Below are 214,428 nucleotides of genomic sequence, written 5' to 3' on the forward strand. Positions count from 1 at the left end.
AGCTTCCTGGAGGAAGAGGAAGGTGGGGGGGTTTCTCTGAGCGCGAGGAGGACAGGGGTACTCAGGCATCGTAAACCTTTTAAACACACATGCGCGCACACACACACGCGCGCGCACACACAATTCCCTGCTGCAGTGGGATTCTCTGAAGGGAGATAAAAAAGACTCTGTTGTGCGCGGGAAGAGAGAAGCCCATCACCACCTCCACCACTGTCACCCAGGGAGAAAAAAGCGCGCGAGAGAGAGAGAGAGAGAGAGAGAGAGAGAGAGAGAGAGAGAGAGAGAGAGAGGTGTTGTGGCGGTCTTGCGGTGTAGGCTGAACCTCGGCTCCAGTGACCCCTGGCGAGAGAGAGCTCTGTGTGTGTGTGTGTGTGTGTGTGTGTGTGTGTGTGTGTGTGTCGCTGCAACATGTGACAGGGCTACACACACACACAGGCTCACCCCCTCAGGCAAGAGCGAAACGGTCTGCAGCGAAAGCGCCAGTGTGTGTGTGTGTGTGACCGAATCCGTTTGGCGAAAACAATCCCTTCTGTGTGTGCGCGCGTCTCTATACGTGGAGCTGCGTGTGCGTGTCCGTGCGTGCGTGTCTTGCAGTGAACGGTCTACTGCGTTTTTCCCTCCATGATTAATCAGAGCGAGGGCAGGAGGCCGAGGGCCGAAGGGACTGCGACAGCTCCAACGCTCTTAACCCGTTACTGCCCACACACACGTATACTGGAGATCCACACTAAACGCATTCTGTAATATCGCCAACACCGAAACCATTGCAAACTAATTAGCTGGGACTGGTTATAGCACAAACACCATTAGAGAGTAGGCTAATAGTGAGCGTTTTAGCATTAGGGATTTTAACAATTCTTTAATAATTCACCAGCTAAGCAGGGAACATTCTCAGAACTTTAGCTAATGAACAAAAGTTCTTCCAGTAACATTAATAGATTGTTCGTTCAAAGTTATCTGGTCTTATTGTTCTTAAAACGTTATACATTTTTGTTATTTAGGCTATAGTCTACTACATAATGGAACGTTTAAAAAAAAAACGTTTTAGTTGGAAGTTTTTCTAACATTTATGTATTGGTTTAGACTAGAGAACATTCAAAAGTAACGTTCATAATGTCTGCAGAATGATAACATGAAATGTTTCCTTAACGTTCGCATAACTAAGAGAACGTTTTTAAACATTTTTCATTCAGAAAAACATTCAGAAAAAAACGTTTTCTTAATGTTAGCAAGCAAAACGTTCTTAGAACATATTTTGTTCTAAACCGATCAGCTTTAAGTTGAATCAAAACATTACAAACTTTAATTTGAAGCAAACTGTAATATAAAAACAGCTTGTCATACTAATACAAAGACACTAAATTATATAGATCTATTTAAAGGGATAGTCCACCCAAAAACGAAAAATCTGTCATCATATACTCACCCTCAAGTTGTTCCAAACCTGAATGAATTTCCTTCTTCTGCTGAACACAAAAGAAGATATTTGGAAGAATACGAGTAACCGAACAGTTGATCGACCCGACTGACTTCCATAGTATTTATTTTAATAATATGTCAATGGGGTCCAACTTTTGGTTACCCATATTCTTCAAAATATCTTCTTTTGTGTGGAAATCTTTTGTAATATTATAGATATCTTTGCTGAATAGAAGTGTTAATTCCTGTAGAAAAAAATAAAAACCTTTGACCTTAAACATTTGAACGTTAGTGTGTATCTGGTCTTTAGTGTCACGGTTCATGAATTTACTGTCTCTCTCTCGTCTCGCGTGTTGTTGTTGTGTGTGTGTGTGTGTCTGTGGGCGTGGTCACTGATCACTGCTGATCAGCAGCGCCAGCTGGTTTCAATCCGTTTGTCTCTTTATAAGTTCAGTAACTGGTGTCTCATATTGTCAGATCGTTGTGGTTTCCCCGGTGTGTTCCCGTGTTTCATGTTGGATCGTGTTCGTGTTGGATCGTGTTCGTGTTGGATCGTGGATTCCCTGTGTACTTCGTCTCACCCGGATTCTTCACCTGCACTGGATTACCAAGCACTGCACTAGGGTCTTCACGGGATATCACCAGCACCAGTCGCTCACCGAGGTCCCTGTGTCACCTTCCATCTACGCTGATCGCCTGACCTTCACCTGTGGAGAGCTGTCACCTGTGCTAAGTGTCTGACCTTCGTGTCTGTGTACACATCAATAAAGAGTCTTTTGCATTTACATCCGTCTCTGTGATCCGTTACAGAACGATCTGACCATTATTATGGATGTAGCAGAGACCACGACTTGGGACGAATTCGCCGCTCGAAGCATCTCGAGGATGGATAACCAAGAGGAGAGCATCGCCCAATCAGGTCGGGCGATTCAAGCGCTCGTGACACAGGTGTCCGAGCTCACCCAAAGATTTCAACAACTCATACCTCCCACTGCGCCACCCACGCCGCCTGTTCAACCCATTCCACCGGAGCCGCCCCAGCAACGTGAACCTCGTCTTCCCACGCCTGAGGGCTATGCAGGTGAACCAGAGTACTGTAGAGCCTTTTTGACTCGTTGTTCGATGCATTTCTCATTACAGCAACTGACGTTCAGCCAGGAACAGACCAAGGTGGCCTTCGTTCTCACCCTGTTGTCTGGGAGGGCGGCTCTTTGGGGAACGGCGGTGTGGGAGAACCGTGACCCATGCTGCTCCTCGTTCCAGGCACTCTCCGAGGAGATGAGACGAGTGTTCGATCGGGCGGTAGCGGGTAGGGAGGCGGCCAGACTACTCGCTGAGCTCCGCCAAGGTAACGGCTCGGTGTCGGAATACTCCATTCAGTTCCGCACCCTGGCTGCAGAGTGCCGTTGGAACGAGGAGGCGCAGTGGGACCAATTCCTGCATGGGTTGGCTGATCGTGTCCAGAGGGAGATATATATGCTGGACCTTCCCCCTAGCCTTAATGGACTGATCGAACTGGCATTAAGAGTAGACGCACGACTGGATCGCATGGGCCGCTTTCAGCAGAGGAACCCGTTTCGCGGCATGGAGACCCTGCGCGTCGACAATCTGGACACGGTCAGCCCCGCTTCCGATTCTGAACCCATGCAGGTGGGCAGAGCTCGGCTTTCCCGGGAGGAGAGAGAACGGCGGAGATCCCAGGGACTTTGTTTGTACTGTGGGAAAGCGGGCCATTTCATCTTCGCTTGCCCGGTAAAAGATCGAGCCCGGTAGTAACAATGAGGCTACTATCGGGTGGGATCTCCGCTGGGAAGACCTCATCACCATCATCATCTACTCTCCTTCCGGTAAGACTAAGGTGGGCGACTCACACGCACGACACTGAGGCTTTGGTGGATTCAGGAGCTGAAGGTAATTTTTTGGACTCTGGACTGGCTCAACGTCTTCATCTTCCCATCTCCAGGCTCACACACACAATTTCCGTTAATGCTCTCAATGGACAACGACTTCCCCAAATTTCTCACACTACTGAACCCATCACACTCATAACATCTGGCAACCACACTGAGACAATAACATTTCTTCTCATGGACTCTCCACTAGCACCCTTGGTGCTGGGTCACCCCTGGTTACTGCAACACAATCCCAGAGTTGATTGGGGTCACAATTCTGTTTCCATGTGGAGTAATGCGTGTCATGAGTCTTGTCTTGTGTCAGTGTGTTCGTCTGTTCCTGTGTCTGTGTTTCAGGAGGAGGCAGTGAATTTGTCTAACGTGCCCGAGGAGTACCAGGATCTGAAGGAAGTGTTCAGTAAGTCTCGGGCTGCTTCTCTTCCTCCTCATCGTCCCTATGACTGTGCCATAGATTTAGTGCCAGGTCAGTCTCCGCCTAAAGGCAAGTTATATTCACTTTCTGTTCCAGAGAGGGAGGCTATGGAGAAATATATTTCTGATTCTCTAGCTTCCAAATTCATTAGACCTTCCTCATCTCCAGCGGGGGCGGGGTTCTTTTTTGTGGGAAAGAAGGATGGATCTCTGCGACCGTGTATTGATTACCGGGGGTTGAACAACATCACGGTAAAGAATACTTATCCTTTGCCGTTGATGTCTTCAGCCTTCGAGCGGTTACAGGGAGCGTCCATTTTCACAAAATTGGATTTACGTAACGCTTATCATTTGGTTCGCATAAGGAAGGGCGATGAATGGAAGACCGCGTTCAATACCCCTAGGGGGCACTTTGAATATTTGGTCATGCCTTTCGGGCTGTCCAACTCCCCAGCGGTCTTCCAGGCACTCGTCAATGACGTGCTGAGAGATATGGTTGACCAATTCATTTATGTCTACCTGGATGACATTTTGATTTTTTCATCGTCTCTCCAGGAACATGTTCAGCACGTCAGACGAGTGCTTCAGAGGTTGCTAGAGAATGGGCTTTTTGTCAAGGCGGAGAAATGCGTTTTTCATGCACAGTCTGTTCCTTTCCTAGGGTACATCGTCTCATCTGAGGAAATGCGCATGGATCCTGACAAGGTTAAGGCTGTGATAGATTGGCCTAGTCCAGATTCCCGTAAGGCCCTACAGAGGTTTCTGGGGTTTGCCAATTTTTATCGGCGTTTTATTCGCAACTTCAGCCAGCTAGCCTCACCTCTGACTGCCTTGACCTCCCCCAGAACGACGTTCAGGTGGTCTGATGCAGCTGAGGCTGCATTTACCAAACTCAAGAGCCGCTTCAGTTCGGCTCCCATCCTCGTTGCCCCTGATTCATCACGTCAGTTCGTGGTGGAGGTCGACGCGTCAGAGGTGGGGGTAGGAGCAGTTCTCTCCCAACGCTCTCCTTCAGATGACAAGATGCATCCTTGCGCGTTTCTTTCTCATCGTTTATCACCTGCCGAACGTAATTATGACATTGGCAACAGAGAGTTGTTGGCAGTCAAGTTGGCACTGGAGGAATGGCGTCACTGGTTAGAAGGGTCAGGGGTACCTTTTATCGTTTGGACCGATCATAAGAACCTAGAATATATCAGAACCGCTAAGAGACTCAACTCTAGGTAGGCTCGGTGGGCACTTTTTTTCGGACGTTTTGACTTTTCTCTCTCGTACCGCCCGGGTTCTAAGAACATCAAACCCGATTCTTTATCTCGTATTTTTGACCAATCCGAACGCCCGGCTACTCCCGAGTGTATTTTACCTGAGACATTAGTGGTCTCCACTCTCAGATGGGAGGTCGAATCGAAGGTAATGAAGGCCTTAGAAGGGGTAACGCCTCCGCCCGATTGCCCACCGAATCGTTTATTTGTGCCGGAGGGGTATCGGTCCGACGTCATTCGGTGGGGTCATTGCTCCAGTGTAGCTTGTCATCCTGGGGTCAATCGCACCAGTTTTTTGGTCAAACAACGATTCTGGTGGCCATTAATGGCTCGTGACATCCACAGTTTTGTTTTGGCTTGCTCGGACTGTGCCACTGGTAAGACTTCCAATCGACCCCCAGATGGGTTACTCCAACCGCTATCTGTCCCTTCGAGACCCTGGTCCCACATTGCGCTAGATTTTATTACCGCCCTCCCGCCCTCCCAGGGCAAGACGGTCGTTTTGACTGTCGTGGACCGGTTCTCGAAGGCGGCTCATTTTATTCCCTTGCCTAAATTACCCTCCGCCAAGGAGACAGCGGTAACTGTCGTTGATCACGTCTTTCGCTTACATGGCCTCCCGACGGACGTGGTTTCCGACAGGGGTCCCCAATTTGTGTCCATATTTTGGCAAGAGTTTTGTAAATTACTGGGGGCGACGGTCAGTCTTTCTTCGGGTTTTCACCCCCAAAGCAATGGTCAGACCGAGAGAGCCAACAAGGATTTGGAGAGAGTGTTGCGATGTCTGGTTTCCAGGAATCCTTCCTCCTGGAGTCAGCAACTCTCTATGGTGGAGTACGCCCACAATTCGTTGCCAGTGTCAGCCACGGGCCTCACTCCGTTTGAATGTAGTCTAGGTTACCAGCCACCAGTTTTTGCTAGTACGGAATCCGAGGTCGCGGTCCCCTCCGCTCACGCCTTCGTCCAGAGGTGTTTCCACACTTGGAAAAGAGCCCGTGAGACTCTTATCCAAGTGGGGGCGCGCACCAAGGCTAAAGCCGATCGCCACCGGTCGAAGCCTCCCGTATACGTCGTGGGTCAAAAAGTGTGGCTTTCTACTAAGAACATTCCTCTCCGGTCCGTAGCTAATAAACTTGCTCCCAAATTTATCGGCCCGTTCCCTGTCACCAAAATCATTAGTCCGGTGGCAGTCCGCCTCAAACTTCCTCCTGCGTACAGGAGAATTCATCCCGCCTTCCATGTGTCAAAGATCAAACCTGTGTTTCATTCACGAATTAATCCGCCGGTCCCGGTTCCCCCCCCTCCGCGTCTCGTAGATGGGGAACCAACGTATTCGGTTAATCGTATTCTGGACTCGAGAAGGAGGGGACGCGGATTTCAGTACCTGGTGGACTGGGAGGGTTACGGTCCGGAGGAGAGAAGTTGGGTTCCTGCTAGAGACATTCTGGATCACTCCCTTATCGATGATTACAATCGACAGGTAAGGCCGTCGGGGAACGCCAGGAGGCGTTCCTAGGGGAGAGGGTACTGTCACGGTTCATGAACTTACTGTCTCTCTCTCGTCTCGCGTGTTGTTGTTGTGTGTGTGTGTGTGTCTGTGGGCGTGGTCACTGATCACTGCTGATCAGCAGCGCCAGCTGGTTTCAATCCGTTTGTCTCTTTATAAGTTCAGTAACTGGTGTCTCATATTGTCAGATCGTTGTGGTTTCCCCGGTGTGTTTCATGTTGGATCGTGTTCGTGTTGGATCGTGTTCGTGTTGGACCGTGTTCGTGTTGGATCGTGTTCGTGTTGGATCGTGGATTCCCTGTGTACTTCGTCTCACCCGGATTCTTCACCTGCACTGGATTACCAAGCACTGCACTAGGGTCTTCACGGGATATCACCAGCACCAGTCGCTCACCGAGGTCCCTGTGTCACCTTCCATCTACGCTGATCGCCTGACCTTCACCTGTGGAGAGCTGTCACCTGTGCTAAGTGTCTGACCTTCGTGTCTGTGTACACATCAATAAAGAGTCTTTTGCATTTACATCCGTCTCTGTGATCCGTTACATTTAGTCTCTGAGTGAAAAACTGCACCTGACAACACCATCAGCATAGCACAAACCCAGAATCCCCTGCAGACATGCATGTGAAAGACTATTTCAAACACATACATCACATGTCTGACATGTTGAAAACCAATCACAAGACCACAAAGGCACGTGATGAAATTTACAGGGCTGTCAATCAGACATAATCCCGCCCCTTTGATTTGACATACAAACTTGGAGTTTTGTAGCTTTTAAGCCTTGTTTATACTCGACGCGTCCGCAAGAGCGCAAAGTGCGCGCGGCAAAAATGACGTCATTGCGGTGTGGGCGGTCGTGCGCGTTGGGTGCGCAAGACCCCATTTCGCCTGGCGGTGTGCACGGCACTTTTTTTAACATCGCGCGCGGCGCCGCATCCGAAGATGAACGACTTCGAGCCGAATCGGGCCGAACTGGTATGTCTGTACCACCATGTTTATGATCCTTCTATACACAGAAACATTTGCATTGATGGGCGACCATAAAAGCCTCTCATTTTGATAATAGGAACACATTTGCATTAAGCACCCAGTTTGCACTTGTATAAAGTAACTGCTTACATTTACAAAATAAGCCTACAATAGCAGAAGTAAGCCCTGCTGATGAAATTAAGGTTTAAACACTCTTCAATAAGGCTTCAGTTGTTTACTAGTTTACATGCAGTGAAAGTACAATAAACCTACTGCATTTATTACTCTTTTTATATGAATCAGAAATTAATAAACTACTAATAAATGGCAAACTACTTCTTCACTGCTGATTCCTGGTGGTTTAGAGGAGAATTACTCCGAGTCGCCCCCTGTCGTTTCACAGAATAGCACAACGGCGAGCGCGTCAAGTATAAACGCCTCGTCCATATAGAGAGGTCCGCGCGCAGTCAGCGGAGACTCGCGCTCGTGTGGACGCGTCGAGTATAAACAAGGCTTTAGTCTATATAATAGAGCTTTTCATGTCATATTCTAGTTTACTTACCAGAATTATGCTTTAGCAGATATACAATACCATTGTAAAGATTTGATTTAAAATTCAAAAGATTTGAGTCAGTAGAAGTAGGTTTATTAGTACTTTTATACTAATAAGTCATAAACCGTTTCGTTGTGACGTCAAGACGAAACATTAGCATATTGCCCGCCCACTTATTGCGTGCGCACGCCGCGCAGACACCAGGGAAAACTTGAACCTCAAACCGGCAGCCGATTCCTGTGGACACTGGACAGCATCATGTCGAGATGACGCTGTGCTCTACAATGTGAAGGTAAAGCCAGTTTTTTTTCACCAAGGACGAGCATGTGAAGAATCAGTGGTTAAAATTCATCTTCACCACGATATCAGCAGTATAATCCTAAATCTTTGCTGTGTTCCCTTTATTTTACTGACGACTGCTTCTCAAATCTCGGAGTTCAATGCAGGATTCGCAAACCGCTTGCTCTTGAAAGATGGTGTTCAAAATACTTAGTTTTGATTTTTATATTGTGTTGGTCTCCTGCTAACTGCAGATTGTCTGTCGCTCTCACTACTTTGAGACAACAGACTGAGCCGTCTGGCCAATCAGAGCAATCAGTAGTTCGTGGAAAGGAGGGATTTAGTGAGATTGAATTTGAATCATTTGACGAGTCGTTTGAGAATCATTGAAAATGTGATGATGTGCAAATGTATATTATGAGGAAATGAAACAGTTTTTTGGCCTTTGATGCGTGTAAACCTGTTGTAGGAGACTCCAAAACAACATTAGGAAACTTTAAAATAGCATAATAGGTGCACTTTAAATTGATGAAAAGTGACAGTAAAGACATTTATAGTGTTACAAAAGTTTTCTATTTCAAATAAATGATAAATAAATATTTAAACATTTTATTTATCAAAGAATCCTGAAAAAAATGTCATGGTTTCCACAAACAAATATTAGCAGCACATGCATTTCTGTGTACATTTTCTAGCATTTTAAAGCATTTTTCAGCATTTTAAATAAATGATTCTGGTACAGCTCTCTTTATGCAGCACATATCAAGTGAATTTCACTCTCAAAATATATAATCTATAAATTATATAATAAACAGAATATCAGTTTTTAAAAGTGTTTGATTTGACAAGGTAAGACAATTGGAGACATGCGTCCTTTAATAAAATATATTTTCCATATATATGCAAATTTGCCATTCTATCCCATTGATCGCGGTATTTAGTACATGAGGGTTTTGGTTTTTTGGCAGGAGTGCCTTGCTCTGTCATAGCGTCCATCATCCGTCTCTGTTTTTGTTTGTTTTTTGTTTCCCCCGCGTTGTCACTCATCATCTGACCCTATGATCTGACCTCACACACTAACCTCGCGACAACTGCCACCTATTACTGTAGTTATCGCGAGGCTAGTGACAGAGCTCAGATTGGGAATGTTTTTTTTTTTTACTCCGCCCGGGGTATAATTATTTTTTAATAACCCTGGTTAAAATACGGGAGATTTACGGGAAAATCCTAATACGGGAGGACGGCGGGAAAGAAGGGTAAAATTTCGGGACTTTCCCAGCCAAAACGGGATACTTGACAGGTATGGTATGACAGCGCAGTGGCGTGCAAACTCGACTTGAAAACGAATGCCTTTGCCTGCCTTATTAGACTCAGTTAAAAGATGCTTTCATAAATATAGCCTACATTTAAATACATTTTGGAGAACAGACAGAAGAAGATCCGTGTATTTGATCGTTGTTTGTGTTGGGCATGACATGACTGCGAGCACATGAGAAGAGTTTTAACACTTTCTAATCTGTGTCAATGGTTCCCATCATCCCTTTACATATGAATGCAAAACTCCATAAGAGTCACTTTATTCCGACATTGTCTAATAATCCAAATGTAGTTGTATAAATTACTATACTATTATACAAACCAAAGGACAGGCAATGGTTTTCGGGCTAGATATAATATACAGATATACAGAAATAATGTTTGTCTCTTCTGTTTTTGTTGCAAAGCTTATCTAATTATGATGATAATAGTCATTTAAATGAAAAAAATATCTAAATAATATCATGTTATATATATATATATATATATATATATTTAAATATATAGGCCTATGTGATCCAAAGTATAGTAACTAACTACTTGAGTAGTTTTTTCATTGGATACTTTTTTACTCTTACTCAAGTAACTTTTAAGATTATTACTTTTACTTTTACTTTGAGTAAATATTTCTATAAGTACTTGTACTTTTACTTGAGTACAGTTTTTGGATACTCTACCCACCTCTGCACTTCGGTTATATAAAGCGATTGTCACTCTTTTACTGTCACTGTCTCTAGTGTATTTCTCTCTCCAACAGAACTGAACTGCTGTGTGTATGTAGCCGTATTCACTAGAATCACTCTTCTTCAAAAGCTTCTCCATAAGGTTTAAATTCAAATATTGAAACTCGTCATCGGAACAAAAAGAAACATTTTCACCTCATACGCTCAATATATACCCGAATGGGTCTGTGAGGTCCAATTATGATGTCATACACAAAATAATGTGTAATTAATAACAAACACTGTGACCTGTCAGAGAGACCGAATAAAGCATTTTCAGCTGTTCTGTATTTTGGTTACCTGCTGATGCGCACAAAATGACAGTAACCAATTTTTGTCTATATTTAAAAAAAGGAGGAGCCCTTCAATATGTTCAGAACCAGCTTCCCGTTTTAGATAGGAAGAAAACTGTGCTAATCATGGGGTCTTTAAGAGTGAATCATATGACCGGAGACTATACGGCTGTGTCCCAGTTCAAAAGGACTCTGACTTCGAAGGCCACGAAGGTCGGACTGAATGTTGTTAAATGGACGAGGACTGTTCTTGTCATCACCCTGCTGACACACACATAGGCCTACACATACACCAGGAATATTATATCACGGTGTAGTTATATACAGTCGTGCTCAGAATTAATGGCACTCCTGGTAAATATGATCAAAAATGGCTGTAAAAAATAAATCTGCATTGGTTTGATGTTTCATTCAAAAAATTCGCAAAACCTTTCATTGAAGTAAAAGAATTGAAAAATGGGGGGTAAATCATATTATGAAATAAATGCTTTTCTCTAAAACACGCTGGCCATAATTATTGGCTCCCTGTTATTAAATACTTTTTGCAACCTCCTTTTGCCAAGATAACAGCTCTGAGTCTTCTCCTATAATGCAGGATGAGTTTGGAGAACACCAAGAGACCATTCCTCCACACAGAAGCTCTCCAGATCCTTCAGATTCACAAGTTTCTGCTCTTCAGTTCAGGCCACTCATTTTCTATAGGGTTCAGTTTAGGGGACTGGGACGGTCATGGCATGAAGCTTCATTTTGTGCTCAGTGACACATTTTTGTGTTGATTTTGATGTTTGTTTTGGACCGTTGTCCTGATGGAAGATCCAACCACGGCCCATTATACGATTTCTAACAGAGGCCGTCAGGTTTTGATTGTTTTATCTGTTGGTATTTGCTAGAATCCATGATACCATCTAAACAAGATGTCCAGGACCTCCAGCAAAAAAATAGGCCCAAAACATATAAGATATTTAACCGTAAGCATTGGGTACTTTTTATCCCTGTTTGGACCAAACACATCTGGTGCGTTTGCTGCCAAAAAGCCCTTTTTTGTTTCATCTGACAGTAGAACCCGGTCCCTTTTGAAGATCCAGTCTGACAACTGAAGATGCTGGAGTTTGTTTTTGGAGGAGCGAGGAGGATTTTTCTTGAAACCCTCCCAAACAACATGTGGTGGTGATGTAGGGGTTGTTTTATATATTTTTTTAGGCTTTCTGACCCCAAGACTGCAAGTAATCTCTGCAGTTCTCCATCTGTGATCCTTGGATAGTGTTTGGCCACTCAATCTTTCCTCCTCACCTTGCATTGAAACAATAGACACACATCCTCTTCCTGGCAGATTCGTAACCTCTTTAGTTGATTGGAACTTCTTAATTATTGCCTTGATGGTCAAAATGGGGATTTTCAATTCTTTAGCTATTTTCTTACAGCCACTTTTTATTTTGTGATGGTCAACAATCTTTTGATGCACATCAGAACTATATTCTTTGGTTTTACTCATTGTGATGGATGATTAAGGGAATTTGGCCTTTGTGTTTCCTCATATTTAAACTCCTGTGAAACAAGAAGTCATATAGCTAGACGATTTCATGTTCCTAGTCACCCTGGTGTGCTAAAAAAGGTAAATATTAATATTAGTATATTAATGGGAATATACTTCTGACATATTTTACTCATAAAAAATTCTAGGGGTGCCAATAATATTGTCGTGTTTTGGAGAAAAACATTTATTTCATAATGTGCATTTCCCTTTAAATTCTTTTACTTCAATGAAAGGTAATAGATTTTTGCACATTTTTTGAATGAAAGGTCAAAAGGATAAACAATGCAGACTTATTTTTTACTGCTATTTTTGATCATATTTACCAGGTGTGCCATTAATTCTGACCACAACTGTATATCACAATAACAGAATATATTATAATATAAGTTATTTTTGCTGAAAATTCAAGCCATAAATGATATTTTATTTGATATTTTTAAATGAGATTTTATATAACCAATGCATATTCTTCAATAATCCACTTAATTAAATTAAATACTTTACAAATTAAAGATGATACTAAATATTCTTTTTTTAAATAGGAACTTGATGGACGAAAACCAAAATATACCATCAGAAAAAAAAAAATATTTATATATATATATATATAAAAATAAATAAAGAAAAAAATTATCAATATTTTTTTTATTTAAGCTAATCTTTTAAACCAATTTGGCTGGAAATTCACCCAAACATTATTTATACTTTATATAGCAATGTCAAATCCACAGCATGTATGTCTTAACTTTTGTGTCAGGCAAACTCATTTGACCTATAATATTTACTATATATATTAATATATAAGATTTAATATTTCAATCATTTAACAACACATTTCCATATTCACGGTTTTGTGATGTTGGTTAAAGGTCACAGGTACACAAATAAAATATTTCACTTTTTTTTTCATTTTAAAAATATTTATTTTCATTTCACATTTGATTAAATAAATGATTAGCTTTTCATTCTTGGGAAACCCAGATCCACTGAATAAAGAAAATACTTTAATTTATTTTAAAATAAATATTAATATTTTATAAATAAAAAGAGTACTAAATATTATTTGACAATATTCTTTTTTTTTTTAATAGGAACTTTATGGATGCAAACCAAAATGTAAAATTATTCACCAAGTCATAATATTCATAATAGTTAGAACAATATTCTTTATTTCAATCTATATTTTAAATTTAATTCATATTTATATATTTTTATCTAAAATCTGGACAATTCTTGTTTTTTTACGAAATATTACAGTATTTATTATAAATGATTTATCCATGCACATCATTATATATATTTTTTTTTAATTCATGTGCCTCATAATCTTGCAGCATCTCTTTTCTTCTCTGATGATGTGTTTACTGTCGTGAGGGCGGGGCAACCTGTCACTCACATGAGATCCACCAATAGCAAACCACAACCATCCAATCAGTTCTCTATGGACAAAATCCAGTCCCGCCTATACATTTTGTCTTGTTAGAGAATCCATTTAACTCCATTTTACAGTAGGGAAGAAAAGACTATCGCAACATTCATGCCGACTCTAAGCAAACGAAGTTTAAAGGCGTTGAACTATAAAACAGCCAATAAACTTAGGCTATAAGTAAAATTTGTGACTGCACATCAGTTGGGCTCTTTATTAATACAACTTTTTCGCCACCTTTCGCCAGTCGATATGTCCGCTCTTTGACAACTAATTCTATTCACTCGTGACCTCTTAACAGAAAAATGCTGTTAAATCTAGACAAAAGGCTTTGAAAGTGCCTGTGTTGTCATCATTTTTTGCTGTTTTCCACACATACACACACTCAAACGACGTCACCATGAGTCATTCCGTAGAGATTAGAACCTCTACTATAAACTACATAAAACACAACCACTGCCTCTGCACACACACAATATGGCCTTGTCAATAAACAACACTCTTTGTTTCTCATTACGTCACAGTTGTTTCGATCAGAATATCCTGTCCACTTTAGAGAGAGAGAGAGGACGACGCTGGGAAGATGCTGAGGAAACGAAATAGAAGAGATTCCTATGTGAAAGCGAACAGATAAAGAGAGAGAGGGAAGGAACTGTACCACCAGCAGGCCCCTACAGATCTGCCAAACCGCTAGAAGAAAAACCCTGTTTTATTTATAGTGCGGCGTATCCATGGAAACCCGAGAGGTCACTGCAAGCTAGACCTGTATTTCACCCTTGCTCAGGGGAGTAGGATTTCACGGAGAGGCGCTTAGATGTGTGTGCGTGTGCATTTGTGTGTGTGCGTACGTGTGTGTTTGCGCACAACGCGGAACCGTGACTGATGGTGGTCACGCAGTCCCTAGAGCAGGCAGCCAGGCCCGGTGCATGCTGGGATGTGTGCACAGGAGGCAAGAGAAGCACAGGCAGAAATTGCGTCTTTCTCGGTGCCGTACATCAGAGCCGTTTTAGTTCGTCCAAACACGTTTTTGCTCTGTGGGAGAGTGCCGGAGTATCAAATCTCACTGCATTAGTCAGGGTTGAGCTCAAGGTTTCATGTGATACATGCACAATTTCACCACGAAACGTTTAATTGCCAAGTATTTTGATCCTTAACTAATTTTCTTTTTACATAATTGCAAATCGTACATTGAAATTTAGCTCTCTAACTATTTAAAACTATTACTCATAGTTAGGGTTAGAGATTTGAACAAACCATTAATGCTAAGTATTACATTGCTGTGCATAAAACATCCTGCACAGTTTGATGAATTATGAATTAAATCATCAAATGCATCAAATCATGAGGCTTTTTGAGAAGAGGTGTGCTGTTACTTTTTAAAGTGTTAAGATTTGTGGGGGGTTTTCTGCTTTGTGGTTGATAAAACAGGTGAATAAATCTCATAGGCTTCCATTGAAGGAGCCATATGCAGGGTCAATTTCTATATAGACACACACCTTAACGTCTTGGCTACAACAAAGCTATTGAACATTAAGAGATATTAGTGTACAGTTCATTTAACACACGCTAACCCACTAGCAAGGCATTTTGTCACATAACATTGTCATAATGTGAACCTATTGTTTATTGAAACTGATTAGACAAAAATTATTACTCATTTATTTTAATTATTATGAAATATTAGTTAAAGTAAAATGTCTTCCACAAAAATCTGTATTTAAAATGTATTACAGGGTATTCAATGTCTTTATAGCAAAATGCCATGCACAACAAATCATGCATAAATTACAGATTCACAGCAAAAACATGTTTTGGGCATAAATCAATTGTATAAAATTAGAGTATAAATCACATATGACAACATACCCCAACCTTACATTTATGGGGGGGGGGAAATGCCATGGAGAGATACACTGCCATTCAACAATTATTTATATTTAATACTACTTATATTAAGCTAGGATGCTTTAAACGGATGCTTCAAAAGTGATGGTAAAGCCATTTATAATGTCACAAAAGATTTCTATTTCAAATGAATGCTGTTCTTTTGAACTTTCTATTCATGAAAAAATCCAAAAATAAAATATTAAGTAGCACAACTGTTTTTAACACTGAAAAAAGCTATTTTAAATTGTAATAATATTTTACAATATTAGTGTTTTTTCCTGTATTTTTTTTTATTAAATAAATGATGAGCAGAAGAGACTTCTTTCAAAAACATTATAATGTCTTACCGACCCCAAACATTTGAAGTTATTGGTGTTTTCGACAGGTGGGTGATAAAACTACCCAGAAAAGGTAAAATGTAGTGTTTTTATTTAATCCCTGAAACTCTAAATTAATTCATTTTATGAGACCAATCCTACACACACACAAAGAAAAACTGTTAAGGTTTTCAGTCCCTGCATTGCATCAGCTCTAAGTTTACACCGATGAAAGACGATTTCCCTAACAAGGACACAACTGCCTTACGAATGCCGTCTACCTGAGAATCATTAAAATAACTACCACATTTTCTACACAAAAACCCCACAGTTAAGCAATCATTATTTAGGTTGCAAATCCGAAGGCCGGATGTAAAAACGAAAAACTAAAAGTCTTCTGAAGACGCTGAAGTAAAACAAATGCATGAATTAGGAAAAGGCTACTCGACAATACCCAATTGTTGGATGTCCCAGTGGGTTCTGTTGTTCAATTATCAAGCACATCAAACAACCGAGTTGCCGTCTTGAAAAAAGGACGTCCCTTTGCCAACAAGAACGACACATGTGAGAGAAACCGTGGAGGAGCCAACGATCACTTTGAAGGAGTTACAGAGTTCAGCAGCTGAGAACAGACTGAAGGTGCACCAGTCAAGCATATCAAACGCTCTGACACTAGCCTGTATGGGAGGGTGGCACAAAAGAAGCCATTACTCAAAGGAACCATGTGAAAGCACGTTCAGAGTTTGCCAAAAAGCTTAATAGCGTCCCGCTTACAATGTGGGAAACGATTTTGTGGTCAGATGAAAACGAGATATATAGCGTTTTAGTGAAAATTCAAAGCAATTTATGTGGTGTAAAATAAATCTAACCTCGCCGCAAAAAAAGCGCCATGCCTAGAGTGAAATATAGTGGGAGTTGCATCATATTGTATGGCTGTGTTTTATCAGCAGGGACTGGACATCTTGTTAAGATAGAAGGAAGGATGGATGGTGCAAAATATTGAGAGATACTGGTATGAATACAATACAACAAATGTCACTGATTTGATAGTAATACAGATTCTATTCATAGATTCAAAGCTGAATCGGAATCGGAATTTGAATGAACATTCCGAAAAATAAGTGTTCCATTTCCAAGTGGAACCAAAAAACCTGATGATAGAGTATGGGAACATTTTTAGGTTCTACAAAAGACTATCTAGTTCTTTACTGTACTGATGCTTTAACCCAAACAACAGTTGATATAAAAAACCTATGCAACATTAAAAAAAAAAAAAATCACAGAAGGGTCATTTTGAAAAATATTTGTGTCCGATTTTTTTTCTTTTATGTTATCTTTTATGTTCCACAAAAGAAAAAACTTCAATTTTTGGTGAACTGTCATACTGATGCTTTAACCCAAACAACAGTTGATATAAAAAACCTATGCAACATTAAAAAAAAAAAAATCACAGAAGGGTCATTTTGAAAAATATTTGTGTCCGATTTTTTTTCTTTTATGTTATCTTTTATGTTCCACAAAAGAAAAAACTTCAATTTTTGGTGAACTGTCTCTTTAAGAGCATATCAAAGATCCCAACATTCCACAAGATCATATCATTTTCCTGACACAAGTTTAATTTAATATAAAGGACAGACTGGGGCTAGTTGCCACACTTTTTACTCCTGTGAATATTTCTCAGGGTAGATTTATTATTAAAAGTCAATTTCTGTAGACAAACTTTATACTCTTGCCCAAACTCTGTCTATAGTTTAGTGAACACACTGACCCAATATCGTGGGGCATGTTGTCACAATGTAAACTAGCTGTTTACTGACACTAAAATACTGAATTTATGTATAAAGTAAACAGATTTATAGAATATAGTTTTTTTTATACTTATCTAAACTAAAACAAAATTCATCTTCCAAAATATATCTGTGTTTTTATTTATATTTAAATGTACTATAGAATATGTACTTATACTCATAGCTTTGGAGCACAAAAAATAACATTAAATTATGAAATCACAAACACAGCACAAAAAAAGGGAAAAATTCCTTTTATTTTTAACAATTTTAAACAATAATATTCTAACATTAAAAAAACGTGTGACAACTTGCCCCAATTTGACATTTATGGAGGGGGGGGGGGGTACATTGTTATGAGTATTTTACTTTCTGATGTTTTTGTCCTCTTTGTTATGAAACCAGCGCCATCAGCAACCAACAGCACAGCATGTGTGTGTGTTTGATGAGTATGTGACGAAAATCTGATTAGAGATAAAGCTGTAAACTTTGTTAGCTTGCAGAGGTGACAGCGTCAGACACGGTGGATCAGAAAACCCCCTCCTTCCCTCTCTTTCTCTCTCTCTCTCCCTATCTCTCTTGCTCGCCTTTAGGCCAATTCAATAAAGCCGGGCCCTTATTTACCGTCAGACGGCACGGCAACACACTGGACTGTGGTGAGAAGAACAATGGCCCCTCACAGCCCCGTCTTTACACAACACTACCCACGACTGACGCTATCCCAGCCCAGCCCAGCCCACAGGCCCGATGCCGTGCTGATAGAGATCAGAGTCACGCTAGCTTAGTTTGAGCAATACAGGATGAGTGCGGAGAATCAGTCCTGTATTTTCGGACTTTGTCATGCTCTTGTATGGATTGTTTGCTCATAGGCTTCATTGTACGTTTATAGCTCTAATTCTATAATTATTACTATCATCATTTACTCACATGCTGTTTGTCTGTAAAACACACTTCAAAAATGCATTTTTATCTCATTTTCAAGTTAAAATATCTAAAAATCCAGAGAAACACAGCATTAGACTTGTTTTCAGAGAATGCATAAATTTAATATGAATGTTTCTGGAAACACTTTATTTCGATAGTCCACTTTAGATGTTTTATAAGTATGCATAACTTTGCAACTACATGTCAACTTCCAGTCATTTGAGTACTGGTAAACTTAAAAGGGGTAGTTCACCACAAAATGAAAATTCGGTCATTATTTACTCACCCTCAAGTTGTTCCGAACCTGTATGAATTTCTTTCTTCTGCTGAACACAAAAGAAGTTATTTTGAAGAATATGGGTAACCAAACAATATGGACCCCATTGCCAAGTCAATGGGGTCCATCAACTATTTGGTTACTGACATTTTTCACAATAACTTATTTTGAGTTCAGCATAAGAAAGAAATTCATACAGGTTTGGATAAAATTGCGGATGAGTAAATGATGACCGAATTTTTTAAAAATGTTGGGTGAACTATCCCTTTCAAATCTGCAAACACTTTATTTTGATGGTCCTGCAACAGACATTCTTCTAAGTAACTTTGCAACTACATGTCAACTTATTCTACTAACCCGAAGTGTTTTGCCAATAACATTAGACACAATAGACTTAAAGGTAGGGTATAGGTAATTTAGGAGAGGCAATAACGAGCTAGCTTTGAAATCATGAGATCACACCCACCCAAAACACATGAACTCACACAACCAGAACAGATTCTGCAACAATCGAGACGGCGTTAAATGACATCGTCAATTACATCAAAGCACATAACATTACAATAATAATGAATGTAAACAACATAGGCCATCCTATCATTGCATTCGAAACCGAATGCAAAGATTAGACAAAAAGTTATTTGGTCCTGAGACTTCCACAGAAGATAAATTTAATTGTTTTAATATTTAGACCATGATAACTATAATTATAATATGTAACAAAGCAGTATTCCCTTTAAAAATACAATTTATTGCTGTAGACAGCTTAATACTGTAAAAGTACGTGGTATATACTGTATTTGGTAATTACAGTAGAGTACTGTAAATGCTGTTTACAGTACTAGTTCTGTAAAAATACAGTATGTGGCTGGCAACCCAGCTGCCAGTATTTTACTGTAAATTTACAGTGAAAAGTTTTCCAGTGATATCTATACATTTTTAATAATCATTCTAATTCTATGATAATAGAGAATAATAACCAGAATATTATCATCAGCCTAAGTGGATACACAATACATTTTTGTGACGAACATACCAACATTTAAGCCATATTCTCTTATAATCTTAACATCCGCTGCAGCTTTCAAATCTCATTCCCCATTCTGCATAATCAAACTGGCACACTGCATTCTGCAAGCACATGAGAAAACCAGTGCTTTTTTACAATAAAAACAAAATTTATCCAAACAGGAGATGGCATGAGGTTGAGTAAGTTATGACAGGATGTTCATTATTGGGTTAACTATCCTTTTAATAGTATATTACAACACTGAGAACCAAGTAGATGGCGAAATCTTTTGTTCCCTGTAGACTTTCACAAACACACATGGATACGCACAGACCGTGACGTCTTGATATCCAGCGTGTCAGGATCACACATACACTGGGGTCAGTGGTGCTCAGTGAATTAGTCACATGGTGGTGTGTTAATGAAGCAAACCTTCACAAACTATTTAATCATTAACGTCAGGTTTCTACTGCGGCAGCAAGCGCATTCTCCCACCCTATCTTAAACACACACACACATGGAGCGACACTCGCTGTCTGTGACACACTCATCCTGGTTAGACTGCATCTCCTGAGACAAATCCATTTTATCTCCCCTAGACTGCATCTGCCTGTCTCCATCTCGCTGTCTCTCTCACTGTAACACACACACACACACACACACTCTCTGAGTCTCTCGTTTACTCACTTACACATTATCTGCCTGCTCCAGTCTGCTTGCGTTCTACTTCCTGTCACGCTCTCTCTCTTTGTTCCTCTTCCTCTCACAACACACATAAACACAAACATGCAGTGTTTAGATCATCAGACTTTGCTGTACTAATAGTCTATTTTGACAGGAACACCCAACACAGGCCCGTCGCATAAATTCATGTGGCCCGGCAAAATATTTTATCATTGGTGAGTAGCTAATACCATGTAGGAGGATCTTAGTGGCCCAGGAGATCATTCCTGATTGTTCCTCTGACAAGTCTATGCAGCAAATACAGGTTTGAATGCTTAGCCAACACATTGCAATTATACGACCGCATTGTACTATGCGTAAAGGCAACAAACCTCCATACTCTAGTCTAGGGGGCGATGAAGTTGCATTCAAGTTGCATGTCTGTGCCATTAAACTGGTTGTATTATTGTTCAGCTAGCTAAATATAACAAAAGACTATAGATAAACAAAGATGGTGCGCTACTATCACTTATGAATGGGAGAAACTTCAACGCAAGCAATATGGCGGAATATGTCTCGCCTTCTAAATTAAAGTAAATTCATTGTGTCTGCATCTGCCGTTAGAAGTGCCAGTTCCCATAGAAAACTGAGATGTGTGCTTAGTACTGCACATGTGCATTGGATGGTCTAGCCAGAAAAGTAAGCTTTTTTAACATTATTTGAGCATATGTATACAACATTGGGTTGAAGATCAAAATGCAGCTTTATTGGGACAGTCCAAAATCATAATCCATACAAAGAGCAATGGGTCAAACACACGGGCAAACAAACCAAATACCGTAAGCAACAGGGCAGAAAACACAGGCACAAAGGGTAATCCAGAATACAAGGAGAGAATAAAACAAACTCAGGATAACACTCAGAAATGCAGAATAACAACATACAAGACTTTGCAAAGAATGAGATAACACACAGGGCTTATATAGGCAGAGTTAACAAGGTAATGAGACACAGCTGAATTGAATCAAGCATAATGAGTCCAGGCAGTGGGTAATGGGAAATGTAGTCGATAATAATAGAGCACAAGATTTTGGAGGAGTGCCCTCTAGTGGAGATCATGTGCACTCCAGCTGGCAGATGGGACAATAGGACAGTTCCTGTCGGATTTTGTTGCTGATTTGAAATGTTATTTAATTATGACTTTGTCAAGCAGTTTTTGAGATTTCAGGATTACCCCATTTAAATAGATAGGACTTGGTCTTGGATACCCGAAATAGCTGCCCGAAAGTGTTGCAAATATGGCTGCAGAGTGAACAGACTTTCCTTGAAAGGGACTTAACCGTGATTTGAAGCTCAAAAAACTGATCAGCAAGATTCTCTTTAAAGTATCGCTCCACTGCAAGAGCAGTTGACATGAAAGAATAAAAATGATCTTAGCAGTTCAAAACAGATCATTTTAACTATGCTAATCAATATGCAACGTGTATTTGCAATTTGTTTTGAATTGTGCTCTGACACAATTCAGAATGCAATTAACACAGAGAATGTAATTATGGGGCCAAGTCACATAAAATGTGTTTTTGCATTGAAAACTCGAGTGGAATGAAAAAAAAAACCCAAATGAACTTCATTGTAGTTTGTAATTGAACTTGAGCAATTGTATTTTAATGGAATTTGAACTTTTTTGGATAAAGTGTCATCTGTGAAATGCTGTAATAGACGTGGGACATGAGCACAACGGTTAAAGCCGTCTGTCCACCGCATATTTAACACAATGGAGAAGTGGAAAATGAAAACAATGGAAAAGTAGCACAGATGAACTTAATAAGGAATTCGGTGTGAACTTGCATTGCATTTGGAATTGTGTTTGGACACATTTTGGAATGCAAAGACAAGTACAAATAAGTTTGCGTATAGCTAAAAGCTGATGCTTTCACACACTTGCGTAGAGTAGCCCTATGTTTTGGGCCTCACGGGCCGTTCATATACACACTGTGTTACTGCATTCAAAAACAGCACAACAGAACGCAATAAATTTAAAGCATGTTTTTTTTTTAAACGGCCAATATAAGCTCAGAAATATATTCCACAAGAACACTAACTTGATTTTATGCTTCACAGCATTTCCAAATGTGTCATATCGCGAGTGTGTGTTGCTGCAAGGGGCTAGCATCATCTCTTATGGTCAGCTTTCTCTTTCAGGTCAACTACTATTATGGTTAGTTAAACTGTTGACATGTCTGAAGCTATAGCTACTTGTCTTGAATAATACCACATTTGGTTTAATGGCACAGACATCTGAAGGAAATTCTGAGTTTGCCATGCTCATGCAGAATTACACACGGACCAGCACACATACACACACACTGTGCATTGTGAATGGTCTCTCTCTACTGTTTGAAAACGTGCCCTTGGTTCTGTTGCCATGGCCAGTAACTAACCAGTTCTCACTCTCACAAGTATGCGGTTTCTCTCTCTCCTCTTTCCTAAAAACTTTCCTAACTACCAGGTGCATCTCTCTTACTTTAGTTTCCAGTTTTAAATTGTCTCTCTCACCTTCCTCATTTTATATTTCATCACTATGCTGCTATCTATATCAGTCCATCCTCCTCCACAAATCAGTACTGCTCTCTTCTTCTCATTCTCCTCCTCCCTTTCCCTTGTTCGCTCGCTCATCCTGCCATCCTGCCGGGCAGAAGTGCCCGCTGGCACGTTGGCAAGCTGGTGTCGCAGCGGGCACGAGCCAGCAAGGACAGCAGGTGACACAGATTTGCGGAAAAGCAGAATTAGAGGTGCGGGAACCACCGAGGGGGAGCACTCACGTGGAAAATGGGAAGTCAGGGAAAAATGGGGGAGAAAAGGAACAGAGCACAGCACACTTAAAAGTGCACACACTAACCCTAACCCTAACTAATTTAATGAAGTTAGAACTGTGAATTTTAATTAATTTAAGATAAATATGATTAATGAAACTGAATTTAAGAGTAAAATTACAAAACAAAACAAAAATCATGGAATGAAAACAACAGAAAAAAAACTAACCTCTTTTTTTATAGCTGTTCACATTGATGTTTTGAATGTGACCAGTATCAGGTTCCAGTGTGATCAGATCATGGTCCTGGACTGACCCGCATGCGCAAAAGAACAAAAAAAAAAACACAACACGTAGCATGCTGTCATAAAGAAGTAGCTACACATGGAGGGCATTAAAGTTATTACGCGTTTAATTATAGTGTGATTGTCGCGGAAGTCAGCGAATTTATGCACTGACAATATAAAAAAACAGAAGAGGATGCGAAAAAAGAACAGAGTTTTTAAACGTTTATGATACGAGCACTCATATTTTGATGTATAGTCGTCACTGTAGCCTAGGCTACTTCAGACACATCACTGTCCTTCACTGACTACGTTTCGCAACTGTCTTGATAACTTCGTGTAGCCTATGTAAAATCTTAGAAGTGAATCCCATGAGCACAGAATTGTTTAATTTTTTTTTTTTGGCATCAATTCCGAAATGACTGTTCAGACTGAGGTCACATTGCAAAACATCTGACCTGTATCGGATTTATTAGGACCACATATGGAAGTGGCTCAAATCATAAAAGATCGGATTCCATGTTTGTGCCGTTCACACTCTCGTGAAAAAAACATATAAGTCATGAGCAAAAAATCGGATTTGTGCTAAATTTACCTTCAGTCTGACTTGAACATATTCCAAGTCTGAGGACGTGAACAGTTCCGAGCAGAATTAGTTAACGTTCGCGGCAGACGAGGAGGAAAGAAAATGGAGCGATTTCAGATTCCGCCACCACCCAAGTTTGACTTCACAAAGCCAGAAGTGTGGCCCAAGTGGATTCGAAGGTTTGAGAGATTCCGGATTGCATCGGGTCTAGAGCTACACCCAGATGAAAACAAGGTGAACACTTTAATTTATACTATGGGGGACGAGGCGGAAGATATTGTGACTTCACTTCGTATGACGGAGGAGGAGGCAAGCGTGTAAACCACTGTCAAAGAGAAGCTAGAGGGACATTTCGTGGTGAGGAGAAATGTTATTTTTGAGCGAGCCAAATTCAACCAGAGACAGCAGGAACAAGGGGAGACAGTAGACAGTTTTATCACTGCACTTCACTGCTTGTCAGAGCACTGCGGCTATGGACAGCTGCACGACGAAATGGTCCGGGACAGACTTGTTGTAGGCTTGCGCGATAAAAAACTGTCGGAGCAACTGCAGCTGGATTCGGAGCTAACGCTGGAGAGGGCGGTGACGCGTGCGCGTCAGAGCGAAAGTGTGAAAAACAACAGGACCTGTTGAAGAGTAACTTCAAGGCAGAGGCCACAGACGTGGACAGCATTCAAACAAAACAAAAGTTTGACCAAGGCAAAGGAAGACAGCAGAAAATGCAGGCTAGAACAAATGATAAAAGCAGTTATCAGACACAGCCAGGTAACCAGACACGGTGCATGTGGTGTGGTAGAACACCAGCACACAGCAAATACCAGTGCCCAGCTAGAGAGAAAAGGTCACTATGCAAAAGTGTGCAGGTCAGGGACTCTCAATGAAGTTAATACAGCAGTGTCAGATGAGGAGGAAATAGCTTTCCTGGGCACAGTCAGTTCAGATGGTGAACCCTGGTTAGTCAATCTTAAAGTGAATGAGCACACAGCTGTATTCAAAATAGATACAGGGGCAGATGTAACAGTGCTAGCTGAAGATGTATTTCAGAAGGGGCAGTTTCCAGAGCTAGAGAGAGCAAAGAAAGTGCTGCAGGGTCCAGGTCTGACGCCCATCACGGTGAAGGGGAAGTTCACAGCTACCATAGAAAAAGACAGTAAAAGTACCACACAGGAAGTGTATGTAGTCCCGGGTCTGAAGTTTAACCTACTGGGACGTCCAGCTATCCAGGCATTAGGGCTAGTGGCTAGAGTAGACACAGTGACGCTGGACTCAGTAGAGAGAGTCAAGGAGCAGTTCCCCGCACTGTTCAAAGGGCTAGGCAAGATGGAGGGTGAATACAAAATAGAGCTTAAAGCAGACGCCAAACCATTCTCCATATCGACCCCACGACGAATCCCGCTGCCTCTCATGTCTAAAGTAAAAAAAAGAACTCGCGCGTATGGAAGAGATGGGGGTGATCTCAAGGGTTGAACAACCTACAGACTGGTGCGCCGGAATGGTCACTGTACCAAAGCCAGGCAAAGATGAGGTGCGCATCTGCGTGGATCTGACCAAATTGAACGAGTCAGTCAAGAGGGAGAGACACATGCTCCCGTCAGTCGAACACACACTTGAATAGCTAGAAGGCGCCAAAGTATTCTCAAAAATTGATGCAAACTCAGGGTTTTGGCAAATCCCCCTTGCCAAGGAGTCCGCCCTCCTCACAACATTCCTAACTCCCTTTGGGAGGTTTTGCTTTAACCGGCTCTGCTTCGGCATATCCTCGGCACCTGAACACTACCAGAAGAGAATGTCCCAGATACTGGACGGACTCGACGGTGTCCTATGCCAAATGGACGACGTGCTCGTGTACGGAGACACACAGGCCCGGCACGACACACGATTGCTTGCAGTGCAGGGGAGGCTGCAGGAGGCAGGCGTCACACTGAAAGGTGAGAAATGAGAATTCTCAAAAAGCCATGTCAAATTTCTCGGACAGATCATAGATGCAGCCGGCGTGAGAGCAGATCCAAACAAAGTGAGGGCAGTAACACAAATGGAGGAGCCTGAAGACGCGAGTGGAGTGAGACGATTCCTCGGAATGGTGAATCACCTGGGAAAGTACTTACCTCATCTGGCAGAAAAGACACAGCCACTCCGGGACTTGTTAAAGAAGCTAAACATGTTTCAGTCGGGGTATGATCAACAAAGAGCATTCAACAGCATTAAAGAGGAGCTGAGCACGCCACCAGGGCTGTCGCTCTACAACGCAAAAGCGGAGACGGTTGTCTCAGCTGACACGTCATCATTTGGACTGGGAGCCGTGCTACTCCAGAGACAGGAGGATGGCCACCTCAAGCCAGTCGCATATAGCTCTCGAGCACTCACAGACACTGAGAAAAAGTACGCACAGATTGAGAAAGAGGCTTTGGCAATCACATGGGCGTGCAAGCGATTCTCAGACTTCCTGGTGGGGATCACGTTCCACGTCAAAACGGACCACAAGCCTCTGGTTCCGTTACTAGGCTCCAAGAGCCTGGATGAGCTCCCGCCACCCATTCAGAGACTCAGAATGAGACTGATGACTTTCAGCTTCTCCATGTGGCCAGTAAGAAGTTGGCCATGGCAGACGTGCTGTCAAGGGCGCCATTGAGAGACAGAGGGCAGCCGGAGCAGGAAGAGGAAGTCAACCTGTACGTAAACATGATCATGTCAACCCTCCCAGCTACAGAAAAGAGGCTACAAGAAATAAGGGAACACCAAGAACGGGATGAAATACTGAGCCAAGTGAAAAAGTACTGTACTGAGGGCTGGCCAAACAGATCCACAATAGACAGAGCTTACCTACCGTACGCACATGTTGAGGAAGAGCTATCAGTGGAGAACGGCTTATTACTGAAAGGATGCAGGATAGTTATTCCCAAGCTGCTACAGACAGACATCCTTCAGAAACTGCACGCAGGACACCAAGGCATAGCAAAGTGCCGGGAAAGAGCCAAACAATCTGTCTGGTGGCCGGGACTGTGTACACAGCTTCAGAAAGTGGCCGAGGGCTGCGACACATGTGCAAAAGAAAGAATCAACCCCAAAGAGCCACTGCTGCCTACAGAATTCCCTGATAGACCATGGGCAAAGGTGGGTGCTGACTTGTTTCAGTGGAACGATAACCAGTATCTATTGGTGGTAGGCTGCTTTTCCCGTTTCATCGAGGGAGCTAAACTCACATCAACAACCTCATTAGCAGTTGTGGAACTTTGCAAGTCTATCTTCGCCAGGCATGGCATACCGTCCGAGGTCATGACAGATAATGGACCCCAGTTCTCGTCTGAATACTTCACAACACAGTGGGGGTTCACACACACAACGTCCAGCCCCAGATAGGCTCAGAGCAATGGAGAGGCAGAGCGCGCCGTGCGGACAGTTAAATGCCTCCTCCAGAAAGAAAAAGACCCGTATCTGGCACTCATGGCTTACAGAGCCACACCACTCGCCAACGGGTACAGTCCAGCACAGTTGTCAATGGGCTGGCAGCTCAGAACAACAGTTCCAGTCACTCTGTCATCTCTCAACCCAGGCTGGACTGACATAGCCAAACTCAAAGAGGAGGAACAGAAGAAGAGACAGAGATTGAGCTGAAACTTCAACAAAAGACACAGAGCTCAACATCTCAAAAGACTGACACCAGGCGACCATGTCTGGGTAAAGGACACAAAGGAGAAGGGGACAGTGATAAGACAGGCGGAAGCACCAAGGTCATACGTCATTGACACTCCCAGAGGGAACCAGCGCCACAACCGAAACCATCTTGAAACCAGTGGCGCCGGCAGCGCAGACCATCCTGCCAGACCATCCTATCAGACCATCCCACCAGACCATCCTACCAGAGCCAGAGCAACTTACTGGTCAGCCAGTGGGGCCAGATCATGCAGAGCAGGTCCCAGTTCAACCATGCAGTCCTGAGCCTCCGGCACGCTACCCTGCAGGAGAGAGACGACCTCCAGGGTACCTTAAGGACTTTGTGGCTATATAGCAGGTACCCCTGGTGAGACTGAGTGATTTCTACGGGGCAGAATAAACCCCTACACTCAGTAGAAGGATTGGGGAGTCTACCCCCACCTTCTTAGTTCAGATTTTCAGTTAATGTTCATATGCTTATTTTTCATAAGATACAGTTTGGTTTATAACTCTACAGTTAACTTTTGGATATAGTTTGTTACCGTACAGAGGGGTTAGTTTAATCTTGGGTGATATATCAGCACAACTGATCTTAGAAAGGGGGATGTAGTGTTAACGTGTTTTATAGGACAGGAGGTGACGTTGCGAGAGAAAACAGACACTGTAATAAAGTCATACTTTGAGAGCACTCGCTGGAAATGTCTCTCCGTGTTTATTAGTAAAGTTAGAACCACTTAACTCTACAAAAATAGTATTAAGCAACAGTTAATCTTTAAAACAGCACTGTGCTACATTGTTGACCTGCATGCACGCCATTTCGTAACTACCATAACGATTCTGAACTGTAAAAAGTCTTGTAGAACTTAGCATGCTGAGCTTTATTTACGGTAATTACGACATGGGGTGAAAGCAGCATTCCTCTGCTGATAGCCTCCACTTATCTTAGAAATTGATTGCATATTTTATCCAGTTTTGTGTAAAAATGTATTAGCTTCGGCAGTCAGATCAAATAATGATTACAAAAAAACGGAAAAAATTCAGCTGATGTTACGTCCTATTTGATGCATTGTATTGTGGGAAATAATTTTCCATGCAGTTTGTCCTTTTGTATACTGAACATGTAGGTTGTATGAAAAATTGCATACTATGCACAGTGTGCATAGTGTATAGTGTGCATAGTGTATAGTGCAGAACCAGTTAGAGTAGAATGGCAGTATGTTATTCTGAACACAGCCATTGTGTGCAGTATGCATCAGACGGTCAGTGAACGGACTGTGGGCGGTTTGTGGGCATGTTGCCTGAGGCTTTTCAAAAGATAATAATTATTTCAAAATCAGAAAGAAATACAACTAGCTTTATGTAAAACCAACAAAAAAATTACTGAAAAAATTAAACCAATTGAGAGGCAGTAAGATCACAACAAGAAAGTAAAATATGTCCCAGTGACACTGAAAATGGGGTGAAAGAAAGATTGAACAGGATACTGGGAAGTGTCGTGTAGCCTGCAGTGGTCAATTCCCCACGGTACTGCTTCCTTTGTCAAATACCCTCGCTACCGTCTTCCAAACACACACACACACACGCACACACACACACACACACACACACATACACACAGACAGTGCCTGAGGGTTTATGTCCACCATCTTATCACCATGCAGTGGCAGTTCTCTCTCTCTGGACTCTGGGTGAATTCCCTGTGCTGTCAGGGCCCTGTCACATCAGCAGAGCTAACAGAATATAAGAGAGAGAGAGGGAAATATCCAGAGTGAGATAGACGAGGGAAAGGTGAACAGAAAGAGAGAGAGAGGGAAAAATACTGTTTGTGTACTGTATAGATTCACAGCCATAGGCTACGACTCAGCTAACCTTCCTCCACCCCTCACAACCTGAGTTCTACATCAGCTTCTGCTTCAGAGTTGCATAGCTGCATAAAACATCCTCCGTTAGATTTTGACCCTCAAGCAAGTCATAGACTTCACCTGCAGCAACTCATACAAGCTTAAACTCGTTGGTTTATCAATTTCAAGCCGAGGAAAATATTATTGAAGGGATACTTCACCCAAAAACATTCGTTAGACATTAGACAAAATTAGACATTCATTCCTCTTCAGAAACACAAATGAACATGAAAATAAAGTGCTTAATTGTTTGGGGGTTTTTTGCACAAAGAAAGTATTTGGGACGCTTTATAAAATTGAGGTTGAACCACAGGAATCACATGGATTACTTTAATGATGTCTTTACTACCTTTCTGGGGCTTGAAAGTGGTAGTTGCGTAGACTGTCAGTGGAGGGACAGAAAGCTCTTAGATTTCATCAAAAAGATCATCATTTGTGTTCCAAAGATGAAAGAAAGTCTTAAGGGTTTGGAACGAAATGAGGGTGAATAAATAATGACAGAATTTTCATTTTTGGGTGAACTATCCCTTCAATATGACTTGCTATAGCAAAGACATGTAGCTTTATCCGATAAGAACGTATAATACCTGAATGATGAGTATTATGCTGTGGTGTTGTGTTGTATTACTTCATGAAGATATATTTTAATAAATGTTGTTTGCTATGTCAAGCATTAATATTTTGATTGCTAAGGTTACGTGAAAAAGGTATGAAAAACATGTTAACCAGAAGTATTTCAACTTTGGTTTCAACCACCTGAAGCGCCATAGAAACCACATACTCAGAACACATTAGCAACTGCATAGCAACAACCTGGCAACCAGCCAGAACATGAGAATAGGTGACACATCTCATGTGCCAGTAAGAAACCACCTTGCAACCACCTAAATTACCCTAGAAATACATTAAACATTACTCATAACAACCGCATAGTAAGGTGCTGACAACTACAACTAGTGTTCAAAACACTTCAGCAATGGCATAGCAACTCCCTGGAAACCAGCCAGAATTTGAGGTCTAGCATTAAGACTCTGCTTAATTAACTTGGGCTTGTAAGGAACTACCTAGCAATCCCCTAGCAACCACACAGCAATGAGTTAAGAACCTCTAGCGACCGCATAGCAATGACCTGGCAACCAGCCAGAACATCAGAATGGGGGAAAGAGACTTGGGGGTGGGCCTTTTCACATGTGCCAATGAGGAACCACCAAGTAACGACCAATAGCACCAGCAATCACACAGCAATACATTAATATTTCTCATAACACCTAAACAACTGCATAATAACCTGCTGACAACCACTCAAAACACCACAGCAACCGCATGGGAACAACCTGGTAACCAGACAGAATTTGGGGGGTATCATTGAGACTTGGTGGTTTGGTTTTTTCACTTGGGCTAGTGAACACCTTAGCAACTGCATAGTATTGAACCACATAGCACCCACATAGCAACATACCAAAAAATCATTCAGAACACCTTAGCAACCACATAGCAAAATACTGACAACCACTCAAAACAGCTCAGGAGCTGCAAAGCAACGCCTTGGCAACCAGCTAGAATTTGGGGGCTATCTTTGAGACTTTGAGATTAGCTTTTTTCACTTGAGCTAGTGAACACCTTAGCAACTGCATAGCACTGCCCTGTCAGCGAGAATACTAGAACAGGTGGAACATCTCTGAGACACAGTGGAAATTATGTAGCAACGCCTTAGCAACCACACAGCCATTTGGTAAAAATCATTTACAACACTTTAGCAACTGTATATCAGTACCCTGACAACCATCCAGAACACCATCATAAAGACACATAGGAAACCACGTAGCAACACCCTAGCAACCACATAGCAACATTCTAAACCCTAGCACCCTAGCATTGTGGCAGCATTTTGAAGGGAAAGCACCATTCTAAAATCTAGTTTTAAGAGGAAATCTGTTTCTTGCTGTCACCGACAGCAGAGAGGCATGTAGAGATCACGTTGATGGCTTGTAGCAAATAAATGTTAAAGACAGATAGACAGAGAGAGGCATGATGACCCGGGAGTGGAAAAGCAAGACACTGAAAGCGAGAAACTGGCAGAGAGGAAGGATAGAGAGAGAGAGAGAGAGAGAGAGAGAGAGAGAGAGAGAGAGAGAGAGAGAGAGAGAGAGAGAGAGAGAGAGAGAGAGAGAGAGAGAGAGAGAGAGAGAGAGAGAGAGAGAGAGAGAGAGAGAGAGAGAGAGAGAGAGAGAGAGAGAGAGAGAGGACAGGCGGCTGTAATTGGCAGTCATTCTTTGTTGGAGAAGGCCGCTGGCTTTAATAGGCTCTGTTGGTGACTCGAGCAGTGAGGTGAAAACTGTGTACACACACACACACACACCAACACACACACACACACAACCACCCATCCCCCAGACCTGGGAAGTGCCTGACCGCCCCTCTCACCTCCCATTGCCCTGCACCATACCATCAGAGCGAGAGAGAAAGAACCATCATGTCGTATTACAACACCAGCAAATATAACCTCTCAAACCCAAAGCAAAAAGTGTTCTGAGTTCATGTTAATGTGAATATGAAATGTTTTCACTCGAGTTTTGACATGCAGTGGTTAAGCAGAGCAAGACTTTGGCAGATTTGTGTGTGTACACATCCCACTGCGTTAGAGTGCAATTGTCGAATGGGCCATAATTCCTGTCAGTAAACGTGGTGTATTGATTGGCTTAGGGGAGATTGTCGGATAGCGGCCATGTCCAATTAGGAGCGAGATGGACCTCTCGCAGTTCGCTTAGAAACATGACATCATCATGAAAGACGGATCACAAGATGTGTGATTTCAACATTGAGCACAAGTGAGTTTAAATTAATAACTGGTGTGTCTTCTTAAAGGGATAGTTCTCATAAAAACATAAAAAGTTCAGACAAACTCACCCTCATGTCACTCCAAACCTCTATGTTTTTCTTTCTTATGTGAAACGCAAAAGAAGATATTAAAAATGTCTTAAGGATTTTAAAAGTTTAAAAAGACTGTAAAAAATATTGAAGAATTTTTTTATTGTTTTGCATACTGCATTGAAACAACAACAAAACTCAATAGACCTTACAGTGTAAAAAATATTTTCATTAATTATCTAAGTTGATTTGACAAAAGATAAAAAAAGTTGTGATAAATAATGTGGTTCAGATAACATAATATTTATAGTTTCTATTTATTACACCAATCTCCTTCATTGTATTACTATCAACTAAAAAATTAAGGCAACCAGGTTTTTAAGTTAAACCAACAATATTTTTTTGTAGTGTGGTCAGGGTAACGCCATATTTAATTTTTTACAGGAATGAAAATATGGCTGTGAGTGAAAGAATTAATGTGAGTTCAATAAAATTGTACTGTTGTTTTTAACAACAATATGATTCAGCCGGCAAAACGTCTTTGAAGGGGAAAAAAAACTTTCAGTAGACTATAAACTCCATAAAACAGTTTTAAAAGTTGTGAGTTGTGAAAATGATGTGATCTATTCTATAGGACCTTTATACAATGCGTGCCATTGTAAACGCTGCACGTCTATTCCTCAAAACCTTGTTTTCATCTGCTTTATTCAATTGGACCCCACTGACTTTCATTGTGAAATTAAAAACAGCATAAAAAAATCGGCATGACTTGAGAGTGAATAATGTTGACATTTTTGGTCAATTATCCCTTTAATACCTCATTATGAAACCAAAGCCATTTGTTTAGGAAAAATCAATCAACCAATGAAAGCCGTTTACACGCAGGCCATGAGGCAATAAAACTAGCACCTATTATATTCAACAAAGCAGTCTATACTACAAGTGTACAATGACATTAATCAGTGTAACATGATTATAATGGGACTGATCTAGTTATATTTCAATCTACTTTTGTCACGTCATCATAACAACACACACTCTCAGTATGTGTTCAAAATTTCATTTGCAGTGTAGATTCAGTGGATATACCAAAAAAGTAAAAATGCATCTCTGGACAAATGGCCACCAGGCCAAAGAGGAATATAATAGTTTATGTTGAGATTCTGTTATTTTACTATTTTGTGTGTGTAAGCATGGGAGATGTTGTCTTGTGTATTGCACATGTTTGACAAAGGAGTGAAAATATAGAGAGAAGGTTGCAGGAGATTCAGCTCGACGTCAGTTGTGCGGCTTGCGTGTTTGCGGTGTGGAAGAGGAGGAGGGGGGATGAATTAGATGGCTTCCTCTCTGAGAGAGACCTGACCGTGGCCAGCAGCGTTTCCCTGCCACCGTACGCAATTAAAGCCAGACACTGCCTGGACAAGGGGGAGGAGGGAGGGGGGGGGGGGGGGGGGGGAGGGGGGGGGGGCAATCTCCACGAGAGGAAAAAGAAATCTTTCCTTCCATCTGTGGTGATAGCCCTCTCCCGAGTCTCCGTTCTGGTAGATTGGCCTGCGGAAGCACTGTCACCATGTGAGGTTTCACCTCAAAAAAGATCGGTATTTTTTGCAGATGGAGCCAAAATTACACGTATGTTTGAAAAGACACAGTTTTGTGCTTAAAACAAACTTGAAATGACTGCTTGAGCTTTTTTTCTCTCCTCTGAATTAGTAGTTGATACTTCAAATTCATAAAATGGCTCCAAATTCTTATTGGATGAGCCTGTAAACAGCCCAATTATGCTCGTTCACGTCATTTTGCAATTACCGTAATTACGGGAAAATGAGTACTTGGGCTGTTTATGTCCTCAGACTCTAAATTATTTGTTTCTATGGCAACTGATGCCAACATGGATCCATGTGCAACCTTATTGTTGTTGTTTACAGCAAAACAAGTAATCACTCAATTAAATTCAGCTCTATAAGATCTTGCATTTAAGAACAATGAATATACTGAATACAAAAATGTGGCATATTAAATAGAAATTTTTACCTAATGACCTTTAACAAGCAGTGGCGGAATTAGACTTTTATACATGGGGTGGCCAAGGCTACTTTAGGGGGTCCATAAACGGTAATACTTATTTGTTTTCATTGTTTTGACCCATGTAACACTGTATTCTATAAATAAGATACCGAAATTGTAGATAGCAGTGAAATGTCACAATTCTCAATTACAACTTATATACCACAGCAAAAACTACCAGCCCAACTAATATAAACTTAAAACACTATTCAATACAAGTGAACAGTCAGTAATAAAATGAGAACAGTGCTAAGAATTAAGTGCTTGAAGTTTTTCAGGTCTAACAGTAAAACTGGATAATCAAACGTAAAATAACATTGCATAATCTTCATTGTATAAATTACTAGATTAATCCTTGTTAAAGCTACAAAAGTTATTCTGTGAAGATCAGTGATTTTTCCTTTTCTTTTGTTTCTGTGATTAACTTTAAAGGATAATTCCGGTATTTAGCACTTTGAGTCTATTTTCTAGTTTGTTTTGGATGAACTAGAGTGGTGGACACATACATTTTGACGATGGGTCCTGTCTCGACTTTTTGACTCTTTTAGAATCGCCTTTGACCGTTTCAGAGTGGCTGTCTATGGGCATGCACAAACATGTCCTTTAAACAACCCTTAACGTTCGTTTTCAAAACTGTGCAACTCACCGAGTGGTTAGAGGTGTTCGTTGATGATTAAAAACAAATATATCGGCGCAATGTATGATTTCAATCCGTATTATTTGCTATAGTGGAACTATATTTTTCAGATACCTCACATCCGCGTATAAACTTCCGCTCGATATTTGAGTCTGAAGCGCTGGCACACTCCCGACCACTTTTCCGGTAGCGCAGTAATATCATCGAGCAATGAGTCCTCCAACAGAAATCAATGCGATTTTACAAAATGGCAAATAAAACACGACAGAAACTGTATTTCGCTAAGCTACTTGTTTTGGAACATCAACGAACACCACTAACCACTCGGTGAGTTGCACAGTTTTGAAAACGACAGCCACTCTGAAGCGGTCAAAGGCGATTCTAAAAGAGTCAAAAAGTCGAGATAGGACTCTAGTTCATCCAAAACAAACTAGAAAATAGACTCAAAGTGCTAAATACCGGAATTATCCTTTAACGACAGACGGCAACATGTAGGCTAAATTAGGCTGCTGTCACTTTAAGACCAAATGCAATATATTGAATCCAGTATATTGACACACATCCGATTTAATTCTCAACTGTTTACATTCGATTAAGACATAACCGACTGTGTTTACTATGTTTCTCGCCAAGACGGCTATTTTACCTGTGTATAATATTTGTCAGTTCAAACGCAAGATTGGTATTTGTGCGCGCGCTATGGGTGAAGTGCCATATGCCGAACGAACACCAGACGTGTCGCATTCTCAAGTTCAAGGCGCCAGTGGAAAACAGTGAATCTAATCACCATACTGGCAAAAAGTTCACTTCAAGAATGAAAAAAGTGGCGTCGATGTGTTTTGCTGTAAAAACTGCGCAAACGGAAACAGAAATTACAATATACACTCACCGGCCACTTTATTAGGTACCCCATGCTAGTAACGGGTTGGACCCCCTTTTGCCTTCAGAACTGCCTCAATTCTTCGTGGCATAGATTCAACAAGGTGCTGGAAGCATTCCTCAGGGAGTTTGGTCCATATTGACATGATGGCATCACACAGTTGCCGCAGATTTGTCGGCTGCACATCCATGATGCGAATCTCCCGTTCCACCACATCCCAAAGATGCTCTATTGGGTTGAGATCTGGTGACTGTGGAGGCCATTTTAGTACAGTGAACTCATTGTCATGTTCAAGAAACCAATTTGAAATGATTAGAGCTTTGTGACATGGTGGAAGTAGCCATCAGAGGATGAAGGGATGGACATGGTCAGAAACAATGCTCAGGTAGGCCGTGGCATTTAAACGATGCCCAATTGGCACTAAGGGGCCTAAAGTGTGCCAGGAAAACATCCCCCACACCATTACACCACCACCACCAGCCTGCACAGTGGTAACAAGGCATGATGGTTCCATGTTCTCATTCTGTTTACGCCAAATTCTGACTCTAACATCTGAATGTCTCAACAGAAATCGAGACTCATCAGACAGGGCAACATTTTTCCAGTCTTCAACTGTTCAATTTTGGTGAGCTCTTGCAAATTGTAGCCTCTTTTTCCTATTTGTAGTGGAGATGAGTGGTACCCGGTGGAGTCTTCTGCTGTTGTAGCCCATCCGCCTCAAGGTTGTGCGTGTTGTGGCTTCACAAATGCTTTGCTGCATACCTCGGTTGTAACGAGTGGTTATTTCAGTCACTGTTGCCCTTCTATCAGCTCGAACCAGTCTGGCCATTCTCCTCTGACCTCTGGCATCAACAAGGCATTTCCGCCCACAGAACTGCCGCTCACTGGATGTTTTTTCTTTTTCGGACCATTCTCTGTAAACCCTAGAGATGGTTGTGCGTGAAAATCCCAGTAGATTAGCAGTTTCTGAAATACTCAGACCAGCCCTTCTGGCACCAACAATCATGCCACGTTCAAAGTCACTCAAATCAACTTTCTTCCCCATACTGATGCTCGGTTTGAACTGCAGGAGATTGTCTTGACCATGTCTACATGCCTAAATGCACTGAGTTGCCGCCATGTGATTGGCTGCTTAGAAATTAAGTGTTAACGAGCAGTTGGACAGGTGTACCTAATAAAGTGGCCGGTGAGTGTATATTATCTCTCCATATGCACATACTTTATTAAATAGAAAGAAAGAAAAATATTGAAAAATGTCTACACACTCTTCCAGCCTAAGGTAAAGTCGTTATGTAGATCCATTAACAACGAAAAATGATGCATTTACTGTAAAACTTTGGCATTCTGGACACCCCTCTGGCTCTGCCACTGCTCTTGAGGCTCACATCGGATCTTCTGGATCTTTGATTAAAGATACATTATGTAATTTCTTTTGCCACTAGGGGTCGCTAACCTCTTACAATAACAAAGGCGTAGATTGATGACGCAAAATTTCCTGCGGAATTATGGAACTTGTCAGTTTATTAGACGAATTAAACTTGAGGTAAGGCAGCGCTGTTTCACTTGGTCTACACTATCATAAAACACCATTTGAGTGTGTTGAAAGTTATAATGTTATTCTATGTGTTAGTTTGTTGGCTGTATGAGACTAGCAGTAAACTAGATCAACATTAGAATAACATACAGATCATATTCTAACATTTCATTATGTTGAACTATATAACATTGATTAGTTTTATGTTTGCTCACCTGTCTAATAACGTAACTTACATGTAAGAGCTCTGTCAAGTCGAAGTTTGTCACGTGGAGCTCTCGGCATCTCGAAAATCCCACGCTGACATTGATCCTCTTTTAGTTCTCCTTTATTCCCAAAGTCTGCTTGCCATGGTCCATAATGTTTGAACGAAACAACAACAATAGCGTGAGCGTACAGCTAAAAGTAACGCAGTTGTCAACGTCTGTCGCCATGGTTACTATGGCAGTACTACTAGCGGAAACCATAGACAGTAAAAGAAGGCGGAAACCAGGGATAACGCGGATATTACGTCATTGACAGGCGACAAGTGAACAGGGATTCCGGCCAAGTATTTAAAATCGGAATTTCTCTGAAATTAAAAATCTTTGGGAACTTTTGAGATATTGTAAGTACACAACTACAGAAAATATATCACACTGTGCAAGTGATTTTTGGATATTTTATTACAAAATTCTTACATATTGTACCTTTAACAAAAAAAAAAAAAGAGAGAGTTGCACCAGTTGTGCTATTGAGATGGGAATGCTAATGGACAACTTTCTCCAGGGAAACCTGTTTGAAAACAGGCATCATTTTCCCACGGTTGGTGCAACTATTCTTCTGTAATGTGATTTATTTCCAAGTGAAACAGGCAATTAAACAAGAGAGAATGGAGCCACTTTGAATGCATTTTTGCTTAAAAATGTAAAAAAAAAAAAAAAAAATTATTTGATTATTGGTCAAAATCCAAAAAAATATTTATGCATAAACTTAAATAGTTATTTATCTCAGGCCTTTATCTTTTTTTGGGAAAAGATACGGCTAACTTGTGTTAGAGCTCCAATTAAACTGTAATGGGTTTTTTTAATTGTTTTTTTATAATTCTAAATTCTTTTGCATCTGGAAATAAATGGAATTCAACTGAAAAGAAAAAATAACATATGTGGACATAAAAAAAACCCATTTACCATGCACTCTCTTTCTCCACAGATGATCGAATGAAAGATGCGTTTTCCTGAAAATGCAGTCACGTTATTGTTGCCTAAAACGTGGGGTGGCTCATTTTACCCCACTGTTTCAGTAATAATTAAATGTAATGCTAATAAAGCCAATAATTATAAAGTAATATAGGTAGTCAAAGTGAGATCAAATTTGATTATGTTTATTTGACTGATCGTATTGTAAACGATTAAGTTTAAATTGATATTTAAGTTATATAAAAGTTTCAGATTGAAAGAATAGGCCTACTTCAAAGAAAAACGACATTGATTTGAATCATCAAAATGATTTAAAAAATGGTCCGCTCTTCCCCACTGCATTTTTAAAGACCGTCCAATTTGCACGGTTAAGAGGCTTTTAGGCAAAAAATTGGAATATGGCCTAATAAAATTCATTTAATCAAACACAGCCCCGCTACGTTGTGTGACTAAAATAAAAGAGGATAGAAGAATGGGGTGGTGGAGGATAGAGGAGATGAGAACCGGACACGTTGTGCTTTTCCGCCGTCTCCCAGCGGGAGTGTAATATCGTGGCTCCTGCGCGCTGACACGCGCACCTGGAAGTGCCGCTATGCTGCTCGCAGCACTGCACCAATTATAGCGCAACATCTCGCTCTGCCGTTACCATAGTAGCGCCGTGCTCCTGTTCCCCTGGAACGAATGAACCGTGGGGGAGCGAATATCTTATCAACCATCGCCCTGGTTACCGCGCTCTCTCTCTCTCTCCGCGCGCCCCGTCGCTTGAGTGAGAGGCCAGAGCCCTAGCTGCGAATGTGTGTGTGTGTGTGTGTGTGTGTGTGTGTGTGTGTGTGTGTGTGTGTGTGTGTGTGTGTGTGTGTGTGTGTGTTTGGACAGAGCTGCAGACGTGAGCACAGAAGGGTCTGGGTGATGTTGATAAGACTGAAGGAGGCTTTGCAGCGTCCCTCAGCCGCTCTGTGATCGTGGCCCATCGTTTCAAACGTGCACACGCACGCTAAATTGCATGCTAATGAATCAGATTTGCTCGGATAGAGATTCGCGTTCACGTCGCAAGTGGGGCAGGGTGGCGTTCAAATCGTTTCTGATGGCCGTGCACCTGGAGGAGAAAAAAAACACGCTCGGCCTCCTCTCCACGCAACCCCCACACACACTGCGCTTGCTCTCTCCCCATGCGGCCCTCTGGCTCGCTCGCTCTCATCGGATTGATGGCCACGAGGAGTGAGACAGACAGACGCGGCCTGCAGAGAGAAAAAAAAAAGCTTTCACACTCTCATTCACTCCTACACTACGGACAAAAATATCACGCTCAGTTCACTGGTTTAACCCACCCACAACACAAACACACACTCGCGCACGGTTCAGTCAGAGGAAAATTATGAGTGCTCATTGATTTCACCTCACATGACTTCTTCCATCCATGACTTTAGTTGTGGACACCAACCAAAAATGAAAATTAATGTATCAAATAAACACATTTTAAAGAGCTTACAGGGATAGTTCGCTCAAAAATGAAAATTCTGTCATTACTCACCCTCATGTCGTTCCAAACCCTTAAGACTTTCGTTCATCTTCGGAACACAAATGAATACATTTTTGATGAAATCTGAGAGCTTTCTGTCCTTCCATTGACAGCTACACAACTACCACTTTTACGCTTCAAAAAGTTCATAAAGAGTTCAGAAAACGAATTCAGAGGTTTAGTCCAAATTTTCTGAAGAGACTCGATCGCTTTATATGATGAACAGATTGAATTTAGGCTTTTATTCACATATAAACATTCATCAACAGACATCAGTTGTGGTAAACTGAAACTCAATGTTCGCTTGACGTGGGAGAACCAATGAGGTTCATTCCTGTGTTACGCAGCACGTTTGAGCTTTAGCAAGAACCAATGAGGTTCATTCCTGTGTTACGCAGCACGTTTGAGCTTCAGCAAGAACCAATGAGGTTCATTCTTGCGCGTCAAGCCTAAATTCAATCTGTTCATATATAAACGCGTAGAAGTCTCTTCAGAAAATTTGGACTAAACCTCTCAATTCATATGGATTAGTTTTGGGAACTCTTTATGATTTTTTTGAAGCGCCACAGTGGTAGTTGTGTAGCTGTCAATGGAGGGACAGAAAGCTCTCAGATTTCATCAAAAAGCTCTTCATTTGTGTTACGAAGATGAACGAAAGTCTTACAGGTTTGGAACGACATGAAGGTGAGTGATTAATGACAGAACTAAGGGTGAACTATCCCTTTGATAATATCTCAAGCTCAAGACAAGTAATAATCATTCATTTAAAAAGGTCATCATCATGCAAATGCTATAGAATATAACATATTTCGACATGGACTATAGAAATGTTTGGTTTGCACCTCGGTTTATTAAATTGAGGACTGCCAAGACCTCAGAATGTTTGGCTTTGGACACAAATACATGCATTCATTTACGCAGACCAATAAATTTGGCCCCACACGGCACGGGAATGGCGTGCTGTTGGATTTTGTCTTGAATTTGTTTTGGTACTGTGCATTTCACTCAGTCTAGATCAGTATTTGAGCTGGAGTGGACCTGTTCAGATTGAAGAAGAAAAAAAACACCAAAATGACAATTACAGCTAAAAATAAGTCACTTATCCAACATGTTGTCCATGTTATGTGGTTAGCCTAAAGCCCCTTTCACATGACTCGTGTCAGGGCTTCAGTGCACGTCTCAACACAAGCGTCATGCACTTTGACGCTCACATGAAAAGCGTTACAGATAACATTAGAGAAGGCCGATTCACGAGTTTGCTGGGTAGAAAGAAACACATGAAAATGAAAGAGCTACCATTTATATGAGCTTAAAAAAATCCAAGAAAGAAATGTGGGACAAGAGTTCTCAAAACTGCTCTAGACCTGGGGAGATCTACCTACCTTCAGAGTTCTGATCTGTCTGTAATTATCACGTGCTCCTGAAGATCTTAATTAGCTTGTTCAGTTGTGCTTGATCAGGGTTGGAGCTGAACTTTGCAGGAAGGTAGATCTCCAGGAACAAGATTGGTTACTCTAGACGATGTGTCGTAGAGCTCAATGTGTCGCAATGATACAAAAGGCGAATTGTCTGGTAATCCCTGTCTACATTATGAAAACTCAATGACAAATGGGGTCAAAGTTGAAAAGGTCGAAACGAGCGTCTCAGAACAACGATTTCACGCAATGCTTGCTGAGAATTCAATGACATGAATCATGTGAAAGGGACTTAAAGGAGCTCTGGAACTTAGGGTAATTCAGTAATAAAACATCCTAATCAGAAATATTATCGTAAAACATCAATAATTTCCTGAATTTTGGCAGTCCAGATGCTTAGGACTGTGGTTTCCATCTGACCAATCCCATAAGGCTTGAAAATGCGTGAAAAAGGAGGCGGGTCCTACGCGTAGCTGGTATGCAAATACACCATCGGCTGGTCTAAATGTTGTCGTTCCACCAGCTTCACCTTCCCTCCAATCTCAGCAGGCCTTCAGCATTTAAAAACAAACAACCAGAACGACAAACCCAAAAGGACCTTTCAAACATGTTTGAAGTAAGGGATGCTACATTAGAGTGTTTTTCACGGTCATCTTCGTATCAAATATTGAGCAACTTGAAAACTGTTTGACATATCAAAAAACGAAACGAAACGAAACGAAAAAGGCAATCGTAACATTGAGGCAGTCAGTAAGAACCACTGTGCTAAATTACAATAGTGCTCCTTAATTATCACAAGCTTTAAAACAGAGCCTTGGGATTACATTCTCTAAACGAAATTACGGCATTTCTCCACACATGGACAAACAAAACCACTAAACACACAAATAAAAATGATTGTCCGTTTTCCATTTGGCGGCAAATAGTTCCAGAGCATCCAATAAAGGGCAAGATTCTGAAGTAGAACTCAGATGGTTCCTCAAATGGAACAGAGGAAAAACAGAAAAACGGAATGACAATCCGCCATTCACTGTTTATTTTTGGTTCAGGACATGTTCGTTTTCAAATAGTGCTTTCATTCCGCTCTTCATTTGTTTGATTTGTTTGTGTGCACCCAGTGTTTACAAGCGCCACGCCGTTCCGAGTGGGAGTAGCGTCACTTTCCATCGGGAGTCCTTCATTATGGGATGGAAGTCATGGGGGGGAGGGTCCAGCTGCCCTACGGAAACCATCGGAAAGGAGCTCCGGTTGGCAGCATCACCTTCTTGGAAAGACAGGAAAGACAGAGGAAGGAAACGAGGAAGAAAAACAGCATGAGTCATTGATAATTCAACATAAACATAAACAATGGAGCAGTAAGAAAATAGGAAATGTCTCATTAAACTGGACTCTCAACTCTCATCTCCAGACCGTTTCCCGTTTCTGTTGCAAATCCCTCTCTTTCTGCGGAGCCAGACTTGCTAAGACCGTAAAGGGCTGAAATACCGCAGTGGTGCAAATGGCAGATTTTTTCCCAGCCTGCTTTGGGACTGGGCAGGGGTAGTCTATGGCTCTGGGACTTTGGGAGAGTGGAGACAACGGCAGCGTTTCCTGGGAAGACGTCCAGAACGAAAGAACGAAGGACCGAGGGAGAAAAAGAGGGAGGGGAGCGTTCCCTTCATCATGAAGTAACATGCACAGGCAATGACTTCACCTTACATGACCTAGTCCTTCTCTCTGTTTCCCAAACACACTCTCCCACTCTCTCATTACTCTCTGACAGGGCTTTGGCGTTTGTATGCGCGCACACACGCATCCAGACCCCCTTTTCCCTCATCGACCCCACAGACAAGCCAACACAGATGGGCTGTCGGCCCATGCACATGGCCAATCAGACAGAGCGTGAGTGCATGGACAGACACACGCTCTCTGTTACACACACACACTCACCAGATTAATTCCGAAGGTTATTTTTTAACCCATCATCTCCTCTGTGTCTCAAACACAAAAAATAGGCATTATGAATGTTTTATTATTAATAATAATAATATTGTTTTTATTATGAATAATAATTATGAATTATAATAATTATTATTGTTATTTATTATTATTGCCGTATTTGTTGCTGTTTCTGCAATCACATTTATTGCTTATTTCTGAATGTTGACATTAATAATTAAATTATTAATAAACTATAAAAAAAATCATATGAATTTGAATTATTATTAATAATGCAATTCAATGTATTGTTTATTTTCTGAAAACAAAATTATCACAAATTTTATAATTATTATTAATATCATTTTATGATATTTGTAATTATTACTGTTTATTTCTGATGCAAAAAACAATATGCTTTAAATTAATATTTGTATTATTATATTATTATTATTATTATTATTGTGAATATTATTGTTTTGTTCTTTTTCTTTTTTGGAAACCCACCGAATTGTGGGAATTTATCGCTAGATTTAATACTAAAGAACAAAAAAAACTATTAAAAATCTGGTCAAACTATTCATCGTCCTATCTCTAATAAACATACAGTAGACATTTCGTTAAAGTTTTTGCGCGAAAATTTGAGTGCTGTTTGTGCAGAAGTCATTGCCACAATGCTAAGGTGTTGCTATGCAGTTGCTATGGAGTTTGTAGTCTGTTTTTAAGTATCTGTCTGTAGTTCTGTGGTTGCTAGGGTGTTCAGGCAGGTTGCAAGCTCCTCTCTACAAGTCTTTTGATTTTAGGTATCAGTAATGTCTGTAGCACCAACAGTATGAACAATAGTGATAGTGATACTTGCCTTATCATACACCACTGAAGAAATGTCCGATGAGAAAATGTATGTAAGCAGGTACAGATACAGTATATGTTGCTATAATGTGTGTCTGCCTGTCTTTGCCTCTCACACACATACACATACACAGACACTGACACACACTTGTTCCTAAAATACTTTAGTCGCCTGGCTGTGAGACTGAGATTCCTCTAGAGGAAGGGGGAGGGGCCTGTCAGGCAATGTCTGAGGCCCCGCCCACTCAATCTCCTCCTACTTCCAGCTATCAGGGACTTTCCGAGATACCGGTCACCACACAGATGGAGTGAGATGTGTGTCATCATGCAGTAAACACACATCAACAAAAGATGCAAGCAATGACATGCAAGGTAAGATCAATGGCCAGAAATCGAATGAGATTTGCACAAAACGCACAGGCCTAAGCTGGCTCAAAACACATAAAAGGCCCTACATATAAAAACATCTATCCATCCCAAACACACACACACACACACACGCACATCAAGAAGTCAATAGACCCCCACACCACTGACTGTGACCTGTCAATAAAGGCTCTTTAAACTCCATAAGTCCTCTATGCCGTATTCAACTAGACCAACCCCACTGTCAATAAAAGCACACAAACACACACAGTAATATACGCAAACCCACCGTCAATAAATGCCTAAAACATTTTAAAAACACACTGAGAAACATTTATTCAAAAAACATGCACATAAAAAGCACAAACCACTATCAAGACAATAAAAACCCCAGTTATGCTTCCAGCGATAGAACAACCTAGCATCATGTGCTGCATATTATGCTTGCTACAGACATTACAAATCACACTGTACAACATTGATTTAATAAACTTGGGTACGACATGCATGTAGACTGTACGATGAGGACGGCATCTATTGAATCGTAGTCTACATTACAACACGAATTAGTATAGAAGAATAAAACGTCATCGGCATGCGCTAGTGGTAAACAAATAGAGCAAGATGAATCGCACTTTGGCAATTGTGGGTTTTATGTGCGCTGAACTAATAAAAGACGAATAAGTGAAAGATGAGATTATGGACGCAGTCATGGCTAGATAGGCATGCCGATTTTGCAAATGGAGCTTGAGGTTGAGGATCGCAGGCTATTTCTGGTCGCAAGACCATGACAACGGCCGTCTTTGAACATCTCTCACTGTACGACGTAGGACCACCGTTTAGGAGCCACGACCACAGAGATCACCAGAAACTGATTCAGTGTCATCATGTAATGTAATCTCAGCAGTAGTAACGTTCATATGCGTTATTAGGGCAACTAGGTCAGCTAGGACAGCAACACGCAGCAGTGTGAACAGGGCTTTAGGCAAGAAATATACTCTACGCAAGTATGCAAATTCTTGCTTTTCCGTTGTTTTTGTAGTAAACATGCGCTAGACCGACATGTTCGAGCGTTGCACTCTTTTGTATCATCTTTCCCATGAAACAGCGTTCCAGAAATGCTCCGCTCAATTATTCCACGGCCCTGCTTCTCATGTTAAAAAATTTTTTTTAAAAGCAAAAAAACACGATCTGTGTGAATCACCTCTTAAGTGTTACGCATCTATAAACTAAAAATGTAAAATTGCTTAGCAAGATTATTTTGAAACGGTTGCCAGCGATGACAGTGTTGACCTCGTTTTTGCATTCCACGGCGCTGCTTTTCCATTGCTTTTCTATGTAAACATGTGTAACCCCTCCACCCGGGTCCCACTCGACCCGCTCCGAGCGGGCCTAGAACCCGGGTCTCCGGCATGAGAGTCAGGCGCTCTAACAAGGAGGCTAAATCAATCAATTTAATGCAGCCTCTAGCGTCTGTCGCTAGAGCGCCTATTGAGATCAGAGGAGTGAGGTTTACTCGCACAGCAACTACTAGCTGGCCTCCGTTACACTCACCCCCCTAAACCTCATGCACTAGTTGGATGTGTTTGACCGTTGCACTCGCAGTGTTGCCCTGCCCTGTTTCTCAAAAACACAGAAACACATTCTGTGTGAATCACATATTAAGAGTTACCAATCTACAAAATCTGCTCAAGTAAAAAACAAAAAAACAAATGTAAATATTCAGCTTAGCAAGATTATATTGAAACTGTTTCCGGCCATGACTGTAGTTGACCTGAAAGACAAAAACTCACTACAAAAAAAAAACAGTTTATGCAAATTCTCACTTTAGCACTCCTTGTGGTAACATATTTGTGTTGCATTATAGATTAGAAATATGACAAATTGTGAAAATGTAGCTAGAAGCGTTTGCATTCACATACTTGCATCAAGTGTATTTTGGGCCTTAAGACTTCATAGAGACACAAACACACACACAAACTAAGCCCTCTAAACTTTTGCACACACCAACACCTCTAACTCTACCTCCTCAAGGCTGTAATTCTCAAAGAAACCGGGCTGGTCATTGGTCAGTACACACACATATACATAACTCCTCTTACACACACAAAGTCCATAATGACTTTCGCAGGGGCTGTGTTTGCCTCTTCCTGCAAGGTTGTACACACAAGCAGACACACACACACACACACACACACACGTGCGGTTCAGGGCCTCTGGAGGACGAGAAAGAGAGGGGTTCTGGGACACATTGACACCTGGTGCTCCAGATGACAGACGCAAAGGCCAGATGGACCATATGAGGCTGCCACACACACATATAGAGACACACATATGCACATGCATGTATGCAAACATGCATGAAAACAAATTCATATGCACAAATAAAAACTGCCATGCTACAAAAAAAAACACAGTCACACAACATGTACGAAAAGCCCCATATGCACTCATACAAATAATTTTATTAACCTCCCTAAATCAGAAAAAGTTTGTAGCATCAAGGAAAAATGCAGTCACATTTACCATTGTTTCACAGCGAAATCCAGTCATTTCAAATCCACGCGATCTGGAATTATATGTGAGGAACGAAACATTTCCCCACAAAGATTTTGCAGGTCACGTCGACCAACAGAAAGCTGCTTGGTTTGAAAGTGACTTCTGTGTGAGCTTTTTCATACGTCGTCGCTACACTGTTGACAGACCTTTTTTGCCTGCAAAATTTGTTAATGTGACCACACCTTTAAGTCTCTTCACGTCCTGATATAGCAATCACTAAGTTAAGTGGTCTAATATGTAAATATCGTCAGTGGAAGACCATAAAATATTCGTCCAATAATTGCATTCGGTCCGATGTCCTACCTCGCCTGTCAACGTATGTATTTTCATACCTCCGCCGCGCATGCTACTCATGCAGACGTCACACGTCATCAGCGCGTTTCGTGCTATGCAGAGTTATTAGACAGACGGCAGTCAGCGAGCACCGAAACAGCAGCCACCTCTTACAGTCCCTCCTGAACCAAAACAATGAGCCTTGCTACGTTCACGCCATAACTGTAATTTGTAAGAGATGGAAACCCCTGACGTTATACTCCGAGCGGTTAATGACTCGAATTTATGTTTCAATGGCAACACTATCAACGCCGAAATGAATCTGCAGCAGTCAGGTGGTACAGGTCAGAGCTCTTTAAGTTGTTTATGGTCATTATTATTGTAATGTTATGTGCTTTGAGACATGAGGTAGTTTAACGGCGTCTCTCGTGCCGCTTTTATTTGGTCCCTGCTGTAAGCATTCATGTGTTTTAAAGGAGGCGTGGCTTTGGAGACGCTCTGAAGGGAGGGTGGGATCGCATGCTTTCAAAGCTAGCTCGCTATTGCTAGCCTCTCCTAAAATTCCCTACCCTAACTTTAATGCAACAAAATCAGAACCTCTTTATTTAATGTTTAACATACAGCTGTATGGAGCAGGATTTTGGGCCATTGAGATTTATCTCTGGGCGGAGCCATTCAGTTAGCATACTATCACACTCTTGCTACAGTATATAGTATGTGGACACTTTCTACAATACCTGGATGACATATGCCAGATCTATTTCATTGTGTCCCACAATGCATTGCACTTCTATTTCAAACGTGATGCATGATTTTTATATAATTTAACAAATAATTTAACAAAAATAAAGGAATCCTGCATATTGCTATGGCTTGCAAATCTTATTTTGATGTTTTAGTCATGCGACCTTCATGTGACCATCATGAAGGTTGCATGACTGAAATGTATTAAAATAAGTTTTGCAAGCTATAGCAGTATACAGCTTCCTCTATTTTAGTTAGATTATTTGCTTATTCTTATGCACCTGGTTATAGGATTATAGGAGTTGCAGTGGCATTTCATTGATCTTTTTTACGAAAATATTAATAAAAAAAAGGCAAAATGACCATTTTATTTCCAGTCATATGCGATGTGATAAGGTCACCTGACAACAGTTTAGCATATTACCGTTTAAACAGTTTACAGTAAAATAATGTCTACTGTTTCACTTACTATTTTTAAAGAATATTACACGCTTTACAGTGCATACACAGTATTCGGTAGGTAGTATAGTTTTCCATTTCCAAACATAGCAACTGTCTGAATTTTGAATAACATAATCTTACAATTTCTGCAAAATATACATAAATATATGTAATAAATTGTAAGAGTGGTATGCTAGTATGCTTTTCCAAATTCAGCTTTATAAATGGCATGGCAGTAATCAAGTATTAGCGTGTTCAAGACCTCCAGGGAAGTTTGTATTTTCGAGTTATTACGATGTGCTTTAAATTAAATTATTAAATATTCTATTGTAATTGTTCAATACTACGGTATTTTATACATGCCAGTTTGTTTAATTGTAAATGAAAAAATTTATCATTTTAGCAAATTGACCATTAATACAGACACTGCATCCACTGCCAACTCTGAAATTCTGGCCTTAATGACAATCCCACAAGTTTCCCACTTGTAATTACAACTTGGTGGGATTCATACGCGCTCAACTCATAAATACGATCTTTCCGGCATGACTTGAATGCACGATATGCTGTTGTCTTGTGTGTGTTGGGTAGCCCCGCCCACACTGAAATCTTATAGGTCCAAAGTCCCACATTCAGTCTCTTCCCACACAACACTAGAAACTTGTGCGCTCAACATTTTATATTCATTGTATTCATTTAAATTCATTAAATGTGATAGCTGAAACTCTGAATCATCTCATCATAGCGGGCAGTGAAGGGGAACCTTACCTGTGGAACATTATATGGCTGCCTTAACATTTTCCTTGCAAGGAGAAAAAAAAGCAACCAACTAGACCAATCTTACCATGACACCAATCTCGCAGAGTTATAGACCCTAACTAGCTTACATCAGCACAGACTCAGAGATAGCTTTCCTACACCTGAACCTGCCTGAAAACAAGGCAGAAACATCTCAAGTTACGCTGCCTGAGAGATGGGAAACTGCATTCAGCTTGCCATTTGTCAGAATGAGTAATGTTCATATGCGAACACAAGCAGCATTAATTTCTATGTAGACTGTTTGTAAAAACTAGGGGCTGTCAATCGATTAAACATTTTAATCTAATAAATTACATGATGTGCAGATTAATTAACTACTTAATTAAGTAAATCACAATATATCAATACTTCCTGAGAAATTAAAAGCCATTGTATTATTGTGGCAAACAAACTAGATTTAGAGGCCGTTTACACATGTTATTTTTTTTTAATATGTTCTTTATGGTCATGCGTGAGATGACTTCTTTGGTCAAAGTTCCAGATATTTTTTTTAGTGAGATGCTCAAAAGTTTGGGGTCTGTAATATTTTTTATGTTTTTGAAAGAAGTCTCTTAGTCTCACCATGGCTGCATTTATTTGATCAAAAATACAGCAAGACAGTAAATAGTGTGAAATATTATTACGATTTAAAATAATAATTTCTATTGTTATACGTTTTAAAATGTCATTTATTCCTGTGAATTTATTCCTGTGATGACAAAGCTGAATTTTCAGCATCATTACTCCAGTCTTCAGTGTCACATGATCATTCTAATATGCTGATTTGCTGCTAAAGAAACATTTCTGATCATTATCAAAGTTGAAAACAGTTGTGCTGCTTAATATTTTTGTGGAAAGTGTGATACACTTGACTAGAAACAAAGAACAGCATTTATGTAAAATGTAAAATTCTTAAAGTTTTTACAGTCACTTTTGATCAATTTAATGCATACTTGCTAAGTATTAATTTCTTTAAAAAAAAATAAAAAAAATCTTGCTGACCAAAAAGTTTTGAATGGTAGTGGAAATAGCTACAGAATTTCTGTATAGGTCAGAGGTCATTATTTATTGCATTAATTAGTTTTACTTATTTAAAAAAAGTAACTGTAATTTTAGTAAATTCTAGTCAAATCCACACTCTAAACAACGCTGGGTTGTTTTAACCCAAATTTGGGTCAAATATGGACAAACCCAAATGTTGGGTTAAAAATGTCATTTAAAATTTCAACCCAACTTCAACTTTCACTTTCAACTGTAATTTTTTTAATTACATTTTTAACCCAACATTTGGGTTTGTCCATATTTGATGAGTCCGCACACCAGAAAATGCTCCTAAGTGAATTTAATAGTTGCTCACCACGTGTAACGTTTCGGGCCCAAGCCCTTTGTCTGATGACAGGCTGACAATTGTCTGATGAAGGGCTTGGGCCCGAAACGTTACACGGACTCATTGTTTATTTTTTGCAACTAGCTGTCTGCCCAGCACCCAGCTTTATTGTTTTGGATGTGCGTGCTGCACCTTTTGAACTTTGTCCATATTTGACCCAAATTTGGGTTGAAACAACCCAGCATTTTTTAGAGTGCATGATCGCACAGTAATTTCCGCAAGACTTATTTCACTGTGAAATATGTTCTGCTAGTATTTCATGACTTTAAAATTTTAGACTTTGTGCTTCTTTTGAGGACCGGAAACGATAAGGAGATGAGGGGAGAGAATCAAGAAATGACACAAACCACACTCAAACTGGCAACACCTGCATGAGCATCACAGCTCGACGTGTCAGAAGTGCTGCCAAGTGATTTAGCACATGCGCTCTAATGCATTACGCTGTGGTGCCCGTGCAGGTGATGCTAGTTTGCGGTCATAATTTTGATGAATTTACTGTACATTGCTCACCATCTTACCTCCAGCCCGCCAGCAGGTTTCTTTTTGAGCTCTTCGCACTTGCGGAACTTGCAGATCTGATGGCCGGTTTTCCGGTTGCGGCAGCTGCTGCACTGTTCGCAGTTAATCCTGCGCCGGCAGGGTGGACACAGGCCGCAGCGCTTCCGCTTTTTCTTCCCGTTGGCGCTGATGGCCGATGAAATCTCGCTCTGCGTCTGCTGGTGTTCCGACGCGCCGGTCACGTGAGAAAGCGCCCCGTCGGCGAGGAACACTCCCGCCGGCGTCATTATGAAGAGCCCCGGGTGATACGGAAAGCTGCCGCCCACTCCACCATTGCCGAACAACGGGAAGTCCATCACACTGCCCAGCGAATCAGAAGCCGAGACCGCCTCCATGTCCCCTCCCACACTGACATTGGAAGGGTCGCTGACCGGAAGGAGCATTCCCGCCCGTCGCAGGAGCTCGGCGGCCTGTGCGAGATGCAGGCCGCTCGGAGAGTCCAGAAGACCGGACATTAACGCGCCCCGGTCCAGCTTGGCGTACCCGACTTGTGACCTGTGCTGGCTGGCCGTAGGGTGAGCTTTGACACCCGTCGCCACCATGGAGCTCTGAGCGAGTCTGTTAGCGTTTGCGACGCTGGCGACGGCAGCGGCCGAGCAGGTCGCGATGTACTGCGAGAGAGCCCGTGAGCGCTTCAGGCTTTTGCTGAGAGGAGCGCTGATGATGCCGCTGCGGTTTCTCCGTTCCACCACCGGGGACGTGTCTTCATCCCCGCAGCAGCTGTCCTGCGCCTCCTCATCCTCTACGGCTCGACTTCCCTCCATGGACCCTCCGCTGGCAGACATGGGCCACAGCGTGAGGGGGAGGGAGAGGGAGATGAGGGAGCTTAGGATGAAGGGGGGGGATAGAGTTGCAACGTTCCTCTGAAGACCGAAGCCAAAACCAGATTGACGCGCGCACAGCTGGAGAATCAGCAGTCCACACTAGTCGAGCCTCATGAACATCTTAAACATCCATTCGCTGAGGCCTGAGAATCCTAGAAAGGAAAGATAGGAGATACGCAAAGAGGTTAAAGCAAGCATGGTTTATATGCACGGTTCATGAAGAGAGGCAGAGTGTTTCACTACTGGATAAAAGTTTGAAAATAATTCAGATTTTTTTTTCTGAAGACGACACTTATGCTCAGAAAAGCTGCATTTATTTGATCAGAACAGTAATATTGTGAAATATTATTTCAGTCAAAAATAACTGTTTTATATTTTAATACATTTTAAATGTTTATTTATTCCTGTGATGCAAAGATAAATTTTTAGCATCATTACTCCAGTCTTCGGTGTCACGTGATCCTTCAGAAATCATTCTGCTTTGGTGCTCAATTATTAATATTGGTTCTTATTATCAATGTTGGAAATGGTTTCATGTTTTTGTGGAAACCATGATAGAAGAACAGCATTTATTTGAAATAGAAATCTTTTATTACATTATATAAATGTCATAACTGTCACTTTTGATCAATTTAAATGTGTCCTTGCTGAATAAAAGTATTCTATTTTTTAATCTTTCTTACCTCAAATTTTTTAATGGTAGTGTATCACAATTTCCACAAAAATATTAAGCAGCACAACTGTTTTCAACATTGATAATAATCAGAAATGTTTCTTGAGCAGCAAGAATAATTTCTGAAGGATCATGTGACTGAAGACTGGAGTAATGATGCTGAAGATTCAGCTTTTTAAATTATAATATTAGTTCACAATATTTCTGTTTTTACTGTATTTGGTGAGCATAGGACACTTCTTTCAAAAACATTTTTAAAAATCATAAGTATTCCAAACTTTTGAACGGTGTCCAAACCTAAAGAGCGAGGATTCCTCACAGCACATCATCACACACCATTTTAATATATCTACTGCTTTCGAAATAATCATAATCATATCCCATTTTTATTAGCTTATTGTTTTGGCTTGCTGAAATAGGCACAAGTTCACTGTGACAAACAATCTGCTGCTCGCTTTGGCCTCATCTGACCCTTTTTGATTCCTCAGCCAACATTTATACATAATATCTGTCCTAGATATCTGTTTTAGTGACAATTACGCTTTGTTCGCTGTGCTTCCAAGGAACTGACACTCACTGTGAAGTTAAAAAAGAACAGATTTTGTGTGGACATTGAATTGGACGGTTTGAGTCTGTTAAATTGTTATATTTCATAACCTTTACGTGCAAAAGCCCGTTCCTGGTGACAGCAATTCTCCTTCAGTGAGAGACGTCTATCAGGGTCCACAGGCGGTCTGTTCTATCACGAAACCGGAATCGTGAGCTCAAGCGCAAAGCCCCTGGGGTGAGCCGACAGTGAAATCAGGATGTCTAGGTGCAAGCTCAGCCGCACTGACGCACGTATACGCACGCTCGTCAACGACTTAACATTTCAATTAACTGCCATGCTCAGTAAAGCATGCTATCGGTGATAATTAGAGGAAAAAAAAAAATGACTTAAGGTTGTGAGTGACTGTCTTTGAAGATGATATAATTGGCCATTCATTCAAACAAACATGCATGAATGAAAGAATAAATAAAATAAAAAATAATAATAATAAATATGCACATCAGAGAGAGCAGTTGTCAAACAGGGAAGTTGTCTTTACTATAAGATTTAGAATTTTGGTTTCAAATATCTTGTTCAAAACAAGAGTATTTTTTAACAAAAAATCAGGTTGGGGCAAGTTGTCACATTTTTTAAATGGTATAAATGCATACATTATAGTAATGTTGGTTAAAACAATGGTTTAATACTATTGTGCGTTTACTTGGATGTTTCAAGAATTGTTTTTGTGTTTCAGAGCCGTTTGAATTTTGCTATTTAACTCAGATTTCATTGTGACAATGCTGTCACAAAAGGTCAACATGTGTTAAATGAACTGTATTTCTTGGTGAAATAACAGTGGAAACATCATTAGCCTTTAATGTAATCAACACTATAAAGTTTGTGTCTATATAGGAATTCACTTTAAAAAATAAACATGTGACAACTAGCCCCGGTTATTTCTACATATTTACCATACATAAAAAGTGCACACATGCAGTAAGCTATTTCTAACTGATCTAAAAATTGCACTAATTAGTGAAACCCAATGTATTCAGGTTGATTCAGTCATACTGAACAGTATTATTAAAACCATGTGAAACACACTTTTACTGTACCAGCCGAAACATTTTTACAATACGCTGTTTTCCATATCAAAACAGATGACAATATCAATTACGAGTCATCATCACAGAGTCATGATGGGAATAAAAACTTACTGGAGACATCAGGTACCCCTCAACTGCAGGTAAACCAGGACAAAAGCTGCATCTAGTGAGGGTTTCCATAAATGATTGACCTGGCTTACAGATAAATAAGTTCCTAGCAACAGTTTGAATGCCCACTCAGCAATGTAATACTGAATTACCTCATGTCAAACATATATGAGGCTTGGAAATTGCTGTGTCCAGTATTGCGGCGAGCCAGAGGGACAATAGCTCGACGTAGAGAGATCTGGACATCACCAGGGAACAATAGCCAAACCTGCACAAATAGCCCAACTGTGTCTAAACAAGATGCCCTGCTTATCAAGATCTACATGTTCTGTCAAACAATCACCTCAATTAAACCCTTACTGGATCAATCCCAGCAAAAGACCATAGATTCATTGCAGATATTCACAAAAGATCATTTAAATAATCAAAATGCAAATACCGTACGCACCACGCACAAAAAGTTTGCATACAACTCATAATGGATTAATAATCAGCAGCACATATAACGTGCATTCATACTTACCGTCGTCTCTCCAAGAGACATTCTGAATAATTCAGAAATTCCCACTCGGTATATCCCACATATTTTTATCTAGACAACCAATAAAAACAGAAAATGTCACAATAGTAGCTATGTTTACGGTGACAACATTGCAAGCAAACAACAAACAAATAGCCGTATATTCAACTATTCCCTGCGCCTATTTGGTTACGCGTGGCAAAGTTGCACCAATGCATCTAATGCATATGGGCAAATTATCAAGCAGATGTAACACCGATCATTTAGAAAGTAAAACAAAATCCCTTTTGTCTCATCTCTCGACCGATGTGTCTATGGTGACAGCGCGCGGTATGCGCCAACACGTCGCGTTGGTTAAGCACATTCCCTTGTTATTTCAGTGCCAACTTATTCGTCTTGGCTGGATGTCATTGTAACTTTGAACAGTCCTCAACAAAGTCTCATTCCACTCCCTTTGATAAATCTAGGGTATCTGCATATTTGCAAACACAGGCGTCTTTTCATTCGCACCGCTCGTGAGCCGAGGGGAGCGTTCCGACTGTCCGAGCGGTCCGGTGCTCTCACGCGCTGCGGAGATTTATATAAAAGAGAGAGAGAGAATAAAAGCTAAAAGAGCCAAACGAAAGCAAATGCTCACCCAGACTGAATTATTCTCGTTGTTTCCTTCAATAGCCCCCAAACACCGGCAGATACACGCAGAACGCACTTTGTCCGAGAGCGAGCGCGTGCGCTCCTCCAGCCTCTCGCGTCTCTCTATCCCACCTCCACATCCTCGCGCCCGGAGAAGAACATGCAAACACATTTCATAGATTTTTGGAGCTTCACACAAAAACCGAAGTGGACTTTCCGTCGGGGACAAAATAAATAACCTTTAAGAGGTGTGGACGAGCGCGAGGGGCTGTCTGCGGTGATGCATATGAGAGTGGAATAATGAATGAAGTATAGTTTTGAGAGGGCTGGACACTCAGCCCATTGTTGACTCCATTCTTAATGGCTGTTGGCTGCGCTCGTGATTGATTTCTTATATCAGAACTTTTGCACATTCAGGCTTTCCAGGAACTTGGTGCTGCTGATTGATATTTTAATATGCAAAACACGACTCCAAAATATAACCCCATGGGGTGCTCTGGTAAATGAGAATGAAATGCAAATTCTAAATAATAATGAAAACTGAAACATAATAACAATAAATAATAGCCAAATAATAATAATAATAAAATAATAATCATTTGTATATTGCTATTGCTTATAATATATTTAAATATAATAAATTAAATCAAAATATAATTAATTCATAATTACTTTGTAATATTATTAATAATTCAGGCATTCATTATCAAATCAACATGTCATTAGGCATAGCCTACATTAAATATATTGTTTATCGTATACTTTTATTAATTGGATTCATGCATTTTGTTTGCTGTATTGTTATTGTTTATATTGTGTTTCATATTTTTTTATTAGTTGTTTTATAATTAATGAATATTAAGGCAATCTGTTAATGTATTTAACAGGACCCACAAAGTAGGCTACTCTTATAAAATGTATTAATTTATATTTATTAATGAGATTGATCATGTATTTTATTTGCTGTAGGCTATATTATTGTTTATATTATTCAATTATATTTTTAGATGAATTTTTTTTATTTATAATTAAGACATATCAATGCAATGTATTCATGTATAGCCTATTTAATAGGAGTAGGCTACCCGCAAAATAATCCAATAGCCTGTTTATATTGTTTCCACTGCACATTAATTTCAGTTTCTCTATCAGTCAGCATAAAGAGAGTCAGAATTGGAAGGTGCTAAAGGGTCGTTACCATAATCGTCGTCGTGTTTCTCTGTGTTTGCTGACTTTCTGTGGTCGAAGAGCCATTTTGCTGTGGGTCCATTTGTCCGTCCGTCCGCTCCTCTTCGTCACTTTGAGTCCACTCCAGCTCTTGTGAGCGTCCCGTGTGTCTGGCAGGCGGCCAGCTGAAGTGTGGGGAAGTGACACCGCCAGGGCGGCAGAAATTTTCCTCCGTTTCGGGCTCCTTCCCAATCGCAGACGGGAGCGCGTGCATTGGCTGGAAAGTGGAACAGCTCGTCAGGGACGATCAATGCGGATCGATCAGTGCGGCGCTGCTGGCTGCGGGTTTGAGGGGGGGTTGCGTGTTACAGTCCTCCACAATTGCATTAACGGGAAAGTTTAGGCTTGAGTAAAGTGACACCACTTTACTGCTGCACTTCCCATCATTGTTTTTCCAATTTAGGCCTATGTGTATTCACAAAAATGCTAAACCCTATTTTAGGCGTCAGACTAAGTTTTCCCTTACAAAAAGTTCTGTGTCAAAACCATTGCATTGTATAATTACCATATGCATTCACATGTCACTTAAATACCATAGTCTTAAATACCATTAATCTATAGTATTACCATCATGGTTCAGTCCAAAAACATGGCAATATTACTTTGCACTTACTTTATTTTCAAATACTAGTTACATAACTTACAAAAATGTAGCCTACTAAAAAGGAGCATGGTTATATGGATTTTTTGGGGTTGTGGTAAAATCCATAGTGTTAAACATATGTCATATTATGTACTTTATGTAATACCATGGTAATTTCCCACAACATTTTTATCTTAATGTGATTATACACTAAAATGCCATATTATTTAGTTACGGGACCTACAAAACATTACCATATTACCATGTTTTTTTGGACATGCACCATTGTAATGCCACTGTATCTTTTGGAAGTAATGTGGTGTATATTAATGTGCCATATTACCAACTCATACCACAACTGTACCATGGTGCAGCCACTGTACTTTTTTTGTAAGAGATGGATGGCACTCCATAGTGTTTCAATGAATACCATGGTACATCACAGTTTTCTAAAAACATGGTAGAACTTCGGTAATTTGATATATAGCATGGTACTATGCGATTACCATATTCATATACCACAGTATATATATACATACATAAGCCACTTCAAAGATTTCTAATTATATATTAAGATAAGAAAAATATATTTAATTTATATTAATATGATTAATATAATTATATGATTTAATATAATATAACCATATGCTCATTTGTGTGTGTATATATAAACCGTATATATCCCATGTGGTATATATAAACAAAAAATAACTAATATCATTTTAATAATATACATTTAAAAATATTATATAATTTTTTTTCTTTAGCTTTCTGTACAGCCACAGCATTCCGTACCAATCACTATGGAAGTGGACTATACAGAGAACTGTTCCAGGATGCTTGACTATTCCAGGTTTGTTTGCGAGGTCATTGATCAGACCTTTGGATTCTGAGTTGCATCATCCGCTGAGTTCACCGTGGAGGACGTTCCTGTAGTATTCAGCTAGTGTTTCCCTGCTGTGTGAAAGAACACAGATCATCTCCAAATGAAGCCACAGGATAGATCATGAAAATGGGTGAATAAATAAACAAATACACACTTGCCTTTTCCTTGTGGCCACATAATTCCCAGATAACTTTGAGAGCTGAGCCCTCCTCCTCTCTGAGCTGGGGGGGATTGTGTGGTGGGAGTGGAGGGGGGGATTAACGTCACATGGTTCTCTCTGGCAGCCAGACACATGACCCGCTCCACAGGAGGGGATAAAACCCACTTGAAAGACGACGGCATAGAGACCGAGGGAGAGGAGGAGAAAAAAAGAGAAAGAGATACAGCAAACGTCCGGTTTTCTCAGACGCTGAGGAATGCCGTCAGCCCGCTTCTCCAACACAGAAATGCAGTAGACTCGTTCCCCCTTGAGACCCTCTCCGTATTTCTTCTGCTCTCTCTATTTCTCACTCCTGTGAGTTACCTGTGGTTTTGGGCACCATGTTGTCAGAGCTTCCTGTTTTTCAATGACCGAGATCTCCACGGCCCCCCATCCACATGCTACTTCAGAAAGATGTAGACAAGGAATAACATGCAGACTATTAATGGTCTTGGTATTGGTCTCCATTTCACCTGCAGTTTCTTTTTTAGAGACTTGATTTGAACAAATCCTATGAATTAAACTTAACCTGTCCCATGCCAATTGGACATCAAAGATACCTAAAATTGTTCGGCCAGTTGAGGAGAGGTACACTGCTGTTTGTATTAGCAATTAGACCTAAAATTGAATCTTAAAGACTTGCATTGTAATCGACATCTGGACACAGGAAAATCTTATCTAACCTATCTTTATCTCACTGACAAACATCCTTATTGATGGTAACTAAAGGTTACTAAACAGACAAGATACGGGATTAGTTCAATTATTTTTGTAATACGGCCCCAGAGCCATGTCCAGTGACCAAAATGTAAGACTTAAATGTTGTTTTGACTAAGTGACCACCTAGCAACTGCCTACAACACGCTATTAACCACTGTATCAATCTAAAGTTTTGAAACAACAACAAAAAAAGAAGTTATTTTTAGAATTTGTGATAGTTTAACTGTGTTTATACCAAATGCTGACCGCTGCCTGCAACAGCTTTGCTGCTTTTTCAAAGTTTTTCTGTGTGAACGGCCCGTTACAAACTAAAGGCACGGTCACCAAACAATCTAAATAGGTAGCCTACATTGTGCATTGCCAATAGTGTATTGATGTAAGAAGCACCGTTTAGAGACCACTACCAATCTAATCAGCTTTAATAAATATATTTCTGTCATGACAACTCTTGGAGTGTTTGGGCTTGGTAATGGATATGACAAAGTTGATATGTTTGGTCTTGGCGGAATAGATCTGCTACGCTGCTGTGGGACTTGCTACTGCCAATACACACACAACACACTGCTGTGAGCAAGTAAGACATGCTGCTGCTGTACAGTACAATGTACATGAATTACCCGTAGCAGATCTATACAGGTGGAGCTGGGGAAGGTGGAGGGTTTCTGAAAGCACGCTGCAGAAAATACTGACCAAGTATTTGAAGGTTGAGCAGCGAGCTCATTGGCTACTGATACAGCAGGAACCAATCAGCTGTCCCTATAGAGAATGATGTGATTGCAAGCAGATTGAGTTAATGACCTATCAGACTACGCCATCTAGAGTTTCATGACAGAACTTTGTATTTTGATAAACGCAGCCAATATGCATGTTAAAAGTTAAACAAACATGAATCCAAAAGCAGGACATTTTTTGCCCGTCATGTGCCTGATCCCTTGAATTCCTATTGTGATGACTGCAATTAAGGTGACGTCACATTTACCATTGCTCTGCCAAATAGCCAAATCTATCCAATGGAGTTTCCGTGATTGGGAGTTTCGTGTGAGAGCGAAAAATTCCAGCGCAGATGTCACAACTGATTCAAGTTGGTCACTCGGATTTGCCACGTTGACCAACAGAAAGCTGCTTGATTTATACTGACTTTTCACATTATTGACACTGATTTTTTATATCAGCAAAACGAAAGTGAAAAAAAAATCGGCTAATGCGACCGCACCTTCAAGCTACATAAAACAAACATAAAACCACTAAATAATTTATATGCATACTTTCATAACGGAAATGTATTGATTATTTGATCATCCGCTCCAGAACTTTCAAATACCACTGAAGAACATGAGATGCATCCCAATTTGCGTAGTTATGCACAGTAGTATGACGTTTTGTTGTATAATAGTGCGAGTGTTCACGCTGAAAATTCCAAATATAAAGAGTGCACTTTAAATACCCGGATGATGCACTTAATTAACCGGAAAAAAAAAAAATTGTGGGATGTTGGACACTTCATGCGCTCAACTGTCTTTACTTATGTAGAAGAGGGGAGGGGCTGACAAAATAGCCTTATAAAATTCATACACTACATGGTACAGTGTTGTATAGAGCGTCATTTGGGACACAACTATGGTCTAGAGAAGCTAAACAGATTGGGCTGCCCAGCATTTAAAAATCATCTGAGTCAAGTATTTTCAAGTCTTTGCTTAAAAAAAAAAATCAAAAAATAAAAAAGCCTTTCGTTTTATCTTAAAACCTCACACATTCGTTAGAGCCACAGGGGTGATCACAATATCCTCAAAATAAAAGCAGGAGCAGTGAATTGATAAAGTGGCTCCATCTGCTGGCTGTAAGCAGAACTGCAGCAGGGGATCTTCTAATTTCCTGTGTTTTGCAGCGGTACAGGAAGTAGAGCACATTATCTCCCACATCCTGTTTCAAAACTGTGGGTAGAGATAACCCTGCATAGTGAATATATGCAGAATAGAGCATGAAACAACGACACAAGACGACCATTTCAAATCACGTTTATTCAAAATGCACATTTTTCATTGAACAGCAAAATATACTTATATGCAGTCTTGAAAATGGAACCGGTTTAGTTTTACACCTAATATGGCAAAAACTACATGTTCAAGTCATAATCACTAAAATGTTAATTAAACTGTGCGTAGGAGTTTTGGCCCGCCACTCATCCACATTCATCTGCGCTGTAGTGCAAAGTTGTTTTAGAGTACATTAAAGCACATTTAAATTATATGGGTCGTGTTAGAGTTGGAGAGGAAGACCAAGCGTAAAACCACACCGCATTTACAGTGTGTCTGCTGATGCATGTCTGCAGTGCTACAGGAAGTCCTTGTGTGAACGAGATGCATTAACACTGAGAAGAGAAATCCTCGTCCAGTTACTCTCACCTCCAGTGGATGGAAAACACTGATGGAAACACACACACACACACACTCACTGAATATCTAGGGGTTTTTCTTCTTAATGATCAGGGGTCCGACATTATCACCAGTTTCCTCGTTGTGTTTGGTGTGTGCGCCGTCGCAGTAGGGAAACTGTCCAGGGAACAAACAAATACATACAAATCACAACCACGCATGATGATCTTTCCGAGAGTATGATAACGTATCTGCATGCAACATGTGGTTTTGACATTTATTCCAGCAATTTGCATTAGTACATCGACAGGAAGCTCTTATAGATTACTATGGCGCTTCAGGACGCGGCAAACAGTGACATGAGTGTGTGCATACATGACAGAATTCACAATTATACCTTTAACCCTTAAAAAGCCTGACATTACAAATTATAGTCAGAAATAACTGTAATGAAACAGTTTATTTAACCTTTATCTAAAATGTGTACAGTACATCTAAAAAAATGTGTTTTATGTAGGCCTTCATTTACATTTCATTTACATTAGATGCTTTTGTCCAAAACGACATACAAAACATAATTCTCATATTAATATACTTCTTCATTTGTATCATATTTGAAACAGCAGGATTTTATGGCTCATATAGTATAATTTATGAGGAGGAAGAAAACACCTCAGTAGCCCAAACTGAGCAAAAATATGTTAGTATGTATATGTTATACGTAAGATTGTATAATGTAAATCAGTACATTACAGTTCTGTTTTTGACAAAATGGAAAACGTATGCGTTTTGGCCGTTCATTCACACGACAATGACGTTTGGGGGCCTGGAAACTGATTTTGAAGTTTTTGAAAGTTATTTTATTATTTTTTGTGAAAACGGTGACTTCATGCACATGCATATTACATGTTCAGTCTATATGCTGATTTCACGTAGCCGCCATTTTGAAATCGCTCCGGTGGGAAGAAAACCGGAAGTGTCGCTTTTAATCATAGGAGAGTCGCGAATGCGATGGCGTATTGTTGTGTTTAATGTAGAAATTAGTTATTCTAAAAATGTATATACATTTCTTTCATACTTTAGACTATATACAGTGAAATTCATTTATAAATATATATATTTTTTAATATATAATTCAGAACGTAAAAAAAGAAGCAGGAACGAACTATATACATATCCTATATTGGATATTAATATCCAATAGTGTAAATCGCGGCAGCAGCTTCAGGTTGGTAGTCCAAGGCATTGTTGTCTATCTGTACTTCCGGGGTTCTTCCCACCGGAACCTCGCTTTCGATTTCAAAATGGCGGCTGCGTGAAATCAGCGTATAGGCACATAGTGTCATTTTGTAAAGAAACATCGCCAACTACTGGCATGACAGCGTAATACAGCATTTTTAGTCGTTTTCTCTGATCCATGTGAACGGACTGGTTTTGACAACGTTGGCATCTATAAGCTGTTTACAGGCCCTCTTGAGGAACCTAATGTTTAAGTTTATGGGTCGACTTGATGAGTCAAGAAACTATATTATAGTAAGGCTCACAAGTCCCAGGTTTAGCTCGGTCCGATATCAATCACACCTATGGAAGCATTGGTATGAGTGCCTTTTTAAGATTTTTGTGAAAAAGGGTGTATTGTATGTTTATGTAATTCTTTTTTTGTGTGTGTGTGGTGTATGTCCTGTTGTTGGGCCTAGAGCCTGTAATAAAGTTTATATATATACGCAAAAAAACTCAAAGGAAAAACATTTCTGTTTTTAGTACATCATTGTCATTTAAATGTGACCTTAGCAAGTTGTAATTTAAATGTTAAGTTTTATGATGAAAGTTCTATAGTTTTTATTCAGGTGGGTAAACAGTACAATGATGATTAAGAGGCCATTTATACGACACTGTTTTCGACTAAAAATGGAAAACTTTATGCGTTTTGGCTGTTCATTTACACGACAACGGCGTTTTGGGGGCCTGAAAACGCAAACTTTTGAAAACAGGTTTCAAAGTGCAAGTTTTTTTTAAACAATATCGTTATCTTCTCCATGTAAACTACAAAAACACGAATTTGTGAAAACGGCGACGTCATGCGCATGCGTATCACGTGTTCAGTCTATAGGTGTGTTGTGTTCTTTACAAAGTGACATCGCCATCTACTGGCCTGGCAGCAGAATACAACGTTTTTAGTCATTTTTGCGGATCCCTGTGAACGGGGATCATTTTGACAATGTCGTCATCTGTAAGTGAAAAACGCAAAGGAAAAAAAACTTTTCTGTTTTTAGAACATCGTTGTCGTGTAAATGTAAAAAAGAGATAAACAAATAAACGTTCCTCAAAAGCCTGTCGTCTCAAGTGTTACTTAATTTTATAGAAAAACCATGTTAAAATATGATATAATTAAGTAAACCTAAGTTGCTTCAGTCCAGTATGTGTTCATATTGAAATCTTACCTACGATAAAAGTTATTCTTATGTTTATTTGATAAAAATCAGTAAATATTTCACAGCAGAAACACATGTACACGGCCTGAAGGGGGATGTTTTTAGAATTATACTAAAAGGTCTTTTACTTGCTTAAAAAGTGTAAACTACCAATTAGACGACAGAAGGCATGTAGTAGATAGTGTGCAAGAGGTTTTCAGCAAAGTTTTATTCATGTTGATAATTTAGAGGCCTTAGAATGTCATGTATCAAATATGAAACAGTAGGCTTTATAGGGTTAAAAATAGTTCATACAGATGATCTCCAAACAAACAGACCAGGGGGTTCATTCAGCAGGCATTCACATCCTATTAACATGATTCATCGCGGTGGTTTCACTCACCTTCTTGGACCTCCAGCAGCGGCAGTAGACGGCCTTGTTGCCGATGTCCTCCATGTCGAAGCTGTGCACTACTTTCGGGCTGTCTTTGTTGACTGACATGTTGACCCTGCTCTCGGGACTGCTGTGTGAACTGAAGTAGCGCGTCAGCAGGTATGTGCTCAGAGCCGCAGCCACTGCAATGGGAACGATGGGGGTCAGCTGATCTGCAAATGCACACACGAGGAGGCGCTCGTTTTTGAGAGGGCCGGGTGGTTGCCTGCTCTACACACTCAGCATCACTTTCATTATTAAATGCATATCACATATTTCTATTGTCTAGGTAAGCTTTTGTTTAAACTTTGGGTCTGACGAGGGGGATAAATTGTCTTCTTGATACCAACCTTTCTTTTGAAAGCCACGTGTCTAGTATCTGTAAAACTGCATTTTTCCATCTTAAAAATATATCTAAATTACGCCATTTGCTCTCATTGGGAAATGCGGAACAATTAGTCCATGCGTTCATGACCTCAAGGCTAGATTATTGTAATGCTCTACTGGGTGGTTGCCCTGCACGCTTAATAAACAAACTACAGCTAGTTCAAAACGCCGCAGCTCGAGTTCTTACCAGAACCAGGAAATATGACCATATTAGCCCGGTTCTGTCAACACTGCATTGGCTCCCTATTAAACATCGTATAAATTTTAAAATATTGTTGATTACCTACAAAGCACTAAATGGCTTAGCTCCGCAGTACTTGAGCGAGCTCTTAACGCATTATAGTCCTTCACGTCTATTGCGATCTCAAAATTCCGGCCAGTTGATAATACCTAGAATATCTAAATCGACTGCTGGCGGTAGATCCTTTTCCTATTTAGCACCAAAACTTTGGAACAGTCTTCCTACCATTGTCCGGGAAGCAGACACACTCTGTCAGTTCAAAGCTAGACTAAAAACACATCTCTTTGACCTAGCATACACATAATACATTATAGACTTCTATAAATTCAATGTTAGGCTGCATAGATTAGGTCAGCCGGAACTGGGAACACTTCCCTTAAATCTTGATGTACTCGCTACATCATAAGAAGAATGGCATCTACGCTAATATTAGTGTCTTTGTTTATCCCGAGGTTTTCCCGCAGCCTGCCGGATCCAGGCCGTGTCCAGATCTGACGAAGGAGATTCGCCTGGACCCGATGACAATGCAGTGCTGAAGTATCCACTATCCTCTCCCTATGGAGGATCCCTTTCCCACTCTACAGATAAAGCGCTGTGAATTCCGGCTCGCGTACCCCGAAGTGATAAAATAAAACAAAATTCTGTATCAAAATTTATAGGCAAGAAAAGTAGTTTGTTTAGGCTGGGTTGTATGAATTACAAACCTGCGCACATATTTTAAAAAGCACATAACTATAGAATTCTGAATGAGCATGTGAACGCCGTCAGCGTTAATCACAGGTTCGCGTTTAAAGTCTGATCATTTCGACGGAGGTGAATCAATCAAAGTTAACTTTAGCTGGAAGTAACATTATTCAAGAACCGCTATAACGCCAAAACAATCTGTTACCTTAAATTATATGTTTATCTCTGTAAAGCTGCTTTGAAACAATTCATTGTTAAAAGCGCTATATAAATGAAGATGACTTGACTTGACTTGACTTCTTTTACATGAAAAAAAAATACAAATAAAATAAATAAATAGAAATGCATTTCAAAAATAAGGCTTCTTTTGTGTTGGGAACATGCAGAAATCAGATTGATTGTGGACCCTCAGCCAAGTCCAGCCATCTTAAAACTGAATTATGGGTGTTATGATCTATAGGTAGGGCACTATTTTATATTTTTTCCAAATTCCTTTTTTACAGATTTTTTTCTTCTGAATTCTGGATTAAATATCCGTAATTAAAAAAGCATGTCCAACTATGAATAGTTTGTGGTCATATTACAAAGCTTTCTGGTTTTAATTCATTTTCAAACCTATGATTTTCTATCTTTAATTTCGCTTATTTATATTTTTATAAAGAACATCATAAATAAATTTCACAATTTAATTTCGCCTAATTTAATAGCTCCATATTTTCTGCAATGCATGAATTAAGAAAATCGAGATGAATTACAATTTCACCATCACGCACCAGGAAGTTATTAATTAACAATTATACATACAAAACAAAATTGCCCTTTGGAACAAACAGTTTTAGATAAAATAACTTTAGAATTTTATATCAGTAAACCAAGAAGCTCAGTGCCCAAACAACAAATACACAGCCAATGGTTTGCAGATAAATATTATATCTGTAGCACACAACAAAACAGATGCTGTACAGAAAACAGGTATTTACTGGGATTAGACATATGTCTTTATGTGTCATGTGACCTAAAGTCGTCATGACACCTGGCTGGCCTAAACCCATGAAACTTTATCAGCACTAAAATGTAGTCACGAGTTATGTATGTATAAGTATCAATATGTCGACACTGATACAGACTGTGTAAATCCAGGTTGGATGTTAGTGGTGTTTAACTGCGTCCGAAATCGCGTACTATGTGAGTAGGTTCTACATTTGTCTCTCATCTTGGTCATGTGAGAAGGATTCACTGATTCACCTAGGACTGTTCAACTGATTTCCACGAATCGGTTCTTATGAACAATATTCGTTTTGCAATTCTTCGAGACGTCATCACGTGATCACTGACATACTCGACATGACATACTCTAAAAACTGTCATAAAAAAGAGTTGTAAACACATCGCTGCAAGTACGTGAAAGCTAAAACGTGAAAGAATCGTTCAGACCGATCTGTTTCAAATGATTAATTTAAAATATTCTATAAATAACTCAAAATAACTATTCGTTCTATGTCATGTTTCCCGAGATTTGAACACAATCGAGTTTGTCAAACTCATGCTTTGCCGCATAACACATGCTGTACAGTGACATATCATCAAGATGTAGTTTTAATTATTGCCTATAATTGCATTGATTTAAATATCCAAAATGCATTTTATAATGCCTGCACTTATGATATAATAACGCGTGCATGCAGTAAGCGTGTTTACATGTTAGAATCCCAATTTAATATAACTTAATCTAAAATCATTTAAAATCTAAAATGAATATAATATGCGGATTCACAGCACTAAATTGAACATGCCGACAAATATGTGTTGATTCCTTAGCATTGCTAGACAACAATCGATCAAGGTTGCCGTCGGCGTCGGCTTTATATTAAAACAGAAATCGTTCTTACCTTTAGAAACCTTGAAACCCGGAATTAACCCCGGTTTAATCAGAGCTGAAAGCCCAGGCACTTGAGATGCCATGACGGTAGACTTATAACTTCAAGTTTAAGGGCACCACAAGGTCTGAAAGACGCTGAACCAGAGGGACGCCGTGACTGCGGAAACTCTGCGTGATTGCGTCACTGAACACCTGACCAATGGCTGGACAGCGTGATCTACTCGCACATGGTGTGAACATGGGGCCCAAATCCCTTCTTAGTGCTCCACTAATAGTTTGGTAATGTTTTAAGTCTTGATATTTAAATATTTCGTAATATAAAATGTTGCATAAACCACAAAACCTCGACTGAGCGTTCACTTAACTGCAAAAAGGAATTGAAGCATCTTTAAACTGTCAGTCGACAAAATTTCATATTGAAAAAGAATGAAGAACCAAAATATAAAAATCAGTAAATAATTCAAATGATTTTAATTATTTTGCAATTGCCCATAACCCAAATTGTTAAACATTTCATGACACCTTCTTGCAACAAACATACCATAGTTAGTAAAATAATTACTTTTCTGAAATATTAGAGTAAATTGCAGTGCATGGAATAAATTCACCACAGAACAAGGCTTAAGCTAGTCCAGACTAAAATGCATGTTAAGCTGTTTTAACTGAAAGCAACTTGCACTGACATATCTTAAAATATGTCGGTGTCATTCATTGAACTTCATTCAAGATGCACACCAGTAATGATTTTTCTAAGACACGTTTATAAAAGCTACTTAAATATCCTAATTGAACTAAGGCCTGCCCTGTTTGTAAAACCAAGCCTCAGTCACTTTACTTTCAAGTGCTTTGCTCCTCCACACCAAACTGGAAAAAGCTCCTATAAAGTGTATGAATAATTATGGGGGAAAAAACTTGCAACTTTAAGCAATCATTTTGCAATTGATTACATTTGTTTTCTGTCAAAATGACCACTGATTGGGCAAGCAGATAAGTAATTTTACTTTACTATAAAACCAAAACAAAGGACAAAGTTTAGTGTTTTTGCAACAAGACCTGTACCACCCGTTTAATAAATACGTCAGAAAAAAACCCATGCAGACACAAAGCATTTCAGACTTTAGTAATCATTTTATTACACAGTTTTAATCAACACACAAAGCTCAACGAGCCTGTCAGGAAATTAAATATACAGAAGTTTGTCTGTGAGGAGTTTGTGTCCTCCCACCTTGGGACCCAATCGAGTCTGGCTGAACCATGTTAGCATCTAATTCAACAAGAGCAGGAAAAGGGAAGAGGAAAAAAAAAAGAAAAGAAAAAAAAGCAAACTATGAGTTACAAGGGTGGGTTGGGGGAAAGAGAAGAAACTAAAGAAAAACAATAAGACGCATGTTATAGAGACTGCTTTAAATAACTGGTCCAAAACCCTTCGTGATGGTGAATGTTTGTGAAGTTGGTCGTGGCTAAGGAAAGGGGTAGAGAGTCTGTGCAATGGCAAATGGAAACAAAATATATATATTCATAGTATTCAAGTCCATTAGAATACTCCAGAGGAGAAGACAGGAGGTCCATTTTCCTTTAACTGCTATGATTTTAAAAGAATTCCTTTGATAGATTTTATACAAAAAGACAGCCAGCATACCCCTCCCTTCTCTGCAGTAAAGAACTCAAAAAAAAAAAAAAAAAAAAAACTTCCTGATCCAATGTACAGTTGGAAGCCCAGGAAATGGAAATGAAAAAGTAAACTGTAAAAAACATATCCCTCTATGTCCAGACTATCACAAATTGCAGGGAGAAATCAAAAAATGATAATAATATAGCCCTCCCTTCCCAGTTCTTAAAAACAACAAGGAATGCTTTTAGAGCCATAAACATCTTCTACAGCAAAATTGATACGGACTGATCCTAAGCAGCGGGTACGTCGCTATAGCAACGGAGAAGGTAAAGCAGGAGCTGTGGAGTGGAGGTTTGAATTTGGGGAGGAAAAGGGGCTACAGCTGAAGTTTCAGTATGTACACCATGGCTGCCAGAGGGCTAAGAGTGGGGGAGGTGCTCTGGTGAGGGGAGGCGTGGCTTAAAGAAAGCACTCCAATGGAAACCAACAAGATCTGTTTTTTTCTTAAGCTTTTTTTCTTTTTTTTAATCTTTTGAACGTTCAAAATCTCCCCTAATCTTAAGATGGAGAGGTGTCATTTTCTCCCATCATGATTCTAACTCCAAAACTACATTGCATACTTTTGTGTCCATTCCCGAGCTATTCTGTTGTACCTGTGAGGGAAGACAAATAAAAATATCAGCTCACATTCCAGCAAAATATTTGCATGACACATAACAGGTAATACAGACTTTAAAAAGAACCTGTTGTTGAAATATGGGCCAGTCAACAACTACAATGGACTTAAACATCAGTGCAGGATTGTATATGGTCAAAAGAATGCTATTGACAATGTGTTTGGGAAGTACAATCAACTTCTCTAAAGATGGATGAAAACGTGATTCGATCCCTTTGACATGTTGAAAAATGTTGGGCATCACCAATGACTGACATGCTATTATAAAGGAACTCTTCAGTAATCCCTTGAATTCTCATAAGAATTCAGCCTCAATTGCTTTTTCCACCTACGTTTGCAAGTAACAGTAGTTCAAAAAAAAAAAAAAGATCTAATAGGCGCCTGCTGGTATTTAACTACCTTTTCTGTTGAATTTGATTATAAACAAATTGTCCTGTTCAAAATATCACACCCAGTGCAATATTGTTTGGATAAAAGAAAACACTGTTGCTTTTTTGAGCTATTGAAGACAGCTTTTTTCTTTCTTTAAAAAAAAAATATATATATTATAGCAAGCTTAAAACATTTCCACTTTTGCTGTGGCTTTACAGTCAACTACAAGGCTCAGAAAAAAAGAGAGCAAATTATTCACAAAACAAGACTTCAGAGTATCAGTGTAACCTCCATAGGGAAGAAAGGTGACAAATATAAATAGGAAACTGCGTAGGCAATAACATGCAAATGATTGCAAGACAGCACCTATGGGGAAGAGCGTTAGGGCAAACACAGTGAGTGATACTGATCTAGTGCACAGGAGGACACTCACTTTTCCCTGTCAGTCTTGTAAATGCGGGCGATCTCAGGTACTAAGGGGTCGTCCGGATTGGGGTCACACAGCAGGGAGCAGATGGACAGGAGAACTGAAGTGCAAGAGAGAAGGAAAAGTTTAAGTAAAAATAACACAAAAGGCACTTTAAAAAGAGTTGTCCTTGTTTAAACAGCTGTCATCTAATATCAGGACACTCATTCCTTATGGAATAAATTAAGCACCAAAAATCTGTTACAAACAGCTCAAATGTACATGAAATGGAAATTTAAACAATATAGTTAGAAAATGTACTCTTAAAAAAAACCCCACTAAACATACTATGTGAGAAGCATCAAATTTACCTTAAGTTGCATGCATTTACAATTAGACGCTTTAGAAACACTGAAAATATTCTCCAACATTGCTTTCTCTAGTTTTTATTTCTCTCATGTTAAAGATGCATATTTTAAACTAAAGAATCAGATTATTCACAGAAATAATTCCTATGCACTGTATGCAGACATTTGTCATACCAGCTTCAAAGGCTGTTTCATGGCAGATACAGATAATCACTTGATCAATTTCAGTTTAAAAAGGTCAGACAATTCTGTACATAACACAAAATTCTTCAATTGTACTTGTAACAAATTTCAATACCCAAAAGGATTTGGAGTGCTACATTATTTAAAGCAGTTCTCACAGCACTTCAAGCTATGAGAGAGCTTGAGCATACAAACACAATTAATTTGTGTTTGGATGCTCAATGCTTAATTTGTGTTTGGATGCTCAATGCTTAATTTGTGTTTGGATGCTTCTTGGTGGAACAGATTAAAGGTGCACTGGACAAAGGGAATATCGTAGGCGCTGTGTTTTTAGATCTGAAGAAGACCTTGGACACAGTGGACCATTGTATCTTATTGCAGAAATTACAGCAATTTCAATTTTTAAATGCAGCTCTGTTATGGTTCAAGTCCTACCTGGAGGGTAGAGAACAATGTGTGAAAGTAGGAACTGTAAAATCCAATCTGAGTCCAAATGGCCTAGGAGTGCCCCAAGGGTCAGTACTAGGACCGTTGTTGTTTTCAATGTATATAAACGATCTCCCAGATTGCTGCCAGGGTGTAATCTGCCAGCTTTATGCTGACGACACAGTTATCCATGTGTCAGCAAAAACAACTGTGCTAGCTGGGCAGCAGTTAACAAAGGCTTTACATAACATCTCAAGATGGCTTCAGCTGTCCCGTTTAACTTTAAATGTTCAGAAAACCTTCTCAATGGGTTTTTCTATCAACCGGAGGTCCCCTGACAGCATCTTTGAAGTTTATTTAGACCATGAACCCATTCAAGAGGTTCATGAAACAAAATATTTGGGTATTATAATAGATAAACATCTGAAGTTTCAAAGTCAAGTAAACTATGTTTGTAGGAAAGTCAAATAAAATCTAAACTGTTTTCGTTTTATTAGAGGAGAGTTGTCACATCACGCGGCTTTATTGTTTATGCATGCAATGGTTTTTTCACATTTGTCATACTGTATTACAGCATGGTCACAAACATCAGCGTCCACTCACTTCTCTATATAAACAGGCAATTAAGATATTTGACAAGAAACCTATGATATGGCATCATTGTGATATCATACAAAAGCACAAGCTTTTTACTTTTGAAAATTTTGTAAATTTTAGTATTTTGAAATTGACTTTTAAAGGCACACTGTGGAATTTTTGGCCACTAGGGTGCGCTCGACCTGTAATTTTCACGTCTAGTGCCCCTAGAGGCCACAAGCGCCGCAGCATTGTCGCAAAAGTCAACAAACAGTCAACCGGTCAACCTCCCGTGTCTTTATGTGTGTGCAGACGGCATTTGATTTGTATGATGGAGAAAGTTAATCGATTCACTACTGACCAAAATAATAATATAAATATAAGATTAATAATATAAATCCTATAAAGAAAACAAATTGAATAAAAGTAGCATATGCAGAAAACAATGTCTGATCAGGTAAGTCGCATTGACAAGGGTTGCCCAATCCTGCTCCTGCCGATCGTCTGTCCTGCACAGTTCATCTCCAACCCTAATCAAACACACCTGAAGCAAACAATTAACGTCTTCAGGATCTCTTTGCAATGGGTTGGAGATGAAATCGAGTAGTCGGGAAATCGTTTAACAAAACTGATATAACTCACTACATATTTCCGTCATTTGTAGTCTTCAGTTTGTTTTTCCTTTTACACAAATACAAACATATATGAGCTGAAAGGGAAAAAAAAATTAACATTTACATTTGTATACGGCAGTATGTTGTGACTTATATCAGTTTTGTTACATGAATTCGCAGTAAATATTACATTATATATACACTTTTATGCCGATGTTTATTTTAAACTCTCCCTTTTTCTTTTTTTGGTCTCCTCTGACAAAATCTTAGCTTTCTTCGCTTTCTTCCGAGTAGCTGTTGATTCAGCCATGACGACAACATACAGACGTCGGCAATCAATCCGCGAGTTGAGCTCTCACGTTAGAATTTGAGGAAGTTGGGGTGGTGGGGGAAGTGACGTATGCCGTAAAGCGGTCGAATTTTGTAGTTCTTTTTGTGCTCGGGTTCCTACCCGAAACCCGAAGTTACATAGTGCTAGTAAAAGCGATACAGACACCTTCAGGCTTCGGCAGACGTGTCATTCAACCTATTGTAAGTCGATGTACCATCTCAATGGGTTTTGGTAATATATTATAAAGGTTGAAAAGTTCCACAGTGTGCCTTTAAATGTTTGAACAACTGTGTGTCACCGCTGTTCTCTGGCCTCATGGAGAGGCGTCAGGGCTCTTTTAGACCTTCCACCAGAGCCTCAGTTAGTGGGGATTGTGTGCTACCAAAGTTCAGAACATCTTTTGGACAGTCTAGCTTCTCCTTCAAAGGGGCTACACTATGGAACTCTCTCCCAATTGGACTCAAACTGCAGAACAATATTAACATCTTTACCAGAGAGCTCAAACAGTGGCTTAAATCGGGCCAAAGTTGTACTCATGTGTAAAATGTGCCTTGTTTTGCTTAATGTGTTTTTATCTGTTGTAAAAGCCCCTATGGACAGGTGTTGAAAATTAGCACATGTGCTATAACACTTTAAACAATGCATCTGGTTCGTCCAATGTTATTGCTATGTCCATATTAATTAAACAAAATATTCTAAAATATTAATGTAGGATATGTCAGAATTCTCAAGAGCACCACGTGGGTCCATATGGAAGCAACCCAATAAAATCCATACAGGCTTCACCATGGGAACATAGAGGTTGATGCCAAGAAAATAACATTTCTGGAATGAATTGTCAAAAAGACAGTTTGAAAACTAATAGCTGAAACCTGGCAGTGATTTACCTTTGGAGATGGTGAGTGCCGGTGACCACTGTGACCTCAGAATATCCAGACAGATGCTGCCATTGCTGTTGATATTTGGGTGATAGATTCTTGTGGTAAATGCAACCTGAAAAAGGAAGGAGACAAACATAAGCACACAAAACACACCCGTTTCAGGCTAAACAGTATTACTACCGCCAACATAAGAACAGTTCTTAATGTAGATTAAAATCCAAACACAAGCACTGGATTCCTTGAAACAAATTCTTTAAATTCATTAACAAGATTCTCTGCATTCAGTAACTGCATATGATATACAGTAATGATAAGCCGAATTATTTGAATATATGGCAGGAGGAAAAACATTTCCTCATGTCATGCCAAAAAAAGTGCAGGTTGGTAAAATGAGATGATTTAAAGAGACAAATAATTAAGCAGCACCTGAGGATAACCAAAACACCTGAGAACCTGTGCCAAACTGGTGTGGACGTTACTGACCTTTGGCGGTTTGAAGGGATAATCTGTGGGAAAGTGTATGGTCAAGAAGAACACTCCACCTTGGTAAGGACTGTCATTCTGTAGGGTAAACATTTTAATTAGAATAAAATGTGTTTGTTTGTTTATAGTTTAACGCCATACCAGTAGCCCCAGCTATATTAATGGAGAGAAAAAAAGTGAAATATATTTCTAAACAAAGTTTAAAAAGTTTAAATATATAGACAAACAAAATTAAAAAATAATTTAAAAAAAATGTACGTTCATCTTTAATAAAAATTCTAAAACTAAACCTGGTCTAACTTCATTAATCTTTTTTTTTTTTTTTTTTATATAATTATAAATATAAAAAAACTTTTCACATTTTTTAGACAACGTAATTTCAAGACAACATTCTTATGCTTCTAGTTCAAATGATTTCTGTAATGTTGTGTGCTACTATAGGGGATACAAGAAAAATACTTACTGGTCCCATTATTGTGGCCTGCCAATGAAACACTGAAAGAAGACAAACAGAAACGTCAGAGAAAGCCTGTATAACATCATGTTTATCTTACATTCTTAAAATCTTTCTAAAACTCAGAGATACAATTCTGATTTGCAAGCTCAGGATCAGTCTGGTCAGAAATAAAAGAGCCCACTGAGGAATACTGTATAAAATATGATGAAGCAAATTTGGGTACAATTATGTTGTCATATTTCAGTCAAGTCTCTGGGGCACTAAGTGGGTCAGATGGTTGTATGATTCATGGTTTAATAAAGTGGCGACTCTTGAGGGAAGCTATATATGCTATATGTCAGTTCAAACAATCCGTTGTCTTGTGGTTCAGCCTCACACTAGATATTGATGATGAGCAAATCTATCAAGGCACACAGAAAATATGATCAGACAGGAAAAAGAACTGACATTATGTGATTGAAGCCATTCAGTTCCTATAAGTCACCATATTGTCGCTGTACGACAGAAACCTTGTATCTTCATATTTCATCTTTTTTTCGTAAATCATTACGATTGGTCAGCCTTTTTGTCTGTCTGTTGGTTTTACAAACATTTAACCAATGAAAAGTATTAAAAGAGCATGAGATTAAACCTCATAACTCCATTGGCTCCTCAAACTGTCGCTAAAATCTCATAACTCCTCTCCTCTCTATTGTGAATAAAGATTGAACCGTCTCTGCTGGTTTGCAATGCGAAAGTAAATAAAGAACTGGTTATTTAATAAGTACAGTGTTTTCTTTACTCAAACACTATATATAAAGGCTAATGTTTTATGCATTGGAGGAGCAGAGAAGAGTGTCTTAGTCTAGCATTTGTCATCGAGTCATAGGCAGTACGTCTTAAATAGCATGCGCTCGATAACATGAGATTTTGGCCAAATGACAGAAAAGAACTGAGCGTCCACATAGCTACAATAACCTTCATAATCTGTATGTTGCTGAAAACGTAATTTGATTCACTAACTGCCTCAGATGCGGCCGCTAAAAACTCGCGTGTCCAGAATTTTCCTGGTTTGGATCTTGATTTCTGTAAAATGTTAAAAAATATAATGACCCATGCAAGTGTCTGAACATATATAAATCCACAATATCAACTTTGAAAACATGGAGTTTAGGCTAATTATATATATATATATATATATATATATATATATATATATATATATATATATATATATATATATATATATATATATATATAAAAAATCCATTTCCTGAAAAAAAGCATGTGCTGTCCACCCGACAGCAATTATATAGAGCTGACTCTAAACATTTAACACTCCGAAAAAACAAACAATAAAAAGTATATCTATGCCTTTAAGACAAAGTCAGCAGACAGTAGGTGACTAGTTGTTACACCATAATGTATTAGTAGTATTTCTCAAACTGAATTTAACATGCATACTTAAAATACAGGCTTTTACGATGTCTAACAATAAAAATAAACATGCTCAAGTTGATACACCTTAGACTAAAAATATGGCTTAAGAACTTATATCAATTTGAATGAATTGGATCATGATAAGTGGTCTATATATGAAGGATGTTGATGAGGAAGAACCGAAAGAGAGGTTATTCTGGCAAACAACTCATTAAATCGATAAAAAATACGAAAACAAAATGTTTTGTTTTTAGAATAACATGCACCATGAATCGTCCAAAACAAAACCAGGAACATGGATTAAAAGTGAATGTGGAATTTGCTACACAATCAAAGCAGAAATTACCAGTGATCATATTCAAAATGTAAATTGAACCTGTAAATTGAATTGGGAAGAATAAACGTACACTAGTTTGTCAAATACATCGGTGGGTAAAACGATTTACTTACTGTCATCCCCTACTGGGCCCGCTGAACACTGAGCAGGTGGGTCACGGCCCAAATCATGCAGCTCCTGCAACACAACAGAAACAAAAATGGAGGTTAAAAAGTGCTCACCTACCATGACTTGAAACCCAGCAGGTAAAGCTGTGAATCACCTGTCCAGATCACCTTCCTGAAACACCTGCAGTACACACTGCTAACAATGAAGCACCAAAATGAAACTGAGAAACTGACACCGAAACTAAATACTCCAAATATCTGTGCATTTGACAAAATGACAGTAAAATACACCAAACCAAAGCACTGGTTGGGTGACTAAGAAGAGAATAAAGAGGTCAATATCAAATCAGACACATAACAGTCTGTGTAATGGGAGTTATTGCTGCTGTAATGACATGAGAGGTGACCACAGCTTATGTAACATTTGTTTTCAGGTTAGTATGTTCTACTGAAACCCGAGAGAATTAAAAACCTTCAAAATTGTCAGAAAAACCCAACAAGGGGTCATAAGTGTGAATATGAATGCTTTGGACCACGTTCATAACGTCAATTTGCTTGCGCCACGAGCTAACCTCAAATATCCAGATATATAATGTGAGAGTTTGGCTTTAAAATCGAACAGTTGGATTTAAGCACCAAATATTTAGATGTTGATAAGGAAGGACAAAAAGATATTCAACTATATAAGCCACATATATAGCCTAATCCGAAAATTACTTAAAACACAACGTTAAATGCGAAAGCAAACTGATGGGCCAGATGCCTCTCCCTGAACGGTTAGCCAGTTAACAACCCAAAACAGCACGATATAAACAAATGCAACATAATAATACTGTACATTAATATATTGATGATAAAAACAGTCACTCGAAGATGTTGCGGAGGATATAAACGATCTTTGTTTAAGGTTTTCAAACGGGCCTTTAGCATTTTTGGCTACGAAGGGTTAGCATGCTAACACGTTATCATGAGATAACATTAATCCTCAAGTGAGCCATTGCAAACCGACTTCCATTTCAAATGACTGTTTATTTCTGTTTGAGATAAAAAAAGCGATGGGAGACAAACAAAAGTGGAACAGTAGAATCGTTTTATATCAGTCTCACACAGTTCGACGGAGTGTCGCCAGCTAACATGCTAACCGTTAGCCCGGGCCGAACCGTCGAACCGGGGTGCTTTGCTACACTTGTCATCCCACCAGCGGCAAACTTAACACTTTTAACTTCTCAGTAACATCGCTTAAATCGCCTTTCCAGGGTAAAATAGGAAGGATGATGCGGAGTAGGGCAATGGCGCCCGTGACTTCCTTCTCTTACCTTGTGGATTCTTTTCAGAGCCATTGTTGTGCTGTTACTGCTGTCAAAAACACACAAAACCAGACTTATTCTCGATTAAAACGGCGCTTCTATAATTTCGACGCGGCCAACCCCTCGCGTGTCGTAATAAAGGACGCCTTGGGGTGATAATTCAGTCGGTGTTCTGTGTGTGTGACGGAGCCGGTTGGTGTAATTTGAAGGCGAAACTGAAAGGTGGTGCTGGTAGCGGACGGTTCGGTCCTTCCTCCTGCAGCAGCGGCAGCGAGTAGCTACCGCATCACGCAGACTGCGCTGCTCTAATCAGATCCTTCCGCCAATGGACGCAGTCGCCGGGGACAGATTGCGCGCCGACGCCAGTTGCTAGATAATGCTGTAGTGAATCACGAAACTGATGCAATAGCGGAGCCAAAATGGCGGCTACAGCTCAGCGACTTTAATGCTATTGAGCCCAAATGAAAGCCTGTGGTTGAAAGCTTCCATTTCGAGCCGACAAACGAGCTTGATGATGATCAGCTCAGAAGTAGAATGGAAAGAACTATGAGAATATAAATATGATCTGACGAGATGTTTATTGTAAGTCATATTTACATTCGAATGAGGAGAGCAGTTTATACAATTTCAACATAAATGGCAATAACATACATACCCTCGACTAGAGGAAGTTTCACTGTTGCGGAGGGATATTTGATAAATTAATGTTTTATTGTGGCAAAATACGAGATTATCGTCTATAGATAAGGGAATGTGTGTGAAACTAGGGACCACTGCTGTGCAAGTTTTATTATTTAGCAATTATTAATTATTTTTTATCAAACATGCCACATTAAGTTATGTTATTAAGAATCCACTTTACCTGTATATTTTTAGGTTTAATTTATACATATTATATATATATATATATATATATATATATATATATATATATATATATATATATATATATATATATATATATATATATCACTTTATGGTGTATATATATATATATATATATATATATGTATTCTGATTAGAATTGATTTGATGCATTAGAAACCTTTATTTATTGTCTTACCTGTCTTTGTTCTCATTTCTAATATTTGATTGTCTAAACAATTAATAGCACATATTTTTAGATGCTTTTGTCTGATCCTCATAATCCTGATTACACAAATCCAAAAAGATCAAACTATCGGCCTATATTCCTAAAATACTTTGTTTCATCGTGATATCCTGATCTTTATCCTGCAGCACAGATTTATGCCCATACCCCATTCAGACAAACACATTCATTGAACAAAAAACACAAAAAAAACAGGACTGAGGTGGAATCATTCAGTTACAATAGAATAGAACAGAATAGTATTGTTGATGTGCAACATACAATGCAATACAAAATAATACTGATTATTAATACAAGACAACTAAATACTGCAAAATATGTGCTGTGGCACCATAAAGTGATGGTAATAGATGATGCAATGATACTATGATAAATATCTCGGTACTGAATGACTATCATACATTATTTACATGCTATTATATGGTAGCTACTTATAATAACACAATGGTGTCCAAAATCCATGGTATTAACATGCAGCAATACCAAAAAACAATTGTTATACACCCAGGTGAAAAAGACGTAATGGTAAATGTATTAAAATGCATTATAGTATATTTGTATTGTAAAAACATACTCAAGTACATTTTTAATACATTTAGGCTGCGTCTTTTTCCACATGGGTAGTAACGAAACAGCATTCTAATGGTATTTATAACATTCTTGATGGATGGATGGATAGATAATTTAAAAAGCCTAGGCCTTATATTATTAATAATAATAATATTGAAGCTGTTTGTTCTTTCAACTATCATAATACACATTTTCCTGTATTTTGTACATATTAGATAGAGTTTCTACGCCATGAAGCATTAAAAAGACTGACGTCAATAAAGCAGCAACAATGCCTTGGCGCGCGCGCTCTCTCTCTCTCATCTCGTGCGCAGGGAAACCCCAAATCAACCTCCGCGTGATGGCGGTATGAGGCAGTCCCTGCAAGCCAGAGCGTGGGAGTTCCTGTCTTCGCCATGTCGGGGTGGTGCTGCAACTCGCTGAGGATACCCTGAACCGAGCAGAAGTCTCCCAGCCCCCCTCCTGCTGCTGCTGCTCCATCCATCCATCCATCTATCTGTCTACCCATCCGCCCCCACACGGCACCAGGCAGAGTCCAGCATCCCCAGCATCACTGTTTCCCCCGGATCAGCTGCGACACATCTTTCCCTCTGACCGACGGTGGACCGAGGAGAGACGCACCAAGTGATGCGGCTTCTGCAGCCCGCGCATCCCGCAGCACCGAAGACCTCACGCTCACCCGTTAGGAGTAGGCGCACTTTCCCCGTTATCTACAACAACCCATGAGAATGTCCAGCACAGACATCATGGGTTTAAACCCTACCGACCGCGTAATCAAATGTAAGTGCATTGTTGTTATGTTCTTTATTAATCATACTCAGCACATTTAAGCATGCAGCATTATGCGATTGTGAATGGTTTGCGATGATTCTTTTTCTATGATGATGCACTGTAAGGTTTTGAAAACGTGATAATTAATGCATCAATGATTGATCAGTGATCAAATGATGATCAGAAGGTGTGTTTGCATTAAAAAAACCTCTTTCTTTTCTTTATGAGATTGGCAAACCCATTAAGGCTCCCTATATGCTCAGTGATGCTGATGCAGGCGAGATATGGCAATCCATTTGAACATTTATTCCTTGAAACTAACATCTATAATTATGTTATTAATTGCAAGTAATTCATAGTATCTTTTTCAGTTCTGCGTCATTAACCTCATTATATAGGCTAGGCTACTAATTCTTATTCTATAGTGACTAGCATTAATGCTCATTCATCAGAATCTAGTCCTTGTTTTTTGCAATCAGTCACTATCTCAAAAAAGCAAAGTAAAAAAAACACTGTTGTTAACTGATAAGAATTATTACTTACAACTTGTATACCAGTGACTCAAAAAGATGTAGGGTACAACGGGGCTAAAGGCGCACCAGGGTAAAAGGCGCATTTGATTATATTCTCCTCTAAACCACTAGATGGCACAAACACTTGCCACAGAAAAACCTTGCCTTTCCTATTAAAACATCCTCTTTTCAAGATGCACGTGGAAATTTGGCTGCGATTGCGGGCAGCAGCACAAAGTTGACTCTATGCTAAATTGATCTAATATTGATTGTTTAATGAGAATCGATAAAATTATTGTCTATATTTTGATACAAAGGTCTTGTCAATGATTTTCAGTTTTGTTCAAAGTAAATAAACTAGTTTTTCAATAATGGGAGAATATGTAAAAGTATGGTATGGAGTAAAAAAAGCCCCTGCTGTTGGGGTGAAAGGCACAATAATTAACATAATAATAAATAGCTGGCTGACTTTTCCATTTGTTGACATGACATGGTTAAATATATGATAAAAAATATATATTAAATTGGCTGTCCACCTTAGAGATAATCACCATATTTATAATGAAATCATCATGTTTAAAAATATACATGATATTAATCATACAATAAAACATATTTATTGTTACTAAAATTCTATATTAAATTTGAATGGATCTCATTCAATGCTTTCAGAACCTTTAGTTTTTTTTTAAAATAATTTTGTTTCTAAATTTTAAAATGAACGTATTTTAATGAATTTTAATATTTCTATTGAGCAAAAAGGAATTATTTTATTTATCAAAATAAATAGAAATGAATACAAACTTTGCTAAAGTGATTGTTTTGAACAAGTATTAACTTAGACATTATTAAAAACATATTATTTTTAGCCAAAGTATTTGTATCTTTTAACCTGGGCAAAATGTAGGCTATAAAAAATATACATTTATACGATTTTTAAAGAAACAAACCACTTTTATGAGATAATTCTGTTGTTCCATTTCTTCAATCATACATTATGGGCGACGGCGTAGAGAAAAGCACATTTTTCTTAAGGTGTGCCTGTTTAGCCCCATTGTACCCGTGCAGTAATGTGAAGCTAGACACTAGTAACTAATGGAATAAGTACTTGTATCTACAGTATATAACTTTTACACTGAATTTATGCACATAGCAATTAAAAATAAATACAAGAAACATAAATCTAGACAAACGTTTTAAATAATAAATGGTAAACCGGCTTGCCACATATGTGGAGCATCGATGGCTGCGCGCGCCTGCTGGCGGATAGATGAACTGTTATACAGTGCCAGGTTACCCCAGAGAGAGAGAGAGAGAGAGAGAGAGAGATACAGGGGGGAGGAGAGCAAGAGAGAGATTAACATCTCGATCCAATGAAATATTTTTGGCAGTTTGAGGATGACAGCGAAAGGACGACTTAAAGGTAGCGTGGCTTTTGCATTGCATTCCTGCATTATTGTATGCATCTCCTTGTGCTCGCCTATACGCATCTTTTACTCCAATGTCAGTGCGCGCGCTTGTCGGATAGCAGCACTCGGATAACGAGATGATTGTTAACTTATCGATTGTGCGTGTAATTATGTAAAATGTGCAATGCCTCGAGCCCTTGCATGCCTCTTGTCATGCGGGGGAAATGCGCTGAGATGCTCGCAATGTCAGCTCGTGCACTGACATGGACATCCTTGCATAGATGGCCTATGAGGGTATGTTAGTCTATCATTCCGAAGCAGTTTATCGATTCGTTGGTACAGCGTTACACACTGTAAACAAGGCTGCACACAGAGGATGCTCTGCATCTAGTGCCTGCAGAAATCCCAAAGGCATAAAAGCTAAACGTTATTGCAGGAAGCAAGTTGCATTTCAGTGCATTGCAGTACTATATATTTCATGTGATGATGATGAGTAAATACGTTAATGCAAACCCATCATAAATGGCAATACCAATCAGTGCTTACAGCCATTTTTGTATTTAGTTTTTGCAAGAAAAAAATATATGATAAAATAAAACCCACAAAAAAGGCCATAAAGAGAGGATGTGGGCATTAGAGCATCACTGGATGCTGGGATATGTGGATGTGGATGTATAGTGTGGGCGGTTAGTAGAGAGAGGGGTTAATTAGACGTCAGCGATGGCTGTGCATGCTCAAAAGCTGCCTGAAGGCATCTGTTTCCTGTGTGTATGTGATCAACACTGGAATTTGTTTGGATTATGGAAGACAATAAGAGCGGACAGGGGAGGCATGCTTTGGACCACCGTACTGTGTAGAGCAAGGGACGTTTGGACAGAGAGAGAGAGAGATGTGGTGGGTATTGTAAAGGGCTTTTCCTTAACCCTGGAGTGTGGCCGCCTGTAATTATTTAGCAACATATGCCATTCTGCATTAAATAATCATAGTGTGGCATATGTGTCACATTTATGTAATATTAACCGTTAGGTATGCTGGGTTATAAGCTTTCGGGAAGGTCTGTGTGAGAGCGTGTCCAGAAGCTGGTGTACGAGGAAAGCAAAGCAGCTGGTGTGAAGGTGAGAAAGGTATTAGGATGCAGCTGAAGTGTGAAAATGCTTGATTGTTCAGGAAACCTTTAGGGGAAAAGTATCCTGTGGTGTATCCATGATACAGTGTATAAGATGGTAATACCATGGTACTTTCATATACTGTATATGTGCATATATTGCATGGTATTTACATATACTCCAATGTAGGCCAAACAGTACTATTGTATTACCATAGTACATCATGTCCAAAAATCAAGAAACATGCTACCATGTTTAAAAAAGCATGACGTTACAACGGTACGGGTTTGTTACACTTAAAATGTACCAAAAAGCACCATGGTACTTCCATGATATTTTGGACATGCACAATTGTATTACCATGGTATTCTTTGAAGTACCATGTATACCATGGTACATGAATTTCAGTGCTATGATATATTTCAAAGTACTGTAATATTATTATTATTATTATCTGAAACCATCACTGCACAATGGTATTGCCACACTACTTGTTTGTAAGGCTTGGAATATTTATTGAGAACTATTTGCACAGGACTGTAAAAATATCTTGGTATTACCATGATGATGATACAAATAAGAAATATACTGTACTATGGTGCATGCCCAAAAACCTGCCAATCCCATTGCATTTCACTTAAAAAGCATGATCATGCTATAGTATTTTAGTGAAGATGTTGTGTTTGGGATAATTATGTACTTGCTACTCCAATAAACTTCATGGCATTACCATAATATTTTGTATGTGTCCTAGTCTTGAAACCATGGTAATACTATAGTAACCGTGTCCAATATGGGATGATTGATATAATTATTTAGATGTTGCTCCAATATAATCATAGTAATAGCTGTACCATGTCAAAAAAACCCCCAAAATATTACTATATTGCAGTGTCCAGAAAAAAAAAACATGGCAATACACTTGCATTGCACTTAACAAACATGATAATGGTGTTTTTAGTGAAGAAGATGGTGTGCTTGGGATAATTGGTTACATGTTACTCCAAGAAACTTCAAAGAATACCATGTCAAACAAAGTATTACCATGTTTTTTAAAATACATTTTAATCTACAAACTACGGTAATACTGTGGTACCAATGTCCAATATTTTGTAGTATGGAATGCTTGGCATTATTTAGATGTTGATCCAAGATATCATAGTATTACCATAGTCCATAAAAACATGGTAACACCATAGTACTTTTTGCAAATTTTTCTATAGGGAGTAGCAGAGTAAAAGTGGTGCATGGAAGATGACATGCTAGAGACACACAAAGTGAGTAAGCGAGTAGAGTGCTTGAGATGAATTTGCTCATTTCCACAAGTTATTATGCGCTGCATTCTCTGCGAGACAAAATGCGCCTCACTGCCATCTGTCTCCTGAAGGAATGTAGTAATGCGACAATAATGACTAGATTATTCTAATTGCATCATAGTGTATTTTTTATGATTGGTACTAATAGGTGTCCTTGGCCCCTAGGAGGTTTTAAAACAGAAATATATTATTTGCACGCAGTCAGAAATACACGTTCAAGGCATTATCGAAACGACTTCAAAGATCAACATTTTCTCCAGATTGTGTGTCTGTGTTAATTCATGCATGCCTCCTGCTGAGCACCGACACGCAACACGAGCGAGATGTTAAAGCCCGACACAGAATCTAAGAGAGAGTGTTGACATGAGCCTGGTGATAAATGAAACGGGAGCAGGTGAAAGAAAAGAGAGGGGGAATGTGTGAAAAGTGCGGAGGATGAGAAGTGGGAGAGACGGGGAATTAGGCACTTGACAGCAGATAGATGGATGGATGTGCATGCGCTTGTGTCCCAGCAATCTCTTTCTCTCGCACACAGGCAAACGTTAGGAATAGAATTCTGGAGCACTGCACACTGCACAGTATACACTGAAAATTGGCAGCTATTTAAAGTCACCATGAAATCAAAACTGATCAGTCTTTTTTTTAAATGGAATATTATAGTATTTATTATAAATGATTTATCCATGCACATCATTATTTATTTTCTTCAATTCATTGTAATTTTTAATCAAAATAATTTCCCCTCCCTCTCTTGTCTTCTCTGACGACACGGGGGCAGGGCAACCTGTCACTCACATGACGTCATAGCAATAGCAAACCACAACCAACCAAACAATTCCACACCTTACATTTTTTCTTGTTTGAGAAGCCGTTTCACTCGTATATACGTCACAATAGGGAAGAAAATGCAATCAAAACTTCCGTTTCATACCGACTTTAAGGAAAGTCAGTTCACTTGGCGGCCATCTTTGCAATATCTCCGGACAGCTGTTTCAGGCTAGCAAGACCAACTCCTATTTATTTGAATTCCAATTGAATTCCTTTGTATGGAAAGCCAGAGCTTCCAACGCCAATTTGCTCTTTTATTTAGAAGACAGGACTAGAATGCATTTTGTGCATTGCAGTTTCTTGTCACATGACCTCATTACATGCATGTTTAATCCTCATAGGATGTTCCTGTAGTCTGGAAGATAGCGATGTGATTGCGTTAATGTGTTCGTTTTAGTGATTTTGGTTGGGGTAAAAATAGATGCATTGGCCAATTTCAAAATTCTTTTGATTTCACTATTGACAAATATGTTTTAAAGTAAAAAATGCATATAGTTTTGTAATGGATGCTGGGAATGATGGGAAATGCTTTGACGCACAAGCCTGTTGCTTCAAGCGCCTAAATGAGCACGCTTTATCGCTCTTCTTTATTTAGAACGCACAAAATGTGCAGAAATAAAAAGCGTACAGAAAACCTTCACAATTACTTATTATAACCAATACGTAGTAGTTTAATAATTAGTTTCCACCATGATTTATAAAATTTACATGCCCCAGCTTTACGAATTGAAAGTGGTGTTCACGAATGCTCATTTTGCGAATACAATCATTCTTACATGACTTGAAGGCAGCATACAGTGAGTTATTTAGCATTTTTAATCAAATTTTAGAGCCAAGTTGAGCACAGTGCATTGTGGGATATAGTGCCCAGTGCATTGCGGTATTGTTGTTTACTGCACATTTTGGCAAATGTAGTTGAAAATGTGCATGCTTTATGCAGCATATATCCTGCATACTGCAGAAATAGTAAGAGTAGTATATTGTAGTATGCTATTTCCGAAAGTAGCCGGGGTCACACACTACGGTTCTGCTTTCATGCATGTGAGAATGCCTTTTATACATGACTAAAGTGCTGCCCATCTAACCAGATACTGAGCTAATCAACTTCATCGCCCACCTGAATGATGCAATGGAGAGAGAGCGGGAAAGAGAGAGAGAGGCAATCTCGCTTCAAATGTGGTGATACAGGACTGCAGGAGAATGATGAAAACTGTTTCCTCCCACACAGATGCACAAACACACACAGGCACACACATATGTTATGGGTCACTAGAGATGTTAACTTGAGCATGCACACACACCGATACATACAGATGTATGTGTAATAAAGAACGCTCACACGCTTGACAACCTTCACACACCGCTATCTATGTCTCTCTCTCACATGCACGCTGTAGGATGGTCATCTATGCCCTGGATAGGACTTCCGGCTCACCTTCCCTTACAAAAAAGAAGTTTATTCAAGTGTGCTTTAGTATACTTTTTTTAAACTAAAAATAAGAACGTAATATACTTTATATTCTGCTCAGAAATATACTTTATGTACTTCTCAGTGTCAGAGTTATGTTCATTTCATTGTGTTTCCCTTGTGTTTTCCTTAGTTGTCTGATTAGTCATTTAGTTCACCTGTAGTCTCATTAGTTATATTGTTATTTACTGTGTATATACCGGTGTTCACACCTGTGTTATCCTGTATTCCTGGTCCGTTCTCGTTTGTGTTATGTTGTGTGTAGTTTTGATATCTTCCTTTTCTCTTGAGCTTTGTCATTAAAAGACTGTTATCTTTTTGCTCCTTCGTCTTCGTCCTGTTTACACAAGCAAACCGTGACACTTTAGAAATATACTTAAAATTACACTTAAGTATACTTGAGTTATACAAGTATTGCCTATTTGGCCTATACTTGTACTCAATCTTTTGATCGAGATATACTTAAAAGTATAATTAAGTAGGCTATTCTACTTTTCATATAGTTGTACATAAACTTACACTGTTTGAAAATGTTGATTTGTAAAGAAAACAGATGTTTATAATTCTGAGTATCTGAATTTTTGTGTAGGCTAGTCCACTGGTAGTGTACATCAAATCTATTTGACTCTTTCCCCGCCATTGACTAAATTTTCAGGCTATCCGTGTTTTCACTGTAATGCGATGGGGCACTATTACACATCTTCTGAAAGAGTACAGAATCTCCAAATCAAAACACAGGTGAAGAAGAAGCAGAAACAAGCGATAAAAGATTGTTTATGCAAAAGTAAAATAATGCGATCATGAAAATGTAAACAGCATATAAGTAAAACTGCCTAGCGTTAGTGAATGAAATGTCGACCCATGAAGAGGAACCGACTGAAGCTTTGATGGACTCGATCTACTCCATTTGTGTTTTGATTATCGTTCCGGGCGTAGTCTTTTACAAAAATTATATTTTTTTCTGATTTTTTTGTTTAAAATGTTGCTTTTTTTAATAAAACTTTCAAGTGTTGATAAAAAAGCATGTATGAAGCTAGAATCAAATGTTTTTAAAATGGAAAGAGTTAAAGTACAGTTAAAGGTATATTTCAAGTATAAAACATTAATACCTAAATAGGAACATAATAGTATACTTAAAGTGCAAAAAAAATAAAATAAATAAATATAAGTATAATGTTATGTTCATTTAAAGAAAACTTACAAGTATCCTTGCAGTATTAAACTACTAAACTAGTAGTTTACTGAGAGTATACTTCTAAGTGTACTTTCATAAACTAAAAAATGTGCTACCAGTATTTGACTAGTAAACTATCATAAGTTTAACTTTAAGTTCACTAGTTGCAGTACAAACGAAAAACTTAGTTGTAAACTAGTTGCTGTTACACTTAAAGTATACTCAAAAGTATACTATTATACACTAAAAAGTGGGCCAATTTCGTCCCAAGTAGTATTGAATCAGTACACTTACAAGTATACTTCTTGTATATTGATATATACTTTCTACATAAAGTATATTTAAAAATTTACTTGAACTTTACTTAAGTTACTTGCTACTACATAGTTAATTACGTCATAACTTCCTAACAGCAAAATTCTGGCATTGTTCAAGTATTTACAAACCTGTATGTTAGCCTAGGGATGCACAAGAATCGAAACAAAAAATCAAATTCACACTAGCAGTGTGCAGAATAGCAGTGTGATTATCATATTGCAATGGCTGCGATTTAATTGAATAAATATATACGCGCTGTGCTTTTCAGAGTGAAGCGTGCCACTGTGTTCTTTGAAAGGCGAACAGCTCATGATGGTGTTTTCAGTGTCTCAGAACAGCTTGGTTTACAGTCAATTCTGCTTCACCTGAACTCCCCACACATGAAGCTTGGGTCACTTATAGTGTGCATTTGAAAATGCAATACACGCCAACAATTTTCCCAAACTTGTAATGAGAAGTGCTTATAAACCGGCTGTTGTCAACAAAAGAGAAGCGTTAAGGGCTCCCTGTGGTTTTCTACCCAAATTAATGTTTGATGGTTTAGCGTTTATAAGTGAAGAATTGAAGATTAAAGGTATTTTAATTGTACAGTTGTAATATGAAATACCAATTTTTTTTTATAAATACCTTTTTATTTTGCAGTGAAATATTATAATATTAATCATTTTTATTATAGTCATATTGATATATAATCACAACATTTTGGGGCCAAATTGTGCAGCCCAACAAATAAGAACAGCCAACCTGGTTCTTTACTATTATTATTATTATTATTAATAAATCAACTTATTAAGTTTGATATATCAACAATTTTTTATCAGAAAAATCGCAATAAGATTTTTATTCCTTCCTCATGCTGTTATTTTTGGCCATAAAGCAGCTTGAACATTTTTTTTTCAGCTAACAAAACATAACAACATACAGGTTTGTCATAACATTAATGTGAGTAAATAATGATTGATTATTAAAAATTATTTTATATTCATATATCTAAACACTGAATCTTTGGCCAAATTGTGCAGCCCTGTAACAAGCACAGCAAACCTGGAGATTTTTTTGTTTTACGCATTTTAAATTGAAATACTTTTTATCCGGAAATTCACAAATTGCAAAACCCTAACGTATATATGCTGTTATTTTTTCCATTTATATGTCTCGTTTTGGGTTCGAGAGACATCATACAGGTTTATCACAACACTAGGGTGAGTAAATAACAACAGATTGTTAATTTTTGGGAGAACTGCTACTTTAAACTGACTCTAGACCTGGAAGAGGATTCAGCAGGGTTACTGGCAGGAAACTGTAGGATATTCGAAATTATTAGTGCACAACACAGGAAGTGGACTGGGTTAAAAATAACATGCTGCCACATACAGATACCCATCCGTAGATCTGGTTCAAAACAGACTAAAGGTGAAACTGGGAGGAAGAGTGAAAAAGGAAGAGAGAAAGAATATGAGAGACTAAATTTAGCCTCTTTAACATAAATTCTTTGGGTGTAAGTTTGGAGCGCAGAGGACACACTGGATAGTGCAGAGACCTAATGAGGCCATGCGAAAGCAGGAACGCTTCTGTGATCCAGAAATCCAGAAGAAGGGATCTCGTAGACTGTTCATCCTGTATTTACTGCTGTATGACCTCATCACATCTGGCCTGTCAATCAACCCAGCTCACTCTGCTGATTGGTTCATTGGCCTGTTTGTCATCTCGCTTCCCGCTTTTGTGCACGTGCGTGCAGATGGCGCCTTCATGTGTGAAGCATGCATTAATTGTGCAACATCAAATGGCGCTTGTAAAAATCCCTCCGTCGAAGGCATGTGATGCTATGTTACCTTCTCCCAATCTGGGTCAATCGCTAACCGGCGAGTCTCCCTCCCTTTCTCTTATCCATCTCTTTAGTCAGTTTTCTCTGTTCCCATGCCTTTTCATTCTCTTTGTCTCATCTTTTTGCAGAATTATGGGATTGTCGTAGGACGTGGCGGCTGTATTTTTAAGACTCGCCTGTAGTAACAACAAAACACTTCTGTCTGACACGCAGCAAAATGTGTCTTCCATCGTTTTTAGGTCTCGGGGGCTGAAACAGAGCAGTCCCACGGTTGTGTGATCACAGGATGATGTATTTCAGATTGTCAGCAGTTTAATTACAGGATGTTGCAGTTAGTGCAGTGGAAGTGCTTCTAGAACGGCACCGTGGGTGTCTGATGGTCTTTGGTTGCTATATGCCGCTTCAGATCTCACTAGTTTGTTGTTCGACACCACAAATCTCTGAAATTCTCTGCCCTACTTCAGCCACCCCACCCCGATCACCCCCATAGCCAGAAGTGAGCAGCCCACCGACAATATCTGCAGCAGCAATGTTGTATTGTGCAGTGGGATCTCTAATTATCCAGTATGACCTCATTAGGAATATGGGAAACTCTGCTTCTGCAGAACTTATTGTCACCAGTACAAAGATGTGAAGGCTGAATATTTCCTCATATTTTAAAAAGATAGTTCACCTTAAAACAATAGGCGTCCTCATGTACTTACCCTGTCATTGAAAACATGATGTTTGCATTTCTTTAGAACACAAAAGTTTAAAAGTCATACAGGTTTGGAATGACATGAAGGTAAATTATGACATCATTTTCTTTTTTGCTCTCTCTTTAAGTTGTCATTAGCAAAGTGAACATAACCAGGTTTTCCCCAGTCAAACTTATTTGGCGAGCAAGAGTGCACACAATAACTACGCTAATGCTAGAACTGGAAAAAAGGGTTCAGAGTTTGGGATTTTGATACAGTTTTCATTCATTCAATACATTATTGTATTAGTGCATAATAAATATAACAAATTTACACTTGATATGGAAAGATACATGTTAATTGCTTTTGTGTTTCCTTTTCTCACCGACTCTTTCTCTCTTCCATGATGGAGGTGATCTTTGAAATTGAAAGATTTTTTTTTTTTGCAGTGGACAAGTGTTTATCCTCACTATATAATTTGCAAGTGACAACTATAACCTGACGTTTACAATGTAGACAGATTTTTTTATTAAAATGCTTTGCTGGGACTGTTGTATCATGTCACGCCATACTTGCAGTGGACCCATGGTGTCACACACTATGTAAGCATTACTATGTAATGGAAAACGGAGAGGTTTTCATTTGTAGATAAATAGAATAGTTTAGGGTTGGTACAATTTTTAAAAATGTTTTTTAAAGAAGTCTCTTTTGCTCACCAAGGCTGAATTAAAAAATACAAGTATATTGTCAAATATTATGACATTTTAAAAGAACTGTTAGTGTTTTCTATTTTAATATATTTGAATTTAAATATTTAAAATGAATTCCCCAAAGCCATTACTCAAGTCTGTTACATGATCCTTCAGAAATCTTCTTGCTCCTCAAGAAGTATTTCTTATTATTATCAATGTTTAATTATTATCAATGTAATGTATTATTATCAATCAACTAGTCAGAGGTCACTTTTCCAACAGAACTAGACTCTGTTACCAGAAGCCAATGATTATAGTTTATAAAGTTATAAATATGGATATTTTTCCTACAGAAACGCTTCGCTTCAGAAGGCAGGGGAACACGTGACATCAAGCAGGTGAAACTTTCATGCCCTTCGACCTAAAACCCTTCAAAAAAGAATAATGTTCAGCTAATGTGAGTCTTTATAAAAAAGGAGCGCTCATGGTGCTACTCCGCGTGTGGAAGTGAAACGCTGAGCTAGCGTGCCGATGGTTTCTCCTACAGCAAACCTTTGTGATTGTCTTCCCGTTTTTGGGGGTCAGGACGGGGTGAGGGCAGGAGTGAACGGTCAGGAAGGAAAGAGTGAGAGAGAGAAAGAGTGAGAGACTCTAGCACAGCTGTGACCTGAATGAGTCCCTCCTCTCGTACCTCTGGGGTCCGGGAACAAGCGCGAGCCTGTCAGCGGCCTACTTTCCCAAAGTATGATTCTAGGCCATTATCTGTGTTACCACTGGTGGGGCTCCAGCGGGCTCAATGGATCCGCAGAACAATCCTCTTCATTGCCTGTGAACGTGTGAGGGTGGCCCGGCGTTTGAAAGTGTTACTCTGACAGGAGCGTATCTTACAGTAAGGAGTCAAGGTGAGGTTGACTACTGGAAGCAGGAGGATAGAGAAAGAAAAAGGGAAAGATATTTTCAACCAAACACCTGCACATTATTGTTCTACTATGTTCATCACATTAACATTTCATTGTTAGTCCCATAAGGTTGTTTATTAGCATCAGTGGCTCCATGCATGGAGTCTTTCCATTCCACATTAGGTTCTTTATAGTGAAAAAAAGGTTCTTTAGATTTTTTTTAAATGCATTTCACACTAAGAAAAAAAAAAAGGTTCTTTTAAGAACTGTTCACTGAAAGGGTCTCTGGGAAACCAAAAAAAAAGGTTCTTCTATGGCTTTGCTGTGAAAACCTCCTTTTGGAAATTTCATTTTTAAGAGTGTAAGAAAATTAGTGATTGGTGTTTTGAACAGAAAAGGCGTGAAATCATTTTAAAGGAATATCCCGGTTCATCATAGGAGAGGAGCTCGCACATAGCCTGGGAAAACCCAAACAACTTCCGGCAAATTTAGATTTGCTCTGAAAGTTAGTCTGGCAAAGATCTCATTCAAGCCCATTTCCAATCCGTCGAAATCGAGGCACCAATCAGAAACGTTGGGGCGGGCTTTACACGATGACGACAGCGCTGGGATTTTGAAGCAGATTTTGTAGCCTACATTACACAGATGGATGCCGCCATCGAACATCACTCGTTCGAATCAGCTATCGCGTTCGTTTTAAGCGATTTGAACGTTTCCTTTTAGTTAAAAACCGAGCAAAGAACAACACTCGGAGATGTTTCTCCGCCGCTCTGCATACGTCATCTCCTTCATCGCTCTGATTGGGTTTAGGTCTATCCGCGACGTCCATTGGTGACGCCCCTCTGGAAATGATTTGTCTATGATGCTTTGCCAGACCATAACTCAGTTACAAATGAGAATGGTCTGGTTTTAACCAGGCTAGCTCGCACACATAATCGTAGAAAATTATTTGACAAAAAACTTTGTGAAACTAAGTGAAACTAACTTTTCTTAGAGACTAAATAGAAAGATTTTAATTTACACCATCACCGGATTTACATCGGTTCATCATTATTAAGGCCTATTCACACTAAGAATGATAACTATATTTGCGTCCACATCAACGGACAATAACATTGTTTATTATAAGCACGTGCTGCAGTTTCGTCATCTAGCACTTTAAATGCTCAAGCTCTTTAACGCAGGGTGGATTCTGATTGGCTGTCAATGTTTTTATCATTCATCAGCTGGAAAAAAACGTTGTATAAAACATTCCAATTATATCGTTCCTCTGTGTCGTTATCGTTATAGTTGTGGTGTGGATTCCTGGGGGAGTAAATGAATGATGACAGAATTTATATTTTTGAGTATGAACTGTGCTTTGAAGATTAGGTATTTCAACAAACCTGGTGAGTTTTCAGACCATCCCTAAGCTCATTCCTTCATGAGAGCTACTCTCATCTCTGTTGATTCAATATACTGTCACATTCTTCAGAGTCAACCACTGACTTGTTCTTTCAGCACAATTTTAGCTGAAATAACAAGTTTAACTGCCATACAGATACAGTGGCCCCAAAATGTATTCGGATACTGAAGTCAACCATAAAAAATGTATGAATTTCATTGCGTTATTTCATATGCATTATAGGTTGGTAAGATTATTAAAATGATTTTGAAAGAAGTCTCTTCTGCTCACCAAGGCTGCATTTGTTTGATAAAAACAGCAGTAATATTGTGAAATATTATAACAATTTAATATATTTAAATATTTGTAGCAATTTGTGATGGCAAATTGGAATTGCAGCATCATTCAGCAGTGTCACATGATCCTTCAGAAATCATTCTAATATGCTGATTTGCTGCTCAAGAAACATTTCTTATTATAATCAATGTTGAAAACAGCGCTGCTTAATATTTTTGTGGAAATCATGATACATTTGTTTTCAGGATTCTTTGATGATCAAAAAGATTAGCATTTATTTGAAATATAAATCTTTTGTAACATTATAAATGTCTTAACTTTTGTTTTAACTAACCTCTGTAACGTAATTTTCTTTAAAAAATCTTACTGAACTAAACTTTTAAACGATAGTGTATAACAAAATATCAAACCATAGTTAATCATATTAACCATAGTTCCACTAATGTTTGACAACCACAATACTAAAGGCTGCAAAGAATCATAAATACGAAGAGAATGCCGCAGAAGTATAATCTGTATAATCTGTAGTCTTCACAAAAGCCCTGGAGTTGTCAAAAGTCCTTTGGTGACAAATATACGTGAATATCTCGGTCCAGGTAACACGAGAACGAGTAAACATTGTTCATTTACACAGACTACCGACATTGTAACAATACAAGGCAGGTTGAAAATGGGCGAAGTTACACTTTAAGCTTTAGACGGTAATATGAACCACCCTCAAATGGAACCACATGTGCTTTCCTCCTCCTTTTTATATCTTTTCATATCCTTTTATTTTAGATGGTCTCTGTATGCTTTCATTATATGGAAAATAGCAGTGTAAACACTGTCTCCTTTTCTGTTTAGTGTAAGAAAGTAAGATATACAGGTTTGACGACATGAGAGTGAGTAAATGACAGAATATGGGGAAGCCATGATAACCAAACTCAGTAGAAGTCAGAGAAATATCTGCCAGAAATGAGATGTGAGCAGTCAGAAATGTTTTTTGTTTGTTTGCAAATGCTTTTGCGTGTGCATTTGAGTGAGAGCCAAAGATCAGTGTGAGTGTGTGTGTGTGTGTGTGTTTGGTCTGGCATTTTTTCTTGAGTCTCTAGTAGATTCAAAAGGAGTCTCGGCATCTGTCTCAGCAGCTGGAGGGTGTCACACACACACACAGACACACACACACACACACACACACACACACACACACACACACACACAGACACACACACACACACGGGTCAGTTATCCTGACCTCACACTGCCATTGCTTGTCCTGCCCTGACCTGCTCCATCACTCAGACACACACACACACACACACACACACACACACACACACACACGGAGAGCTTACAGGCTGTGAAAGGGCAAGAAGGAAATTTGACAGAGAAAATAAAATAAAGCCGCAGCTAGTATTCATGAAATGCTGATATTAACTTTCCATAGAGTTCAAAGGTCAACACCACTGTTGACACAGAGCAGATGGTGACTCTGTATTGACACTGCTGATCACAATAGGTGAAAATGTGTATGTGGGTACTGGGTAGAAATACCATGTCTTGCGTATCCTATTTTAAGCTGCATTTTGTCTATTTGTTTTTATTTATTTTTATAGATTTTCTTTTAAATATATATTTTTTTGCTTGGTGCTTTTATAAGCTTTTAGCTTTTCATTAATTGAGGATTACTTGTCTACATGGAATATTTGTATTTTAAAAAAATGTATTGCCTCAATGCAGGACCATTTAAAATGAATTACTGAAGAAAAGTGATAAAAATAAATGAGCTCTAAAGTTAAAAAAAAAATTACTCTAAAGTTATCTCAAAAATATGCATTTTTCGATTTGTACATTGTAATGCTGTGATGCCTAAATTCAGCATTTAAAATGGTTGATTTTGAATTAATAGTATAGTTTTAATATTAGCTATTTATCATTTATTGACCATAATGAAAATAATGATCAGCTTTAAAAAAAAAAAAATTAGGGTCTACATGGAATATTTGTACTTAAAAAATAAATTCACGTCATAACAATTAAAATGAACTACTGAAGTAAAAAAAAAGTGATTAAAAATAGTGAACATTTTTTTATCAAAATGAATATGCATTTTTCATTCTGTAATAATAATGTGATGCCGAAATTCACAAAATTCAGTTTGTTTAAAATTTTTGTTTTTTGATTTTAGACAAAATAGTATAGAATTTAAATAATTTATCATCAAACCATTTATCAGCTTAGGCTTATTGTATCATTTGGGTTGTAAACACACACACACACACACACACACACACTACATATATATATATATATATATATATATATACACACACACACACACACACACACACGAGTGAGAGAGAGATAAAGCTCCACGACACATTATACGTCAACTATACTTGTGTTTATTGTTTAGGCCTGAGCTGCATCTCTGCAACAGTCGTGTTTATATTTAGCTCACATTGTTTCGCGCATGTTCATCCCATTCTCTGATCAATGATTCATGGAGTTTCATTTCAATCTTGTGGTTCATAATCCAACATGTTTATTTACATTAAAATGCTTGTGAAAAGATGCACCACATGTGTGTTTGTTGACACGAGAGGGCGTGTAAAGCCCGTCACTGTATGACTGTGTCCATGACAACAGTAATTACTCTCATGTTCAGACAGAGGACAGCGTACAGTATGTGCTTATTCAGAAGGAATGCATGCAAATATCTGGACTGTGTGTGTGTGTGTGTGTGTGTGTGTTGCTGTAAGTGTTTTAGATACCCAGAGGAAAATGTTATTGCTCAGAGTTTGCAATTTCTCAGTTATGACCGTTTTAAGTATCAGCTTTACCTCAGATGGTTCTCCCATAATTCCTTAGGAGAAATCGAAATGGACACAAATGAGACGGTTGTTGACATGGAGTAAGATTACAGAGCTAAAATTAATGTGGGTAGATCATTTGATCCTGGAAGAATTTGATGAGAAATATATGAGAGTTGATATTGAATCTCATTGTATTGCAGACTTTGGTATCTTGGCCAGAGTTTGAGACGTTGTTAAGATCTCTAGAGGAGACACGTGTGAGAACACTGGGGTCTCTGGCTCGGTTTACACCTGCTTTTTGGTAAATCGGATCACAAGTGGACGAGGAAGACACATACCCGTTTACACCTGGTGTTAAATCCGTCTCTTTTGACCACTTTCAACCACTTCTGTCCTGATTTCTTCGAGGAGAAGGTCTATGGGCGGGGACATGCATGGGCTTTTTCAGATCTTTCCATGTAATGGACAAAATGTACATATAAATGCGCCCGGAGACGACAGAAGCTTTCGTTTCTGCTCTGACAGCCGCGAGTCGGTGCCGAACACGGTGAGTGTGTGATAGAAATCACTGGAATGGTGCGAGAACATTGTGCTTGGTACATTTTTCATCTTCAAACCAAACTGGGTCTTTAGTCGACAAAGTTTAAAGCACTTCCCATAATGTTCACGCATTAGGTCAGTAGGCGGAGAGTAGGCGTCTTTTGTGGCTGTTTGAACGACTACCTCTGGAAGTGAACCAAAATGGACAAGCTCAAATCGTTTTAGACCCCGTTTAAACCTGTATTTGGAGTCGTAACTTGTGATCCGATCGACCAAAACGCATCTTAATACCAGGTGTAAACAGGGCCTTTATTTGCTCTGCAATTTATCTGATTCCCTCTTGGTGAAGCAGTTGAGAGGTTAAAGAGGTTATATAGAAATTATTTTCTCTGAGTATTTTCGTGTCTTTTTGAAAAATATTTGGAAAATGCATGCACAAAATAATTGCATTCACATGTCTGGTTTATTTATGAACATTTTGTACGAGTCGTGCATTTATTTCATTTCTCTTCAAATGAGCGCGCGTGTGCATTTATCACGTGCATGTGAATGCTTGTGGAGTCGGCAGTGTGTGTGTGTGTGTGTGTGTGTGTGTGTGTGAGAGAGAGCAGTGCACTTGCCTGAGGAGACAGTGTTATGTAAGATATCTCTGCTGCATACTGCACTTCAATAATACACCCATACTGCTAAATAAAGACACGCACACACTCATACTGTACACACATACAATAACAAATCATATACAGAGGAGATCAGATTCTCAGGACGCTCATTCTGAAGCTTGTCCAAACTTCATGTTCTGATCAGCAGGAAAGGAAAATCACAGATGACGTCTCTTTGATAGATCAAATGTTTTTCCTAGACTGGATTGGGATTAAATGAAGAATAAATGGAGAATCTTCTTCTTCTCAGATGTTTCTCCTTAGAAAAAGACCCTAGTTATCTCACACATGTTTCACTTCAGACATGTGTTTTAGAAGAGATCTCAACAGCAGCTCAAACTATGTTCTATATATTTGACCAGAATCATACTCAGATAACTCAGAAAAGATTTTATTGCTCATATACTCTAAAAAAAGAATCAATTAAATCAATTTTGAAGAACACTTTCTGCTAAAACATTCTATATAAGGAGAAAATACAAATAGTACACCCAAAAAATGAAAATTATCCCATAATTTATTCACCCTCAAGCCATAGGTGTAAATGACTTTCTTCTTTCAGCAGAACACAATCAGAGTTATATTAAAAAATATCCTGGCTCTTCTCAGCTTTAATAGTGTTTGAAGCTCCAAAAAGCGCATCCATCCATCATAAAAGTAATCCATACGAATCCAGCGGGTTAATAAATGCCTTCTGAAGTGAAACCATTTTTGTAAGAAAAATATCTATATTTAAAGGTCCCGTTCTTCGTTTTGTTGAAGCTTTGATTGTGTTTACAGTGTGCAATATAACATGTGTTCATGTTTCGCGTGTAAAAAAACAGTATTTTTCACACAATTTACTTATCTGTATACCGCTGTTTTCACTGTCCAAAAAACGGGCCGATGACTTCCTTGTTCTATGAAGTCCCTCCTTCAGAAATACCTAACGAGTTCTGATTGTGCCAGCGGTTCCTGTGTTGTGATTGGACAGCAGCTTATCGCATGTTGCCCGGAAAGGTCACGCCTCTTTCCATAAATTGGAGATGCATGTGCTTCTTCTCCGTGGGAGCGCAACAAGACCACGCCCCCTTTTTTTGTGTATTCCTGTGGGCGGAGATTAGTAAAAAAAACCTGTTCTAGTTACGTCATTAAAAAAGGAAGTAGAGGGATGTAGTCCAAACCGGCCGTTCGCTGTATGCTTTGAAAGGGGACTTCTGTTAAATAAAATATCTCGCTAGGCATTGAACTTTGAGCTTTATAATTTTACAGGTATTATTTATGCTCTAACAGCAACATTACACACAATTAAAGTTCGAAAAATGGAATCGCAAAGAACGGGACCTTTAAAACTTTATAAACTATAATCACTGGCTTCCGGTAACGGCCGTACGCAAGTTCACAAGAGAGTTATGTGGTTTTCGCGAGAGGCGTCAATTCTCACCTAAGCTTACGCTGTGCCTACGCCAGTCATACGTCGGGTCAGAGGTCACCCGACCGCCGGAACACAACTCTCTCGTAAACACACGTACGGCTGTTGCCGGAAGCCAGTGATTCTATAAAGTTGTAAATATGAATATTTTTCTTTCAAAAACCTATTGCTTCGCTTCAGAAGGCATTTATTTACACCCTGGAGCCGAATGGATTCATCTTATGATGGATGGGATGCGGTTTTTGGAGCTTCAAAAACTCAGGCACTATTCAATGCTATTACAAATCTTCATCCCAGATTCATTTAGACATTGTCGATGTCTCTTCTGAAACGGAGACACATGTGGGAAAACAACTGAGAGGCAGCAGACATAAGCAAAATACTTTTGCTCTCGATTTATCTCATCGAGAAACAACTAAGATATTAAAGAGCTCTCATTCGTGATGTTCTCCAATCAAAAGCCAGAGATTTGATTATAAACTTAAATATTCCTCATCCAAATCCATGTTGCGTTCATATTTCAGTCAAACCACGGCAGAGTTTGAAAATGTGTCTCGGTCCGCTTGTTTGGTGCACACCAGGGTTCGGATGACAGCGTTCACACTTAATCAAATGAACTGCACTAGCAGAGCAATCGCACCAGGGTTCGTTTTAATTGAGCCAAACCTGCCAAGCGTGAACACACTCTGAAGATCATATGATCTGAACTTTACAATCCACATTCATTATATAGCTCTATACTTTCTCTGTCAACCTTTGTCTCATTTGTGTCCATTTTTATTTCTCCCAAGAAATATTAGAAAAAAACTTCTGAGACAAAGTTAATACTTCAATGTAACAAAAGAGCAACCTCTGAGCAATGAAACTTTGCTCTTTATACTCCATTCCTCTGTTTCTGAAATATGTAAATGTTACCTGACTGAATTCATCTTCTTCACAGTTATTGTTTTGGATGCTGCAGCACGTCTGCGGCGCGGCTCAAACTCTTGAATACAGGCTGAAAAAGAAGTTTTTGAAAACACATTTTTTGGATGTAGAAATGGGTTAGCATGTGGGCTGATATGACTCAGTGTGTGTGTGTGTGTGATGCGCTTCACTGGTGGCATGCCAACCTCTGGCTGCTGTTGCCCAGTAACACTTTGCCACAGTTTTGCTCTCATTTCACCTTTTTACAGACTTTTTGTCTTTTTTGTCAGCCTTAGATAGTTCACCCAAAAAGGAAAATTCGGTCATTTATTTCTCGCCCTCATGTCGTTCCAAACCCGTAAGACTTTCGTTCATCTTCGGAATACGAATGAAGAATGACAAATGAGAATGAACCTCATTGGTTCTTGCAGAAGCTCAAACGTGCTGCGTAACACGAGAATGAACCTCATTGGTTCTCGCACGTCAAGCGAACATTGAGCTTAACTGATGTGTGAGCTGATGAACGTTACTGCTAATGTGAATAAAAACCTAAATTCAATCTGTTCATCATATCCTCCTGGGACCCAAGAATAGACTTTTGTCCACTGTAGTGGACATTATATTTTAGTGAATTTCTCTGACATCATACATGTCACATGACACAACCTGGGTGTCCTGTAAAGAGCACATTCAGGACTTTTCAGAGATACCAAATGTTTGGAGGTTTCACCATGAAAACAACTTCTCCTTGGTCTTTAAAAATGTCTGACATTAATTTAGTGATCAAATGTAGCATTCTTATGGAAATATGATAATATAGTGTAATTATAATATAAATTGGACTACTTTTCAAATTGTATTTCATAAAACAACATCTCAGGAAAATGTTAAGGGGTTTAAAAAAAAAAAAAAACTTTCTGTTACAGAACAGGGCATTGATTTCAAACGTGTCCACTGTAGAGGACATCAGGACTAAAATCATGTTTATCAGGCATTCTGGGAGACACAACAAGTGAATATGGAAATAAATTATACATCAATATTCCTATGAAATGTTAGATATTATTATTAAAATGTTGCCAATTATTACTCCAATTATTACCCTTTATTCTTTCATTAAATGTTGCTCCCAGAACACATTAATGTGCAAATTAGATACAGTGTATAGATACATTGCATTGAATGGGAATATTAACTTATGGCCATTTTACCCACATATTGCAAAAAGTAAAATGGTGTATCAATTCATTCCATTATTTCTTTCATAACATAGTTGAGAATAATCTTTATACAAATTTTGGTTGAAAAAATCCTGAAACCCCAAAATGTATTGGTGATTGAAAAAAAAATCCCATTGTTTTTGCCTATACATATAATTTCATGTCATTTTATTTTTTAAACAACTTAGTCCTGGCGTCCACTACAGAGGACATAGCATAACGTATGAATAAAATATTATTTTATATATATGTTTTTTTACCATTTGTTTATTGTGCTCTAAACAGTGTGATGACATGGAAAAAAACTAAATTCAAAAAACTTTTTTTTTCTGGGTCTCAGGAGGATATAACGCGATCGAGTCTCTTCAGAAAATGTAGACTAAACCTCACAATTAATATGGATTAGTTTTAAAATCTCTTTATAAACTTTTTTAAGGTTCAAAGTGGTAGTTGCGTAGACTGTCAATGGAGGGACAGAAAGCTCTCAGATTTCATCAAAAACATCTTTATTTGTATTCCGAAGATGAACGAAAGTCTTACGGGTTTGGAACGACATGAGGTGAGTAATTACTGACAGAATTTTCATTTTTGGGTGAACTATCCCTTTAAATCTTCCTTTGCTCTCGATTTCATATGATTTCAGTCTACAAGAAACAATTGAGATATTAAAGAGATTTACTTTACTATGAGTATATTCAAATCTATTTGAAAAATATTTGGAAATGCATGCACAAAATGATTGCATTGCCATGTCTGGATATGTTGATGAGCATTTTTCTTTACATAACCTCACAAATAAAAGTGAAATTAGTATTTGTAATGTTAAAGTCGGCATGAAATGATGTTTTATCAACAAAGTTCGGGAGGAGCGCGTTCAGATAATTAACACGGGTGGAGAGCACTCAGCAATCAACAATAAGAGGGGTATATAGATTCAGCAGTCTCACCTCAATCCATTGGTAAATCCATTTAACAGCATCCCTCCACCACCCCTTCTAGTCCTTGCCATTTACATACGGGGGGAGTACTCTGGGTTCGGGCCGAATTTTTGTTTCCCATTATGACATATATCTTGAGTGAATCGGCTTCTCAAACAAGAAAAGAAATGTAGTGTGGGACTCAATTTTCACAGGGTATTGGTTGGATGGTTGTGGTTTGCTATTGGTGGATCTCATGTGAGTGACAGGTTGCCCCGCCCTCACGCCAGTAAACACATCATCAGAGAAGAGATGTCACTGCAAGAGGGAGGGGAAGTTATTTTGTTTAAAGATTACAAAGCAACATGAATTTTGAAAAAAAGATGTGCGTGGATAAATCATTTATAATAAATACTGCAATATTCCATAAAAATGGTCCATTTTGACTGATCATGGTGACTGCAAAATCCTAATAAAATAGGTTGAAACAACTGTAAGTAAGCTGTTTAGAAATTCTAGTCAATGTGTTAGTGTTTTAATGTGTAATTACATTAACATTTACTGGTATGCATAGGTATGTTGGCCCACCCTCAAGTTGATCTATGGGATTTTTCACTTGTTTTGTCCTCTACAATTTGAAAAATGTAAGCCTGTTCACTTAGAATCAACAGTATAGTATTATTTAGCATTATATTTTAGTAGAGTATGTTGGATATACCTGAGTTTCCATCCTCTAAATTGTGTAGTCAGTCCAGGTCCTCACAAAGTCGTCTGGAAGCCCTCTGAAAGTGTGTTATTGAGTGTGTCCTGTGCGTCCTGGCCTGAATGCTAGCTGAATTCAGGAATAAAGTTTGTTCAGCATTCTGGATGTGTCTCTATACAATGGATGTTTTTTGTAATCTTGTTCCCTCTTGGTTTTCTACACCATTTACTAGGTTCTTCTCTTTCTCTCTCGGCAGCGGTGCCGTTTCCGCTGAGCCACAGGTTGAACATGCGAGAGGTGTTCGACAGCGAGGGGAAACCGCGTGTGGACCTGCTGAAGGCTCACCTCACTAAAGAGGGTCGCGTGGAGGAGCCCGTCGCCCTGCGCATCATCAACGAGGGGGGAGCCATCCTGCGCCAGGAGAAGACCATGCTGGACATAGAGGCCCCCGTCACAGGTTACTCATCAGAAACAGATATTGTTGTTCTATTATTAACATATATGATCATTGAAGGTTATTTTCATCTCTAAATAAACTAATATCAAATACATAAACTATAGGTCAAAGTTTGGAATAATTCAGATTTTGTCTCTAATGCTTACCACGGCTCCATTTATTTGATCAAAAATACAGTTAAAAACTGTTTTGAAATGTAATTTATCCCTAGCCACTTTTGATCAGTTTAATGCGCCCTTGGTCAATAAAGGTATTAATTTCTTTCTTTCTTTTTTAATTCTTACTCACTCCAAACTTTTTAATGTTAGTGGATCACGGTTTCCGTAATAGTAATACATGTTTCTTGAGCAGCAAATCACCATATCAGAATGATTTCTGAAGGATCATGTGACACTGAAGACTGGAGTAATGATGCTGAAAATTCAGCTTTGTCATCACAGGAATAAATTACATATTAAAGTAAATTACAATAGAAAAATATTTTTAAATATGACTGTTTTTACTGTATTTTTGATCAAATAAATACAGCCTTGGAGAGCATAAGAGACTTCATTAGAGACCCCAAACTTTTGAATGGTAGTGCATGTCATTGTACGTATTTATTTATTTATGAATGACCACAAACACAACATTGCTGTATATTACCTTTATGTTCTATTGAAAAAAAGAAGAAATTATTATATTCATGTTTTAGAGTAAAAATAGAAGATTTTGTCCTTTGAGATTGAATAATTCACGTGTCAGAGGCTTAAAAGATACATTCACATGTATAAGCATACGGTAATATGAATATGTACAAAATACATCTCTAGAGACTAACAACAGGGAGTTTGATATGCACATGCACATATTTATGTAACTCTCTGTGGTGAGACAGAATTACACTACATGTGAATTTTATAACCAAAAAAAAAAAGATACATCTCTCTCCTTAGCAGAAAAACTTAACAGAAAATACAGGCTGAGATGACATTAGAGAATAGATATTGTTAGGAGAGGTGAGATAATGAACCGCACCTATAGTGACTTTAATTTCCCATGAGTCAAAGCGAGGTTCAGCAGGTCTGACACAGGACAAAGACTTTGCTCCTCAGCTATGAAGAAGCCATCATTTAGCAGGCAGAGAGGCTAAACACGGGACCTTTCCCCGCTCGCGTTGGCCTCACACCTGAGACCGAACCTCTCCCTCTCTCCCAGCATGCATTTCTGAACCCTCATCAGCTGGTGGCCTAGTGAATTTCACACACAGGAGTCGTTAAAAATTAATGGCTCGCTGGATAACTGATTTAATTCCCTGGAACCCATTACAGAGAGAAAGAGATGGTTAGCTTTGTGTGCTTTCAGGCATTCCTGACCTCGTGGCCTTTAACCCTTCAACCTCCCATTGGGAGCACACACTCACAGGAGAATAGCTCCAATTAGACGTCTCTTCATTAGATGTAAAACAACACTCCTCATATCTTCTGCTATCTTTCTCCATCTTTGTCTTTTTCCCAGATACACACACACACACACGTTTCAGTCAGGATGGTGATCTTTCTATACACAGCTTTTTCCTTCCCGTCTTTATTTACGAGATGTTTGTTGGATGGTTTCAAACTGATTGTCAGCTGCAACTTTTGAATTTTGTTACCAGACACAAAACAACCATATTTTGCACACCACACATGTATTAAATGCAGGAACAATTTAGATTTGCTAATGTTGCTAATAGGATTGACATTATTTCAGCAGTGGCGTATAACGCAGTCACTTCTACAAGACACAAATTGATATACAGTAGCCTATAATATATAATTTTTTAAAAAAGGCATCTAAAATAATAAACTAAGTGTAATGTAGTATTGTCAAAAATATTGATTTTTTAATACATATTGATACTGAAATATCTGAACGCTTCAAATACTCATTTTCCACAGAATAGACACACGACACCAGCTGCGCTTTCTCGCTCTCTCCTTAGAGCGACAGCAAGTTACACACAAACCCGCCTCCCCTCACTCGTTTCATTTGCTCCGGATGAATATTGTTGGTGTTACAGGGCTTGACTTTCGGCGTGGGATTGCACGTATTGCGCATAATTGTACTAATTTACTCATTACCCAAAGTGCGCGCACATAAAGCCGCCTCAGTCTCAGTGCTAAATTTAGTTTTTTTCCACTGCTTATTACGCTTAAACATTCTAAGACACAAAATAATGTCAAAATGCTGATCTTGACGAGTATTCATGTAAACACAGTCCGTTATGTTAAGTGAACGTAAAAGGTTGAGAATGAAAACGCATGTGTAACAGAATTATGGTCCCGTGCGTCAGGTCTTAAGGTGACAGCAGCCTAATATGTAAGGGTTAATGCCCGACGAGGTGTCCATTGTCAGGTTTTAATGGATGACGGCGAGGTGCGCGTCGGCCGGTTGCCTCCGCCGAAGTCCATTAAAACCTGACAATGGACACCTCGGAGGGCATTAACCCGCTTATACCATGGTCACTTGCCAAATAAAACATTTTTAAAACATTAGTTTATATTTTAATTAGGCTAAATCTAGTTTTTACAAATAATAACTTGGCTGACGGTTTATTTAGCAACCGGAGATATTTATAGTCCGCTCAGCTTGTAGAACCCTTCAGGTTCAAAAATGCTTTTTTTTTTTTTTCATGAAACACAAAGGTAGGCATAGTTATTTTTTTATTACACATAAAACAATTAATCAAACAACAATCAAAAAAAAAAAAAAATTAGTTCTGCGCTCCAGCGATTTGCGCTTATAGAGGGCAATAAATTAATCAGATCAATCTCCGTTTTATTTACATATTTTTTCTTTCTTCAGCAGCATCCCAGTCGTCAAAGTTGTCATATTCTCCATAAATGTTAAAAGAAATAACAAAGTCGCTCATTGTTGTATTAGTAGGCTATGTAATATCTAACTAACGTTAGATGTTTGTTTGGATAGAGCAAATTGTTAACGGATACTTTGACTGCCTGTTGCTATGGTTACTCACAGCTGTTGTAGGCAGCGCATTTATTTATTAATTTCGAATGGTAAACAGTCAGTTTCACCAGAACTACTTTACTAGGTGTCCTCTATCACTTTTTAACGAGTATTCACAGTATATCACATGGTATAAAGATAAAATACCTGATGCCAAATTATGAGATAATATTAAAAATATCTATATGACAGTTTTTCCCCATGGTATCAATGTCAGATTGTGGCCAGTGAAAATGCTGAGTGGCTAGTAACTTTGGAAAACCACTAGTCAGTGGCTGGAGAGCAAAACAGTTAATGTCAAGTCCTGGATAAGACCTATTGAAATTAGGTAATAAAAAAAACATTCTCCAAAGAGTTTACATGATTGTGGCCAAATATGACTACAAATGCTTACTATTCTTGTGTGACTTATAGCAGGTGACATAGAAGACGAGGACTTTCAGGATGACTCTTGATTTGCCTGGCCACATGAAATCAGTTCACAAGCATGATTCTCTTTCCTGTGTTGAGTTGTACTGAAAGCAAGGTTCAGGCTAACAGATAGCATAACTATCCAACTGCAAAGAACCCCTTTCTCATTGTCATATCTGTCTATTTAATTATTAATATTGATATGCACTTAAACTGACTCCATTTAAACTTTTTGTACATTTAAATGGTTAGGCTTAAGTTTATGCAGTTTTGGTTTTTATTAACTTTGTAAGTAGAAAGTTTTAATATCTGCCTTTGATTTACACTGATAAATGTTTGATTGTTTGAAATTAATTAAGATTTTAATAAATTATAACTAATTGTAAAATACTTTTAGTATTGTTTAGAATTGTACGTTTTTTTAATAATCTTAGTTCAGTAGAAAGTTTTAATACCTGCCTTTGATTTACACTGATATCTGTATACCAATGTTATTATTATTATTTTAAATAAGACATTTTAATAAATTGTAACTAATCCTAAAATAATCCTTTTTTGCATTATTATTATTTTTTTTAGATATTTGAGTACTTTTAATAAACTCTGTTCAGTAGATTATTAAGGTTAATGGTTTTATATCTGCCTTTCAGTTACACTGATAACTACAAATTACATTATTATTATTATTTATTTTAAATATGTTTAAAATTATTAAACATTTTAATAAACAAAATATTTTTTTCAATCCCTCTCTTTCTATATTTACAACTTTTCAAATGATCATTATGCTAAAACCTTTTGACTATTACAATTCTTTTATTGTTTTGAAAGCGCTAGTGTTTCCTTCAGCTAATGCCGATCTGTTTTGTGTTGTTGCAGTGTGTGGAGATATCCACGGACAGTTCTTCGACCTGATGAAGTTATTTGAGGTTGGCGGGTCTCCTGCAACAACGAGGTACCTGTTTCTAGGGGACTACGTGGACCGAGGGTACTTCAGTATTGAGGTGAGTCACCCTTCACCCTGCTTAGGGACCCTAGTTTGTAGTACACACCATCTTTGTCCAGATATCTTGATGTGGTCTGTGAAAGCATCTTTATTTCTATCTATATTCTCTCCTTCAGTGTGTCCTTTACCTCTGGTCGCTGAAAATCCTCTACCCAAAGACGCTATTTCTTCTGCGGGGAAACCATGAATGTAGACATTTGACTGAATATTTCACTTTCAAACAAGAATGTGAGTACTGAGATGAGGAAACTCTTCGTCTTTTCAGTTACGGTGTCTCTACACTTACATTTAAAGTTGAAAACTATACATTTCCTATAAACACACCAGTTCACCTCTCATCTCATCTGAAGGAGGTCTTTTTCTGGAGCAGTCTCTTGTCAGACAGAAAGAGAGATGCAGAGAGAGAAAGAAGGAGTATGATTAGCAGAAAATTAATTTGCCTGTTAATGTTGGGCCCAGGGAGCCTGTGAGTGTGATTTCCCTGATGAGAGGAGTGAGGAGGAGTGAGTGCCCTCCTTTACCATCTGCTGACTGACAGAACACACACACACACACACACACACACGCACACACACACACACACACACACGCACACACGCGCGCACACACACACGTGCACACACACACACACACATACACGCGCACACACACACAACACACACACACACGTTGGGTTTCCATGTTTTATGGGGACTTTCCATAATGATTTTTATACTGTACATTTTCTATCCCCTTACACTAAACCTACCCATCAAAGAAAACCGTATGCATTTCTATTCTGTCAAGGGTCTACAGATGAAAAATAGCCTTGTTGGCTAATTCTGGCACATTTACATCTATGTTTATTAATGTGCACTGTAAAAAAAAAAAAAAAAATCTGTATAAGTAAATTTTATAAGCTGTTTTACTCATAGGGACCAAAAATGATCCCCAAAAGGACAAGGATATTGCCAGCTTTGTGGGGACATTTTGTTACATTTTGTTTTGTTACACACACAAACTTATACACAAATGTTTATTGTGCTATCTAAATGGGGACACAACATACACCTAAAATTTGTTTTAGTTTATTATTATATGAATAAATGATTTAAAATAAATATCTAATTTAAAAATAAAAATTGTGTGATTATTATGTCTGTGACTGAAAGTTAGGTCATTATTCAATAACAATCTTCCTCTCTACAGCAAGTCTGATATATTAAAAAATACAAGAAATTATATATGTGAATATTTTTATATAAATATATTTTTGTATTATTATTTTAATTTATAAAATAAATAAATACATGTATATATATTTAAAATAATTTTATGAGAATACATATAATACATTTATAATATAATAATTAATATAATACATTATAATAAATGAATATTTATTATATTAATTATTATAATATATGATACATGTATTACTATTAATACGAACGATTCATATATATTAAATAAATATAATTAAACATTTTAATACGGAGCATTAATAACTCTAAATATGTAATACAAATTTAAACATAACATTGTTTACATTTATTTTTCTTGTAAGAGATTTAAAAAAAGGTATTGTGGGGTAATTTGTTAGTATAACTAAATTAAACATGCACTCATTGTGACGCACATTTGAAAAGCTAATAATCACATTCAGTATTGATTCCCGACACAGAGCACTTTTGTATTCTTATACTTCTACACTACAGCATAGCAGAAACTTTACATATTGATTGATCCAATGTCATTAGTGAGAGTATTTGTGAAGAAAGATGGAGGGAGAGAAGAGATGGAGAGATAGAGTGATGTGGCTGAACAGATTGGTAGATTTGGAGCAGTGATATTGACACAGCACAGACTGTCTCTCTCCTCTCTCTCTCTCTCTCTCTCGTCTCTCTTCTCTCTCTCACACACACACACACACACTCTCTCTCTCTCTCTTCTTTAGTGTCCTCTGAAAGTGTAAATGAATGCAGGAGCTTAATGTACAAATTAGATTCATACAGAGAAAATAAAACCTCACTTCATTTCTGAGCTCTGGAACGACATTACTTCATACTCTTCCATCTGTATCTCTCCTGCGCTCTTTGTTTATCTCTCTCTGTCGGTCTCTCGGGTGAAATCAGATGCTCTGCAGGTGTGTGATCTCTGTCTCTCTTTCTTTCAGGTAAAATCAAATACTCGGAGCAGGTGTACGATGCGTGCATGGATGCGTTCGACTGTCTGCCTCTGGCTGCACTGATGAATCAGCAGTTTTTGTGTGTTCACGGCGGCCTGTCTCCAGAAATCCACACGTTAGACGACATCAAGAGGGTGAGGAGGTCTAGTAAATATGAATTCAGCATTAAATCGATAAAAAGTAACTTTTACATTGATGCGATGTAATGCAAGATTGATAAGATTTCTACTCCAAATAAATACCGTTCTTTTGAACATTTATCAAAGAATCCTGAAAATATATATATTAGGGTTTCCACAAAATGAAGCACAACTGTTTTAAACACTGATAATAGTAATAAATAGGGTGACCATATTTTGATTATCGAAAACCAGGACACTCGGCACAATTTAGTTCCTCTTTATCCTGGTTATTCTTTCTTAATGGCCCAATGAAAAATAATGAAAACCAGGACATTTTCATCACCTATAAAAAACAGCCCAGGATGGCCAGGACAGCACGTGAAAACAGGACATGTCCTGGGAAAACAGGACGTTTGGTCACCCTAGTAATAAATTTTCTTGAGCAGCAAATCAGCATATTAGACTGATTTCTGAAGGATCATGTGACACTGAAGAGTGAAGACTGGAGTAATGATGCTGAAAATTCAGCAATACTGGATGATTTGAGTCCCATGAAATCAAAATTGGCGTTTTTTGTTTTTTAGTATGAATATGTTAGCTTTAATAAGGTTATCTATACGCTAGTGTGCTGCAAGAAAAAAAAAATCGCATCTAGAACATATAAACATTCAAAACGTACAGTCTCTCACTTCCGCCAATATGGATCAATGATTTTGATGACATCACTCTGCACTTCAGCTTCTCATCAGATTTGCTGTCCAATCAAATGATCTCTAGAATCTGAAGCTCCGCCCCCTACATTATAAATAGACGCTAAAGCTGCGGCTGAAATCGGTCATTCTGAAATGACGTCACCACATTGAATAATGCTGTGCGTTTCAAGGCACTTCAATGGGCCTTTAAGACTGAGCTCTGACAACAGATGTTTGACGGATCTTCTTTAAATCTCCCCTTATGCTTCTGGTGTATTTTCTTTAGCGATGTACAGGCTGTGCACAAATGCAGAGCATGGTTTTTAAAACTATTATTCCCTGTCTTTTTCAATTTAGTGTGCTTTATTTGTATGACAAAGGAATGGTGTATTTTTATCACCACCCCACAGAACAAAATTAAAAGCGAAATAACTATGCAATAAAAAAGTAGCATTAAAAGTGTGATGTAAAATAGATCAAATATTGTTAAATATTAATAATGTTGTTCATTAATAACATTATTAGCATATTTAAATTTTTTTAGTGATGTTGACACTAGGTAGACCTCTCTCTCTCTCTCTCTTCTCTCTCTCTCTCTCTCTCTCTCTCTCTCTCTCTCTCTCTCTCTCTCTCTCTCTCTCTCTCTCTCTCTCTCTCTCTCTCTCTCTCTCTCTCTCTCTCTCTCTTCTCTCTCTCTCTCTCTCTCTCTCTCTATCTCTCTCTCTCTCTCTCTCTCTCTCTCTCTCTCTCTCTCTATCTCGTTCTCTCAGTTGGACAGGTTCAAGGAGCCCCCAGCATTCGGCCCCATGTGTGATCTGCTGTGGGCCGACCCACTGGAGGACTTCGGCAATGAAAAAAGCAAGATTACTTCAGCCACAACTCTGTCCGTGGATGCTCCTACTTTTACAGGTAAACCATGCAGCCATCTTTCATGGAGATCGCTTTGAGAAGTGATAGAGAGGTGCAGAAATGATCAAAATGACAGCAGGAAGAGGAGGAAGCATACAATCAAGATCTCTTTGGTATCTCAATGAGTTCTCCTAGACAGCAAATGGAGTCTCTCCTGCTTCTCATAACCAGTAACCTCACATGTGGCTTCCCTAGACAGCTCAACAATCTCTCAGACTGTGCTCAGATATAACAAGATACCTAAAGTACACAATCAAAAGTCAGAGATCTCAATATGAATTCTTCCAAGAATTTTTTTTAAAGGTTTAAAAAGGGGGGCGTGACCAAAAGAGTTTGAGAACCACTGCTGTATGTCAACAAATGTGTAATTTGTGTCTCTTTATAATGCCCCTAAGAAATTTTAGGAGAAACATCTGAGACAGAGTTGACACTTTAAGTCTCCTTAGTCATGAAAGAGCAACCACTGAGCAAAACAATGTTCCTCAAGGACTGGTTAAGTACAGTGAAATAAAGGTGTAGATAAAAGTCCAGCGCCTGAAGTGCTGAGCGAGTTTAATTGGAATTGTAAAGAAGTTCAAACAGTGACCAGCTTCAGCACAACACAGAATCCCCACAATCCCACGGGAATCTGCGCTCTGCCGTTACCATGACAACTGGCTACTACTGCCAGATCCACGGAGATATGAAGATTCAGAGATATAAGTGAGAACCTGAGAGAAAGACAGAAATGATGGAACAGGAAAAGGAGAGAGGATAGAAAATAGGGCTGAATGATTTATCGAAATAAAATCAAAATCACAATATGACTTTCGATGTTTGATTATCAAATTGCAAAGGCTGCGATTTAATTAAATAAATATATACGCTGCACATTTTAAGTGAAGCATTTCACCAAATTTGTAAAGTGAAGCATTTTTAAACCTGTTGCCAACAAAGGAGAATCTTTAGACAAAGGGAGAAGCATTTCAGTTTTACACCAAAATAAACATTTGATGGTTTAATGTTTGAAAAGGCAGAAATTAAGACAACAATATTAGTGTTGTAATTTTACTGTTGCACTGAAAAATTATTATTACTTTTTTATCTTACAGTGAATGAAAGTATTAAAATAGTAATATATTTCTTATTTTCTTTATTTTTAATGATGATGATAACAATTTATAATTATTTGTATTATTATTATCAGAGATATACAATCACATTACAATATGATATTTTAACCAAATTGTGTAGCCCAACAAAAGCAGCACAGTAAACCTGGAACGAACAAACAAAACAAATAAAATAAAATCACATTTTAAACCGGCATCACAATTTTTGTCTTAAAAAAATCCCCAATTAGATTCAGCCCTAATAGAAAATCTGTGGAGAGAGAGGAAAAAAATGGATATCTAATGCTAAGCTAATGCAGCTAACATTGCGCAGCCTGTGAATGAGAGCCTCGGGTGTGAATGTTATTACCCACAATCCTCGCGGTTTTCACTTCTTATGAAACCTTTTGAAATCAATGAAACACAATGGATGGCTGGTGTGTCAGTGTGCTGCGCTTTAGGCCAGTATAGACTAGACAGAAATAGACAAGACTGCCAAGTTAAAGTACTAAATAACATACAAGACTAGTCTTCAACATGGCTTCATACCACACAACATCTGAGCCTTTATTTCTTTGCAAGGAACACATTTAGACCGTTCTAATATTTTGAGCAGGAAATGATGGTGGTTTTCACTGTATGCTGCATATTTACATCACTGCTACCCCCTGGTGGCTCGTAGTGGTAAGACAATAATACACATTTGACACCTCTCCCGAGCATCTCAGAAATATCAGGATGGTTGTATAATCAAATGAAACCATAGTGAACTGAGGAAGAGGTTTCAAAAGTGATGTTGGATCTAAATCTCAAGCGCTAGCTGGACTATTAGTAATGACACACTAAAATGATCCTTTTGGAAATAAAACAGTCTGATCTTAGCTGGTCTCTAAGCCTGGCTAAGCAGGTATTTAGCTAACAAAATAAGTTATAAGAATGTTAAGTTATGAAAATGTCCAATTTTTTAAATGGTTAAAAAAAATACTTGGTCATGAAAAAAAAACGTTCCATGAACAATGCATAGAAAATGTTTTTGTGCTACCTTTTAACGTTTTACGGACTATATCATTTTGAATTAACATTCTATTAATATTACTGGAAGAACATTAAATGTTGATTTGATTTGTCATTTGATTTTAGCAAATTTTGTTCATAACTGAGAGAACCTTGCCAGAACGTTCCCGGTTAGCTGGGGTTTAGCTGGTTAGCTTACCGAAACCCCTCTAAAACTAGCAAAAACAGACCAGCTAACCAGTTATTTAGCCAAATGAGTTGTTTTATCAGTGTTTATCAATAACTAAATATTGTTTACCATGCCTCATTTTGTCTGTTTTATCATTTTGCTATCCTGCTATCCACACAGCTATCCTGCAGTGTGTGAGTTTTTACAGACCAACAACTTACTGTCGGTCATCAGGGCACATGAGGCGCAGGACGCAGGGTAAGAAAACAACACGCAACGTCACCTTTGACTTCCTGTCTTTTTCTATATGACTTCTTTTTTCTCTTCAGCTCTCTTCCTCACCTCCTACAGATATGGAAACCCTAAAACACACTCACTGTAGGCCTATGTGTATATTGACAGACTGGATTGAGTTTGTGTTGATGGACGATCAGTGTGCAGATACAGCTGACCGACAGACGCAGAGAGACATTGATTCTCCATAATCCACATATATTACAGCACAGTAGTGTTCATTGATCTGAAATGCCACCAATGCACACACATTCACCTAAGCCCAGGTCCTTTTATCAGTCATTGTCTCAGGCATCCCGTGCAGTCAACTAAACACCAGTCAGTAATGCACTACAATACTCCACAGCAATCTACAATACTCAGTACAACAGTCGACAACAGCACACAGCATGCTCACTGAGTAAATTAGTAATTTTACACAGTCTAAGATAATAATAATTAAAAAGAAATTCGCACAGTAAAGGCCAAGTTCTTTAAAAGAAATAATGAATAAAGGCTTCAAAACAATTATGATCTGAGACTACGTTTGAAAAAAGTTTTTAACCATTAGGCTTCAAATACTTGCTGTAAAACAGGGTTTTATCACAAATATGTACTTATTATTGATGTTTATGAAAACATCCCAGTGTAATTCTAATCATGTTTCTGATGGCCATTCTGTAATTTTCTTCGACCTCTTTTCTGTTTTCTTGCTCTTTTAGTTACCGTATGTACAGGAAGAGTCAGACTACAGGTTTCCCCTCTCTCATCACCATCTTTTCTGCTCCAAACTACCTGGACGTTTACAACAACAAAGGTCTGAATTCAGATTATATATATATATATATATGCAAGCTACAAGCAATCATTATCGCATGGCGATTGCTTGCTCAACATTTAAATAGTCTGGTTCACTGTTTGCAAACCTTATTAATTATAAATGTAGAAACATTTTTATATAAATTAAAATAAAGTATATAATACATTTATTTTGAATATATAATACACAATAATTTATGAATAGATCAAATAGTGTATATTGTCGTGTTTATCTAATGACAGTCATGTGAAAAGAGAAAGAAATATACAGATGTTTATTTGAGAAGTAGAGATTCTTATGTTCATTAAAACATGTAATGTGTGAATATAACTGCCTTAATGCCTCTCCGCAGCGGCCGTGCTCAAATACGAGAACAACGTAATGAACATACGGCAGTTCAACTGCTCGCCACATCCGTACTGGCTGCCCAACTTCATGGACGTCTTCACCTGGTCGCTTCCGTTTGTTGGAGAGAAAGGTGGGAAAGAGGAAACAGTGTTGGTAAACAGCATGAGACATCATGATTCTGCCTGGAGACAGACCGTCTTTGTGGTTACACAGATTCCTTACGTTTTATTCATTCTGGGTGTGTGAGGGATAGTGGGCACTCTGTTGTGATGTCTTGACTTGTTAAAGCAAAGAAGATGGAATAGGTCTGATACGAACTGCATTTCATCTTTTCTGTCTCAACCAGCAAAACTATCAGGTCAAACTTTTGTTGATATTACCTCATTATAAAGTCATATGACAGAGATGGAAATTAAAAGATCGAGTTTGGCTGGTGTATAAATGTTACAGTGACATTTTATGTTTTTGTTGTTGTTAATGTAATTGTTCATAGTTTTTGCTAAAATGTCACGAGATCTTGCCTTTTTGACCTTTAACGCCTCCACAGTGACAGAGATGTTGGTGAATGTCCTCAGCATCTGCTCTGATGACGAGCTTATGGATGGAGATGAGCTCTTTGATGGTGAGGGCCGCACATTCCTCAACATATTTTTGTTCTTATTTCAAGTGTCAAATATGACCAAATGACAACTAAAATGAACCTATTGTCCAATTTTTGGCATTCTCTGTCAATTGTGGATACTTCAGTATATTGTTGCGCACTGTAGCTTTAAATTTTTTTTAGACATCTAAAGATTGTTTCATTTTAAGTTTTTGTACAGAATATTCAGCTTCAGTGTGTTGTTTATGAATTATAAGCCTGTTTCCTGGTTTCTCTCAGCTAATGCTGCAGCTGCCCGTAAAGAGGTCATCAGAAACAAGATCCGTGCCATCGGCAAAATGGCCAAAATGTTCTCAGTTCTGCGGTGAGTCTAGAAGGGTTGGGAACACATGTTTGTGGTTTGGATGTTTACAACATAATTGTTTTTTTAAATAATACAGCAATATGTGTGTGTTCACAATGGCCTGAGACACACTGTTGTTATGATTAACTCAAATAAAGTGCAACAGTTGGATTCCGGAAGTAAAAAATGTCTCCATACGGAAATTGATTTTTAACGATAACTTATAAAACTTTAAAGACACCCCTACTATGAACTATGGGATTATTTGCTGCTGTTGAAGCCATCAGCCTTTCAGCTCATTATTTCAACTTATTTTTTAAAACAATCATATTTAACAGCGGAATTCGTGGTGAAAAACTACATTAGCCATAACAAGCTAAATGTGGCAAAAAAGCTCATTGGCTCCACCCACTCCCATGAAGCACTGCAAGTGATCAAGTCTGTCTTCCTATGCTCTCAAAATACATATTTTATGTACATTATGCATATTTTGCAATAAACTTAAATATATTTATATGTATATATTTAATCAACATACTATAAAGGGCATTTGTTCATATTTTAAATTAACCTTTATTATTATATATTCCTGGTTTCATTTTAACTTTACTTTTTAGTAATTTTGTTGTGCTTTTATCTTTAAAAAAAAAAAATATTTCCATTAAGCTTGAATTTCTATTTATTTTAATATTTATGTACTATACAATTATTTGTTAATATTTTGAATTAGCTTTTATTTTTTAGATATTCTGTTTTCATTTTAATTAGTTTAGGTTTTAGTTATTTTGTCATGCGCTTTAGTCATTTTTATTAGGTTTTTTATATTTCTATTTAGCTTGAATTTATATTTAGTTTAGTTTGAGTAATATTTTAGTATTGTTTATATGCTATAATAGTATTTGTTATTTTTTTATTAGCTTTTTTTCTGTTTTCATTTGAACTATTTTAAGTTTAAGTAATTTTGTTAAGTGCTTTAGTCATTTTTATTGGTTTTTTAGATTTCTATTCAGCTTGATTGTGCAGTATATAGTTTTAGTAATATTTTAGCATTATTTATATACTATAATATATGTTAATATTTTTAATTAGCTTTCATTTTTACATTTTAATATTTCTATTTAGCTTGAATTTATATTTATTTCAATTGTACATCAACTTGTACGCTGGTTTGTATTTCGACAGGGAGGAGAGTGAGAACGTGTTAACCCTGAAAGGTCTGACCCCTACTGGCATGCTGCCGAGCGGTGTACTGTCTGGAGGAAAACAGACCTTGCAAAGCGGTGAGTTACAAAACCAAGCATCGCTCTTTCACTTTCCAATCACGACCTCTTTTCTCTTTCAAGGTCACTAAGACATTGTCATACAAACTCAAGCACATGTTTGCTAACACCTCTCTTTTAGTGAAACACTTTCGTTCATTCTCTTCGCTAATTAAACCATCTGAAATGTGCACACACGAACATACTGGGAAACTAACCGGCTAACGCTAACTGCTAACTGCCCGTGGCAGCTACTTGGCAGCTAATGCTGGGGGATTGTGCTGCGTGCATGACTGTCACAATAAACTCCCCCATCCATCCTCCCTCTCTCCCTCTCTCCTTCTCTCCGTCTGTCTTTCTGTGCCTCCTCAGCTACCATCGAGGCCATTGAAGCAGTCGAGACGGTTGAGGATGGAGAAGGTAAACTGGCCGGCCTCTATCTCTCTTTGTGCTGCTCAGAGGTTTCATAGTGACCGCTGTAACACGCTAGCTAGCTAGACAGCGCAGCCTAGCTAACTGAGCGTGTGGGCGCTATGACTGGTCAGGGATTGTGTATTTCACACAGACACACACATTTATCTAAATATCTAAATGGGGACATACACTATGTTCAAATGTCTGTGGTCAGTAAGATTTGTTTTTTAGAGCAATAAAGGAAGGATAAATTAAATTGATCATTTATAATGTTGCAAAAGTTGAAATTTGAATCCTGGGAAAATAAATGCATCACAGTTTTAACAAAAATATTAAGCAGCACAACTGTTTTAAACACTGGTAATAATAAGAATTGATTCTTGAGCAGCAAATGAAAATGCAGCTGTGTCATCACAGGAATATATTACATTGTAAAATATATTCAATTAAAAAACACCAATGTTAAATATTAAAAACATTAAAAATCATATGGTTGTGTACCATAGGCTTGCTAATTATAAAGACTACAGATTAACCTTACTCTACCCTGAAAAGGTCTAATGTAATCAGCCAAGATACGAATGTCAGGTTTGATCATCACTTTAATCAATACCTTCCCATAATTATATATACTGTATAATGTGATAAGCATATCCTTGCTGTAAGAAACAGTTTAAACCAGCAAGCTGGTTTTCTGGTCTTGAATGGTCTCTCATCCTAGTCAAACCAGTCTTGTTTGCTAGTTTTATAGGGGGGTTGGGCACTTGTTGTGAGGCTGGGAGAACAGCTAGACCAGTTTAAACCAGCTAATACCAGCACACCAGCCATAACACTTACATCCAGCCAATAGACAAACCTATTTTAGCAACAACAACAACAAAAAAAGATCCTGATCCCATCTGAATATGTATATACTAGGGATGTCCCGATACCACTTTTTCACTTCCGATACCGATACCGATGCCGCAGCTTTGGCTTTTGCCGATACCGATATTAATCCGATATTTTTATTTTATTCTTAAACTAATAAAAAATATAGCAATTTTCTCAATTAGCCACCTAAAATATACCTCCTATATAGTCCACAACATTATGAAAGATTGCCACCCTTTATTCAAACACTACAAAAAAATAAAGAAATATATAAATGAAAGAAAATACAGGTACTTCAGTACTTAAAGCTAGCTAGCTACCAACAGGTTTAAAGTTAAAACAATTTAAACAGCAGCATTCTACATTGTAAATACCAGTACAGTTTTTGTTTTTTAAATCAAGTAGAATTTCTATAACTGTGTGTTAAACTGATTATCACTCTTGTGTGTGTTAAACACAATCTACTTAATACAAACAGCTTCATTATAAAGATAAACAACAAATCCCCAAAATATATGATCATAATCTATGACAAAAATGCTATTATAAACTAGATTAGTGGATAATACACATTGCTCTTTTTATTGTTGTAAAATACATTCATGAAAAACAAAATAACAAAAATGAAAAAGATAATTATTTTAGATATAGCTAAATCTGCTATAAAATTGAGACATGTTTTAAGTGTATTGCACAGCTATTTAATGAGGCAGCAACATTAATAATTATTAATGTTAATAAGCTTTAATTGCGTCACTGCATTATGATATGAAAGGCTCCAATACAGTGCGGCACAAAGCGCTTATGCGCATCCCGAGCGGAGAATGATGCGCTTGAAGCCACGTGGAGTTACAGCACGCAGCGCGTCGAGTCCGCTTTGAAAAGTTCAAAGCACAACGGAGATACATATTGATGGACAGTGTATTATACAGTATCTATCTATGCAATCGTTTATTGAACCTTTTCTTTTAACAGTTTTAAATTTCAGTTACTGTGCGCGTGAGGAACAATTATAGTGCTCTGACTCTAGTGTTGTGATCAAACCGACAGCGTCCTACACCCGGTAGAGAGTAACACGATTGAGTTACAGCAATAAAGTCCAGCAAGATAAAGTTGTTTTATGCGAAAACATAGACCTTTATCTTACAGATCAAGTATAATAGTATTAACATTGAATCATCTTGAAGATAGTTTCATCATTGACTGTAACCGAACGCGACGCGCTGTTTGAATGCTGAATGGAGAATGACTGACAGCCGCGAGAGGGAAAAGTTTACGTGATCTTGAATTTAATGACTTAAATATTAATTTATATCTCTCATAATGGCTTCAGAACACTTATAATAGAGTGCACGAAAACGTTATGGTACTTTAGAATGTTTTTGTGCCTTTTGTGGGGCTTAACAATAACACATAATAGTATACCCGAAATATCGGATTTGGATCGGCCTCGTCTGATCGATACCCGATCCCGCAAAAATGGCAGTATCGGAGCCGATACCGATCCTGAGTATCGGATCGGGACATCCCTAGTATATACTGTATATATATATATATATATATATATATATATATATATATATATATATATATATATATATATATATCATTATATGAATATACATATATATATATATATAAATAATGACATCCTCTGTTGATAATTGATAATCCTGCTTATGCAAATGCTAGACTCTGCTCTGCTGTTCTCCACCCTTTCCCCCCCCAATGGCACACATTATTATTCAGCAAGGTTACAGAATGACTCAGCAGACGGCAAGAATCTGGGCCGTGGGCGGGTTGGGGCATGCGCCCCTTGCCTCTCACAAATGACCCAGTATTCTTACAGCACCACACCCCAAACGCTGATCACCCCAGCGCCGCTCCTCGCGCACTCACTCTGGGTTTGGTCTGTCGTGACCATGTGATCTGCAGGGATCATGTGACCTCTCAATGACAGGGTTTGTTTTTAAACTCATTCAGAGTCTAAACCGTTTTCACGGATATCAGGTAAACAATGACTTGAAGGTCAATGAGGGTTCTGGAAGTTTAAATGCTATTTAAAATCTCCAGCAAAATAGGGTTTTTAATCAATAACATATTAACCTTATGAGACTGACCTAGCATTGTCATTCACTGGATTGACTTGATAATCCACAAAAGATGCAGAAGAACGATGAAATAACATTTTCTAACAGTTGGAACCAAACAGAGATACATACCAGCACGAAACATTATCACAAGACAAAGAACAGAAGGAAACTGAGGGTGTTAATGCACAGGATGACGAGGAACAGGTGAGACAATCAATGTTGCTCCGTCCCAATTCGCCTTATACTACGCCCTACAAGTATGTACTTGTTAAAATTCTCCACATTCAATTTAATTTCCCACCGTTTCGGAGAGACATGTAGTAGCACGTTGATCTGCCAGTCGTGGGTCTTTCATGCAGTGTACTCTCCTCATGTGTTTGCATAATGATGCATGTAAAGGTTAATGACCAAACGTATCTTTACAAAAGTTCACAATGCCGTTGCAGATGAAATATAATATGGATAACATTGAATAAATAATATCTTTTAGTCAGGTTGGATACTGATAATTAATCCCTCAAACCCCTTTATCTAAACCTCTCTTCTTAACCATTGGTCTCGCACATCCGCCATATTTGTAGTTTTTTAAACACTTTTTTATCTGTGTTTGTAGTTCTAATCGAATCCTCGTCCAACGCACATTGGGTTGTGGGCAATATTTGCCGTTAGAGTGTGCACGGATCTGCACTTTGGATTCTAACCGGAAAAAGTAGACCATCCGCGTATCTTTGGAAAACACGATTTGGGACACACTTATTCTAATTTCGACATTCGAATACTATTGAATGAATAACTATGGCAACCAAGGAAACAGGAACTAAAACACACAGGAACTGAACACAGGCAATACGAAACAACAGAATATCAAAATAAAAGTTCATGAACACGGGCCTGAAAATGCTAACTTTTGAAAACAGGATTCAAAGTGCAAGTTTTTGAAAACGATACTGTTATCGTCTCCATGTAAACTACAAAAATGTGAATTTGGGAAAAAAACGGTATTGCGTGTTCAGTCTATGTGCGTAGTGTTTCTTTACAAAGTGACATCGCCAACTACTGGCCTGGCAGCAGAATACAGCGTTTTTAGTCGTTTTTAAAGATCCGTGTGAACGAGGATCGTTTTGACCATGTTGTCGTCTGTACGCGAAAAACGCAAAGGAAAAGCTTTCCCGCTTTTAGTACATGGTTAACATGCACTTAAGTTTTAATTAACAATAAAAAACACTAGTACACAATCTTTTTACAGATATTTTTAATAGCTCAAAGAATAAATTTAAATGTTGTAGTTTTGTGATTCATCTCAGAGTTGGGTGATTTGCCTCAAGGTTTATATAGCTCCTTATCAAAGAATATTTAGGAATGCCTATGGAGAAAATCAGTGGCAAAAATACTTCCAGAGCTCTTTTCCCAGCACGGAGGGTGAGATGGGAAGAGTTTCTATACATTTATAGAAAGCCCAAATCTTCTGTGTGGTCTGAGAGCAAACCCAAGAGAGGGTCTCACATCATCTCTGACTGTTGTATGATGAAGCACTATGTTTCCATCAGAACTGTACATTCAAACGTACAATGTACATTACAAAAAAATGTGAAGTGGGTTTGTTTTCTAATGGAAACATTGACTGTGCTATTGGTCTTTGTGGGGTTTTCCATCTGAACTGGGAGGGAAAATGATAAGATGTAACTTTCATTGTCATCGCCACAGCTGTTCCCTTGTACACCTTATATTGTGTGTGTATGTGTTTGGTTGTGAAATACGTGCAGTTGTGAATTTGTGCCAATACTGTGACTAATACATAGCAGGATCAGTGGAGTGTTGAAAGAGATGTCTGTATATGAGTGAAATTTTAAGTCATTCCAGGTCACATTTCACTTCAAAAAATATTTGGCATAAAGTAAATGTAAAATATTGAACAAATTAAGATGTTTTGCATTATATACATTTTATGTAATTTATTATTCCTGAAAATGTCAGTAACATTATTCATCTGGACGTGTGTGTGTGTACTTGTACAATTGTCTTTGTGAGGTCCAGTTTGAGTTATAGACCATTGGAGTGAGAACAAAGAGAGTAAAGTGAGGACATTTCGGCCGGTCCTAGAGATGGCATTGTCAATGAATGTCCTCACAAAGATATATGTACAAGAATGTGTTTGTGTGTTTAAACTAAATATTGTATTTATTGTTTTGGTTTTCACAATACATTAATAGTAATAATTTTTGAATGAAATTTTGTTTCTCACAAAGCTTCAAATAACTTTGAAGGGAAATATGACCTGGACATGTGTATCTCTTGATATACTATATAGCCTATACAATATAACTATGTCAAGAGTAACGTGATTGTATCAAATTTAGAATATTACACCCATCTAGCAGTATGTGATCATTTGTGGTAGGCTATGTGATAGAGTCCGTTTTCGATTTCGCCTATGCGCAATTGGTGACTGCTCTTCTCTTTTCTTCCTCATAGCCATCCGTGGCTTTTCTCCTCAGCACAAGATCAACAGTTTCGAGGAGGCGAAGGGTCTGGACCGCATAAACGAGCGCATGCCCCCTCGCCGAGACGTGGTCAACAGCGTGGGACTGTCGATGGGGAAGATGAACATGGCCGAATCCAACGGCACGGACGACAACAGCAATATCCAGTGATTCATCTACTCCTCCGGTCCCTCGCTCGCCCCTGCTCCTTCTCCCATAATGCAATTCTCCCCTCTCCCCTCGTTTTCACTGCTACAGTCTATGTAGCAGATGGACTATGTGATATATTTAAACAGAACTCCCTGCTTGACGTTCAACGGCCTCAACAACAAACTCGAGACGGACGGAACGGCCGCGCGAAGGAGATCATGCATGAGAGTTGCATGATGGGATATGTAGTTTTATGGATATGGGGCTATGTAATGGAAATGTGAACACAGAGAAAAGGGCATTTCCTGTTCTTTTGTCCGAAGAGATGTTTATTTATGCGTGTTTGCACTTCTGCGTGCGTGTCTGTGTGTGTGGGAGACATGTGAAATATAATTATATGATGATAAGTAGGTTTTCATAAACGCTTACCGTTTTTTTTTCCTGGCCTGCCTTGGAACGTCAAACACAATGCCAACGCTCTATTTATTCGAAAGCGGAGGAGTGTTACGTTTGCGTTCGAACGTGCGCGAGGAGCTTATAACCATTTCCTTTTCACACTTCTCTCGCAGTTCTAGGTTTTGCTACTCTAGTAATCTCTATATCTACAGAATAACTAATATTACACAAAATAACTTCACACAGGTTATCACGATTAATCCGCAAATAAGAGAGGTTTGGAGTCGCCGTAACGCCCCTCATGCTGTTCAGCTGTGTGCTCGTTGCTGCGTTGTGTAAATCCGCCGTTGTCACGTCGTGCTGTGGTTGCTATGGCAGTTTCCCCCCCCCCCCGTGTCCCTCGGATTGAGTCTGGCGCTTCCCGCCTCTTCTCGTGCTCTGAGCAGAGCGGCGGGAAGCAAGCATTCTGTCAGCTGCATCACAGACTGTGTATATGTGTGTGTGAGAAACAGGGAGGTGATTTGACCTGAGGGATTGTGTCGGGCCATTCTGGGTGGTTTCAAACAGGTCATTGTCCTGTAGGTGCACTAGGCTGAACGGATTTCCAGCTACGCATAATTCATGGGAGTTTATTTTGTATATAAATGGCGTATATTTTTAAGGAACGTTTTGTTATTGCTTATTTTCATGTTATTTTATTTTGTATTCAAGCTATTTATTTATTGTTTGTTCGTTTTTTGTTTTTGTTTTTTCGTTTACATTGCTGTACAGTTAATTAAGCTCCACTGAGGTGTTAAATCTTTTGCGTTACTTTATGGATGTACAGAAGTTATCCAGTAGTGTGAAGGAACATAATTCTGTGAAAAGACATCCAGGCTGCCAAAGCATGACTGCATGGTTATTTCAAATGTAAATCGAATATAGACACACCTTAACGTGTCTCACATTTTTAAGGAGAAGTAGGCTATATTCTGATCATTATTCTAATCTTAACAATATTCTGGTTATTTATGATTATTAATTATTATTAAGAGTTCTGCTGGTTTATTCCACTTTGCCTCATCCTTGATTTGGTTGCTCATTGTGCTTTATGTTATGAATAATGAAAATGTTCATGAGTTATTTGTGATTCTATATCTTGTATTTTTCTCTGGAGCTTCATTCTGAGCATCATGATTTCCTGACCTACAGTACGGACAGTGTGAGCATGCCCTATGGGACAAATCTCTTTTTTTACTCTTGAATAAAATATGCATGAACCTTTTGGATTTCTCTGATTTATTCAACTCGCATTGCCAGTGTGTCACGGGTCTTACTTTAGGGCTACAAGCTTCGACTTGACTTTGTATTATCCCCGTGGGGAATTTTTTGTTGTTTGAGTTTCATCATGCGAAACCCGAATAAACACATTATTAAAAAATCATCATCACTGAGACCCGCTCAGTAAACTCTACAAAACAAAAATACTAGCTTTCATTTAGGAATGTTACTGCCTGTGCCAGGAGGTTTAAATAAAGTGCAAAAAACTTTTACAGAAATTTTCCATAAATGTTTTACAGAAAAACACTGTTATTTTACAGCCATTTCTGAATTATTATGATCAAACACCTTCACTGTAAAAAAAAAAAAAAAAGGTCAAATGACTGTCAGGAATGGCTGCCATACAAAAAACATAAAATGAATGTGAAATATCCTAATTTAAATAAAGTGCAAAAGACTTTTACAGAAATTACATTAATTTGTTTTACAGAAACAGTAAAAATTCATGAAATATATGTGAAATAGCTAACAAACACATTCACTGTATAAAAAGTTAATCTCTTGCTGTAAACTACATGCATGATTTACTGTGACTATACGTCACTGCATCAGCAACTATACACAGGCCCGGATTAACACAGTGTAGTGCCCTAGGGTGACCACATTTTAAGTGCCCACCACCCCCACCCCCACCCCATACAACTTACATGCTAGTGCAACATGAACATGTCATCCTAAATATCTTTATTTCCATCATAAATGGCATGTATGAGGACTACATGCAAAACCTTATGTCTAAAAAAACCATATACCAAATAAGCAAGCCCAAGAATCAGCTAAATTCAGCACCACAGAGACGCACAGCAGCAAAACATTTAAATGCAACCAAATCCATTAGTAATCGGATTGACGGCTCAATCGAACTGAAAAGCTTTTATTCAACCTTTATTGATCCGATTGAGCTCGATCGGAATCAAATTTCGATCGGATTGAAAGGGGTGGGTTATTCCTTTTTTTTATTCTGATTAAAAACCGAAACTGAAAGGACTGCGTATGTGCAATGACGTTGAAATAGCGTAATGACGTATGACGCTCGAAATTTTCTTCCTGTTGAATAAAGTGTCATAAAATCAAGTGTCCCGTCATTTTGAAAATTCTCCTTTCACTCAGCGTCTGTGAAGTGGAGCAGGACAATGTCCCACCAGTCATTTTTCGGATTATCACCCAGAGACGACTGGTTTTGGGCGCGAGAAGGGAGGGGCATTTTACTGATAAAGTAACATGGTACAACAACGGTTCATGTGCTCATTGTCCCCAAATTATGACCAGATATGGATAAATATTAAGCCTGCTGTTTAAAACAAATAAAGAACCAATGTAGGAGATGGGTATATGCACAGTATAGCCTACTAACGTTACCTCTTCCGATTTTAAAGCTGCTGTCCGTAACTTTTTTGGGTTAAAAATTATCCAAAATAATAATAATTAAAAAAAACATAACCAGCCAGTGTTAAAAAATATCTGCTTGCTTTTGCCCGATTCAAAACGGTTAGCTTGTAATAATGATTTTAATTCCAGTGGTACTGGTGGATTTCCGCGGGAAATTCGAGCATGTCTTTGCGTCATTACGTCACATCTGTACACATAAAGAAGGAGTCTCGGCTAGTCGGCTATATTGCGTGAGGATGTTGGAGGTGGACATTTTTAGCCTTTTCTCACAGCATTAAATAATTAAACTTATGGCGGATCCAGAAAGGTTCAAACGACAATCACCAGTGACAACTGGACATTCACCACTTGTAAAACCCCAAATAATTCGGACTTCGGAGTGGGTAGAGAAAAAAGAGACTGCAACTGGCCCACGCGAAAACAAGGATAAACATCGGTTCAAAACGGACGCAGAGACGGCTTTTTTTCTTTTAGGACAGGTAAGACATTTCAATAGTTCAATCGTGTAACAGTAGCACACTTGTTCGCTTAATTCACACAGTTACGGAGTTTCCTGTCTTTATTCGTTTAGCTATTATGGTAAATATTTTGTGCTAGCTATGAGAGGGAGCAATTCACCTCTACTCCAAGCAAACCAAACCGGCCTCCTCCGAAATTATATATAGTTTTAAATATGCATCGGATTACAGATACGTGTTTTTTTTTTTTTTTTTTTTTCTCAAAGAAAACCAGTAAAGAGACATTAATTTATTGGTATGACAATTAGAAATTAGACTGCACAGAAATAGAAACTGAACTACAGGGTAATCATAATACACATTAAATGTAGTCACAATGCTGATGTTGATAATTTGAGAACAAAGTATAATTTGAAAGGTTTGACGCGATCGTTATATTTAATCAGCACGATTTACTGCAAGGCTTTCCCCCCTTAGTTGATGTGGATGTTACTTACTTGTTCAGATGACATTTTCCGATGAAAATTCGTATGTTGTCATGGTCATACTGTAGGCCTACTTCCAAAAGTAGAATGTGTGATTCTGAATGCCAGTTTCCACATCGGCGCGGTGACTGACAGACTCGCAGTCTCAAAACATTGTGTTCATCCGCGCTGTTTCATGCCGATGTGCAACTCACGCAAAGTTAATAATTCCGCGAATAACTGCAATTACAGATTTCAAACAGAGATGGCGACAAAGAGGAAAAATGCCGGACTGCAGCTTTAAGCTTGCGTATTAACGCGCACATTAACCCGATCACGTTTAGCGTTCATGTAAACATAACATTCAGATTCATCAATCGGAATGAATTCAGTCCGATTGAAACAAAAGTTATGCATGTAATAAGCATCTCTAACTAAGCAACCAGCTAAAAGAGAAAACCGTTCCAAATTTCAAATCGACAACAGCGTCACATACAGCCTATTTGCCCAGAAATAATGGTAAATAAGCCTTACCTTTAGCAGAACAACTTTTTCAAGACTTTGTGTTAGGCCACCGCCTTTGCTCACAACATTAGCTGCTGCTTGAGTATCGGTTGAGGCATTTTTCGCTGCTAGTTGCTTCTGCTGGTGATGCCGATCGATGTCTCTGTCTTTTCTTCATTTCGAAGAAATAGGCTACACTGTGACCTGACCCAATCGCAATTCTTTATATGCATATTTTATATTCTCTCTGTATATATGTTATCAATAACTGTTCATTTTATATTTGCATCTCTTCCAGCAAAATAATATAGCCTATATACAAAACATGAAAACTATTTTAAAGGTTTAGTCATTCTCTTAATCATTTGGTGCCCCCCTATTGGCTGGTGCCCCAGGGCACTCGCCCAATCCCGTCTATGGATAATCCGGCCCTGACTATACACAGCTACTGTCTGTTAAATAAAGCAACATGCAGTGCATCATCAGTTTTTCTCTGCTCATCCTGGACTGAAGCACAGGCTGTATTCTTCAACACAATGGTGACACACAAAACAGACAATACTGAAACACTGTAAATCCCAACAGAACATTAAACTAACAGATCTCTCAAGGTCTCAGCATCTTCACTTATTACAATCCAATACTGTGCTGTGATACTCTGAAAGATTTTATGAAGTCATTATACAGAAAATGTTTTGACAGGATCATATAAACTCACACAGACATCAAAAATCAACGTCTGAATCGCAACAATGGTGACAATGAAAAAAATTCAGATCAACTCTGAACTCGTCACAAAACAAGCTACTAATGTCACAAAAAAGCTTTAATGATTGTCACCATTGTTGACATTCATATGTTGATTCTTGATGTCTCTACACTCCTTCAAATTTCTGTTAAAGTTTTTTGCACTTTATATAAATTAGCATATTTTACTTTAATTTTACGTTTTTTGTTTGGCAGCCGTAGCTGCCAGTCAGCTGACCATTTTTTTTTATGATATTTTTTTTTACAATGAAGGTCATGATAATTCAGAAAATACCTAAAAAGTGCTTTTCAGTTTATTTAATTTAGGATGTTTTACTTTTAATGTTACAGGGTTTTATCATTTAACTGTTTTGTTACAGTTTAATTTCAGATTATATTAGTAATTTTACATACATTTGTATGTAATTTAAGAAAACAGAAAAAACACTATATGAAAAATACAGTAAATTTTTAATTTACAGATATTATTTTGAGTTGAGTACAATTTAAAAAGAAAGAAAAAAAGCAGTTATTTTCTGTAAAATTAGGATTTTTTTTCAGTGTGTTCTTCAGTCTGCTGGTTCTAGATTGAAAGTTCCCGTACCCCCTGCCTCATGGCAGTTTGTAAACAGGCTGTGTGACTGGGGTCAGCTATGATTTTGTAATCCTTCCTCAGACCGCGTGTGGAAGATGTCCTGTAAAGTTAGGAGTTTGTTGCATAATAAGGTCAGCCATACCAGACAATCAAGCACCCGGTACTTTCTGATAACAAGAAATGTGTCTCAGTACATTGTAGTTGCCAAACGTCTATATTGAGCAATGAGGTGCTTGAGGAGCTTGTGTGATGTGTAACAGGTAATCTAAACTTCTCCATTTTATCTTCCCTCTTTGTCCATTTATTTGATGGACAAAGTGCTTCTTGTACAAAAAAAAACAAATGCTAATTAGTACATATACAGCCAACAAAGAATGCAAATATTACCAAATTAAAAGTCAGTGACATGTAAATCCCCTAGCCTTCGCGGACTTTCGACCTGACCTGCGCCGTTTCAGATGAGTCAGCTCTTACGAAACAGCCTTGAGTTCCATAAACTTCCACAGGAGAACCGTTGCAACATGCAAAACACAGTTATCACTTGATTTATTCCTTGTTTCGTTTTCCAACGAATTGATTGAATGAACGATTCAGTGATCTTTCATTAGGCCAGTCACTCATTTTGTTCCTGAATGAACCAGTGTTTTTGAACGAATCAGCTGAATGAATGATTCAGGGACTCACTTGTTTCGTCCTGAATTAACTAGTGTAACGAATCGGCTGAAGTAATGATTCAGTCAGTGATTCACATAAGACAGTGGCTGGATCCAAAATCACATTCTTCCCTACTTTATAGTTGGCGATAAACAGTATGTGACAAAAGTAGGTCTGAATTTACAGTAGCCTTCTCAAAAAAAGAGTAGGCAAAGGACCAGGATGTCCTACTTCTGGCGAGATTCTGAAGTAGCCTATATGCATATGATGGACACTTTACTATCCCATGAGGCCACGAGAGAGGACTTGTAGCCTAAATGGCAGTGAAGAGACATAACTGATGCTGGTCGGTCACATGATGACAGCATAGCGAATGTAGTACGTCCAGATACTACACTCATTCATACTATATAGAATATACTTTTAGTAATACTTATTCAAAATAAGTGCCTGCTCAAGAGAGTATGTGATTTCGGATGCAGACAGTCACTTGGCTTGTTTCTGAAATGTAGCAGCGCTTTTGAACAAATCGGCTGAATGAATGATTCAGTGTCTCATAAGACAGTCTTTTTTTTGTTGCTGAAATGTAGTGTTTTTGAACGAATCAGATCAATGATGATTCAGTGACTCATTCCTAAGAATGACCTATACGATAATGTTTTTTTCATCATACATTAAATCCGAAAACATTTGTCCCAGATTTTCAATGTGGACCCCACTATATGTATACATGTACTGTATGTACTTATAGAGCATATACTCTTATAGGTATGTTCTATATTGTATACTACTCCTCAATTTTTATTTAGAGAGCAACATAGATCTGTAGAGATTTGTGCCATAAGCACATATGGAACCTATAGAAAACTCCAAGGTTGATTGGAGAAGGGCATTATTCGTTTACTTGTGGCATGGCTGGGACGCCCTCATATACAGAGCTATAGCAAGTAGCGACTACGCCACCCCAGCATCGAATTAGCTGGAGAAACACCAATTAAGAGCACACAAGTTCAATCTCTTTCCCACAGTCACCAGAGAATGAGGCGTGGATAGGAACAAAATAGGTCTTTATTAGGTGATCATAAATAGTTAAAAAAGAGGACCACTGGTAGCAATATATACCAGAGGTGGCCAACCAGGCCACTGATTTATATATGAGCAGGTTGATCACACGAAGAAACAGAAAAGCAAGATCTCACCACTGTGCTGGGGTGTACCAGTAGTAGGGCAGGCTAAACAGTGGGCTTCAAATCAGCCCACAATGAGTAACCCGTGCACCAAATCTCAAAAGCAAACACACCAGTGAAATCCACTGCAAGAAAACCTACACCACCAGGCACGTGCACAGGTAGGGCTCAACCTGTGCAGAGCACATGCCCTTTTTGCCGAAGTGCCCTTTTTTTTGGTGATGGTGTTTTTTTTGTTTTTGTTTTTTTATTTATATAAATGAATGCTATTGGTCATCCTTTAAGTCTATCTGTCTGTTTTAAAAATATTTAGCCAATGAAAGATCTTAAAAAGAGCTTGTGTAAATCTTGTTCGATCCTCAAATGGTCAGTAAAGCTGATAACTCCGCCCCCTCTATCGTGACTGAATGAACTGAAGCCGGCCGCACAGCAGACAGCAGCTGAACGAAGTTTTGCAAGGGTAAACTAAGATCTTGTTGTTTGAATACGTACTAAACACGTTGTCTATAAAAGCTCATATTTTATTTATTTGATGTCTGACTAAGATATGTGGGACCTGAGAGAGAGGACTATGTGCTAACATTTGCCATAGTCATAGCCAAATACATAGCCTACACTTAAATAGCCTGTGCATACAGCAGCATTTCATTTTTTATAAAATGCGATTTTGACCAAATGTATTTTACAACAGGAAAAACTGAGCGCCTATATAGCTATAACAATCTAGTTGGTAAGCTGTTGATGAAAATGTAATGATGCCGCCGGCGCCGTTTCCATCGGAAAATCATAAGCACATGCGCGCCCCCGCGCTGTTCGTACCGGAACTGACACAAATCGACGAGTGATCCTCGTCACCTACCTAACATATATTTTCTAAGAAATGTGTTCTTTGATTTATGATTGCTGCTGATACACTTAATTTATTAACATTTAATCATGTTATGGTAATAATATTAAATTATGGTTAATTCAAGGCTGGACGTATTCGCTATACTCTCCGGTCGTCCTCACATGTATAAATGTATTAGGCTAAAACATGGTTTTACTACATTAATCTAATGTTGTAGTAGTAACTAAAAAAAAAAAAACATTACAGAAGATCACTGTGAAATCTTTATATTTTATCATCCATAATGTAATTTGTGATTTCATTCATTCCCAGGCTTAATTAATTTGATCCAAAATAAGCAAAAACAGTAATATTGTGAAATATTTTTACAATTTAAAATAACTGTTTTCTATTTGAATATATTTTAAAATGTAATTTATTTCTGTGGTCAAAGCTGACTTCAGTGTCATGTGATCCTTCAGAAATGCTTTTCACTGCAACTGTACTTTTCACACTATTTTATCATTTTTTCATTGCTGGCTTATTTTATGGAAAGTGTAGTGAATAAGAGACCTTCAAGAGACCAACATTGGTCCTCAGTGTCAGGTTTTTGCCATCAACTGCAACTGTAATGAGATCCTTTTCAAAAATGAGGTTAATTAAGAACCAACTCCGAAGCCTTTGCTCAGAGGAGAGAGACTAGACCTTCTCCCCATAGCCATAGAGAGGGACATCACAGTGAAGTCATAAATATCTTCAAGCATGGCTCACAGAAGGTTGCTGTTGTAATATGGTTTAAAGAAGCCTTGAAGCCCTGTATATCTATATTATCTATATTATTATTATTATTATGGTTGTTAATAATAGTGAATAAATCTAAAGCTTTTGAGACTATTTTTTTTTTTGTATTGAATTTGTCATGAAGATGTGACCATTTCCTCCTTTTATGTAGGCTTACTAAATAATCTTGATATTAAAAAAAGGGAGGGGGGTGCCCTTTTTCAGTTTCAGCACATGCCCCTCAAAAGGTCTGTGCACGGCCCTGTACACCACACACTCAAGGGTGGTGATGGTGCAGTGGATAAGACACATGCCTTTGGTGTGAGAGACCCGGGTTCGAGACACCAATGTCTCGAGACACCAATGTGTCCCTGAGCAAGACACTTAAGCAAGACACCTAGTTGCTCCAGAGGCGTGGAGCATATACCTCTGACATATATAGCAATTGTAAATCGCTTTGGATAAAAGCGTCAGCTAAATGAATAAATGTAAATGTAACACTCTAGAAAAAGGAGAATTTCCCTGCACCCTCCAAGGAAAGCTAGCCTGTCTGCTATCACCCCTGGGTCACCCCTGCTCCTAAAAAAAAGAAGAAGAAAACCAATTTATTTAAGGCTCCAAATCTAAAATGTAAGCCAAACCAGAAAAGAAAAACGAATAACACTAAACAAAAAAATCCAAAAATCAATGGTAACGGCATTGAATCAATGTTACAATGTGATGTTGGTTCGACATCATGCTTGCACTCTCAGAAAATGAAACACAACTACTGTAACAGCCTGAAATAAACTGGAAATAAAAGAAGACTACAGGTTTAGATGTTGATGTTTTATTGAAAATATTTGGTCACCATTATGGTGATTAGTGATTGCTTTAGTTGGGCAGTTTGACTCTTAGCCATTTTTTTTAGGTTTTAGTTTGTGTACTTTGTAACAGTGTTTACCAAAACACATAATCTGTTGCAAAGTAAACCACAAACAAAGGTGTTCAGTTGACAGTTTTCAGCATAATTAGAAGTAGAATAAGTCAAATTTTATCCCTGACCAAAAATGTGATATTAATAGATTATATTCACTGACACTTGCAATAGATCAGACAATCGTGAATTTCAATTAAATTAAGTATATTGTAGGATATGTTTTTTTTAGACACACACAGACATCAATAATCAACATATGAATCTCAGCAATACTTCATGTGTCATGATTCTGCCATCATGTCCGTGATTCTCTTAGTATTGCGGCAGGATCATGACAGACCCATGTTCTGTGTGCAAGCACATGGCCTTGTGTTTTGGTCATGTGCTTGTGTTGTCTCGTCTCTTAACCCCGCCCCCTTGTTATCCTGTTTCAGTCATTATTGCTTTACCCGTGTCACCTGTTATGTCTTGATTAGTCTCCTTATTTAATCCCCTTGTGTTTGCTGTCTTGTGTTGGTTCATTGCCAAATGTTACCTGTGAGTACTTTGTGGAGATTATTGTCATTGTGAGCATTTATTAGAATTATTGTCTGTTTATTGTGAAGTCATAGTTTAGTCTTGTCAGCCTAAGAGTCCTTGTCCTGTCCGTGTTTCGCCCCCTCGTGGGTTTTGTTTTCCCTTTTTGTTCATAATAAACCGTGTGCTGTGACTACTGTCTGCGATTGGGTTCATTCCCTTCTTCACCCTTCCAACATCATAACATCATGCATGCTGATTTTATATGCATGCTGATTTTATATGCATGCTGCCCAACTAAATGAATCACTGATCACCATAATGGTGATCAAATATTTTCAATAAAATATCAACATCTAAACTTCTGTTAATTCTCAAAAAGAACTTTTGCTGACATATCTTGCAAGATTAATTGTCTTCTTTTATTTGCAGTTGTTTTCAGGCGGTGTGGCTTTAAGTCAGTTGTAGTTGTGTGCTTCATTTTTTGAGAGTGCAAGAAGCATGATGTTGAACCAACATCACATTGTAAAATGGATTCAATGACATTACCATTGATTTTTGGATGAAATTAAAAAAATATATATATTCAACAATAATTGCGGGTGCAAAAGTGATGTTGATTCAATGCAGTTAACATTGACACATTAACATTTATTTAACATTATTTCAATTGTTGCTTGCTATCTGGGACCCAAATCAAACACACCTGAACCAGCTAATCTATGTCTTCAGGATTACTAGAAAGCAAAAGGCAGGAGAGTTTATCAGGGTTGGAGCTAAACTCTGCAGGACAGTGGCCCTCCAGGACCGAGCTTGGAGACCCCGGCTCTATACTGCTCGGTTAATAATCATGGGGCGGAGCTATCCGTAAACGCACTTCACTACATACTGAAAGTGAAACTGAATGTTGTCAGAGAAAGAAATTAGGTGTGGTAGTGACAGTAAAGACAGTACCAACCAATGAGAGAGAGAGAGAGCGAGCAGAAGAAAGAGAAGAAAAATATAACTCCGGTCACCATCAAAGCTAATTCAAGGTAAGCTTGAACAAGTATTATACTGTCTTATAATCAACCTTCTTATAATTTGGAATGTACGACTATTGTATTGAAGGGGAAAATATCAAAGCAAGCAGCATATAGGTAAAAGATGGCATAAGCATACTTAACATAACATTTATCTGATGCAATGACATATGGCTTAAGAGTCTAAATATGTTTGGGGACCATTGTAAATGTTTAAATTTTACTTTTAATATTGCATTCAAATGTCTCCATGTATATCCTAACTGACTTCTCTGGTGGTATGACAACAAAACAATAAAAAAAAAAAAAATTATTTACCTTTATTTTTACCAGGAAGTCTCATTGAGATTAAAATCTCTTTTACAAGAGGGATTTTTAGGGAATTTTAAAAAGGGGAATAGAAAACCGCACTGCTTAGTTGTATTCCAAGTACTACATGCTTCTATGCTGATGGGTTTCACTTGCATTTCTTCCTTTTTTTGGAAATTTTAATGGATGCATGCAAACACGCAATAACCCTTGCATGATTGGTACTATGAACAGTGATAAAGCTGCCGTGTTGCTGTAATGTTTCATATTTATGATTCTTTGTATGCGTCACAGTAATTTCTGTGGTTACATTTGGAAATAGGAAAAAAAACAATTCAGCAGGTGCTGTGAATCTCACCCACTTGTGGTTTTGTCTTCCGTGTGTGGGTTAATTTTTCTGTTGGTCTAGGCGAAATGCATAGAGCTCCACTAGTACCTGTATCCAAACGAAGCTTTAGGGCAAAGTGGTGGAATAAGGAGTGGCATTCATCATCGTAAAACCTGCTATTCCTGTAAATCCACTGAATACGATGTATTCTCGTGCACAGCTGTACAAAACGCATGAGGAAAAAAAAAACATTCCAAAACAGGAACCAATGCAGAACTGGAAATAAGTGATTTCATATTCATATTCATAAAATTATAGCACAATAGATATAGATCACTGGAGTCATCAACTGGAGTTTTCAACGGGAGTCTAATAGCATCTATAATGTCAAACCGTACATACACTTTTTTTATCCGAGGCTCCTGTCGGTGCAGGTTGTTGCGGTCGGCCCCCTTAAAAAAAACCTGTTCCTTTGGCTCGGGTGAAATTGCATTCCTGGTCCACCTCGGTCTACATCACGGGGCCACCCTAAGGCCTGGGGCCCCTAGAATCGTCAACACCTTTCACCCTGTTAGGGGAATTCTGTTATGCACAAATATTTTTTATGAAAATAATGAACATTTCCACCTTATGTGGAATTATTATTAATTATGTATTAATTTTAAAAAGCATTGGGTCTCATTCATGAAACATTCGTAAATATACGAGTAAATATGCTAGTGATTTGCGTGTAAAGAGACCTTCCCGAAAACTCTTCTCCTGATTCACAAATACTTCGTAAACGTCTGATGTGATAGTGAAATGTGTGTGTGTGTGTGTGTGTGTTAATGAATTTCAATCAGTCGTAAATGGGATGCGCGTGCACGTTCATTCTCAATTACCATAAATCCCGCCCATTAAATCCGACTGACAACTATATATGGGCATCATATTATGACATGAATGCGAATGAAAAAAAAAAAATTCTCAGATGCAGAAATTTAAGTTTTGTTATCAGAAGTTCATTTAAAACGCCACATTTTATTTTCAAGCGTACATAGTGGCGTATCGGGTCCTAAAAAAAAAGGAAGCTTGGCAGCATATTACAGATGCAATTAATGGAGTTTCATCTGTTAATCGAACAGTCCCAGAAGTGAGAAGAAAATGGTTCGACACTAAGCTTGAGAGCAAAAAACGAATTAGTTCACTTCGGAAAAATAGTATTCAAACTGGAGAAGGACCACCATTGCAGATGCTATTACTGGCTCTCATAATAAGAAAAACCGTATGCAACTATGTATAATATTTTTTCAAAATGCTGTGCAAATATGTACCGGATTAAGGTGAATTAAAATGCAGCCTTATTAATGAGCAAAACGTTCGGGTGTTAAGCGCACTATTTACGCGTGGCTGGGAGCAGGTGTGGATTTATTGTGTACCAACTAACATTTGGAAAATACGAACATTTTAATGAATCCAAAAATTTACGCCAGAACCACTTTACACACGATTTACACAAAAATTCGTTCTGCTCGTGTTTCATGAATGAGACCCAATCTGTGGTGAATGCACGTCCGATTTTGCAAAGTTAGACTTGTTCCTGGGTCAACATATTTGGTTGACCCTGGAACAACATTCCTGTCTGAAAATGTAATCCTAACCCCATCCCTATACCCCTAAACCTAACCCTGCTATACTCATAAATTATCCCTAAAATCAGAGGGAAATGACTTGTGAATAAGACTGATGTAGAAGCACCTAACCCTGGTTGTAAGCCTGAACTTGACATAGGGCCCTATCATTCACCCGGCGCAATGTAGTGCTAGGCGCTATGCAAGTGTTTTTTGCTAGTTTCAGCCCGACGCAGTTATCATTTTCACGTCCTGCGCCGCCTTGTTTAAATAGCAAATCCGCCCATTTATGCGTCCATGGGTGAGCTGGTCTGAAACTGAGGTGTGTTCAGGCTCATTGATGGAACGTTGCTATTTTGAGGCAACTGAAATAGACTGCACCATTGACCAACAAAAACCTGGTCTAAAGTCAATGGTGCAAGATTTGTTTTGTTATTTAAAGAGTGTGTTAGTAATATGCGCCTATAGGTGGGTCCACAACGCGCGTACACTTTGTCCCGTAGATGAGGAAACAGATCCGTTTCCTCACTAGAGAAGCGTTCAGTTTTTCCGGCTTGCAAATTACACCATGTAAATAGCGTATCCGCCATGGCGCGAACACAACTGGCTTTTAAATAGAATGGGGGATGAGACTCTGATTGGTTTATTGCGTAATACGCCCAAAACACACCTATTACTCATTAAGAGAATATGGGCAACCCTTTTAGACTATGCGCCAGTGCGGCAACCATTTTTCCCGTCGTTAAACTAGCAAAAGTGGATTCGGACTCACCCTAAGTGCACTTGCGCCGTGCGCTTTAGACCATGTGCTTAGATCGTTGAAATAGGGCCCATAAACAGTAAACTTGTCCCTCAAATCTGATTGGTTGATTGGAATGTTTGGTTCTGCGAGGTGAATTCACACTGATGAAATGACATTTGGAAAAAGCTTGGGAAAAAATGGTCTACTCTTTTGTCCTGCTATGGCTAATTTCATTTTAGATATGTTTTATTAACAAAGTTCAGGAGGAGCACGTTCAGATAACTAACACTGGAGGAGCACATTCAGTCAATCAACTCAATTAACGAGATAAGAGGTGTACAGCAGACTTACTTCTGTTCCATGACAGTTTTCCAGCATTCCTCCACCACCCCATCTCCTCACTTCTAACTATTCATATCCCAACTTGGGATGCGGGGAATACTTTGGGTTCGGGCCAAATTCCGAGCTCATAGTCCTCCCCTAGGACAGCACTCCAAATACGCATATCCTTTACTCTATTTAATTATGAGTGAAGTTAAAAAACAAACAAAAAAAAAAAACATAATTTTTACAAATTTGGAGCTTGTTGAAAATGACTATACAAATATAAAAATTCATAATGGTCTCATATTTATCTCAAGCTCTGCGCTGACACTGTTGTCTCCTTGGCAAACAAGTGCACTAACTTTAGGGGCAAAATCATTGGGTGTGATGGACATTATGTCACAACAGTGGGAAAGCCATACATATGTCTAAACTGTGAATGTGATGTGTTCAGATGTTTGGTGTGATTGGAGAGGATGGTCTCGTCCCCAGAGCGCGCAGCTGGCTGCCGGTGGCGTGTGAAGCTGTACTGGGGCTTCTTACACTGGTGTTTGTGTGGCTGCTGGACGCTGACAGGTTCATGGAGAGAGCAGAAATGATCGCTTTTAGCCTCACAGTGGCAGCGTTTATTCACAGTATGTGTTTGTTTGCAGAGGAGTGGTTCTTCCATGCAAGGCAAAGGTTTGAAACCAATGGAATAAGATTTAGTCTGGTATGAAACTGTTTTTTGTATTGTTTCAGGAAAATGTGCTCTTTTCCAGGTATCACGGCAGAATAAATGAGATCCTCCAGGCCTGCTTTAAAGGAGATGTCATTCTGGGAATGTGTGCAATAGTCCTGATGCTAATGTTTGGTGGCGTTTCATTCTCTCGCGAACATTGGAGCACCATGGCCATCATGTGTGCCGTTTACCTGCTGCTCAACAGCCTGGGGGTGCAGGTAAGATTTATCCCATGCCAGGAGAACAATATCCATGTCCAAATCAAAAATATTTCTGAGAATTGTGGTAGATTTTTCCCCACGCACCTGACTTCGTTTACCTGGGTCGTCTCCTAATCGACTTCTCTAAATCGATTTCCTAATCGATCTTCTGATCGACGTTCAATAATATTTATTGATAATATTTACTGTGCAGCAGTAACCATAGACTCCAGCAGGGGCGTGGTACCGGGGGGAAAAAGCCCAGGGCCCGAGGCAGGGGGGGAGGGGGGATTTGGGCCTTAGAAGTCGCCGAGCTCAAGTCAAAAGTCCGCCCCCTTAGTGGGAATTATTTAATGAGGAATATTGTGACGTGTTCGTTCCTGAAGCAAAACGCTCCTAGAACTTATTTTTGTTAGCTATGATATTCAATATGAGTTCAACTGGTTCAGTTACTTTGATGCCAAAGGAATAGTATGCAATGTGTGGTACTTTCCTGTTATCCGGACCCCACCATATACCATTTCGGAACTATAGTCATCCCTGATTGGTCTTAACCCTAGTGACGGGTAGGTTTAGGGGCGGGGTTAGGGGTAGGCCATTGTCCCTGATTGGTCTTAACCCCAGTGACGGGTAGGTTTAGGGGCAATGATTCAAATTTACAGTGGTTTTCAAGTGGCCGAGTCTAGATAAGTATCTTCAAAAATATCAGATAATCACATTCAAATATCAGAGACAAATAGCATGGTACTAGCATTCTACACGCACTGTCATTTCTGTCACATAAAGACATTGGCCATTACCAGATTTCAAGTATATGGGCCTGACTCAATACCCAGACTCGAGGTCTTTGCTTGACACTTACATGACATGACATATTTTTCTGTATTTGGCCAAAGTGTTCTAGTGGGTGTGAAGTCATAAAGTGTTTTTATAACCTTTAGTTACCCAACAGGATTCACACTTACATCAATGTGTTGTATAAATTCATTTTAGTAATTTTTAGTCATTCTAAAGGTTCTGTCTCTATGCACAAGCATCTCACTCAATTTCAATGATAATTCATTGCCATTACAAACAATTATGTGTTTGTACTGCAACTTTGCTATGGACGATTAAAAGTAGCGCAAGTCAAATAAAACAATAATAACAAATCTTTTAAAGAAATAATAACAGATCTCTCTGTTTGATTTTCAGTTCTCTTATATTTCTGTGTTTGCAGGGCCCTACTCCGGTGGAGATCTCAGAAATCTGTGAAGTGAAGAAGATGAACGTGGCTCATGGTTTGGCCTGGTCTTTCTATATCGGCTACCTCAAATTGATCCTTCCAGGTACATTTGTTTGCAGTGCACATGTGAGCCACTGCTTGCTGAAGCCTCTAGAGGGCAGTAATGACGCACTGCGATGTGTGCATGAAAATATATTCTATTTGGAAGAACGTTTGTTCACAAGTTTGAGAGAACCTTGCCAGAACGTTATCCAAAGTTCCAGTTAGCTGGGAAGCTCAAAAAAGGACAAAAACTACACTGAAATTTCTCCATATGACTCTTGCACAATATTCCAAGTCTACTGAAGCCATATGATGAGTTTTGACTTACTAACAGACCTCATTTTACTTTGAAAATCTTTCAATTTGCCATAGCTCTCAAATATTATTCACATGTCCACATATTCAAACATGGTGTGTTGCGTTTGGTCATAACAAGGCAAGTTTAGTATGTGCATACATCATGATATAAGTGAATATGAGTGAATTGTGGTGTTTTTGGTTGTGGAGCATGGCAGCCCCTGATCTCTTAATGCTTTCATTTGGAAATGTGCAGTGTGAATATTCTTTATATTTTTTTTGTTGTGGTCATACAAGCATATAATGACTTGAGAATGCATAAACGACGACCCTGAGCTCCAACCTGTAAAACCACTTGATCATTTGTAGAGATTCTGCTCCCTTTTCATTTCCCTTTTATGTTCTTTAACTTGCAGTTTTACAAAACAAAATCAACCAATATTCCTCCACGGGGGCGAGACTAAGCTCTCCACGTCTACATATCCTTCTGCCCCTCAACGCCGTGGTCCCAAGCAAACCTGAAGAGGAGGACACTAATGTGGTCTTCCACGAGAACCTTCCAGAACTGGAGTTGGACATAGCAGGTGTGCGGAATCGTAGCTACAAGAACAGCGTCTACAAGATCACCCAGAACAACAAAGTGGGATAATGCTAATTACTGATCATTTTAGTTCTTTGATACTGGAATTAGTCCTGTACGTTTTCAGAAAAAGCTTAAATATGATATGAAGAGCTAGCATTTAAGATGGTGTTTTACTTTGATTGAGAGAAGAGCTATGTTGCATGCCAATGCATATGCTTCTGTCGTAGATTTTTTCCCTAAACCTGACTACCTACCAATAATACTTATACTCCAGTCGACTACAGCATCAGCTCCCTACCTATACTTCAGCGAGTCTCCAAACGACTACAGCATCCGTCTAATCCTATAGACCTTATTCGCAAACACCGGAAGTAGTTACTCCTACTCTAAATACTCCTAGTTTTCTTGCTTACTTGCTGACTAACTTACTTGCTGACCTGCTGCGCAGCAGTAATAACAGACAGACCTCAGCAGATGTCCTCTAAATGCTTTAATTACGGCCGGGAGATCTTTTCCGAGCAGTTCCGAGCAGCCGGTGGATCTCAGACACATTCCATTGAGAATCCCACCAGTTTACACGAATAAAGCAGTTTTTATAGAATAGGGGTATGGCAAAATGACATGATACCTTGTGATTATGATGTAATGAAGAACCAATCAAATTGTAGGGAAATTATGTAATTATGTAAATTTCAAACCTAGACATCTGTCTAGTTTCATTTCCCATATATGTTATTTATACATTTCATACACTCACACACACTCAAAGTCAAAGGAGTATGGCAACACAACATACAATATTGAAAAACACAGGACAGAACGTTTTAGTGCATTGATTTAGAATTGAAAGCCTGTTAGGCCTAAAAGCGAAGTAAGGTTAGTTGTTAGAAACATGGTTAGTTTAATATACAGTTTAAAATTTCCATCACACTTCTTGTCTGTAATTCTCTGTTGTTGAGAAAGTAAATACTTTTAAGTATGTGGTATGGCAGTATGCCAGTATTAAAGGTGCAATAAGCAATTTTTGAGAAACGCTGTTGAAAGTGTATCGACCAAGCAGCACAACACACTTGTAGCCAATCAGCAGTAGGGGGGCGTGTCCACTCATGATGGGGGAGGAGAGAGAGTGAGCAAGAGGGAGATTCGAACTGAGAAAGACTGTAGAAAGAGAGATGGCTGAGAGACATTACAAAAGAGAAAGGGTCAGAGGAATATCAAATACGGTTATAGGTATGGGTTGTTGGAAATAAGGGTTATGATCAGGCCAGAGCTTTAATCACACGTTAACACTAGAAAAGCTTTCCCGTGCTTAAGTGGGACGGCCTGAAAACGGACGACGAGGTCTCATTGATTTTGAGGTTGCAATGCCGGTTTTGCTATGTTCACACAACCAAGATATGGTGTTGTAATGTTAGCTATAGTAACAGGACAGTTTTGAGTATCATTGGTGTGCTGTTGGCAACTAACAACCAACTATTGCTTGTATATACTCTTGTGTACTGTATGTTCCTTTTTTGTTCTTCCTTGTCGTTTGTTTATTACCTTCGCTTTATTTTTTCGCAAAGCATTATTTTGCTTCGCTTCAGTTAAAGAGACATCCACTCTTGCATTGTGTGTTTGTGCATTTTGGGGGAAGAGCAAGAGGCGTGTTTGTTTGGGTTGATTTCAAATATATACTTGAATGAATTGGTTTCTATTTTCTGTTTAAGAAAACTTTTTAATCTAAAGTTTTTTTTTAGATGCTTGAATTAACTTTTGAAGACAAATATTAATTGTCCCTAAAACAAAAATGAATTGCCTTAAAAAGTACCATTACTTAACTTTTCATAATTCAACTGTGAAATCTAATGTTTAATCTTGCATTCCTCACCGATGGAAAATATCTAAAGCAAGAGTGATTAGCAATTTTAGCTAGATTACACTTAGAAAAAAAGTTTCATGTGGTTCTACTTTATGCAAAAAAGGTTCAACCGTATATAAGTAGAATGATTGCATAATACTTTTTCAAATTTCTCTAGAGAAAAAGTATGTTTACAAGCTGCTTAATTCATTACATTTAATTAAAATTATAACTAAATAAAACTAAATTAATAAATTAATATTAAAACTATAAAATGATGATGGGACCCTATAAGGTATGAAATGCCTGCCTGGCAGAACCTTCTCTTCTAATAGTGTATGCATGCACACATTAAGATATTTAGAAAATCTACCATAAGTATACCATTCAGGCATTACTGTCACACGTTTTCAATGAACTGCATATATAGCATAGATAGTATGATAGATAATATGCAAATTGGGATGCAGGGCAACACAACATTTAGCTGTCAAAACAGCATCTCCTTGTGGTTAAAAGCTGTACCGGCACTGAACTTAAATGCAAGGTCCTACCTTCTCTGTGTTTCTATTCCTAGACTTTTAGCTGTGTTCTGGAATATGCCACACCGCTGCGGACGCTGTATCAGATGTCCCAGGAGAGCAGCGCATGCTTTGGAGAAAGAGAACGAAAACAGCAGGTCTTGCTGTTCTACAGAACCCTCAGCCAAATTCTGGACAATTCTCTAGAGTGCCGAAACCGTTACCGGCTCCTCCTGCTCAACGGTGAGAAATCCCATTCAGATCAAGAAAATGAGCAAGGGTTTTAATGCCCGGTTTCACAGACCAAACTTAAGCCTAGTCTCAGAAACTAAAACTGATGTTTGAGCTGTTTTAACTGAAAGCAACTTGCACTGATATATTTTAAAATAGGTCAGCCATTGTTTTGTCTCAAGATGCACACCAGTAATGATTTTTCTAAGGCATGTTTAAATGCCCTAATTGAACTAAAGCCTAATGTGAAACCAGGCCTAAGAGTCTTGTCCTGGAAATGTTCAAAATACAACCTTTTAGAGTTTTAAAAGCTTATTTGGATGTTATTCTTGCAGTTTTCTCCTATAGTTCATCTCAGTGTCCGTAATGCTGATTTGATACATCTGTTTTTCAGATGAGCACACAGGTGACCCTCATCAGCTCTCCAGAGAGATCATCCAGCACCTGAAACAGCAGGACGGAGAGATTCACATGGACCCCATCCGAGAGCCACCAAATGAAGCCTATCCAGTTCCAGAAGAGGGTCAGATTGGGGATTTTAATGGTGCGCTGTTTGCCGCTTTCCCAGAAGGCCAAATGAGCAGCGCACCCAGCCTCATGTTCAGCCTACCTCAATCACTAAGATCCGAACCAGTGGAGACGACTGATTATTAGCAGTATTAACAGGAGATGCGTGCTCTGCGTGATTTCTTGGTTGCTTGTGTTCAGTAATTACTTAATAGACTTTAACGTAATAATAGGAAAGAATTTATTAAAACAGCTGTTATTTATATATGTTTTTCTCTTTCCTTTCTTGCAATACTCATGCACACTTTCAGTGAGAAATATCTGCCGACACAGAACACACCCGATAGTGCTCATGCCACTTTTACAGGTCAGGTATTGCTAATAAATTGCTCTAATTACACACCTGAGACCAGTGTTATTTTAGGATCATTGATATACTTTTTGTTAATATTTTCTGAATTAGATTTTATTTTTAGATTTTCTGGTTTCACTTTAATTTTAGTTAAAGTTTTAGTAAGTTAAGTGAGTTTTAGTGATTTATATATATATATATATATATATATATATATATATATATATATATATAGTTTTATTAATTTTTATTATTAGGTCTACTTTATTTAGTTTGAGTTTAATTTTAGCTCTTCAAGTGAAACTAAACAAAAATGAGAAATGCTAACTAGTTGAAGTAAAACAAGGTTACGATTTTTTATATTTTATTTAAAATAACGTTTAATTAATTTCAAGTTATGGAAATGTTTTTATTTTGGGTTTGGTTTTAGTTTTAGTTAACCCTCTGGTGCTGTTCGATAATTTTTGGCCGAAAAATGTTACGTTTAGTTTTTTTAGAATCGGAATGTTATAAAACTTGGTAAAGGTTTTGGTACTTGCTTTTGTGAACACACACACACACACACACACACACACACACACACACAAACAAAATCATGGACATGATTCGAAAAGGTTAAATGTTCCTGAAAAAAATAGTCAGACTTATTGTTTGCGGTCAAAAATTACCGCATTGGAAATTAATGGGAGACAAATTTCATCTAGTGATGAAAATATTTGAGAATGGAGAAATGATACTGATCAGTGTCAAGAACTACAATTAGTACTCATTCCATAACAAAAACTTAAGAAATTGAATACGTTAAACATAATTAACAATTGCGAAGTGAGGAAAGTTAAAGCAAAGAGAGTAAATATTAAAATAAAGTATTATTTTGTGTGATTATCATAAACTGTTAGTGTTATGTTTGAATTTAGGGGCTTCAATAAATAAATATATTAAAACATATATATAATATAATAAAATTATATATATATATATATATACACTCACCTAAAGGATTAGGAACACCATACTAATACTGTGTTTGACCCCCTTTCGCCTTCAGAACTGCCTTAATTCTACGTGGCATTGATTCAACAAGGTGCTGAAAGCATTCCTTAGAAATGTTGGCCCATATTGATAGGATAGCATCTTGCAGTTGATGGAGATTTGTGGGATGCACATCCAGGGCACGAAGCTCCCGTTCCACCACATCCCAAAGATGCTCTATTGGGTTGAGATCTGGTGACTGTGGGGGCCATTTTAGTACAGTGAACTCATTGTCATGTTCAAGAAACCAATTTGAAATGATTCGAGCTTTGTGACATGGTGCATTATCCTGCTGGAAGTAGCCATCAGAGGATGGGTACATGGTGGCCATAAAGGGATGGACATGGTCAGAAACAATGCTCAGGTAGGCGGTGGCATTTAAACGATGCCCAATTAGCACTAAGGGGCCTAAAGTGTGCCAAGAAAACATCCCCCACACCATTACACCACCACCACCAGCCTGCACAGTGGTAACAAGGCATGATGGATCCATGTTCTCATTCTGTTTACGCCAAATTCTGACTCTACCATCTGAATATCTCAACAGAAATCGAGACTCATCAGACCAGGCAACATTTTTCCAGTCTTCAACTGTCCAATTTTGGTGAGCTCTTGCAAATTGTAGCCTCTTTTTCCTATTTGTAGTGGAGATGAGTGGTACCCGGTGGGGTCTTCTGCTGTTGTAGCCCATCCGCCTCAAGGTTGTGCGTGTTGTGGCTTCACAAATGCTTTGCTGCATACCTCGGTTGTAACGAGTGGTTATTTCAGTCAAAGTTGCTCTTCTATCAGCTTGAATCAGTCGGCCCATTCTCCTCTGACCTCTAGCATCAACAAGGCATTTTCGCCCACAGGACTGCCGCATACTGGATGTTTTTCCCTTTTCACACCATTCTTTGTAAACCCTAGAAATGGTTGTGCGTGAAAATCCCAGTAACTGAGCAGATTGTGAAATACTCAGACCGGCCCGTCTGGCACCAACAGCCATGCCACGCTCAAAATTGCTTAAATCCCCTTTCTTTCCCATTCTGACATTCAGTTTGGAGTTCAGGAGATTGTCTTGACCAGGACCACACCCCTAAATGCATTGAAGCAACTGCCATGTGATTGGTTGATTAGATAATTGCATTAATGAGAAATTGAACAGGTGTGACTAATAATCCTTTAGATGAGTGTATATATGTAAACCTCGTAGTTTAACCTATTTTAATAATAATAATAATATTTATTTATATATTTATTTATTCATTTATTTAATATAACATTTTAAATACATTTTCACACACAATTCATTGGAGTGTAATCAAAATGAATCAGTTTGTCAATCCACCAATGAAATGACATCAGCTCAGCTGTCGAAACCTGATGGACTAGTTTGCTCAGCTGAGTTGCTCAGCTTCATTCACTTTAGTGTAAGGGCTTTAGAGTGTCATTTCAAAATGTTAAAATTAGCTCTAAAAAGATTTGTTAAAGAAATTAAAATAAATGATCGCCTATACAGAAATGGTAAGATTTCCAATGAAAGGTGTTTCCTTATTACTGAATAAAATGACTATTCTCAATAAATGTTGTTGGAAAATTCCTTGCTTCTTCCAGTGAACAGCTTTCCTCTGATTGGCTGCATTATTTTCCATGTCCTGTGGCAGAACAATTACACTGAATGAGAGAAACACGTTTAAACAAGTCCTGGTGACGTGGCGGAGGTGATTCGTAACACTGGGAATATTCAAACTAAATCACTACACTGCTTGTCTATGACTAATATAGTTTAATTATCTAACTTTTATCCACAGATCAGTTGATAGCTAATTTTAACATTTTGAAATGACTCTAAAGCCCTTACACTAAAGTGAACTCAGCTGAGCAAACTAGTCCATCAGGTTTCGACAGCTGAGCTGATGTCATTTCATTGGTGGATTGACAAACTGATTCATTTTGATTACACTCAGACTGATATCAATTTCCAATGAATTGTGTGTGAAAATGTATTTAAAATGTTATATTAAATAAATGAATATATAAATAAATATTCTTATTATTATAGGTTAAACTAAGATAATTACATATATATATATATATATATATATATATATAATTTTATTATATTTATTATATTATATATATGTTTTAATGTATTTATTTATTGAAGCCCCTATAAATTCAAACATAACACTAACAGATTTCCTTCTATATTAATTTTATGCAAAATCACACAAAATAATACTTCATTTTAATATTTACTCTCTTTGCTTGAGACTTTCCTCACTTTGCTCGCAATTGTTAATTATGTCTAACTTATTCCATTTCTTAAGTTTTTGTGTACTAGTTGACTAGTTCTTGAAACTATAATCATATTTCTCCATTCTCAAATATTTTGATTGAACTGTAAATATAGTAGGCTAATTATACCTTAAAAGTATTTATTTATTTAACCAGGAAGGTCCCATTGAGATATCTCTTTTACATGGTCAAATACTTTCTTTTCATGAAAACCACTTAAATAACAGATTAACCTGTGGATTTGTAGGCAATTATTGTGATATCTCCACCTCAAACAATCACATAAATGATATTCAGAGATTGTATTAAGGTGTAATTATTTATTATTGTCATATTTAGCCTACAAAAATGTAGCCTATATTCTCAGTATTGACTGCGGGTTTTCCCATGAATCAATACTCTCCATCTCAGCAGCTGATTGAGACGACACGTCCATCAGGTTTTGCTTTGACACTGATGGATGAACTATCACGAGTTTAAATCAAAATCAACAAAGACTGATCTGACGCTCCTCTCATTGCTTTGCTGAGGAGCCGTGAAATGGAAAGAAGGAATAAGCTAAATAAATTGTTGACTTTGTTGGAGGTCACATGAATGTATTTTACTAACAGCTGATTCAGTAAAGACACACAATCACATTTTGCACATGCAATCACATTATGAAAACCCTCCACGGTCAAAGGTTTCATTAGTTCTTCCTTCCTTGTTGGCCCACTCAGGAGATTTATGGTTCACTTATTCTTTCCTCATTTACATAACGTGTCGAATGGTTCTAAAGAAGTCTCATCTACTTCCTCGTTCTAATATCGTAAGATGGTTTTTCATTTCTTCAGTGGTGCAGTGTGACGTCACAGCAACGACCGGTTGGTTAATGACAGAGAACAAAGGTGAGGTCACGAGGAAAAGTCCCTCATCGTGACTCAGAGACAGACAGACGGCAAACACACAGAAGCTGATGATTTCAGACATGACTGTAAAAGCTCTTCCTAGATCAGCAAATCAGACAGACTTTAGTCACACATCTATTTCATTTGGAATTAATGAAATCAAACTCAGAAACAAACTGATTGCCATGAAAAATAATCTAATTTTAAAGTTTTACATTTAGCAAATTTCAAAAAGCAGGAGTTTGCATTTATTAAATCAAATTTTACGTCTTAGAAATATTTCGATTTTAAAGAGTGATTGCAAGAGGTGTAGAAATGTTTTCTGGGTTAAAGGAGCATTTCACTCTTAAAGGGATAGTTCACTCAAAAATGAAAATTCTGTTATAATTTACTAAGTTGTTCCAAACCTGTATGGATTTCTTTCTTCTTCTGAACACATAAGAAGATATTTTGAAAAATGTCAGTAACCAAAGAGTTAATGAGCCCCCATTAACTTCCATAGTATGGAAAAAAATACTATGGAAGTCAATGGGATTGTTTGGTTACCGCCATTTTTCTAAATATCTTCTTATGTGTGCAGCAAACTAAAGAAATTCATACAGGTTTGGAACAACTTGTAAATGATGACAGAATTAAAACAATTTAAGTGAACTATCCCTTTAAGAGTGCTTCTTTGACAGGCCAGAACTGGATTTTACTGACCGCATTGTTTGTCTTCCTGGTCATGTGAGTCTCACCTGTGAATAATCTCATTTTATCTCACACTCTCTGAATCACTTTCTATTTCACAGTGCATCCTCCTTCTGTCCACCAGCATTTCGCATGTGTGATATCAGAACAATTTGAGTCATCTGACACAATAATTCAAAGATATAAAGTCATTTATGTGTATTTACAAGTCGCTAAGCTTTACTCTAAATGTCTTTGTCTCATCATTAGCATAATCATTTTTGTTTTGTTTCAGTGTGTAACTCCAAATGGCAAAGTGTCTCAAACATTGCTAAAATATTTCCAGAATTATCTGCTAAAATGAAAGTAGTTTAGACATGTCTATGACCTTATGTCAATTGAGAAACATGTAAAAAATATATATATATTTTTAAATATATTTTATATATATATATAATTTTGTAATGAGAAATAGCCTAGTGATCAGTCATCTAAACATTACATAATATAAATGCATACAATTATTTGTATGTATAATACAATAGGCTACAATATAATATAATAATATATTATATTATATAATTTAATATAATACACTCTTAAAAATAAAGGTTCTTTATTGGAATCTATTGTTTCATGGAGAACCTTAAAGGGTTCTTAAGATTATTAAAATGTTCTTCACACTAAGAAAAAAATGGTTCTTTAAAGAACTGATAACTGAAATGTTCTTTATGGAACCCAAATTGTTTCATGGCATCATTGCAAAAAAGAAAAAACCCTCTTGGAACCTTTATATATATATATATAGCCTAAATATAATTTTATATAATATAAAATCTAAACGTATGAACGTAAGAAGCCGGTTAGGTTGCATCAAGCATTCTGAATCTGATCTGCTTTAACCTCTCACGGGTTTTCGTCATATCGCCCATCCCACAAAGCTCAGCTGATGCAACACAACACAGCTCAGTATAAATACAGCCTGCGTGGCAGAGACACACATTTCAACCTCTCGCATTCATGGAAGGAACAAAGAAACACTCATTTGAAGAGTTGGGCGAGCTCTCGGGGAAACACTCGGAGGAAATCACGTTAAAATGGTCTATACGCAAGCTCTCGTGCTCGGTAACGGGATGACCGTCAGAAACGAGCAGGAAAGCGGCCTATCGGAGGACCTGAGCTTCCTACACTGCTTCAGATCCGACAGACACAAGCTCCAACACGGCGGCAGACTCATGAAAGCACACAGCTTATCAAGTAAGAATCTTATCCTACTATTGCGCTCCTCATTTGGAAGTCGCTTTGGATAAAATGTAAATGTAAAACGATCTATTGTGAGGAGAGCGGGGCAGGTTGTCACAGACGCGCTGTCTCCGTTTTGGGTTCCTATGTTGGCTTTAGATAGATAGTCTAGTTTAAAAATGTTAAATTGGGATCTTTTTTGAATGAAAAACGGTTTAGGCAAGTTGTCTCGTGTTTTATATGTTTATATTTAATCAATTATTACAATATATTGGCCACAAATTATTGTCATATAGCCTATTACTATTGTGTGTATACATTCTATATTGATTACATTAAAACGTAATATATTAATTAGATTTTATTGTATAAATCTACAGAAAAGTGGATTAATGTATATCATTTTGATTTTCTTTGTTTACAAAAAAAGTTTTATTTTTAGTTTGAATGGCATAATTCACATCAACCACACAATAGACATGTGACAACTTGCCCCAACCTTATTCATTATCAGTTGACATTTTTGTTACCCTGTCCATTATTTTTTTTTTTACTATATACAATGAACAGAATATTCACATTGACAACTTATATAGCCTATAGTGTACCACCAAAATGTATCTTAATGTTCAAAAGCTTTCCTGTATCAAGACTTTAAGAATCGTCTGCCCTTAGATTTCTCATTAAGGTCAATATTTTATTGATGACATCATGAGCAGGGATGTACATTGTTCCAGTTTTCTGCCCGCTAAAGTCCAACAGCTTAGATCCTCTGATGACACTGTACAGACTGACGGTGTACGTTTCCTTCTGGTCACTCTCAAACCGCTGAGGCGTAACGTTTCTGTCTGATCAGCTGAGCCTGACACGTTCTTCCCATTTACTCATTCACAGGTCTGGGATCTGAGTGCAGTTTGGAAGAGGAGGAAAGAGAAGACTTGTGTCTTCAGCTCGACCTGTCCAAACACATAGAGAAGTGCCTCTATGACGCTAAAGGAGCGAGTCTGCGCTGTCAGGAGCTGCGTCTACCCAGGCACATGACCACACGTGTGGCCGGAGACATCCTGCGCTCATCCACGGATGAGCCGTGTGGGATACGGGGCGCACTGATCCACATGTTCATGGAAAGCAAGGGCACACTACTGAAGCTGGGCACAGTCATTCCCGATCGGAGTCTCACGCCGACCTTCGAGGTGTCGGTGGTCCTGCAGCCTGACCTGGGCGGATGGCCTCCGCTGAAGATCCTGTTCGGGACCGGGAAGACCTTGAGCCTCAGACGGGAATACCGGCTGATCAAACGGAAGCTCTACTCGTCCGCCACTCCTACTGTACTTCAGTTTTATTAAAATTGTGGTATTGAAAGTAAAATAAGGAGAAGGCAATGCCTGAGGTCTCAAGAGGACGAGGGCAACTTTAGGAACTGTTCATTTTGCACATTATTTCTCACCGTTACATCAGTATATTTCAGAGTTTACAGAATGATGTTGAAAACTTAAAGAAGTTGATATTGTGCAACAATTTCTAGCAGCTATGTTGTTATAATATTAAAAGATCATTAATATACATACAAATAAAAAAAAACATGGAACCCGATGCATATACACTAACGTTCAAAAGTTTGTGGTCGGTAAGATTTTTTTGAAAGTCTTGAATGTATAAAAATCTTACTGACCCCAAACTTTTGAACAATCATGTATAATATGGAATTAAATAATGTTGTAAAAGCTCATCAAAGAATAACAAACACTAATTTGTTACTAGTTGTATTTGTCAGGTGACACCGCATGTGTGATGCGATCACAGTGGCATGTTTGTATGACTGTGACCGCAGATTCTTCACTACTGTTTACTGATGTTCAGGGAAATAGGAAGGGTCAGATTGTCCGCTGATATATGTTGACACCATTAATAGTCATTGATGTGTGTGTTTTTTGTGTGACTTTGAAACGAACGGGACAAGCTGGTATTGTCTCCCAGTGAAGCGTTTGTAACAGTATTTTTGTTTGAAAGCACAAGCAAATAAATTATTCTTAAAATAACCCCATGAACATCTTGTTTATTTGCAGACTCTCATGTTTTATTAAAACATTTCACGACACTATACAAAAACACTGTACACAAAGGCTCTGTACAAAACTATGTTCTTAGTAAACATACAGATGTCAAATTAAGTCTCACTTATTTAAGAACGAAACTAGTACAGTAGGCCTTTAAACGGTAAACCAAAGCATCAATGATCTTGACTATGGAAAAAATCAAGTTTAAAGAAACCAAGGATCCTTATTCATTCCTATAGAAGAAAAAATCTTTTTTATTGCTCTTTCCTCAGTCGATCAGCGTTTTACATCATCCCAAAGTGATAAGGCGATAGCAATCTTTGTCTTGAACAATGGCTTGTAAAGTTTCGACATTCTGTTTTCTAACCATCTAGTGGTCACGATGGTGGTACATTCAACTTTTTTAAGAGACCAGTGATGATGGATAACTTTTTGTGACGTCAAAAACTTTAAACCAACTCCTAACTTCAAATAAACATGGTCAGTTTGACCTGTCCCGTGAGTCTACCATCAGAGCACACTGAACCAGTTTTTCAGGTCTAGGACTGAAGGTGAAACTCGAAGCGTAATATGTCTTATTTGGATTTTGGGGTGAAATATGACCCATACAATCCTTTGTGACATTCACCCAGTAGTAACACAAGGGGGACGAGCCCTTAAAGTCTCTTCTTTTCGCGTCCTTTATGTTCAGCTGTAATTAGACTGTGTTGAACTGCTGAATCAAACCACCCAGGCATTGAGTAACTAAACTTAGCCAGAACTTCTTAAAGAAACAGGGAAATAAAGCCTATTGAACTTCCGTGACAGTTGCAGTGAAACCTCTCAGTTCACTTTTTCATCTTCATGTCGGCCTCAATGGCACTGCGGCGACCTCTAGTGCCTCCGTCCTGGAAGAGTAGAGAAGCAGGAAAGATGTGAGCCAATGCCTGTCATCCACTGCCCTAACACACCAGACCATCAGAGCCAAACTAACTAGCTGTTACCTGAGAACTGGAAGCGTGTCTGTGTGTGTGTGTGTGTGTGTGTGTGTTACTAGAACATAAGAGCTTCATCTTTAAGAGACAGTGACTTCAGAAGTGCTGCAACACATAGTTAGGAAATTGCAGACTACAAGCCGAAACAACAGAACAGCTACACAACAGTAAAACAGCATAAAAATTGTTGTTCATAGTAAAGAAATAGTGAATGTGTTAATAGTAAAAGTGAGTTGCTCACTGAAGAGTTGAAGTGTCTTTAAAAGTTTCTTGAGGAGAAATAAAACAGGAAAAAGCAATCTAAAACATTTGAAGGAAAAGTTCACCCAAAATGAAAAAAATGAGCATTATTTATTTATTCATCCTCACGTCATTCCAAATCGGCACACACACACGCAAACGCACGCACACACAACCGTTCTGTCTACCATCTTTTTTAATGCTTACCAAGGCTGCAATTATTTGATCAAAGATACAGTAAAAACCGAAATGTTTCAAAATATTATAACACATTCAAATAGCTGTTTTTAATTGTAATATATTTATAAATGTAATTTATTCCTGTGATGTCACAGCTGAATTGGAACCAACATTAGGGTGAATGAATAATGACAATACTCATTTTTAATGGATTATTCGGCTGAATATATCGGCTCACAACCCTTTTCAGCATACAAACCTGGACGAGTTAACAATGCTGCTCAACAATCATGAAGCGAGGGATCAGATCTAACCAATCAGAGAACAGTGTCAGAGTATGAAAATGTGTGTGTGTTTGTGTTTGGTTAGAGGGGACGGGGAATATCTTGTGATCTTCGGCCTGGATACTTACAAAGAGAGAGAGAAGGAAAGCAGGAGAGGCCATGGAGAGGCTGTCCTGTAGAAGGACAAACAGCACAGTGAGAAAAAGAGAGTTCACTAATTAAAACCTACCGTAGAAACAGACAGAGAGACAGACAGACATGTACAACAGAGCAAAAGCAGGTGTTATGGGAGCATACAGCAGGTATACTAATCTAAAACCCTGATCATGAGACGGAAAACATCAGAGACGTGAAAAGGGACCAGAATGACCAGACGTTTTACGAGTCCCGTATCTAGAGGGAATTCTATTCAGGATGTCATTTGACCCAACAATTAGTTTTAGCAGTAAAGAAAGAGGTGTCATTTTGATCACAAGTTCAGTATGGAGAACCGCAAGGCTCAGTACTAGGACCGTTGCTTTTCCTCCTATACATGCTACCCTTGGGAGATATCATTAGGAAGCATGGCATTAGTTTTGACTGATACGCTGATGATACTCGGCTTGTTATTTCTTCGTGCTCTGACAAAACATACCAATTCACAAAATGATATATAATCACACTGTGTTTGTTCGTTTGAAACTAATCCGTATTATATAAAGCACTATATAAATAAAGGTGACTTGACTTTTAATCTTAGTTTGATTGTGATAAATAAACATGCTTATGCTGATACTAGTGACTCAATCTAGCCTTAAATGACAAGTGTATGGGAAATCTGTTGCTTTCCTTTCACAATATGAAGAGATAAGTTGAACACATCTGTCATGCATGTGCAAAATGATTGACTGCAGTTTTAAGTAGAAATAGATGCTCTCAATTGATTGTTCTGACATTTTTGATCTAATCGCTTATAACAACAAACCTACTCATGATATTAATTATTCATTTTTATTTATTCAGTTTTCTTTTTTACAGACGATTTGGTTCATACTTACTTAATTTTGCAACATCGATGCCACTTACTGAACTGAATTGAATCAACATTGAACTGAATAATTTCTGCTTTACAGCAGAATTTGAATGAGTCTCATTTTTGATGAAGTTTGCATCATTGATCTTTTTTTCTGTTGATTACTGTGAAGCTGCTTTGAAACGATCTGTATTGCATAAAGTGCTTTATAAATAAAGGTGATTTAGCAGACTCGCTTTTGGGAATCTGACAAATCGTTTACATTAAAAACATCTTATGATGAATTCAGGTAAACAAAACCGAATCCACGAATCTGGAGTCTCTCGCATATAAAACGCGTTGAAAAATGGAGCAGTTTTCTATCGTGGTCATCTGGTCACCCGGGAAAGCTTCTTTACATACAGGCAACACACAGATGAGAAAGAAAAGGAGGATTACATGAAATAAAGATGGAAAAAGGAGAATCTAAAACTGGAGATACTAAAGGGAGGATCTGTGGGGTTGATGAGTAACAGAGTTGTGTCCATGTGTGTGTTAGCCGGATGAAGACATGAGGTGTTCATGTAAGTGAGAGTGTGTTGTAACTGTTTCCATGACGACCGCAGCACTCCAACATAAACTCAAAAAGATGGTGATGAAATGAGTGTCCAGTCATTTGAATGATCTTGATCACACAGCTCGGTGTGAAAGCATCACTGAACAAACCATGCAAAAAAACAAAAACAAACAAAAAACTTTCACTTAACTTTGGTCTGGTGTGTTAAAAAAATAAAAATGGCACACAGATTCAACAACAGATGACACCAAAAGGCTGTTTAACCCAACCCTTACACCACATATACAAATAAATTGTTTACAATAATCAAGTTGTATTTACAATATAAGCTCTCACAATAATCACACAAGATGATATACACTATCGTTCCAAAGTTTGGGGTCAGTAAGATTTTTCTAAATAAATTAACACGCATTCAGCAAAAGTAAAGACATTTATAACAATGTTACAAAATATTTCTACTCCAAATAAATGAACTTTATATTCATCAAATAATCCAAACAAAAATATTAAGCGGCACAACAGTTTTCAACATTGATAATAACAAGAAATGTTTCTTGAGCAGCAAATCATCATATTAGACTGATTGCTGAAGGATCATGTGACACTGAAGACTGGAGTAATGATGCTGAAAATTCAGCTTTGCATCACAGGAATAAATTACATTTTAAAATATATAACAATAGAAAACAGTTATTTTAAATAGTAATGAGATTACAGTTTTACTGTATTTTTGAAAAAAAAAAAAAAAAATACAGCCTTATTCTTTCAAAAACGTTTTTACAAATTTGAATTATTCCAAACTTTTGACCGGTAGTGTATATACAGACAGCAGACAGGCAGACGGATAGATAGATAGAACCATAGATTCAGTCGTTTATAGAACAACAAGAGCCACAAATCCAGTGCCGTGTGGAAACCTGGAAGAGAACCTCGGATGCATGCGGCACCGACTCAAGAGTATTTGTGTTAGTAGTGCAGTAGTCATTGCCCTTGATTCTCACCTGTGAGTGTGTGTTTGTGTGTGTACATCACTGACCTTCTCATTAGTGTCTTGTTTGGAGTTGTTCCTTTTCCTTCTGGCAGGTGGTTCTGGCTCTAAATGAGGGTCTTTGTGTGCAGGACTCAGGGTCTACATACGAGACTGTGTGTTAGTGCAAGTAACGCTAACCTTACTGTCAGGGACTTCAGCAGTTCACTTGTGTGTGTGTGTGAGTGAGGGTAAGGGACAAAAAAAATCTGTTGTTTGGGTCTTATAAGAAAGCGTTTCATCTATGTGGAGTGTGTGGAAACCAAATTGCTTCTGAATCAATCTCACGAAAACATATCCGGCCAAATTTTAGCCCAAAATCAACGGTGCAGTGCATTCAGAAAGTATTCAGACTCCTTTTTTTCACATTTCAGTTTTTTCTTATCACAGATCTGGTTATTATGTTGTCATTATGTGGAAATGTAAAGCATTTAACATGCATTTTCCGAATGCACTGTATATTATATTTGACAAAGGGACTAAAAAAAAAAAGTCTGAGACATTTTCATGACAATTAAAAATCTGGTTCTAATTGAATTCTTCTCTTTTTGGGGTAAAATATAACCCAAACAAGTGTTTGCCGGGTTTTGTGAGATTCACCATATTTCAAGTTTATACAGAAAGTATTTGGGCAGTGACACTTTTTCCTGCATTTCAGCATTTTTGGATTTTTAATAAAACTTAGCTCAGGGACAAAGTGCTGAAACGACAATTTGAGCGCAGCCATCCCATTAAGAGCCAGAAAATCAATTTGTGCAGATTAACTGTGAGTATTACAACATCGTCATATGCAGTTCTTGGCCGCAAATCCATTTTGAGTGTACCGACGGCCATTAAGTCTGCAGCCTAAAGACATCATGAGTTATATTTCCTGATGATGCTTCAGTTTGTGCTTTCTCATTCTTTCTCAGCTGGACTGAAATCAGGTCAAGTTGCAGGAACTGTCTGTTTGGTGGCATTGTCAACTGATAGTTGGAGGCAAAAGGTTTTATCCAAGTAAAAAATGATGTTTTCAGGACACACTTGAATTCATGCTGCTTCACCAGATACAGAAATAAGAGCCAACCCCACAGCATCATCATCCTCACAGATAAAGCTCCATGCTGTGGTGCACAGGAAGCTGATTTTCACTTTCCTTTCTTTGACTCTCGCTTTTCCTAAACCATTTCACTGTCCACAACACTTCACTTCAGATGTCCACAGACTCTTTGATGTACTTTGATGCCCTGTCCTTGAGGCGTTTGAAGCTTCTAGCCTTGCTCTCTAAAAAAAATCCCAGTCTTGGATCTTGATTTGTTCTAGTAGAGATACAATTTTTCTTCATAACTGCACATGGTTTTCTCTCAACAGTCTAGTGTTATTGTTGACTAAAACTAAAATTATTAAAAATAACTTTCAAGAATTGAAGATTAGATATTTATGAAATAAAAACGGAAAATTTCAAAATAAAAAAAACAATATAGTATATAAATAATACTAAAATAACCGTCTTCCTGCTTCTTTGAGCTCTCTTTTGTCTCACTGAATGATCTGCTCGAATTTTTTTTATCAGGAAATGACCAGCTATACTGACACGGGCCTTTTTCCTTTTATGTTCCAATGCACCAACAACAAACTAAATAGGAAATACATCAATATAAGTTTGTTAAGCCATTGAAAAACTATTAAATGTCACTGGCCAAATAATTAGCGCTGAAAGCATAGTGTGATTGATGAGTCTCCTTATAGTGCTCACTGTGTGTTTGTGTTGTTATTCCTCCAACCTTCTCCACAGAGTCTTGTTTCCACTCATGTTTTTGTGTGTGTGTGTGTGTGTGTGTGTGTGTGTGTGTGTGTGTGTGTGTGTGTGTGTGTGTGTGTGTGTGTGTGTGTGTGTGTGTGTGTGTGTGTGTGACTATCCATGTGTGTCTCTAACCTTCTCATTGGGGTCTTGTTTGCGGTTGGCTTCCCTTCCACGCAGGCTCTTGGTGCTGATGCCTGATTCTGATGTTTGCATGATCAGCTGAGTAGCCAAGAACTGCTGTATCTGTTCCAGAACATCCCTCTGCATCTCCAGGGCCATGTGGTAGACGTCATGATCCGAGCTGTTATACATCACTGCGTTCTGGAACATCAGCATGATGTCACGCTGGAACTCTGCTGTTGTACGGATCTGCCCAGACTCAATGTTCTTCTTGATGGCTGACAGGTCCATTGGTCTGAGGAGGCGGAGAAATCAGGAAAGACAGAAACCTTATTAGCCAATAGAAAAACTCCTTACTTAGGGCCCTATGAAATGCATTTTATTTTTTTCCAAAAAAGTTCTCAAATTTTATATTTAATTTTTACTGGATTCAACTTTTTTTCCATTTAAATTTTTGCTGGATTCTATTGTGAAATCCATTTTATAAAAAGTTTCCTCAATTATGTTTTTAATTTTTCCATTTTATTTTGTTTTAATAGTATAATTAAATTTAAATAATCAAAAAGCATGTCTAATCAATTGAAATCATAATTTTATAATTTATTATTATTTATTTTAAATAATTCTGGATTCTATAAAACATTTTTGGAATTTTTGGAGGATTCCATTATGAAATTTTTAATTTTTCTCATTTTCCGTGTTTTCCATTAATATTTTTCTGGATTTTGTTTTAATGGTTTAATTAAATTCAAATAATCAAAAGCATGTCTAATCAATTGAATTCATAAAATGTTAACAATTGAATAATTAAAATTTTTACAAAAACAGGGCTCTATGAAATGTTTGAATTTTTTTTCAGAAATTCTGTTAATTCAGTTTTTTTCAGGATTTATGATTTCATACAAATGTATTATTAATTTTCACAGACACTCATCCATGTCACAATTTAATTAATTGTACAGATATTAATTTTGCTTAATTCCTCCAAATTGTGCCACATTCTGTGACATTCGGTGTTATGACTGGATTTCGGAATTCCTTTCAAGTTTTCATAGGCCCTACATACTCAAAAGAATGAGAGATTCTTATATTTAAAGCAGTCTAAGCTTGGTACCTGTGTACAATGCTGTGATAACCAGGGGCGATGTCATCAGACACAGGCTGCAGAAACACACTTGCATACCTAAAACACAAAACGATAAATGATACACACATACTACACAAACACATTTCTATCTAAAGGTCGTTAGTTATCATAAAACAGCAACTGTGTTAAGTAAGAATTCCAAGCTCACCTGTGATTGGCTGCTGCCCGCCACACCAGCATGATGGCTTTCTTCCAGATCTTCTGAGCCTGCAAGGCCTCTTGATCTTCACTACACATTGAGCTGAGAGAGAGAGTGTGAGAGAGAAAATTGTTAAAGGCAGGTGAAGGATAAAAAAGAAAGTAGTGTATGCTAACACCCAAACATGCACTCAGACACTCACAACTGTGATGAGGCAGGGCTGCTGGCAGTGGAGTCTGCAGTAGTGTAGCGCTGGGAGTGACTGCCGTATCCATCCTCACTCTCACTGGCAGGAGGATCAACCTCCGAGAGATACGCACCCTCTCCGTCCACATCGCCACACTCTTTCATCTCCATCCCTTCATCCACATCACTACCTCCATCCTCTTCTTTAACCTCCTACATCACGTGAAAGAGAAAAATAAACCGTAGACGTAATAAACTATTAGTACAGTGTTTCACTGTTTTCTTTCAAAGCAGTTTCAAGAGTTGATGAGGTTTAAAAAAAACATTATTAAAATAAATAATAAAAGAAGATGAAATAGATGATTTGTTTATCTGCATGTTATGTTACCACCATTAACTGACATGAGAACCATGAACATGCAAAGGTGTTGTTAAATTACAACAAAAAGGGTATGAGTGACAAAGTTTGGGATTTGCTGTTTTAAAGGAGTAGTTCTCTCAAAAATTAAAAATCTGTCATTATTTCCTCACCCTAATTCTTTAACTCGCTTTCTTTTACTGATAACAGGAGATTTTTTTTGCGAAATGGCCTATTTATCTCATTACTGCATCGTTTTCAACCAGGTTTGACTTCAAAATTTATTTGAATACCATATTTGAATGGGCCACAAATTCAATTGCGTAAAATATTTGTGAGTTGCAACCAAAGGTACAATTATCAGTGAATAATAACTTACATTTTGGTCTTTTACTCACATAAAACTATCAAATGACTTCATAAGACTTGAAATAGGATGCATGTTTTGTCATTTTTGAGGTCATTCTTGTTTTTCTGTCACCAAATTTAAGACCTCTTGAAATGATAATTAAGACTTTTCTTCTACAATTTAAGATATTTAAGACTTTTAATAGCCTTAAATTTGATCAAACTGAATTTAAGACTTGATGAGCATGAACTATTTTCTCATTTTGTGTTCAACAAAAAAACAAAACAATTTAAGCATCCTTCCTGAATAAAAGTATATATATATATATATATATATATATATATATATATATATATATATATATATATGTATAAAAATAATCTTACTGATCCCAAACTTTCGAAACGGAACTGCTGCTTTGCTGATACCTTTGTGTCTTTCGCCGAGGCTGAGCTGTCCTCTGAGTCCAGACAGGGCGTCACTGTCTCTGGCTGAACCCAGTCCTCCACCTCACACTTCACAGCTGGACTTGGGGATCTGATCTCCTGCTGCATTTCCTCCATCCCTCCTTCTCCCTCTCCTTCCCTCTCTATCTTAACTTCGGAGTCCTGGCTCTGCCCTGCGTCAGGGGCGACGGGCGTCACGGCTTCCCCTGTCACTCCGTCGACCGCTTCGGTCTCTGTAGCCTCCTCTACCAGAACCTCCATTTCTCCCTGCACATCGGCAGGGTCAGGGGCGCTCTGTGTGACCGCTGGGGCGGTGCTCTGCTGGACAATGGGCTCTGGTTCATCTGCCTTAAAAGACTGTGACTCCCAGGGGCTGGTGAGGGGGTGTCCCCCGACCGCTGGATCCTCACAGAGGGAGAGAGCCGCCTCCACTGCAGCTGCGTCCAGAGCCTCCACAGGGTCGTCCACCTGAGACAGAGCGATTTGATAACTTTGTCTCAGATTTGGCAATAGAAAGAAAGAGCTTTTCAACTATTCTCTATTTGAAGAGTTTATGAAAAATGTTTAGCACTGAAAGCACTTGGTGAGTTGGAGAGCTCTTGTAATTTGTTACATTTATAAGTTTAAATAATAAACGTAACATTCCCAACCTTCATGTGACTTTTGCATTGTTTCTGTTGTGTTACTCAATACACTTACACTTTTACACACATTTACTGTTTTTAATTAAACATTATAAGAATTAGAAGTCACATTTTGTTTATACACGTTCTGCATTTGCAGTTAACCATAAAGGAGATGGTTTGTTTTCTCTGGGAAAACCAGAGAAACCTTGACCTTGTTAGAGAATAATATTTAGTAAATAAAGGAGGTAAATTATGTTTTTTTGCTGAAACAAAGCACTTGCGTCGCTTCATAAAATTGAGATTAAACCACTGGAGTCCCATGGATTACTTTAAAATGTCTTTACTCGCTTTCTGGGGCTTGAAAGAGGTAGTTGCGTAGACTGTCAATGGAGGGACAGAAAGCTCTCAGATTTCATTAAAAAGATCTTTTTTTGTGTTCCGAAGATGAACGAATGTCTTACGGGTTTGGAACGACATGTGGGTGAGTAATTACTGACAGAATGTTCCTTTTTGGGTGAACTAACCATTTAATAATTTACTCAAAATACTGGAATGGTCTCAATTATATTACTATAAACTTTCTTTCTTTCTTTTTTTTGGAAATTGTCAGCTTGTTTATTACAACCATTTATAGCAGTTAATAAGGACAGGGGATTTGCATTAAAACCACATGAAGTAGCAACCAATCACATCATCACAACCGTACACAGGTGGTTGTATATGTATTTGTGTGTGCATACCTTCTCCTCTATGATTGCAATGATGTCTCCAACAGTCTCCAGGTCCAGTTCGTGGGCCATGTATGACACTGACACCACTGTGTCCTCCTCCACCAGCTCTGTCTCTTTCCCCTCCACCTCCGCTGGCGTGGACGAACCTGCCATTACCGCCTCTGCTCCAGAACCTTCAGCGACAGCTGCGGCTCCTACACGTGCCAACAAACACACTCACTCTTACTATGGTTCATCTCTTTTATGGAGTGCTCTGAAGAAGAAGTAATTATTCTTTTTAAGAAGAAAAACCACATCAATGTTTTTAAATGCTGAATTTGGCCTTCGGAAAAAAAATAAAATAAAAAAAAGTATACTTTTATTCGGCAAAGACATATTAAATGGATCAAAAGTGACAGTAAAGCCATTTATAACATTACAAAACATTTCTATTTCAAATAAATGCTGTTCTCTTGAATTTTTTATTCATCACAGAATGCATCGTGGTTTGGTTTCCACAAAATTATTAAGCAGCACTACTGTTTTCAACATTGATAATTATAAGAAATTTCTAAAGAGTAATATATCACTTAAGACTGAAGTAATGATGCAAAAAAAAAAAAAACAGCTTTGCATCACAAGAATAAATTATATTTTATAATGTATTAAATAATTGAAAAAAAGTTGTTTTAATTAGGGATGCACCGAATCCAGGATTCGGATTCGGCCGAATATTGGGATTTTTAACGGGGTTCGGTTTCTGCCGAACCTCAGAATTTTTTTCCACCGAACCGAACCCTAGGCTTGCACTACGCGCGCTACGTCGAAGTCACCGATCAGTGAATGACATCAAAGTACGGCGTGAACGAATAGAGAGCAGACGGCTCCTTATGCTTTTGAATTGCTCTCGCGGGACTTTGATGTCATAAACTCATCTGTCTGTGCAGCGCCGGTTCAAGTCGAACAAGCCTGTAGTAGTGTAACGCGTTGTGTCAGGAAGAAAAATAGGGATAGCTCACAGCTAAAGTTATTGCAGAGGCCAGACAGACTCACGGAGGCGATTGGCATCTCACAACTCGCACTTTATTCCACAATCGAACTTGTGTAACTGTCTGTCACACGTTCTACCGTCCACAGCGTTACTTAACAAAATAAGGTAAAAATGAGCATCAAACAGAAATAACCCGCATACATGGGCATGTGTTCGAGGCGCATGGCACATACGGCGCGCAGTTCTTAAAGGGGCCACACCTTATTTCCACTCGTTACAGAAGGTGGACCGTTCGAATGCAGTAGGGTGTGAGAAAGTGAAAATGGAACTCGTGAGCAGAAAAAGTGTTGTTTGGCAGTACTTTCAGTGAAAGAAGGCAATTCAAGTCGAGCTACATGTTCAATTTGCAATGCCGATTTGTCTCATGGTGGCAAGGACTCTAAATAGGCTACACAACATCGCCGCTGTTAAAATGCATAATGTTGCTTATTCTTTTTTTTTTTTTTACAGTTATAAAAGTAAAAGTAGTGTTTATTATTTACAGTAATAAAATAAAATGAAAAATCCACTTTGTTTACTTCATTAATGTGTTTACTGTGTTAATGGACTGAGGATGAGAGTAGGATTCGGTATTCGGTTTCGGATTCGGCAGAATCTTAACCAGTGGATTCGGTATTCGGCCGAACCCCACAAATCTGGATTCGGTGCATCCCTAGTTTTAATTGTAATAATATTTCACTTTTTAGGGTACACCTGGAATTCAAAAATAAATGTATAAAAGTCTTCTTTATAAAAATACTTCTGACGTTCTATATTAGACCTGTCGTTCTAGAACAAATCTGCAGTATTTCCTGTTATTCTAGAATATAATAAGAGAAGTCCAGCACTGTCTGAGTGAATTGTGATTGGATGAGGATGATAGGATGAACTACACATCACATGACACAAACAGGAAACATATTGGCTGAGCAAAAAAAGACTGACTGTCCTACAGAGGAAGAGAGGAAATCAGAGAGATCAGAGACCTGTTTTAGGCACAGAGAGGTGGCCCGGGGTTGGCGGGACCACTTTGGGGGACTTAGGGGGATCAGCACTGACAGGTTTCTGCGCTGGGGTGGAGCTCTCCAGCAGACGAGATAATGTAGGAGCATCTGACACAGAGACACACACACATATAGCGCTACAAACACGCACACTAAAGCCAAAGCTACTTTCACAATACTCAAACTACACAGTAATAATGCAATACAACAGGCGTGAAATCTAAAAGTTGCATACAGGACGCAGTCAAAATAACTTAAAATTCAGTTTGTTCACTGACACAGAAAATGTTAAACGTTGAAGAGGGACATTTAAAGCAAGCAGATAGAAGTGTGTTTTCGTGTGTACCTGCTGTGATGTCTTGATTCATAGGCAGAGCGGTTGCAGAGGTGTGAAGCTCGACATGAGATCCATTACTCAAACCTGTGGCCACATCGCCTTCAACCACCTGCCCGACAAACCCACACACAGAACAATATGACAAACCATTCACAAAATCTACAGGCACATTCCCCACTTTTAATGTGAGTCAAGGTTTCATAGATTAGTTAATATGAAAATATTAAAAACGTTAACAAATTGTTAAAAACATTTTTGTTATTTGAAATAAAGCTGAAATAAAATACAAATATTAGATGAAAAACTAGAAATGCTGTCTAGGCAAATAACTGAAATAAGCTTATGTTGAAGCACAAAAATAACTAACTGAAAAAAAAAAAGTAGTAATTATTTGTACAGAAGCATAATATAAATTATGAACGCACATAACAGAATTACTAAACATTAAACTACAACTAAAATTAAAACTGAAATTAACAAAAATAGCTCATTAAAAATAATAAAAACTACAATAGTGTATAAATAATACTAAAATAACACTGTGACAGTTTCCACTGTATTAAAAGGGTAATTCACCATTGGCAAGATGGCCTTTTAATAAAACCTGGCAGTCTATGCAGTAGAAAAATGCAACGTTTTAAGATGTGTTTTTAAAAGTTGTACTTCTTTTAACTGCACAGGATTCTAAAACACATGCTGTTCATGTGTGAGATGCAGCAAAAGATGCAAGATGCAATGGTCAAAGAAGTCAGTCTGGTGCATGTTATAGATATGTGTATATATATTTTTAAATATGTATAGTTAACATAGAAAAGCAATAGAAAAGCGGAACAGCACAGCAGAATGCAAATTCATGCTCTGTGTGAACGGCCCCAAAGATTTTTATTTATACATTTACTGGCTAACATTATTGGATGTGAAATGAGTACTAAAACAATGCCCTTGTCAATGTGCCAAATACTCAATGTAAAGCTGTTAAATGTTAATGTTTGCAGTTTAGTTAGTATAAATAGGCTGGTTGGACTGAAGAGGAACCTTTCCTTTGTGAACGTTAGAGTATGTTGATTACCATGGAATCTTTCTTGACTTTATTTATAAGACAATATGAATTAGACATAAAAGTAGGGTTGAGAACTAGAAAATGGGCCTGGGACATGAAAGAAGCAAGCCTGTTTGCTGTGACATGCCTCTTAAATCTTAAATCCAAAGGCTTAAACTTTGAGTGCCCCTCTCTCACCAGTCTAGAGCTGGCAGCGATGAGGCTGCCCTTCTTCAGCAGTTCAGACAGCAGCGGGGAGGGAGGGGGTGTGGCTTTCGGAGCGAGGTGTTTCTTCTGTGGGGAGTCGTCCACCAGAGCGCCCAAACCTGACTCTTTAGGCCCTGAACCCGTGACCTCTGACACAGGCATGAAGACGGTCACTCCTTGAGTCTAGACACACAAAAAAAATAAAGCAGGATTTTGACCACTTAAAGTCAGATTCAAGTTAAAAGGTTAATAAAAAAGAAGCAGGAACTCACCATGGAACCGGCACAGGATTCCTCCGTCATTGGCTGCGATGTGTCTGGCTGAGAGACTTCCATGCTGGGAGAGCTAGCACCGGGTGGAGAACGTACCGTCACGCTGGGGACTCTCTTTGGTGTGTTTTTAGCTGCCTGACGAACTGGAGAGAAAGAGAAATAAAAATAATTATGCAAAATAAACAATATTTCACAGGCAGCAATAACCCAAAGTAATAAAAACGGAACTTTCGTAGTATGAAAAACGTAATATATCTGCAATAAGCTACATGTTAAACTAATATTATTTGAAAATACATTAGCAATATGTTGAACTGCTAAACTAATATAATTCAAAATAACTTTTTTGTGTGAAGGCATTAACTTTTAAAAGTGCTGAGTGGATGTAAATCTCACCCTGATAGGCCGCCTCAGTTGCCCTCTTCTTCTGCTCCGCCTCCTCCTCTTCCTGCTTCTTTTTCCTGACAAACATGAGAACACACACAATCCCATGATCCCACACACAATGTATATGTATTAAATTTTGATGTTTGAATTAGATTATGGGTAACAAAATGCTTTCTCTATGTGCTGTCAAATCTATTAATATCTAACGTTCTAAAGTATGTGTGTGAGTAAACGTGTATGTATGTATATATATATATTAATATTTATACACATATTATATAAACAAAATCGTTAATATTAGATGCGATTAATTGCGATTAATCGATTTGACAGCATTAAACCAACATAACTTCAAATCAACATTGACAAAAAGTAGCCATTGACAATGTCCAAAAAAATAAATAAATATGTATGTATAATATATAAAAATGTACAAATATATAATATATAAACCTAATAAATTTTTTTATCTTAATATATAGACATAAATGGTGCATAATTTAGAGGTGAATATTGTTCAATTACATGAAAAACTCAAAATAGCATTGGAAAATATTGTAGAAATGAAATATAGTGCATTCATTTCCTAAAAATAATCTTTAAACAATCATGGGGCTCTGATAATTTCTGAACATCTCTGATATCTGTTTATTAAATTACATTTCAACAAGAGTGGTTGAAACTAGATCATACTGGAAGACATTTCAGAAAATGAAAGGCTAATTCTTAGCATAAAGAGGATGAGATGACAGCACAAATGTGGAAACAGTGCAGAATTGTCTTACAGCTCTATCTCTGCCCACAGCTCCTCCAGTTTAGTGTCCATATGACCTGCCTGGATTAAATCCACCTCTTTCTTCAGTTTCCTGAAGGTACAGAATACATTTATCACATGTGAGTGGCAGATATAGACAGTGAGAGGGAGAAGGAGGTGGAGACGTACCTGTACTTCTCCTGCGTGTCTTTGATCAGCCTCTTGAGTTCCTCGATTCTTTCTGCTGTCAATCTACGGACGATCACGTCCTCAATGGTCTCAACCACCTCCCCTTTCTCACCACGCTTACGTCTGCAGGGAGAGCACGTGCCAAACTTGCCAATGAACTTGTGAATGATGTGAATTAGATGGTTTTGGTTGCTAATGATACTGGCTAACATAATAGTGTGAAGTCTAATTACACAAAGTCTGTGAAAAGTCATAAAATCATTCTCCACGTATTTACTGCTTTCCATGCACAAATATAAAGTACATCTTCTTTGCTGATCATTCTTTTTCATTGTGTACACAGACCAGATGATTTGAGGACTTTAACTCTTGGGTTTTGCAAGAACAATGGCAAGATTGAATAAAGATGCTCAGCGCACATGTTTTGAGAAAGAGAGAGAGAATCACTTACTTTGGGGCCTCTGTGGTTTCCAGCAGCTCAGAATATTGGGAGGCACAATGCTGCAGAGGTCATATTGACATGTTAAAACATAATTCATTCAGCAGATCACTAATACTGATATAATCAATAATATGAATTACCTTCTGGGAGAACCAGTCAGGGGGTCGTCCAGACTCTGAGAAGGGCTTGATGGCTCTGCTTACAGACACCCTGACAAAAATATAACAGTGTATCGGACACATTCAACAGTAAAACATTATCCTCATCCTTCGCTCGGGTCATTTTGAGCCAGAAACTCAAAACTTTTTTTTTTGTGTGTGTTCATCAGAGCGGTCCAAGACCCTAGGACTTTTTTCGCGCTTGAACCACGAATACACAAATTTGAATGGATTCGAGGAGCTTTAAAAAAAAATAACAAATCCTTTCAACTTGATGTAAGGAAGGCTTCAGTACACATAGAAAAATCTAAAAATGCTCAAAATTCAAAGTAAAAATGCTAAACCTTTACCAAAAAAGTATTTTATAATGTGTAACGTTGACTCACGGTGTTCCGGACGGCTGAAAATTTCTACTCACTGTGTTTCGGAAAGGTAGAAGGAGTCATTTCTAATATATAACGCATACATTTTAACAACTATAAGCTGGGTTGGTCGGAAGCGAAAGAGGATGAGGCAAAGATGACACGGATATATATAGATGCAATGACCGTGAAGTGTTTATTTATAGAATTTGCGGGAAACGGTCAAGTGTCCGAAATACCGTGATGTCCGGAATACAGTGAGTCTACGTTACATGTGTATCTGAATGCACACGGAAGAGAAATGACTTTAGTACCCAGTTGAACAGCTCATTTGCTCCATATAGAGCTATAAGGCCATCTAGTGGCTAAAGTCATGAAATATCATGACATCACATATCAAGCATCACTTTGTTTCCACAAGAGGTCCACAAAGTAAGATATTTTGAGCTGAATTAAAAGGGTTATGCATGAAATTGAGAGTTATTTTGAATTTAAGTTGAAAGAATGTGAAGAATGTGCCTATTTATTATTTATTGATCAAATCTAGTAATTTAAAGGTAAATAAATAAATAAATAACATAAAATCTCAACAAAAAAAACCTGCATTAAAAAATAGGAAAAATATTATCAAAATAAAATAAGCTTTCTGGAGAAAAAAATATTAAGTATAATTTTAGGACGTCGGGTCATTTTGACCCGCGAGGGAAAAATGTGTTACAAAGTGTAACACCGCATTGAAAAACTAAGATTTAAAATCTACACAACATTTTAGTATTTTACAAAACATAAACAACATCAGAATGTGAAGTGAAAATGAAATATTTAACATTCTGCATTATGTACAGGTCAATAATCAAATAGGCAAATCCATGACATTGACCATGTGAACTCTTTTCATTTTTTTCCCAAGCACACAATTCTCTTTGGAACATTTTTATTTAATTTTATCTGAGAATATTTTATTGAAAAATATATACACACATATATTATGTAACAAAAACTTATGTTAGAAGCGATTAGTCACGATTAATCTATTTGACAGCACTAATATATACACTACCGTTCAAAAGTTTGGGGTCGGTACGATTTTAAATACTTTTAAAAGAATTCTCTTCTGCTAACCATGGCTGCGCTTATTTGATTAAAAATACAACAAAAATCAGTTATAGTATTAAATATTATTCCAGTGTAAATCAGCTGTTTTCTGTGTGAATATATAGTAAAGTGTAATTTATTCCTGTGATCAAAGCTGAATTTTCAGCATCACCAGTGTCAGTGTCTTCAGTGTCAAATGATCCTTCACAAATCAGTATAATATGAGGATTTGATGCTCAAGAAACATTTATTATTATTATCAATGTTGAAACAGTTGTTGGTCTGTCAGTTGTACAGTTTTTTTTTTTTTTTTGATTCTTTGATGAATAGGAAGTTCAAAAGACTTTTGTAACATTAAATGTCTTTACTGTCACTTTCGATCAAATTAATTATTCCTTGATAAATAAAAGTATTGATTTCTTTCCTCCAAAAAATAAAAATAAAATTCTCACTGACCCCAAACTTTTGAACGGTAGTGTATATATGCATATTTCTCAGCACATAAACTACAAATGATCTGTTAAGCAATGTTCACTGATTACTTCTTTATTAACAAAAAGTCATATTAGAAATTGCAGTTAAGAAAATTATTAATTATTAAAACATTATCAATTCAATCAGAAATGATGATATATAGGCATTTTATTATTAGAAATACAACTATTGCAATAATCATATTAATAAAGCCCTTTAAAATGAAAATGTGTTTGAGATTTTATAAGCTAATCATAATGCAAAATAAACACTATTTAACCCAAAATAATAAAAAAGGAGATTCCCTAATATTAAAATGTGCAATAAGCTACATTGCTTATGTTAAACTAATATATATTGTTAAAACATTATCAATTAAGTTATAAATGATCATATACAATTTATTATTTGAAATTAGGAAAAATATTAGTAATTTATTTTAAGTGATTCTATTTCACAAATATATAAATGTGTAATTTAATACAAATAACACAAAGTAAATGAGATTATTTTGGGTGCCTCCCCAGATGCCCCGGTCAGGCCAGCTGTCACCCCCATGTCCCTCAGCGGGGGATTAGCTCAGATGGTAGAGCGCTCGCTTAGCATGCGAGAGGTAGCGGGATCGATGCCCGCATCCTCCAATCTATTCTATTACATGGCCTAATCATAACAATGAACAAAACTGTCATATAATCATTTCTAAAACTCAAAGCCCCACGTTTGATTAAGGGTGATCAGCCGCAATACAAACACTGCTACAGGATAAAGCTCTGCATTATTTAAGACGCTTTAATTCTACAGTTCTATGATCCTGTGTGTTAATTATTTATTCTTACCAGTTCTGATCTCCGCTTCTCATCACTGAGGAGGCGAGACAGAGTTTCTCCCGAATAGACCAGGGTTCCGTCGGACCCAGCGACAGCATCTTGTGTTCTACAGGGACAGTTAGGGGTTCAAATGATGAGTTTCATTTAGCTGTAGTTCAATTTATAACAAAAGTGAAGGGGAAATTTTTATTTACAATAAAAAATAATGTAGTGTGACCTTAGTGACTTATTTAAAACGACACGAGCCATTTATTATTACATATAGAGCACGTAAAATAGTACATTTTGTTCAAAAATAGAGAGAAGTGTGTGTTGAAAATGTAAACATATATCGTCTTTGTTTTCATGAAGCCAACTAGCGCAACCACTATATTGCTCACCCCGGCGTTATTAAGAGCTTTAGATGCTCTTCTCACGTATGATCAAATACTTCAGAATTCAATTTACAAAGTGGTTTTGGTTTCAGACTGTAATGTTAATCTATTTATGAAATAAATTACACTTACTTCCCACCCCGCTCGACATTTTCGCCTATGCGAAACAGGCCGCGCGCTCGTTCTACTCACTTCCGCCGGTACTATTGTAGTGTAACACCCATGAACGCTATCAGGTGTCACACAAATATCATTCCGTCACTGGACTGTTTAACAGGGGGATTAGCTCAGATGGTAGAGCGCTCGCTTAGCATGCGAGAGGTAGCGGGATCGATGCCCGCATCCTCCAATTATTTATTTCATTTAATAAAAAGTGTAATTAAAACAGTACGTAGCATAATAGTTGCTGTTCCTTATAGTTCAAATTCATTAGACATTTATGGAGATAGGAACCGTGAAAAATTTAGAGATTTATGAAGGACCCATTATGCAAGGGTTTGTTATTAGCCTAACGTTACCTCTCTCTGGCAGAGAGCTCTGATTTTACAGTTATTTTTTGTTGTCGCTCTACAGAAAAGCTTCGAAGGTACATGGCCATGGAAATGTAGAACCATGCAGCAATAGACACTCCAGAGGGAATGGCATTGAAAACAACAGCATTGCGGTTATAGAAATGTTATATTTCAGTTAAAAAAAAATCTAAATAGTTAAGCTATAAAATCTGCCCTGTGAGTTAAAAGCTAACTAAAACAAGATTATTTTTGAACCAGTTGTAAAATAAATGTGATTTATTTATGTAGAGAATCCTTATTGTTCCATGTGTAATATCGGTGGGGAGAAAAGTTGTGTTCGTATTAGAGATCAGGCGCTTTTGGTTATGAAAATGAATCCTCAATCTCCCCAGGTTGTCCGGTCAGAACAATAATGAGGACGACTCTTATGACACTCTTTAATGCCACAGTTTGATATCGATGGGAGTTTTGTTCATGGTTAAAAAAAAAAAAATGGACTCATGAATAATCATTATTCATACACAATTGTAACAAGCAATTATATTATGAAAAGAAGATTTCTAAATCACTACAATGAATATAATATAACAATAAACGTTATGTCTCAAAAGTGCAAAATACTACTGGTAGCTACATATACAAATGGCAAATACAATACTGTCTTGAATTGCACAGACATAGATGATTAAACTGCCTGGATGGCTGAAAACCACCAAAAAGAATAAACTCAGTGCTATAACATTTGGCCGAGAAGGGGTTAAATCGCGCCACATCCGAAAACATGCAGAGATCGCATGCTGGTGTCACGTTATCACAGTTAAAGCCTACGATGCGCACAGCCAAAAACACGGTGAAATCGCTCTAAAACACCATCAAAGAAGTGAAACTATTATGTAGCCTAAATTTGGTTTGGTTATTTAGCTCCAGGAATGCATACATCGGTAGGCAAAGTAAAATGTAAGGAGAATAGTACACATACTACATTAATCTAAGCAAGTAACAGACAACAATATTTACTTAGACTCACATTCTCATGGCCGCATGAAGCAGAACTGAAGAATAAAGATATTTCCCTCTAGAATATACCGGATCGGAGATGGAGCGAGTGTCTCCGATGAAAGTTACGTGCCTAATGACAATAGTTAGGGATTACGCTAGTGGAGACTATCTGATTGGTGGAGAAAAATAGGGGGATTGCTGATTGGTCTAACTGTTGCTGGGCACGTGAAAAGTGGAAAGTGACACTACAGTAAACTAGATAATAACTTATTTATTATAACACAAACACAAGATAAAGTCAGAACCTTATTAACATATCGAAGGACATTACATGTAGTCACGCAATGCTGACGTTGTTAACATTAACAATTTGAGAACAAAGTATAATTTGCACGGTTTTGCGTGATGATTAAGCGATTTTTAGATTTAATCAGCAGCGCGATTTACTGCAATGTCAGAACCAGAACAAAAGGGGATGTTACTTACTTGTTCAGATTACATTTTCCGGTGAAAATTATTATGTTGGTCATACTTCCAAAAAGAATAATCTGTGATTCTGAATGCCAGTATCGACACCGGCGCGGTGATTGACAGCTGCACACTCTGCTCAAACATTGTGTTCATCCGCGGTGTCGAACTACAATTCATGTAAAGTTGATAATTCCGCGAATAACTGCAATTGCAGATTTCGAACAGAGATGGCGACAAAGAGGAAAAACTGCGGACTGCAGCTTTAAAGAACGGATTTTAAATTCTGAATAAGAATGCATGTACATATTCAACCATAAGTATACAACATAACAAATAAATTTACGTATTATAAATAAATGGATTTTGTTAACTCTGCATCGAAAATAAAAAAAGACAAAAAACAAACAAATTTTAAGTCGAGATCTATAGTTACAAAACAAAAAATGCACTGTCTCGTAGGGCTTCCGTAGTTAGGCCTATGTGGCGGTGGTGGAAGAAAACACGAAAAACATGAAAATCAAGGTAAAAATAATAACTCATGACCTGCATATTTTTATTGTTTCGTTTACAAGTGGGTTTGTCAAAAATATGCAAAACATTGAAGTATTCAAGCGTATGTATTTAGGATTAGCCTACACGAGCCGGTCATTTTATTCCCCAAATGTTTAAAATGTTTAACATACAACATGAACGCATGCACGAGGCACCCATAATGCATAATGTGAGATGGTTGCGGAAATGTTCTTGACTTGAGGAATTACTATCATGCTTATGAAATGTTGACGAATTGTGAGGGTGTGGAAAATGTTTTTTATTCGTTTATTTTCTGAAACACCACAGGGCCAAAATTGCCCTAAAGGGAATCGCTTAATAAAGTGCCTTTATTTTAAACATACAGTTTTCCTAATTTCCATTGTTTTTCCACGGTTCCACAACGCCTATTACATTTATATTTATGATTAGCCTATTTGACGTGGGTGCAATTAGTTAAATGCCATAAAATACGTATGACATGTCACTGTATAGCGCTCAAAATAATACTGTAGTTTCATTTTCAGCCGCCAGGTGACAACAGCACACTACAATACGCAGATCATTTATAATTCACATTTATCTAGGGCCCTGAAGATGCCTGCCTCAAAAATCCCCATTTATGACATACTCATGCATCTTATTGTAAAGATGTTTTATTAAATTATATTTATATAAGTAGCCTATTTTCACAGTCACCTCTTGTTATACCTATTGAAATATAGCACGTCTCCCACCTGTTATGGAATCTTTTTCATATTTAGGATCCCAAAGGAGAAATCATTATTACAAGCAATATGGGGAGGCTGTCAGAGCTATTACTCTTCTTAAGTGATGTGAACATTAGCAATATTTACATTTAAATCTGCAACGCCATCAAAAAACGATCATTCAGAAATGATCAAGCCACAGGATGATCCACCAATAGTTTAAGCAGGCATACTTGTCTGAGAAAATGTGCTTATTTGTCAGGATGAGCTACAGTTAACATTACAATGTCAGCAGAATATACTTATCAGGATGTACCGTAGTAAATGTGCCCTTTTCAGGCAGAAATTACCTGTAACCTTAATACTAGGCCTAAGCTGGCAAGTACTGCAGAGCAATGATTGCAGTGGCAATTATATTTTAACTGTTTATGAAATGAGAATGATATTTTCAATGAACAACATTGTTTTTCTAACGATTTTGCCTATTATTGTGGTCTCGATCTCATGAGAAAATGTTAACATTTTACGAAGTGATTTGGTATAAATTTATACGATGTGTTTGGAAACTTATGATTTTTATAAAAAACATAAGCATGAAGGTCCACCCCTAAACCTAACCATTTAGTCACAAATTGGCTAAAACGTAAAATAGTTACGAGTTGTCATAAGAGTTGGGTTTTCAAACCCATTGCGCATGCGCACAGAGCCTGGATGACATCCTGCATATGGTTCTTTTATTCATGACACCTGCCAAATACGCCAATCAGAGAGTAATTGTTCAAAACAATCCTGAATTTCAGATCTAGCCAAATGATGACTAATTAATATGAATCCCTGAATAGCAGAATTTTCACAGTTTGCGCTACTGAGCTGTACGTTTATTCATCAGCAGTATCAGACCAACAGATCCATGCTGAATTTCTGAACACTCCACCGGAGAACCTGCTCTGCCTGTGTTCTACAGCAAATATTAATGAACGCATCGGCATAATACGATGTCCTCAGGCGTCTCCACGGTTATAACACCATTCACTTGAATCAATATCTCTGTTGCATTTAATTGATGAGCTCATCTTATTCAGTGAAGGGCTGAGGAACGCCCGGGGCGAAAGAAGAATGTGAGGTGAATGTGTGTGAGGGTAAGTGGCTGGGTTTCGTTGGGGAGAACCTCACTGATGTATGCTGCCTGTAATCACATTGATGTGTCGGTCAGACAGGACCACAGCGGACCTGGGCGCCCAGCCTTGTGGTGTGGGTTAAGTTTGTTGCATTCACTTCTCTTGCCCGCAGGGGGTTTGAGGAAGAGCTACACAACAACAGCTGTTGCTAGAGAGAGAGAGAGAGAGAGAAAGGGAGGTCATATCGAGACCAAAAGAGAGGAGTGACAGATTAAGAAATGGGATGTTGGAGACCCTGAGCTCAGAGGCGTAAACACAAGACCTGTTTTCAGTAGCTAATGAAACTATACGGTTGGATATTGACCCATTTTTCCCTTTCAGTGCAGCAATACAATTGAATTGGACTTTAAAACTCTCACATTCTAAGGTGACCAGATTTCTGAAATGAAAACCAGGGACATTTCTAGTTCAGCGATCTATTTTACATTTCTAATGATATATTAATTTAAATAATTGGAGGGGGAACAATCCTGGTTTTGTGTATTTTGACCATGGTAAATGGAGTACTGTAAGCATTTATGGTAAATCATACTCTAATATACTATTGCAAAGACATCAAAGCCAATGATGGGAAATGAAAATCGGATATTTCAAACAGTTCGTTTCAAAGAACCGGTTAAAAAAAAATGTTTACGTCATGACATACAAGACATTACATACTATAGGCTGTTTGGAGTAATATTTAGTGCTGTCAAATCAATTCATCACGATTAATTGCATCTACATATACATATAGCCTACATATATTATGTAAACAAAATGTTTATGTTAGATGTGATTAATTGCGATTAATCGATTTGACAGCACTAATTTTATACATCCCAGTTCATGCCAATCTACTCTTCGGCTATGAATACAACTTAATTTTCAGTAAAATATCTGTACACTTCAAATACTCTTACTATTAGGTTATTCATCGGTCACCAACTCATTGTGACATGCCCAAAAGAGGCAGTTTTTGGTTTAGTGAAGTTGGTTAAGCGAGTTGTTAACTCAAGAACCGGCCAGCGAATCATTCAGTCTGATATGTGTGGTTTAATTCAGATCAGAACCATTAAGTTTTGTGATCTGGTTTAACCAAGTCATTGAAAAGATACAACCCAAATAAACAATTATTTTACAAATTGGCTGTATGCGAAATCACATACCGGTACTCACTTTTGCAGTTACTTATTTTGAATAAGTAATTACTTCACAATCGCTAAAAGAGTATGTTCTACATAGTATGAATGAGTGTACTATGGGACCTTTATTTACAATATAGCTATATAGTTTACAGAATATTTTGTTTTTAGTTGTCTTCTGTTCTCAGTGAGTTTTGTTTTTTTCTATAATTGTAAGAAAAGTTGAAATGACACATTGTATGCGTGCAGTGTTATTATAGGCCTAATGTTTTGTTTGCAATATCTAGCTCATTAAGTCTAATTTCACTTTTCAGGCTGTAGACACACAGGACAGCTTCAGACGGGGACCAAAAAACAAGGATTGCCCCGGGAAACAAGAACGCCTGGTCACTGTGGTAAGAGAGTGGTTAGTTAGAGATGAGCCAAAATGATTTTGTTTGGTCCTACTGTGTTATTAATATGAGCCATTAATGTGTCATACTTTCTGTAACTCTCTCTCTGTTCATCTCCACTGTCTTTTCTGCCCACTGAGTCCATTAAGCACAGAAAGCTGAAACGGTGTACAGGCTGATGATAGTTTCTCTCTCAGCCTCTGGCCCTCTCCACTCCATCAACCTCTTTCTCTTTTTATCTGTCCCCCTCTCTCTTTCTACATTTTCTGTCTTCGCTTTCATAAACTCGACCCGTTTTTGTGTTAGCTGAGGTTAGAAACCTCACAAGTGTGTGTGTGTGTGTGTGTGTGTTCTTCATCTGTCCTCTGGGCCAAATTGTGTTGGTATTCCTGGCTGAAATCAGGGCATGCATCATGATGGCCTCAATTGGCTCATTAGGGCAGAACCCACCTGAGCCCCAGAATTACACACACAAACGGAGTTAACTAAAGCAAGAAATATTTATTGGTGGCACTTGCAAAGGCACTTATAACTATTACTACTATACGGAGTTCGATCCGACCCCTACCACTGCATTTTGTGCTGCAGACATGAGCTATACCTCAAATCATGTGGATTGTTGAGCAGAGTCGTTTTATAGAATGCAACAGTCCCGTTCCGGAATTATCCCATTCATTTTCGCCATAGGAGAATTGATTTTGAACGTTAACTTTTAAAACTTTAAAGACAGGCTTACTATGAGCTATGAGGTTGTTAATCGGTGGTATATGCTTTTGTTGAAGCCATCAGCTTGCATTATTTAAACTTGTTTGTTAAATAATCATGTTTAACAGCAGAATTCGTGGTGAAAAACTAAATGTTCCATGATTATGCAGAGGAATCTCCACCAATCAGAGAATTAAACAAGGAAACTGCACCAAAGTAACACTTTAGCGCTCATCCATTCACATGATGCACTGCGAATGATCTAGAGTTAGTTTCCCTATGCTCTAAAAATACTTAAATATTTGTATGCAATGCATAATAATACAAATAAAATGTATTCTTTCTAGTTATTGTTTGTAAAGGTATATATACCCTGGACCACAAAACCAGTAAATTTTCTGAAATTGGGATCTATACATCATCTGAAAGCTGAATAAATACGCTTTCCATTGATGTATGGTTTGTTGGGATACAACTATTTGAAAATCTGGAATCTGAGGGTGCAAAAAAAAATCGAAACATTGAGAAATTTGCCTTTAAATTTGTCCATTTATGTTCGTGATTGTGCAGCATTCACGCACAAAAATAAATGTTTTATACATTTGTCTTTTTGTCCAATTTTCAAATGCTTTAAAGGGATACTCCACTTTTTTTTGGAAATAGGCTCATTTTACAACTCTCCCAGAGTTAAACTGTTGAGTTTTACCGTTTTTGAATCCATTCAGTGCCTGAAAATAGGCTACCTTCCGTCAACACAACGGAACTATTTTCAGGCGTTGCGTCATATCATTACGCCTGCTGCACTCATGGTACGGCAGTGAAGTTTCTTGATTATTACGCAGGAATGAGAGTATAGTTCCTAGCCATATCAGCCTAGAAAATCGCAACTTTACATTTTCCGTCGGTCTTAGTGCACGATGTAACTACAGAAGAGTCAAGTTTTAAATAGGAAAAATATCGAAACTTTTTGGTCATTTTTTTTTAGAAATGCTAATGGTCTTGTCCACTTCAATGATCTATGCTAAAAGTGGTACCGCGAGAACCGGAGTTTGGCTGAATGGATTCAAAAACGGTAAAACTCAACAGTTTAACTCTGGGGGAGTTGTAAAATGAGCCTATTTCCAAAAAAAGTGGAGTATCCCTTTAATGCTTCAAATCAAAGTTTGTGATGTTGTGATTTACCTCATTGCTGGTTGTTTTGGTTCATGGCATATAACTCTTAAATAAAGAGTTTTAAAAATCACTATGTGAAAAATAAATGGGGAAAAATACATCCAGAACTAAGGCCGCTGAAAAAAGGACACTATTACTTTTCTAACCGATTGAACTTACGATTTTTAACCCTACATATGAGCAATAGTGATGCTCACCTTAGCATACATCTCAAAAAAATACTAGGTAGTGCATAGTGCACAGTAAGCAGTACGCTGGTCATTCCAGGTGGCATGTCTCTTTCCTCACCTTCTCCTCCCGCCTCCTCTCAGGGGGATTCTATGATGTCATGTCTCCGTGTCACCCTCCCCTGCCCCGCCCCTCTCCCTCGGGACATTAGCCAATTTGCCAAAGTGCCTGAGTGCCCCTCCCCCCCACACCCTCTCGCTCACACTCGACCTTTGACCTCGCCATTATCAGTGCGGTGTGACACCACAGCGGGACATCTCGCTGAGGCAATGGGCCCACAAGTGCACGTAACAGCTACAAATCACCAATGTGTGTGTGAACAAAAAAAAAAGGGGGAGTTGTGTGGGTTTGGATGTGTTGGCTTGATCTTGTGTGTGTAAAATTCTGATATATGGAACATGGGTGCACTAGCAGCGTGTGTGTGTGTCTGTGTGAGTCTGACTAATGTTAGCACATATGTGTGTGGGGGGTAAAATGGATTTAACCTCAGTCAGCAGGGGCTGCGCCATCTGAGAATTGTTCTCAGATGATAAGCTGTTTTGCGCGCCTGGTTTTACACGTGCGCTCGCACAAACACACACGGAAACTGTCCGTATACTAACTCACTGTACAGATGGACCTGACGGAGTGACGCACACACACACACACTTCTTAGAGTGACGCCATCCTCAGCCTTCAGCTGGTGATAAATCATACTACTCTTCCACACTCCATCACACCAGAGAGAGAGAGAGAGTAGAGCTAAAAAAAAAAGGAGCGATGTCACTGGGCAGTCCATCACCTTTTTGTGAAAGAGACCGAAGGTAGAAAGATGGTGAGGGGAAAAACAGAAAGAGCTAGAGACGTTCCATCAGCTCTTTCCAAGGACAGGTGTGCAATCTTGTGAATGTCATAATTGAAAGCTGTTTTTTTTTTAAAGCTGAGCCAGATTGAATTCTTTTCTACAGCCAGGGTTTCCTGAAAATAACCATGGCACTGCTCTGCAGGAGCGCTGTATTATTTGAAAAAAATCCCAGAGATAAATATAGGGTTATGTACGGTGTAAGTGGATAGGCAAAGTGCTCGAGGAAAAGAAACATCACAACAAGAGCAAAGTACCATGGGTTTTTGTGGTTTTTATTTGAGAGTTTTACCTATGGGCAGGCCTAGGCTGAATCTGTGGATGTAAAAAAAAAAAAAAATCCATGAGGATTTAAGGGAAAATCTGCAGAATGGATTGAAACGCAGAAAAGCAGAATGTTCTCTCTGCTCTTTTTTTCATACAATGAAAGTGATTAAGGGGCTGTTAATCTCTAAAAATAGCAAAAGGTTATTTATTAAGCTTATTCCTCTGTCACTGCTTTCAAAGATCATTCACATTTGCATACACTACCGTTCAGAAATGTATTGTGAAATATTATTGCAATTTAAAATACATTTCTTCTGATTTTCATATATATTAAATGTCATTTATTCCTGTGATAAAAGCTGAATTTTCAGCATCATTACTCCAGTCTTCAGTGTCACATGATCCTACAGAAATCATTCTAATATGCATATTTATGATTATCAATGCTGAAAACAGTTGTGCTTCTTAATATATTCATGGTATCTGATCATTTCTTTTCAGGATTCTTTGATGAATAGAAAGTTCAAAAGAACAGTTTATTTGAAATAAAAATCTTTTGTATTATAAATGTCTTTACTGTCGCTTTTGATCGGTTTAATGCATGCTTGCTGAATTAAAACATTAATTTTTTGGATCTTTTGAACGGTAGTGTATATTCAAATATGGTGCATTTATCGGATCCATGATGCCACACATAATTAGTTTTGTCATTGATCTTGTAATTCATCATGATGTACCTAATATGAATATGCATTTACGAGCTATAGTGGAGTTACAGTGAATCTCTTTAAATGGAGCAGAGAGTCTAGTACATTCTTATTGGCAACTGAAAGCATTATCATATTATCCCAAATATTTAATAAACAAACCCTCAAGGGGAACTCTGGGAATAGTCAGCGTTCCAAATTCCATCAGCGGCGATTTCTCTGGATACAGATTCAACGTTGGCCTGCCCACTGCATAAGACGAGGCATTGAGATCTGACCTCAGAATGCCACAGGATGAGTGACATTACCTTTGACCTCTGTGCCCTCTGCCACATTGATCTCTTTGCTGATTGGATCATGGTAGGGAGCGAGAGTGAGGGGTTTTTGTGGCTAAGTGGCGCGGGGAGGGAACAGACCGAAATGAATGGGGTTTTGTTCTGAAATAAGAGTGGAAACTGTTTGCCTGACTGAGCCATTGTTGAAGCGCTTCAGTTGTTTTCCCTCATAATTCTTTAATGACATCATAACGCTCAAAACGATGTCATAATCACCACAAAAGCCGCCCACTTTTTTTAGAATGCCACTATTCATCCCAGGTGTCAATGATTTTTCCTCATTCCTGTCACTATGCCTCTCTTTTCCCCGCTATTCCTTTTTCCGCCACTCACCGTTTCTCTCTTTCTCAGTCCTTCTCTATTCTGAGTCAGGTATAAGGGACAGCGGAGAAGGACGCGTGTATGTGTGTGTTTGTGTGTGCGCTGACAGATTGGATTAGAGAGGGATGCGTTTGTAATCGGGAGGTATTATCTCCGTCCGTCTTGTGCATTAGGGAGCATTAGCTCTCCTGGGATGGGGTGGAAGGAGGGAGGTACTGCTGCGGGGGGGTACTGTACACGGTACCTGCCCTCCTGCTATCTATCTCCCTCCATCCGCCCCCGGGGGACCTGCAGATAGCACCCATTACTGTCAGCCTCGCCTGCCTCTAATTGGTCCAGATAGGAGCCCGTCGCCGCTGAGGGAGGGGTTTTAGATTCGATTAAGAGTTTTGATATGTCGTTTCTAAATTTTTAATGACCAGTAACTGAAAAACAATGCAGCACATTAAATGCAGTGGGCTACACAAGACAACCAAGCCTAAACAAAAGCTCGAAATATTAGGCGGGGACACCTGGACGCGCAGTACACTTATGGTCCCCTGGTGCAAATCAGAAGTGTTTTAAGAGAAATGTTATGATTGTGCTGGGAGTTCTCTGAACTCATAAACTAGAGAGCTGCCTTTCTGTCTGCTGCTTACATATACAGCTTCCTAACTGAAATGGAATGATAAGTGACTTGATTTTGTTGTGTGCAACCCCATAGGCCCTAAAAAAACCCTTTCCAATACAGATGATTTGACTCACAATTGATTCCAGAGTTTGGTGTTGAGTTTGGTATGAGTAAAGTTTGGTATGAGTAAAATATTCAAAATAAATGTTTTTATTGCCTTTAAGGCCTGTTCACACCGGGATGAATTTTTCGCGCGATATTCGCCGACGTTTAACGCCTCGTGACTAAACAAAGGGCGCCAATGTGAGTGTGCACACCGACCCGAAAAACGCCACGCGTAAAAGCGTAATTTTTTAAAAAACGCCTCGGGTTCGTTTTTTTTAGTTTGACGCGCCGCGTCAAAAACTATCCGACCAATGAGATTGGCGCTTTGCTCACGTGTCTGGAGCTTCTGAAGGTACAGTAAAACACAACTTGGGGGCGCTCAAACACAAAACGGTCTTGCCGAGCACACATATACGTAACGGCGAAGAAGATATACGCCAAGTAGCATCTACACTGCCGGGAAGAAATAAGACGAGGAAGATGCAAGGCAAGATGAATGTAGAGCTGCTGGTCTCGTTGCTGTCGGAACATAAAGAACTATATGACAAAAGCGACAGCGACTACAAAAATCTTGATAAAAGAGTATGTTATGGAGTGGTATTGCAGAGCAAATGGGCGCCATCTAATGTCAGGGAATGAATTGGCATGTTCACTCGGCTCATCGCCAGCGAAAATCGCTTGGGTGTGAACACAAAAAACGCATTGAAAAACGCTGGCGAATAATGCGCGCCGATATTCGTCCCGGTGTGTACGAGCCTTTAGACATTGGATGAAATATAAGTATATATTACAAAGTATAATGTTTATATAATGTAGCCTGTGATTATTAGACATATTTTATTAAATTGTCATTCATTTTATGTTTTTTATTAACATTTTAACTATTTACAACAAACCAAACCAAACCAACAACGCCAAGCATTTACAATAATAAGAAAAAACAGTAATAATAATAACAAATAATATATAAACAAGAGCAACCCATATATATACAAGACAGGAGCATAATGATAAACCATATACCTCAAAATATTACTTAAACAAACATCAATATTATCAAAATTGTCTTTGCACTTGGTTACAGTGATCTTAGAAGGCCTAACTTTACTGCCTACATTTTGTAACAGTCTTTGCATTGTTAACATTAAACGTTGTTGTCTATGTAGGGAGCTGACAAAGCTATAGACTTTGTATTGAAGTTGGCTTGACTGTAATGGACCATTTTCACATTTCTGTGGTTCTCAGACGCGGAAGTTGTCATTGGGTAAACTTCTATAACAGTGAATTGGAGACGATAGCTAATATAATTTAGTATTTGCATTTGCTCTGAAATCAAAAGAAAAACGCGATAGAGTTTCCCTGACTTTCCAATACAGGGAAAACATTTAGAGAGATTGATTACAGCAGTCAGTAGAGAGAAAGATGTCAAACTTTCCACCACTCCCTCAGCTGTTGTATTATGGCTCGTTTCCACCGAGTGGTACGGCACAGTACAGTACGGTGCGATTCGGGATGGTAAACCACGATCCGGCTTGCGTTTCCACCACCAACAGTAGCCCTACCCTTGCTTGATAGGCGAGGTGTAGCGATCAACGCCATTGATTGAAGAAGAAGAAAACGACACAGTAAACAACAATGGAGGACATACAACAGATCTTGTTCTTGCTGCAAGGAAAAACACAGCCAAAAAAGCACGTACAAGTGACGATTTTCTGTCAACCAATCAACGTTCTGCAGTAAGTCTAGCTCCACCCTTTAGTACCGGACTACTGTGCTAGATACCCCAATGGAAGGGTACCAAAAAAGTTGTACGGTAGGGTTCGGAATTCGCCTTTGGCTAAGCCACACCCTAGAATGTAGATTGACCAATCACAGCACAGCCAAGAACGAGCTCCCACAGAGGTCCGACACTTTTTCACAGCGCTCCATTGACTTTAACACAGGCGTCTCATATTTTTGGTCTCGGCAGGCTATTACCGTCGTAGTTTTATCAAAAATATGGTTAAACGTTGTGCCTGGGGAATTTGTAACACAGATACGCGTTTCCCAGCGAGGTTGGAGGGGGGTGTCCGTTTTTTTCCCTTCCCAAACCGAAGTCAAATCCTGTCAAGTGTCGTCAAGCACACGCTGCTAATAAATACAACGTTATACTCGCGTAGTCCGTTTGCTTTGTAATAACGATTATAGAAGTGAATAGAGACCTACCCAGCTTTGCTCCTTGATATTGTTAGTCCCAGCCTCCGTCTCGATTAGTAGGATATGCGGTGGTTCATTTTTGGACTGTGACCGGTATGCTTTTGCCTCTATTTGGATGCCTTGTTGTTCCTTGCGTTTCACCTGTATGTCGTGAATATAGCCTTCGAACGTATATTATTGCAGCCGCTTTTGCTTACTTCCATCGGACACTTTATTTGCTGCTTTATAAAAGTTTGATAAAATTTCAGCAGGAAGAGCTGTCACAGCTTAAGCCATGTTGATACCAGAGCCCAGATGAAGTTTGTTTGTCGGACGTAGCAACAGTAACTAAGGGGGGCGGGGCTTAACCAAAGGAGAATTAGGGTGCCATTCACAACTTCTGACAATGGAAACGGTCAAATTTGCGTACCGTACTGATGAACTGTGCTGTACTGTACCGCACTGTGGAAACGAGGCATTAAAAACACCCTCACAGCAGTGTTATTTGTCATTTACTGACAAATAGCACAAAGTATAGTGTTAAAAAAATTAAAATATTAATAACTTTAGAAAATAGTCATCACAGTTCGTGAAAAGGCTCCGTATGGTGCATTAAGATTCACATTAGAGCTGTCTGTTATTCTACTTTTTGGACTTCTACTGTACACTAACACTGTAAATAACACTACTGTTTTCTCTGAACTCGAGCATTAGCTGAAGCCAGTCAGCAGTTTGAACTCTGTACAGTAAAGAAGAGGCACAGAGAGAGAAGCTGAGAGAGAGAGAGAGAGTGTGAGTGAGTCTTTTCAGAAGACATTTTCTTTAAAGCTTTATTTGTTCCAGCCTAAAAAAAATGAAATAATGTTCACTCGATGCCGTGTGCCTTTCTGTAGTTGGCATTCCCCAGTAGATTCGGCCTTTATTTATTCAACAAAGCCCTGGCGCGTTCTGCGGATCGCAAAGACAATACACTAACAATGTGCAAAAGAGCAACAACACCTTTTAAATAATGTACGCCTTCAGAGCATCTGAAGCTAATATTCTTCATCTCATGCGCGGACTCTTTCACTGCGAGACCTGCGTTCACTTGTCTTTCCTCCCTCGTTTGCGTTTGCTTTTCCCAGCGCGATCTGGCGAGTGTGCCACACAGTGTTTGTTTGTGTTTGAATGAGTCTTGCATGTGGTTGTCGGTGTGTGTAAATGATGAGTGTGTCAGCGTCTATGAATGGTGGCATGTCATAATGCAGCTGATACCCAGGCTATTAACTTGTTGACACTTTGGGGTCAGTTTGACAGAGGCCTAATGCTCAGTGTGACAGAGTGGAACCTCTTCATTATCCCCAATGTAATGGTCTCATCGCTGAGGGCTTTCTTCTCCTCTCTCTCCATCTCCGTCTCTCTCCCTCGCGTTCCCCTCATTCCTAATTTGCAGCATGGTTCAGTTTGGCAACATTCTCCTTATTTCCTTCACCTATATCCTTCCTCATCCCTCATTCATGTCTGGTTCTCTTGCTCAGCATCCTGTCCTGGTCCTCTGGCCTTCATTATTCACCCTCCATCTTTCATTTCTCTCCTTTGGCTCATCACTTCATCTTTTACTCGCTTACTTCCTGATTATCTTTCTCTCTCTCTCACTTTCTCTCTCTTGTTTGGTCATACATTCACCACCACATTTTCTCCTTCTCTGCTCAGATATCCTTTATTCCATCTGCAATATCTAAGAGAATCTCACAAAAGCTGTCAAGAACAAGTCTGGGTCATATTTCACCCCAAAACCCAGAAGCGATTAATGCCACTTTGCTAACTTCTGCTAGATTTGGCCACTAAATTGCAACCATTCAGCCTCCAAAACCCCACCCAGTCAATGAAACTAGGGCTGCATGATTAATCAAAATAAAGCCTTATACTGGAAACCGGTGGTTGTTAACGAAAGAATAGGTTTAACGCTTGCGAATGAAGGAATTAAAACAGCCCCCCAACAATTTGCATATTAATTTTACAGCTGTACTGTTAATTATAATAATTTTTTTCCAAATAATTTTTTTTACAGTGTATATTACAATAGTTATATTTCTTATTTTGGTATATTTTTGTTTAGTAAAATAATCATCATAAAAAAAGAAAGTATTATTATTGTATTTTCCTATTTTTTTTATTTTTTTATTTTATAGTGAACTATTACAATAGTAATATTTATTTCTTATTTTGTTTTGTTAATTTAATTTAAATAAAAATAAAAATAATTATTATATATTTCCTAAATTCTTGCTTTTTAATATTACAGTGAAATATTACATTAGTAATATTTCTTATTTGACTTAATTTTTTGTTTATTATTATTATTAATTATTGATTATTATTTTTAGTAATATTAATATGTAATCCAAAAAAATTGGGCCAAAACATGCAGCCCAATAAACAAGCAGAGCAAACCTTTTTTAATCGCAATCACAATTGCAATTAGTTTTTTTCCTCTCAAATTGTGCAGCTCTTCCAGACAAATAAAAGGCAGAGAGCTTTATTCTGATTGGCTTAGAAATGAGGGACGGCTCCCTGAATCTTTGTTTTTAGTGGGAAAAGGTTTAATTGTTGAGAAAATAATGTCTGAATACAAAAATCTAAATTGTCCTTAACCTTCTGTTATGCAAGAATTTGTATTTCAATATTTGTTTCTTTTGCTTTTGTGCTTAAAAATGTTATCTGGACATGTTTTCGTGAGATCTTCCTGCTCATTTTCTCTCTGTGTGTGTGTCTGCGATTTTGACCCGCCTCCATTTCCACCTTCTTTTCCCTTTCAATTTGTATTCCTCCTCTCCACCTCCCTCCTCTTCTCTAATTCTCTCCTCTCTCCCCTCCCTCTATTTTTTCCACTTTATTACTTTCTTCGATTATCCACTCCTATCTTCCCCACTCAATACTTTCATTTCATGCTCCTCTCCTCTAATCTTTCACCCAATTTCTTCTTCGTTTGCTCTTGTCTTCCTGTTTTCTCTGTTTTAAGAGGATGTCCCATGCTTGCCTCACTCTGTCTGCCTCTCTTTCACAGTCTTCTCAGGTTTTTTCACCTCATTGTCACGTTTTCTCACCTCAAATTCACCTTTTCTCATTCTGGGAGCAGCTCCGGTCAGTAGAAAAGTTCCTCAGCGTTTACCTCTACAGACTTTTCAGGTGAATCCATGGGTAAATCTCACAAAGAAATGTGTGGGTCATATTTCACACAGATATTGAAAGAATAAAATAAGAAACTAAATTAATAAAGTTTGATGACAAACTTTGATGTTGGCTTGACAAAGCTTTGTCTGAAAGATTTAAATACCTTTAAAAAGCTTGAAGTTTGCAGATTTTAAGTCAATAAAATGTTATTAACATGTTCTAACACGTTGCTAACATTTTTTAGCACGTTGCTAACATGTTTTAGCATGTTGCTAGCATGATTAAGCATGTTGTTAGCCTGTTTATAGCATGATATAACACATTGATAACATTTTAGCATGTTGCAAGCATGATTTAACACTTTGCTATCATGTTTCTCGCATGACTTAACATGATTTAACATGTTGATAACATGATTTAGTATTGTGCTAGCATGTTGCTAGCATGATTTAACATATTGTTAGTATGATTTAACACATTATTAGCATGCTTCTACCATGATTTACCACATTGCTAATATGTTTTAGCTTGTTTCTCGCATCATTTAACACATTGCTAACATGTTTTAAGATGTTGCTAGCATGATTTAACACATTGCTAACATGTTTTAAGATGTTGCTAGCACGATTTGGCACATTGCTGGCATGTTTCTAGCATGAATTAACACATTGCTACCATGATGTAGTACGTTTCTAACAAGTTGCTAACATGATTTAGCACGTTAACACGTTTTAAAATGTTGCTAGCATGATTTAGCATGTGTTAGCAGCACATAAACGTACTTACATGTTTCTGCATGTTGATCTGTGTATATATATATATATATACACTCACCGGCCACTTTATTAGGTACACCTGTCCAACTGCTCGTTAACACTTAATTTCTAAGCAGCCAATCACATGGCGGCAACTCAGTGCATTTAGGCATGTAGACATGGTCAAGACAATCTCCTGCAGTTCAAACCAAGCATCAGTATGGGGAAGAAAGGTGATTTGAGTGACTTTGAACGTGGCATGATTGTTGGTGCCAGAAGGGCTGGTCTGAGTATTTCAGAAACTGCTAATCTACTGGGATTTTCACGCACAACCATCTCTAGGGTTTACAGAGAATGGTCCGAAAAAGAAAAAACATCCAGTGAGCGGCAGTTCTGTGGGCGGAAATGCCTTGTTGATGCCAGAGGTCAGAGGAGAATGGCCAGACTGGTTCGAGCTGATAGAAGGGCAACAGTGACTGAAATAACCACTCGTTACAACCGAGGTATGCAGCAAAGCATTTGTGAAGCCACAACACGCACAACCTTGAGGCGGATGGGCTACAACAGCAGAAGACTCCACCGGGTACGACTCATCTCCACTACAAATAGGAAAAAGAGGCTACAATTTGCAAGAGCTCACCAAAATTGAACAGTTGAAGACTGGAAAAATGTTGCCTGGTCTGATGAGTCTCGATTTCTGTTGAGACATTCAGATGTTAGAGTCAGAATTTGGCGTAAACAGAATGAGAACATGGAACCATCATGCCTTGTTACCACTGTGCAGGCTGGTGGTGGTGGTGTAATGGTGTGGGGGATGTTTTCCTGGCACACTTTAGGCCCCTTAGTGCCAATTGGGCATCGTTTAAATGCCACGGCCTACCTGAGCATTGTTTCTGACCATGTCCATCCCTTTATGGCCACCATGTACCCATCCTCTGATGGCTACTTCCACCATGTCACAAAGCTCTAATCATTTCAAATTGGTTTCTTGAACATGACAATGAGTTCACTGTACTAAAATGGCCTCCACAGTCACCAGATCTCAACCCAATAGAGCATCTTTGGGATGTGGTGGAACGGGAGATTCGCATCATGGATGTGCAGCCGACAAATCTGCGGCAACTGTGTGATGCCATCATGTCAATATGGACCAAACTCCCTGAGGAATGCTTCCAGCACCTTGTTGAATCTATGCCACGAAGAATTGAGGCAGTTCTGAAGGCAAAAGGGGGTCCAACCCGTTACTAGCATGGGGTACCTAATAAAGTGGCCGGTGAGTGTATATATATATATTAGGGGTGGAGCCGAACCCGAATACGGTATTCGGAAAGGTACAAATAACGTGTTTTTTACGAATAGTTATTTCGAACAAATACTTAAAAAAATATTTGTATTCGGGAACAAGAAAAACTTTATATCAAGCTGCGTTTCCTCACGAGACCGCAGTGCGTGCACGGATGAGTGAGTTAAGCCTGTTTTATGCTTCTGCGTCGAATCAACGGCGTACCCCCGCAGACCTCTCTGCGTCGCCGCGAACGCCTCTCTGACCCCTCCGACCCCTCCGCCGTAGCTCGACGTGCACCTCCAAAAAATTGTAACTACGCGTCGAGGCGACGCAGACCACAAGGGCTGTGATTGGTCAGATACATCATTTCGGGAGTGAAGCTTTTCCGGTTTCCCCCACCCGCTATACCGCCATTTTTAAAGTGACCACTGCACTGTTTGTTTTAACGATATCAGGTTGAGGAACGTTTGATTCTTCTGCGATGAAACATTTGCAATAAAATCATTTGTTGTTCAACGTCGATTAGCTCCAGCTGCAACAACATTCTCTCTCTTTTGCTCGCCATTAGGCGCGTTTCCATTACAGATTTGCGCAAAACTTTTGCGATTTTTTCTATGTCGATAAAAAACTATTGCGAAATGACGGCGTTTCCATTAACCGATGTTATGCGACTAAAACGTCTTTTTTTCCTCTCGCGATAAGCCATTCCAAAAATCATGGTAACGGACGTTGGTAGGTTTAACATTATAGCCTATAGCCACCGCACTAGACATTATTATTATTAATGGAAGGAGACGTGGTGTTTTATCCAAGCATTGATGGCAGGGAAAGACACGGAGTTCTCCCTCATTTCTGCTCCGAGGTCTTGATTGTGGCATTTCTTTGAGGTTTAGAGTCCATAGGCTATTCCTGTAATTATTGTTTATTTTATGAATTTAATAAAGAACTCTGTCTCGTATTAATTCCAAACGGTCAGTGTACTTTTGTGTCCATTCGTTTTCCCTTATTTAACCCGTAATTGCAAAACGAAAAATGAATGGTTGCTGTATTTTTAAAGCGCAAAGTTCAACACCAAAATTTTAATTTGAACAGTACACCAAATGCTGCGCAAAAAAAAAAAATATATATATATATCGACGAATTTTAAGATATTTGTTTGATTTTTTTGCCCCTTTATTAAACATTTTAAATATTCACAAATTAATATGGAAAAAATGTAGATTTTACTGGTTTTCTAAGGCCAAATTAGAACCTGGAAATTAATTTTTTCCCGCAGTGCTGAATGAGAAGACCATAACCACAGCCTACAGAAAGGTGATTTATAGGTGAGTTATAGGCTATAATAAATGTGTCTGAAAAAATAACGAGCCATTTTAATTGTTTATTAATAAACTATTGTTTTCTAAATCAATGTCGGCTAAAAACATATCTCCATCTCCGGATGCACCTTTAGAGAGAAATGCACCTTTCATACGGATTACATAATCAGAAGGTATACCTTTCGATTCGAATTTGTTCGTTTTAAAGTGGACATTTCAAGCTTTAGCCCGATATTTTGTTTCAGTTCTTGCGCTTCAGTTCACGGAGATCATGAAAGCGCGCCTGATTGTTTTATTTTATTTTACAAAACCACAGCGTTTTCTTGTTAATGTGAGTTTACGCAAATAAAAGTAGTTGCGAATAATGTATTATTATTTTCTGTATGACCAGAAATGATAGAGTATTTTAAGTTGTTTCCACTGTTGATAGGAAAATGCAAGTGTTCGCGCGAGCGAATGCCATCCAGTGCGCGCTCCGCACAAACACTTGGATAGGCCCTACGTCAAAATCTTGTTTATTTGTGATAATCTTAGCCCCGTATTATTATTGTCCAACCTGTATTTTGAATGAGATGTGACGAATTGCTTTGTTCCTTTTTTGGATAAAAGCGTCTTCTACATGTAGCCTAATAAATGTTATAATAATGATGATAATTATTATTATTATTTGCGGACACGGACCCCAAACACACCGCGTCTTCTAAGTCAGGTGACTGTAAATGCGCAAAACCTGTTTCCATTGCAGTTTTGCAAAATAATCCTTTTTCGAATTGCCTGAAAAACCTCCTCATGCGAGCGTAAAATCTTTTTTGCGATAAACTGGAGTTTTTGCGAAATGGACGTGGTTCCATTGTCCGTATTTTCAATTCGCAATTTAAATTTGCGCAATTTGAAGGGTAATGGAAACGAAAGCGGAACCGGCGCACGGAACCAAAACAAACTAGCAAAGAGATTCGCCCCGATTCGCCTAGCGTTCTGGCGGTGAAATGCACCGCAACCTGACGCAGAACCATAAAACCATAGACAGTAAGTCAAGTCAAGTCAAGTCATCTTCATTTATATAGTGCTTTTAACAATGGAGATTGTTTCAAAGCAGCTTTACAGAGATAAACATACAATTTACGGTAACAGAGATTGTTTTTGCTTTATAGCGATTTTTGAATAATGTTATTTCCAGCTAAAGTTGGTTTTGATTGATTCACTTCCCGCAAAATTATCATTCGTTATTACATTAGGGGCCACTAAGACGACGGCGTTCTCTCTAAACAGACTTTAAACGCGAACCTGTGACCTGATGGCGTTCACATGCGCATTAAAAATTGATTCTATAGTTAAATTCGTTTGAATATGTGTGCCCAGGTTTGTAATTTCCCAACAAACCATGCCTAAACAAACTACTTGTCTTGCCTATAAATTTGATACAGAATTTTATTTTATCACTTCGAGGTACGCGAACCGGATTTTCAACAACGCTTTATCTGTAGAGTGGGAAAGGGATCCTCCACAAGGAGAGGATAGTGGATACTTCAGCACTGCATTGTCATCGGGTCCAGGCGAATCTCCTTCGTCAGATCTGGATACGGCCTGGATCCGGCAGGCTGCAGGAAAACCTTGGGATAAACAAAGACACTAAAGTTAGCGTAGATGCCATTCTTCTTATGATGTAACGAGTACATCTGGATTTAAGGGAAGTGTTCCCAGTTCCGGCTGACCTAATCTATGCAGCCTAACATTGAATTATCGAAGTCTATAATGTATTATGTGTATGCTAGGTCAAAGAGATGTGTTTTTAGTTTAGCTTTGAACTGACAGAGTGTGTCTGCTTCCCGGACAATGGTAGGAAGACTATTCCAAAGTTTTGGTGCTAAATAAGAAAAGGATCTCCCGCCAGCAGTCGATTTTGATATTCTAGGTATTATCAACTGGCCGGAGTTTTGAAATCGCAATAGACGTGAAGGACTATAATGTTTTAAAAGCTCACTCAAGTACTGCGGAGCTAAACCATTTAGTGCTTGGTAAGTAATCAACAATATTTTAAAATTTATACGATGTTTAATAGGCAGCCAATGCAGTGTTGACAGAAGTAAAAGAAATGGACACAGCGACCCCGTTGATTTCAACGGAGAGAGTTGAAGCCCAACATGGGCACTCACTTTCTGATAGCCAAGCGTTCTGCGCAGGCTCAAACTGAGCTTGACGACGTAGTTGTCACGTGAGCAACCGTTCTGACCTTCTAGTAGCTGTGCCGGGACAAATCTGAATTTAATCTGAAACAAATCTGTTGTTGAAATATTTTGTCCCGTTGCTTTTATGAACTCTCTATCTATGGGCTTCTCCCTTGACTTTATGCCTCCATGTCCACCCGATTGCCTCATAGCTTCTACTTCTGTCTATACGGTAATTTCTCTACTGTGCGACAGAGCGTCCCGTGGTTATGACGCAATCGTTAGCCTATTTTTACAAGAATGGCTTCTACGGGGCCATAACGTAAGATACAAAGTAATGGAGCCTTTTATACATTGTCGTGTTTCTTTAGAAATAAATAATGGACAAATGGAGTCTTTGGACGCCTCAGATGTAAAGTTATTCGCTGTCAAAGTGACGCCAAAATGAATGGGAGTCAATGGGATGCTAACAGCAGGTGATAGCCAGCTACAATGGCGGCCCCCGGAGGCAGCTTCAACTTCCGGCTGATGTATTACCCCCTTGCATAAAACGGCCACGACGCCGTAGGAGTGACGGCGTAGGTTAGCTATGCCGTGGAGTTGACGCAGAAGCATAATGAGGCCTTTGGAGTGAGTGAGGTTCAGGAAGAGGTGACTGACACAGGCTGCTCCACACACCAACAGAGAGGGCTCGGCACTTAACTGCATCACTATTTTTGTTGAATAGATTTTTGTACCTTAACTGGGTTCCGGAGGCAGTTTATAACTTTCGGTAAGCGGAGTTTGATCGGGAGATTATTCCATTACGCTGCATTATTGACGTCTGCAGTCGGGTGCTCTCATGTTCGCTCTGTTTACGTACGTTCGGTTAAAAAGGTTAAAAAATGCTTCTGTAGTTGTGTCGAATTGTATGCACTTGTGGGAGTTATATGGTACGCAGACATCCCAAGTCTCTATTGATAGCGGCTCCCTGAAACTAGTTCAAATCTCCCGGAATCTAACGCGCATGCGAGACAGAACATACTGTGCTCCAAACTGTGTTAGCGCGCGCACGGAAGAGAGCTGAGAGCGAGAGACCTTGCTTTTTGTGCGTTATGAAAGCTAGTCACCCCCCGTCACCAATCCAGTCAACTCCAAACTAGATTTTTAGGCCTATTTTGAATTTTACTCGAATACAAATACAAATACTTTTCCCCCCTCAACAAATACAAATACAGATACAAATACCGGCTGCTTTGCACACCCCTAATATATATATATATATATATATATATATATATATATATATATATATATATATATATATATTAAATCTTTTTGATCAAATAAATAAAGCCTTAGTGAGCATAATAGACTTCTTTCAAAAACAACTTGTGGCCGGTAGTTTACGTCACAATAGAGAACAAAAGGTGCTCGCAATTTCTGTTTTATGCCGACTTTGACCGTTTTTGTAAGATCTTTTCAGCCTCATCCATTTCTCTTGTACTGCAAACCACAGTTTCCCAGGGGAAAAACTGAGCCCAATCTACTGACCTGACCGGAAAAGGCTTTTAACTTGGGATACCCTGGCTTTCACATGCCACTACATGCGCACTTAAGAAAAAAAATGATGGCATAAACAATTGAAAACATGCTGTCTTGGCACAGCTAATACACTCTCTCATGCACACACACACACACTTGATCTGTTTTCATCTGTGCTCTATCATTCTGTCATAGCATCCCTCCATCTCTGCAGGAGTGTTTTTGCTGATGCCTGCAGACGTAATTTACTACGCCTCATTCCCACATGCTGGCTGACTCACAACTTACTCACCGCAAACTTACCTTCATAAACGCTTTATTGTAAGTTTGTCTTATTGTGAGCCCACTGGATGCTCAGAAGTTACGTTGCTCTTTAATGACTCAGGAGACACAAGTTGTGTTTAATTGAAATATCAACTTAGTCTCAGATGTTTATCCGTAGGGAAATTATAGTAAATGTGTTATATAGTTGACATAGAGGGTGAGTAGACTGCAAAAAAAAGTCTTGTTTTCTAGGACAAATATCTAAATATTCTTACAAACAAGATACAGTTACTTGAGAAATTATTTAAGATATAAAATCTTATGCGTTAAGATATTAAATTTGAACATTTTATGATTTTTAGGATATTACCTTTCATGTAGTGTGTAATATAGCTGTTTGTGAATGTAAAAAGTCTGCAAAGTTTCAAAAATCAAAGTGCATGATAAATGCAGTTATTTTCTTGTCTCCAAAAACAAAGAACCAATTCTGAACTGCCTGAAATGAGTGGTCCGTCATTCCAGTCTTACTTCCTGCTCAAACCTAGGTAGGTTTTTAACAAATAATGCCAGGTTATGGTCTTCATTGGCTGCCCTCAAACAATGTCTACTTTGACCCTCAAACACTGTAATCGAAGCTGAGGCTTGGAAGAGTTTGGTTCATGTTGTCGACATGTCGAGAACTGGCTTTTTTCTGCTCTGCAAAAGCAAATTCTCATTGCATGGAAAGGCTTCTCACTGCAGAGCCTCTCTGGATGTAATTTGGACATAATGGGTGGAGCTGAAGGTCCAACCACACCATAAACCTACCCATAATTCTATCCCTCCATCCATTAGATCCATAGAGGTGGAGCTGGACTCGGTCAAGCTCAACCCATGGGGTCCAGGGAGGTGGAGCTGGATGACATTCGACTCTGCAGTGAGCGCCACTTGTTTGTATGCACTTCCAAAGGATGAGGATTCTGCTTGTATTGATACGGTAAAACAGATGCTATTGTTACTGTTCTTATCACTGTGCATACATCTATGGTAAATTTAGATGTGGTAATGGCCGTTTTGTTTCCAACATATGCTGTAAGAGGTAGACCAATCACAACAGACTGGGCCATCTGACCAATCAGAGCAGAGTATTAATCACAACAAACTGGGTCATCTGACCAATCAGAGCAGAGTAGATCAATCACAACAAACTGGGCCATCTAACCAATCAGAGCAGAGTATTAATCACAACAAACTGGGTCATCTGACCAATCAGAGCAGATTAGATCAATCACAACAAACTGGGCCATCTGATCAATCATAGCTGAATGTAGGTTCTTCTCAGAAAGAAGAGGTTAATAGAGAACGAATCCTTTATCAAGCCGTTCCAGACACTGTGAGAAAAGAGGTGATGCTGCAATGTATATTATGAGAAAATTAAAAGTGTTTTTTTTTTTACCTTGAAGGCAAGTAAACCTGTTGTAGGAGACTCCAAAACAAAATTATGAACCTTTTTAAATGGCATAATAGAAGCACTTTAAGAATTTAAGATATTTGTACTGGAAAACAGGAAAAATACATTTCTTTCTTTTTGTAATGTATAAAATGAATGTGGGTAGTGCAGCTCAAATTATTTGGTCTCGGAAGAACTTGATGAGAAATGTTTGAGTTCGTATTGAGATGCAGCAATTCCGTGCACAGTTTGAGACTGTCTTGAGATCTCTTCTGAAACTAGAGGAGAACAATCAAAGCAAAAGTCTATTTTTGCACTTATTTGATTGTGGTCTAGGATAAACAATTGAGATATGAAAGAGATCTCATTTGTGATTGGGTTTGTTTGTGCACTTTAGCTCGTGTCTTTCTCTCACGCACATGCAAACAACAGGTACAGCTGCACAGATGGCTTTATCCATCAACCCAATATGATCACATAGCTTTGACAGGCCACAGTTGACTGACACCTACATTAACCAATCAGACTCCCTGCCCCCCTTCCCACTCCCTGTGCGTCCTGTACAGCCAGAGTTCTGCCACCTCCCTGGACTCAGCGGAGCTAATACATCATGTGACGGTCCGTGTGGCTGTCCTGCATGCGTGAGTCGTAAATGTATAGATCAGGACGGGTGACAGTCTCACGGCCCTGCGGTAAAAACCTCACGGCATGATGGATGTGGACTCCAGAGGAAACCGCTATCAATCAAAAGCACAACAGGGAACAGCAGTTCTGCTTGACGTGGGTTTTTGTGCAACAAGACTCTAATTAGAGAATGAGATAGAGGAGATATCAGATCACTTCTTGCAGCTAAAAACTACTTTCTGGATCAGTAGTTCTGTCTTTTCTAGTTAAAATATTTACACCAGTTAAGAGTTTACACTACCGTTCAGTAGTCAGTAAAAGAAGTCTTAAGGCTGCATTTATATGATCAACAGCAACATTACTCCAGTCGTCAGTGTCACATGATCCTTCAGAAATCATTATTATATGCTGATTTGATGCTCAAGAGAGATTTCTTGTTATTATTATCAATGATGAAAATAGATGTGCTGGCCAAATTTGTGGTGAAAAATGGTGGTGGTTTTCTTTTTCTTTCTTTTGCACTAGTACGAATCTCAGACTCTTTCAGACAATAAAATCGTGTCGAGATCCTATGCAAACGCAAATTAAAGGCCCGACTAAAGTGTTCGTGACACCAGAAACCTGACACTCTGTAGATGTCTGCTTACAACAAGAAAAAAGAAGTTTAAAAACAGATTGCAGAACACAGAAGTATTATATGGCAAATGACCAGAAAAACCCTATTGCTGTTTACGTCAATCTATTGAAACACAAGTTGTCTTCGTTATTCAGGAATTGAACAGGTAAGGATACCTAGAAGGGCTGGTGAGTCTGGAGACATGAGTGCCTTGTCTCCTAAAGGGCCTAATTTGTATTTTGATCTGAAACCATTTGTGTATTTTTTTTGTAAATTGGTTGGTTTGCTCATGTGTTTTATCAGGTGTGAGTGTTTACTGTGTGACTATAAAATCCCTTGATATTTGTTGTTCTTATTGCCTGACGAAGACTTTGTTCGTACAAAACATTGCAATATATTAGTTTTATGGGAGCAGATAAAGCAGTGTGCCTTTTTTTCATTGAACAAGAAAACAGAAAAATGAGACTTCAAAAATATGTCTTATCTGACACAGGTTTGCTTCTCAAGTAAATATGTCTTGTTTTAGAGGTGTTTAGATGTTTTACTAACCAGACAAAATACTGATTAAAGTGCCCCTATTATGCTATTTTAAAGTTTCCTAATGTTGTTTTGGAGTCTCCTACAACAGGTTTACACGCATCAAAGGTCAAAAAACTGTTTAATTTCCCCATAATATACATTTGCACATCACCACATTTTCAATGATTCTCAAACGACTCGTCAGATGAATCAATCTCTCTAAATCCCTCCTTTCCGCGAACTACTCTGCTCTGATTGGCCAGACGGCTCAGTCTGTTGTGATTGGTCTATCACGTACAGCGTGCGCGTCGAAAACAAAAACGCCCATTGCCATAACTACGTCAGCTCTGCGTGTCCTGAGGCTTCCTACACCGTAAATGATTGTCAAATTCCTCCCTCAGATATCAGACCGATTATTAACCGATATATTTTAAATAAGTAATAAATAAAGAAGAGTGGAATATGTGCAAGAATAATAAGTTGTATGAAACTCATCCGTAAATAACGAACAGACTTTCTATCAATTTTAAAACTAGACTTGATCAAGTGGTCTACACCAGATGCCGTATGGGTCACACAAGTTTGACCCATGCTTTTTTGCTTAAAGGTGAAGACCCAACTTTATGTATGTTTTGTAAAATTCCTTTATCTGTCAAACATATTTTATTAGATTGTCCTGGACTTAACGCAAGCAGAATGCTCTTTTATGAAGTTAATTCATTGAAGGACATATTTAATGAGATTATGCCTGAAAAGGTTTTGGATTTTTTATCATATGTTAATTTAAAAAAAATATTGTATAATATGACTTGTTGTTTATATTTGTTTTGTTTTTATTGTATTTATATGATATTTGTATTTTTGTAAGTGAATTTTTGCCATGAAAATAGCTTTGAATGCTAACATGGCATTAAATAAAATAATCTGAATCCTACACCGTAAACTAAACACAGTAATGAACAATGACGTCGATTTTACAATATCAATGCGAGCGCAAGTCCGATGATGAAACATTGGAAGAACTAGTTATTCAACCCGAACCTCCATCGCAAGGACGACTCGAGCTGGACGTTTCTCAGTGATACGCTACTTAGTTTGAGGTACATTATGAGATGTTGCAATTGTAATTCCTCACCATCAGCATTAACAAGTGCATGTCCATCAACAAACCGATTATTTTACTTGTACTAATTTATTTACCGAGTATTTTTCTAATGTATACATTAGCCAAGCTCTAGCGTGAATGACTGGTTTAACATAAACGTTGGTAAAACAAATCTTGCTCCATGCTTAATCTTTCCTCAAAGTAGTGAGAGCGACAGACAAACTGCATTAATAGATAGAGTTATAGGTAATAGTGGCCCACAGCTGATCAGCAGAAGTATTTCAGTAAGACAGTAACAATGTGAGTTAGCCAGTTAGCAGGAGACCTACACAATATAAAAATCAAAACTAAGTATTTTGAACACCATCTTTCAAGAGCAAGCGGTTTGCGAATCCTGCATTGAACTCCGAGATTTGAGAAGTCGTCAGTAAAATAAAGGGAAACACAGCAAACGTTTAGGATTATACTGCTGATATCGTGGTGAAGATGAATTTTAACCACTGATTCTTCACATGCTCGTCCTTGGTGAAAAAAAACTGGCTTTACCTTCACATTGTAGAGCACAGCTTCTTCTCGACATGAGGTTGAAGTTTTCCCTGGTGTCTGTGCGCGCATTAAGTGGGCGGGCAATATGTTAATGTTTCGTCTTGATGTCACAACGAAACGGCGTATGACTCGTTTGATAAACGATTCATTTCATTGACTCAGAGTCGACTCTTACTTTTGAAAGACAATAACTTTATATACGGTGCACTTTCATTCACTTAGAGCTGTTACACACTACATGAAAGGTCATTTTCAAAAAGCCATAATAGGGGCCCTTTAAGAAAATGATGTTTTACGGTGCATACAACAGAGATGGAGCTGTGATATGCTGCCTATGTGTGTTTATGTCCGCTGTACAGCGTCGGCCATATGTCAGCATTCTGTGGTCACATCTGTCGAAGGGGGCATTCACAGATTGGGAGTGTGTGAATGTGTGTGCATAGAGAGAAAGAGGAAAAAGAGAGAGAGAGAGATTCCCGAGCCCTATACGCCTGCCATATCTCATATTCATGTCTCTTTCTGTCACCTGTTCATTTGTATGGCTGTGACAGATCTCATTATGGCTTTGGCACCGCTTCAGCCCGTCTTGCCAATGCAGCATTCCGGGAGGGAATTTTCAATGTGTGCACTTGTTCTGCATCGCGTGTGCACACGCACGCCCGCCCGCATCACCAATTACTGCCGTTGTCCGCTGTTACAAACATGACAGAAACAATAGCATTAATTATCTGTACACCGATAGCGCAGTTTGAGCATGTTGACGCCGTCAGTTGCTGGGAGTGTTTTAATTGTCGATTAGCTAACGAGGGCCTAATTAACGGGAAAATATATTAGTACCATCTGTCATGCGAATGTCAGGAATATCGTCATGCTGCAAGACAGTGATTAGTAACAGTGTGCATTTGACCTGCAGGCTGCTACACCTCAGGTTAGGGTTAATATCAGCGACAAGGTTAACCTGGTGACAGAGCGTTGATGTGTAGAGTGAGTTTAATGTCATTAACTAAACACTTCAAACTAGATGACCACAGGTAGGAAGATTTTAGGGTTAGGGTCAGACTTAGGGACTTGAGCAATATTCTTGTTTAAATAATCTCCCGTCCAGATTTTAGGGGTAATGGTTATGATGATCAAAATATTTATGCCCATTTATGTCAAAAAAGTTAAATGTATCTATTTTGGCTTGTTTCCCATGTGCTTGTATCTCACATCGGGTCCCGACGGGTCAAAATGAGGGGTATATACAAACACATGAAACATGCCAAAATTAATACATAAAACTTTTTGGCATAAAGCCAAATATCATACATTATCCTACATTTGATACTTTTGATCATACATTATATATATATATATATATATATATATATATATATATATACACTCACCTAAAGGATTATTAGGAACACCTGTTCAATTTCTCATTAATGCAATTATCTAATCAACCAATCACATGGCAGTTGCTTCAATGCATTTAGGGGTGTGGTCCTGGTCAAGACAATCTCCTGAACTCCAAACTGAATGTCAGAATGGGAAAGAAAGGTGATTTAAGCAATTTTGAGCGTGGCATGGTTGTTGGTGCCAGACGGGCCGTATTCAGTATTTCACAATCTGCTCAGTTACTGGGATTTTCACACACAACCATTTCTAGGGTTTACAAAGAATGGTGTGAAAAGGGAAAAACATCCAGTATGCGGCAGTCCTGTGGGCGAAAATGCCTTGTTGATGCTAGAGGTCAGAGGGCTGAATCGGCCGACTGATTCAAGCTGATAGAAGAGCAACTTTGACTGAAATAACCACTCGTTACAACCGAGGTATGCAGCAAAGCATTTGTGAAGCCACAACACGCACAACCTTGAGGCGGATGGGCTACAACAGCAGAAGACCCCACCGGGTACCACTTATCTCCACTACAAATAGGAAAAAGAGGCTACAATTTGCAAGAGCTCACAAAAATTGGACCGTTGAAGACTGGAAAAATGTTGCCTGGTCTGATGAGTCTCGATTTCTGTTGAGACATTCAGATGGTAGAGTCAGAATTTGGCGTAAACATAATGAGAACATGGATCCATCATGCCTTGTTACCACTGTGCAGGCTGGTGGTGGTGGTGTAATGGTGTGGGGGATGTTTTCTTGGCACACTTTAGGCCCCTTAGTGCCAATTGGGCATCGTTTAAATGCCACCGCCTATCTGAGCATTGTTTCTGACCATGTCCATCCCTTTATGGCCACCATGTACCCATCCTCTGATGGCTACTTCCAGCAGGATAATGCACCATGTCACAAAGCTCGAATCATTTCAAATTGGTTTCTTGAACATGACAATGAGTTCACTGTACTAAAATGGCCCCCACAGTCACCAGATCTCAACCCAATAGAGCATCTTTAGGATGTGGTGGAACGGGAACTTCGTACCCTGGATATGCATCCCACAAATCTCCATCAACTGCAAGATGCTATCCTATCAATATGGGCCAACATTTCTAAAGAATGCTTTCAGCACCTTGTTGAATCAATGCCACGTAGAATTAAGGCAGTTCTGAAGGTGAAAGGGGGTCAAACACAGTATTAGTATGGTGTTCCTAATAATCCTTTAGGTGAGTGTATATATATATATATATACAAAGTTCTGGCATGAAACTCTAGATGGTGCAGGCTAATAGGTCCTTTACTCACCTGTTCATAATCACATCGTCATCTATATGGGACAGCTGATTGGTTCCTGCAGTATCAGTAGCCAATGAGCTCTAAATACTTAGGTAGCATTTGCCTTAGCACAGCGCGCTTTCAGAAACCCTCCAGCTTCCCCAGCTCCACCTGTGTCATGTATGTATTGGCAGTAGCAAGTCCCGTACTTGCTCTGCAGCAGCAACAGTTTAGCAAATCAATCCCACCAAGACCAAACATACAACAGTGTCATACCCATTACCATGCCAATCACTCCGAGAGCTGTCATGACAGAAATATATATATTATGTATAATAAGGTCATTATTTGAACCCAGTCCCCAAAAGTTCACTGGGTTCACTGGGATTATTTTTTATATAACACACTTTACAGACTTGTAAAGGTAAGGTAGATCAGTGCATCAATTGAATGAAAAGAAGTATTGCTCTTGTTTAGTGTATTTAAATATATAGTTAGGACCAATTATCCTTCAAGTACTAAAAGAATCATTAATGGAATCATTAAGGAACCGTAATAGCTCAGTGGATTCAGAGTCAGAATCGTTAAATTCCTCAGAATCCCATCCTTAATGGTAATGTCGGTTAAAAATAATTTCTGACTCGCTTTTTGGGAAATGTTGTGAAGTGCAGCGTCTGGTAATGTGTGTTAAGGTAATGGCTGTTAACGCAGTGTTCTGCATTGTGAAGTGCGCATTTGATAACGTCAGACGGATAATGTATGAAGTGTCAGGGAAGATGATTTGCTCTCTTCTCATCCCTCCGCGCTGCATATGGCCCTTATTGATTAAGATTAAACCCTCATCCTTTCTGCTTATTAAAATATTGATCAGGGAGCAGAGAGCAGCTAACGGGGGAGTCCAAAATGGAACTGTGTGTGAGTGTGTTTGAGAGAGAAAGAGATTTTTGAGTGAGGATTTGCGTATACTCTTGTTGTCAGAATCGTTGTTGTTGGACAATAAAATGATATAATGACACTTATTAAAATGGTGTTATTAATTGTACAGTGAAGGCCAAACAGATGGGAATGACAATGATAAACAACACTGTGTGTGTGTGTGTGTGTGTGTGTGTGTCTTGAGACAAGTTAAAGTTGTGTTGCTGTGAGAATGTGTGAGTGTGTAAATAAAAGTGTCATCGTAGGTCTGTGTTTAATCTGTGTGTACAAATCAGTACTATAGTATTACCACAGGTTTTCAGAGAAAGTACCATGACAATGCCATGATTTGCAGAATAATCATAATCCTATATTTTTTTTTAGGTATGGTACCATGGTAATACCATGTTTTTTCTGAACAGGTGTCATTTTAATTAGTTGTTGTTTTAGACATGCACCCAGTATTACCATGTTTTTTGGGGATATGTTGCCATAGTAATACCAGGTTTTTAGAAATGTTCCATGTTTATTCCTTTGTATTTTCATGATGTATGTAAAAAAAGTATAAAGAAATATACCATGGTGTATTTCAGTGTACTATGGTAATACCTCTGATACCAGTAATATTGCATATTTTTTGGATATAGTACAATTGTTACCCGACTTAGTACCTTTATCTGAAAGAGATTAATACTCTTATTTAGCAAGGTTGCATTAAATTGATAAAAAGTGACAGTAAAGCGATTTATAATGTTATAAAAGATTTCTATTTCAAATAAATGCTGTTCTTTTGAGCTTTCTTTTCATCATGACAGTTTCCACAAAAATATTAAGCAACACATCAGTTTTCAACATTGATAATAATAAGAAATGTTTCTTAAACACCAAATCAGGATCATGTGACACTGAAGACTGGAGTAACGATGCTGAAAATTCAGCTTTACATTAATAAATTACATTTAAATTGTAATAATATTTCACAATATGACTTTTTACTGTATTTTTTATCAAATAAATGCAGCCTTGGTAAGCACAAGATAATTCTTTAAAAGCATTTTTAATCATGACAAATCTCATATCTCGAATATGGCAATGTTGATGTATTTGGTCTTGACGAACCAGATCTGTTACGCTGCTGAGCAAGTATGGACTTGCTACTGCTAATAAATGCACAGACACACTGCTGTGAGCATGTAAGATATATATATATATATATATATACGCAAATTTGTCGTTCAACCACGTGGGTCTATGATGTCACGCAGGTGGTGGAGTAATAACTTATTTTAATGAATCTGTTTGAGATCAAATCATTGCCAGGTTTTTTGCTATAAATTACGGACATGGCATCTGAGGACTAATTCTCATTTTTCTCTGTTATTTTGCCTTATATCCTGATTCAATCATAGGCTCGTTCTTACGTAGGCTACTAGAGCACATATACGCACATGTGCACTCTTCGAAAACGGCGCTGTAAATCTCTTGACAAACTAAAAGACGTAAATGACATTTGTATATATTCGAAATAAAAGATATAGATTGTAGTGAATGTCAGCTTGCTTATTTGGCTCAAGATAAGGATTTATTGAGTCCACATGTCATGCAAACAAGAAACTCTGCTTCTAACCACAGGTCGAGATCTGTCGTTCCAACCGCACAACACTGTGATGCTGTAAGCAAATGTTCGCTGGAACTATGGTTTCGGGAAACACAGACTCGTTGAACTATGCTGATAACAACAGAACTTGTGACCATAGTTGGCTAAGAATGCTTTTGGGAAACGCACCCCTGATTGCTTGTAGACTACCTGTAAAGGACCTATCAGCCAGCACTCTCTAGAGTTTCATGACTGAAATCGATATTTTTTAAAAATCCTATACGTTTGAACGGTAGTATACTGTACCTTGGAGTACCATATAAATACCATGGTACATGAATGTGGAAATGGGTTTACTGGTACCACCAGTGTGTGTGTGTGTGTGTGTGTGTGTGTGTGTGTGGTCAGTAGGAACAAAAGCAGCTATTGTTTTATGACCTGTGAGACCTCAGGTCCTCCTCAATAGTCCTCTAGAGACCCCACTCCCTATTTACCCCTGTAGACCCTCTTTATATCTCTCTCTCTCACACACACACACACATTCTCATGTTAACCTTTATCTTACATACAGCCCTACACACACACACACACATTTTCATGTTAACCTTTATCTTACACACAGCCCTACACACTCATACACACACAAACTCTTTCACAGCGGGACGTTGGTCAAAATATGTCTTTGCAGAACAAAACACAAATGCACAAACTATACTTTCTTTCTCCTCTCTATTCATCCTTATCGACCACACAGCATCTCTCTCTCTCGCTCTCTCTCTCTCAGTCCCCGTCTTTTATTCTCCAGACGTACCCAGAATGCAACAGCTCTTCTCTGCTGGATGACAGCAGAGAAGCCATTGAAGGGATTTCAGAGGGTGAAACAGTGAGAATGTTGCATCTATTCAACACACTAGCTTTCATTTGCACTTGTGTACCTCTGGTGATGTCATCAGCGATGTCGGCATTCGGTCGTGCTACTCCCACTGGGAGGTGTGTGTGGGGTAGAGGCGTTTAGTGATTGTGTGTATATGTATGAGATATCTGTGGCTTCAGAGATATGTTTTTGTGCGTGATAGGGACGTTTTTATTTATTTGTGTGTATGCATTGTTTGTATGCGTGCGATAGGGATGTTTTGTTTATGTGATGTAGAGCGTGTTAGTTTAGTGTGTTTGCTTGTGTGTGTTCCAGGTAGGGAGGTTTGTGAAGTGCTTAGTGTTGTGCTGTGCTTCCCTACAAAGGCAGTAACTGGTCTCTTAGACCAGAGGTTTTCAAATTAGGATCCATAAAAATAATAAGTAAAAACATGAAAAATGATATTGCTATTAATATGAATGATTATTCATATCATTGATCATTATTAACCCTTTGATGCACAACATGGGTCTAAATAGACCCGACTGAGTTTTCATTTTCTATATCTTTGCAAGAAATTAATTTCATCATTCAGTATTCCATGTATTCCTCAATTAACTTGTTTTAGATCATTACAAATCCTTATTTAAATTTTTCCTTTCTTAATTTTCGAATAAAAATCGTTTTTGTTTCACTACCCATTCTAAAGTCTTGGGGACATTCTAGTTTTGAAAAACAATTACCGGTAATAAGAGTCAAGTCACCTTTATTTATATAGTGCTTTATACAATACCGATTGTTTCAAAGCAGCTTTACAGTGATAACAGGAAAATAATGTATTTCCTTTGGTCAATGGAAGAGAGTAGGATCAGTTTCCTTATTAGGTCAACATATGATGTTCTCCCATCACCGCAGAACCTAAACCTCTGGGTAGGAGAGGATCCCTCTTGTCCTTTGTGTTCATCACCTGCCACATTAAGGCACATTTTGACAGGATGTAAGGTGGCTCTTAGCCAAGGTCGGTTTACTTGGCGCCATGACCAAGTACTGCGATGTTTGGCTTTAGCATTAGAAGGCAAGTGTAACATGACCAATAAGTTGCCACCTGTTCTAGCAAAACATTACACGCAGAAGACAATATTCCTCCGCCCAGGCGAGCAACCACCAAGAAAAGGTGTTAACACCAATTCTCGCCCAGGACAACTGGAAGCTGCTAGGGACTGGAAGATGCTGGCTGATCTTGACCAACGGCTTATTTTTCCACCTGAGATTGCCACCACTAACCTACGACCAGATATTGTTTTGTGGTCTGGATCAGCACGCATTGTTCAACTGATAGAGTTAACAGTGCCATGGGAGGATGCGGTAGATGAGGCATATGAGAGGAAGAAACTGCGGTATGCTCATCTGGCCACTGAAGCAGAACAGCGAGGATGGAGAGTCCGGGTTTATCCAGTGGAAGTGGGTTGTCGAGGTTTTGTGGCACACTCTACAACCCGGTTCCTCAGAGACGTCGGATTCAGTGGCCAAGAGTTGCGTCGCACAGTAAAGAACTTATCTGAAGCAGCAGAAAGGAGCAGCAACTGGCTGTGGTTGAGACGGAAAGATTCTAGCTGGCTGTGTACAGGCCGCCACGCTACGGTTTCGTAGAGTTCTTTAAAACTTGAAGAGTCTGTTGGTTTGTTTGTATACGTTCCTGTGGATATTGCGTGAATGACGGGTGGTTGGGTAGATATTGTGTTTTGCGGTAGGTGGTATGCCATACGGAACCGTTGTCCACTGAAACTGCATATTAACGCACCAGTGGGGCTCGACAGCCTTAGTCAACGGGTTGGCGCGTATGGTTGGGTCGCGGAGAGATTGTGATATTGTGGTTAGGTCTCAGCAGCAGGAGGGATGTAGAGGTCAGTAAGCTGGGCTGAGTTGAGTGGGGGACGGAGGGGGGTGACTCTGGGACGCCAGAGTCACTGTCGAGCCCTCTTGAGGTGTCGTGGGCTAGTCGACGAAACACTGAGGACGGAAGGTGCCCACTTGAAGACCCTAGAGATGTCCCCTACTCGGTTCAATCCAGACGGTTGTCGTGCTGGTCCTGTAGTTGCAGCCGTCGCGTGCGCTAACGCGCCAAGTACACTGCTGCCGTTAACGCCGGACAGAAGGGGAGTCACACTACCTTATGGAAAGAAGCGTAAATGGATGGAGAAGCATAGTTTACTGTAAAGCTACGTCTTAGTTTTGCTTCTCTTGGCGAAAGCCGAGTACAAATCAGCATGAAGTTTTAACATCTACTCTCGTGTAATGGAAATCAAAATCAGCTGTTGTTCAGGTGAAGTCAGTTCAGTGTTGATTCTGTTCTGTTGTAAAGATCCTCAATTATTAAATTGGATCATTTCATCTATAAAGCAGATATCGTCTATAAAAAAGATATCGTCGTCTAGTTCAGTGCAGTTCTCATACAACAGTGTTAGTACTGTCAGATCAATAATATTGTTGAATATCAAATAAAGCAAATAAAGTTTAGATATTACATTTATATAGCCCTACACTACCGTTCAAAAGTTTGGGTCAGTAAAATTATTTTTATTTTTAAAGAAATTAACAATTTTATTCAGAAAGGAAGCATTAAATTGATCAAAAGTGAAGTAAAAGTCAAGGCATTTATAATGTTACAAACATTTCTATTTCAAATAAATGCTGTTCTTTTGAACTTTCTATTCATCAAAAAATCCTAAAAAAAACTATTACGGTTTCCACAAAAATTCAACATTGACAATAACATTGATAATATTAAGAAATGTTTCTCCAGCAGCAAATCTACATATTACAGTGATTTCTGAAGGATCATGTGACACTTGAGGTAGGTTTATATAAAAATAAAGGAATCTAAGTAAATGTGTGTTTGCCTGTGTATTTGTTTTACGATATGTAGATGTTTTGTGTGTGTGTGTGTGTGTGTGAGAGAGAGAGGTTGGAGGATGTTTTTATTGGCGTGTGTGTGTGTGTGCAGTAGGGAGGTGTTTTGTGCTCAGACAGGTGTGTAATAGGTGGATGAAAGCATCATGTTACACACACCTTTACACACGTTCACTGCTGATGAGAGAGAGAGAAAGAGAGAGAAGGGATGCGTAACACATTGAGGAGGGAGGAGCAGATGCACTGATAGAGAGATGCTCTTAGTAGAATTGTTATGTCAGATTGATGTGTTGAATAAATAAAGTGCTCCATCCTTTCCTCTCTCGCTCATTCCATTCAGTCGATGAGTGGTATCAATCTCTCCCCCAGCGTAATGAAATACCCTCTCCCATCATTTCACACACACATACACACGTCTCTTTTGGTTCAAGTTCAATCTGAATATGGTCTGTCTAAATATTTTGTCCCACAGAGATATGATATGAAGATGTCTGTCCTCAGGAGCCAGAGAGAGAGAGAGATAGCAACAAGAAGGGAGGAGTAATGATGCTCGGTGAGTGATAAAAAGAGACTCAACATTCCCCCCGAGGACCACACACACATTGACTTTTACTATCTAACACAAAAATTTACACAAAAACATTGTCACAACCCTCACAGCAATAACAGTTAAATCCTCACTTGCATACACGAACACGCATATACGCACACACTCTTTAGGTTATAGTTGTTGTGGAGATGATGAGGGTATGATAATGTTATTGAGCGATTGGTGTAGACGGGGGGCAAACAGCAGCAGCAGCGAACCGGAAGTAAAAATCCCATTTCATCTTCTTCACAGAGAAATTGATTTTTGTGATAACACATAAACCTTTCCAGACAGACCTACCATGAGCTCCGAGGTTAATAATACATCTCTGTAGAAGCCACATCAGTGTAATCTGAACATGATACATAAAAATAAAAAAGACATAAATAAGACTACATTCTACATACCTATAATCCTAAAGGGAGACCAACCAATCAGAGATGTCGTTGTTACTGTGGCAAATGAGCTCAGCAGTGGCAATTTGCTCCCATGCAGCTTTGTGAATGACAGTATATATTGTAATATTTTCCGATAAAAGTCTTTGTTCTGTTATTCATTTTTAGACGTTAGGCCTTTTATTTACAGTTGTGTGCCTTTCCAATTACAGGTGTGTGCCTTTCCAAATCATGTTCAATCATTCAATTGAATATTCAATTGAAGTGTTGAAGAACTCCAATCGAAGTGTAGAAACATCTCAAAGATGATCCAGCGAAATTGATCCTGAGCTACATTTCAAGTGTATTTTGCTTTGTCATTATGGCGTAGATTGATGTGAAAAAAAAAAAAACATAATTTAATGTAGTTTGACATAAGGCTGCAACATAGCAATAGGTGAAAAAAATGAAGAGGTGACAATACTTTTGCAAGGCACTATATATATATATATATATATATATACAGTATACACACACACACATACAGTCAAACCAAAAATTATTCAGACACCATATATAATTTTTGATATTATTTTACAAGTGGGTGCAGTGGGTTCATTTATGTAAGTTAGGATAACAAGGTGTCTGAAATTTTGGTTTGACTGTATAGTGTGTATGTATATATATATATATATATATATATAGTTTATTCCCTTATGAAAGGCGTTAAGTCTTGTACTGTTGTTTAATTTTCTAGATTTTCTCAAATACTTGTATGTCTTAAATGAAAGTTTGTAATGTTGTGATTCATCTCAGAGCTAGTTGGTTTTGTTCAAGGCTTAGAAATATTGGAGATTTTTTTTAAATGCTTATGGAAAAAATAATGTGTCTGTCCCTGTAGCTATCCTTGAGGAGATCTCTGTCACATCTGTTGTTTTTAATATAAACCGATGCTCCGTTCAGCTAGATCAGTGCTTCTCAACTGGCTTTGCATGAGATGCAGGTTTAAAATTGGACAGGGTTGAGAACCACTGATAATTAGACGCATATATAATTAATTTAAAAATCATCTTTTGCAATTTTTTCGTGCTGTAACTAGTAGTAAAGCGGAAGATAAGTTCACGTCTGCTCCATTTTGATAAATTTGCACCAAAAAAGATTGTTTGGACACATCGACAACAAAATATATGATAATTATTTTTTAAATGTTGATAAGTGCATTTATTTTGCTGTCCTAAATGTGCACGATTTTATAGTTCATTTTATTATTTTATAATTATATATTTATAGCTTTGTATTTATGTGAAACTAACCTGAAACTCATTTTTAGTCCCTTTTTTTTTAAATTGTGAAGCCCTAGTGATCTTATCAGGATGTTTTCAAAAATTTCATCCCCACAGGGAAAACAAAACCACACACATTCAGCATTGCGGGATCCTGGCATCATTAATTTCTCTCATTAAGGCTCATTGTATCTAATGAGAGTCTTGGTGTCAACGTCCCTGCTGTGTTAGAATGGCCCTCTGCAGACACTTACCATATCACAACAAACCTCTCGTTCATAATCGCATAAATGTCACCGGCATAAACAGAAACAGACTGAAGTTCGTCTTCAGACAGGGAGAGAGCTTGTCAGACGTTGCAGGATTGATGTTGACATTGAGCGATTGTCCAGTATCTGCCACCTGCCTGGAGCTCTGAACCTAATTCAAGTCTGCATGAGTCTTTTTTTTCCCCCTTCGTGTCACCCTCTAATGAGACTGCTAATGACCAACACCTGTCTGATAGTCCGCTCTGATCTGAGATCAGTTTCTTTCGCTCTGGGTCTAATCCCGTCATTAATGAAAAGTCTCCACTGGTGCATCTCAGATCAGTACATGCTTTTTTTCTCGTTCGATAGCAGCATGAGCTCAGGTTTGCGTTCCAGCTGATTAAACTCTCTTTCAAACGTGTGAGAATGTGCTTTAATGGAAATGGTTTGGAATAAAAGGTGGTGTTTTGTTGCAGACAGTTGTGCTGTGGTTTGGCGTGGAGTTCACAGCGTTGACAGAGGCCCAGGGGAAGCACTCTATTCACAGTGAAACGAGATGGACGCTGTTGTGCTGGATGAGAGAACAGCAGGAGGACTGAACTCAGG

At 38.5% G+C, this 214,428-nt stretch overlaps 7 protein-coding genes and 2 non-coding genes across 17 annotated transcripts; 5 read left to right on the plus strand and 4 right to left on the minus strand.

Annotated features, from left to right (window-relative positions):
• Window positions 1–41,780: 41,780 nt before the first annotated feature.
• Window positions 41,781–56,381, minus strand: cxxc5b (CXXC finger protein 5b). Of its 4 annotated transcripts, none has more exons than XM_056250231.1 (3): window positions 56,089–56,381; window positions 51,644–52,667; window positions 41,781–43,060 (listed from the first exon to the last, which is right to left on the minus strand). In XM_056250231.1, the coding sequence occupies exons 2-3, from the start codon at window positions 52,474–52,476 to the stop codon at window positions 43,057–43,059; spliced, it is 837 nt and encodes a 278-aa protein (XP_056106206.1). In that variant the 5' UTR covers window positions 52,477–52,667; window positions 56,089–56,381; the 3' UTR covers window positions 41,781–43,056. The 4 variants fall into 4 exon arrangements, with proteins under 4 accessions (XP_056106206.1, XP_056106209.1, XP_056106205.1 ...); XM_056250234.1 differs by having other exon boundaries at window positions 41,781–43,063; XM_056250230.1 differs by having other exon boundaries at window positions 51,652–52,667; window positions 56,089–56,379.
• A 5,637-nt stretch (window positions 56,382–62,018) lies between these two features.
• Window positions 62,019–68,279, minus strand: zgc:110843 (uncharacterized protein LOC541492 homolog). Of its 2 annotated transcripts, none has more exons than XM_056250241.1 (3): window positions 68,114–68,279; window positions 64,883–65,055; window positions 62,019–62,245 (listed from the first exon to the last, which is right to left on the minus strand). In XM_056250241.1, the coding sequence occupies exons 1-3, from the start codon at window positions 68,184–68,186 to the stop codon at window positions 62,156–62,158; spliced, it is 336 nt and encodes a 111-aa protein (XP_056106216.1). In that variant the 5' UTR covers window positions 68,187–68,279; the 3' UTR covers window positions 62,019–62,155. The 2 variants fall into 2 exon arrangements, with proteins under 2 accessions (XP_056106216.1, XP_056106215.1); XM_056250240.1 differs by having other exon boundaries at window positions 64,883–65,085; window positions 68,114–68,277.
• Window positions 68,280–69,210: 931 nt separating this feature from the next.
• Window positions 69,211–78,944, minus strand: ube2d2 (ubiquitin-conjugating enzyme E2D 2 (UBC4/5 homolog, yeast)). Its single transcript, XM_056250239.1, has 7 exons — window positions 78,668–78,944; window positions 77,358–77,421; window positions 75,495–75,526; window positions 75,032–75,109; window positions 74,555–74,660; window positions 71,197–71,290; window positions 69,211–70,368 (listed from the first exon to the last, which is right to left on the minus strand). The coding sequence occupies exons 1-7, from the start codon at window positions 78,689–78,691 to the stop codon at window positions 70,323–70,325; spliced, it is 444 nt and encodes a 147-aa protein (XP_056106214.1). The 5' UTR covers window positions 78,692–78,944; the 3' UTR covers window positions 69,211–70,322.
• Window positions 78,945–80,631: 1,687 nt separating this feature from the next.
• ppp3cb (protein phosphatase 3, catalytic subunit, beta isozyme) lies at window positions 80,632–126,512 on the plus strand. The gene is given in 15 exon segments (XM_056250208.1): window positions 80,632–81,119; window positions 104,429–104,629; window positions 108,908–109,032; window positions 109,151–109,262; window positions 111,190–111,335; window positions 112,786–112,870; window positions 112,873–112,924; window positions 115,379–115,456; window positions 116,194–116,288; window positions 116,644–116,769; window positions 117,187–117,261; window positions 117,520–117,604; window positions 118,766–118,863; window positions 119,215–119,262; window positions 124,695–126,512. Coding segments are annotated over 15 exon segments (1,563 nt in total). The 5' UTR covers window positions 80,632–81,061; the 3' UTR covers window positions 124,874–126,512.
• Window positions 126,513–136,572: 10,060 nt separating this feature from the next.
• sting1 (stimulator of interferon response cGAMP interactor 1) lies at window positions 136,573–146,353 on the plus strand. Its single transcript, XM_056250227.1, has 7 exons — window positions 136,573–136,644; window positions 140,400–140,626; window positions 140,707–140,884; window positions 142,086–142,194; window positions 142,847–143,070; window positions 145,431–145,617; window positions 146,000–146,353. Exons 2-7 carry the CDS (start codon window positions 140,400–140,402, stop codon window positions 146,257–146,259), a joined length of 1,185 nt encoding a protein of 394 aa, XP_056106202.1. The 5' UTR covers window positions 136,573–136,644; the 3' UTR covers window positions 146,260–146,353.
• Window positions 146,354–152,318: 5,965 nt separating this feature from the next.
• Window positions 152,319–154,070, plus strand: si:ch211-39i2.2 (DNA damage-inducible transcript 4-like protein-like). The gene is made up of 2 exons (XM_056250238.1): window positions 152,319–152,586; window positions 153,466–154,070. Exons 1-2 carry the CDS (start codon window positions 152,427–152,429, stop codon window positions 153,915–153,917), a joined length of 612 nt encoding a protein of 203 aa, XP_056106213.1. The 5' UTR covers window positions 152,319–152,426; the 3' UTR covers window positions 153,918–154,070.
• Window positions 154,071–155,283: 1,213 nt separating this feature from the next.
• On the minus strand, window positions 155,284–173,928 carry brd8b (bromodomain containing 8b). 5 transcript variants are annotated; one of them, XM_056250202.1, is made up of 20 exons: window positions 173,852–173,928; window positions 173,355–173,451; window positions 170,570–170,639; window positions 170,439–170,488; window positions 169,988–170,110; window positions 169,830–169,910; window positions 169,054–169,118; window positions 168,658–168,800; window positions 168,377–168,568; window positions 167,149–167,248; window positions 166,785–166,910; window positions 164,799–164,983; window positions 163,415–163,900; window positions 162,296–162,492; window positions 162,103–162,195; window positions 161,922–161,990; window positions 160,820–161,102; window positions 158,914–159,006; window positions 156,435–156,479; window positions 155,284–155,515 (listed from the first exon to the last, which is right to left on the minus strand). In XM_056250202.1, the coding sequence occupies exons 1-20, from the start codon at window positions 173,868–173,870 to the stop codon at window positions 155,456–155,458; spliced, it is 2,577 nt and encodes an 858-aa protein (XP_056106177.1). In that variant the 5' UTR covers window positions 173,871–173,928; the 3' UTR covers window positions 155,284–155,455. The 5 variants fall into 5 exon arrangements, with proteins under 5 accessions (XP_056106177.1, XP_056106180.1, XP_056106179.1 ...); XM_056250205.1 differs by lacking the exon at window positions 166,785–166,910; XM_056250204.1 differs by lacking the exon at window positions 158,914–159,006.
• On the plus strand, window positions 173,087–173,159 carry trnaa-agc (transfer RNA alanine (anticodon AGC)). Its single transcript has one exon. It is a non-coding gene; the product is annotated as a tRNA-Ala (tRNA).
• A 67-nt stretch (window positions 173,929–173,995) lies between the features above and the next one.
• On the plus strand, window positions 173,996–174,068 carry trnaa-agc (transfer RNA alanine (anticodon AGC)). The gene has a single exon. It is a non-coding gene; the product is annotated as a tRNA-Ala (tRNA).
• Window positions 174,069–214,428: the final 40,360 nt, after the last annotated feature.

The sequence above is a fragment of the Rhinichthys klamathensis genome, unplaced genomic scaffold, assembly GCF_029890125.1.
Source record: "Rhinichthys klamathensis goyatoka isolate OS25496 unplaced genomic scaffold, OSU_Roscu_1.1 h1tg000068l_1, whole genome shotgun sequence".
Classification (NCBI taxonomy): domain Eukaryota; kingdom Metazoa; phylum Chordata; class Actinopteri; order Cypriniformes; family Leuciscidae; genus Rhinichthys; species Rhinichthys klamathensis.

Coding starts and splice junctions, on each gene's coding strand:
- brd8b (XM_056250202.1), bottom strand. Junction 168,569..168,657: donor AATCCTGTGCCGGTTCCATG/GTGAGTTCCTGC, acceptor TTGTGTGTCTAG/ACTCAAGGAGTGACCGTCTT. Junction 162,196..162,295: donor AGCCCTGCCTCATCACAGTT/GTGAGTGTCTGA, acceptor TCTCTCTCTCAG/CTCAATGTGTAGTGAAGATC.
- zgc:110843 (XM_056250240.1), bottom strand. CDS start 68,186: ATGGCATCTCAAGTGCCTGGGCTTTCAGCTCTGATTAAACCGGGGTTA. Junction 65,086..68,113: donor GGGTTTCAAGGTTTCTAAAG/GTAAGAACGATT, acceptor GTGCATTTGCAG/ATCAGCTGACCCCCATCGTT. Junction 62,246..64,882: donor GCTGCTGGAGGTCCAAGAAG/GTGAGTGAAACC, acceptor TTCCCTGGACAG/TTTCCCTACTGCGACGGCGC.
- sting1 (XM_056250227.1), top strand. CDS start 140,400: ATGTTTGGTGTGATTGGAGAGGATGGTCTCGTCCCCAGAGCGCGCAGC. Junction 140,627..140,706: donor TTCTTCCATGCAAGGCAAAG/GTTTGAAACCAA, acceptor GCTCTTTTCCAG/GTATCACGGCAGAATAAATG. Junction 140,885..142,085: donor TCAACAGCCTGGGGGTGCAG/GTAAGATTTATC, acceptor CTGTGTTTGCAG/GGCCCTACTCCGGTGGAGAT.
- ube2d2 (XM_056250239.1), bottom strand. CDS start 78,691: ATGGCTCTGAAAAGAATCCACAAG. Junction 71,291..74,554: donor GGCACTCACCATCTCCAAAG/GTAAATCACTGC, acceptor CTTGCACTTCAG/TTCTCCTGTCCATCTGCTCC. Junction 70,369..71,196: donor TACAAGACTGACAGGGAAAA/GTGAGTGTCCTC, acceptor CTTCCCTCACAG/GTACAACAGAATAGCTCGGG.
- cxxc5b (XM_056250229.1), bottom strand. CDS start 52,476: ATGTCTGCCAGCGGAGGGTCCATGGAGGGAAGTCGAGCCGTAGAGGAT. Junction 43,064..51,651: donor AACCTGCTGGCGGGCTGGAG/GTAAGATGGTGA, acceptor TGTCTTTCCAAG/AAGGTGATGCTGCCAACCGG.
- si:ch211-39i2.2 (XM_056250238.1), top strand. CDS start 152,427: ATGGTCTATACGCAAGCTCTCGTGCTCGGTAACGGGATGACCGTCAGA. Junction 152,587..153,465: donor GAAAGCACACAGCTTATCAA/GTAAGAATCTTA, acceptor ACTCATTCACAG/GTCTGGGATCTGAGTGCAGT.